At 39.5% G+C, this 237,131-nt stretch overlaps 3 protein-coding genes, 1 long non-coding RNA gene and 1 pseudogene across 12 annotated transcripts; 4 read left to right on the top strand and 1 right to left on the bottom strand.

Moving 5' to 3' along the window:
* Window positions 1-56,178: 56,178 nt before the first annotated feature.
* LOC116559679 lies at window positions 56,179-56,819 on the top strand (annotated as a pseudogene).
* Window positions 56,820-82,696: 25,877 nt separating this feature from the next.
* On the bottom strand, window positions 82,697-127,556 carry ABHD17B (abhydrolase domain containing 17B, depalmitoylase). Of its 2 annotated transcripts, none has more exons than XM_032290687.1 (4): window positions 126,949-127,556; window positions 90,772-91,241; window positions 86,508-86,687; window positions 82,697-84,546 (listed from the first exon to the last, which is right to left on the bottom strand). In XM_032290687.1, exons 2-4 carry the CDS (start codon window positions 91,236-91,238, stop codon window positions 84,327-84,329), a joined length of 867 nt encoding a protein of 288 aa, XP_032146578.1. In that variant the 5' UTR covers window positions 91,239-91,241; window positions 126,949-127,556; the 3' UTR covers window positions 82,697-84,326. The 2 variants fall into 2 exon arrangements, with proteins under 2 accessions (XP_032146578.1, XP_032146577.1); XM_032290686.1 differs by lacking the exon at window positions 126,949-127,556 and adding an exon at window positions 102,471-102,600.
* LOC116559678 lies at window positions 103,399-116,655 on the top strand. Its single transcript, XR_004272569.1, has 3 exons — window positions 103,399-103,411; window positions 116,344-116,348; window positions 116,572-116,655. It is a non-coding gene; the product is annotated as an uncharacterized LOC116559678 (long non-coding RNA).
* Window positions 127,557-127,582: 26 nt separating the features above from the next.
* CUNH9orf85 (chromosome unknown C9orf85 homolog) lies at window positions 127,583-234,874 on the top strand. 7 transcript variants are annotated; one of them, XR_004272568.1, is made up of 5 exons: window positions 127,583-128,144; window positions 162,383-162,489; window positions 181,537-181,650; window positions 183,339-185,080; window positions 188,211-188,571. XR_004272568.1 is itself a non-coding variant. In XM_032290690.1 (4 exons), exons 1-4 carry the CDS (start codon window positions 128,043-128,045, stop codon window positions 183,484-183,486), a joined length of 471 nt encoding a protein of 156 aa, XP_032146581.1. In that variant the 5' UTR covers window positions 127,583-128,042; the 3' UTR covers window positions 183,487-185,247. The 7 variants fall into 7 exon arrangements, 6 of the variants coding, with proteins under 6 accessions (XP_032146581.1, XP_032146580.1, XP_032146583.1 ...); XM_032290690.1 differs by lacking the exon at window positions 188,211-188,571 and having other exon boundaries at window positions 183,339-185,247; XM_032290689.1 differs by lacking the exons at window positions 181,537-181,650; window positions 183,339-185,080; window positions 188,211-188,571 and adding an exon at window positions 233,855-234,874.
* Window positions 205,958-214,730, top strand: LOC116559676 (intracellular hyaluronan-binding protein 4-like). Of its 2 annotated transcripts, none has more exons than XM_032290696.1 (3): window positions 205,958-206,292; window positions 212,158-212,320; window positions 214,023-214,730. In XM_032290696.1, the coding sequence occupies exons 1-2, from the start codon at window positions 206,018-206,020 to the stop codon at window positions 212,174-212,176; spliced, it is 294 nt and encodes a 97-aa protein (XP_032146587.1). In that variant the 5' UTR covers window positions 205,958-206,017; the 3' UTR covers window positions 212,177-212,320; window positions 214,023-214,730. The 2 variants fall into 2 exon arrangements, with proteins under 2 accessions (XP_032146587.1, XP_032146586.1); XM_032290695.1 differs by having other exon boundaries at window positions 212,155-212,320.
* Window positions 234,875-237,131: the final 2,257 nt, after the last annotated feature.

The following is a 237,131-nucleotide window of genomic DNA, read 5'->3' as shown; positions in this document are numbered from 1 at the left end:
ACCTATCTCTGGCATTTCTCCCCTTGCTATCCCTCCCCACCTCCCCACCCAGGGGATCTCTTTATACCTGCTGCTCAGTTTTGTTGTGAACCTAAAACTGCTCTAAAAAATAAAGTCTATTAACCAAAAAAAAAAAGGGGGGGGGGGATTGAATCTGTGATGTGGCCTATCGTTGAGAATTTTATAAACTTTTGTTTTTAGATATTTATCTGGAACATAAAAAAAATCAAAGGAAACTGATGTGAAAGGAAGTTAAGAAGGAAACCAACAAAGTAAGAGGACACAGACTTCTCTGATCAATGGGACTGATGTCGCAGAATGGGTTCTCAGGGAAGCAGGCTCTGAGACAGTGACAGGATGTTTCACCTGCGGGGAACGGGCAGGGAGCAGGAGGGGCTGAGGGAGGAGCTGGGCTGCTGTGTGCACCCAACAGCTTTCGCTTACCCCACTGGGGGACCTGGGGCATGGCCCATTGGAATTATTGAGCCTAAATGGTTGGACCATTAGATACCCTCCTGAATCAGTCATTGGATGTTGTCCATCCTGGGAAGTGACATGACCTTGGTCAAGGTGACCCTGAAGCTAAGGCAGTCTCTGAAAGGGCCAGCTGCTGACAGCACCCAGAGCTGGACAGCAAGTCCTTCTTTGCAAGCAAATCTGGGCAGTGCATCTCCATAGCACTCACTGATATGGTGTGGATCTGTATCCCCACCCAAATTTCATGCTGAATTGAAACCCCTGTGTTGATGGTGGGGTCTGATGGGAGGTGATTGGGTCATGGGGGCGGATCGCTCATGAATGGATTAGTACCATCCTCTTGGTACTGTCCTTGGGATAGTGAGTGAGTTCTCGAGAGTTCTGGTCGTTTAAAAGCATGTGGCACCTCCCCCCTCGCAATTTTGCTCCTGCTCTAGCCATGTGACATGCTGCTCCTGATTTGCCCTCACCCTTCCTCTGCTGCATGATTGTAAGTTTCCTGAGGCCTCCTCAGAAGCTGAGCAGATGCCAGCATCATGCTTCCTATACAGCCTGCAGAACCGAGGTCAATAAAACCTCTTTGTCAATGCAAGAACAGACTAATACACCCACTTACATGTATGTGACATCCTCACCATGGTGCTATTCCTTCCAAATAAGGAGAGAAAGCCCCAGAGTGAGTGGGATGCCCACATTTTGTATTTTTTCCTGGTTGTGACTGCATTCACACAGAATAATACACTGGCTAAGACTTGAGACACTTTAGTCAGATCACCTGCCTTAGAACCACCGTCTATAGCTCACTAGTACAACCAGATGCTCAGCCTCTCTGAGGTGCCTCCATTTTTCATTTTAAAAAGGGAATAATAGTAGTACCTAGCTCATGCAGTTATTATAAGAATTAAATATGGCAATGCTGTAAGGGGCTTAGCTGCACTTCTTATAAATGCTCAGCACATTGTGTTACTGGTGCCTCTTAACATCTCTTCTTCACCCTCCATGATTGGATAAACTGTAAATTTTGGGGGACGAGAGGAGATAGGGTCTCACTATGTTGCCCAGGCAAGGCTCAAACTCCTTGGTTCAAGTGGTACTCACCTCAGCCTCCTGAGTAGCAAGGATAAATTGGAATGTTACAGTAGGTTACACTTGTAATGACATTTAGGTGGGGATGGGAAACGGAGTGCTCTTGGAGTCCCCATCATAGGTGAAGGCCATGAGATAAATACAATAATCACTACCTAAAGGAAGCTGGAACTTTATTTTTCATGGTGAGAAACACCACTCACACTCCAAACAAATGCCAGGCCTCTCCTTTCTGTACCCTGGTGATCCCAACCCCTCACCACACCTGTCGTTGAATAATGCAAGGGTTAGTGGCACTGATGCCCCCGCATCCATCCATGGAAGCTGGCAGGGCAAGGTCAATGTCCCTAAAGTGTATATATGCGTATATATATATACACACACACACATACATTGACTTTCTCTGTGAAACATTGCAAGGCCAGTCGTCGTGGCCTCCCCTCGGCTCCAATGGCTCCATACACACACCTGCTGCAACCCTCATCACACCACATTGCAGTTATTTAGCAGGTTTTATTCACAGTCCTTCCCATGACTGTAGGTTTCCTGAGGCCTCCTCGGAAGCTGAGCAGATGCCAGCATCATTTTCCTATACAGCCTGCAGAACCGACATGTAAGTGGGTGTATTAGTCTGTTCTTGTATTGACAAAAGAGGTTTAATTGACCTCAGTTCTGCTACTTCCCTACACAGCTGGTAGTCTGGGCACCTGAAGATTTATAGATCGAAGACACAGCCTTATTCAACCTCATATCCTCAGGGCCGAGCACAGTGTTTGATGAGTGATACTGCCTTCTGAGTGGGCAAGAAAGAGTTCATGGAAGCTTTAGGAGAGAGGAAGGGACCTATCCCATGATATGGAAAGAGTTTGTGCACCTCTGTGTTCCACAGCTCCAGGCTTCTGCTTGCTTTGCACTCTCCAGCTCCAAACTCTCTAAGGCAGAATCTCACTTCACCATCACCCACTCTTCCCCTTTCTGTTTTCCCCCAGGCTGTTACAAATTGATTCCTTTAAACTGTGTTTTCATTCTATGAGAATCTGAACAGATAGTTTTGTTTTGTTTTTGAGACAGGGACTTGCTGTGTCACCCAGGCTGGAGGGCAGTGGCACAATCACAGCTCATTGCAGCCTCAACCTCCAAGGCTCAAGTGATCCTCCCACCTTAGCCTCCCTGGTAGCTGGGACTACAGCTTGATCCTCCTACCTCAGTGTCCCAAGTAGCTGGGGCTACAGGCATGCACCACTGCACCTGGCTAATTTTTTTTTTTTTTTTTTTTTTTTTTTTTTTTGAGAAGGAGTCTCTCTCTTGTTGTCCAGGGTGGAGCGCAATGGTGCAATCTCAGCTCACTGCAACCTCTGCCTCCCTGATTCAAGTGATTCTCCTGCCTCAACCTCCCAAGTAGCTAGGATTACAGGCGCCTGCCACCATGCCCAACTAATTTTTTTGTATTTTTAGTAGAGGCAGGGTTTCACCACGTTGGCCAGTCTGGTTTTGAACTCCTGACCTCAGGTAATCCATCCACTTCAGCCTCCCAAAGTGCTGGGATTACAGGCATGAGCCACCACACCCGGCCAATTTTTGTATTTTTTGTACAGTTTTGTATTAAGCTACTAAAAATTTTCACCATGTTGTCCAAGCTGGTCTACAATGCCCCATCTCAGGTGATCTACCTGCCTTGGCCTCCCAAAGGGTTAGGATTACAGGGGTGAGCCACCACCCCCTGCCTAGGTTATTTTTAAATCATGTTTTTCTGTTCATATTTGCTCCTTTTGCACTTGGTGTATAGGTGTAGAAATGATTCTCCAGGTGACTAATGCCTTACTAGGAAGGTGTTGATATGTTGATATACTGTTTGCCATCCACACCTTAGTTAAAAGTCTTAGAATTTCCCCCCCGTGACCCAGTGCAATAACATTACAGAATGTTAGTGTGACCTTTCCTTGCTACAGTACAGCTGCATGTTTATGAAACCATCTTTGCTTTCTTTATTTCCTTGCATCCAGCCAACCTCATTCTCACACTTCATAGGTTCGTAATGAAGCCTGCATGTTTCCTGTCAAGCTCTGGACTCACTTTCCATTATCATGTAAGCAATTCCGATCCAGTATAGCCAAACTTCTGATGCAGTCTTTTCAGAGAAGGGAAGAACGTTTAATTATTTTATTTTAAATTCTATTAAATCAGTGGAAATTAAACTTTTTCTCATTCAAAACATGATTTTCTCTTACTGAAAAAAAGTGATATCCCATCTGATTCTCATCTAACATCTCCAAAAGTGGCATGAATTTCACTGTTGCATAGTAAGTTATATACACTTGGTATTATTTTGGCGGGAGGAGGGGTCCTTTGCAGCTGTCTTTATATAAGTGGTTGTGCTTTGCTGCTGGCACCCAGATCCAAAAACATTTCCCTAATTCTCATATCACAGTTGAGTATACTGTCCTTGAAAAGAGAAATGAGTTGCCTGAGGTCACTTAGTTAGAATAAAGTTGCTTCTGTAACTTATTGTGGATTAAGATTTTCTAGGTTGAGGCCAGGCGTAGTGGCTCACGCCTATAATCCCAGCACTTTGGGAAGCCAAGGCAGGTGGATCACCTGAGGTCAGGAGTTTGAGACCAGCCTGGTCAACATGGTGAAACCCCATCTCTACTAAAAATACAAAACTTACCTGGGCGTGGTAGCATGCACCTATAATCCCAGGTACTTGGGAGACTGAGACAGAAGAATTACTTCAACCGGGAGGTGGAGGTTGCAGTGAGCCAATATTTCGCCATTACACTCCAGCCTGAGCAACAAGAGTGAAATTCTCTCTCAAAAAAAGATTTTCTGGGTTAGATGTGGTGGTGTGTACCTGTAGTCCCAGGTACTCAGGAGGCTGATGTGCTTGAGCCCAGAGGTCAAGGCTTCAGTGAGCTGTGATGGTGCCACTGCAGTCCAGCCTGGGTGATAGAGCGAGACTGCCTAAAAAAAAAAAAAAAAGATTTGCTTATAGCATGTCTACAATATATGCAGTATTACCACTAATACCTTATAAATTTGCTGGTTGGGGATTACATGATCTGTGTAAACTGAAGAAATACACATAAGAAATGTAGTGTATTTTCATTATATTCACATATGGATATGTACCAGAAGAGTTTATATAGTGAATTTGAGTAAGAATTGAGAAAGCTGGTTATGAATATAGACTTAATTTGAAATAATACCAACATCCTGAAATCATGGATTATCTCTGGGGTTTTATGTCTTCCTTCCTGTTCGTTCCAGGCAACCAGCAAAGAAGTATAAACCTGTTCTACCTAGAAAGATTAAGAATCCTGTGTAATCTTCAAAGGAGCATAATTAGAAAGGAAAGGCAAGATTAGTAGTACCTTACTTGCATAAATACATAGCTGTCAAAATTCCCCCAAAGTATATTATATCAAAGCTCTCTAAATTTTCCATGGTTATTATTCAAAACTGATTAAAGTACAAGAAAAAATAAATCAATCTCTTCGAAGCCTCTGGGCCACACAGATGACAACGGAGCTCTTTAGGAAACTTGAGCTCACCATGGATTTGAAAATACACAGTTAAGAACATGTCAAAAGTTATCATGAGTCCAGCTCAATTCCGCAAATCTTTTTTTGGACATTTCTATACTTCTCTCTGAAGAAATGAACATAAGCTGAACACAGTGGCTCACACCTGTAGTCCTAGCACTTTGGGAGACCAACACAGAAAGATCACTTGAGACCAGGAGTTTAAGACCAGCCTGGGCAACAAAGTGAGACCCTGACTCTAAAAAACTAGCCAGATGTGGTGGTGCACACCTGTAGTCCTAGCTACTTGGGAGGCTGAGCCCAAGAGTTCAAAGTTGCAGTGAGCTGTGATAGCACCATGGCACTCCAGCCTGGGCAACAGGGCAAGACCCAACTCTAAAATTTTTAAAAAGTAAGGGATGAACACAAGACTATTTTGAAATATAATCAGGATTACTGGATTATGACATGTGTAATAGGTATGTTGATTAATTTGATTGTGGTAATCATTTCAAAATGTATACATATATCAAATTATCACATTATATCCTTGAATATACAATTTTTGTCAATTATACCTCAATAAAGCTGGAAAAAATTACTTTTTTAAATAATAATGTAAGCACACTAATGAAAATCATCAACTACTTTTTGTTTCTAAGAATACAATGGAAAAATGCCGTTCATGACAAAAATAGAAAAATCTGATTTTATAGTCCATTTGGATATAAGAATTTTCTACATGATTAAATTGAGGCATTGTTTTCAGAAAACTGTTGTGAAAATATACATGGTGCTTTAAAAAGAAGAGAAGGAATTTCAACCCTTTCCATGATTGTCTTAACACAGGGTCTTTTGTAGATGAGGTAAACACAACATAGAAAACTCAGAGCTCAGTTATTTATTCAACAAATATTTTTTGTTGGCCTATGTAACAAACACTGATAGATTCTGAAAGCTGAATAAGACAGCAAAACTCCTACGCTTTAGTAGGGCTTTGTTCCACTAATAAAAGGACTCTGACAAACCAATAACACATGATTATACAGATGCTAAGGGAAATAAGCAAAATTATGAGTAACAAGTGGGATAGAAGTTACATCGATGGTCTTTTATACACACATTTCCCAATATTTACATTCTAGTAAGGTCCTCTCCTACTTTGACTCTGAACTTGGCCACGTGACTTGCTTTGGCCACTATAACAATAGAAGAATGATGTAAGCACAGGCTTCAAAAGCACTTGCACAGGAGTTGGGAAGGGGATCATGAAACGCTTATTTAAGGTGAAGTGGTCAGGAAAGAAATCTCCAAGAAAGTGATAGGTAAGCTAACATCTAAAGAATGTTGGCCTTGAGGTCAGGAATTTAAAAAGTGAGTAAGTTATGATGATGATTAAAAAGAGACTGGGCAAGGTGCAGTGGCTCATGCCTGTAATCCTAGCATTCTGGTAGGAAGAGGCAGGCAGATGGCCTGAGCCCAGGTGTTCGAAAGCAGCCTGGGCAACATGGTGAGATCTCTACAAAAAATTAGCCAGGTGTGGGGTCACATGCCTGTAATCCCAGCTGCCCAGGAGGTTAAGGAGGGAGGATCACCTGATCCTAAAGAGGTTGAGGCTCCAATGTGGCCACAATCATACCACCACACTCTAGCCTGGGTGACAGAGCAAGACCTTGTCTCAAGAATAAAAGAAAAGGAAGAATCAGGGCAGGTTAAGGCTTGAGGACCAGGGAATCACGGCCTGAAACACTGTGGACCCAGCAGAGGTCAATGGCAAACTTTTTGCGTAATTTCTGCTTGAACTACTCTTATCTAGATACCACAATAAAACAAAAGCAGTGCTAAAGATCCAATAATTTTCGGGACAGACTCTCCACTTTATATAGAAATGTAGAAAAATCACTTAGTTAAAAATCAGCAACAATTTTAAGAGGGCCAGACAGCTTCCATTGTTGTGTCTTTGGAAACCCTGGGTTGTCATGTTAAAGCCAGGTAACCTGCTAAAGAGACCACATGGAGACAGTGTTGTGCCTTCAATATTTACTATACTGAGAGGCCCTATGTGGGAAGAAAGGACCAGAGACACCAGAGAGAGAAGGGCCAACCATCTCAATATCCCAGCTGAGTTTAGCCCCACCTGCCCCACCAATAAATGCAGCCATTTGACGGACCACTGGCAAGAGGAGCAGAGGATATGCTCAGCTGAGCCCCATAAGCAAATAAAAGAGTGATTGTTTTAAACCACTAAGGTTAGGGTGATTGGTATGCAGTAATAAAAAATCTCATCCTGCCTCTTGCCTTCTTTTTTTTTTTGAGAAGCAGTCTCACTCTGCTACTCAGGCTGGAGTGCAGTGGCACAATCTCTGCTCACTGAAACCTCTGCCTCTCGGTTCAAGCAATTCTCCTGTCTCAGCCTCTGGAGTAGCTGGGATTTCAGGCACACTCCATCATGCCTGGCTAATTTTTGTATTTTTAGTAGAGATAGGGTTTCACCATGTTGGCCACTCCTGACCTCAAGTGATCTGCTTGCGTTGGCCTCCCAAAGTGCTAGGATTACAGGCATGAGCTACCGTGCCCAGCCTCAGCCTTTCTTCTTAAATGGAGGTAATTTTTGTCCTCCAGAGGATATTTAGCAATTTCTAGAGTCAATTTTGATTTCACACTCTGGGGGAGGGATGCTGGCATCTAGTGGGTAGAGGCCAATTGCATTGCTAAACATCCTGCAATGCACAGGATGAAGGACTATCTGGCCCAAAATGTCAAGAGCAAAGGTCAAGAGACTCTGACCTAAACAAAGGATTTTGATGGGTGATTGTCAGTCTGACTCAGAGGTTATGCCAATGTGTTTTCCCAAGAGCGATAGACAACAATATCTATTTTCCTATTGCCTTACCTGCAGTAAATATAACCAGATATACGCATATCTTTGTCATAGGAAAAAGTGAGATAATAACTTCAACATGTGTTTCTCCAGTAATAATTGAGGGTGAGTGTCTCTTTACATTTATAAGACTTATTTGTAGTTCCTTATCTGTGACCTATCTGTTCATATTCTCTGTTCATTTTTCTACATTGCTGTTGTTCTTTTTCTCATTGATTTGCAAAAGCTCTGTATGTATTAAGAAAATTGTCAGCCAGGCGTGGTGGCTCACACCTGTAATCCCAGCACTTTGGGAGGCCAAGGTGGGCAAATCACTTGAGGTCAGGAGTTTGAGACTAGCCTGGCCAACATGGTGAAATCCTCTCTCTACTAAACATACAAAAATTAGCTGGGTGTGGTGGTCCATGCCTATAACCCCAGCTACTCGGGAGGCTGTGGCAGGACAATCACTTGAACCCTGGAGGTGGAGGCTGCAGTGAGCTGAGATTGCACCACTGCACTCCAGCCTGAGCGACGAGCAAGACTCAGTGACAAAAAAAAAAAAAAATTATCCCTTTGTTTATAATTTGAGTTGAAGCTACACTTTCCCTGTTTAGCAGACAAATTGGAGTGGTAAATAGCTAAAATCCAAACTATACCTAGAAAACCACACTTAAGTGAAAAGATATGTTTGTAAGCTGTAACTTGAACCAGCGAAAGAAACAAATGATATGTCAAGAAAAATATACTAATATTTGCTGCCAAGGACCATACATTGGGATATAAAGAGAGCCAGAACATGTGAGGAGAGGGCTAGATGGACTGGGTGCTGCAAACAGGGAACCAGGGAACCCGTCTGAGGCCAGATATGCAGACTGAATCTGAAAGACTGAATTTCAATTGTAGGTAATTCTTTAAAATAGTAGGTGATACATACCATTTGTCAAAGATGAGACGCCAAGTTCAGGCTTTAAGTTACCTTTCACCTTTTGAACACTTGACTCTTCTCCCTCAGTCAGCTCCCTGTAGTATAAAAGTAGCTACCAGGCCCGGTAGTTATACACCTGTTGGGTATAATTATCCTCATTTCACAGATAAGAAAACAAGAGTCTCAGAGAAGGTAGATAAGGCCTATTTTCTTTCATCACCTTTTAATCATCTGCAGTATTAAAGAAAATACTACCTTTACAAGAAAAGCCTGGAGAAAAAAATCTTATTCACACAGGACACTGAAAAACCATCTTCAAATATATGAAAAGCTATTGTGGGGAGCAGAAATTAACCTTTTCTCTGTTGCTTCAGAGGGCAGAAGTGATAGCTGTAGGCAGAAGATCAATCTATGCAGAATACAGTTCAGTCTTTTGAAAAGTTTGCTGTTTTCATTTCCCATTGTATCCCCACCGTATAGCTCAGTGCTTGACATACAGATCTCAGCTCTCATTAGATAACTATTCGGTGAATAAATGAATAAAGCCAATTATAAGAGCTATCCAAAATGAAACAGGCTACCTCAGGAGCACTCCATCCTGGCCATGTTCAAGAAGAGGCTAAGCCAAGCACCTGATGGAGAGTTTGAATAAATGCATCTTGTGTTTAATTGTTTTTTTCTGAGTCTTCAGGAAGAAAAGTGATCCTAGTGAAAATGCAGAACAGATGTGATGGCTCATGCCTGTAATCCCAGTGCTTTGGGAGACCAAGGCAGGAGGATTCCTTGAGCCCAGGAGTTGGAAACCAGCCTGGGCAACCTAGCAAGATCCCCATCTCTAAAAAAAAAAAAATTTTAAATAAATAGTTGGCCGGGAGCAGTGGCTCACATCTGTAATCCCAGCACTTTGGAAGGCCGAGGTGGGTGGATCACAAGGTCAGGAGTTTGAGACCAGTCTGGCCAAGATGGTGAAACCCTGTTTCTACTAAGAAATACAAAAATTAGCTGGGCGTGGTGGTGTGCACCTATAATCCCAGCTTCTCAGGAGGCTGAGGCAGGAGAACTACTTGAACCTGGGAGAGGGAGGTTGTAGTGAGCCAAGATCGTGCTACTGCTCTCTAGCCTGGGCAACAGAGCAAGACTCTCTCGCAATAAATAAATAAATAAAATAATAAACTGGGCATAGTGGTGCATGCCTGTAGTCTTAGCTACTTCAGGGGTTGAGAAAGGAGAATCTCTCGAGCCCAGGGTTCAAGGTTACAGTGGGCTATGATCATGCCAGTGCACTCCATCCAGCCTGAGCAAAACAGAATGAGATTCTGTCCCTAAATTTAAAAAGAAAGAAAAAAATACAAAGAGAAATTCCTTTTAGACTCAGTAAAAAACTGAATACTTGTCCATTTAGTGTGTTTCAAAAAACAAAACAAAACAAAAAGACTGAATCCTGACTCCAAAAGCTCCTGTACCACAGAAGAAAGGAACTTCATAAGGGACCCTTGCCAAACGCTTCGCTACCTGGGGAGTCATTGTTTCTGTGGGATAAAATTCTCCTCTTGACTTTTTATATAGGTAAAATCAAGTAAAGGAGGATGTTATAAGCAGCCTGCCTCAGCAAGAAGAAAAAAGAAGGGATAGTTCAAAAGGGCTTTGACAACTTATAAAGTATTATAGAAACTAACAATCATGGCCAGGCACAGTGATTCATGCCTGTAATCCGAACACTTTAGAAGACTGAGGCAGGTTGCCTGACGTTCAAGACCAGTCTGTCTGTGCAACAGGGTAAAACCCCCATCTCTACCAAAAATACAAAATTTTTTTTTTTTTTTGAGTCAGAATTTCACTCTTGTTGCCCAGGCTAGAGTGGAATGGCATGATCTTGGCTCACTGCAACCTCCGCCTCCTGTGTTCAAGCGATTCTCCTGCCTCAGCCTCCCACGTAGTTGGGATTACAGACGTGCACTGCCATGCCTGGCTATTTTTTTTGTGTGTGTATTTTTAGTAGAGACAGGTTTTCTCCATGTTGGTCAGGCTGGTCTTGAACTCCCACCTCGGCCTCCCAAAGTGCTGGGATTATACGCATGAGCCACCATGCCCAGCAAAAAAGTATAAAAATTTGCCTAGGGTGGAGGCACACACCTGTGGTCCCAGTTACTCAGGAGGCTGAAGTGGCAAGATCCCTTGAACCTGGGAAGTCAAGCCTACAGTAAGCCATGGTAGTGCCCCCACACTCCAGCCTGGATGACAGAGCAAGACCCTGTCTCAAAAAACAAAACAAACAAACAGATCACAATGTCTATCATTTGAGAGATTTTGAGCCAACCACTGTGAAAATGTAAAGCGTCAATTAGAAAATGACTACTATCTTCCAATGTTGGAAGACACTGGAGTCTAAGAAGCCCAAGTTCTAATCTTGACTCAACCATCTACTCACTATTTGTCTCTGGGCAAATTTCCCAAATCCTCTGTACTTCAGTTTTGCCACAAGAAAATCGATAAAATGGGGATAAATAATCCCACAAAGTTACAGGAAGATAGCCAAAAATCTACCACAAAACCCAGTATCTTTTTAGCACTACTTTTCCTTCTTTCCCTATAATAATTACATACTATAAGGAGCTGCACCTGATTGTTGGAATTGACCAAAGATTAAATGTCTTGCTTCATGAGCTAGGGAGTTTTCCATACCTGGATGTGTTTATGAAGAGGCCGGACAGCTACATGCAAATAGGAACACTTACAGAATGCTTGCTATGAGCTAGACACTGCTGTGTGTGTCTTACAGATAGATATTCATTCTGCTGATCCATACATTTTACAGATGAGAAAAGTAAAAGCAACTAAGTAATTTGTATAAGATCATACAGCCAGTAGGTGCCAGGAATTTGAACCAAGGGAGTCTTACCTCTTAACTGCTTCACCAACTGCATATAAGCAATAGTGACAAGGACATTCCACTATTATTGGGTGGGTGCTGGTGCCAATGACATCCCTTTCAGCACAGAGATCCATGGCCCTATAATCTCAGTACAATGTGAACAGCTAAAGGGATTCAACTGTGACAGACTGAAAAACAAATGTAAATCAGGAGGCAAGAGATGTCCACACCTGGTGTGGACAAAGGAACAGAATCTTCCAAGCCCAGACAGCGTATAACTCAGGGATGGAGCTGCTCAGGCTGGGGAAGCATGGGCGTCAGGACGCAGGGCAGCCAGCCACACACGTTTCCTACAACCAGGCCCTAGGTGTTACCAGTGTGACAGGGCCACCAGTCATCCCTCCATTCTTTTGTACTTTCATTTACACATTTCGGTTCGTGACAGGAAATAACACAGTCAGCAGCACAGTTACTCACAGCATGTGCCTCAGGGGCGCTGACGCACAGAGGGTGGAAAGGGCGGAGGTGGGACAATGGGTGTTTGTGCCAGCATGTCACATACCGTCCTGACCTGCTGCTGGCTCTTCCTTGCCCCCCGGGCAGGTCTGGGTTCAAGGCTCAAGTTGTTTGGAGCCGGTGGGGAGCGAGAGGGGACTCACATCACTTACTGCTTTGCTTTAAAAGTTAGTATCACTGATTTAGATTTGAGGTTTGGATTTTGAGGGGAGCAAGAGGATTATGAGGTCCTAACAGGACTTTTCTTCCCTTGCTCCCCTCTGCCTTCAGAAGTGCTTAGATGTTGTATCTCATGCTAACCTCAGCTTGAAAGTGGTAAAGTCATTCTGCTGGAGAAAATAAAAATAATGCTGACTGCCATGTTCATATTCAGTTTTTTCCTAGGAAGGACAAACATCGGTGGCTTTTAAATAACATTTTTGGGCTAGGTGCAGTGGCTCATGTCTGTAATCCCAGCACTTTGGGAGGCCAAGGTGGGCGGATCACTTGAAGGTTGGAGTTCGAGACCACCATGGCCAACATGGCAGAACTCCATCTCTACTAAACATACAAAAAAGAAAATTAGCCAGGCACAGTGGCACATGCCTGTAATCCCAGCTACTCGGGAGGCTGAGGCACAAGAATTGCTAGCACCTGGCAAGTGGGGGTTGCAGTGAGCCAAGATTTCACCACTGCAGTCCAGCCTGGGTGACAGAGCAAGATCCTTTCTCAAAAATAAACAAATAAGTAAAATAATTTTGTATGATTAGCTCATGTTATACATAAAAACTCAACCTTAGTCAAACTTCCTGTTGACACCCTTCCCACCCTGCCACCCCAGATTATTTGCTGGTCACAAGAGGAAAATAGTTAAAGGCCAGAGAAAGGAAGGGCACTGTTTCAGACACGAGAGACTTAAGGCACACAATAATCAGGTGCAATATATAGTCTTTGTCTGGATCTTTATTTGAGGGGATCAATGGAAGACCCATTTGGGATCAAATGGGGAAATTTCAGTATGGACAAGGAATGAGGTGTTTTAAGGAATTATTGTTAATCTTGTTAGCTATTGTCTTAGTTCATTTTGGGTTGCTATAAAAGAATACCCAAAGTTGGGTAATTTATAAAGAAAAGAGGTTTATTTGGCGCATGGTTCTGGAGACTGCACAAGGAGCATGGCATTGAGCATCTGCATCTGGTGAGGACCTCAGGCAGTTTTCATTCATGGTGGAAGGTGACAGGGAGCAAGAAAGAGGGAAGGAAGGTGCCAGGGTTGTTTTAGAAATCAGATCTCGGAGGAACTAATAGAGGGAAAAGTCACTCAGTCACTCATTAGCACTATGAGGGCAGCACGAAGCCCTTCATGAGAGATCTGCCCCCATGATCCAAAATTGAGGATGAAATTTCAACATGAGATTTGGAGAGGACAAATATTCAAAGTATATTAGGATGTTAATAATGTTATATAAAGAAAAACATTTTAATCCACTTAGTTGTTTGGGGAAAAACAAAGAAAAAAGATTTTTTTAAAAAATGTATGGTTTTTTGTATGTTTATTGTAGCACTATTTACAATAACAAAGACTTGGAACCAACCCAAATGCCCATCAGTGATAGCCTGAATAAAGAAAATGTGACACATACACCATGGAATACTATGCAGCCATAAAAAAGAATGAGTTCATGTCTTTTGCAGGGACATGGATGAAGCTGGAAACCATCATTCTCAGCAAACTAACACAGGAACAGAAAAAGAAACAGCGCATGTTCTCACTCATAAGTCGGAGTTATACAATGAGAACACATGGACACAGGGAAGGGAACACCAGGGCCTGTCAGAGGGTGGGGGCCAAGGGGAGGAAGACCATTAGGAAAAATACTTAATGCATGTAGGGCTTAAAACCTAGATGACGGGTTGATGGGTGCAGCAAACCATCATGGCACATGTATACCTATGTAACAAACGTGCACATTCTGTACATGTATCCCAGAACTTAAAGTAAAATAAATTTTTAAAAAAAGAAGAAAAAATGTGTGTTTTTAGATGTTCCCACTGAAGTATTAGGGGCAAAAGATCATCACATCTGTACTTTATTTTCTTTATTTTTTTAATTTTTGAGATGAGGTCTCTTTCTGTCACCCAGGCTGGAGTGCATTGGTGCAATCATAGCTCATTGCAGCCTCAATCCCTCAAGCTCAAGTGATCCTTCCACCTCAGCCTCCCAAGGAGCTGGGACCACAGGCGTGAGTCACCATGCCCAGCTAATTTTGTGTATATGTGTGTATGTGTAATTTGTGTAGAGACAGGGGTCTCATTATGTTGCCCAGGCTGGTCTCGATCTCCTGGGCTCAAGCAATCCTCCTGCCTTGGCTTCCCAAAGTGCTGAGATTACAGGCCTGAGCCACTGTACCTGGCAATATCTTTCCTTTTTTTTTTTTCTTTTTTTTTTTTTTTGAGACAGAGTCTTGCTCTGTCGCCCAGGCTGGAGTGCAGTGGTGCGATCAAGACTCACTGCAACCTCCACCTCCCAGGTTCAAGCAATTCTCCTGCCTCCTGCCTCCTGCCTCCTGCCTCCTGCCTCCTGAGTAGCTGGGACAACAGGTGCATGCAACAACACCCTGCTAAGTTTTTTTATTTTTAGTAGAGACGGGGTTTCACCATGTTGGGCAGGTTGGTCTCAAACTCCTGACCTCAGGTGAGCTGCCCACCTCAGCCTCCCAAAGTGCTGGGACTACAGGTGTGAGCCACTGCACCAGCCCATCTTTACTTTAAAATACATTGGCAAAAAATAATATATGAATAATAAACAAGTACATAAATATGGCAATATGTTGGCAATTGTTAACTCTAGATTATGGATATGGGTGTTCATTATACTATTCTTTTTTGTTTGTTTGTTTGAGACAGAGTCTCACTCTGTAACCAGGCTGGAATGCAGTGGCATGATCCTGGCTCACTGCAACCTCCCTCTCTCGGTTTCAAGAGATTCTTGTCCCTCAGTCTCCTGAGTAGCTAAGACTACAGACAGGAGCCACTGCGCTCAGCTAATTTTTGTATTTTTAGTAGAGACGGGGTTTTGCCATGTTGGCCAGGCTGGTCTCGAACTTCTGACTTCAAGTGAGCCACCCATCTCAACCTCCCAAAGTGCTAGGATTACAGGAGTAAGACACCACACCCAGCCTACTATTCTATTTTTTTAGTTAAATTTTTTTATAATACAAAGTTAATCTGTGAGAAGACAGTCACTAATTCTTTATTTTTCACTTGAATGCATTTGTCTGTTTTATTTCCGTATTTTTATATTTTCCTTCATTCATTTCCTTTCACGGCACAGATACTGTGGTGTATGAGACATAAGATGTGGAAAGGGTCTCATCTCACATTTGACTGAAATTTTACAGCTGTTAATTGTCTTTGATCATATCCCACTTCACACCACTTGGAGAAAGAAGTTAAATGTGCTCTAAAAGCGCCTTTAAACTTTTTGTCTTTTCATTTTGAAATTACTTCAAACTTACAAAAGTTACAAGAATAGTTAGAAAACCCCTGTGTATGCTTCACTCAGATCCATCAATTGTTAACACTTTGCCACATTTACTTTTGTAGTTTGTTTTTTCTTGAAACAAGATCTTACTCTGTCACCCAGGCTGGAATGCAGCAGCGCCATCACAGCTCACTTCAACCTCTGCCTCCTGGGCTCAAGCCATCCTCCCACCTCAGCCTCCCAAGTTACTGGGAGTAAAGGCATGTGCCAAAATGCCCAGCTAATTTCGGTATTTTTTGTAGACACAGTGTTTTGCCATGTTGCCCAAACAGGTCTCAAACTCCTGGAATCAAGCAATCCACCCACCTTGGCCTCTCAACAGTGCTGGGATTACAGGCATGAGCCATAGTGCCCAGCCTACATTTACTTTTCTAAATTGATCTCTTTCTCTCTTGTCTTCACAGTTACATGATTTATTTCCTGAACTATTTGAAAATAAATGGCAGACGTCATTCGCTTTAACACTCAAGTACTTCAGCATGTAACTCTTGCAAACAGGAATTTTTTTAAACATAACCACAACATAATTGTCAAATTCAGAAAATTTAGCACACAGTCCATATTTCAAACTCGGTTGGCTCAGTGATAGTCTTTATAGAATTTTCCCCAAATCCAGAATTCAAGACCCAAGCAGAATTCAGGAATTGCATTTAGTTGTAATGTCTCTTTAGTCCCTGTTAATCTGGAACAGTTTCTCAGCCTTTCTGTCTTTTGCGACATGATCGTTGACGAGTACAGGCCAGTCATTTTGTACAATGTCCTTTAATTTAGACAGAAAAACTCATAACTCTGTCTGTAATTCCAAGGTTTTGTTAATTCAACCTTTCTCTTTTCCAAGGATAACTAGAATTGTTTTTATAGGAATAGAGAAAAATTGAACTGTTAAGCCTTGAAAGTATACATAAAGTATATTCTCCAGGAGAAGTTGCAGACATGCAAATAAGTAAAATTTGTTAAATAAGTTTGCTTGACAACATCCGGTTTAAGCTTGGCAAAAGATAACTAACAGCTATAATTTGATATTAAAACATATTGCCAGCCTGGGCAACATAGACCTCATCTCTACAAATAATAATTTTTAAAAAACTAGCCGGGCATGGTGTTGTGCCTGTGTTCCCAGTTACTCTGGAGGCTGAGGTGGGAGAATTGCTTGGGTCAAGGTGATTAAGGCAGCGGTGAGCTGTGATCACACCACCACACTGCAGCTGGGGTGACAGAGCAAGGCCCATCTCAAAAACAAAACAAAACAAAATGTATTACCAAGAGAATCTCTAATGATCTCTAAAAGTCTGGGTTTCTTTTTGTTTTTTGTTTTTGTTTTTTTTTTAAAGACAGGGTTTCACCATGTTGGTCAGGCTGGTCTTGAACTTCTGACCTCAGGTGATCCGCCTACCTTGGCCTCCAAAGTGCTTGGATTACAGGCGTGAGCCACCACGTCTGGCCTTCTTTTTGTTTAACCAATTAATTTGTTTGTTTGTTTTGAAATGGAGTTTCACTCTTGTCACCCAGCTGGAGTGCAATTTTAATTTCGGCTCTCTGCAACCTCTGCCTCCCAGGTTCAAGTAATTCTCCTGCCTCAGCCTCCTGAGTAGCTGGTACTATAAACGCCTGCCACCACACCCAGCTAATTTTTGTATTTTTAGTAGAGATGGGCTTTTACCATGTTGGCCAGGTTGGTCTCGAACTCCTGACCTCAGGTGATCCAGGCGCCTCAGCCTCCCAAAGTGCTGAGATTACAGGCGTGAGCCACCGCACCACGCCTATTTATTTTATCTTTTGTGTTTTTTTTTTTTTTTTGAGATGGGGGCTGGTTCTGTTGCCCAGTTTGGAGTGCAGTAGCACAATCTCGACTTACTACAACATCCACCTTCTGGGTTCAAGTGATTCTCCTGCTTCATCCTCCCAAGTAACTGTAATTACAGGCACTGCCATAACGCCTGGCTACTTTTTTGTATTTTTAGTACAAGTACAGACAAGGTTTTACCATGTTGGCCAGGCTGGTCTCGGATTCTGGACCTAAAGTGATCCGCCTGCCTCAGCCTCCCAAAATACTGGGATTACAGGCATGAGCCACTGCACCCAGTTGTTTAATTTGTATTTAATTTTTAGAATAACATAAACATTTTCTTACCTAAGATGTGGAAGGTGTATATATATATATATATATACAAAAGCAAGAAAATCAAATTTAACTTAAGATATCTTCCAGAATTGAATTAGTAGATCGAAGAAACCTTAGAGATCATCCAGTTCAACTCCTTATTTTACAGAAAATGTGAACAAGACTCAGACTACATCCAATAGAAATATTCAAAGAAGCCGGGCACGGTGGCTCAAGCCTGTAATCCCAGCACTTTGGGAGGCCGAGGCGGGTGGATCACGAGGTCAAGAGAACGAGACCATCCTGGTCAACATGGTGAAACCCCATCTCTACTAAAAATACAAAAACATTAGCTGGGCATGGTGGCGCGTGCCTGTAATCCCAGCTACTGAGGAGGTTGAGGCAGGAGAATTGCCTGAACCCAGGAGGCAGAGGTTGCGGTGAGCCGAGATCGCGCCATTGCACTCCAGCCTGGGTAACAAGAGTGAAACTCCGTCTCAAAAAAAAAAAAAAAAAGAAATATTCAAAGAAGTCCACATGGATGTTTGCACTAGGATGTTCACCCAACATTGTTTATAACAATAGGTGAAGGGGAATTATCTCAACATACCACAATGGAAGGTTGTTGTCAATACAATAGATTCTATGTAGCCATTAAATAATGATATAATTTGTGGCCAGGTGTGGTGGCTCACGCCTATAAATCCAGCACTTTGGGAGGCTGAGGCAGGTGGATAATGAGGTCAGGAGTTCAAGCCCAGCCTGGCCAACATGGTGAAACCCCGTCTCTACTAAAAATACAAAAATTAGCTGGGCATGGTGTTGCGTGCCTGTAATCCCAGCTACCCAGGAGGCTGAGGCAGGAGAATCGCCTGAACTGGGACCCAGGAGGTGGAGGTTGCCGTGAGCTGAGATCATGTCACTGTACTCTAGCCTGGGCTACAGAGCAAGATTCTGTCTCAGAAAAAGAAAAGAAAATATATAAATGTATATTTAATGAAAGATATTCATCATATATGAAATAGAAAAGCAAATTCTAAAATATCATGTATAATATAATCCTATTTTTCTAAAAGTAAATGTGTATGGCCATATGAACTGAGTTTTTAAAAAATCTTAGTAAAGTGTGAATTTTTATATCAATCCTTAATTAAACAGGAAAAATGAAGTTATTTTCATTTCAAGAAGAGGCAAAAATCTTTTTGACTCTCACTGATAAATATTAACCACCCTCAAAAGTGTGCTGGGATGGCCATGGTGGTTCACACCTGTGATTCCTGCACTTTGGGAGGCAGAGGTGGGCAAATTGCTTCAGTCCGAGAGTTAGGTATCACCCCAGGCAATATGGCAAAAACCCGTGTCTACAGTAAATACAAAAATTAGCCAGACATGATGGCACATGCCTGTAGTCCCTGCAACTTGGGAGGGTGAGGTGGGAGGATCGCTTGAGCCCAGAAGGAGGTTGCAGTTAACTGAGATCACACCACTGCAGTCCAGCCTGGATGACAAGTGAGACCCTGTCTCAAAAAAGGGGAAAAAAAAGGCGTTGGACAGTGTTTTGAAATTGTTACTAGAGGCATTATTCCTTTTTTTTTTTTTTTTAAGACAAGTTTCTCACTTCATTGCCCAGGCCAGATTGCAGTGGCGCGATCGTGGCTGACTACAGCCTCTCAGTCTCAAGTTTTCCTCCCACCTTATCCTTTGGAGGGTAGCTGGTACTACAGGGGTGCCATCATGCCCAGCTAATTTTAAAAAATGAGAATTTGTAGAGACCAGGTCCCACTATGTTGCCAGTTGGCTGGTCTCGAACTCCTGGGCTCAAGCGATCCACCTGCCTTGGCCTCCCAAACTGTGGAGGCATTATTCTTAATTTCCAAGATCAGAACTCCATTAAAGATAACATGGAAGGCCAGATGAGGTGGCTCATGCCTGTAATCCCAGCACTTTGGGAGGCCAAGGTAGGAGGATAACTTGAGGCCAGGAGTTCAAGACCAGCCTGGCCAATATGGCGAAACCCTGTCTCTACAAAAAAATATTAAAACTAGCGAGTTGTGGCAGTACATGCCTGCAATCCCAGCTATTTGGGAGGCTAAGGCATGAGAATCACTTGAACCTGAAAGGGAGAGGGTGTAATGAGGTGAGATCGCGCCACCCCACTGCACTCTAGCCTGGGTGACAGAGTGAGACTACCTCAAAAAAAAAAAAAAAAGATAACACAAGAGAACAACAGCGGACTTGACAATGGAATTATACCACTGGGATTCAAATCTTAAAAGAAAGCAGAATGTGTTAAGACAATATTTCATTTGTCTTAACACACTTTTCATTAATAAATATTTCATTTGAGAAATATTTGCCATAGGGAGTTTTTTTGTATGGCTGTAGGAATGTAGCAATGGATGGATGGATGTAGAGATGAATGGACAGATGACTGGATGAATGGATAGATAGATATGCTTAAATATGCATGAATGTATATCACATATTATTCTCTAAATGACTAGAGATGTCTGGGAGGAGAGATGGATTGCGAGAATGACCCTAGGTTTTCATCCTTTAGTATACACAGCCAACTTTGACAGTAACCATATTTCTTCGTGTTGTAACACCGTCATAGGGAAAGAAAGGAGAACTTTAGGGCTTTGCTACTCTTTGAACCTCTGTCCAATCAATACTTTTTTTTTTTTGAGACGGACTAGCTCTGTTGCCCAGGCTGGAGTGCAGTGGTGCTGTCTCTGCTCACTGCAACCTCTGCCTTCCAGGTTGAAGGGATTCTCCTGCCTTAGCCTCCCAAGTAGCTGGGACAACAGGCATCTGCCACCACGCCCAGCTAATTTTTGTATTTTTAATAGAGACAGGGTTTCATCATGGTGGCCAGGCTGGTCTCGAACTTCTGTGATCCAGTGATCCACACACCTCGGCCTCCCAAAGTGCTGGGATTACAGACGTGAGCCACCGCACCTGGCCAGTCAATACTCTTATATCATAAAATGCTCTCACCCAGCTTTGTGGCTTCAAAGAGTGGATAGAGGTGTGGTAAATGGTGACAATTACAACTATTTGAGGAGTCGTTCTTAACCTCTATAGAAAGTGCTGGGCCTCTTTAAAATCTGAAGAAAACTAGGGCCCATCCCTTTAGAAAAAATGAGCACCATTTCCTGGCACAATTCAGAAGATTCAGGAGCTCCCAGAGCCCATCCTTCGAATTCACTGAAGTTCATGAACTCTATGTTAAGGACTCCTAAGATAAGTTGCAGTAAGTGATGACCAGAGCTGGTAATGACAGGCAGAACTGGCCATAGACGCTTTGGAGGTCAAGCCCATGTATTTCTATTTGACACAGAGGATCCCAACTACCTTGAGTGGAGCTGAAGTAAGTGAGCACTTACAATCAGAAGGAAGAGGCAGCCAGGCGCTGCGGCTCATGCTTGTAATACCAGCGCTTTGGGAGGCCGAGGCCGGTGGATCACCAGGTCAGGAGTTTGAGAGTAGCCTGACCAACATGGTGAAACCCTGTCTCTACTAATAATGCAAAAAAATTAGCCAGGCATGGTGGCGCATGCCTGTAATCTCAGCTACTCGGGAGGCTGAGGCAGGAAAATCACTTGAACCCGGGAGGTGGAGGTTGCAGTGAGTCGAGATTGCGCCACTGCACTCCAGTCTGGGCAACACAGCCAGACTCTGTCTCAAAAAAAAAGTTAGCCGGGCGCGGTGGCTCAAGCCTGTAATCCCAGCACTGTGGGAGGCCGAGGCGGGTGGATCACGAGGTCAAGAGATCGAGACCATCCTGGTCAACATGGTGAAACCCCGTCTCTACTAAAAATACAAAAAATTAGCTGGGCATGGTGGCGTGTGCCTGTAATCCCAGCGACTCAGGAGGCTGAGGCAGGAGAATTGCCTGAACCCGGGAGGCGGAGGTTGCGGTGAGCCGAGATCGCGCCATTGCACTCCAGCCTGGGTAACAAGAGCGAAACTCCGTCTCAAAAAAAAAAAAAAAAAAGTTAATATTTTTTTTAGTAAATACTTTGAGTTACAACAATACCTTTTAGAATAAATAATTCACCACAGTCCCAAGAGTTGAATTAAGGACAAGCGTCCATGATTCCTTACAAAGAAACAAAAGAAAGAAAACTGAGGATGTATTCATTCATTCAACAAACCTAGACTGAAATCTCACTATATGCCAGGCTCCATTTAACAAAGAACAAAATAGACACAGTGCGGGCCATGTGGAGCTCACTTTATTGTGGAGGTGGGGGAGGCAGATGATAAACAAATAATTATGTTACATAATGTAGCATTGTAATAAATGCCCGAAAGAAAACTACAGCAGGGTAAAAGAAAGGGAGCAACAGGAGGCTGCGCGACAGGGAGCAGTGAGGGAAGACCTCGCGGAGAAAGACATTTGAACAGTCGCCAGAATGTAGTGAAGGAATGAGCTGTGCAAGCATCTGGGGAAAGCATTTTCCAGGGAAAAAAAAAAGGGAAATGCAAATGCCCTGAAAAAGGAACGTATCCCATGTGTTTGAGAAACAGCTAGGATTCTGCTGTGGTTGCATGTAGGTGAGCAATAGAATAGGGAGATAGCTGGAAGGTATTCTGGGGTCAAACCATGCAAAGTTTTGAAGGCCACAGGAAGGGCTTAAAATTGTCTTCAGCCGACCTCGGTGGCTCACGCCTGTAATCCCAGCACTTTGGAAAGCCGAGGTGGGTGGATCACTTTAGGTCAGGAGTTCAAGACCAGCCTGGCCAAAATGGCAAAACCCCCTCTCCACTAAAAGTACAAAAATTAGCCAGGCATGGTGGCTAGCGCCTGTAGTCCCAGCTACTCTGGAGGTTGAGGCAGGAAAATCACTTGAACTTAGGAGGTGGAGGCTGCAGTGAGCCAAGATTGTGACGCTGCATCCAGCCTGGTAGGTAGAGTGAGACTCTGTCTCAAAAAAAAAAAATGGTCTTCTAGGAGTTGTGGGAGGCCATCAAAACGTTTTCAGCAAGGGAGTATTCTGATCTGACTTAGGTTTTATGAAGGGTCACTCCAGCTGCTATGTGAAGAGAAGACCATCAGAGGGTGACAGTGAAGGCTGAGGGACAGGAAAGAATGCTTATTTCCATTTCCAAATAGTAACCAGTGATTTTTGGTGACCCTAGGAAAAGAACATAGATACAAAGATTATTTGGATCAAACTGCATTCCTTAGTTCAGTTCTTTCTACTCAGTATGTTACAAACATCCAGCTGGTGCGTCCTGGAAACCAGACAGCAATCACCCACTCATCATTAGCTCTTTTCTTTCCTTTTTCTTTTTTTTTGGTCACAGAGTTTCGCTTTTGTCACCCAGGATGGAGTGCAATGGCACATCTCGGCTCACTGCAACCTCTGCCTCCTGGGTTCAAGTGATTCTCCCGCCTCAGCCTCCCGAGTAGGGGGGATTACAGGTGCTCACCACTACACCCAGATAATTTTTGTATTTTTAGTGGAGACCGGGTTTCACCATGTAGGTCAGGCTGATCTCGAACTCCTAACTTCAGGTGATCCACCCACATCAGCTTCCCAAAGTGCTAGGATTACAGGCGTGAGCCACCGCGCCCGGCCTACCTCTGATCTTTTTTGTGCAAATAATTTCTTGTCTTTTCCTCACTCTTCCCAGTGCAAGGTATGGACAGTACCTAAGATATAGCCACCAAAGCCCTGGACCTTGATTCAGAAGACCTGGTCTCACAGCAAAACCTGTATAGACTGGGTAAGTCGTTTAACCTATCTGGACCTCAGATTCTTCATAAGATGAAAAATAATGCCAAGTTTTCCACAGAGAAGTCATGAGAAGTAAAATTCAAAACTGCATTTAAAAGAGCTTTGAGAGCTGCAAAGAGCTATGCAAATGGAAAGAATGATTACTGAAGCCTGACTCAGCTCCTGTTGAAACTTAACCCAGCTGAGACCTGGCAATCACTAAAGGAAAGAAGATGGGGGAAAAAAATATTTCTCCCATTACTCTCTTGCACTTAGCACTGGAGATGGGCAGCTGGAGGGCAGGCTAAGATTTTTCAGGATAGAGCAAAAGGAATGGGAAAGAGAGTGGGAACCTAAATGCTGAAGGGGAGTGGGAGAGAAGATACAAGAAGAAAGCTGATTCTTGATAGTAGACAGAGGTACAACTGCCCAGATCCCCTTTTAAGGCTTGCAGTCAATAAAGAGTCTCTCACTATCAGCTATGTCACAGTCTGACAGTGAAGAATGCATTGGCCTGGGAGCCCTATCCTGAGATACAGATCACAGTGGTTCTGCCTGAGGCCCAGACTTCAAAACAAGGCAAATCCAGACACAGAAAACATTTCTATTCCTGAGAATGAACTGCTGGCCCTTCCAGAATGAAAGGGGCACAACGTAGTCAACGGCTTCCCTAGTCTCTGTTGCTAGCAGCTGTATGTTTGGTAGTGGAAGTTTTCATAAATAGGAATCCACAATGCTGGTCCCATGAGTGACCTCAATCTCTGCTACCATGGCCACCTGATTCATGTGTCTATGATGCCAACACTGGGGTGGCCAATGACTATCAGTCAACTGGCCAGGGCATTTGGCTACGTTAGTGCCTCTTTTGAGGGTACTCTCTGGCGGATGTTGACATGTGATGCACTTCATGCTCATTCTCCTGTCTATCCACATCCCTCTTCCCCACAGCTTCAATCTTTTTCCCTCCAAGCCCCACACCAACTGCCCAGACCTTTTGCCATTGCTCATGAGTTTGTATGCATCCTAACCTCAAGCTACTGCTCTTCCCACACAAAGTGGATAACCAAGGGCACTTCTCAAAGCTCCACCTGTTAAGAGGATTTTCCCCTGCCACTCTCTTTCAAGACCACCTTTGAGCAGACTGTAGAGAAGCTACCATCCATTTCCAGCTTGCACTCACGTACAGGACAGACCAATCTGCAAAGTGAGCTCAGACATTTTTCTCTTTTTTCGGTTTGTCATGAAGAATCCCCCCTTCAGCCGTGAGACAGTGGCTCTGGGAAAACACTGGTAGGTACACTGGGGGTCTGGGCTGCTGCTCATGCAGCTTATTTCTCCCCTCTGGTCCTGCTTATGTTCAGTCCCACAGCAACTTCCTTTTAGGATGAATGCCTGCTGGGGTCCCCTTATCTTATAGCTTGGTTGATTTGCCCCAGATCACAATAAGAAATTTTACTGCCTGCTCCCTTGGTGACCATTGACAGGCTTTCTGTCTCTACCAGAGCCTTGCAGCATGGCAGGAGTAGTTTTTCCAAAGGCATGATTCTCCACTGGAGAGGGAATGTTGTTTTTTGTTTTTTGGTTTTTTTTTTTTGAGACAGAGTCTCACCCTGTCACCCAGGCTGGAGTGCAATGGCACAATCTTGGCTCACTGCAACCTCCACTTCCCGGGTTCAAGTGATTCTCCTGCCTTAGCCTCCAGAGTAGCTGGTACTATAGGCATGTGCCACCATGCCTAGCTAACTTTTGCATTTTTAGTAGAGACATGGTTTCACCAAATTGGCCAGGCTAGTCTCAAACTCCCAATCTTGTGATCCTCCAGCCTTCCAAAGTGCTGGGATTACAGGCGTGAGCCACCATGCCTGGCCGAGAGATGGCATAGTTTTGTTCCAAATTCCCAAGGCCCTGAGTTGTGATTCCTCCACTGGGACTTGCCACAAAATCCATATAGCATCTTTCTTTCTTTTTAATCTACCTATCTGCACACTAAACACATAGCATCTTTTCTCACAACTGATACCTCCAGTGCAAGTATATCTGCAGGATCATATGGCCCAAGTGACAGGGCCCAGACCTGCTGCAGAGCCTTTGCTTGTTCTAGGTCCTATGTAAACTTGGCAGTCTTTCATGTCACCGAGTATATGAGCTGCAGCGGTAATCAAAATATGCTCATGTTTTCAAATTTTCATCTATTTTTGCTAAACATAATGGTGAAGGTGATTGAAAGCTGGTGACCCAGGAAGAAGTAAATCAATTTACATGTAGGATCCCAGCCCAGGGAGAGAGACACTAGAGATACTCCTCCTGAAACCACCTATGATGCTTTTTCCCAAGGCATGAAAAAAGCAAACTTTCTAGTTGATTAGCCAGGCATGAAGTTCTATCTTAGAAGAAGAAAGTACATCCTGTTGTCTTCTTGTCTCTATCTCAAACAGGCTCCTGCCAGGTATTAATACATTGCCTTTCTTTAAACACAGGAAGTGGGTAAGGCAAATTTTCTCAAAGGCTCAGAATGGCACAATGTTCCTCCCCTTTGCTTACAAGCAGAAGATATCTCAGAATACACCTAGCCAATATTTATAAAGTTTTCATTCACTCAAGCAAGAAGAGGAGTGCAGACAATAATATGACATCCTAATTGTTCTAGTGTACATAAAAGCTCTGCTCTAATTTGTGGTTATTTTAAGGAAATCCACTTTGGAAAATGTGCAGAAAAGTTCGGGCTTAGCTAATGCTTTTTTTCCATCTCATGTCTTTTAGCATATGACTCAAATTTTCCATGTTATCATTAAGATAATAATGTTATCTTTCATTTATTAGTGTTTATTATTATTTATAATATAATGCCAATATAATCACACTTAATACTTTGAAAAATCTAGTAAAGGAGGCTGTGTCAGGGATCTACAGGACCACTCCCAGGTTCAATGATTTGCTAGGAATCTCAATATAGTGACAGTCATGGCTAAGATTTATTACAGTAAATAGATGCAAAGAAAAGTTAGCAAAGGGAAAAGGCACATGAGTGAGGTCCAGAAGTAACCAGGCACAAGCTTCCAAGAGCCCTCTCCCAGTACAGTCCCTTCCTGGTAGAGACCCAAAGGACATGCTTGATTCCTCCAACAATGAGTTGTGACAACACATGTGAAATGTCTAGAAGGTGAGATAGGAGGCGGGACTCTGAAGGTGATACTCAAGCACTGGACCAGATTGAGGACTAGCTAAAAAAGGGAAGAGGTAAAAACACTCTTTTGTAAGACATGCCCACCAGTGTGCCATGTCAGTTTACTATTGCCATGGCAACACCCAGAGTTTTTGCCCTGTTTCATGGCAATGACCCAATGACTCAGAAGTTACCACTCTTTCTAGAAAGTTCTGCATAATCCACCCCTTGATTTGCATGTAATTAAAAGTGGGTATAACTATGACTGCAGAACTGCCTCTGAGCTGCCACTCTGGGCACACTGCCTGTGGGGTGGCCTTCTCTGGAAGAAGCAGTACCTCTGCTGCTGCTGTACATTGCTGCTTCAATAGAAGTTGCTGTCTAGGCCAGACACAGTGGCTCATGCCTGTAATCCCAGTAATTTCAGAGGTTGACGTGGGTGGATCACTTGAGCCCAGGAGTTTGAGACCAGCCTGGGCAACATGACAAAACATTGTCCCAACTAAAAATACAAAAATTAGCCAGCCATGGTGGCATGCACCTGTGGTCCCAGCTGCTGGGGAGGATGAGGTGGAAGAACCACTTGAGCCTGGGAGGTTGAGGCTGTAGGGAGCCGTGACTGTACCACTGCACCCAAACCTTTGAGACTATATCTCACAAAAAAAAAAAAAAAAATGCTGTCTAACACCACCAGCTTGCTCTTGAATTATTTCATGGGAAAGGCAAGAACCCTCCCTGGCTAAGCCCCAACTTTGGGGCTTGCCTGCCCTGTATCAAAGGGAAGCCCATTAGGGCCTCAGTGCTGAGAATTTCGATTGGGGCTGGTGGTTTTAATCTCAGTATTTTTCATTTCTAAAAGATTTATAAAGGAAAAGTAAGGGTGTTCAGCTATGTAATTGTCTTAGTTTCTTTGTGTGATTATTGGTTTTCTCTTTGACCTAATGTGAAAAAAAGTCCCAAGGATAGACACCCAGAGGGAAACAGTAGATGAGTAATTCATCAAAGCTTCTGTATGAGATGCAACCCTTCCTCTTTCCATCTCTTCATAGGAGAAAATGGGAAGATTCTTCCCCTGAATCATAGCCCTCCAAGGGTCTACAGGATATACAGCTATTTCCACTTCGGTACCTTCACATGGGAAAAAATCCCTGACTGTCAGGTCCCAGGCTGTCAGGTCAAAATGAATCAAGAAATAACATGCATGTATTTGCAAGCCTTTTACACCTATAAACCAGGCTACCCATGACAACTATTTATTGGCTTTCCTAATTGTATTAAAACACAAGTACAAAAAGATAAACATGTTGTGTAAAAATAAATCAATAAATTGGTCTACTCCTACACACGTCAGCATTGCAAAGAAACTACTGTGTAACATGGTCCACACTGTGCTGTTTCTTCTGGCAAGTTTCTTGCATTTGATTTGCACAGCAGAAAAGAATCCTCTCATAGGGCGTTATTTATGTATCAGCACAGCAAATACTTTGGTCAGCTACCCAATACTAATAAAATTAATGCCTGTTTATGGTTCATCTTAGTCTCACTTGTTTTCTCTTTTCAAATTGTGTTGTTATTGTTGCTACTGCTGTTGTTGTTGTTATTGAGACAGGGTCTTGCTTTGTCACCCAGGGTGGAATGCAGTGGTACAATTGATAGCTCACTGCAGCCTCAACCTCCCAGGCTTCAATGATCCTCCCACCTCAGCCTCCTGAGTAGCTGAGAGTACAGGTATGTGCCACGTTGCCCAGAGAGTTATTTTATTTTTGTAGATATGAGGTCTTGTTATGTTGCCCAAGCTGTCCTTGAACTTGAACTCCTGAACTCAAGCGATCTTCCTTCCTCAGCCTCCCAGGGTGCTGGAATTAAGGCATAAGCCACTGTGTCCGGCATTTTAAATGTTTTAATTGGCAAATAATAAATGTTTTTACAGGGTGCAACATGTGATATTTTGATATACGTATACAATGAAATGATTAAATCAAGCTGATTAACATATTGATCACCTCACTTATTATTTGTCTCTCTTGTTAATTTTCAAACCTTAGAAGCTTTATATAAATAAAATCAGATTTAGCCTTAAGGAAATAAGTTAGTAATTATTTCAGCCACCTCTTGGCCCATAGGCCCTACCCTTTTTCTCCCCAAACAGTGCTTTTATGATCAAAATGCCTCTCTAAGCTTAGGTGAAAACTTCAGCCCCATAATTTACAAGTTAAGTGAGCTTGGACCAGCTACTTAAACTTTGTGGTTTCAGCTTCCTCATCTGTAAAATGAGAGAGATGATAATACTTATCTCTTGAAGTAACCAAAATAATTAATGATATAATGCATGCAAAGCCCTTAGCATACTGCCTAGCACTTAGTAAATGCTTACAATTTTTAATTTTTTTATCATAAAAATCACTCATTGATAATTGACAATCCATTTTGAAAAGTCTGTACAATCTGTTAGAACAGAAATTATTTTGGCCAGGCATGGTGTCTTACAACTGTAATCCCAACACTTTGGAAGGCCAAGGTGGGTGTACTGCTTGAGCCTAGGAGTTTGAGGCCAACCTGGGCAACATAACAATACCCCATCTCCACAACAACAAAAAAGAAATTTTTTATTTTCCTCTTTTTTTGACCTGTAGCATTTATGTAATGTCGGTATTGTTCTTGTCTATGAAGACTGGGTATTAGGAAAGTCATGCAAAAAATCCAGGAGAGCCCTTTGGTGCCAAATGTTGAGTATAGGGGTCCAGCTGAAACTAAATACGAGCTAAACGTCACAGGGTGCCAGGCAACAGGAAGATTGAGCACCAGCTGAGACCCTGAGATAACTTTGGAACTAGGAATGAAGGCGCCTTTACTGACACTTTCTTGTAATCTTTCCCGATCAACTTTGCTTATTTGGTATGTAGGTTACTATGGTGATGGGATAATGGGAAGAAGCTGTGCAACAGATGGTCCTACTCTATTTAAACTTTACTAAAGTTTATTCCTTTGAGGTGAAACTGTGACAGCACATACCTAGTTGCCAAGATACCAATAAGCATCATGACTTTAGTCTGGCCTCTGTCTTCCCTACACTTCCTTGTAACCTAGGGATGACACCACTTGTAGTACCAAGTAATATGATTTGGTGAGAGTTAAAGACTGCTATTTGGTAGCAGTTAAGCATTTGCTTATATAAGGATCTAAAGGCTGAGCGCAGTGTGACTCACACCTGTGCTTCCAGCACTTTGGGAGGCCAAGGCAGGAGAATCACTGGAGGCTAGGAATTCAGGACTGGTCTGGGAAACAGGGTGAGACACCATCTTACGCAAAGTAGAAAAAATTTGCCAGTGTGGTGATGCATACCTGTACTGCCAGTACTTGGGAGGTTGAAGTGGGAGGATCACTTGAGCCCAGGAGGTTGAGGCTATAGTGAACTATGCGACTGCACTCCAGCCTGGGATACAGACTGATGATGCGGACTGAGACAGCTTCTAAACCCTACCCCCACCCTCCCACCACCCCCCCCACAAGAATCTAGAACATTTTACTATAGAGTTGTAGAAGAACTTGAAATTTGGAGTCACAACAATTTAGATTTCAAAGCTTCCCTCCACCACTTAATAGCTCTGTGCTCTTGGATGTTGGTTTACTTTTAGAACCTTATAGAACAGGACAATAGTGTCTGCTCTCACTACTTAATAGTTGTTATGAGAATCAGATGGATTAACAAACTCGGAAACTGTTTATGTACTGTCACGCATCATAAAGGGATTTTGGTACTGTCTAAATGGCTGCTTTGGAGTGAGGCTCCCTGCAACCTTTTCAGAGAAGTTGCTTCCTGTCTCCCAACAATCCACCAACATAATGAGCGCCTCAAATAGTTTGGAAAAGTATTGCGTTCAACAACATTTCTTTTATGTATTTATTTATTTAATTTTGTTTGTTTGTTTGTTTGTTTGAGATGGAGTTTTGCTTTGTCACCCAGGCTGGAGTGCAGTGGTGCAATCTCAGCTCACTGCAACCTCCACCTCCTGGGTTCAAGTGATTCTCCTGCCTCAGCCTCCTGAGTAGGTGGCATTATAGGCACACGCCACTATGCCTGCCTAATTTTTGTATTTTTAGTAGAGACAGGGTTTCACCATGTTGTTCAGGCTGGTCTCAAACTCCTGACCTCGTGATCCACCCGCCTTGGCCTCCCAAAGTGCTGGGATTACAGGCATGAGCCACCGCACCGGCCTATAATTCTTTTAAACCTGTTTACCTTCTCCCAAAAATTTCTTAGTAGAAAACAAAATTAAAGACCATCTATCTTTTTGTTTTTTAGAGACAAGTCTCGCTCTGTCACCCAGGCTGGAGTTCAGTGGCACAGTCACAGCTCACTGCAGCCTCAAACTCCTGGGCTCAAGCAATCCTCCTGCCTTAACCTCCTGAGTAGCTGTAACTACAGGCACATGCCACTGCACCTGGCAGCAAGACCACATCTCTAAAAAAAGAAAAAACAGAATTAAAACTGTAAAATTAAAAGTTTACCAAAGATTTACAATAACTCATGCCTGGTCATGTATCTTTTTTTTTTTTTTTTAAATAAAATACAGGTTGAAATTAGTGTAAGCCCATTCAGACCGTACCTAAACAGAAAGAACCAAGCTGTAACATTTGATGACAGTTTGAAAATATGATCTATTGGAATAATGGCACGATCTATAAGATACTGAGGCTTACTTCTATAAAAGATATCATCAGCAAGTATGGGTAAGGTTGCTAAATATTTTTCAAGCTGATTTTTCACTCTATTAAAAGGTTTGACGGGTTATACCTCCACTTCCTTGCAGTTAGTATTCTGGGTTATTTCTAGCTAACGGTCAAGATCTCTGTACTTAGGGTTATAATTTTTTATCTTTATATGCATCTCTTATAGTGTGATTGTCAATTTCACAAATGAACTATTTCCCATCTTCTAGCTTTGATGAAGTTTTTTAAAATAAGAAAATTAAAGCCAAAGAGTCTCTTATTTATATTAAGATTAATTTTTTATCTTTGAATATTTATTCTAAAGTGTGGTATACATAATTTGCCTAAGCCCTTTAGCAATAGCAAAGCAAGCCAAATTTCAGCATATGTGATAGTTACATAAGATCATTTTTTAACATAAGTTTCCATTTTCTACCTGTTCTGTCTTCCAAGATGTCATATCCTTTGCAAAGAAAATGAATAAAATATAAAATGTGATATATTTCCATCTCTGCAGAATATTTTTCACTTCATTGGAACTTGATACATAGATTCAACATAAACTATTAGTTCTAAAATTATTAGAATATCTGTATTAAGCTTTAATGATTTTTTAATTGTCATCTTCATGAAAAAGAAAACTATTTTTTTCACAATGTGCCATATTTTACAAGGTTTGCAACATTTTAAAAAGAGTTTTCCTCTCAACGCGAATAATCTTTTTTCCTCCTAATTAAGCAATAAATAAAAGTATGCAAAAGAAGCCATTGGTTTAAAACTACATAGCAATAGAAAAGACTTTTGTTTTCCCTTGCTTTGAGGAAATTCAATATAGTGTTTTAGAAAGATTGGCAGAGGTGCCGACGGGCAGAAAAGGAGGGCCCCTCGCCCCAGTTTCAAGTCTTTTAAACCGAACTTGCATTCTAGGTCAGCCACTATGTGTGGTGGTTAGGCTCCTAGCATAGAATATTTTACATAGATAAAGAGAGACTTTTTTTCATTCGAAAAAAAGCTCAATATTACTGATCATTAGAGAAATGCAAATCAAAACCACAATGAGATACCATCTCATACAGTCAGAATGGCTATTATTAAGGAGTCAAAAAATAACAGATGCTGATGAGGTTGTGGTTGTGGAGAAAAGGGAATCCTAATACACTGTTGGTAGGAGTGCAAATTAGTTCAACTGTTGTGGAAAACAGTACGGTGATTTCTCAGTGAGCTAAATGCAGAACTACCTTTTGACCCAGCGATCCCATTACTGGATATATAAATTTATTATTATAGAATATAAATCATTGTACCATAAAGACACAATCACCCAAATGTTCACTGCAGCACTATTCACAATAGCAAAGACATGGAATCAACCTAAAAGCCCATTAATCACAGACTGGAGAAATAAAACATCCATGGTACACATACACCATGTATGTGTACCACATATATGTACCAAAGTATATGTCCATGATACACACACACCATAGAATATTATGCAGCCATAAAAAAGAACAAGATCACGGCTCTTGCAGGAACATGGATGGAGCTGGAGGCTATCAACCTTAGCAACCTAACGCAGGAACAGAAAACCAAATACTGCATGTTCTCACTTACAAGTAGGAATTAAATGATAAGAACTTATGAACACAAAGAAGGAAACAACAGAGGCTGGGTTCTACTTGATGGGGAAGGGTGGGAGGAAGGAGAGAAGCAGGAAAGATAACTGTTGGGCAGTGGGGGTAATACATGGGTAATAAAATAATATGTACAAAAAAAGATCTATGTAAGAAACCCTCACATGTACCACTGAACCTAAAATAATTTTTTGAAAAGAGAGAGGTTTTTTTTTTTAAGAAATGTTTCATAATACGTATTGGAAATAAAAATAAGATGGATGCCCCAAAGAGGATAAGCAGCTTATCCTACACCATGACATGAAACTGCTTGTGCAAAATTCTTCATGTTCCCAAACACGGTAGTCCTCAGCAGTTGGCTGCAGGATAATTTCAAGCCTTTATTGGCAATGATACCACAAAAGAAAAATATAAAGTGAAGATCGATGTCATGCGACATTCTCTATAATTATTATGGTTTAGTTCAGATCGCCTCTACAAAACTGATTCATCGTCAAATGGCTCATCGACTTTGGCTGTTATACCCCTATACGTCTACACTAGCACAAAAGAGCTAGGAAATCATAATGATCAAGAAGAACAGAATAGTTTAACTTTTGAAAATAAAAAGTGACATCTGTATCTTTATATAAAACGAAGTTTAGGTCATAGCATCTAAAATTGTAGTGTCACCCAAGTTACTCTGAAAATAGTGCAAGTTCAGAAGCCAATGTTGTGTCAGTGGTCACAGCTCTCTTTTCAAGGGAAAAGAATGGAAATATGAAAGTTGAGTATTTATTACCAAAGCAGTGACTTTTCTCTCGGAAAAAGCTAACAGGGCTCCCACTGTCTTAGCATCACAAGAGTTGGTCAATCAACCGGGCATATGCCTTTAGGATGCTACTAAAAGCTAAAAGATGGCCGGGCCCAATGGCTCATGCCTATAATCCCAGCACTTTGGGAGGCAGAGGCAGGAGGATCACATGAGGCCATGAGTTCGAGAGCAGCCTGGCCAACAAGATGAAACCTCGTCTCTACTAAAAATACAAAGATTAGCTGTGCATGGTGGCGCAGGCCTGTAGTACTGACTACCCAGGAGGCTGAGGCATGAGAATTGCTTGAACCCGGGAGGTGGAGGTTGCAGTGAGCCAGGATTGTTCCACTGTACTCCAGCCTGGGTTACAGAGCAAGATTCTGTCTCAAAAAAAAGCTAAAAGGCTATTGCAAGAATGGAAGCCTTTCTTATAAATACTTGAAGACATTTAACATGGATGAGCATGTAGTACAGCACAGAAATCATCCTGAAAGCTACCATTCCTGTATGTATCTGTAACTTTTTTAAGTATATTGTTATAGATCCTAATCATGCTCCTAAGCCTGATGAGTGTACTGCAAGTTTACAAGTAGAATGTGATGAATTTGAAAAGAAATTCTAAAAGGTGGAGGAATAAACCTTTCTGTTGCTAGGAATGATCCTCATAAGAGACACACACAAGGCATTTTCCCTGAACAAAGCAATAGTGAAAAAAGTCAATTACATGTAGACTATTTTAGCTTTCCAGCAGTATCCTCAAACTATTTTTGTATGTGCTGAAGATGCCACTTTAGAACTAACAGTGAATATTGTGAAACACTTTATGGTTTAATGAACATGCACAGTAAACTTCTGCATCCACTCCAGAGTATGATAGAAAGAAATTGAAGGAGATTAGAGTAAAATTCTCCTTGAAAGAACAAAATACTTAGCTGGGCGCGGTGACGCGTGCCTTTATTCCCAGCAGCTCGGGAGGCTGAGGTGGGAGGCTCGCTTGAGCCCAGGAGTTCAGGGCTGTAGTGCGCTATGCCGATCGGGTGTCGGCACTAAAGTTCGGCATCAAATGGTGACCTCCCGGGAGCGGGGGACCACCAGGTTGCCTAAGGAGGGGTGAGCCGGCCCAGGTCGGAAACGGAGCAGGTCAAAACTCCCGTGCTGATCAGTAGTGGGATCGGGCCTGCGAATAGCCACTGCACTCCAGCCTGGGCAACATAGTGAGACCCAGTATAAAAAAAAAAAAAAAAAAAAGAAAAGAAAGAAAAAAAATTTAAATAAAATTTTAAACTACCAATATGATAAAACGGAGGAATTCTGTCAGTTGTAATTGTTTTTAAAAATCCAATGACTATACGCCAAACTTTTTTTTTTTCTTTTTTTTGAGACAGAGTTTCCCTCTTTTGCCCAGGTTGGAGTCCAATGGCGCGATCTTGGCACTGCAACCTCCACCTCCCGGGTTCAAACAATTCTTCTGCCTCAGCCTCCCAAGTAGCTGGGATTACAGGCATGTGCCACGATGCCCAGCTAATTTTGTATTTTTAGTAGAGATGGGGTTTCACTATATTGGTCAGGCTGGTCTTGAACTCCTGACCTCAGGTGATCCACCCACCTTGGCCTCCCAAAATGCTGAGATTACCAGTGTGAGCCCACACCCAGCTAAAACATTTTATATTTAGAGTGTGTCTATTTAATACAGGGGCTTAGGAGACATAGTTGGCTCTCACATCAGAAATGAAATATCTGCCTGTTTAAAAATTGTACAAGTTAGCAAGGTGCAGTGGTGTGCACCTACAATCCCAGTTACTCAGGAGACTAAAGTTAGAGGATTCCCTTGAACCCAGGGGTTTGAGTCCAGCCTGGGCAACAAAGCAAGACTCCATCTCTTTAAAAAAAAATTCAAAAGTTATTTTAAAGGTGAAGATTTTTCACATCGAGCACCATTTAAGAGTTTGACTCCAATGGTATAATATACATAGATTTTTATTGTTTAATTACATGAAGAAACAGCAAGCTTTTTAAATATCCAACAACTATCTTTGCAAACCTTTATTTATAACATGCTATCTACTTATTTTCTGTGCATTAGACACAAGCTTTTTTGCCTAAGAGTGACTTAATCATCTTTCTGTGTTAGCGTCTGGGCATCAAAAGTCCTGCCATATATTGTTGACAAAGGAAATCTGAAGAGAAACAGTGCCTAAAAATGCAGTTTGGCTGGGCGCAGTGGTTGACACCTGTAATCCCAACACTTTGGGAGGGTGAGGTGGGTGGATCACCTAAGATCGGGTGTTTGAGACCAGCCTGGCCAACATGGTGAAACCCCGTCTCTACTAAAAATACAAAAATTAGTGGGGCATGGTGGCGTGTGCCTATAATCCAGCTACTCAGAAGACTGAGCCAGGAGAATCCCTTGAACCCAGAAAGCAGAGGTTGCAGTGAGCCAACATTGTGCCACTGTACTTCCAGCCTGGCATGGACAACAGAGTGAGACTCTGTCCCCGCCCCCCCAAAAAAAGTGCAGTTTATGGCCTTTTGAAAATTATTTATAAGTGCCTGTTCTTGCGCACTTTCTTCTATAGGCTTTTCTTTTTCTCAGATGTTTTTACTTTATTTAATAATTTGGATTCATTCCCTTAATTGAAGTATCTTTGCAATTATGAGCTTTATACCAACAACATATTAAGGAAATTATTTTGAAGAACATTTTTTGGGGGTTTTTCCTTTTTCTTTTTTTTTTTTTTTGAGACAAGTTCTCTCGCTCTGTTGCCCAGGCTGGAGTGCGGTGGCACATTCATGGCTCATTGCAGTCTCAACCTCCCAGCCTGAAGCAATCCTCCCACCTCAGCCTGCTGAGTAGCTGGGACTACAGCTGTGCACCACCATGCACAACTAATTGCCTTTTATTTTTTGTAGAGAAGACACGGTTCTCCTTATGTTGCTGAGGCTGGTCTCAAACTTCCGATCTCAAACGATCCTCTCACCTCAGCCTCCCAAAGTGCAGGATTACAGAAGTGAGCTACAGGCATAATTATTGTTAGACTAAATAAATAATTAAATGTATTGTTTATCTATAAAAAATATCCAAAAGAATAATAGGATAAAGTGCATGCAAATTACTGTATTTTACATTGCCATAGCAATGTGCATGATTAAATTGCAAACAAAAGCATACTGTTTTCTACTTTTAACTCAAATAATACTTATAATAAGCCAATAAACAAAAAACTATCAGAAAGGCCTTAGCATGTACTATGGTCTAATTTAGTCAAATATCCAAAGCCATTAGTAATCCAATTCTCCGTCCCTTTCCTTGATGTGGCTCCACTTTGCCAGTAGAGGGCACCATGTACATACTGGGCAGAGAGGGCCAAAGCCTTATTATTAAGTTCTTTGTCTTCAAAGGAACAGCCCAGCCAGCGTGGGTGTGGTTGTAGATCAGAGCTAGAGGGCAGGATGTTACAGCAATTTTGCAGAACTTCAAACTTTCTTATGATGTCCTTCATCACTTCACCATCCAGAAGAGCCTGAGTTCAGCCTTGACCCAAATGGGAACACAAGGTGTAATTATAACCAAATGGTTGTTTGCAGAAGTTTATTGCTGGCAAAATGGACAAAGAGGAGGAAGCAGAGGTTGAGGAGGGTCTTTTGTGTTTGTAGCAAAAATCAGACCAAGCTGGGGGGTCAGGAGCCCTGGTTATACCAATTCGGGGGTCGCTCTGTACAAACTAAGAGAAGGAACCAAGTTCCAAATACATTTAGAAGCTTTGCTTTTGCTGTTATTACACATGCTCAACATGAGAATTACTCTTTTTTTTTTTCTTTACTTTGCAGTTATATGTCCACTCATTTAGATATTCATAAAATATTTGGTTTGGAAGAATACGACCATACTTTTTACACATAGTATGTTTAAAGATTCTGCTGGACGCAGTGACTCACACCTGTAATCCCAGCACTTTGGGAAGCTGAGGCAGGCAGATCACCTGAGGTTCGGAGTTTGAGACCAGCCTGGCCAACATGGTGAAATCCCATCTCTACTAAAAATACAAAAATTAGCCAGGCATGGTAGCGCACACCTGTAATTCCAGCTACTTGGGAGGCTGAGGCAGGAGAATCAATAGAACCTGGGAGGCGGATGTTGCACTGAGCCAAGATCGCACCACTGCACTCCAGCCTGGATGATGGCGAGACTCTGTCTCAATAAATAAATAAATAAAGATTCAACTTTGGCTAATATTTATTTTAACTCTATAATGTTTACATAATTTGAGTAATCTAATTTTTAATATAGCAAAGAACAGCTAGCAATGGCTGAGATTATTGCAGAAATGTGCAAAGTTGTGCTTATCTCATGAAATATTTCTTTGAGACTCTCCTAAGAGCAAATGAAATGCCCAACTTTCCAGAGGCAGATTTTATATGGAAAAAAAAGATATACAAAGTAGAAACTGTTCAAAATTTAAGAGACAATACATATGAAGTGGCTATTGCATACTCAATAAATCATCTCCTTGTCTGCTTTTTAATAACATTATTTTAGGAGTGATGGCTGCATTAAAGTAGCTCTGTCTAGGTCATAAATCTAACTTTAAGATAACATGGACATCACATGTTCAGGTTTATCACATTGTCATATCTATAAAGAACCAAATCTTGCCACAAAGAACAATGAGGGGGTTATATAGATTATATATATAGCTTATATAAATTATATAAGTCTTAATTCTGGGTCTTTTCATGAGGCATCAAAAAAGGAATTTCCACTTTGAGAAGCCAAGGGGGGAGGATTGCTTGAGCCCAGGAGTTTGAGACCAGCATGGGCAATATAGTGAGACCCCATCTCTATTAAAAAACAACAAAAGGAATTTCATTGCACAATGCAGAGCAAATCTCCATAAACATCCTCCTTAGAGAACCCCTACCTCTCCTTTTCTCCATGTCAGCTACTCACTCCTTCATTCACCTTAAAACACCATTTCAGTCTTCCTTCTCAACTCTCTTACTCCTCACTCTTTTGTTTCTTTGAGTAGTTCCTTGCCCTTGCTTCTATAGAATAACAATTCAGCTTTCTATAAAGAGATACTTTTCAAAATGATGTTTTCTTTTGTTAGATGAGAAGACATCAGCCAAATTACTAACCGAATCTGATATTATCTGGCTAAACTGCATTATTAAAATCACAAATAGAATCAGAAACTCTTTAGCTGGGTGCAGTAGTTCCCCTCTGCAATCCCAGCTACTCCAGCGGGAGGAATCCTTGATCCCAGCAGTTAGAGGCTGCAGTGAGCAATAATCACACCACTGCACACCATCCTGGACAACAAAGTGAGGCCCTGTCTCTGTAAAAAAAAAAAAAAAAATATGCCAGGCGTGGTGGCTCACGCCTGTAATCCTTGCACTTTGGGAGGCTGAGGTGGGTGGATCACCTGAGGTCAGGAGTTCAAGACCAGCCTGGCCATCATGGTGAAACCCCATCTTAAAAAAAAAAAATACATATATATATATATATATATATATATGCATATATATTTTTAAAAATAATCAGAAACGCTTTGACTTGGAAAGAATTAACAAGTACAAATCTCATATTTTACATATTAGAAGGCTGAGACCCAGAGAGGCTAATTGGATAGTCCAAGTTTCCCTGATTAATTACAAAGCTGGGATCAGAATCCAGATTCACTGACCCTGACCTGCTTTGTCCATTATAGCACACTGCCTTGAGCTAAGTTTTTAGCTACATTTTCATTATAATGAGGTACTTCTTACTGTAAGAAATCCTAAAATCTTGAAATAGAAATAAAATCTTCCTTCATAGGGTTTTCTTTTCCCATGGCTATTTTGGAACAACTTTTCTGCCTATTTCATCTAAACAATGCACTATAAATGCTTCAGAAATATAGTGTATGTATTTTTATAAAGGGTGATTTTGCAAATATGTTGAGAAAATCATATGTAGGTAACATTACACTAGTTTACTTAAAATAAAATGCAATTACAAATCTTTCTTAAAATTGGAGATTTATCTCATCCTCTCTATTTATTTGATAAGAAACAAGACAAATTTGTTTCTTTATCACCTTTGGTTTTCTGGTAAAATCAAGCACAAAAATTTTTTTTCTTTTTTTTTTAGACAGAGTCTCACTCTGTTGCCAGGCCGGAGGGCAGTGGCGTGATCTCAGCTCACTGCAACCTGCACCTCCTGGGTTCAAGCAATTTCCCTGCCTCAGCCTTCGGAGTAGCTAGAATTACGGGTGCGCATCACCATGCCCGGCCAATTTTTTTTTTTGTATTTTAGTAGAAATGGGGTTTCACCATGTTGGCCAGGATGGTCTCTATCTCCTGACCTCGTGATCCGCCCACCTTGGCCTCCAAAAGTGCCAGGATTACAGCGTGAGCCACTGCGCCCAGCCTAGACTAAGTACAAATCTTTGGGACAAATACTAAATTCTGAGTAGAACATATTTTAAACGGTATTGTCATAGAAACTAGCAATACAAAGATGAGTAAGTCATTCTCTTGAGCACCTCAGTCTAGCAGACAACCTAGCTATACTCATTCCTTTTTTGTTGTTGTTTTTTTTTCTCTTTTTGAGACAGGGTCTTGCTCTGCTGCCCAGGCTGGAGTGCAGTGGCATGATCACAGTGCATTGCAGCCTCACCCTCCAAGGCTCACTCGATCCTCCCCACTCAGCCTCCTGAGTAGCTGAGACCACAGATGCCTGCTACAGTACCTGGCTAATTTTTAAATCTTTTGTAGAAACGAGGTCTCCCTACATTGGCCAGGCAGGTCTCTAAATTCTGGGCTCAAGTGATTCTCCCACCTTGACTTTCCAAAGTGCTAGGATTACAGGTGTGACGCACCATGCCTGGCAGAAATAGTCTTTATCATCACTGCAAGAGGCAGAATAACCACTTTGGTTCTCTCCAAAACAAACAAAATATATGTAGGCCGGGTACGGTGGCATATGCTTATAATACAAGCACTTTGGGAAGCCAAAGCCAGTGGATCACTTGAGGTCAGGAGTTCGAGACTAGCCTGGCCAACATGTTGAAATCCCATCTCTACTAAAAATACAAAAATTAGCCAGGCATGGTCATATGTGCCTGTAATCCCAACTACTCAGGAGGCTAAGGAACGAGAATTGCTTGAACCTGGGAGACAGAGGTTGCAGTGAGCCAAGATCATGCCACTGCACTCCAACATGGGCCATACAGTGAGACTCAGTCTCAAAAAAAAAAAAAAAAAAAAATATATATATATATATATATATGTAACTATGTGCGTCCTTGTGCGTGTGTGCGTGTATGTGTGTGTGCATGTGTGTGTGTGTGTGTGTGTGTGTGCATGTGTATATTTGGCCCTCTGTATTTATGAGATCCATGGATCAAAAATATTCAGAAAAAAATCAATAAAAAATAAAAATAATAGAAATTCAAAATACAGTCTAACAATTATTTACATACCATTTACATTGTATGTAGTATTATATATAATCTAGAGATGATTCAAAGTATAAGGGGCCAAATGCAGTGGCTCATGCCTATAATCCCAGCAGTTCGTGAGGCCAAAGTGGGAGGATCATTTGAGGCCAGCCTGGACAACACAGGGAGACCTGACATGAAAGAAAGAAAGAAAAAAAAAAGAGAGAGAGAGAGGAAGGAAGGGAGGGAGGGAAGGAGGGAAGGAAGGGAGGAAAGAAGGAAGGAAGGAAAGAAGGAAGGAGGGAGGGAGGGAGGGAGGGAGGAAGGAAGGAAGGAGAAAAAATAAGGTAGAAGGCAAGATATGTGTAGGTTCTATGAAAGTACTACTCCACTTCATATTAGGGACTTGAGCATCCTTGAATTTTGTTATCTGTGGGGAGTCCTGGACTATATATGAATCTGTTGCTAGTAAAGCTAATCCCATACATATATGGTTATCTGCTGTAGGATATTTTCATTTGCAAACAGAGTGCAGGATGGTATCATGGTTTTTGGTATAATTCACTGGAAAAAAAAATCAAATGTGCAAAACTAGCTCAAGTGTGATTGTCTTTATTTGGGAATAAAAGAGGCTGTGATTCTTTGCAACCTACTTTGGTTTAAATTAAGAACATTTGGCCAGTTACAGCAGCTCACACCTGTAATCCCAACACTTTGGGAGGCCAAGACTGGCAGATCACCTGAGGTCAGGAGTTCAAGACTATCCTGGCCAACATGGTGAAACCTCATCTTTACTAAAAATACATAAATTAGCCAGATGTGGTGGCACGCATGGGGAATTCCAGCTACTAGCAGGGGCTGATGCAGAAGAATTGCTTGAACCCAAGAGGCAGAGGTTGCAGTGAGCTGAGATCGTGCCACTTCAGTCCAGCCTGGGCAACAGAGCAAGAGTCCATCTCAAATAAATAAATAAATAAGATAAAATATAAAATAAAATAAATTAAGAACATTGTGGTAAATTGCCTACATTTAAGTGTAGAGGTTGAGTGCTAACATTTTTCACTTACCAACTTGGCAATGATTTTAAAAGCTAACTCCCCATGTTAGTGAGGACAGTAGGAAATTTGCCCTCTCATATGCTATTGGTGGTAAAGTAAATTGGCATAATGCTGGAAGACAATTTGGCAGTGGATACCAAGTAGAAAATAGTCATCACCTTTGACTCAACAATTTTGCTTTTAAGAATTTGCTTGGCCCAGAAGGGTGGTTCATGCCTGTAATTCCAGCACTTTGGGAGGCCAAGGTGGGCAGATAACAAGGTCAAGAGATTGAGACCATCTGGCCAACATGGTGAAACCCTGTGTCTACTAAAAAAATACAAAAATTAGTTGGGCATGGTGGTGCATGCCTATAGTCCCAACTATTCAGGAGAGGCTGAGGCAGGAGAATCGCTTCAACCCGGGAGGCAGAGGTTGCAGTGAGCCAAAATAGCACCACTGCACTCCAGCCTGGTGATAGAGCGAGACTCTGTCTCAAAAAAAAAAGAAAAAAAAAAAAGAAAGAAAGAAATAATTTGCTTATAGCTGGTCACAGTGGCTCACTCCCATAATCCCAGTACTTTGGGAGGCTGAGGTGGGAGGATTACTTGGGGCCAGGAGTTTGAGACCAGCTTGAGCAACATGGTGAGACCATGTCTCTACAAAAATTAAACTTAAAAAATATCTGGGCATAGTGGCTCATGCCTGCTGTGGCTACAGCCTCTACTTGAGAGGCTGACAGGGAATTGCTTCAGCCCAAGAAGTAGAGGATGCAGAGAGCTATGATCATGCCACTGCACTCCAGCCTGGGTAATATGGCAAGGAAAAAAGAAAAAGAGTTTGCTTATGAAAACAATCAGAGTTGGGGGAAAGGATTCTGATCACTGCATTATTTATAATTACAAAAAAAAAAAAACCTGAAGAACATTTAAGTACCCAACAATAGGGAATTGGTTAACTGCATTATGGTATAAGCATAAGATGGAATACTATAGGTTGCTGAAAATATTATAAAATATGATTTAATGGTATAAGAAGATGTTTATTATGTATTTTAAGAAAAAATAATATACACACACACATATACAAACATACAGAATCCATACAAATATCTTTTTTTTTTTTTGAGATGGAGTTTCATACTTGTCGCCTAGGCTGGAGTGCAATGGCATGATCTTGGCTCACTGCAATCTCTGCCTCCTAGATCCTAGTGATTCTCCTGCCTCAGCCTCCTGAGGCACTTGCCACTATGCCTGGCCAATTTTTTTATATTTTTAGTAGAGACGAGCCTTCATCCTGTTGGCCAGGCTGGTCTTGAACTCCTGACCTCAGGTGATCGACCCACCTCAGTCTCCCAAAGTGCTGGAATTACAGGCATTAGCCACTGTGCTCAGACACAAATAAAACTGAAAAGATTACATAACAAAAATGTCACAATGATTCTCCCTGAATGGTAATATGAGGAAGAGTATTTATTTCCTTCTCTGTATTTTTCTGTACTTTCTAAGTTGTCTACAATAAATGTGTAGTATTTTTGTAATTAAGAAAAGGTTACTTCTTTTTTTTTAGGACAGACTCTTCTCAGTTGATTGTTCAAATGTGATAAGGGTGTATATTTAGGAGGAAGTATGCATCAGTGCTGCAGTGTGTTCTGAACACACTTGCTGTGACAGTTGTACGCAAACCATTTGTCAAGCCTCAAGCACACCCTTGGCTCTGGAGCTCACCACCGTTTCTTTTCTGTAACATTCTATCTAAAACAGAGTGCCTCAGCAGGTTGTTCCGGAGCCACTAAACTTTCCAACACCCTATGAGCATAGCAGAAAGGCCAGTTCCCCACTGAACCGGCAGATGGTGAAACATCCCCTTGGCTCTTGTACATCCAGGCATATTGGTGCAGACACAGCTGAGAAAAGGCAAGCAAGTTCTCCAAGTCCAGGCAAAATAAGTCCTCTCTCAGGGGAGTGCTCTGTCATGCCAGCTGGCATTTCCTGCCATTGTCCCTGGCCTGTTTCAAGGGTGAAGAATGGGCAGAAATGGAGAGGGCTTAAACTGAAGGTCTGAGTATCTCAACCAGTGCAGAGCTGGGCTTTGAGCACTGTGAATACACTGTCAGGAAGTAAGTCTTTCAGGAAGCAAAGACTTCCATATGACAGCAATGTAGAAAGAGGCCTGGACTGTAAATTAGGAGCCCTGGGTGCTTGTTACATATCACAGCCTCCCCTCTTTTCAGTTCCTTCTTCTATAAAATATTGGGGGTGGGCTAGGGAGTCAACAGATGAAATGAGCTATAAAAGTTGCTTCTAGCCTTCAAGACCTTTAAAATGATTAATAATGCAGTCATGCAGTATACATTTCAGTCAATAAAAATTTACTCAATATCTATTGTATCTGGCAAGAAGGAGCCAGAGAAATAAAACCCTGTGGCCACCCACAAGAATCACTGTCCAAAGCATTGGAAATTCCTTGGTTTCAATATGTATAACTATCCACTATGCCATTTATTTAAGATAACGTTTTCCTTGAGATTGAATTTTTCTGTTAACAATAAAGCTAATTCCACTTTCAGTGAACAATGTGTGCACTGTACACTAGGAGACAGTATAGGTTTAGGTTAAAAGCATCAAGCATAGACTCAGAAAGTCCCAATTAAATCTTAGCTCCGCCATTTCTTAACCGAATGATCTTGAAAAAATTACTTAAATTCTCTCAGCTTCAGTTTCCTTATCTGAAAATGGGAGTAATAATCATACCTACTTCTTGAGACTATTGTAGGGAATAAATGACCCGAGTCATTTGCTTTAAGTAAAGTGTAAGTAAACCACTGTTATCTGTTGTTAATATAGAAAGTTTAAAAACAATTTTAATATCAGTTTTTAAAAAGCACAAAATCTCAGACCTTAGAAATAATCAATTGCGGGCCAGGCACAGTGGCTCATGCCTGTAATCCCAGCACTCTGGGAGGCCGAGGCGGGTGGATCATGAGGTCAGGAGTTCGAGACCAGCCTGGCCAACATAGTGAAACCCTGACTCTTAAAAAAAAAAGAAAAAGAAAAAGAAATAATCAATTCCATTTCAATCTTTCAATCCTCCCATTTTGCATAAGGAAGTCATGACTTAAAGAGGCTGAATAAGGCCCCAGGGACCCTTTTGAGCTTTTTCTATTAACTAATTAGGAAATACATTGGGCTTTTCTGAGAAACTAAAATATATATATATTTGCAAGTCATATAGAAATTATTTCAACCATTATTACTATTTTGAATTTTCTATCTGCTGCTTACTGAGATTTAATTGCCATTTCAAAGTTTTTCCAAGAATCTGGCATTTTGGATAGATAGCCCTGTTGACCCTTGCCCCAGCTTCCCAAAATCCATTGTGAAGATCCAAGTGGGCTCAGAATTCCCCTTCTTGTGCATAGATGCCACTTATCTGTTTTTCCACCTTGGTGTTTTGTTTCTACCCACTTTTGGCTATCAGAAAAAAAAAAAAAAAACAAGCTTGTACAAGCCAAGTTTGTTTCACTGACTCCAATCAGACAAAGATAGCTTTTCCAGAAATCAAGACTGTGGATATACACCACTGTCTGGAGGACAATAAGAACATAGAAGAAAATGGAACTCACGGAGATTAGAGAGAACGGGAGCTAACAGTTATCCTGTGCTTTCTGGTTCCCAAGGATCCACTCGGTCCTCACAACAAACCAATGAATTAGTCATGACTCTTCCCGCTTCAGGTGAAAAAGCTGAGGGTCAGAGAGCAACTTGTCTGATGTAGCACAGCCAGGAAACGGAGTGGGAATTTGAACCCAGGCCAGTCTGTTTCCAAACTCTTTCCAGTAAGTGGGCCACACTCCTCGCATTATCTTCATGTTATTCAATTGACAGAGAACTGCTTGGAAAAAATTTAAAAATGAAAACAAATGTTTCCTATAAGATGGTGTAGTCACATATTTGGAGAAAAGAGATCCATTATGCAATTCACTAAAATGTGTTGAATGTCTACTAAGTGTTACCAAAGCACTGAATTTCAGTCATTAAAGACTCATCCCAAGTATCATAAGTCACGTTGCAGTTCTTCCTAATAACGGTTTTCTTATATTATGTATTATGACTCTTGAATTGTCAGAAATGAGAGTGAATTTAACAGATGAAGATGAAGACAGGATTATTATAGACATGTTATTTCTATAAGAACTTTTCTCTAAATCTAATGTCTTTGTAATTAATTGATAGATTCACTGTCCGTGGTTTTTTTGAGAGTAAAGGTTTTGTGTTCTCTTTCACCTCCCTACCCTGGCTTTTTTTCTTCAAAGCATTTTTCCAGTCCACTTACAGTTTATAACAGCTGTAGATGCTGGCCTGCTCCCAGAATCTTGCTGCTAAATCATGACTTCACCATTCCCCATGGACTGAGTAGTGCCGAGGTAGAAAATGACTTCAATCCACAGCAGGATCTGAGCTGCTGCCAATCCAATTTAAGCTCAAAGGATCACTCTTATTTGTAGCAAGTTTTTTCACTTCCAATTTATGCAGAGAAGGTATAGTGCATCATATTTTGATGATATATAGAATATATCTGAAGGCCTCTTTCTCTCCCACTGCCCCAACATTGTCATTTGTCAATTCTGCAGACTTGAATAGTAGCAAAGGAGCAAAGTTTTCAGAAAATCTAAAGCAAACAATAGATCAAGAACATCGGCTGGGTGGGGTGGCTCACACCTGTAATCCCAGCACTTTGGGAGGCCAAGGCGGGCAAATCATGAGGTCAGGAGTTCAAGACCAGCTTGGCCAACATGGTAAAACCCCATCTCTACTAAAGATACAAAAAATTACCTGGGCATGGTCATGCTCGCGTGTAATCACACCTACTTGGGAGGCTGAGGCAGGAGAATCGCTTGAACCTGGGAGGCGGAGGTTGCAGTAAGCCGAGATTACACCATTACACCCGACCTGGGCAAGAGGGCGAGAGGCAAGAGGGCGGGACTCTGTCTTAAAAAGAGAGTATCTAGACAGTTGGGTGTGGTGACTCACACCTGTAATCCCAGCACTTTGGGTGGCCAAGGCGCATAGATCACTTGAAGCCAAGAGTTTGAGACTAGTCTGCACAACATGGTGAAACCCTGACTCTACTAAAAATACAAAAATTACCCAGCCGTGGTGGCGGGCACCTGTAATCCCAGCTACTCAGGAGGCTATGGCAGGAGAATCACTTTAACCCGGGAGGTGGAAGTTGCAATGAGCCAAAATCACACCACTGCATTCCAGCTTGGGCAACAGAGTGAGACCCTGTCTTAAAAATATAAACAAAAGCCGGGCGTGGTGGCTCAAGCCTGTAATCCCAGCACTTTGGGAGGCCGAGGCGGGTGGATCACGAGGTCAAGAGATCGAGACCATCCTGGTCAACATGGTGAAACCCCGTCTCTACTAAAAATACAAAAAATTAGCTGGGCATGGTGGCGTGTGCCTGTAATCCCAGCTACTCAGGGGGCTGGGGCAGGAGAATTGCCTGAATCCAGGAGGCGGAGGTTGCGGTGAGCCAAGATCGCGCCATTGCACTCCAGCCTGGGTAACAAGAGCGAAACTCCGTCCCAAAAAAAAAATAAATAAATAAACAAAAAAGAGTATCTAGACATGACTGCCATAAGAAAGAACTTGAACTCAAATAGAAAATAAAATGGGTCTTTAAGAAAATAACTGCAAATCATTTAAAATATGAGTAAAGTTAGAGCATATGACCTGGGAGATTAACACAAAACAACTTTGTGTTACTCATGTGTACTAATGTCAGCTGTCTCATTTCCCCATCACTGATCGGTACAGGAAACTGTACTGTGTTGATAAAAAGCAGATGAGCGAGATGATGGCTGTCAGTAACTCAGCCTGTTATTACAGTAAAACTACTCCAGAAAACCCCTGGCTCAAAATGGTGCAACATACAACAACAGGAACACAAAACGACCAAAAAATACTGTTACAAGCTTCCATTCCAGAAGCATTTAAAGATGATCCATCACAAGATGGCCTTGACCAGGCTTGGATGAACATCTTCATCATAGCTAAAGCAGAAGCATCATGTGGCATTCCTATGACAAATTTCAGGGACCAAAGAAGCCATTCAGGGTCCTGTTTTCCACTTGCTTCAATATACTGAAGCTCCTTGAACTATGTGACATCCTCCCAAAAAGGCTCACTGACTTCATTCACTGAGCACCCACCAAATATTCATTGAACTCTTACCATGGGTCATGAGCTGTTCAAGGCACTGGACATAAGGTGTTGAACAAGAAAGAAAAAGACAGGATCCTTGCTGTCGTGAAGCATTCATTTCAGAGTCACACTTCTTATGTTCACACAAAAGTGAAGTGGTATTTCAGAGTGAATGTGTTTTACTACAAATATCGATACTTTTCTTCTCTAGAGGCTCCCTTTATTTCTTAGTCACAAAACAAATATTGTTGTAAGATAGCAATGAAAACTTGCAACTTTTAGAAGAGCTGTTTATTGCTAGAAATGGGCTAAGCTTAACTTTTCCTAAAATAACTGTAGAATGAAAACATAATCCAAAAAGACACATTCGCCAAGAGTATAGCACACTGGTCTTTGACTTACATAACTCAAAGGAAATAACTAATTAGTTTCTATTAACGTTTGATGAACTTTGACAAATTAGCACAAAAGATTAGATCAAATGAACTATATGAACTAACTGAACAAGAGGTCTAAACAAACAAAAATCCTCTCTTATAAGGAATGTTGGACTCAAATATTCCTTATATTTGAGAAAACTGAGACTTCTTAGAGGTAAAGCAACTGGCTCTAAAACACAGAATTAGGGTAAAGGAAAAGAGGTCACTGGAGCAGCAAGGGCGGGGGTGAGCTTTACAACAAACGATGACCACTAGATTTCACCTCTGCGTCGATATAGGCTCACTTCCTTCACACGGGGGAAAAAATTTTAAAAATAGGGAGAGTAGCTAGGAGCCAAGGCTCAGCTGGGAACAACAGGAAGCAGCTGCAAGCTGAGTGCCATTGTGGACACTTCAAATGGCAGAAGGTGAGAAACCAGCACAGCTGGCAACTAAAAATGAACTTACAAACATGAGCAGACAGAAATCAGGATTTCAGCCTTTGAGGATGCAACAATGAATAAGACATGGGGGCCTCTGTTCTAGAGAACTCTGAGATTAGAAGAGGAAATAGATGAATTACACGATGTGATAGAAGGGGATAAGAGTCAAAATGAGGAACACAGTGAACCCAGGGCAGGCAGATGATTAATTCAGTCCAATAACACAGGTGTCAATAGAGAAGGGATTATCCTCTGGGTGTTGAAGTATAAATAGGAGTTTTCCAGGTAGACAACTTGGAAAGACCATAGCATTCCAATTTGGAAAACAGCAAGTTGACAGGTAATGAACTAAAATCATGTATTATAGCTAAAGCTTAAACATCAAGGGGGAAAATCAGTAGACAAATCTGGAGAAGTAGGTAAGGGCTTTGGATACTATTCTGAGGAAAGCCAGTGAAGCATTTTGCTTTGTTTGTTTAACTTTGTTTTGAAAATAAATATAAGCTAACAGAAAAGTTGCCACAATTATAAAGATTACACAACATACCCGCATACCATTTATCTGCTGTTACATTTTGTCCCATTTTTCTTTTTTTTTTTTTTTTGGAAACAGAGTTTTGCTCTGTCACCAGGCACCAGGCTGGAGTGCAGTGGCGTGATCTCAGCTCACTGCAACCTCCACATCCCAGGTTCAAGCAATTCTCCTGCTTCAGCCTCCCGAGTAGCTGCAACTACAGGTGCGTGCCATGACACTCAGCTAATTTTTCTATTTTAGTAGAGACAGGGTTTCACCATGTTGGCCAGGATGGTCTCGATCTCTTGACCTGGTGATCCACCCGCCTTGGCCTCCCAAAGTGCTGGGATTACAGGCATGAACCACCATGCAAGGCCTTGCCCAGTTTTTCATTTACTCTGTTTCTTTCCATATACATATATATTACATTTATATATATAGTTTTTGCATGTTTGGAGAGTAAATCACATACAGCCATTGAAGTGATTTCATTAGTGGGAGAACGTTATCAGATTTGTGTTTTAGAATAGTCACTCTATGGGGATGGGGAGATCTTCAGGAATATATATCAGAGGCCTGGAACTAAAATGAGAAATCAAATGAAGGGTATGCCTATGGGAATGGAGAAAAAAGAGTACATTCAAGAGAGAAATAAGTTTTGCCAGTTGTATGTGGTGTCTGAGGGGCAGGGGTGAAAAGGGTGGAACTTGAGTTTTGGGACTGGGTAACTGAGGGGTGGAGACTCTGTCTAGACAGAGAATAATAATTACAACATAAGAAGAATGTGAATAGTGTATCCCTATTGAATGCGAATTATATTCTAGGCACTGTTCCAAATGCTTTAGGTATATTAATCCATTTAATCCTCAAAACAATCATAACAGGTTTGTTCTATTATTAACTTCATTTTACAGATGATTAAAAAAAACATGTCTAGAGGAAAAAACTTTTAAAAATTAAAAAACGTGTTTTGACCTTGCCAGTGGCTCATGCCTGTAATCGTAACACTTTGAGAAGCCAAGGGGGACGGATAGCTTGAGTCAGGAGTTTGAGACAAGCCTGGCCAACAAGGCAAAACCCCGTCTCTACTAAAAATACATAAGTTAGTTGGATGTGATGGCATATACCTTTAATCCCAGCTACTCGGGATAGTGAGACATGAAAATCACTTGAACCCAGGAAGTGAAGGTTGCAGTGAGCCAAGATTGCATCACTGTACCTCAGCCTCTGTCTCCCTAAATAAATATGTTTTGAGGAGAAAAATGATAGAGCCATTTTTGGGGATGATAAGGATAACCTACTCCTTCTAGAAGCTTCTCCAAAAAGATCAAAAGAAAGTGGGGCATGGGTCAAGGAATCGTCTTGGAAAATTTGGAACATTTAAGGTTCATTCACATCAGGATATAGCTTGCCATGCTCCAAACTTCCAATCTCAGCGTAGATACTGAAGATTACATTCATTTTATATGTAATTCTATGTCTATGATGCTGGAGATATGTACACATTATGTTAACATAAGTTTAGCTCACGCAGCAAATAATCATACCTAAAATACCAAAAAGATGCTTTCAATCAGAAATTTCTTTCAAATAAGATAAAACAAAATTAGATATGGAAATGGCAAATCAATTTTATTTCTATTTTACTTTTCAAAAGGATTTTAAAAACACTGAGAAAAAAAGCAGCATCTCCTGGGCGCCCCCTTGTGGCTTGGATTAATGATTCCCAAATTTGTCTAATGGACAGAATTTACCTGGAGAACTTCATGAAAATAGTTTCCAGGGCTGCATCCATAAATAATCAGAACACAGTAGAAAGAGATCTATATTTTTTGAAAGTTCTCCAAAGAGAATTTGATGACCAGCCACTGTGAAAACCTGCAGTTTAAAAATTCTTTTTTTTTTTTTTTCTGAAACAACTTCGGAAACAAAGGTTGTAGAATCAGGAGGAAACCTAGAACTCATTTTGTCCTGGCGCCCAGGATGGAGAGCACAGGTGCAATCTCAGCTCACCACAACCTCCGCGTCCCGGGTTCCAGAGATTCTCCTGCCTCAGCCTCTCAAGTAGCTGGGATTACAGGCATGTGCCACCATGCCCAGTTAACTTTGTATTTTTAGTAAAGATGGGTTTCTCCATGTTGATCAGGCTGATCTCTAACTCCTGACTTCAGGTGATCTGCCCGCATTGACCTCCCAAAGTGCTGGGATTACAGGCATGAGCCACCACACCCAGCCGTGTTACACTTTACATGTGAAAAAACTGCAACCAAACACGTGAAATGGCCTGCTAAAAGTCACAGAGAATATAAATGTCAAAGCCAAGGGCAGAATCTAACATCTCCTGGCCCTTAATTCAGCATGATTAATTGGAACAACGCTGTCTAATCCAATCTATCTCAACATGTTTATCCCTTAACTCACTGAGAGTTCTGCAAGGCTCCCTACGCCCCACATTGCCTCTGACTGAGGAGAGGGCAGGCAAAGTTGCCAGTGTCTTCTTTGGAGATGATTTTTTCCTTTTAATATTTGGCATATCGTAGATTGATTTTAGGGAGGCACAGAGAAATAAGCTGGAGGAAGTATTTCCTACAGGATGAGCCACTTGAACAAGTTGAGTTTCTTCTCTTCTCCAAGATCTGTCCAGAACTGATACTGGGGAGTGCTGAGCAGGGACCCTTCCCCACAAACATCAAAGTATTGCCTGTCATTCCACATTAAACATTTATTTCTTTGGGTCTTGAAATTTGAAAGTGCACCTGAAAATGCAGCTTCCCAGGGAGGGATGGGGAAGATGTAACAGGAAAAACCACTTTTCCGTCTACCCATAGGCAAGGATTAACCAGCTGCAGAAAGATGGGCTAAGACCTGGGCAAGGTGCTGAACCAGGAAAGGAATTTGCAAAGTAGAAAAATAGGCCTGACAACATTTGCCTGCCTCATCATTTTGCAATATCTAGTTTTGTTTATCCCCAACAGAATTACATTTCTGAAATTCCTTTGGGTCCTGTCTCAGTGCCCACGTCTAGCTGGAGAAATAGTGAGTACATCGAAATCTCTGATTTCTTAAAAGTCAGTCAGCATCATGGGTGTCCCTTGGGAGCTTGTTAAAAATGCAGAAACTTGGGGCCCCACCCCAGACCTATTGAAGCAGAATTGGCATCTTAACAAGATCTCCAAGTGACTCATATTAAGGGTTTTCGTTTTTTTTTTTTTGGTGGTGGGGGGCGGCTGGGGAGGAGTGGAGATGGAGTCTCTGTTCCCCAGGCTGGAGTGCAAAGGTATGATCTTGATCTCGGTTCACTGCAACCTCTGCCTCCTGAGTTCAAGTGATTCTCCTGCCTTAGCCTCCCAAATAGCTGGGATTACAGGCACCCATCACCATGCCTGGCTAATTTTTGTATTTTTAGTAGAGATGGGGTTTCACCATGTTGGCCAAGATAGTCTCGATCTCCTGACCTCATGATCCACCCATCTCGGCCTCCCAAAGTGCTGGGATTACAGGCATGAGCCACAGTGCCAAAAGAACATTTAGGGAAAAGTTCCAGACTCTCATATGACTCAAATCTGGCCCTTGCCACCTTCTCTACAATATCTTCTCTTGCCACCCTCTAGTTATATTGATGTTGAAAATCAAGACTCATAGACCATAATCAGAAATCACCAGAAGGAAACCAAAATATGCCACTCCAAAATATATTTCTTTGTCATATTTTGACATGGCTATTCAGAGGGCTGCAGACCACACGAACAGCTCTGAAAAGCTGTCCTTTTGTTGGGGAGATTTGCATCTGTAGAGGAAATCTACATTAGAGAGGTAAACAGCAGAAGCAAACAGTCTTTCTCTGAGGCTTCCCTTATCTGTCTTATCCGGATCTAAGAAAGATTAACTCACAAGAGAAGCAGACTAAAACTCAAAACAGTTTTAAAAGTCTGACAAACAAACTTTTACCACAGGTGCTCCCATCTAATCACTCTCTCTCTTTCTCTCTCTTTTTTCTTTCTCTTTCTCTCCCTCCCTCTCTCTCTGCCTCCCTTCCTCCCTCTCTCCCTTCCTTCCTTCCTCCCTTTCTTTCCTTCCTCCCTCCCTTCTTTCCTTCCTTCCTTTCCTCCCCCTCTCCCTCTCCCTCTCTCCTCTTTTTTTCTTTCTTCCTTTCTCTCTCTCTCTCTCTTTCTTGCTTTCAACAAGGTCTCACTCTGTTGCCCAGCCTGGAGTACAGTAGTACCATCCTGGTGCACTGCAGCCTTGAACTTTTGAGTTCAAGTGATCTTCCCACCTCAGCATCCCAAGTAGCTAGGACCACACATAGGTACCACCATGCCCGGCTAATTTTTAAATTGTTTTCTGTACAGAGTCCCACTATGTTGCCCAGGCTGGTCTCCACTTCTGGGTTCCTGTGATCCTCCTGCCTCAGCCTCCCAAAGTGCTGGGATTACAGGCAAGAGTTACCACCTGGCCCCATCTAATTATTCTGAGTTCTGCTACCTGAGGGACTTCATCTGCATAACAAGACAGTCTTTTCTCACCCTGTATTTCCTCCCCACTCCTGCTCATAATCTGCCACTGAGATCCAAGACACTATTCTTTTCTGTACAGTATAAAAGCTTCAGTCATTTGACTCTTCTTTGAGTCTCATATTTGCAGGACACCCATGTTCATGTGCACATTAATACATCTGTATACTTTTTTTTCTTGTTAATCTGTCTATTGTCAGTCTGCTTTATGGACTCAAATGATCAAATCTTGAGTAGAGGAAAGGAAGAAAATTCCCTTCTCTACACAACTTGAACCTATCTCCCACTGTTCCTTTAACCCTTATCTGACTAATTATTATCTGACACTTGGATGAAAACATCAGCAATTTGGTTCTTTTTGGGGAAATAGAAAATATTGTAGTCATGTTAAATAGCAAGCACATTTTCAGTCTAACATTTTATTTTATTTTTTTCCAATACAGAGCCTTGCTGTGACTCCCAGGCTGAAGTGCAGTAGCACGATCTCAGCTCACTGCAACCTCCACCTACCAGGTTCAAGCAATTCTCCTGCCTCAGCCTCCTAAGTAGCTGAGATTACGGGCATGTGCCACTATACCCAGCTAATTTTTTTTTTTTTTTTTTTTTTTTTTGAGATGGAGTCTTGCTCTGTTGTCAGGCTAGAGTGCAGTAGCTCGATCTGTAACCTCCACCTCCCAGGTTCAAGCAATTCTCCTGCCTCAGCTTCCTGAGTAGCTGGGATTATAGGCATGTGCCAGCATGCCCAGCTAATTTTTGTATTTTTAGTAGAGACAGGGTTTCATCATATTGGCCAGGCTGGTCTGGTCTCAAACTCCTGACCTCTTGATCCTTCCACCTCGGCCTCCCACTGTGCTGAGATTACAGGCATAAGCCACCATGCCCAGCCTTTCCTTAGCTGTTCTATTTCAGTGAATGGAAGTGTTTGACAGAGAAACAACTTTGAATGCAAAGGCTGAATATCAACCATCTGAGCCCCAATTCAGAGGAGCTATTTTGCCCACATACTGGACAGTGGGGGAAAGCGGGAGGATAAGAACTATGTTCCAATTTTGGATCTGCCATGACGTTTACCAGCTGTTCAATCTTAAGAACCTTGGCCTCAGTTTTCTTACCTACAAAGTGAGAGTAACAACTCCAACTTTACAGGGTTGTTGTGAGGATAAATGAGAAAAACAGGTAACCAGTGCTTGGGACATAGTATGTATTCAGAACATGTTAATTTTCTTCCTACCATGAAAGAAATAGGTAAGTTTGCCCAGGTGCAGTGGCTGACGCCTGTAATCCCAGCACTTTGGGAGGCTGAGGTGGGTGGATCACCTGAGGTCAGGAGTTCAAAACCAGCCTGGCCATGTTGGTGAAACCCTGTCTCTACTAAAAATACAAACATTAGCCAGGTGTGGTAGTAGGAGCCTATAGTCCCAGCTACTCGGGAGGCTGAGGCAGGAGAATCACTTGAACCTGGGAGGCGGAGGTTGAAGTGAGCTGAGATCACACCACTACACTCCAGCCTGGGCGACAAGAGCAAGACTCCGTCTCAAAAAAAAAAAAAAAAGAAATAGGTAAGTTTGTGTTCAAAATGCTGTAGAACTATCACAGTTACTTACAAACCAAATTTAAGCCTGTGCACTATTTTAGTGAACTCATTATTTTATTTGACAGATATTTATTGAATACTTACTATGTACCAGATTTTTGATGATAGATTTGTAGCTTCAACCTCACAGATGAAAAATGGTATCTTTTCGAGACTAGCTAAAGGATGGCTAAAGGTGACTCCAAGAAACCAAAGGGCAAGATGTCTGCTTATGCCTTCTTTGTGCAGACGTAAAGAACATAAGAAGAAAAACCCAGAGGTCCCTGTCAATTTTGCAGAATTTTCCAAGAAATGCTCTGAGAGGTGGAAGATAATCTAGGTCCAGTAAAGAGAAATCTAAATTTGATGAAATGGCAAAGGTGGATAAAGTGCGCTATGATCGGGAAATGAAGGATTGTGGACCAGCTAAGGGAGTCAAGAAGAAGAAGGATCCTAATGCCCCCAAAAGGCCACCGTCTGGATTCTTCCTGCTCTGCTCAGAATTCTGCCCCAAGGTCAAATTCGCAAGCCCTAGCATCTCTATTGGAGACGTGGAAAAAAAGCTGGGTGAGATGTGGAATAACCTAAATGACAGCGAAAAGCAGCCTTACATCACTAAGGCGGCAAAGCTGAAGAAGTATGAGAAGGATGTTGCTGACTTTTATAAATCGAAAGGAAAGTTTGATGATGCAAAGAGTCCCGCTAAAGTCGCCTGGAAAAAAGTGGAAGAGGAAGATGAAGAAGAAGAAGAGCAGGGGGAGAGGGAGGGGGAGGGGGAGGGGGAGGGGGGAGACAGAGGGGGAGGGGAGGAGGGGAAGGGGTAAAAAACTGTTTATCTGTCAAAAAAAAAAAGAAAAATGGTATCTTTTCTAACCTATTGACAAGATTTCTGACTCAAGACATGCACTACATAAGAATGGAGTTAAAAAAAAAAAAAAGAAAAAGAAAAAGAAAAAGAATGGAGTTACAACTACTTAGGCTCTGGGTAAATCAAATGTTTAATAAATAATGACAATATGACCCTTGGCGCCAGTATGGCACTTAAGGCCATTCATACTCCCTGCTGTCTGCTGAGTCATTGCTAAGCTGGGGAAACATGAGTTCCTAAAGCTACCTGGAAGGCTGGTTATGTCATCTTTGGTTGAAATAGATCCCAATATATATGTCATGTCCAGGACGAGGAGGGAAAGGTTTTAACTCCTGGAAAATGAGATATTACTTTGTTCCAGTTTACGAAAAAGATCTATTGGACTTCATTCCCAGAAACTGTCTCCTGAATGACTTAAGGCAGTGCTAAGGAAACAGCATATTTTAAACTGATTCTTTGTTTGAGCTGAGCTCCAAGTTGCCTAATAAATTTTTAAATTCCCAAAGAGATGCATTCAGATGACTCCAAAAAAGATGTCCTAATTTGGGATGTCGCCAGCATCAGTGCCATACATTATCACAAACAAAATTGCCACTTTGACTAATTGTGGGCTATGTGAAAGGTTGTCCTCTTTGTCCTCCTTATCTGCTTTCTTCTTCTTTACCTTATTGGGTATCAGTTTTCAAAATTAGGGATATGAATCCAATCTAGTCTCCTATTTTGTTTTTTCAGATGGAGTCTCAACTCTGTCACCCAGGCTGCAGTGCAGTGCACAATCTCTGCTCACTGCAAACTTTGCCTCCCCAGTTCAAGCGATTCTCTTGCCTCAGCCTTGCGAGTCACTGGGATTACAGGCATGTGCCACCACACCTGGCTAATGTTTGTATTTTTAGTAGAGATGGGGTTTCATTATGTTGGCCAGGCTGGTCTCGAACTCCTGACTTCATGACTCACCCACCTCAGCCTCCCAAAGTGCTGGGATTACAGGTGCCAGCCACCACGCCCAGCTATTCTCCTTTTAATTCAGATGTTAGGTCACAGAAGTACCACAGGATTTTGGAGCAGCAACTGGAGCTGAAAGTTGTTGCATGCATTGCTCAAGGCCACATAATTTAGCTCAGTGCTTCTCAAACCATATCATGCATCAGAACCACTTGGAGGACTTGTTAAAACACAGATTGCTGGGCCCCATCCTCAGGGTTTCTGATCCAGTATGCAATGGGTAGAGTCTAAGAATTCATTCCTAGCAAGTAATACAAGGTATTACTGATGCTTCTGGTCCAGGAACTACACTTAGAGAACCACTGTCTTAGTTCATTGTAGGTCAAGGTATAGAAGGCAACTTTCAGACAGTTCAGTACTTTTTCCAAGTGGGCTCTTTTCTAGGGTATAGATTTTATGCTAAGGTTATAAAAGCTATACTTGTGTCTTTACAATAAGAAGGGTTTCTTCTCTTCTTGACATCCTGAAAGGGGAGAATTTCACTGAAGGTAGAGCTAAAAAGATGAGCTTTGGAATCAGACAGATCTGGATAAAAAATCAGGCAGTCTACAGATTAGCTTTGTGACTGTGAACAAATTACTTAGTTTATTTGAGTCCCTGTTTCCTAATCTGTATATTAGGAGTTATTAGCTCTGAATATTTGAGATTTCTAAAGAATAGTCTAGCCGGACGCGGTGGCTCACGCCTGTAATCCCAGCACTTTGGGAGGCCGAGGCGGGTGGATCACGAGGTCAAGAGATCGAGACCATCCTGGTCAACATGGTGAAACCCCGTCTCTACTAAAAATACAAAAAATCAGCTGGGCATGGTGGCACATGCCTGTAATCCCAGCTACTCAGGAGGCTGAGGCAGGAGAATTGCCTGAACCCAGGAGGCGGAGGTTGCGGTGAGCCAAGATCATGCCATTGCACTCCAGCGTGGGCAACAAGAGTGAAACTCCGTCTCAAAAAAAAAAAAAAAAAGAATAGTCTAAGAACTATTTGACATAGAGTTATAAGATTGGAAACATTTAACTAATAGAGCACCTAAATTAGCATTTACTAATCTTCATTTTTCAGATGTGGAAACAAAGGTCTCAGTCAGGATCCCAAGACATATGGCAGAATGAGGACCAGAACCTGGTCTTCTAATGGGATTTGTTTTGAATTCATCCAATCCGTCACACATTGGATGAATATTTCTAAACTAGACACTTGGAAACTAAACATTTCCATAGTGGAAGTTCGTTCATGTGGCAAGCTGGAAATAAAGGCTTATGACAAGCATTTAGAGGGCCGTATTTGCTAAATTTTGTCATTTAATCTACTTTTCATAATACCATCCCTTATACAATGTTGTATATTATTAGTAGTAAGATAATAAAACATGTATTCTGTTCACCCCTAACTACTAAAAGACAATTTATAGGAAGTAAATTAAAAATTGATTTTTTTCTTTATAGATTTTCAAAATGGCCTGGCATAATAACATATTGCAAAAGGGGTATGGCTATTTATAGAATTATTGTCTACACCGTTACAAATGATTATATTTGAGAAAGAAGAGATTAGTAGTTTGGAAAACAATTTGTACATGAAGGGGAAAAAGTTTTAAATGTGTTGGTCAAATGAAAGTAAATGTGTGAAAGGGAAAAATGCAACTCAAAGGATTCACTCAAGCTGTACTTGTACTTGTTTGGGAAAAATAAAAATCAGAGTGTTTTAAGTTCCAGCTACTCAGGAGACTGAGATGGGAGGATCCCTTGAGCCCAGGAGTTTGAATCCAGCCTGAGCAAGACAGCAAGACCTCATCTCCAAAAAAATAAAATAAAATGGGAGTGTTTTAGAGTCAGTTAAAGCTCCTCATCTAGCAGACATAAACCCTGGGACACAGAGATGTTTAGAGATGTGCTGAATTGAGCAAATGATAATGGCAGGGAGGGAAATGAAGCCCAGGTCTTTTCAACTCTAATTTAGAGTTTCTGGCACCGTGACAAGCTTGTCATCAGCATTTTCATTTTTGAGTTTAATATTTTGGAGAAGCCATGAAATAAAGGGTCATTGATACATATTAAGAGACTGTGGTATGCCTTGATGCTCTCTTATTATTTTGAAATGAGCCAACTGTTTTACATCTGTTAAAGAAAAAAACTTATCCAAGTACTTGTTAAAGATGGGAAGGCCGATTAAATTCAAGAGGGAGCCACGGTGACAGGTAAAAGGACCACTGACACGAGGCCTTGCAGTAGGGAAGAGAGATTAGACTCGACTCCAACAAGGACCAGGGGAGATTTACAACCAAGGAGTAGGATGGCAGTCAGCAGATGGAAAATTACTAAGAAAACATCAAATACAAGGGTACGTGGATAAACTGACTGGACAGGATTATCGCTGAAGGCAGGCCAGAATGCTGCAATATTGAGGGTGGTCAAAACACACCAAGAGTGAGAAATTTTTGATAAACTGATTTAGCATAATTCTTGTTCAAACTATATTCCACAAGGACAGAGAGGAAAGCCCAAGATTGGGCCTAGTCAAACAGAGAACTCAGAAGAGACTGAGTGAAGTTTTGGCCAAAGGAGAGAGTCTTTGTCACACGTAGGTCAACATTTGGTTTATAGTAAAAGTAGGACCAATGATATATTTTACAAGTTACTTTGATCCAAGGAACACAGCACTGTCATTCTGAGAAGAAACATTCCCATTAAGTGACCACAAGCTGGCTAAGTAGACAAGAAAGAGACCTCTTCTCATAATTATTCTGTTACCTATTTGAAGCTTCAAAATTTATTCAGTGATACAGATACAAGCAAGAATTTTCAACTGCCTTGGAAGGACACACTGATGTGTAACAGATCAGTGGGTGAAAAGGGGGGCATGTTCACAGCTACAGGGCAGGGAATTGTGCATATCAAGAAACCTATGTTATCCACCCAATACTTGATAATTAACAACACTCACTGGTAGAATGGTGTCCTCCCAGGAAGAGAATGGAAAATCTTTAAAAAGCCAGTTTGATCCTAGTCAAAATTTACAATGTGTTTTTCCTCAGATGATTTGCAGCTCATCTTAATAGGCCTGAAAATCTGAAAATAAATTATTTTGAAGTGATGATATAAATTATGCATGAGTATCAATCGAATATTCAAGTATAATGAGTTTACAGAATACAAGAGAGTGTTTCTTTTGAGATGTTGCAATACTGCTATTGTTAGATTCAGGGCTCAGCTGATTGCTTATAGAAAGGCTTTGTGCACATTTGAAAAAGGCACCCCCTCTGGGTGATGCAGCCCTGTGGGTACATGATTTGGCTAGCAGAGCTTGAATTAGGTCTTTGCTCCCTTTTGTTCCATTGGCTGGATGCCTTTCTGCAATGCACAAACTGTACTTTCCTCAACAGCAGCTCCAGTTGCTACTGGAAATTTGTGCCAGCACAAAAGATGTAAAGGTTTGAAGTGCTTGCATTGGTTGTTAGAAAGTACATTTGAAATATGTAGGTCAGGCATGGTGGCTCATACCTGTAATCCCAGCACTTTGGGAGGTCATGGCAGATGGATTATTTGAGGCCAGGAGTTCAAGACCCATCCTGGCCAACATAATGAAAACCCATCTTACTAAAAAGACAATAATTAGCCGGGTGTGGGGACACGTATCTATGTAGTCCCAGCTATTTGGGAGGCTGAGGTGGGAGGATTCCTTGAACCTGGGAAGCGGAGGTTGCAGTGAGCTGAGATCATGCCACTGTACTCCAGCCTGGGTGACAGAATGAGACACCGTCTCAAAAAAAGAAATTTGTAAAAGTAAGTGGTTCCTTCTCTTACCACAACACAGAATGTTATTTGCAAAAGATAGTTTCAGTTCAGCTCTAAAATGCCATGAAAGCAAGTGGTGCCTTCATGATAGAGAATTGAGATCTGTCTTGGTGGATGTATTTCCCAAAAAAAAGCACAGTTGGTGAGGGTACACTTCCCTAGCCAGAGGCAAACAACTCAACATCTGGGAAACTTAGATTTTTGGCACCAGAATCGTCTGATTTGCCACCTGTTGCAATGACACAGGAAGAGAAAAGCTGTGTTGTGTTGGGTGTGGCTTTAAAACTCTTTACACACACCTAGATGGACTGGAACTTAGGAGTGATGAATGTTAGCAATAAAAAGTATATGGGTTTCAACATCAATTTTCCCTCCTAGAACCTCTGTAATGCCAAAGCAGTGAAAGCAGAACCTCAGGAATGAATCTGATTCTCAGTTTATGGTTTCAAGAAAGAATGGAGTAGACACACATCTTCTTATTTCTCCTGCTAAGTACAGCTACAGGCCCTGGGCAGTGTATATAAAACAACCATAAGAAGTTTCTAAAAGGGAGAGAGAAGATGGGCTCAGCTAGGTATTATGGATTTTCTTCTTGCTTCACATAGCCCAGACTGGGTGCCAGAGAAAAGGGCAATTAGAAAATACTAATTTTCTAAGTTGCAGACAAAAAAGCCATAATAAAAGTCAGCTCTCTCTTATTACAGGACAAGAAAAGGGGCAGCACACGCAATAAACAGAGCAAAGAGACAGCCGACAGAATGGAAGAATATATTTGCAAACTAAACACCTGAGAAGGAGTTAATACACAAAATATGTAAGATACTCAAACAACTCAACAACAACAACAACAACAAATTTTAAAATGGGCAAAAGACCTGAATAGATATTTATTTTAAAAAAAACCATGCAGATGGCCAACTGATATATGAAATATTCAACATCACTAATCATCAGGGAAATACAAATAAAAACTACAATGAGGTGTGACTTTACTCCAGATAGAATGGCTACTAACAAAAATCCAAAAGACAACAAGTGTTGGCAAGGATGTTAAAAAAAAAAAGGAAACGCTTACACATTGCTGGTAGAAATGAAAATTAGTATACAAAAATTATCCAGGCATGGTGGCACAGGCCTGTAGTCCCAGCTACTTGGGAGGCTGAGGCAGAAGAATTGTTTGAACCCAGGAGGCAGAGGCTGCAGTGATCCAAGATACACCACTGTGCTTCAACCTGGGCAGCAGAGTGAGATAAAGTCAAAGAAAAAAAAAAAAAAAAAAAAAAAGAAAAGAAAATTAGTATAGCCCCTATGAAAAACAATATGGAGATTATATTAAAAATAGAATTACCAGAGAGAGATCCAAGATGGCTGATCACTAGCAGCTAGGGATTGTAGCTCCCAGTGAAAGCACAGAGAACGAGAGGATGCCAAACTTTCAGATGAATTTTTGTTGCTCATGCACCAGGAGATTCCCAGTGGAGGAGCCCCACGGGTCGCCAGCACAACTCTTGTGGCTGGCGAGGTGGTTTTGCCGCTGCCTTGGTGCGGCAGTTCTTGGTGTAGAGTCAGAAAAGCGCCATCAATCTTAACGCCGCTGTTTTGGCCGGCGCAGTGGGTTGCTCAGATTTTAGCGCCAGGAATCAACAAGTTGGATGTCCATTCAGAAACCCAACTATAAAGACGGTAATTATAAAGACCACAGATGGATAAATCTATAATGAAGGGAGGAAACCAGCCTAAAAAGGCTGAGAATACCCAAAATCAGAACACCTCTCCCTCTACAGTGGACCACAGTTCCTCATCAGCAACGGAACAAGGCCTGATGGAGAAAGACTGTGTTCCATTAACAGAAGCAGGCTTTAAAAGGTGGATGATAAGAAACTTCTGGTAATTAAAAGAACTTGTTCTAGCCCAATGCAAAGAAACTAAGAACTTTGAAAAAAGGTTTGATGAGGCCGGGCGCGGTGGCTCACGCCTGTAATCCCAGCACTTTGGGAGGCCGAGGCGGGTGGATCACGAGGTCAAGAGATCGAGACCATCCTGGTCAACATGGTGAAACCCCGTCTCTACTAAAAATACAAAAAATTAGCTGGGCATGGTGGTGCGTGCCTGTAATCCCAGCTACTCAGGAGGCTGAGGCAGGAGAATTGCCTGAACCCAGGAGGCAGAGGTTGCGGTGAGCCGAGATCGCGCCATTGCACTCCAGCCTGGGTAACAAGAGCAAAACTCCGTCTCAAAAAAAAAAAAAAAAAGGTTTGATGAAATGTTAACAAGAATACACAATTTAGAGAGGAATATAAGTGAATTAATAGAGCTGAAAAACACAACATGAGAGCTTTGCGAAGTATGCACAAGTTTTAACAGCCGAACTGATCAAGCAGAAGAAAAGATATCAGAGGTCGAAGACCAACTTAATGAAATAAAACGAGAAGACTAGATTAGAGAAAAAAGGATAAAAAGGAACGAGCAAAGTCTCCAAGAAATATGGGCCTATGTGAAAAGACCTAATCTACGTTTGATAGGTGTACCTGAATGTGATGAAGAGAATCAATCCAAGCTGGAAAATATGCTTCAGGATATTATTCAGGAAAACTTTCCCAACCTAGCAAGGCAGGACAATATTCAACGCCAGGTAATACAGAGAACACCACAAAGATATTCCTCAAGAAGACCAACCTCAAGGCACATAATCACCAGATTCACCAGGGTTGAAATGAAAGAGAAAATACTGAGGGCTGCCAGAGAGAAAGGTCAGGTTACCCATAAAGGGAAGCCTATCAGACTCACAGCAGATCTCTCAGCAGAAACCCTACAAGCCAGAAGAGAGTGAGGGCCAATATTCAACATCCTTAAAGAGAGGAACTTTCAACCCAGAATTTTGCATCCAGCCAAACTAAGCTTCATAAGCGAAGGAAAAATAAAATCTTTTGTGAACAAGCAAGCACTCTGAGATTTCATCACCACCAGGCCTGCTTTACAAAAGCTTCTGAAAGAACCACTACAAATAGAAAGGAACAACCAGTAACAGCCTTTCTAAAAAATACCAAAAAATAAAGAACATCAACATAATTAAGAACTTACATCAACTAATGGGCAAAACAGCCAGCTAACATTAAATGGCAGTATCAAACTCACATATATTATTATTATCGACTAAATCCCCCAATCCAAAGACATAGGCAAAAAAGCCAAAACCCATCGGTATGCTGCATCCAGACCCATGTCACATGCAAGGATACACAAAGACTCAAAACAAAGGGATGGAGAAAGATTTACCAACCAAATGGAGAGCAAAAATAAATAAATAAATAGAAAGCAGGAGATGCAATTTTTGCTGATAAAATAGACTTTAAAGCAACAAAGATCAAAAGAAGCAAAGAAGGATATTACATAATGATAAAAGGATCAATGTAACAAGAAGAGCTAAAGATCCTAAATATATACGCACCCAATACAGGAATACCCAGATATATAAGACTTATAAAGAGACTTAAGACTCCCACACAATAATAGTGGGAGACTTCAACATCAATATTAGACAGATCAATGAGACAGAAAGTTAACAACAATAACCAGGACTTGAACTCAGATCTGGAACAAGTAGACTTAATTAACATTTATAGAACTCCACTTTAAATACGCAAAATATATTCTTTTTTTTTTTTTTTTTTTTGAGACGGAGTTTCGCTCTTGTTACCCAGGCTGGAGTACAATGGTGCGATCTAGGCTCACCGCAACCTCCGCCTCCTGGGTTCAGGCAATTCTCCTGCCTCAGCCTCCTGAGTAGCTGGGATTACAGGCACGCACCACCATGCCCAGCTGATTTTTTTGTATTTTTAGTAGAGATGGGGTTTCACCATGTTGACCAGGATGATCTCGATCTCTTGACCTCGTGATCCACCCGCCTCGGCCTCCCAAAGTGCTGGGATTACAGGCTTGAGCCACCGCGCCCGGCCAAAATATACACTCTTATCAGTACCACATCACACCTATTTACAGGTTTAAATGAAATATTGGTTGGCTGCTTGTTAGCTATTTTCTTCCCTCATTTTTTTTTCATGTCTCTATTATTAAACACAATTATAGGCATACCCATTTTTAGACTGCATTCTAACCCGGGCAATAAAGCAACACCACTGTTCTCTCTCCCTCTTCCTATTCCTCTTTCTTCCTCTCCTTCATTCTTTTTTTTCTTTTTTTTTTTTTATTCTTTCTCTTTCTTTCTCTTTCTTCTTCTAAAAAAAAAAATAGAATTACCATATAATTAGCAGTCTTACTACGGGGTATATACCCAAAGGTAATAAAATCAGTAAGTTGAATACTGCATATTCAGTAAATTCAAAAAGAAATTTAATTCAGTAAATTTAAAAAGTTGTTAAATTCAGGATTTAACAACTTTTTAAATTCCACATATGTGATCTTTCTCACATGAAATTTAAGAAGTTTTTTTTAAAAACAACTACTCCAGCCAAATACCACAGAAAAAAATGTGACCCATTCACACCTGCACCAAAAGCCAAGTGAGGAGCCTAGACTTATGACCTTGCCAAGTTGCAACAAAGCACCCCCCTTTTCCTCCCTCTGCTAGTGGTGTTAGAGAAGACCAAGTGGGGTGTTGGGACTTTTATCCCCACCTTAAGTAATGAGAATACTCCCCGACTTCTGATGGAGGTGTCAGTAAAGATCATGTGGGGTAATAAAAAGTTCCCAGTAAAGAAAAATCCAGGTCCTGATGGCTTCATTGTTGAATTTTGCCAAACATTTAAATAACTATTACCAATACTACCAATCTATTCTGAAAAACAGAGAAAGAGGGAATACTTCCAAACTCATTCCCCGAGGCCAGCGTTACCTTGATACCAAAATCAGACTAAGACACATCAAAAAAAGAAAACTATAGGCCAATATCTCTGATGAATATTGATGCAGAAATCCTTGACAAAATGCTAGCAAACCAAATTCAACAGCACATTAAAAAGGTCATTCATCATGACCAAATGGGATTTATCCCTGGGATGCAAGGAAGTTTCAATGTATGCAAATGAATCAATGTGATATATCACATCAACAGAATGAAGGACAAAAACTGTATGACACTTCAATTGATGCTAAAAAAGCATTTGATTAAATTCAACATTTCTTCAAGATAAAACATTAAAAAAACTAGGTATAGAAGGAAAATATCTCAACATAATAAAAGCTATATGTAACTGATGACAGACTCACAGCTAATATTATATTGAATGGGGGAAAACCTGAAAGTGTTTCCTCTAAGATCTGGAACATGACAAGTATGCCCATTTTCACCACTGTTAATCAACATAGTACTGGAAGCCCTAGCTAGAGCAATCAGACAAGAGAAAGAAATAAAGGGCATTCAAATTGGAAAAGAAGAAATCAAATTATCCTTGTTGGAAGATGACATGATTTTATATTTCAAAAACTTGAGGATTCCACCAAAAACTATTAGAACTGATACAAGATCAGCCTACAAAAATCAGCAGCATTTCTATATGCCAACAATGAACAATCTGAAAAAGAAATTTAAAAAGTAATCCCATTTACAATAGCTACAAACAAAATTAAATACTTAAAAATTGTGAACTGAAAGTATCTGAGACAGATCTCAATTAATTTAGAAAGTTTATTTTGCCAAGGTTAAGGACATGCCTGTGACACAACCTCAGGAGGTCCTGATGACATGTGCCTAAGGTGGTCAGGGTACAGCCTGCTTTTATACATTTTAGGAAGACATGAGACATCAATTAATATGTGCAAGATGTACATTGGTTTAGTCCAGAAAGTTGGGACAACTGGAAGTGGGGGCTTCCAGGTATAGGTAGGTAAGAGACAAATAGTTGCATTCTTTTGAGTCTTTGATTAGCCTTTCACTGAACACACAAGTTACATGTGAGAGGTGGGTAGAGGAATAGTCAATTGTGCCTTAGTTTGGCTCAGTGAGTCTACATTTTACATAAATGATAGGGCAGAGGAAGCAATTAGAAATGCATTTGTCTCAGGTGAGCAGAGGAATGACTTTTAGTTCTGTCCTTTGCCACTCATCTGTGAAGATAAGCTATCAATTTATATTACCAGAGTGAAATTCAACAGAACTGTTTTAGGGTAAAGATCTTGAGACCCACAAGGAATTTCCTTGTGGGAAATAAAATAGGAGATAGGTGTGCCTGGCACAGTTCCCAACTTGACTTTCCCTTGGCTTAGTGATTTTAGTATCCCAAGACTGATTTTCCTTTCACAGAATTAATCCAAAAAGTGAAAAATCTCTACAATGAAAACTATAAAACACTGATGGAACAAACTGAAAGGAACACACACACAAATGAAAAGATATTGCATGTTCATGGATTGGAAAAATCAATATTAAGGAAACTACAGGTTCAATGCAATCCTTATCAAAATGCCAATGACATTCTTCACAGAAATAGAAAAAACAATTCTAAAATTTATATGGAACCTCAAAAGACTCAGAATAGCTAACACTATCCTTAGTAAAAATAATAAATTGGAGGAATCACATTACCTTATTTCAAAGTTTACTACAGAACAATAGTAATCCAAACAGCATGGCACTGGCATAAAAAATTGACACATAGATCAATGAAACAGAATAGAGAACCCAGACACAAATCCATACACATACAGTGAGCTCATTTTCAACAAAAGTGCCAAGAACATACATTGGAGAAAAGACAGTTTTTCAAAAAGTGGTGCTGGGAAAATTGGATATCCATATACAGAAGAATGAAACTTGACCTTATTTCTCACCATATACAGAAATCAAATCAAAACGGATTAAGGACTTAAATCTCAGACCTCAACCTATGGAACTACAAGAAAACATTGGAGAAACTCTCCAGGACATTGGTCTGGACAAAATTTCTTGAGTAATATCCCACAGGCACAAACAACCGAAGCAGAAATGGACAAATGGTATCACATCAAGTTAACAAGTTTGTTAACATCAAAGGAAACAATTAAGAAAGTGAAGGAACAACCCACAGAATGGGAGAAAATACTTATAAACTCACAAAGGGTTAATAACCAGACTATAGAAGGAGCTTAAACTACTCTGTAAGAGAAAAATCTAATAATCTCATTTTAAAAATGGCAAAGGATATGCATAGACATTTCTCAAATGAAGATGTACAAATGGCAAAAAGACATATGAAAAGTTGCTCAACATTAGTGATCAGAGAAATGCAAATCAAAACTACAAGGAGACATCATCTCACCCCAGTTAAAATAGCTTTTATTCAAAAGAAAGACAATAATAAATGCTAGCAAGGATGCAGAGAAAAGGGAACCCTCATATACTGTTTGTGGGAATGTCAATTAGTACAACCACTATGGAAAATAGTTTGGAGGTTCCTCAAAAAACTAAAAATAGACCCATCTAGATCCATCTCTCATGACTCAATCAATCCTGTGTCCCCCACCAAAAGGTGGACTCAGCACACAAGGACCATTTTCCATACCTCTATGATTTCACCCCCAACCAATCAGCAGCATCCATTCCCTATCCCCCAGTCTGCCAAATCACCCATAAAAACCCTAGTCTTTGAGTTCTCAAGGAGGTTGATTTGAGAACTATCCTCCTGCCTACCTTGCTTTGCTCCTTCCCTCCCTCCCTCCCTTCCTCCTTCCCTCCCTCCCTCTCTCCCTCCCTCCCTCTCTCCCTTCCCTCTTTTTCTTTCTTGATAAGGTTTCTGATGCCCAGGTTGGAGTGCAGTGACATGATCATGGCTCACTGAAGCCTTGACCTCCCCAGGCTTAGGTGATCCTCCCACCTCAGCCTTCTGAGTAGCTGGGACTACAGGTGTGTGGCACAACAGTCAGCTAATCTTTGTATTTTTTGTAGAGATGGGGTTTCATCATGTTGCTCAGGCTAGTTTAGAACTTCTGGGCTCAAGCAATCTGCCCACCTCAGCCTCCTAAAGGGGTGGGATTATAGGTATGAGCCACCATGTCTGGCTACCTCTTTCTTTACTACTGTCAATACTACTGTCTCAGCGAATTTGCTCTATCAGGCAAGGGCAATTACAAGAGCAATAGCAGAAGGTTAAGACCAAAGGAAAGAATCAAGGACCTTAAAGACAGAACAAGAGAAATTACCCAATCTGAACAACAGAAAGAAAATAGACTGGAAGAAAATAAACAGGACCTCAGAGACCTGTGGGACTAAATAAAAGATAAAACATTTATGTCATCAGAGTCCCCAAAAAAGAAGAAAAAGAAGATGGGGCTCAAAAAGTATTCAAAGAAATAATGAGCTGGGAGTTCAAGTCTGTAATCCCAGTACGTTGGGAGGCTGAGGCAGGTGGATCAGTCGAGCCCAGGAGTTTGACAGCAGCTCGGGCAACATGGCAAAACCCGTCTCAACAAGAAATACAAAAATTAGCCAGGCATGGTGGTACACACCTGTAATCTCAGCTACTTGAGAGGCTGAGGCAGGGAGATTGGTTGAGCCCAGAAGGTGGAGGTTGCAATGAGCCAAGATTGCATCACCTGGGTAATAAAGTGAGACCCTGTCTCAAAAAAAAAAAACAAAAGAAATAATTGCTAAAAGTTTCCTGCATTTGGCAGCAGATGTAAACATAAATTTATGAAACTGACCCAACTCAAAACAGGAGAATCTAGCACTGAGGCTTCTCTTTGGAAGGAGCTGTAAAACAGATGTCAACTGCACAGTCAGGTAAAACACATTAAAAAATTATTATTTTTTTTAGACCAAGCCTTACTCTGTCGCCCAGGCTGGAGTGCAGTGGTACAATCTTGGCTAACTGCAACCTCTACCCCCTGGGTTCAAGCAATTCTTCTGCCTTAGCCTCCTGAGTACCTGGGATTACAGGTTACCACACCCAGCTGATTTTTGTATTTTTAGTAGAAACAGGGTTTCTCCATGTTGGCCAGGCTGGCCTCAAATTCCTGACCTCAAGTGATTGATCCACTTTGGACTCCCAAAGTGCTGGGATTACAGGTATGAGCCACCACGCCTAGCCAAACATATTTTTTTTTAAAGGTGATAACATTGCTTTATAGCATCACTGTCATACTGTTAGCCATAGTAAGTTTTTTTAAAACCCATGAACTAACTGGGCACGGTGGCTCACGCCATTCCAGCACTTTGGGAGGCCAAGGCAGGCAGATCATCTGAGGTGAGGAGTTCGAAGCCACACTGACCAACATGGTGAAACCCCATCTCTACTAAAAATACAAAAATTAGCTGGGCATTGTGGGATCTGCCTGTAATCCCAGCTACTAGGGAGACTGAGGCAGGAGAATTGCTTGAATCCAGGAGGCGGAGGTTGCAATAAGCTAGGGTCGCTCTACTGCACTCCAGCTTGGGCAACAAGAGCAAAACTCTGTCTCAAAAACCAAAAAACAAAACCAAAAAATACCCCATGACTTGAGGATTAATAGCTTAATTTCAGAGAAATTTATATCTGTTAAGCAAATAGCTGATAATATATTCAATTAGTGAATCACTGAAGTGATTTAGGAGGTGATTTTTAAGTAGAGACTTTGATTTTCATAACCTACCAGTATGACTCTTCACAGTTTTCAAATTTATTTATTTTTCTATCCTCTAATCAGTTTGGGAGTAAAATTAGAATGCAGGTATTTATGAATGAATTCATTGTCATTTGATGTATTTAGCATTTAAAATGGTTTAAATTTAACATCCTAGTGAAAATAAAATTCAGAATTATTAGTTTCAAGTAAATACAGTAACCACATAAACCATTAAATTTATCTGGAAATGCAACCAGCTTTTTTTGCCAGCTTCTAGAATCAAATGACCTAAACAGATGACCCTCTGACAAACTTCAATATTTGCCAATGTGTATAGCAAAGAATGTCGCTAATTTTCTTATAAAAATGAACATGAAAAGTGGTTGTTAAAAAAAAACAAAAAGAAGAGGAAAAATGATTATGAGTTTATAAGACTGTCTATTCAAACATTACCTCCTCCAGCTCTTATAGGAACCCAACAAGAAGACATTAACCTCTTTATACAGAAGAACAGAGATTCAGAAAAATGGAGGTTTGTGCTGAGTGCTTCCCAGCTGAAGCAGTCACACAACTGACACAAAAATCTGATATTCTTTCCACTTTGGTATCTCATAAAGCATAGAAACTTCATCTTGTTTTGAGGTCTTAGCTACCAAAGTATGGGGGAAAATATCACCTGACTTTATGTCAATCAAACTAAAATCTTTTGTTAAGTGACATAGACTATAAATTAGAATATATACTCTTCCAGAATAAGTATTTTTTATCCCAAAGTTATGTCTTATTCAATATCTAATGGCTTCCATGATTGCTTTTCTTATTTTGCCTCATTTTTTTTGAGACGGAGTCTTGCTCTGTCGCCAGGCAGGAGTGCAGTGGCGTGATCTCAGCTCACTGCAACCTCTACCTCCTGGGTTCAAGTGATTCTCCTGCCTCAGCCTCCTGAGTAGCTGGAACTACAAGAATGTGACACCATGCCCAGCTAATTTTTGCATTCTTAGTAGAGATGGGGTTTCACCATGTTGGCCAAGATGGTCTTGATCTCTTGGCCTTGTGATCCGCCTACCTCCACCTCCCAATATTTTCCCTCATTTTAACATAAGCACGAGGCACAAGAATGGTCCCTGCACTTGAGACGACTGAAAATTTGGTGGGAATATGGATATGCCATTTGTTGTATTACTGGGCACATTGAGTCTGTTACTAGTTTTACTCTAATCTTCTCAGTAATGAGAAAATTGACCAGGTGTTTCCGAGTCTTTAAATAATGTCTTTTCCCTACCAAGTCACAGAAATCCAACTACTAACTATGTGATCCTCAGTTTATATCCAGAATACTCGAATACACTTTCAATTAGAAACCTGGTGAACAGTTATTCCAAATAAGCCTTTGTATACAGCGTGTAATAACTTCTGGGAAGGTACATATTTTCCTTGCCCTTCGTTCACTACCCAGTCAAAAAGGACGATCTAGAAAGTGTCTGAGCAAGAATATATCAATCCATTAACTTCCCTTCCTCCAAGAATAATAATAAAAAAAATCAGAACATCATCCTTTCTTTGTCTGCTTTTTTCTTTTTTTCCTTTTCTCTCCACACTCTTCCCTTATCCAAATAAGTTTTGCCATTTTGTATTTTCCTGGTGTTTCCCTCCCAGCCCCACTCCCACATCCCATTTGATTGCAAGAATTTGAGAATAGTCTGTAATCCTCAAGATGTGTGTAAAACACTTTCAGCATGGGTTCAGTTAGTTTTTTATTTTGTTCACAAGAGAAAATCTTGGGAAAGTCTTTAGTCTCTTCCAAGACAGTGTGACTTGAATCTGATAAGGCTGTGGCAAATAGTTTGATTTATTTTTTGGCATCTTCTTCAGAATCTCTTTGTTCTCTGAAGTTGTGTTTAACAATGCTAAGGCTTACACATGGCCAGTTGTGTTTGAATTAAAAATATGATGTAATTCAATGTCACATTGACATGATTGTGAAAAGAGAATGTCCTTGTATGCTCTCTTACTTTATTCATCAACCACCAAGCTGAAGTCTGGCAATAGAAAAAAAAAAGGTATCCTCTTGGCAATGTGCCTAACACATGCTTCTTACAATATGCTTTTGGGGGTATCCAAAATTCAGTCAGTTAACTTAAAAATTTAAATCTGACTAGCCCCACTCTATCCAGCACAGTTGTTTTTGAGCAAGTTGGACACTCTTTAACTTCCTGATGAATCCCAGTTCTCTGATAGATTTTACTTTTCTTTTTTTTTTTTTTTTGAGACGGAGTTTCACTCATGTTACCCAGGCTGGAGTGCAATGGCGCGATCTCGGCTCACCGCAACCTCCGCCTCCTGGGTTCAGGCAATTCTCCTGCCTCAGCCTCCTGAGCAGCTGGGATTACAGGCACGCACCACCATGCCCAGCTAATTTTTTGTATTTTTAGTAGAGACGGGGTTTCACCATGTTGACCAGGATGGTCTCGATCTCTTGACCTCGTGATCCACCCGCCTCGGCCTCCCAAAGTGCTGGGATTACAGGCTTGAGCCACCGCGCCCGGCCTAGATTTTACTTTTCAACATGCAATAATAAGTATGAATCATTTAGTTGTTGCTATTTATTCTTATTTTCCCAGTTAGAATGATACAGCAGCTTGGTAAAACTATCTATTGTTGACTTACTGGGGAAAAGTTTGAATGAGATTCACAAGGAGAGGGAAGAAGAGGATGAATGGGAGAGATGAGGGGTAAAAGTGAGAGGCTAATGATGAAACACATGGTTTTTCATATGTAGAAAGAAGAGAAAACAGCTGTAGAGACTAGTATAGAATATAAGCAAAAACTTCCTAGTACAAATTGTTCCTTCAGCAGCAAAAGTGTTTCCTTTTTTATTCTTATCAAAAAGCATCAGCCAGACATGGTGGCTCACACCTGTAATCCCAGCTACTTGGGAGGCTGAGGTGGGAGGATCACGTGAAGCCAGGAGTTCAAGACCAACCTGGACAGCATAGCAAGAACCTGTCTCTAAAAAAAAAAAAGTAATAATTTTAAAAGCACCAATCCTTTGTCAATAGGCAAGTAAAATAGCTGACTAATCTAAATACAAAATAGATCATTATGGTTGCCCATAACATCAAGGTGAAAATATTGAAGAGCCTACCTGCAAAGACTGGATGCAGTGGCTCACATCTGTAATCCCAGAACTTTAGGAGGCTGAGGTGGGAGGATCACTTGAGCTCAGGAGTTCAAGACCAGCCTGAGCAACATAACAAGACCCTGTCTCTAAAAAAAGGGAAAAAAAAAGGTTTATCTGCAACATTTTTGTGTAAGTCCCATTCCTCCCCACATCCTGCGATACCGTAATGTAAGCTAGATTCTACAATGACCTGTCTCCATCTCTAAAATGGAGTGGCTTAGGGCAAAACTTTTTTTTTCCAGATATGCATATTTTTTAGTGATTTATACCAGAGAGTTGACTGTTTTCTTAAGAATGCTTAGAATGAACTCTTTTGGAGAAATTCGGTATTTTCTGGGTTATGTCACTTTTCTATAGATGTCCCATGGCAAATGATGAATCAGACCTTTTTTTTGTGCCTTCAAGTGCTACTAGATTATATGTGCTCATGGTATACAATATCATACTTACACGAAGTGATAAGGTATATTGAAGGAGAAGGTAAATTGCTTGCCCACTTTATGTCTTTATAGTTTAGATTGTCTTCTCATGTTATTTCTTTTCCTTTTAATTCTTGAACATGTTTATAACTGTTTTCTATCCTTTGCTAGCTAATTCCATCATTTCTGTCATTTTTAGTTCTGTTTCCATTTTTCTTTTGGATATGGGTTGCAACTTGCTTTTTTGTATGTCCACTAATTTTTGATTGGGTGCTGGACATTATGCATATGGCATTGTTTAGTGGCGAGATTTTGTTGTCCTCTATTAAAAATCTTGAAATTAGTTTTGGCAGGCAGTTGCTACTTTCAGATCACCTTGCTTGTTTTGAAGCCTCATTTAAACTTTTGTTATGTTGAGTTTAGTATTGCCTTTATCCTAGGACCAATACAGCTGTACTACTAAGACGTAAACCATCTCAGATCCCCTCTGATGGCCACAAATATTCAGAAAAGTCTTTCTGACCTGGATGGACAGAATTCAAATGTCCCCAAGCCCTGTGTGAACTCTTTCTTTACATGCTGGCCTTGTGGGATTTTAACCTATGCATATAGAGTGGCAGCATGCAGCTAAGAAATCAAAGAATGCCAAGTCCAAATGTGACCAAAATAAGGATTTAAACAGTGCTAATGACATCCTAGTCATACTCCCACCAGTACAGCCAGTTTCCAGCATGTCAAAACACAGTTCCATACTATTTATAATCAAATTAACTGTTAACCCAGAATCCTTTTTTTAATTTTAAATATTATGCTCAGAGTATTTCATGATTAGAAATGTTCCTTAACTGGATGTTTGGGCTACATTTATATCTACACTGCCTTTCTTCTAATTATATATTTGTTTGGAAGAATTTATTAACCTAAACTATTGCCATGTTTCCCCCTATTCTGTTTCTGGTGTTGATTAACCCATTCCTTCTTTTTCAAAGTCACTATAAATTCTATTCTGTATTTCCCCAATGTTTGCAACTGCTCAACTTTTTGTCTTTGTTTCCAAAGGGAACACTTTCATATTCGTCACCTCAGTCAATGATGGTTATCAAACTACATTAAGCTCAAGGCTGATTGATGCATACTACCACTTTATATATTCCCCCTCAATTTCTCACATTGGTGATGAGTCATTTAGAAACCACTGATTCAACACTGGCAAACTTGGGGATGATATATTGCTCTGGTTCTTGAAAATTCATGACTTCTCAAAATAGAAATTTAAAAGATAACAGCAGTAACATTCACAAGAAAAGCAGACTACTGGCAGCCAGCCATTGTAATCCTTACCTGTTGGAAAGAACCAAAACAACTGGGCAGCTAGTAACTACTACTTTATTTATTTATTTATTTATTTATTTATTTTTTTGAGACAGAGTCTCGCTCCGTCACCCAGGCTGGAATGAGGTGGCACAATCTTGCCTCACTGCAACCTCCACTTCCTGGGTTCAAGTGATTCTCGTGTCAGCCTCCCAAGCAGTTGGGATTACAGATGCACACCACTGTATCTGGTTAATTTTTGTATTTTTATTAGAGACAGGGTTTCACCATGCTGAACAGGCTGGTCTTGAATTTCTGACCTCAGGTAATACACCTGCCTCAGTCTCCCAAACTGCTGGAATTACAGGCGTGAGCCACTGCACCTAATGTAACTACTTCTTACTTCAGGGTAGGGCAGCTTTAGTATTGGCTATCTGGCTACTGCTCACAGCATAGCCTTTCAGAGATTTAGGCAGAGCTATTTTGCTCTTAATTTAGACATAATTTAATGAGTTTAATTATCTGGTTTCCTAGATCATCTGAGTAGAAATACACAAAAAGCAGGTTCCAGCAAAAGAAACACATTCACAGTAGTAAGTAGCAACAGCTGACAGTATGAAAAGACAACAGAGGAAAGCAGAAAACAAATTTAAGAATCCAAAAAAGCAAAGCAGCCTGAGGTCAATTAACATAAGAGCAGTTTTAATCTGGTAGCCCTTGTGCTGGGTACTAGGAGAGAAAATATTTGGAGAAATAATGGCAGAAAACTTATCAGTTTTGTTAGAAAGGAATAAACTATCCATCCAAGAAGCTTAATGAATACCAAGGAAAAAATACAAAGACACCCACAAACACATACTTTATAGTATAAACGCTGAAAGTCAAAGACAAGGAGAAGTTTTAAAATCAGCAAAAGAAAAACAATGCATCACCTACAAGGGTACTTCAATAAGAACTAAGATTAACACCTTACTTCTCATTGAAACCATGGAAGCCAGAGGCAATGGGAAAACATATTCCAAATGCTCAAAGAAAAAAGTGGGCAACCAAGAATCTTATATAAAGTTTTCAAAAACAAAGGTGAAATAAACACTTTCCCAGATAAACAAAACTGAGAGAATTTGTTAGCAGACTCATTTTACAATATGAAATTAAGTTCTTCAGGCTAAAATCAAGTGACCCTACAGTAATATGTATCTACAGGAACAAACAACATTGATAATTATATAATGATAAATGCATATTTTTCCTCCTTTCTTTATTGATTTAAAAAGCAATTTCAAATAATATGTATATAATGGATTATTGGGCCTATGACATATAGAAATTAATGTATATGTAGTATATTTGCCAATAGAACATAAAAAGTGAGTAAAAACAAAGCTGTAATGGGCTAAGGAAATGACTACAGATGGTAAAGTAATAAGTATAGCACTGCATTGTTAATATTAATAGGTGTATTATGTAGGGATTGCCTAAAAAAATACTTTAGTTGGACTTGGTACTCAGTGAGGGTTAAGTTTCAGATATTATTATCCTAATCATTACACTCCCTGCCAAAACAAAACACAAAATTCAGTATCACTCACCCAAATACAAGGAATCCTCCCCACTCCAGCTACTTTTATTTACTGCTGTGACAGCCAGGCTAAAAACACATTTGAGAATTACTTCCCCTTTATCTATTTGGTCTTATGATTTTGGAAGTCCGGAAGCCAGTTTCTGCAGTAAAAACCAGGAGACAGTGAAGAACCAGGTATTTCCCCCTTTCTTTTTTTATCATAAAAAATAACACACCAGCAAAAAAGATACCTTTTTAAGTAGGTCAAGGAGAAAAACTCACCCATAATCCTACTGCCTCAACACAATCATTTGTTTCATTGTATTTCTTTCCTTCTGCTTTTATTCCACAGACATTCAACATTTTATTTTACAGAGGTATAATCATTTATATTCTTTTTTTATTTAGGATTACACTGAATACTTTAGCAAGTTTAATTATCATTTTGACGGCACCAGATATATTTAGGGATATATACACTATTTTGCCTCCCTCCCTTCTGCCAATTCTATTTTCCAGGGATGGTCCTTGAAGGCTTGCATCCCAGACTTCCAGACTTAAAAGAGCTCAAGTAGCAGCAAATTCCCACTTTGGTGAAGTAATATAGATGGCCTCTGACTTTACCGAAGTTATTAGGGGTTTAAATAGAAACACAAGTTTCATCTAAGATCATAACATAGAATGCTAATTATAAGTTTTGATTTATAGTCTATGAATTCACCATACATAGTGCCCCTATATCCGTAAACCTACCTGCTACCCTGTCTACTACTTCTTTTCTTCAAAAAACCAGAAGGCTGAATCTAATTCAATTCAATATACTACCTTAAGTAGTTGTTTTAGAGGAAAAAGAAATTCAAATTCTGAATTATTCAAGTAGTACAGTGGCTGAAACTTATATTTTACTAGGAGATAAACAAAAACTAACAACAGTATTTCCCCCATTTTTCTAATGTTACACTGTCATTTTTTAAAGCACACTATTAAAACTTTTTTCTAAAAGTGTCATAATTACATGACGCAAATTTACTACATGGCCTACAAGAGGAAATAGAGGGAGTAAAATAATTTCAAGTCCATCTGGCTTCATATGAAAAAGCCAGTTTAACAGCTTTCAGCTCACTGACATTTATAAAGTCTTTTGTACATTCCCTAAAAAAAAAAAGAAAGAAAGAAATACACACCTCTAATGTCAAGTGGGTCATTTCCAGGATAGAGGTGTTAGTTTCCTTCCTTAGCATTACTCATTCAACTATTCAGTCAGAGGCATAACCCATTTAGAGATATAATAAACAAATGTCTTTTACGTCCTTCAAGTTAAAACTCAAAGCCTAATTACAAGTATCATAAGCATAAATTGTTACTTTTTTGGTTCTTGGACATTTGGGGTGCACTTTATCAGAATGCAATATGCTATCTATCATATTTGAATAAATTGCCTGTTTTAAAACAAAGCAACAAGCTAAAAAAAAGCCAATTAGTAATAACTATGTTCATACTTTTTTCAATATAATTGCTTATTCTGTATGATAAAATTTGTAGTAAATCAACTCCTGAAATAAACACTTGATTGCATACTCATGTGTCTATGGCTATCATCCTCACTAGGTTTCAACATAACTAACTGTAACTGTGCCTGGTAAAATGAATTAGTACTAAATTCTTAAAATAATCATTAACGAGAATTAATTGGCACAATCTACCAATTTACTCTTCAATGAGTAACTAGCTGACAAAGAGGAATTACCCATTACAAAATTAAAATTGTGACTAACATTGGAGAGCAAATAAGTTTATGCCATATAATTTGAAAGGATCATTGGTATATTAATACAGGTAGTTTTGGTAAAGAGAAGATAATGGAATACATAGTACCGTTGTCGACAATTGCAGACCTTGAGAAAATCACTTCCTTTCTTGTTTCTGCACCTGTAAAATAAAGGGATTAGGCTATAACATCTCTGAAGATTTTACAATTTGAGTTTATGTGGCTTTCCATAACTGTTTATGAAAAATAGCTCTTAAGGTTTTGTTATATGTCTAAATGCAAGAATACCACTATTTACATGACAATTGCTGTCAGTCTACAATTTCTAAAATTTATTTTATAATTACTTTTGCAGACAGGGTCTTTGTTCTATTGGCCAGACTGGACTGCAGTGGCAAAGTCAGTTCACTGCAGCCTTCTAGTCTTGGACTCACGTGATCCTTCCACCTCAGCCTTTTAAGTAGCTGGGATTACAGGCTTGAGCCACCTTGCCCTGCTTAAAATTCATTTTCACTTATTGAGCTCTCTTTTTTTTTTTTTTTTTTTGAGACGGAGTTTCGCTCTTGTTACCCACGCTGGAGTGCAATGGCGCGATCTTGGCTCACCGCAACCTACGCCTCCTGGGTTCAGGCAATTCTCCTGCCTCAGCCTCCTGAGTAGCTGGGATTACAGGCACGCGCCACCATGCCCAGCTAATTTTTTTGTAGTTTTAGTAGAGACGGGGTTTCACCATGTTGACCAGGATGGTCTCGATCTCTTGACCTCGTGATCCACCCGCCTCGGCCTCCCAAAGTGCTGGGATTACAGGCGTGAGCCACCGCGCCCGGCCTTCAGCTCTCTTAAAGTGAACACTACCTATATATTTATAGAAATCACCAAAAAAAAAAAATATGATATATATTCATGTAAGATATAGAACTGGTAAATTTGTGTAATAAACTTGGAGAAGTGTGAAGATGATAAACTAGTCCATGAAAGTTCTTATCTGCCATTCTTTTTGTACTTGGAGGATATGGCAGGAGCTATGTATGCACTGCTAACCGTTTCCCAAGGATACGTGTTACCCTCCAAATTGTACCATGTTGGTAAGCACAAAAGCCAAATATCCAAACAAGCTAACTGGGACCACTCTAGTTAAGGCTAAATATTGGTAGGAGCCATTACATGTGAGTAGGGCTGAAATTTTCACATTACATTAGAAATGTAAGGGTTATTATTCAATTAGTTCCATCTCTTTATTTCTAGTGAGAAAACTGAGGTCCAGAAATAACTTGCCCAATGTTACAGATTCAATCACTGCTAGCTGACAAGAGAGCCCAGATCTGACTGTCGATTTAATTCTACATCATACTGTCTTCTAAAAAGCTCTGAGAAGTAGGAAAAAATCTAAATGGAATGCAAAGTCTCAAAACCTTACACACAGTACACCTAGTTCAACTTTTCATTTAAATTTGGAATTTCTTCTGTGAAACCTATGACAGATATCATTCAGCTTTGGCTCTGTCTCTACTCATTAATACTTAGGAGGCAATTCCTTTCCTTTATGGACAAATAGCCATAAAGTTATTTCTCATACTGAGCTCTAATCTGTCAAATATTTGAGGCAGGTATTACTCCTCAGTGACATCTTACAGCTGGTTTCAGGTTTCAGTTTATGGTACCTTTTCCAACTTGGCAAATACCTCAGGATTTGCTCTAATTTGTAAATATCCTTTCACTGCATCCTGGAATAACGTTAGTAATGCAACTGTGGTTTGAACAGCACTTTTCTGTATCATTTTCCCATGATGTATTCTTCAGCACTCTAAAATCAGATGTTTCTACACAATTGACTTATGTTATTTCCAGCAAGCTAACATCTCCAGATTTTTTTAAATCTATACTCTTGACGGGTGTTGTTTCTTTTTTCTATCAATGGCTTTCTATTGTTTCTAGGGTAAACATTAGGATTCATGATGCCATCTGTAATTTTTTTTTGAGATAGAGTCTTGCACTGTCGCCCAGGCTGGAGTGCAGCTGCTCACTGCAACCTCCGCCTCCCGGGTTCAAGTGATTCTCCTGCCTTAGCCTCCTGAGTAGCTGTGATTACAGACATGCACCACCTCACTCAGCTAATTTTTGTATTTGTAGTAGAGACGGGGTTTCACCATGTTGGTCAGGCTGGTCTCAAACTCCTGACCTCGTGATCCGCCCACCTCGGCCTCCCAGAGTGCTGGGATTACAGGCATGAGCCACCGTGCCCGGCCTATAATTGTGTTCCTAATTAGCAGCCTCATTCCTAGGTCAAACTTGCTCCTTGAACTCTGACCAGTCTTCATTGTTTTTTTTTGAGACAGTCTCGCTCCGGGTTGGAGTGCAGTGGTGCGATCTCTGCTCACCGCAACCTCTACTTCCTATGTTCAAGTGATTCTCCTGCCTCAGCCTCCCAAGTAGCTGGGACTACAGATGCATGCTGCCACACCCAGGTAAGGTTTTGTATTTTTAGTAGAAATGGGGTTTCACCGTGTTAGCCAGGATGGTCTCAATCTCCTGACCTCATGATCCACCCACCTCGGCCTCCTAAAGAGCTAGGATTATATGCGTGAGCCACTGCGCCAGGCCCAGTCTTCATATTTAACTATACCTTCCTTCCTCTAGGCTTCCATATGTTATTCATTCCCTTCAGCCAGGAATGCTTCCCCTGTCTACCCAGTTCTTAGTTATCCTTCAAAACTTAGCTGAAATACCCCTTCTCTGAGTGACTCTTCCTTGCCCTGCTCCCCATGTTTTCCTCCCAAAAATACATTTTACCTGTTACAATATCCTATAAATCTCCTTCAGCCCTTATCAAAATAGTACTATTTGTGCAATGAGGTGCCCATCTCCTTAGCTATACCATAAAAATCTATGAGGACATAGTCTGAATTTACCTAGCACAGACTTGCATGATTTATAGATTCAATAACTATCTGCTGAATGAATGAATGCTGAATAAATAGGATCAATATTTAGATTTCCCCAGGTAATCAAAGAGAACATTTAGCCAAGCCCTGGGTTGCATGCTATACAAAGAAGAAACTGTATAGGTTACAAGACAATGTTGAGAAAGACCTCTCCAAAAGAAGTAATGATATAATTTAAAAAAATTTCAAACTATGTCCTATAAAAACGAAAGGTAATTTTTTTTCACTCTTTCTACTGTGGGGGTGGGGAGCATGGAATAAGGCAAATAAGCACAGGTCAGTGGTATATTTGTTGTTTTACTGTTAATTTGACACATCTGAACCAAAGCATTCACAATATTTGATATACTCTGAAGAGAATCATATACTATAGTCTTAGACATAACCACAGAACAAGCAGAACAATTAAAACTACATAAGGCCTTAAAATATATCCACAGTGTGTATTACTTCCCTATTCATTCATTTACAAATTAAGACTACATACCATTAATTTTATTTGTATCTTTCTTTCATTGTTTTATTCAGGCAGCCTTCATCCAAGGAAAGGCAACTTAGTTTTTGTGTGTGTGAGCTTTATTTTTTTACTATATTGGTTAATATAAAAGTTATGAATTAAATGTATTCTTATCTCCTGTAGACAGGAGTGAATCCGTGAAATTTTCAGATAGTAATCCAAAACAATAGGTCCTATTTTTAAAAACAGCCAAAGTGGGCCAACCACGGTGGCTCACGCCTGTAATTCCAGCACTTTGGGAGGTCAAGGCGGGCAGATCATGAGGTCAGGAGTTTAAGACCAGCCTGAACAACATGTTGAAACCCCATCCCTACTAAAAATACAAAAATTGTCCAGGCGTGGTGGCGGGCATTTGTAACCCCAGCTACTCAGGAGGCTAAAGTAGGAGAATTGCTTGAACCTAGGAGATGGAGGCTGCAGTGAGCTGAGATCAGTCCCCTGCACTCCAACCTCGGTGACAAAGCAAGACTCTGCCAAAAAAAAAAAAAAAATGGCTAGTGAAAAGGGATCAGATAGCCAGTCTGTTTGTGGTCTATAAGAACAACTAATGGACTTTCAGGATTTCATAAAATGAAGACTACTGCAATTCTATGAGATCAGTCAAAACTTAAAACATTGCATACAAAATCATTCTTGAAATCTCTAAATGCCTTTTAAATAACCAGCATGAAAATTTTAAGTAGTTGCCTCACAGTACCAAACTCAGAAGTCAAAACTAGTTAAAATTCAGTGCTATCATGACTTCTCATTTACAAGGTAACTCATTGGTAAATTAACAGATGGCATAAAAATTAAAATTTACATCATTTTTAAAGGATAAATGTATGTAATCAGAGTATACAGAAAATTCAATGTATTGTACAATAAAATAACTTTAAACCTCTATCCCTGTACAACAGGGTTTAGGTTAATTCTAGTGAACTTGCATGTTTTTAAATCTCTTTTACAGTTCATTCTGAGTACTTACATTGCTTTAGATACACAGCTTTTTTCAAAAGAATATTACAGTTGTACACCAGGATAAGATTTAGTACATTGAGATATTTTAAAAATATTTATAAATTTGTTCCTAGTATGCAAAAGCATTTGGCAATACTTTTACAGCATTTGATCTTATAGAATTAATTAAAATCTCATACAGTACTCATCTTGATGTTAAAAAAAAATTCACAGAAAAAATATAAATTGCACAGCCTGACTGCATGATACTGTTATTTCCAGTTTTTAGTTCTGGTAATTAAAACCTTCATTAAGTCTGTTAACAAATCATTACCTGTACATTTATGAAGGCAACTGACATGATTTGCGAACAAAACCTTCAGGTTTTATGTTATTTACCAAAGAGTGCAGTTCAGCAAGAAAGGAAAGCCCAGTAGCAAATTTACAGAATATTTTACAAATTTACCAGTTCCTGTGAAACAAACTGTTTCAACCTTTCAAGATACTGTCCATAAAGTTCCACATCATTGTGACCTGCTCCTTCAACCCAGAGAGGCTCCACAGGTCTTTGGCAACGTTCAAACAATGCCAGGCCATGTGAAAAGTCAATGACTTCATCTTCAGTCCCATGAATTATTAATACTGGAGAGGTTATCTTAGAGATTTTGTCAATGCTGCAGGGAAAAAGGAAGGGGGAAAATGCAATAAATTAGCTATGTAAAGGAACATAAAACAAATATTCTTGTGCTATATCAGACACACAATTCAAACACGAGAATTGTTTGAATCAGTTCAGAAGGTATGAATGTCTCTTGAATTTCCAATAATATTCAAAAATTGCCTTTTACATACTCCCTACCTTAAGATTATCTGAGGAAGTTATTTTCATGCACTGGTTTTGATGGTTTTGGTGCAGTCACTCTTGCTCGTCACTCTATTTTACCTTTCTACAATGTTGACTTTTGGCACCGAGAAACTTAGGTGTCCAGAAGAGGAAAAAGCTTAAGAACTATTTCAAGTATGCGCTAACTTCACTTTCTGCACTTATTATATTCTTTCTCCTAGTCTCCTAGAAAAATGACAGCAAAATGTTTTATGTTTTTTGTTCTTGTTTGAGGATAAAGATACAAAACCAAGGAGAATGTACTAAAATACAATAAAATGTTGGAGCCGGAAAGATGATTAATGCGTGAAATATTACAAGGATAGAAGAAAACACAATTTTAGGCAGAGAGAAGGTAAAGCGATGAATGAAACCAATTTATACCATAGAATACCCTAGAAAGCTAAGGAATTACCATGGTGATGAAGGGGGTGACTGAAATATATAGGATTTGTTCAGTTTGTGGAAGAAAGTTAGCCTCCTCTTCCCAGGTCCTTTTGCCTGTTCATATACCCAGAAACTGCCTTCCCCAAAGACTGGAATGTCTGTGGACTAGACGACTACCAGAGTTTAGGACAGAGGTATCATAAAGACCAAAGAAACACATATATTTATATACTGGCTACTATACGAACCCATTTTCCCTATAAGCCTCCCAGAATGCTGGTAGCCAGGCCACTGTCCTCCAGGAGGAAGTTTTAGAAAGAGCTTTCTTTGGAGATTATATCAGATTAGCCCTTTAGTTGATCTGCTAAATCTTAATTGTCTGCTTATATGTAAGAATAAAGAGTTGGTTGGCTCCTTTACTTACATATAAACAGACAACCAAGATTATCAGACATGAGAGGATAACACTTCAAATAACATAGGGATCAAAACAAACACTTTAGACAGAAACTACACGGACAAACCTTTTTAAGAATACCTAGAAAAAGATATTATAATGAACATAAATGAAAATGGAATTTTGAAAAGGAAAAAACCATCAATGAAATAATCTAAGGCTGCATTTGTTAAGAATAAATATTTGGGTTTACTACCTGCTGTCACAAAGATGGTCAACAGTAGAGGAATTAAAACTTGAATAAAAAATAAAAAGAAATATATTATCTTTTTCAAACAGTTTTTTTGTTTGTTTGTTTTTGAGGGGCAGACAGGGTCTCATTCTATCACAAAGGCTGGAGTACAGTGGTGACATCATCTGTGTCTCCCAGGTTCAAGGGATTCTCATGCCTTAGACTCCCAAGTAGCTGGGATTATAGGCGTGCACCACCATGTCTGGCTAATTTGGTAATTCTCATGGAGATGGGATTTCACCATGTTCATCAGGCTGGTCTCAAACTCCTGGCCTCAAGTGATCCGCCCACCACAGCCTCTGAAAGGGCTGGGATTATAGGTGTGAGCCACTGTGCCTGGCCAGTTTATTTTTTAGTGTTGCTCTCTGTTGGTGTACCAGAAATGAAAGAGATAGCTTGACAGAGATGTAAGTTGGCAACAACACTGACATAGAGATACTCAGACACATCCCTATCATTTTTACCATTCAGCTAGAAAGAAGTATAATTTTATTTTTATTTACCTGACTGGTCACCTGCTAATACCCTCTCTACAAATTAATTTTTCTTAATTTCTGTGTGCTAATATATATAAAATAGAAGCTTATGGCTGAGTGAACTGTATCATGAATACTTTAAATGATGAAAAATCCCCAAGTTTCTTGGAAACTGAACTACTTTGAATATTGCTACTTACTTTGGGAATGCATCAAAACAGTAGGTCTTCTTAGTATCAGGAAAGGCAACTCGCATTCCCGAGGTCAGAGGAGAATGAAGAATAACAGCAGCACTCTCATATCGAGCAGCAAGATCCACAGATGGTACTGTACCTATACTTTGGCCATATATAATCACATTTTCAGGGCGAATGCCATATCTACAAAGTTCAGGCATTAAAAAAAAAAAAGTTGGAATGCTGTGAAATGTTCCATCATTCTGAAGGATTTGATCTTAGAATAAGACAACGTTAACTAATCCATATTTTAAACTTATTACTGCTATTTTTAACGTTACAATAAAGTTCGTATCACCAGCTTATTTCATGTGTTTCTACTTCATCTTTTAGAAGAGTAATAGCTGAAGTATTTTAAGATTTCAATCTTAAGAACTAAACTTACTAAATAATTTATTACACTATAGTATTTCAATCCAGCATACTGTTGACTAAGTTTGGAGCACATAACTAATATTTTAATGAATAGATATTGAATGAATAGGTCATATTTATTTTCTATTCAATGTAACAAAAGTTATTTATTTCTCCATATGTCAAGAGTGGCTCATTTTAATTTCCAAAATTGGTCATACTGATGAACTGCTACATATAGTTATGATATAATGAATAAAATATATGTATGGTTTTAGTCAAGAGCAAATTATGATTTTACAATTTTTCTTAAAATTTGTCTTTGCCTAGTTGTAGAAATAGACTAATGGTTGAAAACAAAGAATTCCAAACACCATATGGTCCAGTTATTTATGAATAGACTTCATGCTAATCTCAAGGTACTAGGTAATCCCTTTCAAATGGCTGCAGGTTTAAACAGGTGAAAATTCACTGATTCAATAAGTATTTATTGGGTACCTAGTTTGTTCAAGGAACTGCACGCTACTTGTCTAAAGTATAATTATTCCAAATGTAAACTACTGCAAGTGCCAGTGCAGTGCCACCTGAGCTAACGAATATGGGGTTAAAGGTTATGTGACATTAAATACATCTTTCCACTTAGAATGCAGACAGCAGTCACTCTGACAGCTAAAAGCACAGCAGCTTCTTTTGGAAATCTTTTGCAAAGGTAAAAGATCTTTCTGAGAATCTGAATATTCACCAGCAAACAGTGAGGCAAATTGTCCATGTGTTCTCTTCCAGGGGAATAATGCTATTTCAACTATACAGGTAGTAACACAGCTCTCCCCACATAGTTTCTTCAAATCAGTACTATACAAGCATTTGGATAGGACACAGAAAGTGGAGCTCTGTCTACTCCAAATTGACTCTAAATGTTAGCAAACTCAGAAACCCCTTTTTTCTTTACAACAGACCTAGCTGCACATATTTCATATGAATGAACAAATTAGGAGAATGAACATTTGCAGCATAACCACAATTCTTCAGGCTGCATTGTTGCTGTCAGCTGAATAACAGCCTTGTTGGTGGCAATCATGAAATTTGGGCTAAAGCTAGCAATGACAATGCTCCAGGATGGAGTCACAGAGGTAGCTGACAATTAAGCATTAGAGGACTCACAAGAGTAACAATTGCCTAACAGTATGAGCTAGAAAGGAGTTTAGAGACCATTTAATCTAGAGTCCAGCTGCCTAATGAGTAGATCTTCAAAGTCACAGTAGGTGACAGCTCTGTAATTAGAACCCAGGTATACTGACTCCCAGTTCAGTGTTTTTTTTTTTTTCTCTGAAGCACACAGATGAGGAGCTCAAGGACACTGTGGGAAAGGTGCATAGTGAATGCCATGCCCTTAGCTTCTTTTAGTCCAACAGAAGGTCAGAAATTGGAGTTATTAGGGATATCCAATTTTCCCAAAAAGGACATCATTCAAATAATAATTATTTAAGTTCATTATTTATTTTATCTCTTCTCCTGGTTACTTCCACCTTAACTTTTAATCAGGCAAAGAAAATTAAAAGGCATATATTCTAATTAGACACATTTCATTAGATGACTGAATTCTAGAACTGTTAAATTATCTTTTCTCAATCTCTTCATTAAACAGACAAGGAAACATGGGCTCAGATAAGTTATATTTCCTAAAGTACCTATACTTACAAAACTCCTCCAACTATATTTTGGGTTCAGCATGAAAGAAAACAGAAGTCTACAGCACTTGGTAGCTTAACAAAAAAAGAAGAAGAAAAAAAAGAAAACAGAAGTCTAAAATTCTAAAATATAAGTACTAAAAATAGTATGGGATTACTGATAAAATCTGCCCATTACTCATTAATCCTGGCTATCACATATGTTAAAAATATTAATCAAGACTGAAAATCATTTTTGAAAGTATTCTTCAAATTGATAAATGCCAAGATTCAAAAAAAAAAAAAAAAAAAAAAAACACAAAAAAACCCAGTAAAGTTGACCACTTAAAAATGGGATTTTTTTTCACATACACACAGAACACTGAACTGAACACTAATATGTTTTGTTTGAGTAAAGTGACCTTTTTGTGTTACTGGGAAGCACTACTAATGAAGGTGAGTTTTAACTTAGCACCCTTTAAAACTTCATTATTCCACTGAAGTTAAACTTTAAAAGTGTGAACCTTATGGCTCAAATAAAGCTATTTTTTTTTTAATTACAGTACTTTCTTAGAGTTATGATACCTTATTCAACTGGCTGACTGTAAAAAGTTGGCATTCAGTTTTTTTTGTTTTAAGGCCTGATAGAACTGATACCAATATACCTAAAAAATGAATTTTTATGTAGAACTTTGTTTTATGTAGAATTTTATTAGATTTCTTTGGAAGGAAAAATAGTTTTAAAGATATTTTTAATGTCTTTAATAGTATTAACCTTTAATAATATTAACTATTTTAATATTATTTAAATTGAGGGAAGTCTTCCTAAATGAAATCTTTAATATTTAAACATTAAATTAGAAACAGTAAATTTTCTTTATATCCTATAGCTTCAGTCTAAAACACCCTGGAAATCAGGTATTTTATTTGCATATAATATAAAGAAGAGCTTATAATAAGGTATCTGTTTATTGTACACTAACCTAATAATACACTGAAGTCTACCAAATTGTGATTTTTTTCAAGAAAAATGTTTAGGTATCTTGGTGACTAGAAAAGATTAATGCACTAGGTTCTCCAAAATGTGTTCTGCTATAATCAAAGAATAACACAGTAAGGAAATTTTATCAAACAGTTTATCATAATATTATTTATTCATTTTTTGAGCTGGAATCTCACTCTGTCGCCTGGGCTGGAGTACAGTGGCGTGATCTCGGCTCACTGCAAACGCCGCCTCCTGGGTTCAAGCGATTCTCCTGCCTCAGACTCCCAAGCAGCAGGGATTACAGGAACCCGCCACCATGCCCAGCTAATTTTTTGTATTTTTAGTAGAGTCAGGGTTTCACCATATTGACCAGGCTGATCTCAAACTCCTGACCTCATGATTCACCCATCTCTACCTCCCAAAGTCCTGGGACTACAGGTGTGAACCACTGTGCCCAAGTTAAAAAATTCTTTTTACTTGATATCATCTCTCCCAATTTTAGGAATCCAGAATATAAAGTAAAATCTCATTCTTACAGAATGAATATTTGAAAAAGTTCCAGTAATGCATCTTTAAGTTGTACTTCCGAAGAATAATCACATAAAATAATGTAAAATCTTGGCTTAGGATTTTAATAGAAATGATAGATCAAGTGAATAATTAGCTAAGTCAATATTTTCTCTCATTTCCTTGCAAGTTTGCAGCTTTGAATAAACATTTTTTTATATCACACTCCAATAAGAAAGCTTACAAAACCAAACATTTGTCACTGGATTTAATTTCTTTTTTTTAAACTTTTTAAGAGACGAAGTCTTGCTCTGTCACTTAGGCTGGAGTGCAGTGCCACGATCAGAGAGCACTGCGGCCTCAAATTCCTGGCCTCAAGTGATTTCCCCTGCCTTTGCCTCCTAAGTAGCTAGGACTATATACACATGCACCACCGACATCCAGCTAAGGATTTAAATTTTTTAAAAAATCATACATATATACATAAATTAATGGAGACAAACAAACCTGAAACTGTCTTTAAAAACACTGTTTTGCTATAATGTGAAATTTAAAACTGTAATCTAAAAGTTTAATTATTCACAGGTATATAATAGTTAAGTATAATCTCTATATAGCACTTATGTATAATAAAACAACTTTTATTCTATTCTTACACAAGATATTTTTAGCTAACAATCACGAGTATGAAAAATATCGTCCAACCACAATTTACCTTGTCCTAAGAGCAAGCCAAGCAGCTTCAATGTCTGCATAGAGGTTCTTCTCTGTGGGTTTCCCAGAACTTGCACCATATCCAGAATAATCATATGAGAATATATTACAATTAATCCGTGATCCTAGACCTATGTAAAAGCTGCTCATTTGACCAAGATCAACAGCATTTCCATGTGAGAAGAGTAAAGTGTATTTCGCATTGGGTGAGCAACGTACGAACATACAGGCAATTCTGTTGCCTTTACTGGTTCTAGTCATGAAACACTCAATAGCATCTTTCTCTCTCGAAGAATACTGCCAGTCTGCTCGTTCAGATAGATGTAAAGTCCAACGGCTTCCACTTTCATCACACATCAGCGTATAAGTTGGATCAGGTGGCAAAAACGCTAATTTTGAAGCAATTTTCCCTGGACAAGGAGGACAGCAGAAGAGGCAACATAGCTCACTAAATGAAAGATTATTCATGCTCTGAAAAAGAAAAGGAGATAGCAAATATTTTAATAATTGAATGTAGATTCTACATTCTCATAAAATAGACAGTTAAAACAAAGATATGGGTAAATTTTATTGGTGGTTAATGACTACTACTATTATTTTAAGTATGATTCCAAACAGATTTTTGGCTTCTTTCTTTTTTTTTTGAAATGCAGTTTCGCTTTTGTTGCCCAGGCTCGAGTGCAATGGTGTGAACTTGGCTCACCAAAATCTCCGCCTCCAGGGTTCAAGCGATTCTCCTGCCTTAGTCTCCCCAGTAGCTGGGATTACGAGCATGCGCCACTACACCTGGCTAATTTTCTATTTTTAGTAGAGACAGGGTTTCTCCATGTTGGTCAGGCTGGTCTGTAACTCCCGACCTCAGATGATCCACCCACCTCAGCCTCCCAAAGTGCTGGGATTACAGGCATGAGCCACCACGCCTGGCCTTTGGCCTCTTTCTAGAACTTTAAATCCTGGAGTGAGGCAAATATCCCTGACCAGCAGACAGACTCAAATACTATATGACAGGTTTCAAATAGCAGTGATTATTATCTCATTTAACAAAAATGTCAAAAATGATAAAGTAATATTTGCCATTTCTTTACAAATAACACTGAAGGTATGCAGTATCTTTAGTGTAGTCTGTAATTTCTAATGTAACTCAGCAAAACTTCTTAGAACCTCATGGAGAAGCTAGGGATGTAGCATAAAGCAAATACATAACAACAACATTTATGAAACTATTTGTCAGGTATTGTGCCAAATGTTCTATGTATATTACTTTAATTCTCAAAACAACTGTGTTTAAGTTGGCGTGAGAAAGGAAACTTGTACAAGATGAGGCAGTAGTGGAGCCAGCATTTGACTCCAGGCTGTCACTACACTATGTTACTGGGCTACACAGCCTCACAGATTCAGAACACATTCAGAAGACTATCACTTTGGTTATAGTACCAGTGGCCCAAATAACCTATATAACACTAAAGTGTGTGTATGTATGTAATTACTGCCCAAACTAAAAAGGCTATACTGTAAAGTTTATTATGGAAAAAAGGTAAAATCTACTAAAGGCAAACTTTTCTAAATGTTTTGAAGAGAAAGAGTACAAGGTTTAAAGTTAGGAAGCTGGGGTAAAATCCTAACTCTACCACTTACCATTTACCAGCTGTATGTCCTTGGGCTATTTTATCTCTTTGACTCTCATTTTCTTCAGAAGTACACAAGGCCAATACCTACACTGAAGGAAGTGGTTGTGAAGATCAAATGATGGTGTAGTGAAGGCCCATCATACAGTGCGTGATGGCCATACAGTTGGCACACTTTAACTTAGGGACAAAAATAAAGTAATACTTGTTTGCTCTATCAGTATTTCCTTCTATCTTGTCCTTTTTCAAACTCCTCTTTTTAGCAGAATTAGACCATTGCTTAGTTCCAGAGAGAAGGTATTCAAAACTAACACCTTACAGGTTTGGTGGCATCCAATTTTCTCCAAAAGAAAATCTAAATGTAAGAACAGGAAAAAAAAAAAAAAAAAACTACATTATTATACCAAAAATGGGAAGAAAACTCAAGAGAGTGACTAAATGGTTGAGAATATCTGGGGGGGAATGCCCTTTTCACTCATTACGGAATCAAATATAACCTATAATGTTCAATATAAATGTGTTTATATGAAACAGCAGAAAAAGCACAGCAAGAGAAAAACAAGGGTAAGTATAACACAAAGGGCTTCAAAAGGTGAGGGAAGGGCAGAAAAACATCTTGGATATTAGGAAATGTTTTAATTGTTTTCTACACCTTTATTCCTTTTTAGCCTTCAAAATATAGCCTGAATAAGTTAATGGCTTACTCTGGTTGGAACAAAAATTGGGACAGAAATGACAACTAGGTGTCATCTGCTAAGTTTAATTGAAGGCTTCCTGAAGTGTTGTGCTGAGAATGAAGGCATGCACCAGGCTTGGCCGGCAAAAGATATGTGATAAATTAGTGATGTTTACTACAGTCTCTGGCTACAAATTTACTATCCCAGTCAGGAGGATAAAGTGCCTGTTGAAGAGGATGGAAGGGTAAAGACTCAAAGGGTCTGTTCCAGAGGAGGAAATGACCTGCAGAAAGATTAGGTACAAGGTATAATATCAATGTTATCTGTTTAATATCTGCCTATCGTTATTTCTCAACCCCAATGACCTGATATATCATTTATTGCTGAGCCACAACAGCCTTTTAAAAAGCTTGATTTATAAGTACACGGTACATATCTAAACTATGGGCCTATAATTTACCTCTTAGCCAGAAAAACTTTTTTTGTGTGTTTTTTGTTTTGTTTTGTTTTTTTCTGAGATGGAGTCTCGCTTCCCTGCCCAGGCTGGAGTGCAGTGGCATGATCTTGGCTCACTGCAACCTCTGCCCCCTGGGTTGAGGCAATTCTTCTGCCTCAGCCTCCAGAGTAGCTGGGATTATAGGCATGCACCACCATACCCAAGTAATTTTTGTATTTTTAGTACAGATAGTGTTTCATGATGCTGGCCAGGCTGGTCTCAAACTCCTGACCTTAAGTGATCTGCCTGCCTTGGATTCCCAAAATGTTGGGATTACAGGTGTGAGGCACTGTGCCTCACAGAAAAACTTTTACACACTATAATAAACTAGTTTTGAAATAAATCTGGCTGGTTGAACACATATAATGCTGTGAAGAAGCTTCTGAGGATGAACACCAAAGGAAAGAAGCAGAGAGGAGAAAAACTGAAGTGCCAGAGTCTAGTTTAATGAAAAGATAACTTCATTTTTTTTTTAGATGGAGTCTCGCTCTGTCCCCCAGGATGGAGTTCAATGATGTAACCTGGGTTCACTGCAACCTCTGCCTCTTGGGTTCAAGTGATTCTCCTGCCTCAGCCTCCTTAGTAGCTGGGATTATAGGTGCCTGCAACCACACCCAGCTAATTTTTGTATTTTTAGTAGAGATGGGGTTTCACCATGTTGTAACATCAGGCTGGTCTCGAACTCCTTACCTTGTGATTTGCCTGCCTCGGCCTCCCTAAGTGCTGGGATTACAGGCGTAAGCCACCACGTCCAGCCTCACTTTCTTAATGTTGACAGAACGATTCCCACATCCAATGCCCAAAAGCCAGATAATTGGGCCTTATTTAATGACAACAACTTGCAAATGATCACTTTCCTAATAACAGGCCTGATATAGGGCAGCAACTCAGACCTACTTTCAAAAGTTAATTGAATACTTTTTCTCTAGGTTTAAAAAATTTCACAAAAAGTATAAACAAAACAAATCTAAGTTTTAGTATAATGTGAGCAGGTTACTGCAGAAAAAAACATCTCATTCTTTTAAAAAAAAAAAATCACTGAAATAGCCTGTTAAGCTTTAAAGTCCAACTTGTTCTTCTAAAACTCATGTAGGGCTGGGCACAGTGAATTGCTTGAGCAGTCACAATTAAAAAGCACATCAGCAAGCAAAAAGATCAGGGTGAATAATTTACAAATATGAATTTTTTTTGTGGGAATTAAGAAATAAAAAATAAAAAAAATTAATAGATAACAATAAGTAGAAATATCAATATCCATACTATAGAAGTCCCAAGGAGAAAATAAAGACAAAGACTATCCAATAATTTCTCAGAATTAAAGGGGGAAAAAAGGTCAGATTGAAACAGCTCAGAGTACCAAAAAACCAAACTACTTACAAAAGATCAGATGAACATATGACTTTCCAATATCAACACTAGAAGCCAAAAGACAATGGAGAGATAATTAAGCTAAAGAAGAAATGAAACTTTTAATCTAGAATTGTACATAGAGCAAAAATATGGCTTTAATATGAGGATAAAGCTATCTGGGCTGGGTGTGGTGGCTCAAGCCTGTAATTCCAGAACTTTGGGAGGCCAAAGTGGGAAGACCACTTCAGCAACATAGGAAGACACTGTCTCTATCACAAGTGAGAGAGAGAGAGAGAGAGAGAGAGAGAGAGAGAGAGAGAGGGAGAGGGAGAGAGAGAGGGAGAGAGAGAGATAACGATCTGCAGGCACACAAAAACTCTAAGACTTAACCAAATCAAGTCTGTCTTTGAAAAACTCCAGCAAGGAAGAAGGAGTTAAATCCAAGAGAAGGCCAGGCACAGTGACTCACACCTGTAATTCCAACACTTTGGGAGGCTGAGCTGGGAGGATTGCTTGAGCCCAGGAGTTCAAAACCAGCCTGAGCAACATAGCAAAACTCCATCTCTATAAAAAATATGAAAATTAGCCGGGCATGGTAGTGTGTGCCTGTAGTCTCAGCTACCAGGGTGGCTGGGGTGGGAGGACTGCTTCAGCCTGGGAGGTCAAGGTTGCAGTGAGCTGTGACTGAGTCACTACACTCCAGCCTGAGATACAGAGTGAGAGTCTTTCTCAAAGACAACAACAAACAAACAAAAACCTCCAAAACCCCAAGGGAATTCTGTGAGATACCTGAGATATGAGAAATAAAGGAGAATCGTTAATATGAAGTTTTTTGTACAAGTGAGCAATGGGAGCAAGGATGGTAAAGACAAAGTATATCCCTAAAAATCCAGAGTAAAACTTTAGTGAATATGAGTACGAAGAGGATTGATAAAAGAGTTAGGAACTATTTAAGAGGTAAAAATGTGCTGGGGTATCTGACTTGTTGAGGATGCTAACTGATACTGAAAAGCTTAAGACACAGAAGAAAGCATAAATATAAGTGTGACTCTTAATGTCTGATATAATCATCAGAAAAATGAGTGTAGGGCATATCTAAAGGAGTTATAATTATCCATTGCAAACGTCTAGCTTTAAATATTAATTAGTGTCCAACTTAAGGAGAGAATAAGCACAAAGAAACAAGAAAAAGAAAATTAAGGGCAGATATCAACAAAACAAATAACAAAAAGCAATGGAAAACCAACAGTTGATTTTAAGAAAAGGCTTCCACTACCACTAATAGCAAACAGCATTAACTGAACCCCTATGAAGTGTCAGGCACTGTTCTAAACACTTTTCACACATTAATCTTTTCAACAACGCTCTGCTATAGGGACTATTATTATAGCCATTTTGCAATCGAAGAAACAGAGGCATAGAATAGTTATCTAAGTTGCCTAATGCCACACATCTGATAAATGGAACTGATACGTACATGACATATTCTGTGACCTAAACACATAACCACTGTTTTGTACTCACACAAGACCGACCACAAGAAAGAGATAAGCAAAATAAACAAAATAGTGTACTAGGGGAAAAAGGACTTTCAGCTACAGACATAGTTTCTAGAAATGAAAGAATATCATGTGTCAATAAATAACCTAGACAAAATTCACATTTTTTTTTGAGTAATATAAAAGGACAAAATTGGCACAAAGGCTAGAATATGCAAATAACCATTAGACCTTCAAATGGACATCAAAGACCACCTTCATGTAAAATACTTTCAAAGAACAGTTAAGTTATTCTAGAAAATGAATGCTGCTCAGCAATTGCTTTCTGAGGCTATCATAACCTTTATCCCCAAACTTAGAACTGTAAGTCCATTTCACTTTGAACATGCATGAAAAAACCTTAAAAACCTTAAAATAAAAAAAAAAGAAACAACATGTAAAGTGTATATAAATACAAATACAAAATCCAGTTGGAAGACAAGAATAATAAATCTTCCAACGTCAAACCAAAGTAATTCATATTAATGAACTAAAGGAAAAAAAATCACATGGTTTTCTTAATAGATATATAGGGACAAAACAATATGGTTGGTAGATGATATAATCACCTTGACAGAAAAACAAAAGAATCTAGAAAGCATTAAAACAAATGAGACTTCTCAGCAATTTTGGCAAATGCATGAACTTAGGGAAACTGATACATTTCCATGTTAGCTAGAATTAAACAACTAAAAATACAGCAAAAAAAAAAATAAGATAGCACCCACAACCAAAATAGCTATCTAGGAATTAATATAAAATAGAATGCAGAAAACCTTTATGCAGAAACATTTTAAATAAGAAGATTAAAAAATGGAAAGACTGACTTAATAGCATTGAGAATATTAACTCTCCTAAAATGAAAATCTCAAGGTAATTCCCATCAAAATTCCAGCAGAAATTTGAGGAACTCAAAAGTGATTATAAAATTTATATAAAAGTATAAAGGTCTATAGAAAATAAAATAAAAAAACTAAGGAAAAGAAAAAAAACTCCTTCACTTATAATCAAGAAAAACAAAATGCAGAGAATTCATAAAGAAGCTCAAGGAACCCAGAATAGCCAAATCAATACTGAAAAGAAAGAAAGAAGATTCACACTTCCCAACTTCAAAACTTACAATAAAGCAACAGTTACCAAGACAGTATGGTATTGGCATAAGGACAGACAAATATATCTAAAGGAATAAGAACTGAGAATCCAGAAATAAACCTGACATTTATGGTCAGTTGATTTTTGATAAGAGTGCCAAAACAATTTAACGGTGAAAGAAGTGTTTTCAACAAATGGTGCTGGGACAACTTGATATCCACATGCAAAAGAATGAAATTCTACACCTACTTTACATCTTGTAAAAAAATCAACTCAAAGTGGATCAAAGACTAAATGTAAGATCTAAACTATGAAGCCTCAGAAGAAAATAATAGGCATAAATTTTTGCCACCTTGGCTTAGCAAATGTTTCCTTAGAGAAGATACTGCAAGCATGAGCAACAAAGAAAAAATAAAGATAAATTAGACTTCACAATTAAAAACTTCTATGTTTCCAAAGACACAAGGATAGTGAAAAGACAACCTATTGAATGTGAGAAAATATAAAGAAGCTTTACAATTCAACAATAAAAAGACAACCCAATTAATAAATAGGCCAAGGGATTTATAGGCATTTCTCCAAAAAAGATATACAAACGACTAATGGGCATGTGAAAAGATGCCTAACATCATCAGTCATTAAGGAAATGAAAATCAAAACCACAATGAGATACAGCTTCATCTCCATTAAGATAGCTATAATCAAAAAGACATAATAATAAAGGTTAACTAGCAGGTGGAGAAATTGGAACCCTCATAAACTGCTGATGGGAAGAAAAATCATACAGCCACATTAGAAAACAGTCTGGTATTTTCTTCAAAACTTAAACAGAGTTGCCATTTGACAAAGCAATTCTACTCTCAAGAGAAAGGAAAACCCAGGTACACAGAAAAACTTCTACCTACATGTGCGGCATTATTCACAATAGCTGAAAAATGTTAAGCAATCCAAATGTTCACCAACTAATGAATGAACAAAATGTAGTATATATACCCATAAAATGGAATACTATTTGGCAATAAAAACAAAATACTGATGCATGCTACAATATGGATGAACTTTCAAAACATTATGCTATGTTAAAGGGGCCTGCCATAAAAGACCTCTTTTTTTTCTTTTCTTTTCTTTTTCTAAGACACAGGCTCTCCTTTTGTTGCCCAGGCTGGAGTGCACTAGTGTGAGCATAGCTCACTATAATCTCCAAAACTCCTGCACTTAAGTGACCTTCCCACCTTAGCCTCCCAAGTTGCTAAGATTACAGGCATGTACTACCATACCCAGCTAATTTTTAAAATTTTTGTAGAGATGGTGTCTCAGTAGGTTCTCCAGGCTGATTGCTAAATTCTGGCCTTCACCATCCTCCTCCTCAGCCTCCCAACATGCTGGGATTACAAGGAGCCACCATGCCTGGCCCACAGAAGACCATTTATTGTATGGTTCCATTTACAAAAAATATCTCGAATAGGCAAATCTATGGAGATACAGGGTAGATTAGTGGTTGTCTGGGAATGAGAACAGGAGGGATGGAGAATAATAATGACTAAAGGTAGGGGGTTTCTTTCTGGGGTAATGAAAATGTTCTAAAACTGATTTGGGTGATTGTTGCACAACTTTGTGAATATATATATTAAAAACATTGAGTTTTATCTTAGATATTTCAGTCATAGTATGTCAATCATTTACTAATAAAGTTATCAAAAAATGTCGATAAAGAGCAAAGGTATATATGTATGTATAAACACACACATACATACACATACACACACACACACACACACACACACACACACCTCTTTGGGTATATAAAAGTAAGGCACAAACTGGTATCTATATATGGGGTAGGTAGGAATTTTCCCTCCCAGATATTAAGACACATTGCACAAAGGCAAAGTAATAAAGACAGAGTAGTGCTGGCAGAGAAACAAATAGACCTAGTAACAGAGCTTATAAATGAACCCCTACATGAATGGGACTAGGGATGGACAAAGCTGGTTTCTCAAAGCAGTAGGAAAGGATGGATTCTTTAGGAGATTGTGCTGAGAAAACTTACCACGTGGGGTAAAGTGGTTGAATCCCTATGTCTTGGAACACAGAAAGCAAATTCCAGGCAGACACAGACCTAAAGAGCAAAACTAATTTTTAAAGCATCTACAAAAGACAACATTCGTAGATTTAGTTTCATTCAAATAAAAGATTTCTCTTAAATGAAAAATGTCCTGTTTGGATGATTTCATCTTCCCAAACTGTCTGTAAGGAACCTTAGCAAAAACAAGAAAAAACTGGGTAACTTAAGAACAATCAACAAAAGATAGGAATAAGCAATTCACATGGCTAACAAGTATATGAAAAAAGGCTCAACCTCACCAACTATCAGAGGAATCAAGAAATAATACATCAAAACTAAAAGAAAAAAAATTAGAAAGCTGAGTATTATCAAGTGCTGGTGAGAATGGAGGGGGGGGAATGGGAATCTTTGTAAACTGCTTGGTAAGCCACTATGCTTACCAATGACCCAGATTCTCACTCTTTGGTTAGTACTACAAAGAAATACTTGCACAGGTCCTTAAGGTGTATCTGAAGCATTGTGTCATGGCCTGAGATGCAATACAGGTTCCACACATGGGGAAATGAGTAAGCCTGTGTTGGATGCAGGTAATGGAAAAATAACACAGTCAGATGCAATGACTGATGACTAGGGCTTAAATATAATGGTACTGGGTGAAAAAAGGCACAAACTGATACCTACAATACCATTAACATACATGTAGAACAGACATAAACATTACATTATCTTTGAGGACAAATACATTTCTAAGGGTATGTATGTCAGAGTATATGCTCATGGAAGCGTAATGGGGAAGGAAGTTAAAAAGAAAAAAAAAATAGAAATTAAGTAAAACTAGAGCAGGGCCTATGCTCATAGATTGCCGGTGATAATGTGCCATGAACAGATTAGAAATTCCAAAGGGCAACAATCACATCTGCTTGCTTACAACTGGACATCTAGTAGCAAGCAGAATACTTGACATATAGTAGGTTTTCTAATACTTTTTAAATGAATGAGTTACATATGAAAATAACTTTTCTCTGGGAATTCAAACGTGTAACTATTAAATTGCCACTGACAAAAGAAAGAACGGCCACTATCTATTTATTTTGGCCCAATACCAAAAAGTGTGGAGTTTTGGGTGTGTGTGTGTGTGTGTGTGTATGTGTGTGTGTGAGACTGTGTATTATTCGTTGTTGTTATTATATGTTTCTTAAACCAAAACAGACCTTACAAGAAAGCTTACCATTTTAACATATTATGTGGCTTACTGGGTGTCTTGATTGAGCTTTGAGAATAAGACAGAGGCATTTCATACCCAAACACTGGTTGTCTCTTAATGACACAGAGTATCAAAACCTATTTTCAAGGTTGTGACCAGAAGAAAGCATTCTAATGTATTTGCTTCAAACAGCCCATTCTTTTAATATAGCCTTATCTTCCTCAATGAATAAAAAGGAAACTTAAAGGCAGTTCTAAAGAGCCTGACCTAATTTCATGAATTACCCAGATGGGTAACAACTCTCTGCACCCAAGAAGCTCCTACAAAAGAAAGAAATTCACCAAATTTACATGTCAAGAAAGAATGCAAAAATGTTTTGTTACTATTACTTAGGTTTTTCATATAGGGGGCAAAACAGAAGCAGTCAAATAAAAATCTATGAACCTACGTGAGGGCAGGTAAAAAAGCCTTCCAAGTTATTCAAATCATTCAATGTGTTATGAAGCACAGAATAGGACCCTATTCCAGGGAGGAGGAAATCTTGCCCCTGTTGAAATTAATACACAAAATGAAAAGTCAGGCTGGGAATGGTGGCTCACGCCTGTAATCCCAGCACTTTGGGAAGCCAAGTCGGGTGGACCACTTGAGGTCAGGAGTTGGAGACCAGCCTGGCCAACATGGTGAAACCCTATCTTTACTAAAAATAAAAATAATAATACAAAAATTAGTTGGGTGTGTTGGCATGCACCTGTAATCCCAAACTACTTGGGAAGCTGGGGCAGGAGACTGGCTTGAACCCGGGAGGCAGAGGTTGCAGTGAGCAGAGATCACACCACTGCACTCCAATCTGGATGACAGAATGAGGGTTTGTTCCCCCTCTCCAAAAAAAAGGGTGACCTCAATGTTAAACAATGGCCCATTGTGAAAATTAAGGTTGTCCTTTTGGCAGGGGATTCAACTTATAGCAAAAGGAATTTCCTAAAATTGTATGAAATAATAATTTAAGAATCTGCTTCTCCTGGTAAATTTTTCCTCTTCAATGACAAAGAAAAAAGATGAACAACTGATTCTTGCTCAGCAAAACAGGAAGACTAATGTTAAAAAAAAGTCCATAAATACAATGATCTACTGTATCTCCTTCCTCTCTTCTAATGTAAGAAATTACTGACATGACTCCTGTGAATTTCTGATATAACAATTTACCGGGTGGGGGGGATCTCCCTTTGATCTCCTTGCAATAGTTTCCTGGTAATGTAGACCAACTCATATTACTGCCATCTACAAAGAACTAATTATTATAAAGTTTAAGATTTTTGTTGTATTGAGCTAGTATTAAAAGTCTTTAAAAGCAGATTTAGAGAAAACATTTAAAAGAATGCTTATTTCTTCACTTTGTGTGATATGTTGACAACTATGCATTGTATATGACAAACCATTTGAATTTTGATATACTAGATTTCATGTTAAGAACTATAGTCTAAAATTCAAGATGAATTACAACATTTATGGATAAATCTGGGGGTACAATATCATTGTATGTAATCTGTGGTAGTTATTCAAAGTACAGCTACATGTGAAACCCTGAGTGTTACAGTTTTTAGAAAGCCATATACATTACAGAGTTTAGTACATACAGAGAAGCTGAATATTCACCTTGAAAGATGATGAGGCATCCAAAACACTTATAGTATCAAACTTTCCTGGGCCGGGCGCAGTGGCTCACGCCTGTAATCCAAGCACTTTGGGAGGCTGAGGCAGGAGGATCTCTTGAGGCCAGGAGTTCAGACCAGCCTGGGTAATATTAGGGAGACCCTGCCTGAAAAAAATAAACAAAACAAAACAAAACAAAAAAAACCACTAATCTTATCTGGGGATGCCTTATACAGGATGATAGCTTGTCACACTCTGTTGCCCAAGCTGGAGTTCAGTGACTTGATCTTGGCTCACTGCACCCTCTGCCTCCCAGGCTCAAGCAATTCTTCTACCTCAGCCTCCAGAGCAGCTGGGACCACAGGCGTGTGCCACCATGCCGAGCTAAGTATTTGTAGTTTTTGTAGACACATGGTTTCACAGATAAAACAAGGGTTTCATTCGTGAGATCAAAGGGCTCAAAATTCAGATGACTTTGCTGGAAAAAGTCAACGCTACTTGAAGACACAAACTAGATGAACTGTGCTACATGAGAACAGAAGTTTATAAACTTGGAGAAAAAAAATCTTTAAATATTACTGTTTAAATATTCTGAATTAAAAGAATAAATTTTTGCAAAACTTCTTCTTTAAAAAAGAATCATGCCTGGTACTTTTAAGGTAAAGTTGCAATTTTTAAATAACATTAAGATTCTAGACATACTTAGAGGGTAACAGTGCCAGTGAGTCACATGAAAACACCCTTAGAAGTGTGGGTTTTGTTGGGGTAAACTGAACAAATGCCTTAATAATTGTGAGTTTAGAAAAATTAAGAAGAGTCTGTCAAATGAAAAAAAATGTACTGGGCAATGTGCAAATAAGAGTGCCCTCTCACTGGTGGAAAGTATTGGAGTTAAACGAAAAAAAAAAGTTGAGGTGAAGATAGCAGACATCAAAATAGTATCAGTCCTAGTGTAAGCTCTAGTAAAAAAAAAAAAAAAAAGTTAGGCAGTAAAGCTCAGAGAAGGCGTTAGATCTATGATGACATTACAGTAGAAGAAGAAAATTAAGGGTAAGAGCCTATAAGCTGTGCCAAGCAAATTAGGGTCAGAAGTATGATTTAGTTCAATGTAGTACTTTTTTATTACCTTTGTTTGCCTTCAGTTTCTTAATACTACTAGACATTGCACTATCTAACCACTCACTACCCACATATAATTATTTAAATTTAAATTAACTAAAATTAAATATTCACTTCTTCAGTCCCCCTAGTCACTGTGGCTACAAGTTACACAGCATAGTATGAATATTTCTTTCGCTATAGAAAACCCTATTGGGCATTGCTGAACTAGATAGAGCCTTTGAAACCCAGGCAATCCAGAACCAACGGCTACATGCTTTATATTCATACTAGCTTCAAATGCTAAAAGAGCACCTTCCTTCTTGGCTTTTCCATCAAAGTACATACAGGTAATTTTGATAGATCTTTCTGGTGAACATTGATAAAACACACAGAACTAAATGAGATTACCTCCACAATACTGTCATGGAAAATTTTATCTTTACAACACAGACTTATTTCTAACCCAATTCTAACATAAAAGCCATTTTATTTAAAATGAGCAATGCAAATCAATTAGGCTCTCTATATGTTTTAATCCACGGTTTGATGTATCAAAAGGACTCATGTTCTTGAAAGGTTCCTTGTAAGCTGAAGTTGCAAGTAAACCATGAGAAAGTGTGAAAAACACTTGTTATTAGGCAATGAATTTCTGAACAGAGTCCAAAACAGTGTTCTAAACACAATCCTGATGATCCACTACAGCAATGCCCTAACAAGTGAACCAAGTCTTCCTGATGGAGCAGTAAAACAGGTTGTTGATTTTTGCATATGCTACTATCACATTCCCATAAAACTTTCGTGACTGGAAAGTACAATTAGCTCAGGGCTTTTAAAAGTTACACCTCCTCTATCTGTTGCTGAGCGTAAGCTAGACATGAACAGACACATGTTTTCTCTCCATAATCATCAGCTTTTGGCATTTCTATTCTAAGAATCCAAATCATGCTTATCCCCAAAGTTCACAGAAAAGCTGTTATATTACATTGTTCTGGAATCATTCCACAAATGCACATTATTCCGTTGTTTATAAGAAGTAGAATATGTCCCTGAGAAACTTTTCACATGAATATCTACTAAATATTTTTCATGCCATAGAACACTCTTATATACCACAATATTATCTAGTCAATATAGTCATAAATCTCACAAAATTTAAGAATTGTTGATTATAAATAATGAATACCATGTTTTTGAAAAAGAGGTTCATGTTATGGTACCCCAGTCTGAATTTCTAAGTGCTACAAAAAAGATTATTTCTAAGAGTTTATGAAAAAAGAAACCATTTACAGGTCAACATAGCACATGAACAAGTACCGAATCAACCCTTATTTGCCAAGTAGTAAATAAAATAAGGTGTTTCCATAAAGTTAAAAAAAACTTTATCAAACAACAACAAAGCTTTTTTTTAGGCAATTGAAACTGCTATAAAACATATTAGAGCTACATGAAAAGACAAAAATGTAAATGCTGAATATAGTAGTAAATAATTACTACCATATTCAAATAAATATTAATCAAGTTCCACAACAGGCTTTTGATATTTTAAGAAATAATATTGCTATTATGAAAGTATTACAAGGCATGGTTAAAAAAAAAAAAAATCAAACAGCAGGGCACAGTGGCTCACACCTATAATGCCGGCAGTTTAGGAAGCTGAGACGGGTGGATCACGAGGTTAGGAGTTCCAGATCAGCCTGGCCAACATAGTGAAACTCTATGTCTACTCAAAATACAAATAATTAGCTGGACATGGTGGTGGGCACCTGTCATCTCAGCTACTCGGGAAGCTGAGGCAGGAGAACTGCTTGAACCCAGGAGGTGGAGGTTGTAGTGAGCCGAGATCACACCATTGCACTTTAGCCCAGGCAACAGTGTGAGACTCCATCTCAAAATTTAAAAAAAAAAAAAAAAAAAAAAAGAGAACCATCTTATAACATTACTGATATGGCAAGTTACACAGGGAAGTTGGGGGATCTGGAAGCACATTTGTGTGACGGTGGGGGACAGCTGTGCTCTCTTCTTAAATGGGATGTCAACATGGAAGAAGTAGTAATTTATTACTGTTATCTGGAGATATGGAGCTAAACACCAGAAGAATCATCCAAAAATAAGTAAAATGCCCTTGGGAATTTGTAGAATGATTTGGCTTCCTGATATGTATGTATGTATGTATGTATGTATGTGTGTGTATAATATATATATATATAAACTGATTAAAAAAACAACAAAAAACACTTAAATCTTCTTTAGTCTCTTCCCTAATCCCAACCCAAACCTCAGCCCCTTTCTCAGAAATTATGGCGTGTGTCATTTGTTTTTAATTCTTCTAGTGTTTACTACCATGCTCATTTTTAAAAATCAATTACTTCTTATCATAATGTATCCTCACTATAAAAGATTGAGCAGCCAGGTGTGGTAGCTCACACCTGTAATCCTAGCACTTTGGGAGGCTGAGGTGGGTGCATTATTTGAGGTCAGGAGTTCAAGACCAGCCTGGCCAACATGGTGAGACCCTGTATCTACTAAAAATAGAAGAAAAAAAAATTAGCTGGGAGTGACGGTGCATGCCTGTAATTCCAGCTACTTGAGACGCTGAGACAGGAGAATAGCTTGAGCCTGGGAGGCAGACAGGATGCAGTGAGCCAAGATTGTGCCATAACACTCCAGCCTGGGTGACAGAGCTAGACTCTATCACACACACACAAAGAAAGAAAGACTGAGAAGATTTACCCTAATTCCTACCTTCTCTGCTCATTCTAATTTTAGTTTGTATTAGTTACAACTTTACATATTATAGCTGAACCTCTATTTCTTAGTCTATCAACTTTAGGAAGTTTCTACTGGCTCCCTCATGTAATCACATACCATTATTGCTGACTATACAATTACTTTCACATTAAATTTTATATTATTTGCAGTTTATTAAGTTTTTTATCTATTGGTTGATTTTTAAAAATTGGATAATAAAAATTATTTACAGTGTTATTCATTGCCCAAACAAACGGCATGGTAAAACCCAGATAATAATTTTATGTCACTAAATTCCAAGTGTCAAGGTGTTTATGTTCTTGACACTCAATTACACCTCACTATTCAAAAATAAGGCACATTTTCATTTCCTTCACATTTGGACTTTCCAAAGAGGCCTTTTAATTTTCTGAATTTTTTCCCTTTTTATTACATACATTTAACAAGTTCCAACTTATTAGAATTTGTTCAACAGAATCCATGTTGTTGGTAAAGGCATGTTTAGACCCAGTGAATTCTGTTTTAATTTTAAATAATTACGTTATGGGTTAGTTCAGAGCCCAGTTGTCTGCCTACCTAGTACTTCTTTTCATCACATACTTCTGTTGATTCTTAATCTCAAGTTCATCTTTTTTGTAAGGTTTTCTTTTTGTTTGATTTTGCTGTAATATAACTCCCAAGGCCCAGCACCCAAAGGTCTGGTGAAGTAAACTACACTTTTATGTATCCTTTCATACCTATAACAAATCAGCTCTGCTTTCGAATTTAGGTTGTTTCTTAAAATTCTCCTCAAAATTTAAATCATTGGTCCGCATTTTCTAGTGCCCAATATTAATAAAAGGGTCTTATCAATATGATTTTTAAAAAGTGATTCTCATCTCTCCCTGCAAAAATATTTATGAGATTTCCCTATATCCTTAGCTCTGAAATTTCATGAGAATATTATCTAAATGTGTGTTACTGTTTGTTCACTTTGTTTCATACTTAACGGGTTCATTTGATCTAAAGCCCTGAGACTTTCTTTAGCTCAGAGAATTTTTCTTCTATTTATTTCCTCTCCATCTTCTCTGTTCCACCTGGAATTCCTATTTAGGTATCCTGGGACTATCCACTATATCTATAAAGGTTTTTGTTTTGTTCTTTTCATTTGTGTTTTTCAGGTAATGTTTGCTCATCTTGGGTTTCATGCTGTTGGACTGCTTCTTTCTTGACTGTTCATAGTTCTAAGCAAAGAACTAAATTGAGGTTCCTTTATATTTGTGTAAGCCTATTGACCCAGAAGGCTTATAGTCTGAATAGCACTGATTGCAGAATTGAAACTTGGAACTCCTGTAAGTGCTAGAATAAAGAGGATTTGGGGGATAGAGTAGTCAGTGTCTGTTCCCCCCCACCCCCCCCACACACACACTCTCTCTCTCTCACACACACACACACACATACACACACACACACACACACACACACACACACACACACACACACACGTCCTGTCTATAGCGCAAACAAGTATGTTCTGTTTTAGCTCTTCAATGGGACCAGAAGATAATTACAAATATTCAAGAACATAGTACAGCTTTAACTACTTGCTCCAATAATGCAATTACAAATTCAACCCAGTAAATTCTTCTAGTGAGATGGCAATGACACCTTTGGACAGCACAATAGTACAGTGTAGTCCAAAGAACACTAAGAATCAAAAGAGCCATGGCTTTGGTTTTACTATTAAAAAGCTGGTGACTTTAAGGAAGTCAATCTCTTAATACCTCATTTTCCTTTTCTATAAGCTTAAAAGTATGAACTGTTAAGGTTTATTCTAGTTCTAAAACTTTGTGACTAAGATTTTCTCATAAGCTTCAGATACAATCTTCCACAGTATATAAAAAGAATGAAGAAATTTATAATTTGAAAAACTGCAGGTTTTCAAAGTTGTCCCTGCCACTAAAAACAAAGCTCCTAAACAAGTATATTTATCATAGTTAACATAAAATTTATAAACATAAATTTACAAGTTAATTTGGAGCAGGGAAGGCAGGTGATAAGGTGGGGGAAGTGCAAAGGTGAGAGTAGGGGAGGTTGTCATTTCCTACAGCTGTTTTCCAAAATGAGCAGTTTCTGTATCTTGGTCACCGTAGGGAAATAATATTTTGTTCTTTAAATGATGGTAAAATAGACATAAAAGTTACCATTTTAAGTATACAGTTCCATGGCATTAAATACATTCACATTATTGTGCAATTAGCACCAGATTTCACTTTTCATCTTCCCCAACTATAACTCTATACTCACTAAACAATAATATTATTTTCCCCTCCTGCCAGCCTTTGGCAACCACCATTTGTCTCTATGAATTTGACTATTCTCATTACAAGTGGAATTACACAATATTTGTCCTTTTGTAACAGGCTTATTTCACTGTAGCATGTTTTAGAATTTTCCTTCCTTTTCAAGACTGAATAATATTCCACTGTATGTAAAACAAGCTGTTTTATACTTTACGCCCACACCAAAACAATCAACACAGATTACTTCTGTGACCAGATGTATGAGAGACTTCCCCCAAAGCAATTACTTCTGCAGCGGACACTAGCTGAGTGATGTTCACCCAGTTCACTTCTGACATCTATCTGGAGACAGTGTCACATCCCAGAGGTTGAGGGCTCCCTACTTCCAATACCAATCGAAAGCCCCAGGTTGTTTTACCTGTGCTTCTAACTAACTAGCTATAAATTGGGATTCCCACAACCTCTTACTCCAGTTTGATTGTGTTACAGCGACTCACAGAAGTCAGGGAGACGCATTTACCAGTTTATTATAAAGATATTACAAAGGATTCAGTTGAAGAGATGCACAGCGGAAGGCATGCAGAAAGGGGATGCCACCCTCCAGTAATCTCCAGGTGCTCAGTTATCTGGAAGCTCTCTGAACCCAATTCTTTTGAATTTTTATGGAAGCTTTGTTACGTAGGCAACACTGATTAAGCAACACTGATTAAATCGCTGGCCACTGGTATCAACTTAACCTTCAGGCCCTCTCTCCTCCCTAGAGATTAACAGGCAACACTTAAAGTCCCAACCCTCTAATCCTGCCTGGGTGTTTCTAGGTAACCCAAAACCCATCCAATAGCTAGCTAGAGGCACAAGGCTTTCAGTCAACTTATTAGCATACAAAGATACTTCACTTTGGAGATTCTAAGGATTGTAGGAGTTGTATGACAGGAAATAGGAATGAAGATCAAATATATATTTCACAATATAATGCATTTTGCTTGTGCTTTCATATACTGATGTTTGACTTATTTATTTATCAATTACTAAAAACACAGATAGTACATCTAACCAATTTGAATATACACATAAAACTGGATTAATGTAATGAATACATGAAATTTCAAGTTTTTTAGTTTTTTTTTAGTGTTTAGTCTGTTTTTTGTTTGTTTGTTTGTTTTTTTAGTGTCTCAGTCTGTTGCCCAGGCTGGAGTCAGTGGCACCATTTGGGCTCACTGCAACCTCTTGCCTCCCATGTTCAAGCAATTCTCCTGCCTCTCAGCCTTCCCAGATGCCTGTCACCACACCCGGCTATCAAAATTTTTAGAAGTTTTATCTGTAGTACTCAGGCATTATTACAAAAAAAAATTAAATTGCAGCCTGTACATATTACTAAAAGTTACCTTCTAAAAGCATGGAAATGTACATAAAGGTCCCAAAAAGTCCTATTTCAAAAGGAACTAGACTTCTTGGGCTTAAAAATGTTCATCTTAGCCAGGTGTCGTGGGTCATACCTATAATCCCAGCTACTTGGGTGGCTGAGGAAGGAAGTTACTTGAACTCAGGAATCTGAGGCTGCAATAAGCTAAGATCACACCATGGCACCACCAGTCGAGGTGACAAAGTAAGACCACTGTCTCTTTAAAAAAGTTTCTTTTGCATTGTACAATTAATCAAATGAACCACTTCATAAATCATTTACTAACTCTAAGGTCATGTTTGTCCCTATTAGTTTTGAACCATGTAACACACCCCTCCCCATTACACATACTTAAATTCAAGTATACCTACATCTAGCAATGGGTGCCACACAAAAATCACTCCAAAGCCACTGCTGGCTGAGATGAATTTTGTCAAAACAAATCAAACAGTATTATTATTGACTGGCAAATCTAAACCTTCATGTTTAAAATTTTGCTAGGTTAGAAAAATCAGGCTAATTTACCAAAACATGCTTAGGCAGCACTTACTAGGTCTTGTTCCAAGTACTTTAACAATCGTATGAGATATATACTATTTTTTTCTCCCTCCTCCCACACAGTTTACAGATGAGGAAACAGAAACACAGATAAGTTTAACTTATGCTAGACCACATGTCAGTAAATGGTAAAGCCTGGATTCATATTCAGCAGTTCGAGTGCAGAGTCCATGCTTCATTTTTTTTTAAATAAATAGAAATGGGATCTCAGTTCTGTTGACCTGGCTGGTTTTGAACTCCTGGCCTCAAGCAATCCTTACACCTCAGCTTCTCCAATTGCTGGAGTTAACAGGCAGGAGCTGCTGTGCCTGGCTTCTATACTTTTAATTAGTGAGTTAGATTAATATGCAGAAATGAAATGTTTTGCTACAACATGAACATGGAAAGAGGGTACAATGAGCCCAGTAGAAAATGAAAAATAAGAATAAATGGTCTTCCCATTTCATATGCAAAAAAATTCCCAATATTGGTTTAAAAAATGAAGGTGGGACAGTTGCTCAGAATATGAGATGTATTTGGGAAAAGAGGAAGGAAGTGACCTTGGCTATTAGATGAGAATAAGAACTAAGCAAAACCTAGATTAACATGATTAAACTCACAGCTTTGTTTTCTTCTGAAGGTTCTGAGATGTGATTTTAAAGGAAAAAACTGATATATTACAGTACTTATAAAATGTGTAAAGATTTTATGAAGTCTTTGGACATATGCTAATATTGAAGCATTCTATAAAAAAATGTAACCGAAGTGACCACCAAATTAACACCTACACAACCATACCAAGGGGATTTATCATTTAGATTAACTTTGCTATCTTAATTAATATAAGGGAGATTGTGTTGGGATGCTGACAGCACTACATCTAGAAACTAATTTGGAACAACTGAAATCTTGAGTCATCTCTGTCCTGTTGCTTTCTGACTAGATTTTCTCTTCAATTTTGAGGGCTTGGCTACATGGTTCACTTTACTTTCAAATCACCCCCAGCTCCATTCTCTGAAGCACATAAATCACAGACCTCACCCCTACATTAAATCAGGTTTCTACTTGGGTAAGGTTGGGGGAGAAACTTACTGACAGGAAGCATAATTACAACTGTGCTTGTATTTCAGGGTAACAGACCATAAACAAGGATGGGCCATCTAAAATGCCTCCATTCTAACTAGAAAATTACCCAGGATGGCTGGGTCCAAGTCCATCCCTTTTTTATATTTCATTTAAGGCTTATCCTGAGAATTGCTTCTCATGGAATGACGAGGAGCCACTGACACAGTAGACTCCTGAACATTGCGAAGTTTTATAGACATTGTGTTCATTCAATGAGCACATTTACAGTGAGACCAAAACTCATCATTAATGAGTGGGTAGTGAGTGGACAAGTACATAAGTATGTTACACAGGAAATCTGCCCTAGAGGTCTGAGAGAAATCTTGAGAAGCAGCATATATTTATTTTTTAGTGACTGCTAGGGATATCTGGTCAGAAATAATCAATCCCATGACTATTACTGGGAAGTTCTATCCTCTATCTCCCTATAATGTCACCAATGTATTTATGGATTTCAGAGCTTGTCATCAGGAAGTGTTCTCAGACCTGGAAGCCAAAAAGTTACAACTTCTTAAGGAATTTGACTAGACCAGTACTTACTTGCCTAAAGCCTACGTTCTGGCCGAATAGGATATATATTGTGTTTCAGGCTGAATTTATCTGTCTTTGCAACTTACCCTCAAGATTCTTCTGCGTTCTGTAGAATGCCAGAATGGAAAAAGGAGGCTATTACCCAGTATAGATTTTTAAAGGTGAGAAGTACATTACCTTACTTTGTAAAGTCTGCAATTTGACCAATCTGTCAAGGTTCTAATACTTAATAAACTTTCTTTTTTTTTTTTTTTTTTTTTTGAGACAGAGTCTGGCTTTGTCACCCAGGCTGGAGGGTGCTCTCCGCTCGCTGCAACCTCCTCCTTCCAGGGTCAAGCAATTCTCCTGCCTCAGCCTCCTCAGTAGCTGGGATTACAGGCACGTGCCACGACACCCGGCAAATTTTTGTATTTTTAGTAGAAATGGGGTTTCACCATGTTGGTCAGGCTGGTCTTGAACTCCTGACCTCATGATCCACCCACCTCGGCCTCCCAAAGTGCTAGAATTATAGGTGTAGGCCACCAGGCCCGGACCCCAAACTTTATTAGTATCTTCTGCTGAAAATATCAATGTCTCAGGATAACATTATACTGTATATTACTCTCAGACTTGACTTCAGACAAATCGTTATTTGAATGGTTTGGAGCTATTTAATCAATTCCATGAAAAATCAATTACTGTGCCAATACCTTGGGGTCAAACCTAAAAATTACCTTAGAAAGCAACAGGACTATTAACAGTATCCGTGGTTCATGGAAATCTTCTGAAACTACATGCAAAATTTTTGGACAAAAGGTCCAAAATATTTAATAACAGACTAATTTGAAAATTCCTTTCTCAAAACTCTGGAGGTTCTTAAGCTATATTAATTTTCATTTTAAGCTTCTCAACCTTTACCACTCACTCAATCTAGAACAGGTATTGTATCTTAATTTCCATATAGTATTTAGAAAGCTAAAAGACCCTTCCTTTTTGTACCTATGTAATCTGTGGTTAACGTGGATATTTCCAGTGCTGTAGTAAGACATTTCTATTATAATATAAATCAAGGTCAATCTTAATTTACTCATATCTTGACTGTGAATGCCCATTCTGTTCCCAACTTCATGTCTATTATGATTATAACATTCTCAGCTGTAGACAGGAATTTCCACATTGTACTCCTGACTTCAATTTTTTTTACCGTTTAGAATTGCATAAAACCCTTATGCAAATGTAGTAGCAGACCTCTTATGCCTGCCCTGAAAATATGCCTACATATGGGCATTAAGGAATATCCTTAGCTCTGTCACCTATCCAGTGGGGGTTCAAGAGAACTTGGTGAAGATATCGAACTTCTAAAAAATATCTTCTTCTGGAGGTAACTTACGATACTGGTGAAGGAGGAAGGTAAGAATTTCAGCCTGTGAATAAAGATGTCAAATTTGTAGCATAAGGCTTCCAGCTTTTTCCTAGTGGACACGCTGTTTAAAAAGTCCTCTTATGGTTATTACAAAGTCAACCAAATAAACAGACAAACAGACACACACACACACACACACACACACCTCTCTTCTCCCAAAACACATATATACAAACCTTCTTCAAGACACAGGACTGTTCCTCTCCTCACCTTTCAAAGGCAAATGACAGAATTAAAAGGGAAAATGGGATAAACGGACATAGAGAAAATTGATCAAATTCATGTACAGGTTTTCATGTTGTTGCAAAAAAGATCCTTTTTTCTAAGCTGAAGCAGCTGAAATGTTATCCCTCTCTTCCAGCAGCTCTGGGGCTGATTATAATGCAAAACCTCTTGGAATAAAAGTTAAGATGTTCAGTGGTGGGTGCCCAAGAGGAAGCAGGGAACAATAAGAAAATGTTTAGGTCTCCCATGGGAGACACATGAATTTACAACTAGAAAGAATTTTAGGTGCCACCTAACGGCTAATAAATCAATCTGTTCCTTTTTAACCTAAAGATTAACCCAAGAAAAGTTATAGAAGTGGCAGCTCCAAGAATAACCTATAAAACTAATAACAGGTGGCTTACAGGGTTTCAACCACTCCATATCACTAGACTTCTTGTAACCTTGCTCTACAGGAGATATAAAGTCATTCTGTAGGCCATGCTCCGTGGCTCATCCCAGCACTTTGGGAGGCAAAGGTGGGAGGGTCACTTGAGCCCAGGAGTTCAAGATCAGCTGGACAATATAGTGAGACCCTGTCTCTACAAAAAATAAAAATTAGCTGGGTGTGGTGCCACATGCCTGTGGTCCCGGCTACTCAGCAACCTGAGGTGGGAGGATTGCCTAAGCCCAGGAGTCAAGGCTACAGTGAGCCATGATTGGGCCACTGCACTCCAGCCTGGGCAAAACAGTAAGACCCTGTCTCAAAAAAATATAAAAAATGAAAATAAAATGAAGCCATCCTGCAAAGAATTTATTTCCCAAAGGAATTTATATTCCTCATTTAACTATCGATCCCTTTTCCATATACTGCATATAATATCTTTTTAGTAGAGATATGGGAGGGATTATGACATTTACACAGTCTCAGTATAATACTCTAACTCTCTACATAGCTGTTGTAACATGTTAGTCAATCCTTACTAACGTGGCCTTCAGTTTGTCTACCCAGTTTGGCTAGCGGCATAACTTGTCATCTCTACCACTTCCTTTTCCTCTGGCTGCAGCTGTTTTCCCTTAATCATAAGCATCTGTAACTAAAGGTCTGAAGAAATAGCACTACTCTTAGACATTAACAAACACTTGTTGCTTATGCTTAATAACTTTTCCAGACAACAAGTCTACATTTCACCACTTTCTTCAAATATGGAAATTGGCTTTTCATACATTTTCTTCCGTAGTACATACGAAATGGAATAAAGATTCCAAAGAACAGTCTAGATGCCTAATATAAGAAAATAAGAACAAGATATTTAACAGATTGGGAATTAGTTCTGTAGGGTCTTTTCATCCAATAAAAAATTAAGAGCTATTTAATGTGGAGTAGATTTTAAGCTTTTACAAATCAGAAGACAGCAGAGATCAAGAATTAGGAAAGTCTTCCTGACAGAATTAGAACTTTAGAGTTAGATATGACTTCCCAAAACAGAGGGAAAACCCTCAGGCAAGGAGAATAACATTTAAAGTGAGAAAGAACAAAAGCATAGGGTTTTAGGAAGTAAAAACACAGGAAAGGGCAGGATTAGACATGTGAGAAATTTAAAATCAAATCTCTGGCTGGGCGTGGTGGCTTCCACCTGTAATCCCAGCACTTTCAGAGGCTGAGGCAGGTGGATCACTTGAGCTCAGGTGTTTGAGACTAGCCTGGGCAACATGGCAAAACTCTGTCTCTACCAAAAATTAAAAAAAAAAGAAAAAAGAAAAAAATAGTGAGGCGTGGTGGGGCCCGCCTGTAGTCCCAGCTACTCAGGAGGCTGAGGTGGGAGAATCACTTGAACCCAGGAGGTTCAAGACATATAGATCTGTGTTCAATTATATATAGAAAGCCACTGTAGTTCTTTAGGCATGGGACAGACAGAATGATGCAGTCCTATAGGTTACTGCATATAAGCCTATGCTGACTTAGACTTACATTAGAATTGATCGTACTGATAACTTAAGTAGAGCATAGTAACTTGGTAACTCATGTACTGTTGAAGAATTTTATGTATTTAAGATTTCAAATGTAAAATTCAGAGAAAGAAACCTCAGAGACTCACATATTTTGTGTTCCATAGTAATATGTCAAACACACACTACTACTAAAATAGAAAACTGGCCAGGTGAAGTGGCTCATGCCTATAATCCTAGCACTTTGGGAGGGCAAGGCGGGCAAATCACCTGAGATCTGGAGTTCGAGACCAGCCTGGCAACACAGTGAAACCCTGTCTCTACTAAAAATACAATAAGTAGCCAGGCATGGTGGCAGGTGCCTGTAATACCAGCTAGGCAGAAGAATCGCTTTAACCCAGTGGGCAGAGGTTGCAGTAAGCCAAGATCCTGCCACTTCACTCAAGCCTGGGTAACAGCAAGACTGTCTCTCTTGCAAAAAATAAAAGAGAGAGAGAGAGAGAGAGAGAGAGAGGGAGAGAGAGAGCGCTGCATAACAAGAATATAAGCAAATGCTGTTTTGTTTTGTTTTTTTCTTTTAAAGAAATGTCCTAGGGTAGGTCTGAAAAGTATTTTAGCCAAAGCTGACAGAGAACGTTTCCAAAATTGTATGCCAAGCAATGCAACTGGGGAAGAGTAGGATGGAGGAAAGGGGAAGAGGTTTGTAAAAACATTGAGGCAAATCCTTTATGTGAGATGAATCTGATAGGCTGAGCCTGTAGTTTTTACTTGGTAGTCTGTATGTCTAGGGTATTTCTGGTGTAAGTACTTCTTTGGGATAAGGAAAAAAGCAGGCATTTAAGACGGGTAGTTAACTCATCCTTACAAATGTCATATATTAGGTTACTATATGGTCTTGCACACCATTTTAGGCAGGGATCCCATGGACCCTGTAATTAGAGAGTTAAATATATCTTTGATAATATTACATAATTCCATAATCCCATGTAATATTTTCAGATATATTTAACTCATCTAATAATTTTTGTGTGTTGTGCACAACTTTTACCTTTTGAAGAAGTCTTGTTTCACGTTATATATATATATATATATATATATATATATATATTTCATATTTACAAAATATAGGAATTGTGGAAGCAGCACTAGCTCAAGAATTGGAAAATGAAGGGTCTGGCTATTTAAATGAGCTCTATGCTCCCTACTGCCTCAATTTTAATGTGAAAAGAATGAACCATGAGATGTAGAGCTTCTCTAGCAAAATTATACTAAATCCTCCCTCTTCTCTGTAAACTGCCTATTTTGGGGACATAATATCCTATGTTAACATTATCTTTATGCAGCTAAATATGGCTCTTTTCCTGCCTTGCCCTTACAAGAAAAACAAAAAACAAACCTTTAATTCTACAGTCCATTAAAAATGCTAAGAATATTTTAAAAGCCTCTAAACGATATTTCTAAAAGAAAATTCAAGCCAAAACAGTATCAGATAGGCAGGAAATTGTCATTGACTTTAATATCTTAAAATTCTAAACCCACAAAAGACAGTTCAACTGAAAAGTCACCTTTAATTGTAAATAAGGACAAATGCAATTCTCTGAATTTATTAAGATTGCCTTTTCTATCCTTTTGTACTATTTTCTCACTATGAGGAAATGAAAGGACTAACCAGGGTTATATAGAATAAGACAACAGAAACAACAACTCAAAATATGCAAGTAAACACAAAAACAGAAAAATATCTGAGCAAATGTGAATTTCTTCCATTCATACATTCTCCTAATCTACAACGTCTTTTCTAAATAGCCAATAAGGTAATTTCCTGCTTAAAAACTCCTTGATGGCTTCTCTCTCTACTTGTAAAAAAAAATCAAGGTCTGGCGTAATGGCTCATGCTTGTAATCTCAGCACTTTGGGAGGCTGAGGTGGGCAGGAGTTCGAGACCAGTCTTATCAACAGGGTGAAACCCTGTCTCTACTAAAAATACAAAAATTAGCCAGGTGTGATGGCGCACGCCTGTATTCCCAGGATTACTTGAGAGGCTGAGGTGGACGAATCGCTTGAACCCATGAGTCAGAGGGTGCAGTGAGCCAAGATTGTGCCACTGTACTCCAGCCTGGGCAACAAAGCGAGACGCCGCCTCAAAAAAAAAAAAAAAAAAAAAAAACCAAAAAATATCAAAGTCAATAGGTTCTTAAAGGCCTTGTATCAAGTGGCTTTTGTTTACCTCCCCAACCATATCTTGATACTATTCTTCTTTCATCACTATGGTTGCAGCCTCTCACCCACCATCTTTCAGTATCTTAAAAGCATGAAGCTGTTTCCACATCAGAGTTCCCATACATGCTTTAAAAAATTTGCATGTATCTACATCTAGATTCTTCTACCTACCATACCTGACAGTTTTTTCAGAATCAAATCTCTTTACTTCTCATTTACCAATATTCCCTGTCAGTCCCAAATGAATTGTGATACAACATCTATCATCAGCTTGTAGGATCACTGACAATCTCTTAACAATTTCGAAGTATAACAGGTATTTTTCAATCTTCAACTTAAACAGGATCACTTTACAGCATTTAACATTGTTGTCCTTTCCTTCCTTCTTGAAATTAACCTTTAATCATAGTTTCTCTGATGGTTTCTTCAAACATTTTTTTAACCTATTTATTTTTATAGATTGGTCTTTTGTCTTTCTCTTTTATCTCACCCAAACTTAGTACTTTAACTACGCTTTATATGACTAATGTCACCTAGATCTAAAAATCTAAATCTCTAAGATTTCAGGTCTCTCTCCTTAAATACTAGGCTCTGAAATATCTGCATCTGCCTTTCACTCCTTCCCCATGCCCCTCTTCATTCCTCTCATTCAATCAAGGTCTACTTTCTATGCATCTCTCTCCAAACCTCTTAGCCACATTTTTAGTTCAACCACTTTTCAATGAATAAAATCACTCACTAAAATCTATTTCATACCTCTCTAATCCATGCTCTACACTGCTGCCAGGTGATGTAACTTTTTAAAATCTTCCAATGGGCCTTTCAAGCTCTCTGAAGTAAGTCTAAATTCTCTGGCATGCTATACTTGATTCCCCTCACCCTCCCTGATCTCTAGCCTTATTTCTGAGCACTTTCCTATTCATTTATTCTATTTAATATGCTGTTCTTCACTGAGAGGTTTTCTTTTTTTTTTTTTTTTTTGCTTTTGCCCCTTATCACATATTGTTCCTTCTTTGTTGATAAAATTTCCCCAACTCATCACTCCCCCTTCAAATAAATGAAATAACTTTTACTAGTTTTTAAAAAGTCTCCCTGAACTGTTCCCAGGCTGATTAATTTAGATAATCTCTTTAGTGAGACTTGTTTTGGTTTTGGGGTGCATATGTATGAATTAGGTTATGAAGCTAAATGTATTTCTTATAGAATCTAACAAAAAATGAAAAGCCATTACCCTAGGGGCTTGTTTCAAACGCCCTTTATATATGCAAAGTCCTGCTTCTGGCTATTATTTCATTATCCCACCTTCTACCCCACCCCCACCCTTTTAGTTTTTTTATTTTTTTTTTCAGGCTAGTCAAATGAAGCAGTGGAACTGAAGAAGGCACAAAGAAGTTTGTAGCAGGTTATCAATTAGTTGTAAACGCACTGTGACCAGCCCCTAACTCTTTATTTGATTAATAAAAGTGACAATGAGGTCTGTTAAAAAGCTCTGAACAAAATGTAACTTGTAGTATTTCAGATGTAGGCTTGCCAACACAACTTACTAAATGACACTTGCTTTGCTAATAACTGATGTGCAGAGAATAATCATTATTACTTTTAGGAGTTGGGTCCACAGAGATAGAGGGTGAAAAATTATCAGCACACTAAGCAGGATAGTAATCAGAAACAAAATATCTAGGTCACAATCTGCAGATGACATTTTTAGGAAAAGTTGATTACATATTAATTATTTTCACTGATTTTAATTTTCAAAACAAACTAAAAAATAAAATCTAAATTCAGAAGCCAAACAAGTTTGATATGATTGATAATGTCTTTTATTTTTGTTCCTGAAGACACTTGCTTTACTTCAAGTTTGTTGGGATTGGAATGGAGACTTGGTTGTACCAAGTAAGTCAATGAAGTTATTTCAACCCCTTTTCTTCACTCTGACCTACATTAGGCATACACCATGTATTTTCTCAGTCCTACTCTTTTAATGTGACTACATCCTCAACATAAATATTCTGATAAGCCATAATTTTAATATCTTTACCTGTATTATAGTTTTTAAGTGTAAAGGCCTCTAACAATTGCCATTTTTTTATTGATATGTAATATTTTACCTATTTATAGAGTACATGTGTTTGCTACATGCATAGAATTCTAATATCACCTCAGACACTATAAGAAGTTTCTCATGGGGAAAAACTGAAAATAAAGTCATAACTAAAATATTAACTGCTTGTTTGCTAGCGATTTTCCAATAATCTACATTATTTTTGCTTTTATACTTTAAAGAGTCCATTTTAGTACTATTGAAGATGGAAAAAAGGAAGCACAGGGAAAATAAAACGAAAAATAATCAGATTTGATCCAAATTCTCTGATTTTCTATGTCTCTATGCAATTTAGCAGCATCAGTTCCTTCAACTGCAAGATGAGACATATCCATTGCCTTCATCACAAAGATGACACATGGTGATTAATAGGCTAATACCTATAATACAATCTGAAGCTCTAGCATAAAGACATAAGTACAAAACACTTTCTCAATAAATCTGCATGAGATGATTTTCACAGGAAAAAACGTTTAGAGTTTGTCTACAAATGACTGTATGTTAAAATAGATCTACTGTACTGACTGGTTCTTTCCATCAATGTTTTAGAATGAGTAAGATAAATATTTATCAAATAATGACAGATAATTATAAACTGTAATAAATGCTATGAAAATAAAGTACAGGGTGCTATGAGAACAAGGTGGGGGCGGGAAGCAGGCACTTTTACTTGTTATATCTTTCATCTTAATAATACTTTTCTCAGGTTATCATGAGGAAATCAAGAATTCAGTTTAAGTTAATTAGCTTGTCAAATTCACACAGCTTAAAGGTGGGAGAGCCAGGAACACAGGTTTAACCTGGAGACCATATTCTGTCCATTCTTAACGTATTCTGCTATATTCTGCATTGCTAATACTTTTACTGATTGCACATCTGTGCTCATTCTCCTCTTCTCAATAGGCCTACCCTGAACACTCTATTTGATAGGTTCAATTAATATCTTTGGTCCAACTTACCCCTATGGTTCTTTTTTATTCCAAAGCAGTTTTATCACTTTCTAACATATTATTTTATTTGTTGTGCATATTATCAATGGGCCTCTGGTAGGTGAGAAGCTCCAGGAAGTTAGAAATCTTTGCTTCTTTTGCTCACATATGTCATCCCTACCCTCCCATCCCCAGAATAGTGACTGGTACTCAGTGGACACTGGCCCAGTTTTCCTTTCCCATTTTTCATCTTTAGCCATATGTAAGAACTTTTAAAATCATTCACACTTTTGATTACTGGAAAAACAAAGAAGTTTGACCCCATATTTGAGACAAATTTATATTCAAGTAACATTTAAATTTAGTCTGAAATTCTATTCTGTCAAAAAAAATATTAGGGTTATCAGTATCATTTAAAAAATGCTAGCCATAATAAAAAGTGGTGAAAAGGCATGTCAAGCAAACTACGAAATGTGGAAGATGCAGGTGATGATCAATGATCAGTATTTAAGGGCGCCTGCTCACATTTGATGATGCTGTAGTAGCTAAATGTGAGACACAGATGAAACATAAGAATCAGAGTATGCTAAAGCAGTAGTTCCTAAATCTTAGGGATTTCAAAAAACAGGCAAAGAAAAAAAGAGAAAAGTAGGAATGAAAGAGTTCTCAAATTTTAATTTTTCCACAAAGGGATATTAAAAACTAAAAACAATTATTATCACTGTAATTTCATCAGAACATCTTAACATAAAAATTAAACAATTTCAGAATAAAGGACAGTTATTCTTATTAAGTAAATTTAGATCCACGAGCACCTCATTATATAAAAACAGTTCCACATGAACTTAAGAACTAAATGTGAAAAGTAAAACTCTTAAAAGATGCTCTGAAAGAATTTTTATAACCCCAGTATAGAGAAGGCTTTCTTTAAAAAGAATGATACATTTGATATTAAAATTTTAAAATTTCTAGTCATTAAAAGATAAAATTTAAAGTGAAAATGCATGCTAAAGACTGAAAGAAGATATTTTTAATGCCTACAAGGTATTATAAAGAATACATTTAAAAAAGATGCAAATAAAAACTACAACGAGGTACTACTTCATACTCCTCCTAATGGCAAAAATTAATAAAATATTACTATTATCTACCTTCTAAAATATCTGGAATGCAGACAAACAGACCTTCTCTCATACATTATGGACTTTATAGAGAAAACTGATAGTTATCAAATAAAGTTGAAGATGTTCCACTCTTCTTGCATAAAGTGCTGCTCAGATGGGGCACAGTGGTTCACACCTGTAATCCCTGCACTCTGAGGGGCACAAGTGAGCAGATCACTTGAGCTCAGGAGTTCAAGACCAGCCTGGCCAACATGGTGAAATCCCCTCTACAAAAAAATAAAAATAAAAACTAGCTGGATGTGGAGGCTTCAGTGAGCAGGATCATGCCACTACACTACAGCCTGGGCAACAGAGTGAGAATAGGTCTAAATAAATAAATAATGCTGCTTCGTGCCCTATGACTTGAATATTCTGCTGGACATTCATAGAGGGGAACAGAAAGAGGGAAAAAAACCACTAATGTCAGATACTTCTAAACAGGATTTAACATCAAGTTTATTTGTGTAGTTTTAACATAGATGAAGACTTGTTATGAATGCAACCATTGTGTAAACAGGTAAGATTGCAACTTTTATATCTGTTTCAACTTTATTGAGAATAGTTTATTTCAGAAAATCATTTCCCACAAACAGTCTCAGCATTGGTACTTGAATAGCTAACTCAATATACCTGTTTTAATCTGTAGCTGTTGTATTGAGGGACTCACCACCCACTGGTACAAAGTGTCTAATTACCACTACTTCTTTCAGCAGTGCTTCTTATATTTTAATGCCTATATACAGCAGTTGGAATCTTGATAAAATACAGCATCTGGCTGGGTACACTGGCTCATGTCTGTAATCCCAATGTCCTAGTGATTTGGGATACTGAAGAGGGAGGATCACTTGCAGCCAGGAGTTCAAGATCAGCCTGGGCAATATAGGAAGATCCTGTCTCCATAAAAAAAAAATTTATAAATTAGCCAGGCATGATGGTGCATACCTGTAGTCCCAGACACTCAGGAGGCTAAGGTGGGAGGATCCCTTGAACCCAGGAGTTTCAGGTTACAGGGCTGTATGGCTCCAGAGATCCTATCTCTTACACTGTAAACAAAACAAACAAACAAAAACAGAAACAAAAAACCCTGCATCTGTATCAGTAGGATAAAGCCCAAGGCTCTACACTTCCAACAAGCTCATAAGTGATTTTAATGTGGCTGGCCCACCATTACACTTGGTAGCTAACCTTGAACACAGTCTTGAGCTCAAGCATTTACAACATGAAACACATATCACTTTATTACAAATGAGTTTTATATTTTATTAAGGGCATTGCTTTCTTTAAAATATGAATATGGATTTATTATTATGAAGTTCATTTCAGGGTAGTTTTGTAGGAATTGTAAAATATTTTCTATGAACCTGGGATGTAGGTAGATCAAGAACCACTGCCCTGGAAGTTCTACACAACAGGTACCTAACATATACAAAAATATTCCTTACAGTACTGTTTAATAGCAAACAAGTAGAAACAACCAAAATGACCATCAACTGAAACCTGACAGTTACATAACAAACCACATACCACCTAACAGTAAAAGTAAATAAACTAGAGCAACCTAAATAAACATAGATAAATCTTGGCCAACTTGTGTAAAGAAAGCAAGCTAAAGAAAGATATTTGTATTTAAATAGTCTTAAGACAAAAAAACCACAAAACTATATATATATATAATTTTCATGAGATAAAGGTATGTAGTTAAGTACAAACACACGGATATAGAAAAGATGCATGTGAATTCTGGGTCACTGGTTAGATGTGGGGGGAAAAGGGAATAGGATTTAAGAGAGGTACAAGATACCAAGGACATTTCACCTTAATTGGTAGTTTTATTTATTCAACTGGATGATGGGTACAAAGATATTCATTACATTATATGGCACCAACATTTATATTGCTACATTAGTTCTCATTTGACTTGGACAAAACTCTTAGGCATGGACAGGTGTCTGGAAAACACTGCTCCAAAGCAAAGGATACAGGACTAGAAGTTAGAAAACCCAGGTTCAAGCCTCAATTCTACTTGTTACTAATTGCTTAGCTTTAGGCAATTCAAATAATTAACTTATGTGGGTTTTATTTATTTCATCTGTAAAAATGCTACAAATGCTGGGTGCAGTGGCTCCTGCCTGTAATCCCAGCACTTCAGGAGTCTGAGGTAGGCGGATCACCAGAAGTCAAGAGTTCGAGACCAGCCTGGCCAATGTGGTGAAACCTCATCTCTGCTAAAAATACAAAAATTAGAGCAAAAACTTCATCTCAAAAAACAAAACAAAACAAAGCCACAAACTCACTTTCTCTCTCCAACTCACAGGCTGTATTTGACAGGCAAATGGGGCAATATATGTGAGAAATTTTAAACAGGGTAGGAAGGGTAGGAGTAACTTTCAGAATTAATAGCAAAACTTTGGATAAATTAGAAGTAAAATCTACCAGTAAGTAAACCAACCAATAAAATATACTCTATTTTCTTGTCATCACTTTATCTAAAGATCTTAACTCCAATTTTAATATGGAAGAAATTTTAATTCTCTCTTTTTTTTTTTTTTTTGAGACTGAGTTTCTCTCCTGTTACCCAGACTGCAATGCAATGGCGTAATCTTGGCTCACTCCAACCTCTGACTCCCGAGTTCAAGTGTTTCTCCTGCCTCGGCCCCCCAGTAGCTGGGATTACAGGAATGCATCACCATGCCCAGTTAATTTTGTATTTTTAGTTGAGACAGGGTTTCTCCATGTTGGCCAGGCTGGTATCAAACTCCTGACCTCAGGTGATCCACCCATCTCGGCCTCCCAAAGTTGGGATACAGGTGTGAGCCTTAAATGATCGCGTAGGGACAGTCATTCTCCCTATTAAAACTGTTTCTTTATGCTAACTATTCATCAAAGGATTGAAATTCACAGTATCAAAACAAAATAAGAGCAATGCATTATAAAGTATTCTCATGTAACTTAAAGAAATCAGTGTCACATAAACAGATTAACTGTTGCTTATATGGTTCTCACTGCCCTTTTTATAAAGTGAGCAGGTGGCACATTTTATTAGCCCTATATTACAGATGGAGAAACTGACACAGATGTGGATAGCTAGCCTGTGTAGAGTTGTAGACTAATTCAGGGTCAAACTTGGAACAGCCACTAATTGCTTAATTCTTCTGTGTTCATTAATCTACTAAGAAACTTTATTTTGCCATGATGTTTTATGGTGATTTTGTTTGTCCCAGGAAACAAATTTCTTTGTCAGAAGTCATTTCATAAACATTTTAAAATGGGCAAAGATACTCAAGGAAACAAGCTACTCATCAACTAGAGTACTGCACACCAAGGGACAAAATTAAAACTGCCTAGCCTGCTAAAAATCTAATCCTGTCCTTGCCAATTAACCTTATTAATACTAGAGTAGGAGAAAAGAGAGGTCAAAATATAGGTGAAGGTGCCATTCATTTCCTCCTGGATTTCAAATGATATGACAATTACTGCACAACAGAGATATTTACCTCTGTGTTCCTTAAGTAATGACACGACCCCTATTCTCCAAGTAAAAATTTACCAACAAGTTGGGCAGTTTCAAATTAAAATACTAGCAATCATGACAATTTTCAAAATACTGGCTATCATTAATGTCACCTAACTGAAATCCATGCTATAAACATACGTAGAGAAGCTCTTTATGTAAAAATGTTCATTTAAATGTAAATTTCCCTGTCAATCTAAACAGATTAACGTTATTACATGTATATCTGACTTTCTACTCCGACTCATTAGGTAATATGGTCTCATATGTTGGCACAAGAACTCCAAAGATTTATTGGAGGCATAAAAAAAATTCCAATGAATCATCTATGGATCAAGCATCACATATCACAAAAAGTATTAAACAGGAACATCTTTCATAAACAGCGAAATTTAAAGGTCACCCTCTGTATTCCGTTATTCATCCTTTTGCTTACCACATCTACCTCACACTAAAGCACCATTTACAAAAAATTCTCTTCTGGCATTGGCAGAAATCTCACCAAGAATCAAAGATCTAAACTTTTTTTTAAACAAAAAGCCCAGGTTAAGCACATTCTTTCCTTTACCAAAGGCCCCCCAACACAGTACAATCTAATTTGGCATAACTTTGTTTCGGAAGTTAAAAAAAAATCCCAAACCTTTAAATTTTCCACTAAAAAACGATTCCTGACGAGCTTAACTTAGAGTTCGAAAACAGGTAACATTAAGGTCCAACCATCTAAAGAAAAAAAACCCTACGACAGCCCTATCGGAATACACAAATCACCAAGCCCGCTGCAGATTCAATCTAAAATCGCGCCTGACAGAGATAAGGACATTCAGGAGAAAAGCTTTAAGGCAACCGCGAATCTCTCAGTGCGCCAGGAAGGGGAATGGGAACCTGACCCCATCTTTCCATCCACTAGGAGAAAAAGCAAAGGAAATGAAATGGAACCCTTCTCCTCTGCGAGGACCAAAGATCTGCTTAGAGCGTCGGTCGGTCCTCCCTCTCCTGGCCCCCGACTCAGGCCGCTCCACGGACCGCAGGGACTGTCCGTACCGCTCCCCTTCACGGAACCACCAAAGAGTCCTCACAAAAACACAGACCTGAAACGAAGTGGCTTCCCCGCCTTCCCCCTGCGCCGAGAGGGATCCCGGTCGCCAACAACAAAGACGCTTCCCGCTCCCCTCCCCCCGCCGGCCCGGGCTAGTCCCTCCCGCGCTGCGGCTCACGGCCTAGCGCCCCTTCCCCGAGCCCCGCTGCGGCGTCCCCAAGCCCCGAGGCTGCACGCACCTGCACCTGAGCGGCCCGGGCCGAGGCGCCGGGCAGGAGTTGGCAGAGAACCGCAGCCGACGCGCTGTCCTCCACAAGGCAAGACCCGCGCTCCGGACGCTGTCGGACTCTCTCCGCCTGCAGACGGGCCCGGTAGAGGAGTGGGGACCAAGGCTGCAGCCCCCGATGCCGGGACGAAGAAAGACGGTGGCGCCCGATGGGCCCGGCTCGCGTTCCCGGGTTTCGCCTCCCGCCGGCCCTGTTCCTCCACACGAGCTCGCGTTCTGCTGACTAACAGCCCCGGTGCAGGGCGCTGGAGCTGCCGCGGCTGCCGTCGGCTGCTCTCGGGCCTCACGTCCCGCGCGGCCGTGGTCGCAGCTGCCGCCGCCGCCGCCTCTCTTTCTGGCACCGCAGACACCACCCAGACCCGGCCAGGTCTTTTTTCTCTTTAAACCTGCTTTCTTTGCTCCTCCTCAGCCTGCCAGGCGCGGGGCTCGTTCCGATAGCGGGAGGGAGAGTAGAGGGGAACCGAGGGCACTAGCACAATCCTCCCTGAGCCAGGAGTTGGCCACTGACTGGAAGAAGGTGCCAAAGCTGACCCCGGCTCCAGCCAGCGAGCGGGCGGGGGGAGGGACAGAGCCTAGCCTCGCCGCACTTCCACCAATCACAGGTCGCCCAGAACAGTCAGAGGCGCTCTGGGCTCCAGGAGAGGCTGAGCTCACTCGGCAGGAGGCGGGGATTGCGGAAAAGCAGAACCAATAAGAGCAAACATTCCCCGCCCCTTTGCCTTGATGGACTACCACATTCGGGCCAATGGGGGAATTCTCATTTCGAAGAAAGCGGGACTTGTTCCCCGGGTTTGAGAAAGAGGCCGCGCGCAGCGGGAGGGGTCAAGGCTGCGCCTCGTGGAGTGGCCTGGCCTAACAGCCGGGAGGGCCTCGTGACGCTCTTTGACCTCCCAGAAGAGTCACGTGGGCTGACCGCGAGAAGGGGCGGAAAGGCACCCTAAGTTTCTTCCGGGTCATTGACAGAAGCGTCCATTCTGGAAGTAATTCGTTGGCTTTTCCCTTCATCCTTTTGCCTGCTCCCGGCGAAGTGTGGTTTTGGTTTCGGCGATGAGCTCCCAGAAAGGCAACGTGGTTCGTTCCAGGCCCCAGAAGCACCAGAATACGTTTAGCTTCAAAAATGACAAGTTCGATAAGAGTGTGCAGACCAAGGTAGGAACCTCCCTGTTGCACCGTCTCTGACTCCAGGAAGGAATGGTTCACTGGAGAGGGGAGAGAGGATATGGGAGGAGTCGGCTAGGGCGAGTGTGGACCGCAGCCTAGAGTTTAGTCTTGGCTGTGGTGCAACTCTTTCAAAAATGTTATTCTCACGCCCTTTATTTGACCTGGACATGTTGTCTGGTAAATATTTGATGGTCAGCACACTTAACTAATTGCACAGAGTGAGCAGGACCGTAATCAAACCTGAGGTGCAAATGGGACACTTACGTCGTTCATCGTTCCCATCTGGATCACATTAGCAGAGGGAAAGGAGGATTGTGGCATGAGTGTCTCTTTCAAATTTTACAAGTTTATGAAGACACTTTTCTTCCTTCCTACAAACCCCAAGCCCACAGGTTTGTAGGGGAAATGTGAATGATTAAGCGGTCTTAGGCTGTACTCACCAGTATAGTGGGAAATTTCTGTTTTGTAACAGTTGTTTTGAAGATAAAAATATTTGGTTAATGTAAAAATACTTGTTTTGCTGTTTAGCAGGACTTCTGTAAACTGGAAAAAATTCACACTGTCTAGATAGGCAGAGGACTTGGGTTGTATATAACTACTAATTGGCAGGCCGGGCGCTGTGGCTCAAAGTGCTGTAATCTCAGCACTTTGGGAGGCTGAGGCTGGTGGATCACCTGAGTTCAAGACCAACCTGGCCAACATGGCGAAACCCTGTCTCTACTAAAAATACAAAAATTAGCCGGGTGTGGTGGCGGGCACCTGAAATCCCAGCACTTTGGGAGGCCGAGGTGGGCAGATCACCCGAAGTCAGGAGTTTCGGAACAACCTGGCCAACATGGCAAAACCCCGAACCTACGAAAAATAGAAAAATTAGCTGGGGGTGGTGGCTGGCGCCTGTAATCTCAGCTACTCAGGAGGCTAAGGCAGGAGAATCGCTTGAACCCGGGAGGCAGAGGTTGCAGTGAACCGAGATTGCTTCACTGCGCTACTGGGCAACAGAACGAGACTCCGTCTCAAAAAAAAAAAACTACTAATTTACTGTTTGCTGTGAATCTCTCTCCCTATTCCCATAGCTGTATAGAGAGGAAATCATTGACGACAAGGGCATATTAAGGGCCAGCATCACTCAGATAAACCTAATATTCACATAAGTTATGGAGCTCAAATTTACTAGGTGTGCGGCTTAAGAGAGTTATGTAATATTTAATTTTCCTGAGCCTTACTTTGGTCTCAAATGACAAAGTTGTCAGGATTGTTGTGAAGCTAAACTATATAATATGCGTAAAGGGCCTGGGTCATAATAAGTGTTCAGTAAGTGATTAATTTCCCAACATTGATTAAGGAAGCAAAGTAATCTGTTTTTGGTAACCTGTGGTCTTTCTTTTCCTTTCCAATTTCTGTCTTTGCTTATTCTATAAATATTTAACAAGCACCTTCGATGTGTGTTCATAGGTATACTGTGTTCAAAAGAGTTGACTCTGCCTTCACGGAGTTTGTAGTTTCTAGATGATATGGGCAAAGAGTAAGCAGAACGATAAATAAATACAAATTATGATAAATGTTGGTGAAAGGCAACACAGATCAGTAAGGGAGAAAAAGGAATAATATTTTGAATTGAATGCTCTCCTTTCCCCCACTTAGGTTGAGAGGTTTATCAGAATGAAAACCCCAAGCAAAACGTGGGAGGACTTTCCCACGTTTTCTCCTATTACCAATAAGTAAACCAGAATAAAAATTAAAAGCTGCACTATTCCAAATACATGCCTGTGTCTTGTGTATTCTTACCCTAAGGCTGTGTACAAACGTTTGATTTTGATTGTTTTTCATTACTGTTTTCCTAAAAAGCAGTTTTAATAAGTAACTACAATGTAGCTATCCCTAGGCTTCTCCTACTTGTACTTTTTGTTGTGTATTTTCTTGGTGTTCTCTAATAATCTTGTCACTCTGGTCTTAAGTGTTTTCATGTGTCTCAGGTTCAGTCATTAAGTTTCATTTGATCATTTTTATATTTTTATCTTCAATTCCTTTCCCTCTTTTAAGTTATGGAAAAGTTTCATTTGTTAATCAGGAGACCACCAGGCTACCTTGTTATTGAAGGTTCTGACAAAAACAACACAAAATATTTTACTGAAGAAAAATCATTAGGTTGATTGTTCATCTGTGTAATGTACAACTAATAATTGGCTGTGATCATAACAGACTCTTGCATCTGCTATGAGTAGCTGTCTAAAGCCAAGACTTTGTCAGAAGCATCTGAACCCAACTTCGTGCCTGTTTTTCACACTGGAAAGCTATTTGATTTGGTGACATCTAGCAAAGAGTGATAAAAAATTCATGGTTCTCTGTAAATCCCCTGTAAATCCCCTAAAGCAAGCTTGTCCAACGCATGGCGCAGGGTGGCTTTGAATGCAACCCCACACAAACTTTCTTAAAACATTATGAGTTTTTTTTGTTTTTTTGTTTTTTAGCTCATCAGTTGTCATTAGTGTTAGTGTATTTTATGTGTGATCCAAGACAATCTTTCTTCCAGTGTGGCCCAGGGAAGCCAAAAGATTGGACACCCCTGCCTTAAAGGATTGTAGTAACAACTGACTACTTGTATTAAATGCTTTATGATTCGGTAGGGGTCCTACATGATAGTTTTCCTTTTCCTCCTCTGCCAAGCAGTTTGTTAGGACTTCACCACAATTAGAAGCTGGATAATTACAGTTGTTTTATTGGAGTTTATATAGGTAAAGCACTCATTCTACAAAGGACACAGATGATAGCTTTCTTCATATACTTGAATATATTCTAGAAAAGGAGAGTATATTTAAGTTTTGTGCCATTCCAAATGGCCAAACTTGGACCAGGGAGTTAAAGTAACAAAAATAGGTTTCAGCTTAATATGAGGGAATTGTCTAACAGCAAAGGAGCTTGTGCCAGGCTTTGTAACCTTCTCTTCACTGGGGTTATTTAAAAGAGGTCCCTATGGCCATTGGTCAGCAGTACCCTCAAATGACTTATGGGGATTGAGAGGGTCGGCAGTGGAAATAGGTTTAAGTCTTTTCTAGTCTTCTAGTACTAACATTTTGAGCGGATCAAAGCAGCCTTCTTTCCCTTACTGGAGAGGCAGTGATATGCAATGAAAAGAGCATTGGACTAAGAAAAAAAAGGCATTCCTTAGCCCCAGTTCTGTCATTTGTTTTGCTTGGCGATGTCAGGTAATTTACCTATAGCTTTAATCTATGATAACTGCGTTAGTACTATCTCTTGTCTTACTTTCCTCTCAGTATTGCTACAGGGATCATTACAAAATTTTTGTTTGTTTTTGAGACAGAATCTCGCTCTGTCACCCAGGCTGGAAGTGCAGTGGTGTGATCTTGGCTCACTGCAACCTCTGCCTCCCAGGTTCAAGCAATTCTCCTATCTCAGCCTCCCGAGTACCTGGGACTACAGGAGCACACCACCACGCATGGCTAATTTTTGTATTTTTAGTAGAGAGGGGGTTTTACCATGTTAGCCAGGCTGGTCTCCAACTCCTGACCTCAAGCGAGCCACCCACCTTGGCCTCCCAAATTGCTGGGATTACAGGCGTGAGCCACCATGCCCAGCTACAAAAAAAAAAATTTTTTTTTAATTTTTTTAAAGACGGGGTTTCACAATGTTGGTCAGGCTGGTCTTGAACTCCCGACCTCAAGTGATCCGCCCACCTTGGCCTCCAAAGTTCTTGGATTATAGGCGTGAGCCACCACGCCTAGCCCCTACAAAAATATTTTTAAGAAATAGGGATAAAAATATGAACAAAGAATAAAGCCTGTAATAATTTACATGGACCTGCAACTGAAGCTTGTGATTTGGTGAGAGAAGTGACAGGCATTAATCAAGTAATCTTAAAGGTATGTTAATATTCACAACAGTAAGAGCGATGAAAGAACAGTCTACGGAGCTCTGAGAGTAACTATAATAGCAGGAAGTCTTTTTTTTTTTTTTTTTTTTTGGAGATGGAATCTCACTCTGCCATTCAGGCTGGAGTGGAGTGGCGCGATCTCGGCTCACTGCTCCTCCACCTCCCGGGTCAAGCGATTCTCCTGCCTCAGCCTCTTGAGTACCTGGGATTACAGGCACATGCCACCACCCCCGGCTAATTTTTGTATTTTTAGTAGAGACAGGGTTTCACCATGTTGGTCAGGCTGGTCTCAAATTCCTGACCTCAGGTGATCTGCCCACCTTGGCCTCCCGAAGTGCTGGGATTACAGGTATGAGTCACTGTGCCTGGCCAGTAGCAGAAAGTCTTGATTACATTTGGAGGATTAAGGAAGGCTCCCCTGAAATCAGAAAGATGGGTAACATTAAACTAAATGGAAGAGCATGTGTGTCTATCCTTTTGAGGATGCTATTAATACTTGTTTTATATATATATAGTCAGTATTATTTTTAGTAGCATTTCCAAAGTGTATTTCTTAGAGCCCCAAGGTCATGTATCTTCTTCATAGGGCAGGAGGAAATTTCATCATGAAATCACTTTGGAAATACTGTATACTAGATCTCACTCTTAGAGGTGGGTCGTAGTATATATTGGCATAGAGCAATGTTTTGCAGTTAAAAAAATTATTTAACCAAAGCTCACTTGGCTGTGGAACTCTTTGATTTACATAATACCTATTGAACTAATTTATTGTGGAACGCACTAATTTTAGAAAACTATAGTCTTCATCTTGATATGGAGATAGAAAATGAATGTCTATGGGTATACTCTAATTTTGGAAATATAGTTTTATTAATACAAGTTGAGTATTATCTGGAATGCTTAAGACCAGAGTGTTTTGGATTTCAGATTTTTTCAGATTACGGAATATTTGCATTATATCAGTTTAGCATCTCTAATCCAAAATGTTCCAACAAATATTTCCTTTGAACATGATATATAGGTGCTGAAAAAGTTTCAGATTTCGGATGTTTTGGATTAGTGATACTCAACTTGTTATAGCTAATATTTGTGTACTGAAGTATATTAGGTACTATGTATACTTGATATACATTATCTATAATAATTTCATCTTCAAAATAACACTAAGATAGATGCAAAATGATCCCGTTTTACAAATCGGGAAATTAGGGTTTAGAGGTGAATGAGGTGTCCAGAGTTACATTATTAGCACATGCCTCTTCATTGGTTGGATGAGATCTGTGGGAGGACAATTCAAAGGGCAAGTAAATCAAAAGCCCTCCATGTGTATGTGTGATTTTAAAATATATATACTGTATTTTGGGGTGTAATAGAAGCAATGTGACACCAGATTAGGGTCAGAACAGAAATAAGTGAGGTTTATTACCTGTTTGAAATGTTCTAGAGAGAGTCTCTCCTGATGTAGTATGGCCTCTGGAGTGTCACATGCCATAGATGTGGACTGGTTGGGGTAGATCTCATCTTATCAGCCTGGCTCTGTAGCAGAGGCTCCTTTTGCTGACTTACTGTGAAAGTAGATAGTATTTCAGTCTATTTCCTTGGCTCCTGATTTAGGCAGAAAGCCATTAAGTGTAGGATTAGTTATGATTGCATTTATACAGCAGAACAGGATTCTGTGTTTACACACACCTTTATTCTCAGTTGTCAAAAATGTGGAAAACCGCCAAATATGTATCAACAGGAGAATACATGTAAACAGATTGTGGCAGATGCATGCAATGGAATACTACTCTGCTATTTAAAAAAAAAAAAAAGAACACTGATACAAGCAAAGCAAATGAATCTTGGAGACATTAATGTGGAGGGAAAGAAACCAGATACAAAAGACCATTCTACGTGATTCCATCTAGAGATCAGAAAGGCACAAGACAACTTTCTGGAGTGATGGAAGCATTGAAGATTATAGAGAAAATATATTTATTAAAACTAATTGAATTGTACATTTAAGACCTGTGCATGACATTGATATAAATTTTACCTCAGTTCAAAAATAGGCAAAAAAAAAAAAAAAAACCACAAAAAACAAGGCCAGGTGCGGTGGCCCATGCCTTTGGGAGGCCAAGGCAGGCAGATCACTTGAGGTCAGAAGTTTGTGACAAGCCTGGCCAACATGGTAAAACCTTGTCTCTACTAAAAATATAAAAATTAGCCAGGCGTGGTGGTAGGCACCTGTAATCCCAGCTACTCAGGAGGCTGAGACAGGAGAATTGCTTGAACCCAGGAGACAGAGGTTGCAGTGAGCTGAGATTGTGCCACTGCACTCCAGCGTGGGTCACAGGAAAAAAAAATGGGTATTACAGCCAAAGGACAACCACTTAGATGTTATAAAGTTCTGTTTTTGCTTGCTTGCTTGCTTTTTGTTTTGGGAAAGTTGCAGGAACACTATATTAGTCCCTTTTTAAAAGCCAACTATTTTATTCCCCATAAATAAAACAAAAACAAGTTAGCATTCTAACAGATATTGAATATCTTAGTTAACCACAAGTCACAATAATTCTAATTGTCTTTTCATCTATCCCTTTTTGTAAGTCTTGATCTGCAAATTCTAGTCATGACATTTGAGTTTGTCCCCAACCTCCCGCTCCCCCATGGTCCATGGCCTGTTAGGAACTGGGCCACATAGCAGGAGTTGAACTGTACATGAATTAAGCAAAGCTTTATCTGTATTTATAGCCACTCCCCATCACTCACATTACCACCTGAGTTCTACCTCCTGTCAGATCAGCTCTGGCATTAGATTCTCATAGGAGTGGGAACCCTGTTATGAACTGCACATGCGAGGAATCTAGGTTGTATGCTCCTTATGAGAATCTAAAGCCTGATGATCTGTCACGGTCTCCCATCACCCCCAGATGGGACCATCTAGTTGCAGGAAAACAAGCTTAGGGCTCCCATTGATTATACATTATAGTGAGTTATATAATTATTTCATTATATATTGCAATGTAATAATAATAATAGAAATAAAGTACACAATAAATGTAATGCACTTGAATCATCACAAAGCCACCCTGATCCCCTACCCCCATCCTGGTCCATGGAAAAATTGTCTTCCACAAAACCCGTTCCTGGTGCCAAAAAGGTTGGGGGCTGCTGCTTGAGTAAAGATGATTATTACAAAATAGATTTTGTATATAAGGTACTGAGCCTGCATATTTATTTTTTTCTAGTTTAAGATAAAGTTGTAATCCTAATTTAGTGGGTCGTAATGCCTGACAGTGTAAAATGAATGAATAAACTTTTCTATGGAAAAAAACTTCACTGTGCTATTGGTCCAGGTAGCTTGGAATCAGCTGTTAGGGTCTTTATTCTGTCTCCCCCTGCCCAGAGATGTTGAGCTTTAGAGAATAGTCCCAGATTGGTTCCTGTAATCCTTGATGTGAATAATTTTAGTGTGAGTGGTCAAGTGCCAGTCATGGAAATAAATGTTATTTCTCCACCAATGGGTATCAGCAATTAAGGGTAGCCATGAAGTGGGTAGTCACTGAGCAAAACAGTTGGCCAGACATAGAATCCACTGTAGATTGATTTGACCCTCTCTGACAGTCTACGGATCATTCTGGTGTTATAGAGGTCAGCCCTTTTGATCTTTCTCCAAATTGGAAAATATTCTTTGATAAGTTTCCCAGTGCTATTAAATGAGTTTATGTTAAATGTATTCCCTCCTCCATGATTTGTTTTAAATTTAACATATTTTTTGAAGTGACAAGATAATTTATGGTGTGCTGGGCATTATGACATATATAATATTAAACCTAATAGTGCTAGTGAAGCTTTTTACTTTTCCTTTGTGCCTTTTTCAATGCTTTGTAGAATTGTTATCTATACTGTTGTTTACCTTTTATTTTCTCTCTTTCACACAGCATCAATTTATCTATGTTTGGGGATATTCCATATACTTAGATTCCCAAGTTGCTTTCGCTTAGAGCCAATAAAGCATGTTTCTTTCTTTCTTTCTTTCTTTCTTTCTTTCCTTTTTTTTTTTTTTTTTTTTGAGACAGTGCCTTGCTCTGTCACCAAGCTGGAGTGCAGTGGCGCAATCTCGGCTCACTGCAATTTCTGCCCCCCAGGTTCAAGTGATTCTCCTGCCTCAGCATCCCAAGTAGCTGGGACTACAGGCACATGCTACCACACCCAGCTAATTTTTGTATTTGTAGTAGAGACAGGGTTTCACCATGTTGGCCAGGATGGTCTTGATCTGACCTCATGGTCTGCCCACCTCGGCCTCCCAAAGTGCTGGGATTACATGTGTGAGCCACAATGCCTGTCCTATAGCATGTTTCTTAATGTTGAGGCCTGATACAATGTGATTTTTGTGTGCACATTAATCATATATTTTAGGTACTTCATTTTATGTATAATACATGACAACTGAAATTAATTTGTGTTGATTTGCTCTACTATAGGGAATAGTAACTATACTTACTGTTTTTTTTTGTTGTTTTTTTTTTTTTTGTTTTTTTGAGACAGAGTTTCACTCATGTTACCCAGGCTGGAGTGCAATGGCGCGATCTCGGCTCACCGCAACCTCCGCCTCCTGGGTTCAGGCAATTCTCCTGTCTCAGCCTCCTGAGCAGCTGGGATTACAGGCACGCACCACCATGCCCAGCTAATTTTTTGTATTTTTAGTAGAGACGGGGTTTCACCATGTTGACCAGGATGGTCTCGATCTCTTGACCTCATGATCCACCCGCCTTGGCCTCCCAAAGTTCTGGGATTACAGGCTTGAGCCACCGCGCCCGGCCTATACTTACTGTTTTTAAGGAATGGTACTATACTTACTGTTGGATTAATTATGAAATTTTATAATTGTATTGCCAGTACCTGTTTCTACATAAATTCACGGTTAAAAGCAGAGTATTCTCAGAATTCTTCATTCAGGTAAATTCATTCATCTAAAAGAAAGTTGTAATTAATATGAATTCACCCCCAAATGGGCCATTTTCCTTTTAGAGAAACACTATGTAGGGAAGGGCACAGTTAGACACAAAACCTTGGGATTGAGAATTACAGGCTGTGGCATTTGTTATTTTAAGCCTCAGGACTCACCACACCTGTAAAAGTGTTACTGTGAGGTCACAGGCAGGTATACAGTGAATCCTGTTTGTCCTCAGAACACCCCTGCTGCCAGCTCACTTCAGCCTCAATGGCTAGTGCTATTTTTCATACCTGGACTTTTGTGAAAGGAAGAAATGAAATAAGGAGTGGTTAAAGGAATAGCTGACATGCCTAAGATTCCTGTCTTAGATTTTTCTTGTCACTCCAGACCAAATAGCACTTAAATATATTGAATGTGTAAAACAAAAATAAAATCCTAAGCCCCTCAGCCAACTTAATGGACCCCCGTTTCGACCAAGGGGACCTCAAAGAAACTTGGAAAATTAGTTCAGGCCATGATGGGAAGAGGAGAAGGGGTCAGACATGCCTCATTATACCCTTCTTTTGGAGTCTAGACACAACTGACCAGCAGGGACATTAAAATGGAGTTCTTAAGACTAACAAAACAGACTCCTTGTAGCTATAAGGTACCAATTTCCAACCTGACCCCAGTATAGTATCACAGGACAGATAGCAGGCCCTGAAGGAAATTAATTAATTAAAGTATTTTTCCCTAAAATATATTTCTTTTGACATTTTTGAAATAGCCCTGCAAAGCTGTGTTTTGTGGGAGAAATTTGCATTCTGTAGAGAATCTCCTCTCTCAAGAGAATCTGATACCTTTTAAGATCTGTTAAGGGACATTGACCAGCTGTTCTCTCTGATGCCAGCTATTTGGAGGCTTCATCTGCATGATAGGAACCTTGACTTCCACAACTCCTTTATCTAATGCAAGCATTTCTTTGTGCTGAATTCAACTGTTCTGGCAGAGCTTAAACTCTTTCAACCAATTGCCAGTCAGGAAATCTTTGAATCCACCTATGATCTGGAAGCTTCCCCCACCTCTCTTCCCTCTAAGGTGTCCTGCCTTTCCAGCCTAAACCAAGGTGTACCTTACATACAGTGATTTATTTCTTAGCCTGTAACTTTTGTCTCCCTAAAATGTATAAAACCAAACTGTAATCATCCAACCATCTTGGGTACATATTCCCAGGACCTCCTGAGACCGTGTCGTTGGCCATAGTTTTTAATCTTGGCAAAATATACCTCTAAATTGATTGAGACCTGTCTCATTCTTTTTGGTTTACAATGAAGTAAATAAACATTCTTTTTCTGACTTGTCTGATATGTGCGAGGCACTATCCGTGAAGGTAATTAGCATCAGGATTCTTTAGTTGCTAACTGAAGCAAAAAGGGAATTTTATTGGAAAGATGCTGAGGTACTTTCATGAAACGTAACTTACAAAAGGCATTTATTTGTTTTGGTTGTTTTTTTAAATGTCCTAGATTCCCAGTTCAGCCATTATTACTTTTCCCTATTTGACTTTGTACACATTCTAACCTGATGCGTTCTTCCAACCTTTCAGTCACCCCTCCCCTGATGCTTCCACTTTACCTTCTACAATTTATAGTCTGTTGTCATGAAATAGAGACATAGTGTTGACTATACAATGTCTTTTACTTTCTTGCCCTACCTGACTATTCCTGGAAACACTGTTTCCCTGTGATGATGTATTTTCACCCACGTCTTTACCACCCCTCTCCCATGTAGAACCCTTTCTCCCATTTGCTGTGTTTGTTTCTCCTTACTCAAAAACTCTAGCTCCTCTGAAATACATGCTGTGAGACTATTACGCTCCCTAGATCTATACTAACCTCCTCGTGAAACCTGGTTAGTACCTGGGCTCACTACTTTTCCACAGTTCCTAGCATCATACTTAGTAATTGCTGCACGCACATGGATAATCTGTCCAACATCTAACATCTCAGCTTTTAGACTCCCCACCTCAGAAGTCTACTGTCATGGTCAAACCATAAACTTGCTCCTCACTGGCAACTGCAATACTTAGAAAGTTTTTAAAAGACTGACTACCATCCATCTGGTTTCCTTATCCCTCAGATAATATTTATCATCCCCGTTGGGTAGTCCTGTCCATTAACCTTTCTACTTTTCACTGTACCTTATTCATGTTTTGATTTCCCTGCTTTTCTAGTTTGGAGCCTATGTTTCATCAGTATAACTATACTTTTGCATATACCTCAGCTCCCTTGTCCTTTTTTCCCTCTGTGGTGTATACTCACCTGACAGAACCCTAACCCTGCTTAGATTCAGCTTTTTATTAAACCACCACCACATCTATCAGACTACTCATATCTATACCCATATATTCTATTTTACTATTATAGTAGATGAAATGCCTGTCTGTCCCTGCAGTTAGCCCCTCCACAGCACCCTGGAGCCTATCTTCTCTTGCCTACCTAAGGACTTAAGATGTAAGTTTCCTTAGTTGTTCATGCCTTCCTGCATCCTCAATCTTTCCATCTGTAATGAGTTATTAACAATTTCTATTAAAACACTCCTTAGATAGAACAAATGTTCTCTAGCTGTCACCCTGTTTCTTTCTCTTTGTAGAGAAGCTTCTGGTTTTCCACCTCCTTACCTCTTACTGCTTCCATCCCTATCCACATAATTTTTGTACCTATCATTCTGCTAAAACCACTCTTGTCAAGGTCATTGATTTCTGTTGTGAAATCCTTGGTTAATAATGCTCAGTCTTTTGGGAATGATAATGTGTCAGTGTAGGCTCACCAGTGGTAACAAATGTGCCACTCTGGTGTTAGATGTTGATCATAGGAGAGGCTATGTATGTGTGGGAGCTGGAGCTTAGTGAGAAATATCTGTACCTTCTCGGTTTTGCTGTGAACCTGAAACGGCTCTGAAAAATAAAGCATATTAAAAAAAAATAATGCTCAGTTCTCATCTTAATCACTCAGCAGCATTGGCCTCTCCAACATTGTCTTGAAATAATTTCTTCAATCAGCTGAGCCCACCATGGCTTTAAATATTATTTCTGTGATTATGACTCTCAGATCTCAGACCCCAGGTCTAACACTCCTAAGGTGCAGAGTTGTATATTTAATTACCTGCTTTACCTGTGCTCTTGGATTCCTAAAAGACATCTCATAAGCATAGCATGGCAAAGAAAGAACTCTTAGTTTTTTCTCTCAAACCTTTTCCTCCCGTAAAGTTCTCTAATCTCATAAATGGTTCCACCTTTTATCCAGTTCCTTAAGCCAAAGAAGTAAGAATGATCCTTGACTCTGCTGTTTATTGGCTGTGTGATCTTGGCCAAATTACTTAATCTCTCAGGGCCTGATGGATTTAGCTCTATTGTTAGGGTTAAGTATGATTTATGAAAATGCTTACATGGTACCCAACATATAGTGTTAATAAGCATTTTGTAAATGTTAGTCCATTCCTTCATCGTACAGAGATGTTCATCATGCTTACATGCTACTCCCCCAGTTATGCCATTCCTGGCTAATCATGGCTGAAATATCTTTCTCCTTCCCTGTGGCATTTATTGCCCTCACCAGACATATGTTACATGTAACATTGTTCATATAAATACCTTGGCTTCTTTCTCTTTCTCACACACATATACAAATACTATCCATTTCCCAAAGTCAGGGACTTGAGCATTTTTTAACTACTCATATTATATAATATGTATCTTCTAGCAGCAATTCTAGGAGGTGGCATGGAAAAAAATGGAAACTGAGTAGTTCTTATTGACATTGTAGATTTGATTACTTTATTGAGCCCCTAGCCCCTATTATATATCAAGCACTGACAAGAAAAATATGAATTCTTCAGGAATCTCAGTCTAGTCACTAATTTTGAAAGTGAAGAAGAGTAAATAGGGAGCATTTTCATTTCATAAACTTATTGAAGTATAATGGATAAACAGAAAAATCTAGCCAGGCATGGTGACTCACTGCTGTAATCCCAGCACTTTGGGAGGCTGAGGCAGGTGGATCACGAGGTTAGGAGTTCAAGACCAGCCTTGCCAAGATGGTGAAACCCTGTCTCTACTAAAAATAGAAAAATATAGCTGGGCACAGTGGCAGGAGCCTGTAATCCCAGCTACTTGGGAGACTGAGGCAGGAGAATCACTTGAACCAGGGCAGCAGAGGTTGCTGTGACCCAAGATCAAGCCACTGCACTCCAGCCTGGGTGACAAAGTGAGACTCCATCTCAAAAACCCAAAACAGAGAAAAATCGATATAGATTATAATATAGCTCAATGAATTTTTACACAATGAACATAGTCATGTAACTATCACTCAGATCAAGAGAAATGTCACCAACCTAGTCAATAGCATCTTTCCTTCTCAAATGTTACCATTATGCTGAGGAATATGAAGTATTTTAAAATAACCTTTAAGTCATGGCTTTTGGGGACCGATACAGGTACTCAGATGACCAGGCTCTCTTTTCAGAAATAGTATTAGTGGATGTGAAAAAGCATTCTAAAAGATCTTTTTAACTGTTTAAATATACAAAGCAACTTCAGATTATCCTTCTTTGTGCTGAAAGAAATCAGTGTGATTTGATTTTCTAACAGTGATTAATTTGGTCCCTGTAGGGTTTTTTGGCTTCTAAAAATATCAAGTGAAGTTGGACTTTCCCATTGCTTTGGAGTTGATTTTCTCAACCTTAGTCCTAATTCTTTTTTAATTTCTCTGCTTATTCATGAGGTGGAATGACATTTTTAGAACTTTATGGCAGACATTTGCTTTGATATTTTCTCAGATGTATTTTTAATTGGAAGAGTTGGGATTATGTTCTAAAGTTAATTAACTCAAATTGTCCTTTTGTAACTAACTTGTATGACATATTTTCTATTTTGCTTTTGTTTTTGCAGCCATATGTCATAAAGAAGTATTTCTTCTTGTAGTTGATGGAGTTACGTGTATAATAATTTTCAAATGATGGTCCTTGAGCAGTAGAATTCAGTTACAGCTTTACATTAATCAGACCCAGTTTCGGATGTCCTTTGATATTGTAGACCATTCCCAGCATCATGCATATGAAATGCCAAGCTAAACTAGGGATTATTTTAAATGCTTCGTTGTTCTGAGAATATTTATATAGGCAGGTTACACCAGGTGTCTGACTTGTTTATTTTTAAATGACTCACGCCACTGAAGTCATCATTTGAGTAATATATTTGACATCATGGCATATACTTATACATGTGAATGTTCAGTTTACCATCATTAGCCTTTATCACAAGACACTATAGTAATAGGACGTCATGTTTCCCATAAACTTGAGTGACATAATAATCCTAAATCTCATTTTCAGTAGAACTAGAATAGTCATGTGGGGTAAGTTGTCATCCATTATTGATATAAAATAATATTGTGGTTACATTTATATAGGTAACACTGTTGCTTGAATTTAAACTGACTAGTACAGAACAATGAGCAGTTCTTTGACCCTTATATGATGATTCAATGTCAGCTAGTCCTTAGTATATTTAAAAAAAAAAAAAAAGATCCTGGCTTCTGTAGTAGTTAATTCTAATATTAATGTGTCTCTAGGGACACATTTACTAAGGCATTTTTCTTCACTGACCAGTAAGAAAAGTCAGTCAAATTTAACAAAGGTATTTTTCTAACTCAGATGGCTGACTGAACATATACTTAAAATTTTATTTTTCCTGGCTGGGCGCGGTGGCTCAGGCCTGTAATCCCAGCACTCTAGGAGGCCAAAGCAGATGGATTACTTGAGGTCAGGAGTTCGAGACCAGCCTGATCAATATGGTGAAACCCCATCTCTACTAAAAATACAAAATTATGTGGGCATGGTGGTGCACGCCTATAATCCTAGCTACTTGGGAGTCTGAGGCAAGAGTTTTCTTTTTCCCCAAATCTCAGTAAAAAGATAAAAGAAAGAAAGGAAAAAAAAAACTATGATACCAAAAAACTGAAAAAGGTTCTGTCGGCAGAAAAGAGCATTAAGGAGAGCAGTACAAAGACAGGTACAAAGACAGGTCCCTTCTCTGAGGTTGTCCCTTCTCCCTTGTCCACTCAGACTGTTGGCAAAAAATATGAGGAGGTAAAATTCGAAAACAAGGAACATACACCTGAAAGGGACTGTTTTAATCAATCTGTGGCTTCCAATAAAGGTCAGATTATCTATAAGAAATGAAAAAGCTGTTTCTATATATATCTGAATGTAGTGACCCTTGTAACATATACATTGAGCAGTTAAACAAAAACAAAAGTAAAATAAGTCCTACCTTTATTTAAAAAATTAAGGAAACTTAAGATATAAAGTAGAGAGGATTTGACTTATGTAACTAAACAGTATATGAATGTGCAATATAATATGGGTGGAAGTAAAGATTTTTTCAGTAAAACTCTAGAATAAGGCCAAGACAGAAGAACAACTTTTTAAAGTGGGGAAATGCTATGAAAGAGAAAGGCAGAGCAGTATACCTGATTCCGTTTTGGTCTTAGAGCTTAACAAAGAAACTCTTGTGCTTAGAAGCAAAATGTTTCTTGTGTATACTAAAGCAAAGCCATAATCTGTTAATTTTTAATCTATCAACAGAGCCAGGGATTGTATAATTAATGTCTGAATTCATTTCCAAAGCAATAGTTATTCCCAATTCTGCTTTAGTAATCCATTCTATGGCTATAGCTCTTTAATCACTAGCAGTACTGTTGAATAGACCTTTCTGTGATGAAAATAATGCCAGATAATTGCTATCCATTTTGGTAGCCAGTAACCACATGTCCCTAGTGAGCACTTGAAATATGACCAACACACCTGGGGAATTTTAATTTTATTTTAGCTCAGTTTAAATAATCAAATGTGAATACTGGTTACCATATGGATAATGTAGATTTAGGCCCTCATTTATAAATATGAGCTAAGCAGACCAAACTTTTTAGGAAAATCAAAACCAGAAATGCATGACTAGAAACCCTCCCATGCCCAGTTAAGAGAGGTAATATAAGTCACAGAATAGAACTTTTAAAAACTCCAGTTGAAACCTGAAGTATGCTAAATTGTATCCTTAATGATTCAAAAAGCTTTCAAAGTCCAAAACCCAGCAAACATTGCTGTATACAAAAAGAAAAAAAAAAGAAGAATCCTATAATGTTGTTTAAAAACTACCACTGTGGTTGCAGAAATGTGACTGTCTTAATATAATGGCTGAACACGACAAGGTCAAAGACTAACTTAGTGATTTGGGAGATCAAGCCAATGAATTTGTCTAAAATCTAGTCAAAAAGGTGAAAGTGATAAAAATTATGAAATAAAATTTGATATGTGGAAGCTCAAGCTAAGAAAGTCACTCTGTCTAAAGGAAATACAGAAAACAAGGAAGGTAAGAAAGGATAAAAAGAAAAAAAATTTCAAAGTTAAAGAAAATCTTAGGCCTTCAAGTAGAAGTGTTCTATCAAGTGCTTTCTAGGAATATTGTGGGGAAAAGATGTTACCTAGACATAGCATGATGAGGTTGGTAAACTCTAGTGATACAGAGTAATTGCCACCAGCTTTCAGAGGGACAAAAGAGGTTAACTATAAAACAACTGTAAGTAAGCATCAGACTTCTCATCTATTATAGAAAGTAGGGCAAGGTCTACAAAACACTGTACAGGAATATTTTGAATTTAGAATTCCTTATAGAGCTAAGCTATGGTTCGCTTATGTGTCAGGGCAAAAAATCATCTCCAGGCTGAAAGTTTGTCAAAAAAAAAGAAAAAGTATACATTTAGGGATATACTCCAGAATAAAAAAAGATGTGAGAGAAGAAACTGATAACCAAAAACTTAGTAAAACTGAGTTAGCTTTAAAAAGGATTGCCAACATGGTGATGAAATTAAATGCTGTTGTTATATAGAGTTATAAAATAGAAGAGGTAAATTTTTTAGAAGAAAAAAATGTAAACCCATAATTCCAGGTTTCAACCAAAGCAAGGGATTAAAAATAAATGCAAGCTAATAATCTTGTCTTGTTTGGGTGGTGGAGAAGCCATAAACAAGAAAAATCAGTATTGCCATCAAAATTTTAAAGTCTAACTGCCTATCATTCTAGCCTTCGTAGTGTTAATGGTCTAGCTGGGAGATAAGACCAGTGTACAAGAAGCAATAGTGAGCAATTTAGTAGTATTACTAAGACCTTCTTATAATAAAAAGCCTAAAATTAAAAATAGCTGAATTAAGCCCTTGAAGTATATTTTTAGTTCAGCTAGTAAAGTGATATTTGAACTCTAGTATTATTTATAATATAGCATGAAAAACTTGGGATTTCTCTTCTGTAAAAATCAGTTATCTGGATTACTTTATTCTCTGTTCTTTATCAAGTTACATGCATTTCATGGCCAGGCACAGTGGCTTATGCCTGTAATCCCAGCACTTTGGGAGGCCAAGGCAGGCAGATCACTTGAGGCTAGGAGTTCGAGACCAGCCTGGCCAACGTGATGAAACTCCGACCCTAACTAAAAATACAAAAATTAGTAGAGCTTGATGGCACATTCCTGTGAACTCAGCTACTTGGGAGGCTGAGGCAGGACACTCGCTTGAACCCAGGAGGTAGAGGTTGCAGTGAATCGAGGTTGTGCCTGGGCAACAGAGTGAGATGCTCTGTCAACAAACAAACCAAAAAAATGCAATGGCTTATGTGAGTATCTACACCAGCTGTCAATTGGCCCTGGATCTATATGCCTGCCTCTCAATGCAAATTTTTCTAAAAGCCTACTTTGAAGAAATCAGTTAATTTCTTATTTTAAACACCATTTTAACTCTAAGAATATATTGCTTGCTGCTCAGATTTATAGCGTGCACTGTGAGGAAAGGACTGTGTATCATAAATCTTTTGAATCTTTGAGATGCTTAGCATAGTGTGAAGTACATACTAGCTCATACTTTTTGGGATTGTTCTTGTGGACAACAAAGAGTGGTCATGATACATACTGTGCTTAATTCTAACCTGTGACACATTTTCCAGGTTAATATGTTGGAAGGAGTCCTAAACTTGGAGTCAGGACAGCACCAGTAGACACCACACGTGGCAACTGAGTCACTCTTTATATAACTTTGGGTGTGTTATACCAATCTATAAGTTAGAATATCAATATATAAAAATACCACTTATTTTCTTTCACGCAAGGATGATTTGATAATAAAATGAAAGAATTATAGGATAAATTCAGATACGGCAAAACTATAGAATAAAATATATTTTGTTACAGGTAATTTGCATTCTTCATTGAAAATATATATCAATTTTATCCCTTAGTTTTTTATATCCTTGTCATCAAAATCCTCTTTGTGCTATTTCTTTTAAGAGTGAGAAAATGCTGTCAACTGAAATTAGGTAAGTCATATGTGAATACTGAGCTTTAAACTAAATGAATCATGGTACAATCTAATTTCTTCCTGATGTGAGTTGACTCCTGAATTCATTATTATCATAAATAGTTTATTCTTGTGACATATTAATATGACCAGAGCAAGGCAACTATCTTTAAGGAAGTTAACTAGTTTTAAGATGGTAATTGTCTTCTTAGACCTGACCCAAGTAAATGACTTACAAAGTAGATTTTCTTAAAAGATAAATCTTTTGGTTTGTGGACATTACCAATTATTATGTTTGAAAGACTTAGCTCCATACATCCCTATTAGGAAATAAATATCATTCTTCTTTTTTGTTTAATACATGTTAAACAATAGTCCATCAGTGGTTTGTCTCTTTTAAGATCACTAACTTGGGGCATACCATACCGGTTAGACAAGATCTCAAATGGTGACTAACTTTTAATAAGTGCTTATAAAAACATGTGTGTTGCCTCATGACACTACACAATTGCTGCTTTAGTGGTGCTTTTTGCATTCCAGTTGAATTGTACATAGGTTGGCCCATATTGCTCACCATTTAGTTAGATCTCAGTGTATTGAAAATCTGGGAACAACATCATAGAAAACTATATCCTCCTCTCTTAGAATATTGCTTAGCAAAAATAATGTATTGTTCTCTAAATGAACTTTTCCAACTTTGAAATTTTGTGACTTTTAAATAATGTATAATACTCTAACATTACTTTAGGAACAAGCCAGCATATTTGGCCCTATTTATAAAGCAGTTAACATACCAGTGTTAGAATAAAACACTGTATCAATCAAAATGTATGCTCTGCCAAGTCACATATTTATTTTAATATTTAGAAGATCTGAAAAGCTATAGGAACACATGTTCCACTTGTAACTTAATAGCATGCCCTAATCCTAAAGATATCTTTTTATGGATTCTGCCTCTGCTGCTTCTGATTAATTTTGTGACCTCAAGCAAATCTCTTAATTCTTTGAGCCCTGGGTTTCTCATCTGCAAAACAAGGATAATTATACCTACTCCTAGCCACAGGAATGTTGTAAAAATAGCAGGGAGAATTTTTAAAATGAATTAGACAGGTGGTTTATAGATTTATGGTACCAGTCTTTTGAATAAAAATTATTTAGTTTGTTATTGTTTTTATAATAAAAACCAAAAGACCTATTTTGCAGTAAACTTGTAGATAAATAATTCTTTCCTAAGAATGATTTTGTCTAGATACCTGACCAAAGTACAGCCATGTTCCATGCACATGAAATCACTCAGACTTGAGTAAGCAAAAGAACGTTGACCAGAAACATAAACAACCAAGCAGGGAGCTAAATGATAAGTATAATAGAAGAGCTGAGAAGATAGAAACACATGCATATAGCTGTATTTCCTTTAATTTTTATGTGAATATTCTCTGTTGGAAGATAATGTTTCAGGCTCTCTCTTCCCTGTTTTTCCTCAAAATACTTATTACTCTCCCTATTAATTATGATATACCACTTTCTGTATATGATGATGAAGGTACGGCCATGTGGACAATAAAGACAGAAACAGGCCAGGCATGGTGGCTCACACCTGTAATCCCAACTCTTTGGGAGGCCAAGGTGGGAGGACTGCTTGAGCCTAGGGGTTGGAGACCGGCCTGGGCAACATAGTGACATAGTGAGACTCTGTCTCTGCCAAAAAGAAAAAAATAGCCAGACATGGTGGCACATGCCTGTGGTTCCAGCTACTTGGGAGGCTGAGGTAAGAGGATTGCTTGAGCCTGGGAGGTCAAGGCGATAGTGAGCCATGATCCTACCATTGTACTCTATCTGGGTGACAGAGCAAGGCCATCTCAAAATAAATAAATAAAAAAGAAGACACAAAGGTTGAGATTCACCGATCTAGAAAATACCTACATTTCTTAGCATGTTTCTAATTTTAGATTCACTAACAAATTTGGTCTGACCTTTGAACTTATTACTAAGGCAGAGGTAAGATCAAGGGAAGAGTGAGGAAGAAGGAATAGTTTCCCATCCTTTAAGGTGTTTAGATTTGGCTTAAATTTCAGAAATAGGAGTAAAGCCAGAAACTACTGATATAAACTTTATTTTTTCTGACCATGCAGGAAATCAGTCCAGAAAACAGATGATTTCTATACAGTGCAGTACTCATGTCAAACCATGTCTGAATTAAAGGACTTTAGTCATACAGAATGAGAATTTGGGAAAAATGGTATCTGGGGGTGATGCATTTTGATAACACGATTTTGGAAAAGCTTCTTAAATAATAGCTCTTCTGGATTCCTGACCATATGCCTCTACCATATCTTTTCCTGTCAGTTCAGAGATTATTCTGGAGACTGTTTCTGCATATGCTAGACTAATGTATCAATATCTGAAACAGCCTCCAGAATGTTTAGTCTGTAACTAAACAGTGTGTACTTGGTAAGCACTGTATATTTCAAAGCTTTAAGTCATTTGTTTGGAGCTAAAAATTCATCATCCCAAAGAATCAATGCTCTCAATGGTGAAATTAAAAATCAGTCTAAGATTTAGTTTCCAAAAGGGAAGCAGTATGGAATAGTGGGGCAAATGATGAAATTTACAGTCAGGGGCATGGTCTTGAGCCCTGGTTGTAATATTTAGTAGTTGGGCAATCTTGGACAGATTAATAAACCTGTCTGGGTTTGTTTCTTCCTATATACGGTAAGAATAGTGCTATTCATCCCTCAACATAGTTGTAAAGAAATGATATAATTAATTGTAAAAGTAGATTTTTAAGCAGAAGGTACTATACACTTGTCAGCAATTTATTATTTCTCACCTACACTACCAGTGTTGTTTAAACTATAAGAATAGTAAGTATCTTTCTAAGGAAAAGTGTGTTACCTCCTTAATAGTATTCCCAGTAGCAAAGGTGAGATACGGAACACATTCCTCTAGAAATGTCAGTTTGCTTTAACTGCCTAGGGCAGTGGTTCTTAGACTTTGGTGTGCTTAAGGATCATCTGGAAAGCTTGTTTAAAATGCAGAATCCCAGGTGCCAGACATTCTTAATCAGTATATCTTGGGGTTGAGTCCAGGAATCATCATTCTTAACAAGCCTCATCTGTGATTCCGATGTATGCGGTCCTCAAATCAAACATGAAACTATTCTGGTAATTACCTTCTCCTGTATTTGATGCTCAGATCTGATATGCTAGTCTACATGAGTAGCTTTCCAAGGAGCACACACACTCAGTTTGTGCAAGTAGGTCTACCTTACCTTGGGAAATGGTCAGAGGAGGAAGGGATTGTTTTCATGGAAGCGCATTGTGTCAGAACTATTTCTTGGTATTAATCATACCTTACTTACTCTAGTGCATTCCCCATCCCTTAACTATAGGTTATCAAAGTATTACAACGGAAACACCCGAGTTATAAAACCACAATCTCAGAAGGTAGGGCCCAGAAACCTGATTTTTTAATATACTCTTCAGCAGGGTCTTATAGACACTAGAGATTGAGACCTGGCTTCAAACTTGGTCTTCTACAGAGTCATGGCTTTGTCCCAGCTCTGTACTAGTTATTTTCTCTGTAACCATTTATTGAATCTAGACTATTTCATTTTTATGAGACAATCTATGATAATAAAAAACAAAAAGAAGCAAACCCTGGGAAAAGAAGAGAATCTGACTTCCAGAGTTACTATGTTATTTGAATCAAATGTTCAGTTTTCAAGAAAAAATCCTAAGGCATAAAAGAAAAAGAAGATATAGCTCATTGAAAGGAAAAGAAGTAAACAGAAACTGCCCCTGAAAAAGAACTGACAGTGGATCTATTAAAGACTTTGAAACAGCTGTCTGAAAGATACTTAAAGAACTAAAGAAATATGTGGAGAGAGCCAAGAAAATGAAATATGAATAAAATGTAAATATCAATAAAGAAAAATCCTAAAAAGAAACCAAAAAAAAATTATAGAGCAAAAAGTAGAGTAACTAAAGTGAAAAATTTACTGGAGGGATTCAAAGGCATACTTGAGCAGTCAGAAGACAGTATTAGGATTCAAAGGCATACTTGAGCAGGCAGAAGAAAGGATTAGTATACTTGAAGATAGGACAATGGAAATGGTCAAGTGTGAGAAACATAAAAGATTGAGAAAAAGTGAACAGAGTCTAAAGAATCTACGGGATACCCTCAAGTGGACCAACTTATATTTTGTGGAATTCCAAAAGGAGAAGAGAGAAAGTAGCAGAATATTTAAAGAAATAATTCCTGAAAACTTCTCAAACTTAATGAAAAACATGAATGTAAACATCCAAGAAGCTCAAAGAACTCCAAGTTGGGGAATATAAAATGGTACCGCTGCTCTGGATAACAGCATGGTGGCGCCTCAAAAAATTAAAAACAAAGTTATGTGATCTTACAATTCCACTTCTGGGCATATGCCCAAAAGAATTGAAAGTAGGGTTTTAGAGATATTTGTACATCCGTGTTCATAGCAGCATTATTTACAACAGCTAAAACTAGAAGCAACTGAAGTATCCATCTAGGGACGAGTAGATAAGCAAAATATGTTATATACATACAATGTAATATTAGCCTTAAAAAGGAAGGAAATTCTGGCATATTCTACAGCATCAGTGAACCTTAAGGACATTATGCTAAGTGACATAAGCCAGTCACAAAAAGGCACAGTTAGCCAGGCACAGTGGCTCACACTATAATTCCATACTTCGGGATACTGAGGGGAGAGGATCACTTGAGGCCAGCAGTTTGAGATCAGCCAGGGCAACACAGCGAGACCTGCTTCAAAAAAAAAAAAAAAAAGACAAATACTCTGTAATTCCACTTACATAAGATACTTAAAGTGGTAAAATTATAGAGACAGAAAGGGGAATGATAGTTGCCAGGGGCTAGGAGGAAGGGAAAATAAGAGTTATGTGTTTCAGATTTGGAAGACGCTAAGAGTTCTGGACATGGATGGTGGTGATGGTTGGACAATGTGAATGTATTTAATACCACTGAACTATACACTTAAAAATTGTTAAGATGGTAAATTTTATGCTATGTGTATTTTACCAGGGAAAAAAACAAACTGTTAGCTGTTTGGTCTTACTCCCTCCATCTGTACTCTGTAACCCATCTCCTGTTTGAGAGGCCACTTCAGTAATACAGATTAGGAATGAGGACCTGATATAAGGAAGTAAAGAGATATAAAGGTGAAAGGAGAGGAAAAAGTAAAAAAAAAAAAAAAAAAAAAATGACCTAAGTTTTTTTATCTAAAGATTTTTATAGATGAAGTTTGGGACACCAGAAGAACAGATTGTATTGCTAATTGAGTGCTGTTTAGTCTGTGAATTTTAGGTGTCTCAAGGATTTCTATGAGGAGGAAAATGGGTATCTTACATGCAGTCTGAGACATCAGAACTTCCAGAAAGACATTACTTAGCCCTGGGGACATAGTTTTGGATGTAATCTTCATTGAGCTCATTGCTGAGGCTGTAGTTATGCATTCAGTTGACCTGGAGAAAATGATGTCAAAAGAAGGGACTGAACAGGGTTGAGAGAGAGTTGATGACTAAAAGAAGATGTATTAGCAACAGATCTTGAGAAGAAGCAAATGGGATTGAAAGTACTACCCCTCATGTAAATAGAGTATTTTTTTCAGGAAAGACATTATTTCTAGATAAAACCATTGACATTCAAAATTTGGAGGAAGGAAAGGTGTACTTCCCATATTACTGCTGTAACAATAAAGCAATTTGTTTCCATTTACATGAGTTTTTCTTGGGTTATTATTTACTGCAAGTATCTCATAGTTAATAATGAAGATAGTTCAAAGATAATTTTAAAACATTGTATTGTAAGTCCTTTCTTAAAAATATTTTCTAATGTTCATAACACTTTCCTGAATTGGAATGGAATGAAGAAAATTAAAAATCTTCATACTAGAGTTCTTTGTTTAAGCTTTTTTTGGGGGGTCGGGGAGAACAGGGTCTCAGTGTCACCAGTGGAGGTCAAGCCTTGACCTCCCATGGTCAAGGGATCTTCCCACCTCAGCTTCTGGAGTAGCTGGGACAACAGGTGTGCACCACCTTGCCCAGCTAATTTTCTTTATTTTGTAGAAACAGAATCTCCCTACGTTGCCCAGGGTGGTCCCAAACTCCTGGGCTCAACTGATCCTCCCATCTTGGCTTCCCAAAGTGTTGGGATTATAGCCCTGGCCACTGTACCTGACCTGTTGAAACTTTGAAAGTTGTGATAGATTTATCAGTGCAATGTTTGTTAGAATGCTTCACAAATATTATTTGTTAAAATACAATGCCAACCTATTTTAATTTCCTTAAAAGTAAGTGAGAAAAATATAATTGGGAAAATAAAGTTGCTTAAATAGGTTTTGTCTATTGCCAGAAAAAGGTAACTGCTACAGCATGTTTCTGCCTGTAGGTAGGTGTGGCTCCACTTGGCGCATGCATTAGGTTTGTCAGTGAAAATCTAGGTAGTTTGCTTAGTTGCTGAAATAAATCAGTGGTTAGTTTGTACACAGACCCTGTCTGCATAATTGCAACTGACAATAGCCTTACCCACTTATTGAAAGAATAGTTCTCTGTTTGGGATGATCAGAACTCATTTTATATTCAGTCTTTGGATAAAAATGTGATTGTTCATTTTTGTAGATGTCATTTGTTAAAGATTCTACCAGTAACAAGGAAAATGGGAGAGGGAATTAAATATTATTTCTTGACTAGAAAAAGATTATATTGTGAGTATATTGAACAAAAGGGTCATTTTGAGTATTTCTAGTATATGTTTTCATTTCTCAGTTTGTTATTGGTCTTTTAAAAACTTGTGATAAATTTAGAGTGAATGGGAGCAGGATGGACTAGACTTCAGAGAATATTGTTTTAGCTCACAGTGCAGATCTGTGCAGATCTATATTACCTATACTTTAGATATCTTTTAATTACATTTTTATGGATTAAAATCAAATATTACTGAAATATTTATTTGATATATGTGTATATATCAGGTTTTTTAGGGTAATAACTTTGCTCAACTTGGACTGAAGTTTTTGTGAGGAATTCTTATAAATGTTGATTACTCTGTAATTAGTTATGTGGAACAAATGTAGTTTCCTAAAAAGAAGTAAGCTGGTAATAACTTTGATTTTATATTTTCCTTAAATGACAATAAAACCAATTTTACTACCAGAACTCATTTCAAAAGTATTTCTGGGCTATTTGTATGACTAACTCATTTTGTGAAATAATAAAATACATAAAAATAGTAAGGCTAAGTAACTTGTCCAAATAAGGTATTTTTGGGGATAGTACACATTCAAATGATTACTTCATATCACATTTTAAAAGGGCTTATAGGTTTGAAAGTTTTTATATAGTAGCAGTATTCTGTCTATAGTAAATATAATATGTTGATTATAGCAAGAATTTTAATTCCTTTCTTAAAAAGGAAAATGTAGTGTCTTCTATTCTTTTAAAAATTTTAACTGCCAAGATAAAAAAGCTAAGCAAGTTTTCACGGACAGGAGTGGGACACATTTGCTTCACTATCCAAATAATTATGTGCACTCATTCTAAATTTGATCATTTTTAAAAAATACAAGTCAGTTGAGTTGAGTAGTATGCACAAATTTGAGACTTCTTGTATACTAATTATAGCAACAATGTTTACAAAATAAAATCATTTTATAATTATTTCTGTATTGGTAAATTGGCAGTTAAAACAAGAATATGAACTGTTTTTTTCTCTTATTCTTATCCATACATATAAACTCTTTTTGGAGAAGCTTCATAAAGGAGTAGTATGCACTTGACTAAAGAAAGGGATATTTATTCTTTGCTATGAGATTTTGGATCTAATAAAATTCCTTTAATTTTCTTACAATGTTGTTGAAATGAGACCAGAACTTGTTATGTATAAATATAATGGGATGGGAATTTACATGTTTATTAGAAGTTTTCTGATATTTATAGCCTAATGTATTTAAAATATATATATTCAGAAATTAGAAACATTTAAACTGTCAAATAATAGGTAATAGGTTAAGTAAATAATATTACTCTGAGAGACTATAATACAGCCAAGAAAGACATGCTTTAAAAGTATATATGTTAATATGGAAAAATGAATAAGTTATAAAACAACATGTGGAAAAAAATGTGAACTTTTGTAAATATATATGCTTGAAGTGCTGCAAAGTATAGAATCTCTGAGTGATAGGACTTTTTTCTTTATCTGTATTTTTATATTTCTACATTTTGAATATTTATATGTAAGTACTCATTGTTTTAAATCTATAAAATTGATCTGTAGAAGTATTTTTCATCTATAAAATAGTAAAAAATAGTATACATACAATACTATATTATTGTATGATTTTCTTATTATTATATGATTTTCTTCTCTTGTGTTCTTCTAAGGTATATAAATTCTCCAGCACCTGAGAACCAAAACAGACAAAACCAAAACCAAAGACATTATTAGAAAAAAAACAACCAAATTACTATGGAGTACAATTCCTCAAGAATATGCACTCAGGCCGGGCGTGGTGGCTCACGCCTATAATCCCAGCACTTTGGGAGGCTGAGGCGGGTGGATCACGAGGTCAAGAGATCGAGACCATCCTGGTCAACATGGTGAAACCCTGTCTCTACTAAAAATACAAAAATTAGCTGGGCATGGTGGCGCACGCCTGTAGTCCCAGCTACTCTGGAGGCTGAGGCAGGAGAATTGCTTGAACCCAGGAGGCGGAGGTTGTGGTGAGCCGAGATTGTGCCATTGCACTCCAGCCTGGGTAACGAGTGAAACTCCATCTCAAAAAAACAAAAGTTGGATAAATTGAAGTACTTACCATAAAGCTGCAGGAATCAAGACAGGGTGGTATTGGTGAAAGATTAGACACATAGATGAGTATGACAGGACCTGAATCCAGAAATAGACCTACACATACTTAATTTTTGAGAAAGGTGCAAAGGCATTTCAGTGGTGCTGGAAGAATTGTACATCTACATAGAATTTTAAGAGAATCCCATGTACAAACAAAAAGTAACTCAGAATAGATTTTAGTCTAAATATAAAACCTAAAATTACTGAACTTGCAGAAGAAAATAGATTAAGATCTTTTTGATTCAAGAGTCAAAAAGTATGGTTCATGAAGGAGAAAAATTCATAAATTGTTCTTTGAAATTAAAAAGATCTGCTCTTAGGAAGAACTGTTAAGATAATGGAAATGAAAGCATGGATTGGGAGACTATTTTGCAAAGTATGTATCTGATAAGGGGCTGTTATCCAGAATATATTAATATATAGAACTCTCACATCTCAATAAGAAAATGAACAATTTAAAAAAAAAAAAAGGCAAAAGATTTGAATAGACACTTGACCAAAGAAAATAGAGGGTGGGGCTGGGCGCAGTGGGTTATGCCTGTAATCCCGACTACATGGGGGCTTAGGCGGGAGGATCATTTGAGCCCAGGAATTTGAGGTTGCAGGTGAGCTATGATCATGCCATTGCACTCAAGCCTGGGCAACAGAGTGAGACTTTGCCTCTTAAAAAAAACGAACAAAAAGGCCGGGCGCAGTGAATCACCTGAGGTTGGGAGTTTGAGACCAGTTTGACCAACATGGAGAAACCCCGTCTCTACTAAAAATACAAAATTAGCTGGACATGGTGGCGCATGCCTGTATTCCCAGCTGCTCGGGTGGCTGAGGCAGGAGAATCGCTTGAACCTGGGAGGCGGAGGTGCAGTGAGCGGAGATCACGCCATTGCACTCCAGCCTGGGCGAGAAAAGTGAAACTCCGTCTCAAAAAATAAAAAATAAAAAAACCCACCATGGCAAGTAAACACATCAAAAGATGGTCAACATTATTAGTTATTAGAGAAATGTAAATTGAAATCATAATGAGATAACGCTACATACCTATTCAAATGACCAAAATTTCAAGTCTGGGAAATAATGTAGAAAAACTGAGTCTTCACATATGGCTTGTAGGAGTGCAAAATGGTACAGCAACATTGAAAAACTAATAGTTTCTTATAAAATTAAGCATCCTATTATACAACCCAACTATCATTCCTAGGAATTAACCCAAGATAAATAATATGTCCACACAAAAACTTGTATGCCGATATTTATTAGCACTCCAAACTAGAAACAACTTCTATTGTCCTTTATTTGGTGAATTGAATAAACATTACGATAATTTATACAATGGAATACTATTCACCAAATAAAAAGGAATGAGCTCCTCAAATGGGTATGTACTTAACCATTGCATTTATATGACATTCTGGAAAAGGCAAACCTGTAGGAACAAATTCAAAATCATTCTTACCTGGGAGGTAGTAGACAAGATTGACAACAAAGGGGAATTAGGGAACTTTTTGGAGTGATGGAAGTGTTGGAAGTTTGGTTGTCAGATTTATTAGAACTGTATACTTAAAATGGGTGAATTTTGTGATATGTATGTACCTCTAAACTGATTTAAGCTGACAATCTTTTTTTTAAAAATAATTAATATAGAAAGAATAGAATTTGAGTTAGCATTCTTCATCACTTAGTAAAATGAATGATTCAAGCAAAGATCATGAGTGGATGCTAAAACCATGAGGGAAAGTATTACTGTGGTACGGTACATTAACCTCCATAGATTATTATAATCTGTATAATTTAAAAAGATCTGGGTTACCACCTTAAGCAAGTTATCAGTCAAATTCAGCATAGCTGACAAGGTGATAACTGGACAGTATGTGCCTCCTGACTTGGAGTAATATGAAGTATTGTGCTATGAAGATGGTGCTACTCCTACACAGCAGTGAATTTTTCTGATCCAAAAAATATTTAAACTGAATATAATTAATCCTGTAAGCCTAAATTCCACTTTATAGGCAATAAATAAATGAGTTAAATTACAGTATGAGAAAATGGAAAAATCTGGAATGTAGGATATTCTCTAAAATGACTTTCCTGTTACTTTGAAAAATATCCATTTAATAGGGGATAAATCATAAATAGCTGAAAAGAGACATAACAGCTAAACAGTACTTAAATACTGACTTATCCTGATTTGGGGAGGAAAAAACAGGTCTGAAAGCTGTTTTAGAGCAGTTGAAATTTCAACATAGATTGACTACATGCAGTGATATTAAGGAGTTATTTTTCATTTTTCTTAGCTGTGGTAACAGTATTGTGGTTAAGTACAAGAAAGTCTTTATTGCTAGGATATGATGAGTATTAAGAGGTGAATTGTCTTGATGTTCATAAGTTATTTTACCTGTACCCATACACAAAAAAAGCAAAAAGGTAAGATGCTAATAGTTATCTCTGAGAGTGTGTATATGGTATGTATTAGTAGTATTGTTTTCACCAAGTTTGACATTTCTCATAATAGAAAAGAATGCTTTTAGAGCTCAGTTGAGAGAAATAGTATTTATTGAAGATGGCTTTATGATATGCAGTGCACTACTACAGTTCCATGACTATCAGGGATTTGTACCTACATTGTAAACCAAGAATAACTTTGTTGCACTCTGTTTAGGTATTATAACACTGGCCTACATTGAGAACCAGAGTAGAAAACAGTTCTGTGAAATGCTTTTGTGTTATAAGGACGTTTTTGAGAGCGTTGCTTACCGTATCACATGGTGTAGGAAAGATGAATCTTTACATTTCAGTAACAAGAATAGCTGTGCTGCTTCTGAGAAACTGGATTTTTGGCACGTTACAGACATTGAGTTATGTTTTACTGGGTGCTAGAAAGCTCAGATCTCATTTGTGGCCCATCTCTAGCAAGGGTACTTTCCAGCTGCACTCCTGACTGCTTTGCAATTTCCCTCCTACCCTTACTTTTCTCTCATTCTGATTCCCTCTTCTATTTTTTCGTGTTTTGTAAGATACTTTATGTCCAACAGTGTTTTAGCCACATTTAAAGGACATTAAATAATGTAGTTTATGATTTGAAACTCACAGCCTACAAGTCGGATTTTCATGTTACTGTTATTAGTTACATGAATTCTTGCCCCCAAATCCAGGCCAAATTTAGAATAAGGGACTGTTTCTAGCAAATTTGAAAGGACGTACTTTTAAAAATATGATTAAATAAGATATAAAAGTTTCTATTTCTGGAGTAACGTTGTAGTAGTAGTAGCATAAAATACCTTATTTTAGGGGATGAGTAATACAGGGAAAAGAACAAAGTCAGTTTATGGAAATACATTTTTAGCATTGGAATTGGCACTGGCATTTTTCTTTGAGAATTTCATTTTTTGATTCTGTTTTTTTGTTTGTTTGTTTTCAATTAAGAGGAATAACTAGGCCTTTATTTTACCTTTGGAAATTCTGAAATAATTATTATGTACAAAAAAAAAATCCTAAGGAAAAATTATTTTAGTTGCTTTTGAATGGTATTCAAATTTTTTTCACCTACCATAGTATCTTCTTTCTGTTAAATGATACTTTATATTTTATAAAATATTTTTCAGCATCAGCATGTTGATGCAGATATAATATTTACAATTTGCTCCTGCTACCTTCTTGGGATTTGAAGTCCTTTCTCACCCAACTTCTGTGTGGCATTACTGTGTTAAAGATGTATTGTTGGACAACAAATAGAATGCTTAAAGCATCAATAACAATACTTACTTTAAAATATATTGTTGTATGGGCTGGGTGTGGTGGCTCATGCCTGTAATTCCAGCATTTTGGGAGGCCGAGGCAGGCAGATGACTTGAGGCCAGGAGTTTGAGACCAGTCTGGCCAAATGGCAAAGCTCCATCTCGACTAAAAATATAAAAATTAGCCAGCATGGTGGTGCATGCCCGTAATCCCAGCTACTTAGGAGGCTGAGACAGAAGGATTGTTTGAACCCAGTAGGCAGAGGTTGCAGTGAGCTTGAGATCGCACCACTGCACTCTAGCCTGGGTGACAGAACGAAGACTCTTGTCTCAAAAAAAGAAAAAAACAAGTATGAATCGCAGCTAAAACATTATGTATATATTAAGTAGGCATGTCTTTTGATGTTCCTTAAGTTTATTCTAACTTTGAAAAGTATTCATTTGATAAATAAGGGTTTCTTTCACTGATTCTTAAGTTCAGTGGACTCTTCCACTGAAGATTTTTTTTTTCTCTTCAAAAATCTGGAAAGTAACTTGTTGAACTAAATGACCGTTATAGGCTTTTGTATTTATAAAACTTTTGATTTTGTATTTGGGCATCCTTAAATCTTAACCTTAATTATCTATGATCTTCTACCATGAGGGATATACTAAAATTAACTACCAAAATAGGGTAAATTTTAAATATAAATGTGAATAAGGTAAGATTGTAATTTCCTTTGCCCCAGGCAGAAGGATTCCTAAAACTAGGATTAACTTTCTTTGCTCACATCTCTGGAATTCACTTCTATTATGCCAAAATATGGTAAAACAGGTATATACTTCTCTTTTTCTCTGCATCTATTTTTAAGTGAAAAGTACTATTCTTTTTCATTCTTACTCTCATTAATTTGTTAACACATAAAAATCAAGTTTAATTTGATAGTAGTGCCTGTTAGTCATGTGAACTCTGTACAACGTATCTATTTATACTGCTTCATACATCACTCACAGGACAAGTTCCCACAAAGACCTGTTTTGTCCTACTGTTGATCCACCCTAAAGAAACCAGTTTCCAAACTATGCACAGCTTTGTAAGTCAAGATGAACTTGTCAGAAATTGGATACAGAAACAAACAAGAAACCAAAGAATGCTAGTTAAGCAGAATGTGTTATATGTAATAAAATTGCAGAAAATGAAATGTTCTGTGTCCCAAGAATATTCTAATTAGGAAGTTATATCACATTCATATTGTAGTCATAGTTCAAAGTCATCCAGTTAAGGAAATATAAGTAATGCTTAGTAAGATGTTCTAGACAACAGAGAAGACAAATGATGAATGTGAACTTTGATTCTGCGTTTCTTAGCTAGCTTTATCCACGATAACTATTAATAAGTACCAAGGTTGAGAGGAAGAGAAGTTTGGTGTGTAGGTACAGATTCCCTTCTTCTGGAAGCAGTTAGGGGCCCAGAGTAAGGAGGGATTATAGTAGCATGCAGAACTGGGACTCTCCATCTATGTCCAGAAGGAAGAAAAACACGCATATACCATTCATAACAGAATATATTTCTCATCCCAAAGTTAAACACAAACACAATATATTCATACATCCTGATGGTAAAGTTTCCTTGAAGAAACAGAAAAATTAAATAAAATGGAATATATTTCACAGTTTAATTTATGGTTTTTTGCAATATTCCTGAAATATTCTCTCATTGAATAAAGGTTTTATCAAATATTTTGTCTTCTTGTTTAGAACTTTGAAGAATACCAAGCTCTGTTCAAAAGTTGTTTCTTTCAGATGATCTGATCCAAACATTGTGCTTTTAACTTAATATCTAATAGCTTCCCAAAGAATCTGCATACTTGTGATGCATTTCTTTCTCTCCTTGAGAAATTTTAAAAGGAAACAAAAGAAGCAAAGAAAATTTTAAATGTCTTTTGCTCGTTATTCCAACAATAGGCAAAGACCAAGCTTCCACAGCCAAAGCAAACTAGAGAATTCTCAGAGTACTCAGTAAAAATATATAATCTATGTCCTGAATCAAATGAGTATGTTATAGAAATATAAAACTATTAGAGAAAATACATGACACATGTAAATTTTTCCTGCCTTCTTTCCCAACACATTTTGAAAAGAAAGTTGTAGTAAGAAGATCTTTTCCTTATAAAGCCCTTTCTCCACCACAGATAGTCACATGAAAATACATATTTTTTAATTTTGAAGAAACCAGGTTAGTAGAGGGAACTTTTCTAAACCTTTTTTAACATGAGAATTCAAAAGGATAAAATTGAATAATGAAATGCCTTTTTGCTTCTGGCACCCCTTCCTCAAATTTCAGTCTGTTCTCCCCTACAAACTGACAATTCAGGACAGCCCAACTTCTCCATTTAATTCCAAGTCACAGGGAGGATTTGAATTGTAGAAATGAATATGAGCTAGGTTTTCTCTTTTATTACTATGTTTTTATTGAGATATAACTTACCTACCATGAAATACACATATCTTAACTATGCAATTTGAGTTTTGACACATGTATACATCAGAATCAATTGGGAGGTTAAAATTTTCTAGATGAGGTCTGGGCACAATGCCTCATACTTGTAATCCTAGCACTTTGGGAGGTCAAGGCAGGTGGATGGATCATTTGAGGTCAGGAGTTCAAGACCAGCCTGGCCAAAATGGTGAAACCCTGACTCTACTAAAAAAAATACAAAAAATTATCCAGGTGGTAGTGGCACACGCCTGTAATCCCAGCTACTCGGGAGGCTGAGTCAAGAGAATCGCTTGAGCCTGGGAGGCAGAGGCTGCAGTAAGCCAAGATTGTGCCACTGAACTCCAATCTGGGTGACAGAGTGAGACCCTGTCTCAAAAAAAAAATATTCAAATGATTCTAAGCTACACCTAGTTAACAACCATTGCTGGCCAGGCACCGTGGCTCATGCCTGTAATCCCAGCAGTTTGGGAGGCCGAAGTGAGTAGGTCATTTGAGCTCAGGAGTTCAAAACCACCCTGGGCAACAAGGTGAAACCCCGTCTCTACTAAAATACAAAAAGTTAGCCAGGTATGGTGGCGTGCGCCTATAATCCCAACTACTCAGGAGGCTGAGGCAGGAGAATCGCTTGAGCCCGGGAGGTGGAAGTTGCAGTGAGCCAAGATTGTGCCACTGCATTCCAGCCTGGGCAACAGAGTGAAACTGTATGGGGGCAGAATGGGGAGGGAAGAACCATTGCCTTTGTAAAAAAAACAAAAAACAAATTGAGTAATGTACATAAAAATACATAATATATCATAAATTGTTATGCAGATTAAGGTTCAGTTATATTTTAAAACTTACATCTCATACACTCTTATGGGATTTGCAATGCTGGGTCACATGAAATTCTCAATTTGTCTTTCTGTTTGTTTTTAAGAAAATTAATGCAAAACTTCATGATGGAGTATGTCAGCACTGTAAAGAAGTTCTTGAGTGGCGTGTAAAATACAGCAAGTATAGACCATTATCAAAACCTAAAAAATGGTAAGTTAAGAGTCTTCATTGCCTTACTAGTGGTATGTGTATCATAATTTGTTATTTCATTTCCTGATTTTCAACATTGTGTCCAAATAAATGTTAAAGTAAATATAGAAAAAATTCCATTCTACCCTGTAGAATTTCATCTTGCCTGCTAAATCTTGGTTTGTGAAGGCAGACAGATTTAAAAAGTAAATTCATTTTCTGCCCCATTCTTTCATAAATATGCATCATTTTTATCGAACTTTATTCATGAAAGGTGGGTTAGGGCTGAGAAGAGACTGTTTTCCACAATTCTGTCTCCCACTGATTAAGGTAATACTATGCACCGTAGATTATCTTTACCAATTCTTAAAAGGGATCAGACCTTTTAATTCAACTTGTGAAGATTACTGAATGGCTTAGATTAAAATAAATGAATCACTAGATTCATAACTTATAATGTTATTTATTTTTAGATTTTGTTTCTGAACCTTCCATCCCTAACTCCTTTTTTTTTTTTTTTTTGAGATGGGGTTTCGCTCTTGTCACCCAGGCTGGAGTGCAGTGGTGCAATTTTGGGTCACTGCAGCCTCCGCCTCCCAGGTTCAAGTGATTCTCCAGCCTCAGCCTCCAAAGTAGCTGGCATTACAGGCGCCTGTCACCACGCCTGGCTAATTTTTTTGTATTTTTAGTAGAGACTGGGTTTCGCCATGTTGGCCAGGCTGGTCTCAACTCCTGACTTCAGGTGATCCGCCCACCTAGGCCTCCCAGATTATAGTCATGAGCCTGTAATTGGGATTGCAGCCTTGAGCTACCCCACCCAGCCTTAATTCTTGTGTAATTCTGGGGTTCTTTTATATCAGCCTTCTGTGCATCCTCTATAGCTCCCTGACATCCTTCAGCTCATCTGTGTAAGGACAGTATTAGAGGGTAATTGCTGAATGAAAGAGAAAAGTGATTATCTTAAATAAAAATTAGGATTGTTCCTTTCACATGATAAGATTTAATTTGGTAGTCTACATAGTAGCTATTTAGACTATATTTGCTCACTGTTGCCTTATTTATCTTACTATTCAATCAATAGTTTCATCTTTGAATGCACTCCTTCCTCCTTTATGGGAGAAAATTTTGCTTAAAGTTTAGAAATTTAGTCTAAATAATAGATAGAATATGACTTTTGCTTATTTCTACTAAAAAATTATGTTAGCCTTTTGCAAATCTAAAACTCGATATATAAAATAATTTGTTTACTTCAAAATATTAAAACACTGAAAGGTAAAAGCATCAAAGAAGGATAAACTAACATAAGCTTTTTAGATTTTTTTGTACCCCCTTTTGGAGCAAACTATTTAGTATTTATTATAGGTATAGTTGAACCTCCTTATTTATTTATTTATTTATTTATTTATTTTTAAGACGGGATCTCACTCTGTCACCCAGGCTGCCTCGTGGGTTCAAGCAATTTTACCACCTCAGCCTCCTGAGTAGCTGGAGCTACAGATACATGCCACCATGCCCAGCTAATTTTTGTATTTTTTTGGTAGGGACAAGATTTCACCATGCTGGCCAGGCTGGTCTTGAACTCCTGACCTCAAATGATCCACCAGCCTCAGCCTCCCAAAATGCTGGGATTATAAACGTGATCCACCCGCCTTGTAAATAGTTCTACCGGCTTCTTGCTCCTTTTAGTCTTTTCTTCCTGTTCTCTAGCATTTCCTCCCACAAGAAAACACTTTTAAACAAGTCTGATGAGTTTTATGCTTAGTGGCCCAAACTAGCAGTAAAGAAATTTGGCAACTATTTGTTACCCAATTTTAGATTTCCATGAATGAATTAATTGTGTTCTCTAATAGAAAAATTAGATGTTGATTACAAAGTAAATCATGTAGTTTTAGTTAATAAGCCTTGTACAAGATTTGTAGCTTTCTGAATATTTTCAACAAGTTCTTATTCCTATAAAGGTATTTTAAGATTTCATAATCCATCTCCATTTTCTCTTTGTTTCCTAAAAGAATTTGAAGCGTAGGCAATAAACAACATTTATGTCATATTTTAATATATTAGTGCTTTGTAACAAAGGAAATAATTTTAAAACATTCCTGCCTTATCCATCATCAGTATTTAAATCTCTTATCTTTAATATTTGCTAAATCCTGTATATTTATCTTCATTTTGAATGTGTCAGTGTGTAAAAGGTCACATCAGTTATTGTAAATTTTCCAGGTGCTATATTTTGCTGTAGAACTTCTGAACTCATGTATTTTTTTTCTCAAGACAGAGTGAGACTGTCTCCAAAAAAAACAAAAAACAAACAAAAAAGGAAACTGCTAGTTAAAACAAGATCTTGTAGAGGAGGAAAAAAATCCATTCCTTCTATCCTTCTAAGTTCTTACCCCTGGCTCTGTAACAAAAACCAGATTAGCAAGAGAAAAATATACAGATTTATTTAATGTAAGCTTTATGTGATACAGAAACCTTCATAAGGAAACAAAGACCCAAAGAAATGGGTAAACCTATGTGTTTTTATGCTATGTTTGATGAAGAGTGGAAAATCATGGGATAATGTGATAGGGGACGAAAACAAAGGGGCATGAGCTAAGCCTAGTAAACTAAACAGCAAGGCCTGTTCATTCAGCTGCCTCTTACTGTTTCTCTGTTTTTAGAGATAATCATGGTCCTTTCCTCTAGGTATAGAGGGCACCTCTTGTAGTAAGGTCTTAGGGCCTACTTCAGGGATGAATCAGAGAGTCCTTCCTGCATTTGTTGTTTGTCACATTTCTTCAGCTCAAAATATTCAGTATGCCAAGGGACCATACTCTGCAGTAGCATGTTCTGAATCCCATCAGTCTAAACATATTACTTAGGAGGTTACTTGCCTGGCCTAGAACATCATGTATTTCGGATGGTCCTGAACACATGGCACATTAGATATATTGGAAAGCCAGCTTTCAAACTCCAATACAGGATTGAAAGTATTATAGAAAGTAAAACTAACAATTATTTGCATTGCTTTCTTTGTGTATTAAGACTTGACCAACATTGTAAGGAATTTGAATCCATTGCCAATGCTGATGGTAGCATAACTTGCTTTAAAATTTTTAATGTTTTGTTCAAGCTAATTACCTGTAAATTGAATTTGTCATTTGTTAGGGTTTGTATATGAAGTTTACGGAACATTATCTTTTGTCTTCGTTTTAGGTTTTTTTTTTTTTTTTTGAGAGAGAGTCTTGCTCTGTCACCCAGGCTGGAGTACAATGGCGCAGTCTCAGCGCACTGAAATCTCCACCTCCTGGGTTCCTCCTGGGTTTAAGCCTTTCTCCTGCCTCAACCTCCTGAGTAGCTGGGACTAGAGGTGTGTGCCACCACCCAGCTAATTGTTGTATTTTTAGTAGAGAGGTGGTTTCACTATGTTGGCTAGGCTGGTCCCCAACTCCTGACCTCGTGATCTGCTCGCCTTGGCCTCCCAAAGTGCTGGAATTACAGGCATGAGCCACAGCGCCTGGCCTTAGATAAATATTTTGTATTAAGATTTATTTTTGTAACATACTGAGTATTTCCATCAGTTAAAATGTTAATATTGTTTCACGTGTCTATCTGTTGCCACCAATTATGTAACTAAATTATATAGATAAAGAAAAGTTCAGCAGAACATAAAATATAGGGTGTAGTGGGGCTCTTTATAAGTGACATTTCTTTTGGAAGGAATAATATCCCGGTTACTGGGAAAATTAAAACTTTTTCTCCCATTTGTTTATCTCGTGAATCACCAAAAACCACACATTAATTTGTTCATGGGATCTATTGCCAAAAGTTAAAAGAAAAAGAGTTTGACATCTAAACTCTTCATACTTACATGTTTTAACCATGAGAAACAAAATTATACTATACTGCATTTGTAGTTGACAGACAATATTTCATGTTTCTCTTTTTCTTTTTTCAGTGAGGTGACATGCTACAGGATTTTTATAAACATGTTCTTTATGGAAGTTTCAGTTACTGAATACAATCCTGAACCATCTCCAGATACTTTTTAGAAAAGAATAGATGTCCTAACTTAAGTTGGGAGAGAGATGAATTGAAAATTATGTATTTGCTGGAGGAGGATAGGATGATGGCTATGAAAGAGGAGGGGATAAAAAGCATCTCACTTATCAGTGATGTATAAACAGTGTGATACTGGTACTGTCCTTTGACATAATGAGCTAAATCTCTCTGACTACTCAAAGCTTTAGGTCTTTATAGAAATAAAAAGATAAGCTCATAAAGATAAAAAAAATAAAAAGCACCATGACCAGCTGCCACTCTTGTTTTATATACTGCCCTTTAATCAGAAGTCAGCACAATATGTACTAGGGGCACCCCACCCATTTCTTAAGGCCAGTACCTGCTACTCCCTGATGGAGGGCTGCAATGATGGTGTCAGCACCTTCCTTGACACGGGGTGGCACAAACATTGTTAGACCTGAATAAGAAGGTTCAGACTTTAAGATTATTCACATATGTAAGAATTAGGATTCAGGAAATGTCTAAATCTTTTTGTATAAAATTTTATTTTTCAAGTGCCTTGGTTTTTACTTTCGAAAAAGAACCTCAAAATGAAAACCATTCATTACCATTTCTGGTCAATCCCAGGTCATTCATGAACACTGTAAATAATCTCAATATGGAGCTGAATTATTGGAGAAACCAGAGATCTTATAAACATAAAACAGCCCTGGTCAGTAATGGCTATGAAAAAAGTAATGTAAAAATATATTAAATAATTTATATAAATCTTAAGGAAGGAATCTTGATATTTTTATACTTAAGTCATTATAGACATTTATATATTTTCCAGGTACTAGAAATATAAATGTTTAAAAGATTTTGTCCCCTTTCTCAAGCACTGCAAGGCCAGATGAAATTAGTTCTTTTCTTTATTCTGGGCTCAGAAGGATTATACTTCTTACCCAAGACAAAAAAGTAAAGCAGATGGAGTTAAGGTTCAAATGCAAATTGATTAGATTCCAAAGCTTTGTTTTCCTTTTCTCTCAGTGAGTTCTCAGCATTGTATTATTCAATTCAAAAGGTCCTTTTCTCCTCTTCACCTGGACCTAATGCTTCATTAATTTTTACAAAGGTCACCTATCTTGTTTATGGCCATTGTCTACTGTTGAGTAACACATACACGACAGAGTGCCAGCCTGCTTTTATTTTTTAATACATATACCTGTGGAACGACAAATAGATTTTGCTTTCAGGCCCTGAAATGCCTATGCTGGAACCTAGAAACCTTTTTTTGACTTTTATTTCAGGTTACCAAACAACCTTTTCTCCTATTAATTTAGAAATGTAGTAGGCAAATACTCCCATTTATATGAGAATCTTGAGCCTGCTTCTTTTCTCTTTCCACCTATTAAAAAAAAATCACCAGCATTATAATGTTAGCTTATGTTTCACATTGCCATAGTAGTAGAAAAGAAAAGAGAAGCTGGTATAAAACAGCAACGGTCCTCAAACAGATTGGGGTCTGAGCTTGGAATTGGACCTGTGAATTCTTCACATCAGTGGTTCTCAAATAAAGAGGTAGGTTGGGGGTAGAGTTTGTCCCTCAGGAAGGGTGCTACTGACACATAATGTGAAGAGACCAGGCATGCTGCTAAACATCTCACAGTTCACAGGACAGCCTCCTGCCACAATAAAGAAATGTACAGCTCAACATGTCAAGAGTGTCTTGGTTGAGAAGCCTTGTGCTGTACCAAATAGATACTCAACAAAGCCAAGGCACTGAAACATTCTGTATCTTAGTTGAGTATACCTTTGTATCTTATCAAACTTTTCAGCTGTCAAATTCTTTAATACAACAAAAGCTTATCCAGGAGTCCAGTGAATATAGCAGGCTAAAACAGAAGTGCCCTAAGTGAGGAGAAGGGAGCCCAGACCTTAAATGCTGTGTGATAAATGTGAAAGTAGATTTCATCATAAAAATATTTCCAGTGAAGGAGGAAAGAGCTAATATAACCTTCCTTGGAACCAGCGTTACTCTAGAAATGTCTGGCCTGAGAGTTTCATGTCATGAGGGTGCTTTATTCATTAAGCAACTGTTCCTTTTCGTTAAATATTTTAATTGAACAGTTACTCCCCTGGCCCTCACATCCAGGTGTTTAACTCCTCCTGATTTATTGCCTCTCAGCTTTTATTCCCACTGATTGGTACCTCTTATCTATTCATACTTTGTTGTGTTGAATAAGTAAATTATTCTCTTTCTTTGAAATTTATCATTGCATCTCATATCACCTCTACTCAAATACCTCTGTGGGTTCAGAGTTGACTAAACCAGTGATTTAAAAAAAAAGTTGGAGCGGGAGGCAGGCACAGTGGCTCATACCTATAATCCCAGCACTTTGAGAAGCTAAGGCAGGAGGATCACTTGATTCTAGGAGTTTGAGACTAGCCCGGGCAACATAACAATACTTTGTCTCTACAGATAATTTCAAAAATTAGCCAGGCATGCTGACGTACACCCTCATCCTAGCTGCTGGGGAGGCTGAGGCTGGAGGATCACTTGAACCTGGGCAGTCAAGGCTGCAGTGAGCTGTGACCACACCACTGCACTCTGGCCTGGGTGGCAGAGAAAAAAAAAACACCATATTTTATATAAATTGACTCAAGGGCTCCAGTGGTGATGGGTGGGACTCCAGCATCTGGAGGCTAAGAGAGCTTTGTCACCAGAGAAGTTCTGCTTTTATAGGTCTACCATAATATGAGAGTTGGCTGGGGGGATTGGTTGGTGGTGGCAGGGGGTGATCCTCTGGACTGTAGGGAAAAAGGTGATGCTGTTTGGGAGAAAATGAGATAGGGGCTTGAGATGTTGCCAAATAGATTATGTTACAGGACAAGGGTCCCAATCCAGACCCCAAAAGAGGGTTCTTGGATCTCGTGAAAGCAAGTTTCTTAAAAAAGTAGACGAATAAAAGAATGGGTACCCCGTAAACAGAGTAGCCCTGAGGGCTGCTGGTTGCTCATTTTTATGGTTATTTCTTGATGATATGTTAAACAAGGGGTGGATTATTCATACATCCCCTTTTTAGACTATGTAGGGTAACTTCCTGGCGTTGCCATGACATGACATTTGCAAACTGTCATGGTGCTGGTGGGAGTGTAGCAGTGAGGACGACCAGAGGACATTCTAGTGGCCATCTTCGTTTTGGTGGTTTTTAACCGGCTTCTTTACTCAACCTGTTTTATCAGCAAGGTTTTTATGACCTGTGTTTTGTGCTGATGTCCTATCTTATTCAGTGACTTAGAGTTCCTTAATAACTGCCTGGGAATGCAGCCCAGTAGGTTTTGGCCCCATTTTACCCAGCTCCTATTCAAGATGGAGTTGCTCTGGTTTACACACCTCTGACGATTATGCCACCATAATGAAAGAATTTCTATACCCCTAAAATGTTGCTTAATAGAGTATCACTGTCCTCATTTTTCAATGAATACAAATTAGTGGACAGAGAGATGTATTAACCAGTTTATGATTAAATTTGTGATAGTTTCTTGACTCGATCCTTGGCACTGGATGATTGTATGTCTCTATCAATTGGCATTCATTTCTTATATTTGTTCATTGATCAAGCACTCAAGGGAACAAGAGTCTCCTTAAACTAATTGTAATCATAATTTAGATAGGTTATGTTAAAAGAAAACTTTAGACAAATTAAATTTAACAGAGTTTAATTAAGCAAAGAATGATTCAAGAATCAGGCAGCCCCCAGAACCGGAATAGTTTCAGAGCAACTCTCAGGGCCACCATGTGGTTCAGTAATATTTTTGGACAGAAAAAGGAAAGTGACCTTACAGCAAACTGAAGTACATAAACATTTGGATTGGTTACAGCTTGGCATTTGCCTTATTTGAACCTACTTTGAACACTTGGCAGACTGCAGTTGGCCAAGACTTGGTTACTCTTACAATAGTAGGTTACAGTCAGTTTACATATCAAGTTAGGTTACAGTTCAGTATATACAGAGAAACCTTTAGGCTAAACTTAAAATATGTACCCTGGCACATTAGGCCAAATTTAATTTATCAGTAGATTCCATCTGTAACCATGCAGGCTGTACTTGTTCTCAGTGTTTAAAAACTGACCACACCACTCACCAGGTGGTACCTGAGGAATAATGTATGCTATATGCAGTGATCAGTACCACTTGAGTCCTTAATCTCCATGTAATCTGAATTTGTAGTATCTGAGTGGAGATCCATGATTTAAATGACTAATTTTATAGTCTGTATGCTTTGAACACTTTGACTTGCCTCCATTTTGATATGTTTGTAGTCAATGAAAAGGAAAAATGAATGGATACAAATCCATTTATTTTACAAATAAATTTGTAGTCAATGAAAAGGAAAAATAAATTGATTTTTAATGCATTACTACATAAAGAATTTTTTCATGTTTTTTCTTCTTTAAAGAATACATTTATTTCATGATATCTGAACATTATATGCCTTATTGTGAATCTTCTAATGACACAACTGTTTACATGCTAATAAGCATTGGTGTTTATCACAATTGGTAATAGGAAGGGGAATGCAAAAGTTTTTTATTTTTATTTTTTGGAGACAGAGTTTCGCTCTTGATACCTAGGCTGGAGTGCGATGGCATGATCTCAGCTCACCACGATCACTGCCTCCTGGGTTCAAGTGATTCCCCTGCCTCAGCCTCCCAAGTAGCAGGGATTACAGGGATGCACCACCACACCTGGCTAATTTTGTATTTTTAGTAGAGATGGGATTTCTCCATGTTGGTCAGGCTGGTCTCGAACTCCCAACCTCAGGTGAGCCACCTGCCTTGCCCTCCTAAAGTGCTAGGATTATAGGCATGAGCCACTATGCCCAGCCCACAAAAGCTTTATATTTCATAATACAGTTTGAGCGTCCCAAATTCCAAATACAAAATGCCCTAAAATCTGAAATTTTTTTGAGTGCCGACATATGCTCAAAGGATATATGCTCATAGGAACATTTCAGATTTCAGATTTTTGGATTTGGGATGCTCAACTCTAAGTATAGTGTTAGCAAATATTCCAAATCCTGAAGGAAAAAAAAAATCTGAAACACTCCTGATCCCAAACATTTCAGATAAGGAGTTCTCATTTCAGATAAGGGATTCTTAGTCTATGGTAGGGTATAGAGAAGAGTCTTTGACTAGGTGAAATAGCCAAAGAGAAGTGAACAAAGTTCAGTGCTTTCATGATAGAATATATGACAGGAAGAAACAGTATAGAATATAAAAGGTGTCGGTAAAAATTGAGTGTTTTATTTGTGTGTTTATTGCCTAAAGACTGACTTTTTTAAAACTAGAGACAGGGTTTCACCATGTTTGCCAGGCTATTCTCCAACTCGTGACCTCTGCCCACCTCAGCCTCCCAAAGTACTGGGATTAGAGTCATGAGCCACAGCACCAGCCAAGGATGACTTTCTATTGTTTTATGTTTACCACTTAAACTAACATAGCAATGTGATTATTTATCCAGTTGATTGATTATCAAGCCCCTTCCCATCCTGCCCCAAATTTCATCCATTATTTTTGTTATTAATTTAGGGTATCAGACTAAGTAGAAATAGAAGATGAAGCTCATAGCAGTTGTATTCATTATATTTTAAAGGTTTATTGGCTAAGAGAGAAGAATTGGCATTTTTAAGCATTGAGTTACATTTTGCACCAAGCTCTAGGTGATATCTCAATCTATTTCATTGAAATAAGTAATTATTAAATATCATTTTACCCAGTGAAAAACTGATTACTTACTGCTGCAAAGAATGTAATAAATTAGGAAGGAAAAAAATTGTTCTAAAATACAACAGGAGAAAGATATATTAAATAATTAAGCCTTCATTGTTAGCCTGTTCCTGTTTCTAGATGTGTGTGTATCTATGTGTAGTTTATTTGAAAAAATCAGGTTAAGTTTGTGATGGCAGAGGTTATTAAGATGAAGATAGTCGAAAAATAAATGCTATTTTCCAGAATCCAAGCACAATTAAAAGGTAGTAAATACTTCAACTGTAGTCCAGGTCTTTTGTTTCTCCTTCCTGCCTCATTCCCCATAAACACGGTAAAGATGGACTATAAATAGCTGAGAAAACCCCTATAGTTGTTTATGTTTTTCCTAACATGAGCCATGATACAGCATCACTTCCATGAATAAGGATTAGGAATGGCATTGAAGAGAATGTTTCTTAGATCAATAAAATACTTTCAGTAAGAACTGTCCTCTGGGATGTAGAAGTAGCTTTTGGTATTATAGAACCTTTACTGGTATTTTGGAAGTACAGTCATTGTACTATTTAAGGTCTGAATGATGTATCCTTTCTAGTGGAATTTTAAGTGTAAAAGGTTGAAACCAGAACACTTAAGAAGTCCCTTAAAAGTAGAAACCATATTCTATTAGTGGGAATTTTGAGAATTATTGCTGAAATTATTTAGAGAATTTTTAGGAAGCCGGTGTGGTTTGGGGAAATAGGGTAAAAGGAAAGGAAAAGATCCCAAATACTTGAAGCTGGCCTGGCTAAGGACATCATTGAAGGTAATTAAAATATTTTACCCCCAAAATGTATTTCTTTGACATACTTTGAAATGGCTGCCACTTCACCATCTTGACAGAAGTTGCCTTGCAAAGCTGTCTTAAGTGGGGAAAATTTGTATCCGTATAGAATCTCCATTAATGCAGTCATGCCCCCTCCCCTTTCTCTTTCTTTCCCCAGATCCAGAAGAGATTGAGAGCAGGAAACCTTTAAAAATCTCTCTGAGGGAGGCTCCTCTACATAACAAGACCACCTTTGCTGGCCAAGCCTCTTTCCAGCTCTGTTTTACCAGAATCTAAGCCCCCATTCTTTCTGTAACCTCAAGATGGTATATAAGTTAGAAGTTGGGTCTTCAGTCTGATGGCTCCTGTGTATGCACATTAAGTAAATTTGTAACCTTACTCCTATTGGTCAATCCACCTCTTGTCAATCATTTTTAACAAAACTTTAAGAGGCCAAGAGCAAGTGGCTGCCACATCATATATATTACATATTTTAACCCCAGAATTCTGAGATCAAAGTGGACAATTAAGATATTTGTATTAAATTTAACATTTTCAAACCTCTGTCACATATGTTGGATTCTAATTACAACCCGGTAGAAGTAGCAAGAACAGATAAGGAGGTGAAAAATTAGGTGACTTAACCTGTACACAGCTAGTAAACAGTATATTCAAAACTAGCATCCAGATTTTTAAAATTTCATAATCTTACTTCTTTTATTTTAATGTCAGGTCCCTAAGTGGAGTTTTCCTTTTTAGAATGAAAATAATACCTGTTAGGAAACCTTTTCTTGTGTCTTCTGTAACCTCCAAGAAGCTGGACTGGATGTGAAAGATAATTTACTATAATTCACTTGTTGTATTAAGAACAAAATTGTCTCTAGGAAGAGTCAATTGAAGTTATGTTGGGGAATATTACTCCAAACAGAGCTCTTAAGTTCTGAGCAAAAACAAGATTGTTAAGGACAACAGAAAGAAAGCTTGATTCAATTTGCAGTTATTTTAAATAGCATCCTTAATGTACAAGACACTGTATTGTATGTTAAAGAAGATACTGAATTAATCTGTGTTACCCAGGAATTTACCATCTCTTAGGAGAGAGAGACTCCACAGATAACTTGGGCAGGTTGCAAAAAGTGCTAGGTGTGAGTAAAAGGAGAAAGAGATGCAGAGGATGCAAGGTAAGGCTGCAGAAGAATAAAATGAAACCAAGAGAGAGGTCTAGAAAAGACTTAAAGGTAGAAGAATGGTATAAATAATGTTTATAGGAAACCTTGTGAGGAGGGCACCAGGGAATGGAGGGAAAATGAACAAGAATCCCCTGTTGCATTTCATAAACAATGCAGATAATCCCGGGCTGTCTTTATGTGTCCTGTTTCTTGGTTCCACATAAATTATCATTTCTTCATTCATTTGCTCTTGTTACTTTTTCTTTCTTCTCATTGCATAACTTTTGGTGATCCATGAACAGTAATCAAAGTTGCCTATCAAAAGGAGGTTTTGGTCTATTTTGAATATATACTAAATGAAGAGAAAATAAAACTTGAAAAGTTGGCCTAGAGTTTGGATTTCTAGGTTTAAAAAACTGGGTTATTATTATTATTTTTGTTCTTTTATCAAGCAAAAGTAAACAGTTATATTCTACAGATCTTTTTTGTTTGTTTTTGTTTTTTGAGACAGAGTCTCTTTGTGTCACCCAGGCTGGAGTATAGTGGCGCGACCTCGGCTCACTGCAACCCCTGCCTCAGCCTCACGAGGAACTGAGAATACAGGTGCCCACCGCCATGCCTGGCTAATTTTTGTCTTTTTAGTAGAGATGGAGTTTCATCATGTTGGCCAGGCTAGTCCCAAACTCCTAACCTTAAGTGATCCGCCACAAAGTACTGGGACTACAGGCACAAGCCACGCCACCTGGCCATATTCTGCTTATCTGTCCCTTCATGTGTACCAGTGTGTGGCAATACACATTGGCCGTTTTTGTCATACTTTTCAGTTCCAGCCTTTTTTTTTTTGAGACGGAGTTTTGCTCTTGTTGCCCAGGCTGGAGTTGCAATGGCATGATCTCGGCTCACCATAACCTCCGCCTCCTGGGTTCAAGCAATTTTCCTGCCTCAGCCTCCCGAGTAGCTAAGATTACAGGAATGCATCACCACTCCCAGCTAATGTATTTTTCGTAGAGACAGGGTTTCTCCATGTTGGTCAGGTCAGGCTGGTCTCGAACTCCAGACCTCAGGTGATCTGCCCACCTCCGCCTCCCAAAGTGCTGGGATTTACAGGTGTGAGCCACTGTGCCTGGCCTCCAGCCTTCCTTATAATAGGCCGAGGCTCTGAATGTTAATTAGTGATTTGAAAATTGTGTCATCACATTCCAGGAGTATTAAAATGTCCTAGAATGGAGTTTTAATCATTGATAGCTCATTGTATTACATTGTAGTATGTGATAACTATAAACTGTGGCTTTATTCTGGCCCACAGCCATGGTCTTACTGCCTTTAAAGGTGAAAGTAGTAGAGAGCTTTTATTACTTCTATCAATGGCTCTCCAGTTCATGAACACTCCAGTTCATGCTTTCATTTAGTTTCCTGCTCTAAAATATTGAATAATATTTATTTTTTATTTTTCCTAAACTACACTTGGTCAGAAGTAAATATTTTGTACCCTTTATGAATTATTGGCTGTAATCCCAGTACTTTGGGAGGCCGAGGCTGTATGATCCCTTGAGCCCAAAAGTGCTAGACCAACTTGGGCAACATTGTGAGACCCTGTCACTACAAAACACAGAAAAAATTAGCTGGGCTAGCGACATGCTCCTGCAGCTGCAGCTACTCTGGGGGGTCTAGGTGGGAGGATTGCTTAAGCCTGGGAACTTGAGGCTACAATAAGCTGTGACTACACTGCTGTACTCCAGCCTGGGCAATAAGAGTGAGACCCTGTCTCAAAAAATAAAATTAAGAATTATTGTAATCTACTTGACTACTGCAATAAGACAGTGTAGTATAACCTCTTCATTTGCTTTCAAACACGTAATCTAGAACACAAGGAAGTGAATTGTGTAGTAACTTCTTATACATAAGGTACTTAGAATTTGGGGATATTGTTTCCTTAAAAGCATTCTCTAAGTGGCATATCATGTAATCTCAGAGTAAAGTTTTATGATCTTGCTATGTTGAGTACGGATTACTTAGAGCCAATGCAGGAATATAGGACTTCACGAAACTTCAGCAATGTTGAGTTTCTGTTTTGTACACTAAGGGTGGAGTACTGTGGCTCATTGTTTAGGAAAGTACCTCGTCATCACATACATGACAGTACTACAGCAGGAGCTGAATTATGTTAAAGGTTAAAGTGTAATAACCAGGAAATGAAGGTAGTGTCAGAGACTCGTAAACAAGTAAAGTCTTTTATTTCTAGCAAGTAATAATCTATTTTTTGTCAGTCCCAAACTGAAATCGTAAGAAGGTAGAGGAGAAATTTTACTTCCTTCAAACTTTCCACATGTTGATATGTTTAATCATACAATGTAAAACGTTGTGTTGGCCGGGAGACCTGGAGTGTCTCTGAATCTGCTGTAATTCTAGGGGCTGTCTGATTTGTGAATCATTCATTGCCCAATTAAACTCCTTTAAATGTAATTAGGCTAAAGTTTTTCTTTTAACCTGTGTATTCCATAGAGAAATGAAAAGAAGGCAAAACTATTATTTTGACATTTCTAAAGTTTTCTTACCAATGGACTCATGAAATACAATATAGCCGTTTTTGAGGGAAATTTGGAAAAATTCATATTTAGTTGAATTTAAAATTTTTCCTTACCATTGTAGGGAGGTTTGATTTTCTTCCCCCTAAGGTTTGCTGTTTTGGATCTATAAAACAAACATAATACCTAGATGAGCAAGGGAAAAGGGCATACAAATTTTATTATGTGCGCACATGTACATAGGAGTCATACGAGTATAAAAAGAAATGCAAAGGCCAAGATGGTTAACATTTTTGTGTCATCTTGATGTTACGGAAAGAATGGGAGAGGGGGCTCAGATTGTGGCGAAGCAGTTATGAGTGGGGGGAGAAGAGGAGGAACCTGGCTAGCAAAGGCAGTCTTGTTATGCAGAAGAAACCTCACAGGTAGTAGCCCTGCAGGGCCTCTGGCAAATGTTTTTGTCAGGGCTTTAAAGTTTTAGAGGTGAGTTAATCTTTCCTAGATCCGGACAAGGGCAGGCTTCAGAGAAAGCCTGTTTATGTCTGTTGTTTACTTCACTTTATTTCCTCTGCAGGTGCAAATCACCCTCACAAAAGACAGATTTTCTGGGTGTTTGTGTTTGCAGGCCCTCTAAACAGCCATCTCAAAATGTGCCAACGAAGCACATTTTGGGGTGAAATATTTTGGTTTTCTACCCCGTGAACCTTAGTAGAGAAAATACTCAGGAGTGATTGGAGAATTTATAAATGTTTTTTAAGATGTTTCAAAATACTGTATAAGTTTTGTGACAACTTGGAGTGCATATCTCTTATCACTAAAATAACATCTAAAATTTACCATACATAAGATCAAGATTCTTTGGATAGATAAAAATGTAGTTTTTAGGTGGGAGAAAAAAAAAGCCTAAACTTTCGGAAGCCTGGATAAGAGTTTTGAAAGAGAAGGCACGCTAAGATCCCATTCTTGTGACAGAGAAACTAGAAGGTTGTAAAGTTCTGGTTGTACAGAAATAAAACTTTTATACTTTACATTTTTACAAACATTTTTACAATCTTTACCTCAGAGATGTTAAAATAATGATAGTTTTGCCTTCTTTTCATTTCTGTTTGGAATACACACAATTCCTAGAAACAATCACAAACATTTACAAAGAGGAAAATGTCACTTTTAAGTATATATGTGTATCCTTGCCTTGCTACAAGATAGGTATATTTATACTAACAGCCACTATCTTAAATGAAACCGAACTCATTTTCGGAAGGGATTTAAATTTGAAAAGAGCATACTTGTTTTCAGCAATAAAATACACTCTGTTCTCCGAATTGTCCATTATAATGTCTACCAGCAATTAAGAACACTGAAAAACCACCACTTGAATACCAAGGCAGTGTTACTTGGATGTAGGTCAAAAGTTCCAAATGATTGTAGCATAAGAATTTCTAAAAACCTTTAACAGATTCTTGGGACCCATCCCTGAGATATTGATTATGTAAATAATACATGAGCCAGGGAGTTTGCATTTTAATTAGCTATACAGGTGTTTGACTCTTAAGGAATCACTGTTCTTGGGTCTCTAGTTGGGCAGGAGAATGTCAAATCAGTATCTTTTGACTGCAGATTTCAAAACAAGGCATCCCATTTTAAGCTTATTTTACATGTAAATTTTAACACTAACAGTTCTGTCAATACTGTTTTATCCCTGCATTAGCAGTTTGAATAGGGGGGCTTGTTTACACCAAGGGTTTCTAATATGAAATATTCAAAGAAATGAAAACATAATTTTGTTGAGGCCTCAGATGATCATAATCAAGAGAGACTTTTTAAACATTGTTTTAAAACTTTAAAAAATAGAAGTCAGAAAGTATTGTGGAAATACTCCTAATCCATTTGAGTTATTTAACTTTATCCATGTGTTACTGGAAAGCGGTCCTGATCCAGACCTGCAAAGAGGGTTCTTGGATTTCATGTAAGAAAGAATTCAGGGTGAGTCCTTAAAGTCCAAGCAAGTTTATTAAGAAAGTAAAGCAGCTGGGCCTGGTGGCTCGTACCTGTTGTAATCCCAGCACTTTGGGAGGCTGAGGGGGGTGGATCACCTGGGTTCAGGAGTTGGAGACCAGCCTGGCCAATATGTTGAAACCTCATCTCTACTAAAAATAAAAAAAATTAGGCAGGCATGGTGGAAGGCACCTGTAATCCCAGCTACTTGGGAGGCTGAGGCAGGAGAAAGGCTTGAACCTGGGAAGCGGAAGTTAACAGTGAGCCAAGATCGCACCACTTCCCTCCAGCCTGGGTGACAGAGGGAGCCTCCATCTCATAAAAAAAAAAAAAAAAAAAAAAAGTAAGTAAAGGAATAAAGAAAGGCTACTCCATAGGCAAAGCATCCCCAAGGGTTGTTGGTTGCCCATTATTATGGTTATTTCTTGATTTTGTGCTAAACAAGAGGTGAATTATTCACGCCTCCCCTTTTAAACCTTACAGGGTAACTTCTGACATTGCCATGGCATTTCCAAACTGTCGCAGTGCTAGTGGGAGTATAGCCATGAGGACAACCAGAGGTCACTCTTGTTGCCATCTTGGTTTCAGTGGGTTCTGGCTGGCTTCCTTGCTTCAACCTGTTTTATCAACAAGGCCTTTTTGACCTGTATCTTGTGCCAACCTCCTATCTCATCCTGTGACTTAGAATGCCTTAATCATCTGGGAATGCAACCCAATGGGTCTCAACCTCATTTTACCCAGCCCCTATTCAAGATGGAGTTGTTCTGGTTCACACACCTTTGACACGTGTATTCTAATGGAATCAAAATTTAAAATTTTTTATTGCATAGTAATTAAGTAAATCTTTCTGGAATACTAAAACAAACATACCAATATAGCTTAACAAATAAATGTTAATTTACTGTTCTGTTTTCTAAAGGTAGTTTAGATAACTTTTTTGTTTAATATAATTTATCATCATATATTAAGATAAATTTCCCAAGGACTTCTTTAGCTCCATTTTATAAATTTTGATGTTGTATTTTCATTGTCATTCAGTCAAAATGTTTTCTTTTTTTGTGAATTCCTCTTTGATCTGTGGGTTATTTACAAGTGTTTTATTTAGTTTCTAAATATTTGAGCATTTTCCAGATATTTTCTGTTACTGAGGTTTTGTTAATTTCACTGTGGCAGGATGATATATACTGTATATAAATTTCAGAGTTTTTTCTTTTTCAAAGAGGTTGAAGTTGGCTTTATGGTGAATATGGTCTTAGAGAATGTTCAATATACTTGAAGAGAATGTATTGCTCTTGTGGTACAGATTGTTCTAAAATGGTCATTTTTTTGATAATGTTCATACAGAATAAGTACCTCACAATCTTTATAATAATATACTTTCAATTCCTCCCTGCCAATTTTGTATTATTGTTGTTATACATTTTACTTTTACATATTCTATAAATCCATAATATATTTCCATTATTTTGCCTTTACACTCCCAATTCTATTCTGATGATCTATACTTGATGTGAATCTTCCCATTTTATTGTTTCTTTTTAAGACCGTTTTGGTTATATTGGGTTGGTAGAACTACTGTATAAACTTTAGAATTAGCTTGCCAATTTCTGCAAAAAAATAGCCAGCTGGAATTTTAATAGAGAGTTTGTTGAATCTGTAGATCAGTTTGGGGAGTATTGCTATTTTCTGAATATTGTCTTTTTTTTTTTGTCTTTTTTTTTTTTTTTTTTTTTTTTGAGACGGAGTCTCACTCTGTCATCCAGGCTGGAATACAGTGGCACATCTCCCAGACATGCCACCACATCCAGCTAATTTTTGTATTTTTAGTAGAGATGGGGTTTCACCCTGTTGGCCAGGCTGGTCTCAAATTCCTGACCTCAGGTGATCCACCTGCCTTGACCTCCCAAACTGCTGGAATTACAGTGAGGAAGGAGACCCAAGCATCTAAGATCACCTCCCCCTTGACTTCCACACTGCATTTCAACAGAAGAAAAGGCTGGCCGACTGGCGCCTCATAAATCGCCTTCCTATAGATGGCAGGCATTAAATGGGGGAATCTCTCCGGAAGGCATTGTTTTTACTTAAACAGGATCAAACCCCCACCCCACTCCTCCTCCATCCACCAAGACCCTGAATTTCACAATGTAATTTCTAAACCTGTAAACCCAAGACCCTTTCACGTGTAATATCTAGAGTTGTAAGCCTATATGAAGGCAGAGCTTCTCTTTGTTAGAGGAGCTTGGCTGTTAGAGAAACATGTCACCTTGCTCCCGGCCAAAATAAATGAATAACCTCTTCCTTCATAGTTCCGTGTCCAAGAGGTCTGTTTCTCGCAGCTGCTCCTGCTTCAACAGGCGTAAGCCACTGCACCCGGCCTTCAATATTAAATATTTTCATATAAAATATGGGATTTCTTTCCATATAGTTAGGTCTTTAGTTTGTTTCAGTGATGTTTTGTAATTTTCAGTGTATTGGTCTTGCACTTCTTTTATTGAATTTATTCCTTTATTCATTTTTAGATGGTTTATTGATAGTATGTAGAAATACAGTGAGTTTTGTATATTGATCTTGTTTTAACACATTTTTAATGACACTTTAAAAAAATTTTAAGAGTAAATATCCAGCAGTTTTATTCTGCAGCTGTAAACTGTTATCTAGAAATGCAATATAATTAATTTAGAGTGATATAAGATAAATACCTGAAATTGAAATTTAGGAGTTTTTATTTTTAGGCTTTTTAACTATACATTTAGAGACATCCTCTTATTTTATCAAATAAGTCTGAAATAAATATAAATCAATTAACATCTTGTTTTTTAGTGTTAAATGTTTACAAAAGACAGTGAAGGATTCTTATCACATAATATGTAGACCATGTGCCTATGAACTTGAAGTTTGTGCAAAATGTGGAAAGAAGGAAGACATTGTTATTCCGTGAGTGTTTCCTTTTATGTTTAAATTTTACTTAGTTATTGATACATAAATTTCTTTTAAGAGATGATCCATAACTCTTAGACTTAAGTTGTATGTCAAACTAATAATAGACTTTTTTTTTTTTGAGATGGAGTTTTGCCCTTTTTGCCCAGGTTGAAGTGTGGTGGCGCAATCTCAGCTCACCGCAACCTCCTCCTCCCAGGTTCAAGCGATTCTCCTGCCTCAGCCTCCCAAATAGCTGGGATTACAGGCACACCACCATGCCCAGCTAATTTTGTATTTTTAGTAGATATGGGGTGTCTCCATGTTAGTCAGGCTGGTCTTGAACTCCTGACCTCAAGTGATCTGCCCGCCTCAGCCTCCTAAAGTGTTGGGATTACAGGGGTGAGCCACCACGCCCAGCTTAATATAGACTTTTGAAATTATTTTTCTATCATGACAATAAAAGTGAAACTTTATATTTTTTAAGAAAATAAAATATTCGTGAGATTCACATTCATTCCAAAGAATTACACGTTATTTAACAACCTTTATTTATTTATTTATTTATTTATTTATTTATTTTTTTGAGACAGAGTTTTGCTCTGTTGCCTAGGCTGGAGTGCAATGATGTGATTTTGGCTCACTGCAACTTCTACCTTCCAGGTTTATGGGATTCTCCTGTCTCAGTCTCCTGAGTAGCTGGGATTACAGGCGCACACCACCACACCCGGTTAATTTTTTGTATTTTTACTAGAGACGAGTTTCACTGTGTTGGCTAGACTGGTCTCGAACTGCTGATCCACCTGCCTCAGCCTCCCAAAGTGCTAGGATTACAGGCATGAGCCGCCACTGGCCAACTTTTCTTTTTTTTTCCCCCCAGACGGAGTTTCACTTTTGTTCCCCAATCTGGAGTGCAATGATGCAATCTCAGTTCACTGCAACCTTCGCCTCCTGGGTTCAAGGGATTCTCCTGCCTCAGCCTCCCAAGTAGCTGAGATTACAGGCACACACCACCACAAACAGCTAATATTTTGTATTTTTAATAGAAATGGGGTTTCACCATGTTAGCCAGGCTGGTCTCAGACTCCTGACCTCAGGTGATCCACCTGCTTCAGCCTCCCAAAGTGCTGGGATTACAGGTGTGAGCCACCATGCCCAGCCCAACTTTTCTTTTAATAGACATCATGTATTAATTTCTTTGACCCTACTGTAGTGACAGTAGTATTATAATTGATTGGATTTCAAGTTAGTATTCAGGGATCTTTTTTTTTTTTTTTTTTTTTTTTTTTTTTGAGTTGGAGTTTTGCTCCTGTTGCCCAGGCTGGAATGCAATGGCATGATCTCGGCACACTGCAACCTCTGCCTCCCAACTTTAAGCGGTTCTCCTGTCTCAGCCTCTCAAGTAGCTGGGATTACAAGTGTTCACCACTATGCCTGGCTAATTTTGTATTTTTAGTAGCGACAGAGTTTTGCTGCATTGGCCAGGCTGGTTTTGAATCCCTGACCTGAGGTGATCCACCTGCCTTGGCCTCCAAAAGTGGTGGGATTGCAGGAGTGACCCACCATGCCCAGCTGGATCTTTTTCTTTATACTTACTTTATTAGATTCCTGTAATCAAGAAATGTAATGGTAAAAGTTTTTTCAATCTACATGGTTAAATAATGAAAGCCTGGGAAATAAAGAGAAATTTTCTATTTCATCTTTAGGTTCAATAATAAATCAGAAAAAACAGAACATATTGAAAATAATCTAAGTTCCAACCATAGAAGAAGCTGCAGAAGAAATGAAGAAAGTGATGATTTGGATTTTGATATTGATTTAGAAGACACAGAAGGAGACCATCAAATGAATTAATATCACTGTATTAAAAGTCGGCCGGGGGTGGTGGCTCACGCCTGTAATCCCAGCACTTTGGGAGGCCTAGGTGGGTGGATCACCTGAGGTCAGGAGTTCGAGACCAGCCTGGCCAACATGGTGAAACCCCTCCTCTACTAAAAATACAAAAAAATTAGCTGGGCATGGTGGCTCATGCCTATAATCTCAGCTACTCAGGAGGCGAGGCAGGAGAATTGCTTGAACCTGGGAAGCGGAGGTTGCAGTGAGCCAAGATGGCACCATGCACTCCAGCCTGGTGACAGAGTGAGACTCTGTCTCAAAAAGAAAATAAAGAAATAAAGTCAACTTAAGAATGTGAAATCCTGACCAACTTCTGTTTTCCAAAAGATACTGTGAAATCCTAGTGAGGAAATCAGAAAAAAAATTGACAAATTTCATACATGAACAATATAAATTGTGTATACTGTGTTACCTAATACCAAACTAAACAAGATTCAGAATTGATGATAGTGTAAGAACTAGCTCATGTAAAATAAGATGACATTGTTATATTCCTAGGCTCAAAAATTGGTCCTCAGTGTATCTCTTTTGATAAATGATCTTAAATAAATGACTCAAAACCAAGGCTCTATCACTTATGTTTAATTGTTACAAAGCAAAAGAAGTATTTTCAAATAATAATGTTTAACAATTGTATAGCAATTCTTCTTTGTATTTTTGTGGTACCCACGACCAAAAGCCGGAAGGTAGAAGGATCACTGATCACCAATGGAAAGAGACTCTGGGTCGCAGCCCATTCCGGGTGGGGATCCCGGGAGGTGTGGAGAGTCTGGTGGAATTGATGCTCGGAATCCAGTCACAAGAACCAACTGGGAAAGACACACTATCAGCTGATTAACACGATTACAGTACCCGACCCAGCTGTGGAGTCAATTGCAAAACTCAAAACTGCAATCAATGCATTGACTATATCTGTTGGGACCATATGGGAGGATCAAAAAGCAATCAACTGCCGATTAGACCAGTTGGAGGAACTCAAACACATAGTAATGACAAATCAAGAGACATTGCTTCATGCGATAGATGAAGTTGATCGGAAAGTTAAATTTATCCACGCTAGACCTACTATAGGGGAACTTTCCCCAGTGCCGTCAGCACCCCCACCTCCCGCACAAACTGCAAGCAATCCATATCCAGTTGCTGAACCTGCAACACTGGGAAGATCTTCTTATCTAGCTGCATAATCGATTTAAAAAAAAGAGAGAGGGAAGACCCCCTTGGTGAAATATAGTGTACACTTCACTGCCACTGCCACCATCAAATGGGTTTTTAGAGCTTTGAAACACAATCTTTGTAAATTAATCAAAACTTTCCTGTGACCTACCTGCCTTCTACCCATACCGGAATTTGACCACTGCTACCCTAAAAGGCAAGATGGGCTTTGATAAAGAACGACTGCCTCCTCTTTAACAGGAGATGCTACACATCTCTGTGCGTAATCTAAGTTGGACTTTTGACTCTAAAACAGCTATAATTCAAGAAAGTTAAAATCCTAATGGAGCTAAAGAATCTTGACTGACTGTTGCCTTTGATGTGCAAATAAGAGACTATTGTGAGTACTTAATGCTATGCTTACTATAAGAATGGTAGTGTTTGTTATCTTTCTCCTGGGCTGGATAGTGGACTATATTTTATTATAGGCTTCAAAAAGCACCTGTAAGGCTGTTCATATTAATAACTTAATAAATAAATAGTATATGAAACTATTAAAAATTTTATGTCATCACAGTTTTATATATTTTTTTATATATCATCACATTTTTACCTTTTAATCTCCTACACAATGTACATATAGAAAAAGTGCATATAATTTATATAGTTTAATAAATAATTATAAAGGAAAGTTCATGCATTTATACACCTAGGTGAGGAAACTGCCAGCATCAGAAGACCCCAGCAAGGCTCTCCCTCAGCAAAAGTTCACACTATTCTGAATTTTGATAATTATTTTCTTAATTTTTCTACTACCCATGTTTGTACTCCTAAACAATATAAATTAGCTTGGTCTGTTGTTGTTGTTGTTTTAACTCTTTTCTTTTTTTAATATTTTTAATTTTTTTTTCACTTTATTTATTTATTTAAATTTTTTTTGAGACAGAGTTTCACTCTTGTCGCCAGGCTGGAGTGTAATGGTGCGATCTCAGTTCACTGCAACCTCCACCTCCTGGGTTGAAGCGATTCTCCTGCCTCAGCCTTCCAAGTAGCTGGGATTACAGCTGCCTGCCACCATGAGCAGCTGATTTTTGTATTTTTAATAGAGACAGGTTTTCAGCATGTTGGCCAGGCTGGTCTTAAACTCCTGACCTCAGGTGATGCACCCGCCTCAGCCTCCCAGTGCTGGGATTACAGGCATGAGCCACTGCGCCTGGCCATATTTTTTATTTTTATTTTTTTTTTTTTGAGACAGAGTCTCACTGTGTTGCCCAGGCTGGAGTGCAGTGGCGTGAACTGCCTCACTGCAACCTCTGCCTCCTGGGTTCAAGTGATTAGCGATTATCTTGCCTCACCCTCCTGAGTAACAGGGACTACAGGCCTGCACCACCACGCCTGGCTAATTTTTGTATTTTTAGTAGAGATGAGGTTTCACCTAATCTCAGGTGATATGCCCACCTCTGCCTCCCATAGTGCTGGGATTATAGGCGTAAGCCTGTGCACCTGGCCCTTAATTTGTTTTTTCTAATGTTGAGAGACATTTGAGTTACCTCAAATTTTTCCTGTTACAAACAGTACTAGTGTGAACATTGTTACATGTGTCTCTTGGTAGACCTGTGCATTTCTGTCAGGTATGTATCTAGCAGTGGTAGAGGGAATCAGGGCTGTGCGGCTTCACTTTTACTATGTAAGACAAAACTTTTCCAGAGGGATTTCGTCCCCTTTTTCATAGCAATGGATTAGAATTTCAGCACTCTGCATCCTTTCTAACACTTGGTATCAGACTTTTCAATTTCTCCCAGTTGGATATGTGTGCAATAATATATCTTTGTCTTAATAATTTGTATTTCTAATTACAAATAAGCTTGAGCCCTTTTTTTGTGTTTATTGGCTTTTTCACTTTTAATAATAGATAATAGGGAATAATTTAAGTGAAATGTTATTTTAGAAATGCACACTGAAATTCTTAAGGATGTAATACCAATTTACTTTAAAATATTTCAGCATAAAAAATACAGACACAGATAACATTTCAGTGACATCAGAAAATAGTACCTGGGAATACATCAAAGTATTCAAGAACTCTGTCAACAAGAGTATAAAATCTTAAGACATTAAAGGAAGTGGAGGTTGGATGTATTGGCTCACTCCTGTAATCCCAGTACTTTGGGAGTCCAAGGCAGGCAGATCACCTAAGGTCAGGAGTTCAAGACCAGGTTGGCCAACATGGTGAAACCCATCTCTATTAAAAATACAAAAATTAGCAAGGTATAGTAGCAGGTGTTTGTAATCCCAGCTACTCGGGAGGCTGAGGCAGGAGAGTTGCTTGAATCTGGGAGGTAGGAGTTGCAGTGAGCTGTACTCCAGCCTGGGTGACAAGAGTAAGACTCCCTCTCCAAAAAATACAAAAGAAAATGGAGGCCGGGCGCGGTGGCTCAAGCCTGTAATCCCAGCACTTTGGGAGGCCGAGGCGGGTGGATCATGAGGTCAAGAGATCAAGACCATCCTGGCCAACATGGTGAAACCCCGTCTCTACTAAAAATACAAAAAATTAGCTGGGCATGGTGGTGCGTGCCTGTAATCCCAGCTACTCAGGAGGCTGAGGCAGGAGAATTGCCTGAACCCAGGAGGCGGAGGTTGCCGTGAGCCGAGATCGCGCCATTGCACTCCAGCCTGGGTAACAAGAGCGAAACTCCGTCTCAAAAAAAAAGAAAATGGAGACAAAAATGGATAGAAATACTATCTTCACAATGTGAAAGTCACAATATTCTAAACGTATAACCTGACAGAAATTTTCTGTCCCATAAATTTGTGTGGCATTCCTTTTTTACATATAAACTTATTTTCTGGACTACTTTTGTGATCTAAGGAGCCAACTAAAGTCTTATTGGACCTAGCATAAATTATTTCCCATGTGAACGAGTACTAATTACTTAGATGACTTTACCAGGAAAAAATTTAACAAAGAGCATCACCTAGTGACATGTGTTAATAGCTGCATTTCATTCCTTAGTGCTAAGAAAGATTGTTTTGTTTTTTACGCAGACTGTTATATTTTTTATATTTAGTTCCTTTATATATGTTTTAGGAATCAACCTTCTAGTCCAATAGCTATTTGTATCATAACTCAACATATAGAAATGAGATGAAGGGCTTTGTTTTGTTTTAATAAAATGAATTGGTTTAATGTAATGCATTGATTTGTTGCACCTTGATAACTGGCAGGAGGATATCAAGACTGCATTCACATATTCTGAAATATTACAGTGCTTTATTATAGAAGTTTCATAACTCGGATCTTAAAATTTATATAAGGATATTTTAAGAAAATTCTTATTCCTGGGATATTGTGATTCATTTGGTCTGGAATATAACCTAGGATTTTTTTTTCTAACTCCTCAGGTGATTCTGATCGTAAGTTGTAACAAATACAATTAGCTGCATATGGCAGAAAGCCATTCCCATGCCTATTTGCTTCTCTGTAGCTCCTAGAATATAGTACCCCCATTGTCACGTTTTGTCTTTCACAGCCCCTCTTGCAACTAGGAGTAGCTAGCCATATGAGGGGAATCTGCTGAGACAATCTGGGAAAGACTTACCTCACTTACAAAAAGAAAGCACTTTTCTACCAGGCTGTTTCTTCCTGAATATGGTTGTGAGGAAACATGATGTCTAGAGCTTGCAGCCATGATAGGGACAACAAATGAGCTGCAGAGACAGTGATCCAGAGCCCTGACATTGTGAAGCTGCTGAAGTAATAAGCCCTGGGCTCTCAACCATCTCTAGCATTCCTGTAAGGTAATTATATGTCTAGAGCTTTTTCAAGCACCCATGTCTGTAAAAAAAAAAAAACACAAAGTTTTTAAATAAAGTTTCTTTTATTGTAAAAAAGAAAACAAAAGAAAAGATAGACCGGGCACAGTGGCTCATGCCTGTAATCCCAGCACTTTGGGAGGCCGAGGTGGGTGGATCACAAAGTCAGGAATTCAAGACCAGCCTGGCCAACATGGTGAAACCTCATCTCTACTAAAAATACAAAAATTAGCTGGGCATTGTGCTGCATGTCTGTAGTCCCAGCCACTCAGGAGGCTGAGGCAGGAGAATCCCCTGAACCCGGAAGGCAGAGGTTTTGGTGAACCAAAGTCACACCACTGCATTCCAGCCTGGGCAACAAAGCGAGACTCTGTCTCAAAAAAAGAAGGTAATTACATGTCAAATTGGACATTTAATGCATAAGTTGCTGCTAATTCTGTTACTTTCAGCCAAATGCCTTCCCAGCTGATACCTCAGCAAGTTTTGTAACCCAATTTTATAGCACTCATGTGCTATGGCAAAAGAGAACGTCGGTATATCAAAAAATGATTCATTAGTAATGAAGGCTTATGGATTTGATTGTTTGATCACATTCTCCAAAGAAGAATTGATATACCATGTATACAAGATTATATATGTAAAATCTAAATCTTTTATAAGATCTTATACCTACTATACTTTTATCATGTAAAATTAAAACTGTTACATGTCATATTTATGCAAACATAAATATTCCATGATCCTAAACTTTTTTTCCTTAGTGAAATTTATAACAGTATTAACTTTTAATTAACACATCTCTGCCCCTTCCTTTCCCTCTCTTTCTAGGTCTTTTCCTTTCCTTGTAACATTAGTCCTGTGTTGAATGATTGCCCTATAATTATGGCATAGAATTTTTCTCTTTCATATTGTTCAGATTTGTCAGCAATACTGAAAGTTACAGGACCATTTTTCACAATTTTTAGGGGCCACACTTATGGAATCTAGGGAGTATGTTGGGATTGCTTAGTCAGCAATATGCTAGTGAACCCCACAACTTTGTCAAACATTATACCTACCGAAAAAATATCATACCTTCCCAAATCTCATACATAGGACTTTTTAAGGAATTAAAGTCTTTTTAAGGTATTAAACCGCAATTACATATGTGATTGCATCTTTTATTTTTACATAGTCTTAAAAATTAAGAAAAGCTTATAATCTAAAAATAGCATTCTTACAAAGGAAATGCATTCTTTGCATTACCATAGAATGTTTATAGTTGGTAGTTAATTGGTACTAATAAGGGTTTAAAACTGTATTGATTGTAAAAACACAAATAGTACCTAAATGCTCAGAGGTTGACTAAGTGGTACAATATTTTTCTTAAAACTTGGCTTAGATGTTTCTATAACCTCTAGCAATGTTAATTTGAAGTATATGAATTAAATTTTAATATTAAACATTTACATGTAAATTATTTAAATATTTAAAATGAACTTTTTTTCTTTCATTGTTGTTGTTGCTCTTGTTTAGGCAGAGTCTCATTCTTTTGCCCAGGGTGGAGTGCAATGGTATGACTTTGGCTCACTGCAACCTCTGCATCCCCAGTTCAAGCGATTCCCCTGCCTCAACCTCCCGAGTAGCTGGGATTACAGGCGCCTGCCACCCTGCCCAGCTAATTTTTGTATTTTTCAGTAGAGACAGAGTTTCACCGTGTTGGCTAGGCTGGTCTTAAACTCCTGATCTCAGATGATCCTCCTGCCTTGGTCTCCCAAAGTGCTGAGATTTCAGGTATGAGCCACCACCACACTCAGCCACTTTTTTTCATTTTTATTTTTATTATTATTATTATTTTTTGAGATGGAGTCTCACTCTGTAGCCCAGGCTGGAGCGCAGTGGCACGATCTCACTCACTGCAACCTCCACCTCCCAGGTCCCGGTTCAAGCAATTTGCCTCCCTCAGTCTCCCAGTTAGTTGGAATTACAGGCACTTACCACCATGCCCAGCTAATTTTTTTGTATTTTTAGTAGAGATAGGGTTTCACCATGTTGGCCAGGCTGGTCTTGAACTCCTGACCTCGTGATCCACCCGCCTCAGCCTCCCAAAGTGCTGGGATTACAGGTGTGAACCACCATACCTGGCCCACTTTTTAAAATTTTATTTATTTTTTCTTTTTTCATAATAAAGTCAGCATATTTTTTACTTTTAAAGTAAATAAAATGTCTTTGAATTCAACATAAGTTGTAACTAACATTTTATAGTTTGTTCACAGATAATCTTGAACAAAAGAATCCAGACCCAAGAGATTATATACTTTATGGGTCCCTTTATGCAAACTTCAGAAATAGTTTTAAGTAATTTATGGTGATAAACATCAGAATAGTGGTTATCTTTGGGGAGGTGCTATTGACTGGGAATGTGTGTAAGTGGGGAACTTTTGGGATGCTGGATTCATCTGTATCTTGATCCAGGTGATGGCTACACAGGTACAGAAATATAAAATTCAGCACTTAACAATTTAGTTGTATGTCAATTTTATCTCAGTTAAAAAGTAATAATACTTTTAAAAATAAATTAGGATAGCCGGGCATGGTAGCACATGCCTGTAATCCCAGCTACTCAGGAGGCTGAGGCAGGATAATCACTTGAACCCAGGGGGTGGAGGTTGCAGGGAGCCGAGATCCCTCCATTGCACTCCAGTCCGGGTAACAAGAGCAAAACCCCATCTCAAAAAATAATAGTAAATAAATAAATTAGGAGTGTAGTGTGAAATCCATGCCTTAAAGTGAAACAACATAAATCTTGACTTAAACAAGAGTAATAGATAAAACCACTCTGAGACAGAATTATCTGAATCTTACCATGGTGACCCTGAGCCCATTTCTTTACCTTTGTGAACTTACGTTGTGTGTGTGCCTTTCTTTGAAAAATGAGGGCTGTAATTTCTACAGTGTAAAGTTATTGTGAGTATTAAATATGTAGAAAACACCTGTCATAGTAGGTACTCTCTTCATGATGTTTATAGGTATTACTTTATACTTTTTGGTTGAGGCATTTATTTCAAATGATCCCAGGGGGGTTTGTGGGTGTAGGATGCAAGTAAACTGGAAACTGTTGGACAGAGGTAAAAGAAAGAAACCTTGAGACAGAATTCCTATTACACTGAAAGAACAGAAGCAAATCCCTTCCATGAAAACATTTATACAGGAAAGGCAGGCTTGCGATTCACAGTTTTTAATGCTTGTTGAGTTATAGACCTTAAATAACACCACCCAGAAATGTGTGAGTGCAGTAGCAAGCTTTAGAAAAAATATTGACAGTAACAACTTAAACTGTCCATTATTTCTTTGTCAGAACTACAACTATTGCTAACTATAATTGATATCACATATACACCAACAAGGAACTTGAGTAAATCAAGTGAGAAAAAAATTTTTATTTTAAAATTATAAAATTGAACTGAAAATACAAAGCGAATTAGAAAAGTGTATTCTGTTACACTGAACTTTTATTCGAATTCTAAATTTGCGTTTTAAATTGCAAATGAATTTTTAGCATAATTCAGTATGACCTTATGTATTCCACTTTTTATTTTTACTTGTTTAATATAGTTACAAATTTATTTGTGAAACATATTTTCTCTTTTTTTCTTTTTTTGAGGTTGAGTCTCACTCTATTCCCAGGCCGGAGTGCATTGGTGCAGTCTCGGCTCACTGCAACCTCTGCCTCCTGGGTTCATGCAATTCTCTTGCCTCAGCCTTCAGAGCAGCTGGGATCACAGGGGCCTACCACCATGCCCGGCTAATTTTTGTATTTTCAGTAGAGATGGGATTTCACCATGTTGGTGAAATCTGCAAGTGATCCTCCCAAAGTACTGGGATTATAGGTGTAAGCCAGTGCACCCAGCCTATATTTTTTCCTTAATCTGTTAAGAGTTATTTATTTCTTTTGCCATTATGAAGAAAAATCATAACATGGGAACAATGACCTAAATAACTGAAACAGGAAATGAATTGGCCCTGGGGAAATTGCCATGAGCAGCTGAAGTGAGAAAAGATGGTCTACAACAAGACAAAACTGACATCCCTTAGCAGAGGATACATGTCCACAAAGTTAGGAAACAGATAAAATTATTTTTAAAAGTATGTTATTTACACTTCCAAGCAGTATACTGTACTTAATATGTTTTCTGGTGAAGTACTCTTTTTTTTTAAAGACAGGGTTTCACCATATTGGTCAGGCTGGTCTTGAACTCCTGACCTCAGGTGATCCGCCCGTCTCAGCCTCCCAAAGTACTAGGATTACAGGCGTGAGCCACTGCACCCAGCATTCTGGTGAAGTACTCTTAAAGCAATAGGTCCAATTGTGACTCTGGAAAAGCATATGCTGAGTGATCTAGAAACATGGAGAATAGTATATATTTCACCCAAAAATATTCTGAGCTTACTATTTAGAAGTGTAAATGAACAGTTACACACTGTTTAAAAATAAGCTTCTCCTATGTTTCTCGCCTCTGCAACACTTGTGGCTGCCAGCTGACACAGAGCAGGTGCAGTGTGAGTGGCTGCCAGTGGACAGTGACAAAAACAAAACTTACTGAAACAAACAAGTGTTTCATAAATAATTTGGAAACAATTTTGGAATGCCTTTCTTGGCCATGAAAACAGTACATTTCAGATCCTATTAAGTGATTTATATGTGGGAAATCCTCAACTGGTAATGCATTTCCAGCTTGATGATGCTATAACACTGTCCGAAAATGTGAGAGGATATCCTACAGAAATTAAAAATGCCAGAGGAAGCAAGCCACCGTGAGGGGCAGGCTGTCTCTGCAGGGTCGTGAACATTTGATACAAAGTTTGCATTGTAGCTGTGTGGTGACACAAGCAGGTACAACTGAAATGGGCCCTAAGGGATAGATCAGAGACAAAACAGGAATCCACAAAACAGCTCCATGGTATGTTTGGACAAGCATCTAACCAGTCAACCTTTGTATATTTTTCCAGTCATATAACATCCTCTTTTTCTATTATCCACTTGTCAAGTAAATTTTGCCCACACATGGGACGTAACCCCTAGTCTGGAAAATAAATCATGTTCTTCCCAGCTGTAAACTGACTGCAGAATGACTAAAAACATCATGAAATTGAACTTAAAGCAGCAGTTTTGCGTTTCGTGGTTCATCATTGCTGCATTAAGGAGATGGAAGCTTTAGAAGGAGTTTCAACTCAGAGGTCACTGTCCCTTGATAGAGACTCCAGCTGTATGGAGGAACTGGCAAATCTACATCTGTACTTAATATTGTTAGACTGTCTACTATATCTTGCTATTTACTTACTATTTTTATACGTGATTTATATTTTTAGATGTGATTAAAGTCCAAATTGACTTAAAATTATTACAGTATTCCTGAAAGTAATGTATTTCCTCAATTTACGCTAAGGTTCAATTTAACTATTGTGGGGCTGTGACTTTTTTGCTGTCAAAAGAGATTCTTGGCCTGGAAATGGTTGGGAACTACTGATAAAAATGCCAGCCTTCATTGTTCAGTTAAATTGTATGAAAGTTTTTTTCATAGTGATAATATTGTCTCTATATTTTTAAAATGCTTTATTTTTATGCATAATATACATACATAAGACTCACCAATTTTAAGTGCATAATTTAATGATTTGGTAAATGTACAAGCATTGTGCATTTTTCTTCACAATCCAGTTAGAGCATTTCCATCATTCCAAAGGATCTCTCATGCCCATTTGTAGCCACTCCCATTCCCATACTCCCCAGCCCCAAGCAACTTAATCTGTGTGTCTATAAAATTACCTTTTATGAACCTTTCATATAAATATCATAAAATATGTAGTCCTTGAATCTAGCTCCTTTCACCTTACATGACATTTTTGAGGTAAAGCCATGTTAAAACATGTACCAATGGTTCATCTTTTTTTTTTTTCTAAATAGTATTCCATTGTGTGGACATATTAATTTTGTTTACCCCTTCAAATTTGGATTATTTCCACTTTGGGCTATTACGAATGATACTGTTGTGAACATTTGCATGCAAAGTCTTTGTGTGGACATATGTTTTCATTTTTGGGGGGTAGGGAGACTAGATTGCTGAATTGTGTGGTAAATTCATATTTAGTTTTTAAGGAACTACTGAACTTGTAGTATGTCTGCGCCCTTTTACAGTCCTAGAGCTTTGTGAGGGCTCCACACTGAGGAGGCTCCAGATCCTCACCAACACTTGTAATCGTCAATGAATTTTTATTACTGTCATTCTAGTGTATGTGACATCTCATTGTGGTTTTAATTTGTATATTTCTAATGACTCATGTTGTTGACTGAGCATCTTTTCATGTGTTTATCAGCCAATCCTATATCTTTATTTGGTGAAATATCTATTCAGATGTGTTGCCCATTTTAAAAATTGGGTTGTTTTCTTTCCATTGAGTTATGAGTCTTTTATATATATATTCTAGATACAAATCCTTTATCAGATATGATTTGGAAATATTTTCTCGCAGTCTGTAGTGTATTATACATCACTTTTAAGATATCCTTAACATTAAGAAACTAACAGTGTGGATAATAATCCTGGTAGTGACAGAGGTTTGGATTCCTGAAGCCTGAAAGACTAACTGCTGTCCCCCCGGGCACGTGCTGCATCATTTACAAAAACTGTAGAGCACCCATTGTGAGTGCAGTTGTAATTGCTTATAGAGTTTTAGAATTGGAAGGCATGTAGAGGACATGTAGTCTGGCACATTGCCTCAGTAGGTAAATCAGTATAAACTTTTTTTTTTTTTTTTTAAGACGGGTTTTCACCATGTTGGTCAGGCTGGTCTTGAACTCCCGACCTCAGGTGATCCGCCCGCCTTGGCCTCCAAAGTGCTTGGATTATAGGTGTGAGCCACGACCGCCGGCCATTATGAGCTTTTAAGAATTTTTGTTTTCTTCTGTAGTGGGTCTGTTGTGGGTATGTTCAACATGACAGGGGAAAGAAGGGGAATGGCATCCCCTGAGATTGTGATGAAATGGCTTTCATTATCTTTAAATCAAAGTGAGATGCCAGTAATAGGATGTATGTATATATGTACATGTGTCTCTGTGTGTATGTAAATAAACATGCTGGGAGGAGGAGGTGATTCAGTCAGGGACTTGGTAAGGAAACAAAAGAATAACTGGAACTTCCTTTAGTGATGAAAACTGTTTACAAACAAACCATCAAAGCCAAAATGTGAATTCTGGTAGTAGCCTGATTCTTCCTAAGAAAATGTTGATGTAACGATTGTAGTGGCAGAGATTGTTTTGGTCCATTCTAGATCCTCTTTTATTTTTTATTTTGGTCTGGTTGGGGGTTTTCCCTCCACTCAGGTTGCTCTTATCCACCACTAGACTGGCTGCCTTTTATTCCATAGCAGACAGTCCTTAAGTCTTTGCATATGTCCTTATTCAAAAATTAACTGTCATCAGTTTTTTTCTGCAGAAAACACTTTTTTAATATCTTATATTAGAATGCCCTGCACCTGCAATGACTGGTTGATGCAGTTTCCTTTCTCTCTTCTCTGTTCCCATTTGGTAGAATAAATCAGTTCCTGCTTGAATCCTGAGCTGATAATGTTCTCTCCATTTCCCAGAAGTGTGGACACTATGAAAATCACATGCCGTTAAACACTACCCCCAAACACAACTAGTGGAATTAATGGTTCCTCATTAAATAAATGCCCAATGTGATACTGGGCAGTGGTCCCAGAATGAATGTACCTTAGAATCACCTGTAACATGTATTTAAAATACAGATTCCCTAGCTCCACAGGCAAAGCACCCCTGTGATGTGACACCCTGATACAGTTCAGGGAGCCACTAACGCGGGCCAAAATGGCTCAGCAGGCAAAGGTCCAAGCTGCCAGTGTATGTGTCATTACAGCATGCTTAGCATAGCTAGGAGGATGGGCTCACACCCAGCCCCACAGCTGTTGAGCTACAGACTTGGGCACAGGGCTATCTAAATGGCAGATGTGGGCCACAACTGTTAGGGATAAGCCAGCCATATTTGGGAATATCTTACTGTAAGGGGCAAGTGTGAGTAGTATTTAGGAGCCACAGGGAAATACAGCAACAGTAAATCTTGTGTTATAGGAGGGATGTGGAAGAAAGTGATAAACTACTGACCAAGGTGTCTTCCGATTGGATGACTTGCCACCATATGGGCCAGGCAGGTTGCAGCAGCTCTGCCTTTGGGAGGTGGCTGGAGAATGGGAGGGGAGAGAGGCATGTTGAAGACAGATGCACCCTTTCCTGAGCAGGCATTAGCGTGCAGGCTGCCAAAAGGAACCCCACAGCCTGTTTCCCATCCCTCTTGTCCTCATCAAGTATTGGTCTTCATGTATCTGCTCTGCTTCCACTTTCTCAGAATGCTGATATTTTCACAAATACATTTATGGAAAAGAGTTACCTCGCCTACCTCTCCAAAATCTACTGGTTTTACATTTTTGTTGCAGGGGAGTGATCTCTTTACATAGCTTCAAATGGCATAACATTCAGCAGGATCCAAGTTTGGATATATCTGATGAGAGGAAAGTAATTGTGAGGCCTTTGTTCTAATTACAACTTTGTCACTACCTGACTCCATGACTCCAGCAAATTGCTTCAACTGTCTGGCCTGCAGTTCTTCCTTGCATGAAATAACAGACTTGTCTAGATTGGTGGTTCTTATCATGTGGTTTCTGGACTAGCAGCATCAGTATTACCTGGGAAACTTGTTAGAAGTGCAAATTCTTGGACTCTGCCATAGACCTACTGAAACATACTCTGTGGGCGGGGCCCAGCACAGCAATCTGTGTTTGAAATGCGATTCTGATTATTTGACAAAAGTTTGCAAGTTACTGATCGAGATTAGTAGTTCTTAGCCTTGACTGCTCATTAAAATCATCTGGGCAGCTTTTATAACCTACCAATCCTGTCCTCTTCCTCCAAAGATTTTGACTGAAATGGTTTCACGTGGAGTCCGTGGTTATGTGGTTATAGTGGACGTCTAGGTGCTGTGTGAGGTCTTCAAAACTAAAAGTCAGTGTTTCCCAGTTGTAAATGGACACCTCTAGACCTGGCCTTCTCAAGCTACTAGGTGTTGCTATAATAGAGAAGAAAAGGCATTTTCAAAACTGTATTTGGATGTGGACAAGGAGGAGGAAAATGTACTTCTTAACTTCTAATAAGAGATTATTCTGTAATTTTTATCTGAGTGCAATTTGCTAAATACTCATTTGCAACTTTAAATTTATTTACAGAAATTAAATGCCCATAAATGACAGAAGAAATAAAGAAATTGTGATATATGTTTACAATAAAATACTCTTTAGCAATAATAATAAATAAACTAGTGACGCACATTGAAGAAGTAATATATCATTCCTTTAAGTGAAAATCAAACACAGGTAAAACTAATCTATGGTGATTGAGGTCAGGATCATGATTACCCTTGGGGGTAGGGTGGTAATAATTAGAAGCCAGCACAAGGGAACCTTCCAAAGTGCTAGAAATGTTCTACTTCTTGACCTGGTGATAGTTATGTACATACACACTGCACATATATATGCACTGAGCTGTACTTTTAAATTTGCACACCTTACTGTATATATGTTACTCATCAGTAATAAAGATTTACAAAAAATAAAATGTAATCCTCAAGTGGAGTATCGCACTATCGCTTGGTAGATATGCCAACTACCTTGCTATTTGTGCCATCTGTGGTCACTAAAAGATGAACATAGCACTTTGATTTCATGTTGAAACTAAGTTAAAATGTATATATCAATGTCTGTCATCCCAAATTGAGAAGGGAATAGCATGGACTCTATTTATTTAAAGGTTTAGTTTGTTTTGAATATTTGCGTGCCTGTAGGACCCACATTCTGCAGCAATACCCATGGGTGATTTCATCTCTTATCAAAACCATCTGCTATCTCTTCCTTATTCCTCAAATCTTGTAATAGGATCTAAGAAGTAAAACTGCCTGCTCTTCACTATCTGCAGAAAAAGACCTCACCCCTTCTCCTGTCAGTGACAGGAGGTCAAATGCATCCTAACAAATCATGGTGAGATAAAAAAAAAAAATTACTCTAGCAGACAGAAACAAGTCCCTGCAAATTGCAATAAGCCACTGACTATTTAAACAAGGCATATTAGAAAGGCATTCAGAGAAGACAAATGTGTTAGGGAAATGAAAACCAGAGTCACTTAGCAGAATGCAGAAAAATCCTTTGGAAAGTGAGTCTTATCATAATAGATGGGAAATTACCATCCATCACTCAGCTATCACTTTAAAGCCACAGGCTGGGTGATTTCACTTCAGGGAGCACATCTTAAGCACTGTTCATCAAAAGCACGGGCTGGACTGGTTGATGTCTACCTATGAAATCATTCAAAGAAGCCAAAATCTTTGTTCATGGGCTACTGTGCCTGGTTCCCTTTAGAGTGATTCTAAGAACTAGTGATGTCTGCCTCCTGTTTGCATAGGTCTTTAAGAAGAGAGACTATATCCTACTAAAACCCCATGTTTTAGCTCAATGCTTAGCAGTAGAGCATGATGGTTAGGCGTGTTCATGAGCCTGACTCTTCCACTTGCTGAGGCATTCATCTCAATGTCACATGGGACTGCAAAAGCATCTACCTCATCAGCTTGTTGTAAGAATTTAAAAAACAGATACAAAATGCTTAGAAATGATGACTGGTACCCAGTAAGCACTATATAAGATTCAGCTGGTTGGACACAGTGGCTCACACCTGTAATCCCAGCACTTTGGGAGGCTGAGGCAGGTGGATCACAAGGTCAGGAGTTCAAGATCAGCCTGGCCAAGATGGTGAAACCCCATCTCTACTAAAAGCTACAAAAATTAGCCAGGCACAGTGGCAGATGCCTGTAATCACAGCTACTGGGGAGGCTGAGGCAGGAGAATCACTTGAACCCAGGTGGCGGAGGTTGTAGTGAGCAGAGATCGTGCCACTTCACTCCAGCCTGGGTGACAGAGTGAGACTCCATCAAAAAAAAAAAAAAAAAAGATTCAGCTTATGATTGTCAGCAAATGTGTAAAATCTTTCAGAAAAAGAAATAGTATCACATCCATTTGTCTTGTAACATGCATTTATTAGCATCTCGTCTATTAATTAGCTGCATTTTTAAGTTTTGTTTTTTAAACGGAGTCTTGCTCTGTCACCAGGCTGAAGTACAGTGGCACGATCTTGGCTCACTGCAATCTCCACCTTCCGGGTTCACGCGATTCTTCTGCCTCAGCCTCCTGAGTAGCTGGGACTACAGGTGGGAGGCACCACACCCAGCTAATTTTTGTATTTTTTGTAGAGACAGGGTTTCACCATGTTGGCCAGGATGGTCTTGATTTCTTGAACTTGTGATCCACCTGCCTCAGCCTCCCAAAGTGCTGGGATTACAGGCATGAGCCACCATGCCCAGTCTTACTTTTTATTTATTTATTTTTTTGAGACAGGGTCTCACTGTGCTGCCCAGGCTAGAGTATAGTGGCATGGCCATGGCTCACTGCAGTCTCAATCTCCCTGGCTCAAGTGATCCTCCCACCTAACCTCCCAAGTAGCTGGGACCACAGGTGCACACCACCACACCTGGCTAATTTTTAAATTTTTTGTAGAGATAGGGTCTCATGGTGTTACCCAGGCTGGTCTCAAACTCCTGGGCTCAAGCAATCCTTCTGCCTTGGCCTCCGAGAGTGCTGAGATTAAAGTAAAAATGTGGCCATCACACCCAGCCACATTTTTACTTTATTTTTAACACATGTAAAATTACTTGTCATAAGTACATGTATACAAACAAGAAATTCATTCACCAAACAACAAATACTTCCTGAATAAAAGGTCTTTCTAGGCACTGAAGATGAAACCAGAGAGAAGGGAAGGCAGGGATTCGGAAATCAATTAGACACTGTTTCTAACCCTACGGAGGATAAATAAGAACAAAGAACTATAATGCAGGGCAAGAGTCCAGTGTGCCAAGAGGCACAGCAATACCACATTCACGCTTATCATCACATTGCAAGGAATTCTGTTTGCTACCTGCCCAGCATCTATTCCTATCTTCTGGTTTAGAAATCTTATTTTCCTCAGGGAACCACTCCCTCAGCTCTCATTTCCCATGGTTCGGGGGGGTGCTGACTTCAGTCAGACTCCAGCTTGAGCTGGTGATCAGGCCTGGATGAGCAAAGAATTAAATCCTCTTCAGTACAGCAACCGGGTTCAATGGTGTATGTGTGACCAAAGACAGGCCCATGATTCAATTCTGGGACTTCCGTGCATGCACTAAAGTCAAGTTGGCGGGTGCGGTGGCTCACACCTGTAATCCCAGCACTTTGGGAGGCTGAGGCGGGTGGATCACCCGAGGCCAGGAGTTTGAGACCAGCCTGACCAACGTGGTGAAACCCCATCTCTACTAAAAATGCAAAAATTAGCTGGGTGTGGTGGCAAACGCCTGTAATCCCAGCTACTGGGGAGGCTGAGGCAGGAGAATCCCTTGAACCTGGGAGGTGGAGGCTGAAGTGAGCCAGGATTGCACCACTGCACTTCAGCCAGAGCAACAGATCAAGACTCCACTTCAAATAATAAAATAATAACAACAACAACAAGTAAAAAGCCAAGTTGGCCAGGCCTGATGGCTCATGGCTGTAATCTCAATGTTTTGGGAAGCTGAGGTGGGCAAATCACCGTAGCTCGGAAGTTCCAGGGTGGTCTGGAACTTCTGGAGTGAGCCACCATGACTGGTGGACTTTTTTAAAATTGAGCCAACAAAGTCCTTGGTTTTACTTATTCCAGATGGGTTTTTCTGTTGCTCACAACTTGAAGGACCTAGAATAAATAAGGAAATAAAAAGTTCTAAATCCCCAATTATTTATTTGTCCTTGATGAAAGTTGCAACTAGAGATCAAACTTTTAATCATAGGAACTTGAGAAAATAAAAAACTTCTATTGGCACAATTGCTTTGAGGATACAAAGCACTAAGCTATCCAGTAACATTTTGGCATAAGAAAACAAGCTGGAAAGACCTTCAACAACACCAAGGATACAAATATTATTAGCAGGTTGGGGAAATTATATCCTGATTTAAACATTGTGTATCTGATGATCATGAATGGATTTCCACTTGCTAGAAGTTCTCCTGGTGCATCCTGATTTGTTACCTAATGGTTTATGGTTCTACAACTCCCGCCTTTGAGCCTATATACTTGCTTTATTCATTTGTTGTGGGAAACTGAATTCAAATTCACTTATCACCCTTGGAGTAGTGAAACCAGGAACTATTATGTAACTTCACTGATCCTGTCATAATTGACTAAGCTGGCATAAAAGATTGGATCCTTTTAGAGATAGGAAAAATACTTTTGTTCTTGCATATGTTATGCAAGTAGAAACAATTATAAGATAGTGAGATTTATTTTTACCTTTTCCATTGACTTCTTTGGTCTTGCCTTCCATTTAACTATATGAGGAGCTTAAGACAGGTTATAATCATCCTAACTTTAGAGACAAGAAAAAGGTAAAGAGAGAGAGAGCAGGACTCTAGTGGCAAAACAGAACCGACTGAACGCAATGCTTTGGTAATTAACAAGAACTCATAACCTTGCCAGCCTGACCTGGTCTCTCCGCCTTGGCTCCCAGGCAGGTATTGCTCCCTGAATGTAATTGAAAGTAATGAAGCTACATGTGTCTAAACTCTCAATTAATTGTTCTGTGAATTCCAAGTCAATCTGGAAGATGTTAGTGTATTTTGTTATTCCTAATGAGACTCCCCTATTAAGTAATTCAAGGTAATTTACATCTTGTATACAGTTTAGCTTCACTGCATTTCCTTCGGTGGTAATAAATAACTACTGAATACATATAATGACCATGGAAGGGCTGGTGGTATTATTGAGCATCCACACTTCATTGCTTTTTCGATGTACTTTGTTTTTTAATGCTATACGAATGTATGTTTTTGTTTGGTATTATGATCACTAAAGGCTGTTTTCATATATCAGATTATGAGAAGGATCAGTCTGTTAAACTGACCACATTAAACACAATGTTGTGAATAACTTATGCTAATGTGGTAGGGCTGTATTTTAGGAATGCATTTAAGGATGCAATCTCTCAGCAGAAAAAACAGTCAGTAAAAAATATGAGGCTGCTTAATGCTACTGTCAGTAAATTGTGCAGCAGTAATCAGTAGCCTCATAAGAAACTTATGGCTATGGCTGGGCACAGTGGCTCACACCTGTAAACTCAGCACTTTGGGAGGTGGGCAGATCACTTGAAGTCAGGAGTTTGAGACCAGCCTGACCAACATGGTGAAATCCCGTCTCTACTAAAAATACAAAAAAAAAAAAAGGAAGAAAGAAATTTATGGCCAGCTAAAACCAGATAGAGATTACTCATCTCTATTTCAGTGTTTCTAAAGGTGTTCTGCATCCTGAAGCAAGCAGAGTTGGTTGTCTTACAACCATTTTGGGTATTTGTGACTTGGAAGTGAGGCACCAGTGCTCACAGGGCATGCTTTATGAACTTACAGTGGCTGGTTATGCTGGAAGGAAGATAGGAAGAAAACAGGGAGCAGGCTAATTCCAGATGCCCTGTGGGAAGACAGGCCCTTCTCTCACATGGTTGTGATTCGCTGCTGTTGTGGTTTGGTGACGACCGGTTCAAAGATGCCAAAGAGAACTCTGGCCTGAAGCAGTGCTTCTCAAAGTGTGGTTGGTTTCTAGTGCATGCAGGGACTCTGGTTCATTGAGATAAAATACACATGCAATTTACTATTTTTACAATTTTAAAGTGTACAATTCAGTGACATTTACTAAATTCAAAATTTTGTACAACCATCTCCACTATCTCATTCCAGAACATTTCATTGGCCCACAGGAAACTCCCATGCCCATTAAGCAGTTACTTTCCAACACTCCCAACCCCCATGCCTTAGAACCACCAATCTGCTTTCTGTCTCTATAGATTCTAGACATTTCACATAATGGAATCATACAACATGTGGCCCTTTTTGTCTTTCACTTAGCACAATGTTTTCACGTTTCATCCATATTTTAACAAATATCAGTACTTACTTTTTATGACCAAATAATTTGTTGTACCACATTTTTTTATCCATTCATCAGGTGGCATGTATTTTAGTTGTTTCTGCCTTTTGGCTATTGTGAATAGTGCTGCTGTGAATATTCATATATAAGTTTTTGTTTGAACACTTGCTTTTAATTCTTTTGGATAGAAAGTATAGGCATTAATCTCTGCTCACTCAAAAGGAGGTGACCAAATATCCTAAATTCTTCAACCATTCAACAAATATTTACTGAAAACCTACTCTATAGCTGCCTAGAACGCCAAGCCCTGGGAATACAAACTGCAATGAATAAGACAGGCATCATCCCTGTCCTCCTTGGGAATAACACAAAATTCAATAAGTGAGTAAAACACAGACTTGACAGCATTTAGGATTAGGATTCCTTTTCTATATGCTATTAAAGGAAAGTAAAAGCTGGTCACAGAGCACCTGGGCAAGATGCTCTAACTGGATGCTTTCAGATGAAACCAGCAAACACAACTAAGCACAGTCACATCTGTCACCTTACATCATAAGCCTCAAGTAGGGAGGTTCCCAAGTGGGTCCGGTGGGCAGCTCAACATCATCAAGGATCTAGGCTTTCTCCATCCTTCTGCTCTGCAATCCTCCTGGCCACACTAAGGAACAGCCACCCCAGACATCATGTTCTCTCATGGAACAAGGACTAAGAAACAGAAGTGGGGGTTGGGAGTGTTGGGAAGTAACTGCTTAATGGGCATGGAGTTTCCTGTGGGCCAATAAAATGCTCTGGAATGAGATAGTGGAGATGGTTGTACAAAATTGTGAATTTAGTAAATGTCACTGAATTATACACTTTAAAATTGTAAAAATAGTAAATTGCATGTGTAGTTTATCTCAATGAACCAGAATCCCTACATGCACTAGAAACCAACCACACTTTGAGAAGCACTGCTTCAGGCCAGAGTTCTCTTTGGCATCTTTGAACTGGTCATCACCAAACTACAACAGCAAGATTCCTTCTCAACCCCTTCTTAGGTGCAAGAGAAACTTTCCCAGAATACTTCTCAGATCTGTTCTGCCCAAATTGCCCCACAGCCTATTCCTAAACCAGTTACTGAGAAGGAATTGGAATCAGGTGCTATGAATAATTTATGATTAATCAAGTTGGAGGCTGGAAGGGGCCGCTTCCCCTCGGGAATATGATGCCTGAACAAAATAAAGGCTCTGGAAAAATGTAGGAGGGAAAAAGAATGGCTGTAGGATAGGCAGCCAAGCGGTCTGCATCAGTGCCCATGCTAGATTTCCTGGAGGAAGTCCAGTCCAGCGTTCTCTAAACTCCAGGCCTCAACTGAGTATCTCGAAAAAAAACAAATATCCAAACCTCAACGTGTCCAAGACTGAATTCATCATTCTCATGAAAGTAGTCTCTTCCAGTGGTGACTAATACTACCACCAGATGCTGGAGCCAGGAAAATAAGAGCCACCATACCTTCTTCTTCCTCATCACTACATCTAGCTCATCACCAAGTCTCTGAATCCGTCCACTCTCTTCACCTCCACCGCCACCATCCTAATCCAAGTCACTATCAGCAATTCCCTGGAGCTTTGCAACAATCATGTTTGGCTTCCCTGCCTCCATTTGTATTTCTCTCCAAACTATTAGTTCACAGTGCAGGTCGGGTGGCCTTTTCAAACACAAATCTGCTCATGTTCAAAACTTGCTTCCCACTGCTCTTAGAATAGGGACGACTTTGAGCTTGAATAGGCTGTGCCCACCTCGAGACTGCTGCACTTGCTGTTCCTCTTGCGGCCCCTTGTCACCCCTCTATCTCGGCTTAACTGTCACTTGCCAATTAGGTCAGGTCCCTCTGCTGCAAGCCCGTAGAGAGCTCTGCGCCTGTCCTTCAGGGCACTTTTTCTCCATCTACAGACTCAGACCTGTGCAAACACGGAGCTACTATTTCCCACAGCATAACGCCTCGCACACAGTAAGTGCGCAATATGTAGCTGTTGAGCGGCTAAATGTATACATAACCTCAAAGCAGAGTGGCCGATAACAAATATGGACGCAGTCCGGGGAGAACACACACGCAGCCGAACCCCCACCACCAGTCCGCACCGCCGGGACAGCTGCGGAGTCTCCGGCCAGTGGCTCCACCCCTGGGCCCCGCCCCTCCCTGCTGAGCGGAGGGGGCGGGGCTCAGGTCGCGTGACTTAACGGCAGCCGGTAGGTGATTGAGCCTCCAGGCGAGCCGGCTAGGAAAGGGGGCGTCTCCCCGCGCGCTGATTGGCTGTCGGGCGAGGCGTGGCAGGCGGGGGCGGGCTTAACTGTCACTTGCCAGTTAAGTAGGGCCGGGAGGGCGGCGGCGGCTGAGCGGGCAGTGTGGGTCCTTGCTGCTGGCTTCGCTGAGACGCGCTCGCGTGGGCTGTCCGCCCGGCCCGCTGTGGTATGAAGGGCGCTGTGGGGAGCCCCGTGGCCGCTGCCGGTGCCGTGATGCAGGAGAGTTTCGGCTGCGTGGTGGCCAACCGCTTCCATCAGCTGCCGGACGACGAGTCGGACCCGTTAGACATCCTGCGCGAGGCCGAGCGCCAGCAGCAGCTGCAGCGCAAGAGGCGCGAGGAGGCGGCGGGGCGGCCGGAGGGAGTCGCAGAAGGAGCGCAAGACCCTCCCGGCGCCTGGAGCGCAGGGGCCCGACAGCCCTGGGGGTGGCCTGCAGGCGCCGGGTACGCGGGGAGAACGGGGGAGCGGGCCACGGCGCGCCCCGCTGTGAGGCTGGGGTCCCGCGGCCGGTTCCCGGAGGCGGGGCAGGGGAAGACCCGGGAGAGTTGAGGGTCCTGGTGGCCGCCGAAGGTAGGAGGAGAGGGGCGGGGGTCATACCCCTTCCAGCCCTCACCAGCCAGATGCAGGGCTCGGGGGAAAGCGCAGGCTTGGCGTGGGGTGGAGCCTCTAAACCCTGGCACTGAGCCTTTACGGCAAGTTGGACAAAGTTGAGGGAGGTTGCTGGGGTGGCGTGGGGGTGGCGAACGCTGAGGTCGTTACCCCGGGGCGCCCACATCCAAGCTGGCGGGGACCTTCTTCATCCTCCAGCCCAGCCTCTGCAGGATTGAGGTCGGAGCCACCCGAACTCGCGGTAGGGAGGAGGAGGGCGCCCGGCCCCGGGGCTGGGGGTCTCTGTGATGCGGGAGGCCTGGGCGACCGCGGGGCGGCCTGTGACGTCTGGGCCCGGGCAGGCGGGCGGGGGTCCCTGGCGCGGTCCGACCTGGCGCCTTCGCCCCTTCCCCGTCCGGTAGCGTCCGTCAGGCAGCGGGGCATCGTATTTCATTACTTCGTGTGGTGTTGATGGGATGTGGAACTTATAAATAACTTAAGGCTGCTTTAAGAAAAGCGTTTTTAACCTTTCCATCAAGAATATTCGGAGTTCCCCACTCGCTGTTGAGCAAGCAAAACCAGTGCGCAGCGTGGTGTCCTGCTGCCTGCGGTCGGGGAGGGTGCTTGAGAGTTCATTCTCTCACCTGTCTAGCAATCTACATAAACCCTTGAGTGAGCCTTGCTCAATAAGTTCATTCTTGAAGTCATGAGAGGTCGTTTCAGTTTTGGTTTTCCTAGCCTTTTAGTATTATGTTTGTTGAACCAAAGCTCTACTTTATTTTGTGGGAAATCTTACTGTAATTTTTATTGTATTCTGTTTCTTTACATGGGTTTGGTTTAGATGAATGCATGTGCCAGCCTTTTATTGGAAAGGTTAGTGAAATGCAGTGCTTGCATTCTCCACTTGGAGCTGCTGATCCAGCACAGAGAAACAAGCCCAATTCGTGGCAGTGTTGATCTCTTAGTACTAAATTGTGAGGAAAAAATTGGATGCTGATTATCTTTGTTGTGGGAGGTTTGGGAGGGAGAATGAGATGTTTGCCTGAAACTGATAATTATTCTAATTATCTTTGTTTTGGGGGGTTTGGGAGGGAAAATGAAATGTTTACTTGATATTGATAATTATTCTAATAAGTTGCCAGTTGTATTTAACAGTTTTCAGTTTATACTGTTGGAAAAGGCTTTTACATGGTGTACAGTAGATGTCCTATTTTAAGTTTGATGAATTACGAATTTAATTGACACAATTAAAAAATAACTTGGAGGGGCTGGGTGCAGTGGCTCACACCTGTAATCCCAGCACTTTGGAGGCTGAGGCCGGCGGATCATGAGGTCAGGAGTTCGAGACCAGCCTGATCAACATGGTGAAACTCCCTCTACTAAAAATACAAAAATTAGCCGGGCGTGGTGGCAGGTGCCTGTAATCCCAGCTACTGGGGAGCCTGAGGCAAGAGAATAGCTTGAACCCAGAAGGCGGAGGTTGTAGTGAGCTGAGATTGTGCCACTGTACTCCAGCCTGGGTGACAGAGTGACACGCCATCTCAAAAAAACAAAAAGCAAAAAACCCGAAACAACAACAACAAAATTGGAGGAAGCAGAAAGGTGGGATAAGCACCTAAGTAATTGTGTAGTTGAGTGAAGATATTAAAAGATATTTTTAAAACTGTAGGTTGGAAATAGGAAATCTGAAACTGTGTTAAAATAACTCTTTTTACACTGAGGTAAAAATATGGAAAAGTATTGTTACTGTTGACAAATTTTCTGATGAGTGTTATGTCATGACCTATTATAATTTTCAACTTGTTAGATAATTAACTTTCATAGTGGCTTTTTCTACCTTACATTTTGAACGCCTTTTCCAATTCTGAACGCTTAATGCATGTGCACCCAGACCTGATGTTGCTCACTTCTGGGCACCTGGGGACAAGTATCAGTGATGGTGGGGGCTGTATGATGGCTCATGCCTGTTATCCAGCATTGGGAGGCTAGGTGGGAGGATCACTTGAGCTCAGGGGTTCAAGACTAGACTGGGCAACAAAATAAGACCTATCTCTACCAAAAAAAAAAAAAAAATTAGCTGGGTGTGATGGTGCATGCCTATGGTCTGAATCTGAGCTACTCAAGAGGCTGAGGTAGGAGTATCACTTGACTCCCAGGGGTCAAGGCTGCAGTGAGCTATTATCATACCACTGCACTCCAGCCTGGGTGACAGACCCTGTCAAAAAAAAAAGTGTCATTATCTGATATGTCCTCAATAAAAGCATAATGCTCTGCTGAGTGCAGTGGCTCATGTGTGTAATCCTAACACTCTGGGAGGTTGAGGCAGGTGAATCACCTGAGGTCATTCAAGACCAGCCTGGCCAACATGGCGAAATCCCGTCTCTAGTAAAGATACAGAAAAATTAGTCAAGCATGGTGGCATCGGCCTGTAATCCCAGCTACCTAGGAGGCTTGAGAATTGCTTGAAACCAGGTATCGGAGGTTGCAGTGAGCTGAGATTGTGCCACTGCACTCTAGCCTGGCAGCCTGGATGACAGAGTGAGAATGTCTCAAAAAAAAAAAAAAGGGCAGCTGAGTGTGGTAGCTCATGCCTCAGTACTTTGGGAGGCCAAGATGGGTGGATCACCTGAGGTCAGGAGTGCAAGACCAGCCTGGCCAACATGGTGAATCCCTGTCTTTACTAAAAATGCAAGAAACTTAGCTGAACGTGGTGGCAGGCACCTGCAATCCCAGCTACTCAGGAGGCTGAGAAGGTAGAATCACTCGAACCTGAGAGTTGGAGGTTGCGGTGAGCCAAGATCATGCCACTGCACTCCAGCCTGGGTGATAGAGTGAGACTCTGTCTCAAAAAAAAAATAAAGCTGGGTGCGGGAGCTCATGCCTGTAATCCCAGTACTTTGGGAGGCCAAGGCAGGCAGGTCACTTGAGGTGAGGAGTTCGAGACCAGCCTGGCCAACATGGTGAAACCCCATCTCTACTAAAAATACAAAACTTAGCTGGGCATGGTGGCACATGCCTGTAATTCCAGCTACTCAGGAGGTGAGGCATGGAGAATTGCTTGAACCCGGGAGGCAGAGGTTACAGTGAGCTGAGATCATGCCACTGTACTCCAGCCTGGGCGACAAGAGTGATACCCTGTCTCAAAAAAGATAAATAAATAAAGCGTTATGCTCTATTTATGATAACATCTTGTCTATATCCTAAACATATCACAAGCTCAGATTGTGACCTCACTACAGTATACAAATTGAATTTAAATATTTCTAGGTTATGGGACATTAAAATTATAGTATGTTGAATTTAGATCTTTTGGGCGACTTTTCACTCTTGAAAAAAATACCTTGTTGACAAGGAATAAATTATACAATTTATGTTAGTGATGTCATTAACATGATTTTTGCTTTAAAATGAGACCAATTGGCCGGGCGCAGTCGCTCACGCCTGTGATTCCAGCACTTTGGGAGGCCGAGGCAGGCAGATCATAAGGTCAAGAGATCGACACCATCCTGGCCAACATGGTAAAACCCCGTCTCTACTGAAAAATACAAAAGTTAGCTGGGCGTGGTAGCGCGCCTGTAGTCCCAGCTATTCGGGAGGCTGAGGCAGGAGAATTGCTTGAACCCGGGAGGTGGAGGTTGCAGTGAGCCAGGATTGCGCCACGGCACTCCAGCCTGGCGCCTGGTAACAGAGCAAGACTCTATCTCCTCCCCCCCCCAAAAAAAAAATGAGACCAATTGAGATTTCTGTACCCAGATGATAAAGTTTTGGTAGAAAATATTAAATGGGAAAATAAAGGCTGGACAGAGTGGCTCATACCTGTAATCCCAGCACTTTGGGAGGCTGAGGCAGGTGGGTCACAAGGTCAAGAGATAGAGACCATCCTGACAAACATGGTGAAACCCTGTCTCTACTAAAAATATTTTTAAAAATTAACCAGGTGTGGTGGTACGTGCCTATAGTCCCAGTTACTCGGGAGGCTAAAGCAGGAGAATTGCTTGAAACTGGAAAACGGAAGTTGCAGTGAGCCGGATCGCGCCACTGCACTCAGCCTGGTGATAGAGCGAGACTCCATCTCAAAAAAAAAAAAAGGGAAAATAGAAAAGCATGTATGCACATATATTCCTTAAGGTCTTTTCTAAGTGGGAGAGAAGTCTAATAGTTAAAAAAATATATCCATGGCCAGCCATGGTAGCCCATGCCTATAATCCCAGAACTTTGGGATGCCAAGGTGGGCAGATCATCTGAGGTCAGGAGTTGGAGACCAGCCTGGCCAACATGGTGAAACCCTGTCTCTACTAAACATACAAAAAAATTAGCCAGGCATGGTGACATGCTCTTATAATCCCAGGAGACTGAGGCAGGAACATCGCTGGAACCCAGGAGGCAGAGGCTGCAGTGAGCCAAGATCACGCCACTGCACTCCAGCCTAGACGACAGAGCAAGACTGTGTCTCCAAAAAAAAAAAAAAAAATCCATTAACTTGAATAAATGTAATATTTTATAGTTATGCAACTAATGTGAAGAGTAATTTGTACTAAGAAAAACCGAAACCACTATTGTAAAAATTGCACATAGTGAGATCTTTTAAATTTATACAAAAAAAGATAGACTTTTGAAGATTAAAGAGGTGAGAAAGTTCTCCACAATGTATTTACCAAGTATCAGATGGCTTCAAACTTAGACTTTGCTTCAGATGTTTAAAGCATTAAAACCAGAGGGGAGTAAAGCAAGGCCAGAGGAAAAGACCAGAGTCTCTGGTTCCAGCATGGCATCTAAGTGCCAGACTCTCAGGGGACAAAAGAGATGTCCTCAAGTATTGGCTGACTCTCAGGCAAGTTGGCAAATAGCAGGTTTTGATTCATATTCAAGAAGTTATAATTGCAAGTCTATATATCTCATAGAATAGCAGGAAAATCTGTTTTCAAAATAAAAATATAAACACTACAAACTTTAAAAACAAAAACCTTGGCCAGGCACGGTGGCTCATCCATACAATCCCAGTAATTTCAGGAGGCTGAGGTGAGATGTTTAAAGCATCCATGTAATTTCAGGAGGCTGAGGTGGGTGAATTGCTAGAAGCTGGGAGTTTGAGACCAGCCTGGCCAACATGGTGAAACCCTGTCTCTACTAAGAATACAAAAATGAGCTGGATGTGGTGGTGCATGCCTGTGATCCCAGCTTCTCGGGAGGCTGAGGCACAGAATTGCTTGAGCCCGGGAGGCAGAGGTTGCAGTGAGATGAGATTGCACAGTGCACTGCACTCCAGCCTATATTACAGAGTGAGACTCTGTCTCAAATATAAACAAATAAATAAAAACAAAAACCTTAGTAGTATGCCAGTGATAAGCCATAGTTGCCGTGGTTTTATGTGCAGTTGGGATTCTAAAAGTACAGTCTGAAATGTAGGATATTCTTTCATTTTCTAGATAAGGCTTACATACTGTGTTTTTGTCAAGCTGCTTTTGTGAACTGTAGCTTGTTTAGTAAAATATACCCACGACTGTCACAGCTTTTGGGAGGTGCCTGTAATTATAGGTGAGCTTAGTTTGTCATATACTTTCTAGGATATAGGGAAAGCATGATTTAATAGTAATGTTCTATTAAAAAGTAGTAGACTGTGGGCAGTTGTAGTATCAACAACTTAAAATTTACAAGTACCTGTAAAGTTTAATACTCTCGCAGACGTTGTCTTCCAGCTCTCTGCTTTGATTTTCTGGTAGGCCAGAAGCGGACTCCTAGAAGAGGGGAGCAGCAAGGATGAAATGATAGCTGTGGGCCCGAGGGGACGCTTGAAAGAGCCGAGCAGAGACCCTACAGGGAATACCGACCCTATGAGACCGAGAGGCAGGTGGACTTCACAGCTGAGAAGTTTGTAGATGAAAAGTCTGTGCTGCAGTTCTTGGCAAGGTGGGTGGGGAACCGGAAAGGTTTTCAAAAAATGCTACTTCTACTGGCCACTGCTTTTTGTGGTGCCAGTCCTAGGAATGTTTTCCTAATTTATGTGCAGTTCATGTTAACTTAGATGATGGGAGGGATCTTCCCTTTGCCTCATAGATGACTTTACATCTTGGTTCAGAAAATGATTGTACAATTAAAAGTGAATTGCTTATCGGTAACTGTCAAGAGCACTTGTAAAAAGAAATTACACAGGAGTGTGTTGAACTGGTTAAGTTTTCTTTTGAAGTTCTAGATATAATTTTGGACTAGGGATATAATTATGGTTTTGATTTAGTATTACTAATTTAGACTGCTCAATGTATTGAAATAAATTCCTAGCTCCGCGGTCAGGTCAATAGGCTGCCATGATGAGATTTGAAGAAAAGTCTGTCTGATGTGTAATACCAATTTCTGGCGGGCATGTTGAAACAAAAACAGCATTTGGTTTTCTCTACATCCCTTTCATCCTTTGCCCCCAAGCCCAGGGAGTTGTCGGTGGGGGGGGGATTTTGTGATGTCAAAGCCATCCTAGGACTGCCATTGGCTGGGACACTGTATCATCAAACAAAGCTCAAGGGTGTGGCTTTGCCTCGTCACCAGGAGGGTATATATAGGGCGAGCAGGAGCTCTGGGACACCCCACTGGGAAGTTTCTATACAGCCGTGCAAGCCTACCCTCTTGGAAAGCATAGTATAGACATTCTGTAACATGGAACATCTAAAGACAAGGAGTACCAGTGGGGGAAAGAGGAAGAGCCCCTGTGAGATAAAAAACAACGAAAATAACAAGGTAAGATTGTTAGGTTTTAAAGGGAAGGTGAGGGTAAAAGATAGACGCACAGATAGGGGGCGGCACTCAATAAGAAAACTAGTTACTCAGTTTTACCAGAATATTTTAGACCACTTTTCAGTTCTTCTACGTCTATAGTGAGATTCAATGGAATCCCCTCTAGGCACAGACTGGTCTTTCATTATACAAACTATTCAACACCCCACTTCACCCACTCTTTCCTGGTTATCCCTCAGTGCCCTACCCCTATCTTGGAGTGGGACATATTAAGTAAATTCCAGGCCTCCATGTAATGTGGTTCCTACAATTCTACCCCTTTTTATTTTAATACCAGAGCCCACAACTGCTTACAGGCTGGGGTACTTACGGGTATGGATGGGAGGGATCTGGGCAGTATGGTTTGCTGACCGGCAGGTTATTTATGAGATGTGCTTATGATCAGGTGGTTTGGCCCTTTTTCTGGTGGAATATCACTGTGGTGATATTCCTTAGAACTTTGCCAAGCAAGATGTGATAGAACTGCTTTTTTTAGTTGCACCTTTGACCGCCTTGTGGTGAGGTGGTTAGGCAGGATGTTTCTCACAGCCTGAACCCCCACGGAATGTTTCACTTTGACCAAGGCCTGCAAAATAACAAAGAGCTTACAAAATGGTGCAGTTTGCACTAACACAGATGACCCTAGCCATGCTCCTCTTCTTCTTCCCCATAGATCCCTACCCTATGATTCCACCTTGTTCTTCTCTGGCACAAAACCCTTTCTCAACCTGCATTCCTTCTCATAAAACACCCCTGGCTATCCAGTCTCTATCCTATTCACCCTAAATAATGACCTTCTGGCCTCTTCCTGTTTTCTTACCAGACACAGGAGACACCGAACAGAGTCTTAGACTCTGAACCAAACTCAAAAAGAACAAAAAAAATCAGAACAAACTTTAAAAAAGCAAAAAAAATCAGAACACCCAACAACATCAGTGTTTTACTACGGGAAGGATAAGAAAATAAATTCAAATCGAAAGAATGAACAACTTGACAACAACTCCATGGATCCAATCCAAGAGAAGAATCAAAATCCAACCAAATTGGAACCAGCTTCAGAGAAGGACAAAGACCTAGACATCCATGGAGAGAACTCCATGGATCCAATCCAAGAGAAGACTCAAAATCCAACCATATTGGAACCAGCTTCAGAGAAGGACAAAGACCTAGACATCCATGGAGAGAACTCCATGGATCCAATCCAAGAGAAGAATCAAAATCCAACTATATTGGTAGGAGCTTCTGAGAAGGACAAAGACTGAGACATCCATGGAGTTTTCTCCATGGATCCAATCCAAGAGGAGATGAATAAAAACCAAGACTCAGATAAAGAAACTTCACAGGAGGATGACTTAAAATCATGTGAAGAATACTCAGAGGAGGACGAAGACACAGAGTCTGAAAGATCTAAAGATAGAACATGGAAAAAGGATCTCAATTGATTGTTCATAGTCAGTTACAGATCGAACTCTTTGTTCTACTCTTTCCCCACTTCTCACCACTGTACTTGACTCGTCTGAAAAAAAAAAAAGAGAAAAATCATCAGCACTGATGATGACTAAAATAAAATCAAGTCTGAGCAGCTGATAACTGTGTATCTCTCTGCCTGTTTTCTGATGGTGGGGAGGAAGAAAAGAGAGAGGCAGGCATTTGGGAAGGGAGGGGTATAAGGTTTTGTAGGGTTGGTGGACAGACCCACAGGTTGAAAGTTAGCCAGACATTGCAAATAAGCACTAGGGGAGGACTGATTCCTGCAGACAAATTTTCTTCTTAAAATTTTATCTCACAGGAGAGGAAGAAAAGGACTTGGTGTTTCTTGGAGCATGTAAATGTGTAGAAGGGCATATAAAATGTTCTGTTTTGTATGTAGGTGACAGTGACACTCTTTCCCAAAGGAAGACATCAAAATCACCACCTCCAGGCCACATACATCATGGTGGTGTGAGTTGTAACTCACCCAATGCTGTGAGCAACTGAAGCCTCTCAAAAGGACCAAAAACCTCCACCCTACATAAAGTAAGACAGCACGCCATGCACCCTAAAATGATGGTGTTTGGAGGCCATGGTCCCAATACTAGCACATTTTCTTGTTAAGAAACTCCAGGCGGAGCAGTAGCTTACCAAATGTGGAACACTGGGAGTGGCCATTGTCTACTGCAGGCAATAAACGAAAGCATAGTCTACAGAGAATTTGAACACAACACAATCATACAAGTAATTTTTATTACCACCTCCATATACCAGCATTTCCATAGAATGTCAATGATTAAGAATTCTTCTGGCCGGGCGCGGTGGCTCACGCCTGTAATCCCAGCACTTTGGGAGGCCGAGGCGGGTGGATCACAAGGTCAAGAGATCGAGACCATCCTGGTCAACATGGTGAAACCCCGTCTCTACTAAAAATACAAAAAATTAGCTGGGCATGGTGGTGCGTGCCTGTAATCCCAGCTACTCGGGAGGCTGAGGCAGGAGAATTGCCTGAACCCCAGGAGGCAGAGGTTGCGGTGAGCCGAGATCGCGCCATTGCACTTCAGCCTGGGTAACAAGATCGAAACTCTGTCTCAAAAAAAAAAAGAATTCTTCCCCTGGGAAAAAAATACTGTGGTTTTGGCATCAAGTGTAGAGGGCTGAGGTATATTCCTTGGGTTAATTGCGCAAGACCTGCTCCTGTTTATTTACTCATTCACTCTCCTTTATTTCCATGGCCCAGTTTTATTCCTCTTGTCTACATTGGCAATCATTGTAATGCATTGATGTGCATCCTTTTCTCTGTATGAGTGTCAATATATGTTTCTTATTGTTTGTGGACATTAGTTTTCAATTTATGTATCCATCATCAATACTTAATGTTTCACTCAGCCCTGTTTTTAAGATGCATCTATGTATGTCTAATCTGTTCTTCCTTTGTAAATGGATATGTCAGGTACATTTTTGTATTTTCTAAATTTTAGGAAGATATTTTGATTTTTAATATTTGTACCCACCTTCTTGTCCATGTTTTAACTTATACCTTAGTATTACATTTTCTTTCAAGTGACTGTACATGGTATCATGTGTTTAACTTTGATTTCCACATGTTCAATGTTAGTATGTAGAATTGTGATGGATTTTTATTTTAAAGAAATTTTGTTGTGTATATTTGAGGTTTACAACATATTATGGAATACAGAAACTAAAATTGTTACTATGGTAAAGCAGATTAGCATATCTCCCTTCTCAGACTTTTAAGTGTGTGAAAATAGCAGCTAAAATCTTAACAAAAATTCATAAGACAATTTCCTGTAGACCCCCTGTACATTAGATCTCTATACTTGTTCATCCTACATATCTGCTGGTTTTTTTTGTTTTTTTTTTGTTGTTGTTTTTTTGTTTTTTTTTTTTTGAGACGGAGTTTCGCTCTTGTTACCCAGGCTGGAGTGCAATGGCACGATCTCGGCTCACCACAACCTCCGCCTCCTGGGTTCAGGCAATTCTCCTGCCTCAGCCGCCTGAGTAGCTGGGATTACAAGCACGCGCCACCATGCCCAGCTAATTTTTTGTAGTTTTAGTAGAGACGGGGTTTCACCATGTTGACCAGGATGGTCTCGATCTCTTGACCTCGTGATCCACCCGCCTCAGCCTCCCAAAGTGCTGGGATTACAAGCGTGAGCCACTGCGCCCGACCATATCTGCTGTTTTGTACCCTTCAACCTACATCTCCTCATTTCCCCTCCCACCTCCAATGTTTCATTCTCTACCTCAGTCTATTTGAGCCCCTAAGTTATACAGTCTACATATGAGATCATTGAATCTTTTTCTTTCTGTCTGGATTATTTAACTTAGTGTGGTGATCTCCAGGTTCATTCATGTTGTGGCAAATGTGAAGATCTCCTCTTTTTTAAGATTGAATAATATTTTGTTCTGTATAACTATATGTAACTATACCCCCCTGCCCCCCCATCACATTTTAAAATATATTCATCCACTGATGAGCATTTAAGTTGTTTCTATATCTTGGCTATTGTTAATAATGCTACAATGAATGTGACACTGCAGATATATTTTTTTGTTTAGACAGTGTCTAGCTCGATATGTCGCCAAGGCTGGAGTGCAGTGGTGTGATCTAGGCTCACTGCAACCTCTGCCTCCTGGGCTCAAGTGATTCTCCAGCCTCAGCCTCCAGAGTAGCTGGAACTACAAGCATGTGCCTCCACACCTGGCTAAGTTTTGTATTTTTAGTAGAGACAGGATTTCACCATATTGGTCAGGCTGGTTTTGAACTCCTGACCTGGTGATCCATCCACCTGGGCCTCCCAAAGTGCTGGGATTACAGGTGTGAACCACTGTGCCCAGCCAAGAGTGAAGATATCTTTATGAGGCTGTGATTTCATCTCCTCTGGGTATTTATACAGAAGAAGGATTGCTGTGTCATATGGTAGTCACTTTGTTTCTTTGAGATGGAGTTTCACTCTGTTGTCCAGGCTGGAGTGCAATGGCCTAATCTTGGCTCACTGCAACCTCCACCTCTCTGGTTCAGTGATTCTCCTGCATCAGCCTCCTGAGTAGCTGGGACTACAGGCACGTGCCACCACACATGGCTAATTTTTGTATTTTTACTAGAGATGAGTTTTCACTATGTTGGCCAGGCTGGTCTCAAACTCCTGACCTCAAGAGATATGCCTGTCTCAGCCTCCCAAAGTGCTGGGATTTCAGGCATGAGCCGCCATGCCTAGCAGCCAACTTTTTAATTTCTTTAGTAATCTCCGTACTGTTTTACATAATGGTTATGCCAGTCTACATTTCCACCAACAGTGTACTAGGGTTCTTTCTTCCCTACACCCTCATCAACATTTGCTATTTATTGTCTTTTTAATAACAGCATTCTTAATGAGTGTGAAGGGATACAGTGGTTTTAATAGGAATTTCTCTTATGATTAATTATATTGAATGCCTTTTAATATATCTGTTAGCATGTCAAAATACTATGGAGAAATACCAGAGTATCTTTTACTCAGTCTCCTCCAGTGATAAGATCTTGCAAAAGTATAGTACAACATCACAACCAGAAAATGGACATTAAATTCCAGATGTGGGTAATGGGGGGATGGAGGCAGCAAACCACCTTGCCATGTGTGTACCTATGCAACAATCCTGCGTGATCTGCACATGTACCCCAGAACCTAAAGTACAATAAAAAAAGAAAAAACAAAAAGAAAATGGACATTAATACACTCCATCAATTTCAGATTTCATCAGTTTTACATGTGTTCATCTGTGTGTGTGTGTGTGTGTGTGTGTGTGTTTTGTTATATTCAGTTTTATCATATGCCTAGATTCAAGGGACAACCACCATAATAATACAGAAGAGTTTCATCAACACAAAAGATCTCTCATGTTGCTTTTTGAAACTTGCCCCCAACCTTCCTCTCCAGTTCATAACCCCTAGTCACCACTATTCTCCACATATGTAATGTTGTCATTTTGAGAATGTTGTATAAGTGGAATCATTCATTATGTAACCTTTTGGAATCGGTGTGTTCGTCTGTTCTTGCATTGCTATAAAGAAATACCTGAAGCTGAGTAACTTATAAAGCAATAAAGTTTAATTGGCTGACAATTCTGTAGGCTGTACAGGAAGTGTGGTGCCAGGATCTGCTTCTGGTTAGGGTCTCAGGAAGCTTACAATTATGGCAGGCGAAGGGGAAGCAGACATGTCACATTGTGAGAGAAAGACCAAGAAAGAGAGAGAAGAGATGCCACACACTTTTAAAAAGCAGATCATGTCTGAACTCAGAGCACGAACTCACTCATCACATAAGAGATTCACCTTGGTAATCTAATCGCCTACCACCAGACCCCACCTCCAACATTGAGAATTACATTTCAAAATGAAATTTGAAGGGGACAAACATACAAACCATAATGGATTTTTTTTTTCACTCACCATAAGTCTCTAAGGATTCATCCTTGTTGTTGCATATATGAATGGTTTGTTTTATACTCCTGACTATGATATTCCATGGTATAAATGTACCACAGTTTGCCAAATCTTTCTGCCTGTTGAAGGACATCTGGCCTGTTTCTAGTTTTTGGTTGTTACAAATAAAGCCGTTATAATCATTCACACACACAGGATTTTGTGTGAACATAAGATTTCATTTCTGTGTAATAATTACCCAGATTATAGGTAGTATGGTAGTTGCTCTAGTTGGTTGTGTATGAAAATTCCAACCTTTCTAATGTGGGTGTATCATTTACATTCCCACCAGCAATGCATGCATGATCCAGTTTCTTTGCATCTGCATTAGCGTTTGGTTTTGTCACTTTTAAAAACTTAGCCTTTCTGGAAGGTGTGTACTGATAATCTAATTGTGATCTGAGTTTGCATTTGGCCAGGCATGGTGACAAGACACCTGTAATCCCAGCACTTTGGGAGGCCAAGGTGAGTGGATCGCTTGAGCCCAGGAGTTTGAGATGAGCCTGGGCAATGTGGCAAAACCCCATCTATGCGAAAAAACACAAAAATTAGCTGGACATCGTGGTGCACGCCTGTAGTCTCAGCTACTCAGGAGGCTGAGGCAGGAGGATCAATTGAGCCCGGGAGGTCAAGGCTACAGTAAGCCATGATTATGCACTGCACTCCAGTCTGGGAAACAAAATAAGACCCTCATCTATTATTGATGTTTAGGTCCAATCTTTTGCTGTCACATTAATACAATGAATAGTCTTGTATACACACGTCATTTTAAAAGTATACACTTGTGGATGCACAATAAATTCTCAGAAATGGAATTGCTGAGTTAAAGGCATTTGCATTCACAATTTTGATAGGGACAAGTGGCCCTCCAGAGGGTTGTATTTATTTAAACTCCTACCAGCAATGTGTGAAAAATCTCGTAGCTTTGTCAGCAGAATTTATTATTACTGTTTTGCATTTTTGCCAATCTAATACAAGGGAAAATAATATCTTAGGATAGTTTTAATTACAGTTATGAGTAAGGTTAAGCAACTCTTCATAAATTTGCAGTTATTTGTACTTCCTTTTCTGTGAAGAATATCTTCATATTTGCCCATTTTTCTACAGGTTTGTTGGTATTTCTCTTTTTGATTCTGTAAACGAAAAATAAAATTCTAAGGCCCACCAGCCATCTGAATGGACCCCTTCTCTCAGCGAAGAGCATTCCAAAGTTAACCCAAAAAACTAGTTCAAGCCATGATAAGAAGGGAGAGCCAGACAAGCCTCATCAGACCCTTTTAGATATAATTCCTTCAGGAATTACTGATAGAAAAACTCTTTTAAGTCTGATAAGAAATATTTATAAGGCTGGGTGCAGTGGCTCACACCTGTAATCCCAGCACTTTGGGAGGCAGAGGCAGGCAGATTGCTCAGGAGTTCCGGATCAGCCTGGGAAACATGATGAGGCCCTGGCTCTACAAAAAATGCAAAAATTAGTCAGGCATGGTATCACAGGCCTGTTAGCCAAGCTGCTTGGGAGGCTGGGGTGAGGGGATTACTTGAGCCTGGGGAGTTAAGACTGCAGTGAGCCGTGACCGTGCCACTACACTTCAGGCTGGGCAACAGATAAAGACCCTATCTCACAAAAAATTAAAAAGAAATATTTAATATCTATTCTCTGTAAAGCCTGCTACCTGGATGCTTCATTTGCATGATAAAACCCTGGTCCTCACAACCCCTTATCATAACCCAAACATTCCTTTCTATTGAAAAGAAACCCTTTAAAACAATTGCTGATCAGAAAATCTTTGTGCCTACTACTTGGAAGCCCCTGCTTCTGGCTGTCCTGCCTTTTCAGGCTGAACTAATATACATCTTCCATGTATTGATTGGTGTCTTATGTCTCCCTAAAAAAGCTGTACACCAAACGCCTGAGGCACATGCACTCAGGATCTCCCAAGGGCTGAGTCACAGGTCCTTGATCACCCATATGTGGCTCAGAATAAATCTCCTTGAATATTTCACAAAGTTTGACTTTTTCCATCCACAATTTCTAGGAGTTCTTTAAATATTAGGGAAATAAACTGTTCTTTTGTGATACTAGTTGCCAAGAGGGTCACTTACTTTTTTTGACGTGGCTTACAATGTCTCTCTACCTCATGAAGAAGCTTTCGTTTGTTTGTATTTATGTACTGGAGTTTAGCAATTAGTCATTTTTGGGGTTTTGTTATTTCTTGTTTATTTCAGCAATGAGCCATTTTTTAATGACTATCAAACATAACTAGTAAGGTCTTCACCACTTTAAAGTTACAAAAGAATTTCTGAATTTCTATAGGTTTTCTTTTTAGAACTTGTATGCCTTCATATTTTACATTTAAATCTTTGATCCACTTGATATTTTCTTGGAGCAGGATGTAAGATACAGTTCCATCTTAATTTTTTTCCAGACATTAACTAGTTATTCTAACACTGTTTACTGAATAATCATTACCAACCCTCCCAGATTTGAGATGCATCACTTGCTGCTGTAAAAATTTGCATGTATTTAGATCTATTTATAGATTTTCTAATCTCTTCTGCAGGTCTATCTTTTATACTCTTTTTTTTTTGAGATGGAGTCTTGCTCTGTCATCCAGGCTGGAGTACAGTGGCATGATCTCAGCTCACTGCAACCTTCGCCTCCAAAGTTCAAGCAGTCCTCCTGCCTCAGTCTCCTGAGTAGCTGGGACAACAGGCGTGCGCCACAACACCCAGTTAGTTTTTTGTATTCTAGTAGAGATGAGGTTTCACCATGTTGGCGAGAATGGTCTTGATCTCCTGACCTTGCAATCTACTTGCCTTGGCCTCCCAAAGTGCTGGGAGTGGTGGCAAGTGCTGTAATCCCAACTACTCGGGAGGCTGAGGCAGGAGAATTACTTGAGCCCAGGAGGCGGAGGTTGCAGTGAGCCGAGATTGGGCCATTGCACTCCAGCTTGGGCAACGAGCGAAACTCCGTCTCAAAAAAAAATTTTTTTTAATTTTTACTTTTTAATTTATTTTTCTTTTTTTCACTCTGCCACCTAGGCTGGAGTACAGTGACACAATCTTGGCTCACTACAACCTCCGCCTCCTGGGTTCAAGCGATTCTTCTGCGTTAACCTCCTGAGTAGCTGAGATTACAGGTGCCTGCCACCATACCTGGCTAATTTTTGTATTTTTAGTAGAGATGGGTTTCACCATGTTGGCCAGGCTAGTCTCAAACTCCTGACCTCCAGTGGTCCGCCTGCTTTGGCCTCCCAAAGTGCTGGGATTACAAGTGCAAACCACCATGCCTGGCCTTTAAAGAAATTTTTTTAAAATGTTTTTCTTCACCCATAACCATCAAGTTTGAAAGTTCTTAAATTCCTCTAATTCCGTATCTGCCAAGCAAGACACTTGTTTCTCATGGTATTATTTCTTTTAGAGAAGATTAGCTTTTGCTAAGCATTTGCAAACAGCTACTAAATTTTAATATTTTTCTAATTTCTTTGTTTTTGTTTCTCTTACCTAGTCCAGGAACAAGGAAATATTTTCGGTGGTTTTATTCCCAGATGAGAATCCCAAGGCCACATTCAATTAGACTCAGCCTCTGAATGGTCTTTTAAACACAAACCTGGCTGCATGAGGTTCATGTCACAAATGCGATGTCATGAAAGAGAAATTTAGTTGATTAGTCACCTGGGGTGGATAAGACGGGTAGACACGGGATATATAAAGGAATAATCCATGAGTGATTGAGGCTAAAGTAATCCTCTTCAGAACTAGGTCAAGCAGTTTATTTAGGGTTTGGATGGTGAGTCAGCCAGGCGAGGCCTGGACTTCCAGGTTGAGGACCTTGTAAGAGGTGTGTGTGTGCATGTGTGTGTGTGTAACTTGGATAAAAGAGTTAGTGATTCTTCTTTCTGGAAGAGCCTCTGTCTCTGTCTCTCTTTGTCTTTTTTCTTATCTTTCTCTCGCACTCTCTTCATCTCATTCTCATACATTTGCTTGTTCTTACACTTTCTAGAACACTCATTCTCTCTCTCAGGCCTGCTCTGACTCCTGTTTCTTTCTGGCACCCCCTCTTAAGAACTAGTGCAAGGCTTTTGCCTGAGACATGACAGGGCAGGTGTATTATTAGTCTGTTCTGACACTGCTATGCAGAAATACCTGAAGCTGGATAATTTATAAAGAGAATAGGTTTAATTGACTCATGGTTCCACAGGCTGTGCAGGAAGCATAGCTGGAGAGGGAGGCCTCAGGAAACTTACAATCACAGCAGAAGGTGAAGGGGAAGCAAGTACATCTTCACATGGCCAGAGCAGGAGGAAGAAAGACAGGGGGAGGTGCCACACAGATTTAAAGAACCAGATATCCAGATAACTCACTCACTATCATGAGAACAGCACCATTCAGTCACCTCCCACCAGGCCTTACCTCCAACACCGGGGATTATGACTGGACATGAGATTTGGGTGGGGACATAAACCCAAACCATATCAGCAGGGGAGGGAAAAGAAGTGGTGAACCCAGGGCTACCCTGTTGTGATTTGATCTGATTCGTGTTGTTACTCCTCCATCCATTCTATCTGCTATCCTGTTGTGCTCTATTTGGACTCCAAACTGAGGTTCACAGAGAAACTTCCATGGGCATCTAGACACTACTGTCATCTCCTTATTTCTTCCTACCCATGCTTTAGTCTATGTTTTGAGGATCCCTGGGCCTTTGGAAATATGAGGGAGCTTTGCTGGTCCTATAAATGTGCAGGGAAGACAACAACAAAAAATAAATAAGAAGGGAAACATAAGAGGATCATAGTGTCAAAGAGTAACTGGTGATTATATAGCTTTAAGGGAGAAGTTTTATGCCTATTTTTGTTTCAAAAACAACCTGTGGTCTTCACAAGCCCTGGCACTAACATAAACATGAAACTAACAATTAAGCACAGGTTTCTAAGCTATAGTTTATGATTTTTGGCAAGATAATGATCCAAGGAAGACACAGTACAGAAATAAGAAAGAATAGGCCGGGCACAGTGACTCATGCCTGTAATCCCAGCACTCTGGGAGGCTGAGGTGGGCAGATCACGAGGTCAAGAGATCAAGACCATCCTGTTCAACACGGTAAAACCCCATCTCTACTATAAATACAAAAATTTAGGGGGACATGGTGGCAGGCGTATATAGTACCAGCTACTTGGGAGGCTGAGGGAGAAGAATTGCTTGAACTTGGAGGTGGCGGTTGCATTGACCCGAGATTGCACCCCTGCATTCCAGCCTGGGCGACAGAGCGAGACTCCATCTCAAAAAAAAGCAAAAAGAAAAAAGAAACTGGGTAATTTATAAGAAAAGAGATATAATTGACTCATGGTCTGCAGGCTGTACAGGAAGCATAGTGGCATCTGCTTCTGGGGAAGCCTCATGGTGGAAGGCAAAGTGGGAGCAGGCACATCTCATGGTGAAAACAGAAGCAAAAGAGAGAGAGAGAAAGGCACCTCACTTTTAAACAGCCAGATCTTGCAAGAAATCACTATCATGAGGACGCCACCAAGAGGGAGGTGCTAAACATTTCCTGAGAAACCCACCTTCGTGATCCAGTCACCTCCCACCAGCTCCCACCTCCAACACTGGAGATTACATTTCAAGGTGGGATTAGGTTGGGGCCAATATCCAAATGACATCAACTGTCAAGGAAATAAAAGCTTTCTGCCATTTTATACGTATGTTCCTCATTCAGATTACACAGTTCTTGTGTTGTGTTCAGTGTAACGCTCTCACTGGCTTTGTTCCCGTGAAGGCCAGTGGATAAAACTTCTTACGCTATTCATGAGGGATATTCATTGCCTTGAAGCAGGGAGCTGGGAAAGACAGGCCAGTTCTGAATCAGAAAACCAGAGCTCAGTGACTCTCAGAGCTCAGAGGCACAAAAGTAAGCCATGTTATATGATTGGGTCTGGCTCTGTTGTGTTTTTTTTGGTTTTTCAATTTTTAATATTTTGTTTTATATATATATATCCTCATTTTTAGGAGAGATATATATCTCCTATATATATATATATATATATATATCTCATAATATTTGTCTCACATATATATATATATATATGTATATCTCCTCATTATTTTTGGTAAGGTTTCCTTTCAAAGTTCTGGCCCTGTTTCTGGAGACATAAAGAAAGGCTTTAGATCCTTGGGAGCGGGGTTCTTACAATGTGGTCTCAGGGCCAGGAGCAGCAACAGCATCTCCCTGGGGACTCAGGAGTAATGCAGGTTCATGTGTGTCACCCACATCTACTGATCAGGATCTCTGGGTGTGGGACCCAATGATAAAAGCCGTCCAGGCGGTTCAGATACTGCTCAGGGTTGAAAACCGCAGGCTGATCTGAAGAGCTGCAGGGTACAGCGCCCTCTGGAGGCCACAGCAGCCATGAGAAAAAAAGCAGCTGCCTGCGGAAAAAGGAGCAGGAGTCCAGGTTTCCAAGTCCAGCTGTCCCTTCTCATGCAAAGAGACTTCTGCTGTGGTCAACTTTGGAGATCCTGACTTGATTTAATTAGATACCGCTGTTTTTTATATAATAGTGCAGGCTCTCAGCATGGATGAATATGGGTGTCTTCTGAAATATTTAGTGTTCTATTTACTTTTTCCAGCTCGGGTGTTCATATCATTCCCCTATTCAAAATTTTTTTTACTGGTGCTTCATTAAATAGTCATCTCAGCCTAGTCTTTTTTTTTTTTTTTTTTTTTTTTTTTTGTAGGAGAGTTTCGCTCCGTTGCCAGGCTGGAGTGCAGTGGCACAATCTTGGCTCACTGAAACCTCCACCTCCCAGGTTCAAGCAATTCTCCTGTATCAGCCTCCCCAGTAGCTGGGATTACAGTTGCGTGCTACCACACCCAGCTGTTTTGTATTTTTAGTAGAGACAGGGTTTCACCATGTTGGCCAGGATGATCTTGATCTCTTGACCTCATGATCCGCCCACCTCGGCCTCCCAAAGTGCTGGGATTACAGGCGTGAGCTACCGTGACCTGCCCTCAGCCTAGTCTTTAAGGCTTCTGCAATGGGTCCAGTCCTCATTCTCAGCTCTCTCTTTCTTCCTCCCTACATGGAAAAATGCTTCTTGCTTGCTTTTGTGTTCATGTAGCTCATGCAACAGCGGCAGCTCACACAGTGTGTCTATTCACAACTGTGTTTCTTCTCTAAACCAAGCTCCTAAAGGACAGGGACCACATTCCGTTCCTGCTTTTCCCAGCATTTAGCACAGTGCCTGTTAATCATAGCTGGTTGGAAAATGTTTTAAAAATGAGTAAGTGGGTGAATATTACTTGTGGTCTCTCTATGCTGAATTATTTGCTGTTCTTGGAACTTTCTTTGTCTTCCTTCATGCAGTTCCTTCCAATGGCCATTACATGTCCATCTCTACCCTCTCAAAATCCCACCCATTTTTTAAGATTCACTCATAGTGGCTGCTTAATAAACTTGTGGGAGTGAACTGTACAGAGCGTGCACTTGATTGAGCAGAGTCATCAACTGGCAAGTTCATTAAGCCACACTGTTCCTAGGGCAAAATGCACACATGATAAAAAGTGGCACAAATAACAATGACATTAATCTATAATATAAATCACTTGTATTGGTTGAGATCTTATGATATGCCAAACCTTGCACTAAGGTTTTTACATGTTGAATTTTATTTACTTCTTAAATCAGTTTATGGAGAAGGTATTGTTATTTACAAAAATTTAGAATGAGGAAATGGAGCCACAGAGGGGTTAAATAATTTGCCCAAGATTATATAGGTAAAAATGTCAAAGACTAGGTTTCACTGTGGTGCCTAGGCTGGTCTTGAACTCTTAGGATCAAGTAATCCTTCCTCCTCAGCCTCCCAAATAGCTGGGACTATAGTTATGCCACCATACCCAGCTAAAGCCAATATTAAAATGTACATCTGGGCCAGGTGTGGTGGTGCATGCTTGTAATCTCAGCACTTTGGGAGGCCAAGGCAGGCGGATCACGAGGTCAAGAGATTGAGACCAACCTGGACAACATGGTGAAACCCCGTCTCTACTAAAACTACAAAAATTAGCTGGGCATGGTGGCACATGCCTGTAGTCCTAGCTACTCAGGAGACTAAGGCAGGAAAATCCCTTGAACTCAGGAGGCGGAGGTTGCAGTGAGCTGAGATTGCACCACTGCACTTCAGCCTGGTAACAGAGCAAGACTCGGTCTCAAAAAAAAAAAAAAAAGTAGGTCTGGTAGACACCAAAGTCAATGTTTTTAAGTTGAAACTAAATAGATTATTAATAAAGTATATAGATATTAGAAATCTTGACAAAACAGAACTGCAAATCTAAACAGATAAGACCTGAATTCACATGCCAGTCAATGAATAAATTAATATTTACTGAGCACCTGCTATGGGTCTGGCTTTTTTTTTTTTTTTTTTTTTTTTTTTTGTGATCGGGTCTCACTGTGTGCCAGACTGGAGTGCAGTGGTACGATCGCAGCTCGCTGCACCCTCTGCCTCTCAGGTTCACAGGATCCTCCTGTCTCAGCCTCCTGTACTCCTGGGACTGCAGGCATGCACCACCACTTCCAGCTAATTTTTGTATTTTTGGTAGAGACAGGATTTCACCATGTTGGCCAAGATGGTGTCAATCTCTTGACCTCGTGATCTGCCCACCTTGGCCTCCCAAAATGTTGGGATTACAGGCGTGGTCAGGCATTGTTCTAGGAACAGGATGATTTAGCAGATGAACAGGCAAGGTCCCTGCTCTCAGGAATTTACTTTCCAGTGAGAGAATCTGTTTAGAAGGTAACATTTGAGCCAAGCCCTGGGTGATGTGGAGGAGCAGTCATATAAAGATTTGGGAAGAGCCTGTCCCAGGTGAAAGGAAGGAAGAGGAAGTGCAAAGTTCCCTAAACTAAGAAGACCAACAGAGGAGCCAATCAGCAGAAACCACTGAGTGGAATTTACCCTGGATCAAGCTGTGCTTTCTGGACACAGCTTCCATGAAAGAAGGAACCAAACACCGCGCCTGGCCTGACACATTCTTTTTTTTTTTTTTGAGATGGGCTCTTGCTCTGTAGCCCAGGCTAGAGTGCGGTGGCACGGCCTCAGCTTGCTGCAACCTCCACCTCCCAGGCTCAAGCGATTCTCCTGCCTCAATTTCTCGAGTAGCTGGGAGTACAGGTGCGAGCCACCATGCCTGACTAATTTTTGTATTTTTAGTAGAGACGGGATTTCACCATGTGAAACCTGGTTGGTCTCCAACTCCTGACCTCGAGTGATGCCCCCCTCAGCCTCCTCAAGTGCTGGGATTACGGGTGTGAGTCACTGCTCTGGGATAGGTCAGCCAACTGTTAAGGGAATCTATAAAAGCCAAACAGCTTCCCTGGAAGCATATAAAGAGAATCTTGTCTCATGCAACTGTAGGACAGACTGGGCTAAAGATCAGGCCTAGGAATTAATAATAAGGTGGCAGGGCTGCAAGAACAGGTGAATGTGTAGCTTCCGCTTGTCTTCTGGTTAGGGTACCAGCTTAAGAAACTCGCATGGATATGTCTGAGAAACTTGAACTCCTTGCTGTATTCTTTTGACCCCTCTTGGCTGGCAGAACCAACAGTTCTTACTAAAGGAGAATAGCCTCCTTTTGCCTGAAGACCAAGAAAGACCTCATGTGAAGTGGCTGTGTCAAAAGGTGATGGTTAAAGGCCGGTGTGGTGGCTCAGGCTTATAATTGCAGCACTTTGGGAGGCTGAGATAGGAGGATTGCTTGAGCTCAAAAGTTTGAGACCAGCCTGGGCACCATAGCAAGTCCTCATCTGTACTTAAAAAAAAAAAAGAAAGAAAAATTGGCTGGCCATGGTGGTGCATGGTTCTAGTACCAGCTACTTGGGGGGCTGAGGTGGGAGGATCACTTGCCAGGAGGTTGAGGCTGCAGTGGGCCGTGATGGCACCTCTGTGCTCCAGCCTGGACAGCAGAGTGAGACCCTGTCTCAAAATAAATAAAATGAAAGATGATGGTCATTCTTTTTTTTTTTTTTTTTTTTTTTTTTTTGAGACGGAGTTTTACTCTTGTTACCCAGGCTGGAGTGCAATGGCGCGATCTCGGCTCACCGCAACCTCCGCCTCCTGGGTTCAGGCAATTCTCCTGCCTCAACCTCCTGAGTAGCTGGGATTACAGGCGCGCGCCACCATGCCCAGCTAATGTTTTGTATTTTTAATAGAGACGGGGTTTCACCATGTTGACCAGGATGGTCTCGATCTCTTGACCTTGTGATCCACCCGCCTCGGCCTCCCAAAGTGCTGGGATTACAGGCTTGAGCCACTGCGCCTGGAGATGGTCATTCTTGAGATCTGACACTCTCATGCCCACCCTCCTGCTCATTCCTTCCAGACCAATAACTAGGGTCAGGTCTCAGCATAACCTAAAAAGGAAGGTTTAATATCTGCTACAGTAGAAATAGGTATTCACCAAAATAACTGCAGAATTTGGCATGCAGAATATGTACTGTCTGGAACCAGAGGAGCACGTACAGGAATGGTTTTGAGAGTACTGGGTTGGGGGAGGGTGGAAGAGCAAAATATAAGGCTGATTAGGGCAGAGTGAAATAACACCAGAATGCTCTTTCCTGATTCAGGATTAAACGTTCTAGCAAGGAAACATGAAGCCGGTCCAATGTGCTGCTGGGATGGCCCCTTGAAGCTTGAACATGATGATGACCTTCAGCAAAGGAGGTGGAGATGTACAGAGGAGGAGGTTAGTAGGCTCAGAGAAGAGGGTGTGATAGAACGGATTTATTGCGTAAGACTATTTATTACCGACTGGGCTTTCCAGGAGGGTCCAGAGGTAACTCTTTTTATCAAAGAGATCAAAAATGTGCTAGAGAGGGGCACCAGAATCATTGAAAGCTCAGGGGTGTCTTCCTCTGTAGGTTGGGGCTAATAATCTTAGGTGGTATCGGAAAGCTGATCTCTCTGATGTCAATGGGAACAGTAAGATTTCAGAATGACAGAGACCAGCAGCAGCACTTAAGCATCAGGTGGATGGAGACATAATTATCATAATTAACAGTAAGAGTGGAGTGTCAAATAGATCACCTTGACCTTCAAGAGGGTAATGATGCTTCATAGAGCATGTTCTTAGAGGTGAGGCAGATGAGCAGCCAACTAGGGTGATGCTTGAGTTATAGCCAGAAAATAAAAGAAATAATGAGAGAAGGACTGATGTTAGTTACCAGTATAAATCCTCTCTATCCCCGTTTTCATATTTAAGTAATTCTCAGACCCAGAGTCCACTTAGAAGGGAGCATGGGTCTTTGGAGGGAGGATTCTACAGCTCTCCAGCAAGTATATACAATACATGGTCCTCTAATTCTCCCCCCAATAGAACTACATGCTGGGGAAGTTTCTATATGCGCCCTGTCCAGGGCTATTGGATACAGGATTTCAGCTGCAAAGTTTCAAGGAGGACCATCATATCCCTGATCAGTTGCATGACCCCTGTAAAAACCAGATGGGCTATGGCAATAAAGGTGGACTACAACAGATTTACACAAATGGCCCCAATTATAGCTGCTGCACTATATCTTTACTGTTACAGGTCTGGCACTTGATATTTGGTTATTGGTCTGAAGAACACTTCCCCCCACATTCTGTCAGTAAAATTGATCAAAAGGGTTCACATTATTGTGGGAAGTATAGTAATGAACCTTCGCTGAATTGGGTCAAGGTTGTATTAAACACCGTGATTTCTGAAATAAAATAGTCTCCATGATCCTTGATCATCTTGACATTTTGCAGCATATCATGATGGTATCTCACTGATACTCTGTTAATTGGATCTGGGGAACAGAAAGTAGCAAAGACTGTGGATGCTCTAGTTAGATATATGGGGTCCAAGATAAAATGAAAAAGGTCCAGGGGGCTGCCATCTTGGTGAAGTTCATAGGGGTCCAATTGTTAGCGATATGCTGGACATTCCCTTTAAGGAGAGAAACAAATCATAGCATCATGTCCCCTCCACCACCAAAAGGAGTAGTGATTGTTAAGCATCTTTGGATTCCAAATGCAGCCAATTCTGAGTGGAGACCAGTGCAAAAAAGGACTTTATAACAGGCTAGAGCTGTGCTGCAGTCTGCCCTGAGACTAGTGCTAAATGACCCAGCAGGCCCAGTGGTGCTAGAGGTACCCAAGGTGGAAAGGATGCTGCTCCGTCTCTGACAAGCTCCAGTAGGAGAAGCACAGAACTGTATCTCACAGTCTTTCTGGATACAATCATGCCTTCTGAAGCAGAGAACCACACACTATAGGAAAAGAAGCTTGATGAGGGCTATCGCGCCATTGTAGAGCCTGAGAGTATCTGACTAGGATGCCAAGTGACGATGAGAATGGAGATGCTCACCATGGATGGGGCATCATCATAACCACTGATGCATAAGGGACTTTTGTTATTTGTTGCACAATGAAAAATGGTTCATAAGGATCAGGCCCAAGCAGGTCCAGAGGGCATGTCACTTTTGTTGCGCTAATGCTTCTTCTTCAGTTCACACACATGGCCTCAAACAGCTTCTGGATGATCCAGTGGTGATCCAAGTTCTCAGTGATCTTGCATCTGGTTCACAGATGGTGTGGCTTGGTACGAGAAGGGAAGAAGAAAATGGACAGTTGCCACCTTATAGTCTCCTTCAACATTGACCTTAAGGACAGAGTGTGGGGGAAATCCTGTCAGTGGACAGACCTGCAGCTGGTACACTTGGTTGTTCACTTTGTGTGGAAAAAGTGGCCAGAGATACAGGTATGCATAGACTTCTGGCTAGGAGCAGATGGCGTGTTTTGTTGACCAGGGGTGTGAAACTAGCAATATTAGAAGATTGGAGACATGTGGATTGCTATGGTCTAAATGTTTGTGTCTCCTCAAAATTCACATGTTAAAACCTAATCTCCAAGGTCATGGTATCAGAAGGTAGGGTCTTTGGGAAGTGATTAGGTCATGGAGGGGATTCCTGCCTTTATAAAAGAGATCCCAGACAACTAGCTAGCCCTTTCTATCATGTGAGGACACAGTAAGAAGCCAACATCTGTGAACCAGAGAGCAAGTCCTCATGAGAAACGAGTTCCTTGGGTAGGTGTTTTCCAGAAGGTAGTTTTTTTTGTTTGTTTGTTTGAGATGGAGTCTCACTCTTTTGCTCAGTCTGAAGTATAATGGTGCAATCTCAGCTCACTGCAACCTCCGCCTCCTGGGTTCAAGCAATCCTCCCACCTCTGCTTCCCAAGTAGCTGGGATTACAAGTATGTACCACCACACCTGACTACTTTTTATTTTTATTTTTAGTAGACATGGGGTTTCACCATGTTGGCCAGCCTGGTCTCCAACTCCTGACCTCAAGTGAGCCTCCCACTTTGGTCTCCCAAAGTGCTGGGATTACAGGCATGAGCCAATGCGTCCAGCATTTTATTTAATTTTCAGAACAATTACATGAGTAAATATTACAGTCACAACAATGTTGATCAGAGAAGTTAGGCAACTTGCCAAGCTGGTCAGCTGGGTGGCTAGGATAGAATTCAGCTGTAATTCTATCCTAGAATTTCTGTCTTCAACAGTGCAAACACAATTCCCACTTGTTTTTTGAACTTAAGAGCTATGTAACCTGCTGGGTCAGGTGAATTTACTAGGCCTCAAGAATCATCTTCCCTCAACTTCCCTCCTTATTTTTTATCCTAAATTTTACACTTTGTCCCCCTTAGTCAGACTGCAAACCTCCTTCACAGACCGTGTTATTGATTCGCTAGGACTACAGGCGCTCACCACCATGCCCAGCTAATTTTTTTTTGTTTTCGTGGAGATGGAATCTTGCTATGTTGCCGAGGCTAGTCTCGAATTCCTGGGCCCAAGCGACCCTCCCGCCTCAGACTCCCAAAGCGCACGGATTGCAGGACTTAAAGAGACAGTAAGTAGAACATCTTGGCTTAATAGGTCCAGGAAAACAGCCACGGCAACTATCAGGTTGGACTCTAGAGTGCAATTACCACTGTTGGCCACCAGATGGCAGAGGCACTCAGGGCATCGCCGCGAGAAGGCAAAGGATGTGCTGAAGACCGGGCTATAGGGGAAGCCTCCGGCCAGAGATCCAGAGGTTAGCCGCGTTCTCTTCAGCGAGAGCCAGTTGTTCAGGTAAATATAATTCAGACAGCTAGAATATGGGGTGCGCTGGTGAGATTCAAACAGGCTCAACTGCGTTCTACCAGAGGGAAAAATAGAGAGAGAGTGAGCTGGAGATTGGATCATTGCAACAGAAAGTTTCAAAGGCTCCGGATCAAGACACAACATAAATAAGCTGGGGAACAGGTCGGATGCGCTCTGCAGGCAGGGTAAGAACGGGTGATGGGCATGTGAAGGCGAGGATGAGCTGTGAGGGAAATTCAGGGTCGGCCGAGCGTCCAGAAGGGAGTTAATCTCGGCTATGCCTCGGACCATCTGACCCATAGATGACCCTGTTGTGGACTGTATTTTACAGAAATGGCCTTAAACACGTTTTGGGTCCTACGTTTTCCAGGAAGCTTAGTACTTCCCTGACAAGAGGTAGAATCTAGGTACTCTCCCCATGAACCTGGGCAGGACGTCCTGACTGCCTCAACTAAGAGTACAGTGGAAGTGACATATATGGCTTCCAAGACTCAGTCATCAAGATAGCGCAGTTTCTGCATGGCTTTCTCTCTCTCAGGACCCTCACTTTAAAACCCGAGCTACCATGTAAGGAGCTGGGCTGCCTGGAAGCTGCCATGTTAGAAACCGTGTGGAAGGATCACATGTGTTGGGACTCCCCAAAATGGAGACCTCAGAAGCAGAAGTTTTTCTCTGACCCTCTCCTGCCCTCCTGTGTCTCAGTGACATTCTCCCCTGAGGCCAGCCACGAAAACTGTCGTCCCTCTTCGCCAACATGGGTTACAGCAGCGGTCCCTAACCTTTTTGGCACCAGGGACCGGGACCAGTTTCACGGAAGATAGTTTTCCCACGGAGTGAGGCGGGGATGGTTTCAGCATGAAGCTGTTTCATCTCAGACCACCAGCCATTATGTAGATTCTGCAGCCTAGATGCCTCACTTGTGCAGTTCACAATACCTGTGAGAATGTAATGCTACTGCTGATCTGACAGGAGGCTGAGCTTAGACGCTAGTGCCGGCTCACCCACACTCACCTCCTGCTGTGCGGCCCAGTTCCTAACAGGCCACGGACCGGCACCGGTCAGCAGCCCTGGGGCTGGGACCTCTGTGTTATGTGAAACCAGAACTCTTATTCCCTAAAGCTACTCATAAAACCTAAAAATATGACTCCAATTCCCCCCTCTGCCTTTCTGCATAAAAACTGGCCGTAAGAAAATTATTTGGCTTATCTTGTTTGACTTTTGGTTATCAGATCGACCCCCATTTCAGAGACGATCCTCCCCATATCTAGAAGGAAAGAATACTGCACAGAGAAGCCAAGAAGAATCTAGACAGGCCTTACTCAGTCCATTAGCATTAGATCATTCCATTATTATCCAATCATATTTCTACACAGTCCATACTTTATTGGACCTAAGCAATAAAATGGACAATGTCCCCTGTGTTTTCAAATCTTCGTTCTGAAGCCTTCCACTATAATAATAATCCTACACATAAAATAGTATGTATCAGATTACAAAGAAATATAAAAATATTTTTAAAAGATATAATACATGGCTTCTTTTCTTTTTTCTTTTCTTTTTTTTTGAGACAGAGTCTCACTCTGTTGCCCAGGCTGGAGTGCAGTGGCCCAATCTCAGCTCACTGCAACCTCTGCCTCCTGGGTTCAAGCGATTCTTCTGCCTCGGCCTCCTGAGTAGCTGAGACTACAGGTGCACACCACCACACCCAGCTAACTTTTGTATTTTTAGTAGAGATAGGGTTTCACCATGTTGGCCAGGCTGGTCTTGAACTCCAGACCTCGTGATCTGGCCTCCCAAAGTGCTGGGATTACAGGTGTGAGCCACTGCACCCAGCCCATGTGCTTTTAAAATAATGTATTAAATAAGATAAAGTGTTGCCTGTAATAAATACTGTACCTTTCATGTGCTGATGAGCATAGAGGATATTTGGAGGTATCTGAACAACTGTGATAAAACAAACTTATTGCTATTTTTTTTGGTAACAAAGCCACAGGTATTTCTAATATTTTTAATATCTTGCTGCTTTAATTCATTATTGAAGGAAAAGCTAAATTTCATTTAGAGATGAGTGAAAATAAAGGACTAGTATTTTTTTCCCCCATCCAAGTTCATGAACAATTTCCCCTACTTCCCCAGCTCCCTCCGTTGAGAACCACGGGAAGCAGGTGCTTGCAAGGATCTCAGGGAATATTAACCAAGCCTGTCTTTTGCGAATGACAGAAGGGAAGCGAGTGACATTTAGTTCTTGCCCAAAGTCACGTGGCTTTTTGGAGGCAAGGCATTTTCCTAAGTGTTCCTCTTCCCCTTCCATTCTCTTTCATTCTCCTTCCTGTACATCTGTCTGCTTCTCTTTCTCCATGGCTTTTTCTGCTTCTGTGACCCTTCCTACTCATGAAATGAAATGGAGATCTTTAAAACCAAAGCCCCATGTCCACTAGCTGCTTTCTCATTCTTACTCACAATTCCAGAGGGTTTTTTTTTTTTTTCGGGGGGGCCTCATTGTTCTCATTTACATCCTGTGATATTTCACATGAGCCCTCTACTTAGATCATACATTCCTGGGTATTCCTGCATCTCACCCCAAGAACATGCTGCACTCTTTTTCTCCCCCCATGTATCTACATTAGCATCTCTTCCACGTGCGGTCTGAGAATTACTTGAAGCAGAATCACCTGGCCCCCTGCCCAGCCTCATGATTACATGGGGACGATGTTTAGAGCTTACATTTTCTCAAGCTGCACTGGCTGGTCTAATGGCTCTGAATGTTCACACAACACAGATCTAAGCCCCGTCCCTCCTGAAGGGCCACACTAGTTCCATCGACCCAGTATAGCCTCTTCTCACTACGAGAGCCTCACCTCCTCTGGAGACACCCACTTTCAGTATTGCTGCTTCTCATATTCTGTCCTGTTTGCTTGATTAGAACATTAAGGCTGAGAGAAAGAAGAGAATGAGGGGATTAACAGTCATCATGCTGGATACTCCTCAAGGCTCAATGAAGTAGATACTATTGACCCCATTTTACAAGTAAGAAAATTAAAATTTAAAAAGTCGAGTAATTTGTTCAGGGTCACACAGTTAATAAATGGTGAAATTAAACTGCTAGCCTTGGTCTTTTTTTTTTTTTTTCTCCAAAGCCTCTGTTCTCATGACACAGACCTTATTCAACGTAATCTCAGGGATGAGACATAGCATCTTTGCATTTGCTGTACCTCAAAATATGTTCCCCCCCTTTTTTTTTTGCAAGAATCTGGAATTGATCCTTCACAGATTTCTTTCTCATTTTCTACCCACTCCCTTAAATGTATGTCCTTCTAAAGTTCTGCCGTGATCTCTTTTCTCATTCTTCATGCTAACCTCATTTTTTGCACCTATATGCATGCCAAGTACCTGAATCTATCTCAAGCCAGGATTTCCCTATGAGCTTGAAACCCATATGCCTAAATGCCTAGCGTCAATCCCATAGGGACTAAAATCCAGCCAGCCGGACTTTGTTCCTTGGCCTCACTTCCAAGCACCTTTTCTTACCAAGCACTTCAGCTGCTGCAGCGGATTCTGTGGGAAGGCTCTTTCAACATCTCTAGCCTGTATTTAGTGGACCTCCCCAGTGCAGAGGCTAGAACAATCCTTTTCTATTCTACCCCTCAGTTTCTCAGAGCCCCACGGCTCAGTCCTAATCCCTGTTTCCTTCTACAGTCACTCCTTAGGTTGTATCATTCAGTTTACAGGAATTTTATAGCATAGATTTGCTGATGGATCTCAAATGTCTCTCTTTCCAGCCAGATCTCTCCCCTGGGCTTCAAACCTGCCTACCC

This window comes from Sapajus apella, unplaced genomic scaffold, assembly GCF_009761245.1.
Source record: "Sapajus apella isolate SASKATOON/1434 unplaced genomic scaffold, GSC_monkey_1.0 scaffold24, whole genome shotgun sequence".
NCBI classification, from domain to species: Eukaryota; Metazoa; Chordata; class Mammalia; order Primates; family Cebidae; genus Sapajus; species Sapajus apella.
Note: the sequence above shows the minus strand (reverse complement) of the source record. Positions and strands in the feature narration are given on the sequence as shown.

Bases quoted from the DNA above. Each gene is read 5' to 3' on its own strand.
- ABHD17B (XM_032290687.1), bottom strand. From the start codon at position 91,238: ATGAATAATCTTTCATTTAGTGAGCTATGTTGCCTCTTCTGCTGTCCT. The intron at 86,688-90,771 runs GTAAATTGTGGT...TGAACTTTGTAG, and splicing joins TGGCTTGCTCTTAGGACAAG to ATATGGCATTCGCCCTGAAA. The intron at 84,547-86,507 runs GTAAGTAGCAAT...TTTTCCCTGCAG, and splicing joins TGTTTTGATGCATTCCCAAA to CATTGACAAAATCTCTAAGA.
- LOC116559676 (XM_032290695.1), top strand. From the start codon at position 206,018: ATGAAGGGCGCTGTGGGGAGCCCCGTGGCCGCTGCCGGTGCCGTGATG. The intron at 206,293-212,154 runs GTACGCGGGGAG...TTGATTTTCTGG, and splicing joins GGGTGGCCTGCAGGCGCCGG to TAGGCCAGAAGCGGACTCCT.
- CUNH9orf85 (XM_032290689.1), top strand. From the start codon at position 128,043: ATGAGCTCCCAGAAAGGCAACGTGGTTCGTTCCAGGCCCCAGAAGCAC. The intron at 128,145-162,382 runs GTAGGAACCTCC...TTTGTTTTTAAG, and splicing joins ATAAGAGTGTGCAGACCAAG to AAAATTAATGCAAAACTTCA. The intron at 162,490-233,854 runs GTAAGTTAAGAG...TCTCTCTCTCAG, and splicing joins TTATCAAAACCTAAAAAATG to GACCCTCACTTTAAAACCCG.